The 243,793-nt window shown below is 45.8% G+C and overlaps 6 protein-coding genes across 10 annotated transcripts in view; 3 read left to right on the forward strand and 3 right to left on the reverse strand.

Moving 5' to 3' along the window:
* The window catches only part of ZNF395 (zinc finger protein 395), a 13,508-nt gene extending 2,164 nt beyond the window's left edge, over positions 1–11,344 (forward strand). The window contains exons 2-10 of the mRNA XM_064508246.1: positions 1,084–1,342; positions 3,727–3,923; positions 4,068–4,180; positions 4,288–4,517; positions 4,603–4,703; positions 5,233–5,491; positions 6,280–6,372; positions 6,631–6,734; positions 7,652–11,344. Coding sequence (XP_064364316.1) covers positions 1,084–1,342; positions 3,727–3,923; positions 4,068–4,180; positions 4,288–4,517; positions 4,603–4,703; positions 5,233–5,491; positions 6,280–6,372; positions 6,631–6,734; positions 7,652–7,763 — 1,468 coding nt within the window. The 3' untranslated portion in view covers positions 7,764–11,344. The remainder of the gene's footprint in view (positions 1–1,083; positions 1,343–3,726; positions 3,924–4,067; positions 4,181–4,287; positions 4,518–4,602; positions 4,704–5,232; positions 5,492–6,279; positions 6,373–6,630; positions 6,735–7,651) is intronic.
* A 2,986-nt stretch (positions 11,345–14,330) lies between these two features.
* On the reverse strand, positions 14,331–27,993 carry PNOC (prepronociceptin). The gene is made up of 3 exons (XM_064508247.1): positions 27,910–27,993; positions 22,144–22,286; positions 14,331–16,182 (listed from the first exon to the last, which is right to left on the reverse strand). The coding sequence occupies exons 2-3, from the start codon at positions 22,267–22,269 to the stop codon at positions 15,667–15,669; spliced, it is 642 nt and encodes a 213-aa protein (XP_064364317.1). The 5' UTR covers positions 22,270–22,286; positions 27,910–27,993; the 3' UTR covers positions 14,331–15,666.
* A 13,056-nt stretch (positions 27,994–41,049) lies between these two features.
* Positions 41,050–50,418, forward strand: LOC112984285 (serine/threonine-protein kinase PDIK1L-like). Of its 2 annotated transcripts, XM_064508248.1 has the most exons (5): positions 41,050–41,179; positions 42,167–42,794; positions 43,763–43,979; positions 45,995–46,247; positions 48,104–50,418. In XM_064508248.1, the coding sequence occupies exons 2-4, from the start codon at positions 42,249–42,251 to the stop codon at positions 46,228–46,230; spliced, it is 999 nt and encodes a 332-aa protein (XP_064364318.1). In that variant the 5' UTR covers positions 41,050–41,179; positions 42,167–42,248; the 3' UTR covers positions 46,231–46,247; positions 48,104–50,418. The 2 variants fall into 2 exon arrangements, with proteins under 2 accessions (XP_064364318.1, XP_025957835.1); XM_026102050.2 differs by lacking the exon at positions 41,050–41,179 and having other exon boundaries at positions 41,852–42,794.
* Positions 50,419–53,735: 3,317 nt separating this feature from the next.
* ELP3 (elongator acetyltransferase complex subunit 3) lies at positions 53,736–142,652 on the reverse strand. Its single transcript, XM_026102008.2, has 15 exons — positions 142,536–142,652; positions 141,420–141,519; positions 140,394–140,532; positions 139,096–139,166; positions 136,503–136,566; positions 134,729–134,797; positions 131,906–132,060; positions 109,649–109,810; positions 106,343–106,469; positions 91,236–91,429; positions 85,483–85,573; positions 80,861–80,926; positions 75,573–75,800; positions 73,866–73,947; positions 53,736–55,699 (listed from the first exon to the last, which is right to left on the reverse strand). The coding sequence occupies exons 1-15, from the start codon at positions 142,552–142,554 to the stop codon at positions 55,623–55,625; spliced, it is 1,644 nt and encodes a 547-aa protein (XP_025957793.1). The 5' UTR covers positions 142,555–142,652; the 3' UTR covers positions 53,736–55,622.
* An 11,450-nt stretch (positions 142,653–154,102) lies between these two features.
* On the reverse strand, positions 154,103–180,828 carry FBXO16 (F-box protein 16). Its single transcript, XM_064508249.1, has 7 exons — positions 180,757–180,828; positions 175,774–175,916; positions 169,961–169,996; positions 162,843–163,049; positions 161,312–161,476; positions 160,467–160,699; positions 154,103–154,290 (listed from the first exon to the last, which is right to left on the reverse strand). Exons 2-7 carry the CDS (start codon positions 175,867–175,869, stop codon positions 154,164–154,166), a joined length of 864 nt encoding a protein of 287 aa, XP_064364319.1. The 5' UTR covers positions 175,870–175,916; positions 180,757–180,828; the 3' UTR covers positions 154,103–154,163.
* Positions 180,829–180,962: 134 nt separating this feature from the next.
* FZD3 (frizzled class receptor 3) lies at positions 180,963–240,700 on the forward strand. Of its 4 annotated transcripts, none has more exons than XM_064508253.1 (8): positions 180,963–181,097; positions 186,183–186,697; positions 211,482–211,678; positions 212,560–212,716; positions 213,503–213,577; positions 234,882–235,030; positions 236,893–237,126; positions 237,819–240,700. In XM_064508253.1, the coding sequence occupies exons 2-8, from the start codon at positions 186,509–186,511 to the stop codon at positions 238,030–238,032; spliced, it is 1,215 nt and encodes a 404-aa protein (XP_064364323.1). In that variant the 5' UTR covers positions 180,963–181,097; positions 186,183–186,508; the 3' UTR covers positions 238,033–240,700. The 4 variants fall into 4 exon arrangements, with proteins under 4 accessions (XP_064364323.1, XP_064364320.1, XP_064364322.1 ...); XM_064508252.1 differs by adding an exon at positions 181,524–181,669 and having other exon boundaries at positions 180,974–181,097; positions 212,560–213,577; XM_064508250.1 differs by having other exon boundaries at positions 212,560–213,577.
* Positions 240,701–243,793: the final 3,093 nt, after the last annotated feature.

A 243,793-nucleotide genomic window follows, 5' to 3' on the forward strand; every position in this document is an offset into this window, starting at 1 on the left:
ATAGTCGCTGTTGTGCTCGGCTGCGCCGGGGTGATTCCCGGGAAAGGGACGCCGGGAGCTGGACCGCCCCCAAAAACCGGCGGAGCCGGGAGGTCCCGGCAAGGGCGGCGCGGCCGGGGCAGATGAAAGGGGCCGCGGTTTCCCCGCCGGAGAACTTTCCTCCCGTTGTGCAATCGCCCGCGCCGCGTCCCTCTCCCCGGAGCCGCCTGGGCGGGAGCCAAGCGCGGAGGTCAGGCTCGGAGCTCCGAGCCGGGAGCGTGTTGGAAACCCGTCCCGGCATAGAAGGGTGGCCCCCGGCGGAGTTACGGCGAGGGGGATCCGGGCAACGTCCTGGTTTGCAGGAGAGGCAACGTGTTGGTGTACCTCTGTTGGCTTCCCGTGTCCTTGGTGCTCGGCTTGGGTAGCAACCCATGGCTGGGGGGCCTGGAGTGGGTCCCATCCCTTAGGGGTGACACCTGGACAAGCAGGATGTTGGGAGCTGCCGTAGGTGGCCTCCAGAGTTGGAGGCCACCCATGGCCAGTGGTGGCTGCATTGGCGTCATGTGTGGAGAACATCTGTGGAAGGGTGTCTCCTGGTGGCATCTATCTGCAGGGGTGTCCTCTGAGCTGGCAGCCCAGGAGATGTGACCAGAGGAGAACATCTGTGGAAGGGTGTCTCCTGGTGGCATCTATCTGCAGGGGTGTCCTCTGAGCCGGCAGCGCAGGAGATGTGACCAGAGGAGAACGTCTGTGGAAGGGTATCTCCTGGTGGTATCTCTGATGCCTCTGAGCTGGCAGCCCAGGAGACACGACCAGAAAGAGGAGCCTTTTGTTTGGAATAGGCAAAACTGGTGTTTGCTTCTTCTGAGCAACCCTCTAATAACACACGGGCTGGAGATGTCCCCTGTCCTAGTGGGGCGTCTCACCGGGGGGTGTTGGACTGAGCTGCTGCAACATGGCTGGTGGGGAAGGGGGAAAAGTCCCAGTCTGGTAAAGGGATCAGTTGGTCTCTTCTTCCAGAGGGGTTTGGAGATGATGGTGTAGAGGAGGAGCAAGAGCGGTCTCGCGCCGGCGATAACGTCCCCGTCTCTCTGTCGTTCGCAGCGTGTCCGAGATGGCCAGCGTGCTGTCCAGGCGCCTGGGGAAGCGCTCCCTGCTCGGCACCCGCGTCGCTGCCCCCAGCTCCCTGGCCGACGGGGCGCTCGCGGCCGCCCAGCTCCCCGGCTTGCCGGCCGATCTCAGCCGAGTGCCTTCCCACGCCGCTCCGTGGGAGGACGGACCGCGCAAGGAGCGGGCGGAGGAGAGCAGCCGGGCGCCGCGCTTCCCCAGCCCCAGCCGGCCGCAGCTCCACGCGGGACAGCAAGTACGTAAGGACGCTCTCCGTGTCCTCCTTCCGCGTGCTCCGGCGGGGCTGCTTGGAGGGGGCCAGGGAAACTCCCGAGCCTCGTGGTGGCTCCAGTTCCCGTGCGGGTCTGTAATTACTGGAAGCCATTAACAAGCGTTGGCTCTAGCGCGCTGGCTTTGGCCATGCCCGGTGCGTTTGGACCGTGGGAGAGTGTAAGAGTGGCTGCGTTGGCTCCAGCAGAGATCCATCTCCTCCAGTATCCTGTTTCCAATCATAACCAGAAGTGGATGTCTAGAGGGGAGAAGAAGACTACGTGATACTTCCCTCCAGTGGTCTCCAGCCTCCAACCAGTTGTGGCTAAGGGAGGTGATTTCCATACCCTTGATAACTCCCGGTGGACTTCTCTTTCATGAACTTGTCTAATCTCCCCTTTAACCCGTGTTGACTTCTGGATGCTCCCCATCCAGGGGCAGGGAGCCCCGCACCTCAGCTATGGAGGTCCATCTTGGGTCCATGCTTGGGCCCATCTGCTAGTGGGAGCTCCAGAGCTCCATCTTAAGCAGCTTTTTAGTACAGGCTTGAGGGTACAAGGGTGGTGGATGCTTTGGAGACCATGCTTGGATGGCTCTTCGTTGATGGTAAAGCAGCTCTTGGGGAAGAGCGAGGGGTGGTGGCTAGTCCAGTAAGGGCATCTGGTCCTGCTAACGTGCTTAGGAGGGCCGTGCCTTGGCCCAGATGCTCTCTGCTTCTTGATCCGCAGGGACGGTTCCCATTAACGTCTGGCCGAGCAGCGTTGTCAGAAGGGAGCAGCAGGCCGCTGACGTAAGAGCCAAGGTCTTGGCTTCTACCTGCAGCACTGTAAAACCCTTTCTGGGCAGTGCTTATAAAATGAAGTGTAAATAAGGCCCCTGTTCAATTTTTCTGGCTCCTGTGCCCAGTGCTGTCCTGTGGGGAGGGCAGATTCCTTCTGCCCCGTGTTTATTAAACAGAGGACAGTGAGAGCTGTTTTCTCCTACGTGCTCCAGTGTTGAGGACTTTTCTTGCTTGCTTTGCTGCTGGAAACAACATAAAAATAAGTCACGGGCGGTGTTTTTGCCAACCACTGAATTCCGTGTCGGTGGCTTTGTAGAGCCTAAGGCAGCGTTAGATGTTCTTGCTGTGCTGCACGTTGCTCACCTTAGTTTAGGGGGACAGCAGGTGGGATTCGTGGAGAAGCCTCCTTCCTTGTTATCTGGGAATATCATAAAGGGACATGGGCTGAGGCTAAGGCTGGCGTCAGGACCTTCTGCGTCCCGTGGCTGCGATCGTGGCCCTGATCCTTTTAACCCTGGTCCAGTGATTTCTTCTTCTGCGCTGTTGTTTCTCCCACCTGAGATGGTCTCGCCTGCTCTCCTGGTCCCGGAACGTGGTTGCGTTCGCGCTTTGTCCATCCCGTATTGGCTTCTCCGCGTAATGCCCACAGCATTTCCATAAAGAGATGCTCGTGCTCCTATAAATAGCTGGAGACACATGTAGTGTGTTTCGACACGGATCCATTTCCATCAACAGAAATAGACTCACGGATGCTAGCGGTGGAAAATAGTCCATCAAGAGAAATTGAGACGCTCTATGAAAGAGGTGAGGCTTGAGCGTCTCCTCCTCTCCGAAAGGGCGGCAAGTGGAGAAGTCAAGGGGTGACTTCAGGCTCACTTGGCCCAGGGAACCTCCGTTCCCCTGTCTCCGCCGGGTTTCCTTTAGTCCTTCCATCTACGTGCAGTTCTGCAGAGCCTGCGGTAACTGTGGGAGCCCTTCCCACGCGACGTCACGAAGACAAAGCAAAGTCAGGTTCCAAAAACAAATAGACAAATTTGTTGGAGAAGAGTCCATCCAAAGCCGTTGCGCTCGGAGATGCGGCTGACGTCTGGCTCAGGACATCCCAGAGCTTCGGGCTGCCGGTGTTGGGATGTCTGGTACCGGGGAGGACAGGCTGCTGCCGGCAGCAGGATTCAGGCGTGGACGAGCCCTGGCAGCCGCTCCGGTTTGTTGTGACGGCAGCCTGAAACACGAGCTTTTTGGGACAGTTCTGCCTTGGCTCTGAAGCCTCCTGTGATGCCTTCACCGCCGCGGGACGGAGCAAGGACGTGGCACAGGCTTCCACCACCAGCTGCAGCGTCCTCCTGCCGATGGAAAAACCACACTTCGAAGGGAGCCAGGGAAAAGGCAGCTGGTTTCTCGGATGCTCACTAATCTTCCCCGGTTTGGGAAGTGGGCCGTGCTTTCTTCACCCCCTCGGGGCAAGCGGGCACCCTCCATCTCGCTTCGGGGCACCCGGGGGCTGCAGGAGGAGGAGGAGGAGGGGGAGCGCTGCGGTGGGAGGCGAGGCTGAATCGCACTGAAAAAATGCTTTATTTTTTCCTTTTTAGCTTGTCGTCGCCCATCCCGGGCAGGAGCGCAAGCCGCCGAGCGACGGGGCGACGGCAGCGCCGGAGCAGGGCTCTCCCGGCGGCTGGAGCATGGAGGAGGCGAGGCCGGCTGAGCTCCCGTGCTCGCCCCTGCCCGGGGGCCGCGGCCCGGAGCCGCTCCGGAGATCGGTTTCCAGCAGCATCGACGTCCCCAGGAGGTGGGTGCCCGAGGCCAGCGCGAGGCCCACAGGGATGCTTAAACCCGCAGCATCCGCCCGAGCGAGCCTTCATCCCGTCCCTCGCTCCCTGCTCCTCCTCCCTGCCGTTTCCCACCCGTCTGACGTCTCTCCGCCCCGGTGCAGGAAGGCCGACGCCGCGGTGGACATGGACGAGATGGTGGCCGCCATGGTGCTGACGAGCCTGTCCTGCAGCCCCGTGGTGCAGAGCCCCCCGGCCGGCGAGAGCGGCGTCCCCCGTGAGTCCCCGGCTCCTGCCGCCGCTCCCCGCCCCGGTTGCATCCGCCCGGAGCGACAGTTTTTTTAATTCTATTTATTTTTTTCCCCCCCCCCGCTGTTGCTGCAGCCTCGCGGGCGGCCTGCGACCCCTGGAAGGAGAGCGGCGACGTCTCGGACAGCGGCAGCAGCACCACGAGCGGGCACTGGAGCGGCGGCAGCGACATCTCCACCCCGCCGCACCCCGAGGCCAGCCCCAAGCACTCGAGCGAGGCCCTGGGCTCGCCCCCGGCCGACGACGGCTTTGACACCGACTCCGACCCCTTCCTCCCGGACGAGCCGGCGCCGCGCAAGAGGAAGGTAGGCCGGGCGGCCGGGCGGGATGGGATGGACGGGGCCGCCGCTCGCTCTGCCCTCCCCGACCGGCGCCCGTCTCTTCCGCCAGAACTCGGTGAAGGTGATGTACAAGTGCCTGTGGCCCAGCTGCGGCAAGGTGCTGCGCTCCATCGTCGGCATCAAGCGGCACGTGAAGACCCAGCACCTCGGGTAAGGCAGGGGTTTCGCCTCCTTCGCCTGCCTGGCTCGTTTTTTGGGGTGAAGCCGAGCAGCCTCGGTGCTTCCCCATGGCCAGCCACGGTGTTCCCGGCGGGCACCAGATCTCGGTCCAAGTGGGCGGTGAAACCCCCCCGTTGGGCCGAATCCGTGCGTTTTTATGTCGCGGGCATCAAGAGCTGTTGCTTCCCCGTTCTCACAGCGAATGCGAATGCTCCAGGGAGGCAAAGCGGTCCAGTGCACCGCAAATATCCTGGGAAAACACTGGAGAAGGCTCCTGATCCTGTTCCCTGCTGGGTGAACCTCAGGGATTTATTTTTCTCCCCTCGAGCTATGCTAAATAAACCAAATTAGAAAGCAGGGAGCTTTCCAGCGGCGTGCATTTAACGCGGCAGTGTTTCTGATCTCCCTTAGGAGGGCGAAGCGCGGTCCCTGGGGCCGGGACGGTGCTGGGAGGGCAGAGGGGATGCTCGGGGCCCGTCGTGCCCCGAGCCGCTTGACTCGCGGCTTTTCCCCCCGGCAGAGACGGCGCGGACTCGGACCAGCGGAAGAGGGAGGAGGATTTCTACTACACCGAAGTGCAGGTGAAGGAAGAGCCCGCTGCGGAGTCGGCCGCCAGCCCCACGTCGCCGTCGGCCCCCGTCGTCATCCAGCAAGCCCTGGCCAAGCCGGAGGCGGTGCTGGTGGAGCCGCCGGCGCTGGAGCCGGCGCTGGCGGGCAGCGCGCTCAGCCAGTCGGCCCCCAGCTCCTTCTGGCACATCCAGGCGGATCACGCCTACCAGGTGAGCGCCCCGACGAGCCGGTCGCCGCCGTCGCGTGCCGAAAGCGGAGCCGGCAGCTCTGCGCGGGGGAGCCACCGGCCCCCGCCGCCCTGCAATTAAGGTGCCGGCGGTATGCAGCACGCCCTCCCGCGGGCCGATAACGCGGGGCTGGAATGTGGCCGCGCTGGATCCCGGCACGTCCCGGGCTGCCGAGTCAGGAGTTCACATGCTTTTGAGGCACAGAAAACCTGGAGACGCGGAGCGATGGCTGCACGCAGCGCCTCGGCGCCGGGCTCGCCCGCTGCAGCGGTGCTCGTCCCGTGGCGGCCGCTGCTGCGGCTCTCCAACGTCCCGTGCAGTCGTGAGAGCCGAGAGTTGTCGGGAGCTGTAGGTTAGCCCACCGGGAGCAGGATGCAAATAGGCCGATCCCTGTGATTTGGGAAGTTTTGCAACCGAATGCCATCATGTGGATGGAGAAGTTGCTGCAACCCCAGCTACAGCACCAGCCCGTGTCCGGTCACGGGTGCTGCGCCCTGCGTCGGAGCAAGCAGGTGCTGGAGGCCACGAGGGTTTGGGTTCCCACCACCATCTCTCCCCCCTCGCAGTTGTGTCTAGCTGAATTTTCAGCTCGGTCTTGCTTGGCCTCTCCTGCATCCCAATTAGGAGAGGCTGTCGCTGGTCCTGCAGTTGGGCTCTGTTGGGGACAGGACAGGCATGGTGGACACTGAGCCCCACCTCTCGTCTTTGCAATGATGAGCGCAACGTCCCCGGGGCTAACGCTGAACCGCCTCTCCCCTTTCGTCCCGCAGGCCTTGCCCTCGATTCAAATCCCAGTGTCCCCACACATCTTCACCAGCATCAGCTGGGCGACTGCCACCTCGACGCTCCCGTCCCTGTCGCCGGTGAGTCCCACCTGCCCGGCGTCTCGTTTCTCCGCGATCCTTTCCGTGTTTGCAGGTGAAGGTGGGGTGGTTGGGCTGGATGCTTTTGAGACAACCTCATCTCTTTACTTATCGCCTGGCTTAAACGTGAGGAGCAGGCCAGGTTTATGCCTTGGCGTTGTCCGGGTCTCCGTGCTGCTTCCTCGCGGTGCCCGAGGGTTGCTCAGGAGAGAGGTGACATGGTCCCACCTGACATTTGGTGATGTTTTTCTCCTGCAGGTTCGAAGCCGGTCGCTCAGCTTCAGCGAACCCCAGCCAGCGACCCCGATGCTGAAGTCCCACCTGATCGTCGCGTCACCTCCCAGGGTGTCCCTTGGCACCAGGTAAGAGGCTGTGCGCCCTGTTTGGCAGGAGATGACTAGGGAGCGACAGGCACAGGGCGCATCCAGCCCACCGTGAGCAGGGCTGATGGCTGAGAGAGGAGCGAACGTGAAGCCCGTCACTGCCGGAGCAGGAGGCTTCTCCTCTGCTGTTGTGCCGGTCACCGGGACCTGCTCGAGTCACATCTCCTCAGCTCCCCTGCAGTATTGCCAGGGATGGTCTGGTGCTGTGGGATGTTTGGGAGCCCCTCAGGGCCCCATAGTGCTAGGAAGGGTAGCTGGCCCAGTTTTGCTGTTCCTACACCACCCTCTTTCCCTGCATGGACAGTGCTCCTGCTCCAGGCTGGCCCGGTGGCCTCCCCGGTCTCCAAGAGTACTGACCCAGAAGCTAGGACAGGGTATGAAACCAGCTACAACCCTCCTTGCCCACGTGCTGGTGTTACCACGGGGTCTCCAGGTCCTTCCGTGGCCTTCACCCACCTGGTGAACATCTCAGAGTCAACGTCTTGGTTCTTGAGCTGCTTGCACGAGGAGCCTGGGGCTCTTTCGGGGAAAGAGGAAAGGGGTCTCAGCTTGGGGGACGTGTGTTCATGTCCTGCCGTATCTGCAGTCTGCACCGGGGAGTTGCTTCCCTGCGGTGGTCTCTTGTTTAAAGCCGCAGCCCTCGGCTCGAGCGTGGGCCGAGCCGGCGAGCTCAGCAGCCCTTCGGCGAGCCCCGTGTCCTACCCGGGGGTCGAAGCTGCTCCCTTTTCCTGTGCTTTTTCTGCATGTGCTAAAAGGTGGGTTAATTCCCACACCTCAGCCGGAGGCTTCCCAAAACGCCGCTCCGCTTTGGTTACGTGGTCGTAGCCTGTGCTACGCGTGCAGCTGCCTGAACGTCTTCCCTAAGCAGATGAATTAAATTTCCTTTCCCTTTGCAGAAAAGTCCGCGGTGAAGCCAAAAAGTGCCGGAAGGTTTACGGCATCGAGCACCGGGACCAGTGGTGCACAGCGTGCCGGTGGAAAAAGGCCTGCCAGCGATTCCTGGACTGAGCCCAAAGCCCGCCGGGCGCGGAGCCGCTCCGCTCTTCCGCCGAGGGAGCGCCCGCGTCGGCGGCGCGGCGGCCGGGGACCTCGGAGGTGTCTCCTGCGACTCCGGAAGAGACCTCGAGAGCTGCCTGTAAATTCCTCCTTCTGTATATTGTACATCTGCTGGGTTGGTTCTGTTTTTTTTAACTTTTTTCCAAAACTTTTTTAAGTGAAAGTGAAGAAAATCTTCGTTTTTATGATAAAACCAGTGGGGAGTGATGCGGGGAAGGAAGCTGGTTACTTGGTGTTCAGGAGAGCTTAGAGGTGATCTAGGGACCAAAGAACTTCCCGAATTTCCCAGATCATCGCTAAAACCTCCTGGATTTCCCCATCGTGGCTGGGATAAGGCGCCGAGGCAGCTTTCCCTGGCCCTCGACTACCTAGAAAGTGCAAATCCCTTGTGTCCTTCAAGGGACGGTGTCTATAACAATCATAGCTTTAAAAAAAAAAACCCCGTTCAGTTGTCGCTAGCAGCACACGAGTTATCCCGACGGCAGGAATTGGAGGCAGGGACCCAGCCTGCTGCGCCCCGAGCCCTCCCGGTCGGCGAGCTCCGCCTGCACTTGGAGGAAGGCTGGGGATTAGGGAAACTACGACAGGTTTTAAAGCAAGCGCCCGTATTCCCATTTTAAGCTTCCGTTTTGCTCCTTGGAAGCTGCCGCCGTGGTCCTCACTGCGTCTTTTTAAGCTAGGCCGAACAAATTAAATTTTTAAAAATTTATTGGTTCCTCCGGCAGAGGCAGCTGTAACCTGGGAGGACCGGGGGAGACTTTCCCTAAGCATGGCAGCATGGCCCCAGTTCAGCCAAACACTTAATATTTGCTTTTAGACTCTCTGGAGCCTGGCAGGACATAGCACACCTGCTAAAAAACTGCTTATGCCGCAGGAGAGATGTGCCAGGAAATCCCGAAGTGCAGAGGCAGACTTGAGAGATGCCTCGTTTTCCCAACTTTTTTTTTTTTTGATATTTATATTTACACTATTCACACTGCTTTTAGCTTTCTGCCGTCGTAGCGGTTGTCCCCGCGCAGAAGGCGCCGGCCCGGGAGGGTGGCCGGGACCCCGACAGCCCGCATCTCCGTCCCACGGCATCTTCCCATGTGTTGCACAGCGTTTGCCCCGCGGGTCGGCCTCGGACTGCGGGTGGCAAACGTCCCATTTGCTTTTTTTTTTCCCCCTTTTTTCCCCCGTGGAAGCAGCGATTGGATTTTCTGCTGCGTTTCTCGATAATCGTAGGCCGTAAGCTGCAGCCGCCGCGCCGAGAGCGGGTGCCTGCAGCGGGCCGGGGCCTCGCTGGTGTTGAGGACCATGTGATTAGCCTAAACTTTCCTTGTAAAAAAACCAAATCATGTGGCTGGGAGAGTATTATTACTATTTTTTCTTCTCCTGGATTGACGTGAGCCCTGTTGCTAAAGGGGGCGGGTGGGCAGGCAAAGCGGGTTTATATATATATGTATTACAGGTGCTTGTTGACTTTTTTTTTTGTTGTTTTGTTTGTAATTTTGTACATATAAACAGTATATTGTTTCAGAACCTGATCTTCTCTGCAGTGTTAAACTGGTGGATGCACAATTGGCCTCTGGAAAACAGGAAAAATAAAAAAGCCACGTGTCCCCCGTCCTAGCCCGAGCAGCCCGCCGGCCCAAAACGCAGCGGGAAGGAGGGATTTATCCCCCCGGAGCGGCACGCTGGGAGCGGCTTTGTGCCACAAAGCCTGCTAGGAAATGGTGAAAAATCAGGCCGTGAAAAGCAGAATTCACTTATTCCGGGCTGCTTTTTCCTGTTGATTGAGCGGCAGGTTGTAGTCGGTGATCGCGTTACTCCAAAACAGGTATAAAACCAAAATTTCCCGCGGTCTGAGCTCCTGCGCTTGGTTTGGCGGGTTGCTCGCAGCCGTGGGGCTGCCGGGGTCTCCCTGGCCGCCCCCCTCCTGAAACGGAGCACGAAAGAAAAAAGAAAAAACCCAAATCTGTGCTTTCCTCAGACCTCGTGCCTTTGCTCCCCCACGTGTAGACACGGGACGGACTAGAGGCTTCGCTTTGCCCTTTCCGTGCCGTTTCTGCCCCAAAGCGGCGGGCTGCGGTCCTTCCCCTGGGATGCCGAGGGACCGGTCGGTATTTCCCTCCTTGGCTTTACCCCGGGCCCCTTCGGGTCCCTCTCCCTCGCTTCGGTCCCCGCTGCTCCCGGGGACGAGCACTCAGGAAACTGAAAATAAGCCATGTGGAGCCGCGGGTGCCGTTCGACGGCTCCGCGAGCCTCCGAAGGGGTTCGTCCCTCCAAAACCAGGGTGTAGCGTTGGACAATCCGGAACCCCACACCGTTCCCGTTGCTGTTTCAAAAATCAGTGTTTTTCACTGGCAGAAGATTAGGGTTTAAAAGAAAAAACAAAACCTCTATGCTTTATGTTAATTTTTTTTTTTTTTTTTAAAGGGTGAGTAAGGGGGGAGGAAAAGGAAAATGTAAATGACTTTGGAATAAGCAGCTGACTGCAAATGTGTGCGGCCGGAGCTCCAGGCTGGAGGAAAAGGCAGAGCATCCCGTGCCGGGTGGGATGGGACATCAGCCCCCATCCCACCCTGTGGGCTCGCACCCCTCTCACAGTGCCTCGTCCCCCAAATAGCACTTAACACGTAGGGTTATCTCGCCTGGGAATATTTTGTATCGGAGCCGTTTTATAACGGGTTTTAAAACGGGGTGGGAGATTCGTACGGCTGCTTTTCCCCAGGGCTTTTGCGGTACGGACTTAACTGGACAAAACTGTCCTCGCGCTTGTGGCTCTCTTTTTGTGGCGGTTGGGGTGTTTTAGGGAGAAACTGGTGCAGGGTGTTTTGTATGGCTTGGGGTTATTTCTTTTTTTTTACGCTTAGACAAAAAAAAATCTCATATTTTTGCAGAAATGACAGCAGTCTTCTATGGTGTCTGTCTGGTTGGCCACCATTTGGTTCCCTTCACCCGCTCCCTTTTTTTTTTTCCCTTTTTTAACCTGCTTCCAACCAGAGCCTGAACATTTGCTTTTTGCTCCTGGCACGTGAGTCTTTATAACCTTTCTGAGCTCTTCGGGCCCCGTCGGCGGGTAAAACCAGCCGCCAAATCCAGCTGGGAACTCTGTCCCCTGCGCAGGGCCTGCCCTGGTGTATGTATGTATATAGGAACCTCTTTTGGGCACTAATTGGAGGCTGCTCTCCCTCTCCAGCCTGGATACTGTGACAGCCCGCCGCTGCTGAGGGGAGCTGGACCCTAAAAGGAAAACCGAGTTTTACAGCCCAAAGTTAGGAAGCTTTTGGGTCGGTGGAGCTGAGGCCGTGGGGAGGATGCTCGGGGCCAGCCGTGCGGCGAGGCGGGGAATATGCTGTATCAGTGACTTTCTGTCTTGTTGGAGCTTTTTCTCAGCTGTCTTCCAAGTATTATTTTTATTGTAAAAAAAAAAAAAGAAAAAAAAAGAAAAAAATTTTTTTTTGTAAAAAATAAAAATGTGAAATGTAATTTTTACAGCAGCAATATGAAATATATTTTATAAGAAATAAAAAAAAGAAAAAGTTGCCTGATCCCTCATTGTCTCGGCTTTGGCTTTTGCAGCGCTGAGCGGTTCCCGTGGCTCCGGCATCGCTCCGGCATGGACCGCCGAGCCTAGCACCACTAGATAGCAGTGTTGACCAGGCGCTGAGAGCTGCCGCGCTGACTCCGGCTCCGGCTCGGCAGATGGCAGTGCTCCTTCCTTTTTTTATCATTTTCCCCTAGAAAAATCCCAATTCCCTCAAGTTTTTAAGCTGGGAGTGGCATGGAGCTGTGCTGGGGGGAGAAGAAAGAGGTTTCCAAAGGGATAACTGCAAATGCCAGCTCCGGGCAGCCTCGGGGCTCGGGGAGAAGTGGTGCAAGGATGAAGGACCATCTTGCAATCGGCCGGTCTGAGATGAACATGCCTCTGCCGTATCCGAGCGGCTCCCGTTGAGCCCTATCCCTTAGCCTGGTGCCTCTTTTGCTAGGAAGGTTTGACGGCCTGAACGGGTCCCGGTGTCCAGCTATGGGTCCTGCAGCCCGGAGCCACCTCCTGCAAGCTGCTGTGTGGCTCCAGCAAAAAGCCTGGTGAAATGATTATTGCACATGGGGGTCAAGGAGGGTCTGGAAAAGCAAAAAGAAAGAAAAGCGGGAGGAGCGGCTGAGAGCGGGAAGGGGCTGGAGGGAGGTTGGGGATGGAGGAAGGATGGTGAAGGGAGCACGAGAAGAGAGAAACCCTGATTTGAGAGAGCTGGGAGCTGCATCCTCCTGGGACCTTCCTCATGGGACACATCTGGGCTCCGGCTCTGGCATCCTTGGTCCTTTTCCAAGCCAAAACACCGGCAAATAGCATCGAAAGCCGGATCCTCTGAGCGGGGCGGTGGGGATGGCCCGGCTCGGCTGCAGCTGCCGCCGGCCCCCAGTGCAGGGCCACCGAGCCTCCCCGTCCCTCCGTCCGCTCCGGCTCCCCGCGCAGCCTCGCCGCCCGCCGGCACGGTTTCTATGGCAATGCTAAAAATAGCACCATGGCTCTCGGCGGAGACGCCACTCAGCGCCCCAAATCCGTGGGTTTGCCCCCCGCCACCTCTCCCATCTCCGGCCGCTGGAGCAATGCCCTGGCTACGGGCTCCGCGGTGAGGCTGGAAAAACTGGGGTCGAGCGGTAACGGAGAGATGCAGAAGGCTTGAAAGGAGATGAAATAATATTGTGTGATGCCATGTGTAATATCACATGGGGGGCAAGGAGCACGGCCCGAGCGCGTCCCCCCGGGAGCAGCCACCAGAGAGCCGTGTCCCCGAGGCTGGGACTTGCCCGGAGATGCTCGGGACCTGTCTGGCCGGGGAGCCAGGTGCTGCCTTTGCCTTTCGCTAGCTACGGCAAACAGGGATCCCGGCGCCTGGCATTGCCGGGGGAATGAACGCCCTGCTTGGAGGAGGCCACGGGTCATTAAACCCCTGGAAACCTGTAAGCGAGGCTCATTATTGCCGTTCGACTACATTAGGGTTTTATCGCTTTGCATCATTCATGCTTTGGGCATTTTATAAAGCCCCGGGCACCCTTTTCGCAGGGCGCAAGCAAGGACACTGGCCACCCTGGGCACCCCGCACGTGGCCGGAGGCTGCTGGGGGTGGCCTTTTCCTCTGCAAAAAGGTCGGATAGGGGTGTTGCAGGCTGCATTATGCTCCCAGCCTGTTTGGTTGGCTTTTAGCCTTGCCCCCAGCTTGGGAAACTGCTTTATGCCTCCCAATGCAAAAGCGAGTCAATGCAAGACGTGATGGGAGCTGGGCAGAAATCCTCTCCCCTCCTGAATATCCCAGTATATTGCAATATCCCGGCATACGGGAGGCACTTTCTCGTAAGTGCAGGAGGAGATATAATCAATATATCCAATCTGTAATCACTGCTTCGCTTTTGTTTTGCTCTGTCTTTCTTAACGGAGACGGGATTGCTCTGCTGGAGCCAGCTCACATTGCCGAGACCGGCAGCTCCTGCCATCTCTGCATCGGATTTCGCCCAGCTGCTTTGGGCATCCCCCGCTCTCCCTCAAGCTTCAACACACAGAAACACTTTCTCCCCCTCTAAACCTCGTGGTTTTTAAGCCAATCTCACAGCGACTCATATTATTTTTAACAATATTATCCGTACTCTTGGAGATGCGAGCTGCCAGGCGGGAGGCGCCCGGGAGCGGGGCCGGCAGGGACCTGCGCTGCAAGCGTTGACCCAAGTGATTGGTTGCCAGTCGCAAGGATATAGTAGAAATAGTAAACTAATTTATTAATCATTTTGCTATGTACAAGTTTAATGGAGAAATCTTTGTATGAAACAATTAAAAAGAACAGGTTCTTTGATCTTTTTTTTTTTTTTTTTGTCGTCGTCTTTTTTTTTTTTTTTACAAACAGTTAAGGGCAGTGCTGCGGGTGAGACCCAGGCGAGGCGCTTTACCGGTCATGCTTTCGGCGGCGATTTAGGCAGGAGACAGGAGCCCCGGTTGTCATCCTGGGAGTTGCCAAAACACCCCCCGCGGTGGGACAGCACTGAGACAGCAGCTGGGACACGAGACATGCCATGGGGAAGAGGTGCAACGAAAACACGGACACGGCTGTATTGCTGAGCAAAGAAGTCAACCCCGGAGTCCTCGCAAAACCTCAAGGAAAGCGCTCAAAAAAAAGAAAAAAGTAAAATAAAAATGTTTCCAGGTGCTTTCTGGACCAGCCTTTAATGGACGGGTGTCGTGTCGTGCCCTGTTACCCTCCTGCCCCCCTCGCTCGGGGGGAAACCGAGACATGGAGGCGACGGGGCAGGGCTGGGATGGGGAGCGGGATGCGTCGAAGACCCGAAGGCGTTCCAAAAATCTCGGTGGCCGTATGAAATACTGCAGGGTAGGCGAAGCTGAAACACATCATTTTCCACTGCAGCCCCCCCCCCCCCCCCCCAATCTAATTTGGGATATTTCCAGTGGGACTAAAATTTGGCAAAAATCCTGCCAGATTTTTTTTTATTTTTCCTGTTTTCTCTCTCTATATTTTTCCTCCCCACCCCCCCAAAATCCCTCCCCGCAGTCCGCTGCCCCCGGGGAATTCCTTGCTCCCGGTGCCGACGGAGGCCGCCTTCTTCGCGTCCTGGCTTAAACTGCTGCCGAGCGAACAGCGGTCATGAGCGGGCTCTCGAGTAGGGAGAAAAGTGATTTCTGAACGCGTGCGAGTCTGGAGCGCTTTGGGGTCCGTCAGAGTGAGGTGGAGGCTGGCTAGGTGGACAGGAGCAGGGTTTAATTTTGCCTGTGCCTGGCGGCAGGTGCCGGGACGCGGTGCCGGAACGCTACAAAAAAAAAAAAAAAGAAAAAGAAAAAAAAGAAAAAAACAAACGAAACAGAAGAAGAAAAAAAAGAAAATGGAAAAAAAAGCAGCTGAGCCGAGAGCGGAGCGGGCCTGGGGGCGGCTCGGCCCGCGAGCTGCGCTCTCCCGGGGGCTCCGGCACAGCGGGGACGAGGCGGGGAAACGCCGGCCCGCCTCTCGGAGAAAAAAGAAAAAAATAGGAAAAAAAGAAAAAAGATAGTTTTTTCTTAATTCCCCCAACAATTTCACTTTAAAAAGCAAAAGGGTCATTTCCCCCCCCCCGCTTTTTTTTGGGGGGGTTGGTGAAACATCCTTTGGACCAGTCACCCATCACTGTGATGAGCCTCAGCCAGGTCTCTGCCTGCTGGGAGCTCCTAGGGCTGTGTGGACACGTCGAAAAACACGTCCCTGGTCACCGAGCTAAGCCACGGCGGGGGCCGGGCTGCCTTGTAAAAAGAGGGGGCGGCAGGTCACTCTCTGGGTGACGGAGGTGCTCCAGCTCCGCTCAACGGCTGCTCCGTGGGGAGCCGACACTTAAAAACACGCTTTGAAATTTAAAATTTGGCATTTTTTCCTTCAGAAAACGCGTGCCCTGCCCGCCCCCCACCCCCGGCCTGCCTTGAGGGGCTGCCACGGAGGAGCGGCCCCTCAGCGCTGCGCACCCAAAATGGCGCTCGCTGAGGAAAAACGGGGGAGAAGCCGGGTTGGGGGGGAAGGGGGACGGATCGGGGTCGCAAAGCTAAAGCGTGAGCTGAAAAAAGCAGAAAAATAATAGTGGGCTAAGGCTGAGCCGCATGGGCCTCGCGGGGCGCGGGAGGAGAGGCTGTGGCGGAGGCGGGGAGGGAAGAGCCGCCTGGCCACCCCCTGAGGCGGGATGGGGCCGCATTGGGCGCCATTTTGGGGGCCGCGTCAGGCGCCATTTTGGGGGCCGCATCCGGCGCCATTTTGGGGGCCGAGCTGAGGGGGAAGGGGGAGGAAGGGTTGACTTTTTGGCTGCTCTAAGGGGGTCGGCGGGGTGTCGGGGGCAGCGCGGGCGCCGGCTAGATCTCGTTGTGCTCGTTCAGGTCGGCGGCTATGTCGTACTCACTGGAGCGGGGCGACATGCCCAGGTACTGCTTGAGGAACTCGCTAAAGCGCTTCTGGTTGTTCCACTTGCGTGCCGACTTCCGCACCCCGATGAAGCCCCCGTACCGCTTCTGCACCCCCCGGGCCGCTGGCACCGCCCGCCGCCTCGGCTCCGCCGGCGGCCGGGCCCCCGGCCGCTGCGCCGCGATGTCGGCCGGCTGCTCCGGCGACGCCTCGCTGCCGCCGTCTTCGGCCGCCCGCTGCCGCAGCAGCGCGCTTACCTGCGCCGCCCGCCTCGCCGCCGCCACCACCGCGGGCCGCGGGCCGGCACCCCGCAGCCCGGCGGACTCCGCCTCGAAGGGCCGGGCCGCGGCGGCGGCATTGTCATCGTCGTCGTCCTCCTCCTCCTCCTGAGGGCCGGCGGAGGCGGCGGCGCAGAGCTCCCAGGTGGCGCGCGGCACGGCCTTGCCCTCGCACTCCAGGACACAGACCTGCGCGGGGGGATGGAGAGAGGGAGGTCAGCTGGCCTCGCCGCCGCCGGCATCCCCCGGGGCTGGGGACCCCGACCCGGCGTGCGGGAGGTGGTGGTTTTCCCAGCTGAACCCCAAGACAATTGCTTTCAGCCCCGTTTTGGTCTAGGCCCACCCCCTGCTCACACATGGTCACCAGGACCACGTCCAGATGGCTTTTGAATATCTCCAAGGATGGAGACTCCACAGCCTCGCTGGGCAACCTGCTCCAGCGCTCAGTCACCCTCACAGCACAGAAGTTTTTCCTCATGTTCAGGTGGACCTGCCTGTGCTTCAGTTTGTGCCCGTTGCCTCTTGTCCTATTGCTGGGCACCACTGAGAAGAGTGTGGCCCCATCCTTTCTGCACCCTCCCTGCAGACACTTGTACACACTGATGAGATCCCCCCCGAGTCTTCTCTTCTGCAGGCTGAACAGGCCCAGCTCTCTCAGCCTTTCCTCCTATGACCAGATGCTCCAGTGCCTTCATCACCTTAGCAGCCCTCTGCTGCACTTGCTCCAGTAGCTCCATGTCTCTCTTATACTGGGGAGCCCAGCACTGGGAGCCCCACACAACTCTCCATATGTGGCCTCACCAGTGTTGAGCAGAGGGGAAAGCTCACCTCCCTCGACCTGCTGGCAATGCTCTGCCTAATGCATCCCAGGATACCATTGGCCTTCTCTGCCACAAGGGCACCTTGTTGTCTACAATGACCCCTCCCCTAGGTTCTTCTCTACGAAACTGTTTTCCAGCAGGTCGGCCCCCAGCCTGAACTGGTACATGGTGTCATTCCTCCCCAGGGGCAGGACCCTGCACTTGCCTTTGTTGAACTTCATGAGGTTCCTCTCCACCCATCTCTCCAGCCTGTCGAGGTCCCTCTGACTGGCAGCAAAACCCTCTGGCGTATCAGCCACTCCTGCCAGCTTTTTATTGTCTGCAAACCTGCTCAGGGCAAACTCTGTCCCTTCATTGAGGCCACTGATGTAGAGATTAAACAGTATTGGCCCCAGTATTGACCTCTGGGGTCCTCCACTAGTGAATGGCCTCCAGCTGGATTTCATGTGGCTGACCACAACTCTCTGAGCCCAGCCGTTCAGCCAGTTTTCAGCCCACCTCCCTGACCACTTACCTAGCTCATACTTTGTCAGCTTGTCTATGAGGATGTTGTGGGAGACAGTGTCAAACACCTTGCTAAAGTCAAGATAAACAACATCCACTGCTTTTCCCTCATCTAACCAGCCAGTCATCTCATTATAGAAGGCTTTCAGGTTGCTTAAGTATATTTCCCCTTGGTAAATCCATGCTGACTATCCTTGATCACCTTGCTGTCCTTCATATGTTTGGTAATGGTTGCAGGATTATTTGCTCCATCACCTTCCCAGGGATCGAGGTGAGGCTCACCATCCTGTAGTTCCCTGGATCCTCCTTCTTGCCCTTCTGAAAGCTAGGGGTGACATTTGCTTTCTTCTAGCCCTCAGGAACCTTCCCTGGTTGCCATGACCTTTCACAATGACATTGCCCAGCTCTCTCGGCATCTGTGGGTGCATCCCATCAGGTCTACATCTTCTCTCTTTTTCAGGTACCCTGTCCTCCTCAGGCACCACTGCTCGCCAGACGGCAGACCCCATGACCGCTGTGGGATGCTAGCCCTGGCTGGCAAGCTAGACAGTAGCAGCAAAACACAGTGCCCAGGGGAAACCAATCAGGAGAAAATTGTAAGAGAGCCACTCAGACATGTGCAATTCCCTATTTTGATGTCTGAGGGAAGCCAGACTCTTTGGAACAAAATATATATATAGTTGTCCCAAAGTGATGTGGTCATGTGGGTCCTTGTATGTCTGGGAAAGCTGTGAGAGTCCTCGCAGAAATGCCAGCTGGCATTTCTTGAGCTCAGCTGTTGGAAACCTCCAGCTTTGCAGCTCTGAGACAAAGGTTTTCCACTGCTCTCACGTACACTTTCTAAAGTGGCAGAGCTTTCAGGAGGCTGAGCTCTATTCTTCTTTTAGTGATGGGAGAAAAAGGGATACAGTCTTATGTTTTTCGATATTGAGTGTTGCATCCCTGCAGTAACAGGACATGTCCTGGCTGGGTCAAACAATCCAGCCCCAATGGGGAGGACACGGTGGGGGCAATGTTTGTATCCTTCCCTTTGTGCAATGGATCTGGGTGGCTTTGTAAGCTGGAGGCTGTTCACTGTGATCTGGACCCAAGCAGTCCTGGGTGGCCACAGCCTTCAAGTGTCCCTGGCCAGCCCTGATTCACCCCTAGCAGAGAAACACGTGCAAAGAGCACAATCTCCTCACTAGGCTCTGAGCTGGAGCTGGTTATTGCTTACAAGGACAGCAGAAACTTGCACTGAAAGCCTTGCTGGATCTACCCCTTCCCTATAAGCTCCTCTGGTGCTTAAGCTGGCCCTGGCCCTGGCCCTGACTGGGTTTCAGAGCTGGTTTGTCATTGCTATGGGGTTATCTGACCTGCCAAAAGCATGCAGCATGGGAGAGCTGTGGCAGTGAGGGATGTGTCTAATCCTTCTGTATAAACCTAAGGGTTGCTCCTGTGCTGAGCCAAGACTTCTGTCCCCTGGATGTCAAAACCTTTGGGCAGACTCTAGTGCCAATAGACAAAATGTCCCTGCAACACCCTGCTTTTGTGATGAAAGGTGTCTGGTTACATGCAGATAACTTGTCTGATTAGCACTAGCTAATTTTAAATATGCTTCAGAAGGAATTACCCTAGGCATTAGGCCAAATGCCATCAGTGGGGACTGTGGTCCTATGGCCCAGCCATAAAACAGGACCATGAACATCCTGGGATCCTTTGCCATCACGAGATTTCCTTAATTCACATGAAAACAGTTTCACCACTTCTGCTGCCAGCACTTAGATGACTTCCAGTCAGCACTGGTAGCTTCTGCCACCTCTTCAACTCAAGGGACTTCAGCTCTCATTTGTCTTCGAGTTTTCACTCTTGGACTTGCTTGACCCCGAGCATTCAGCGAGCACACGTGAACAACAGGTGGAGAGCCTGTCCTCCTTGCAGAGACCCTCTGGGTCATCTGCATGACAGAAACCAGCTCAAATGTGCTGCCCATCCTGCCTCCCAGCTCCTACCACAGCTGGGCTTCCACGCTGATGAGCAGGGACAAAGATCCTGACCATCCCTGCCTGCCCGGCTGGAAGGGATATCTCAAGGCCCTCATGGGCTCTCTTCCTCCGGCTTGTTGCCCTGCAGCTCCTGTCCCTGCCAGAAATGAGCAGGTGTAATTCTGAATGCTTCATTTCCAATGAAAGTCGATGAGTCTTTCACCGTCGCTCAACCTGGCAAAGGGCAGGCGCTGAGCTGTCTGCGTTAGGATCATTGCATGGACATGTACTGCACATGGGGCTAGGCATGCACAGGGCATGTGGCCAGATGTGCACAGTACACGTGGGCAGGCACGTGTAGTACGTGTGTCCCTTTGGAATGGGGCAGGAGAGAAGGTTTGGGAGGCCTCAGCAAATACGGGCCAATGCTTCTGCGTGACTGGTTCCTGCACTACCTGGAGCAGCTCCCTCTGAGCCAGGGTGTAAAACCTTTGGTTGGCAGGAACAGTACCACCATGGATTTGCACCATTCCTAGATGGCTCTAGGGCCCAGGATGTAAGTGATTCCTCCGCATCATGAAGAATTGCTCCATCAGCTTCTTTTTACCCTGACAGCCAGCAGCTGCCATGGCAGAGGCGTGCCCGTAACATCAGGGGATCTCTTGTTTCTATCTGTGAAGTCTCAGCTCTGCAGCCCTTGGGAAACTGCTTTTACATTTCCAAAGTCTTGAGTGAGGATGGACCAGCCACAAGGCTGGTTGGGACTTGCTTGGCCACTGCTTTGAAAATGGTGGTGGTTTGTACCAAATTCCAGCATGCCACTTCTACCTCAAATAAAGACTCCAGGCTCCCCTACTCCTGAGTGGTCCTGACTCAAATCATCCTTGCTTTGCGATACAAGCCTGTCAGAGGGTCCATGAGCCACCAGCCATCCCATCTCATCTCCATCTTGCTGGCCACGAGTGCCAGGAAAGGCAGAGCAAACCTGGTGTTAAGCAAAATGCCTCTTTTCACTGCTCAGCCTGCCTCTAGCCACAGGCTGGACAGGGGCTGGCTACCAAAGGTTCAGCAGGAAGCATGAGCTTTTCACTGTCCCGTTAGCACTCGTCTTGCTCGGGGATGTCCCCTGAGCTTCATGATGTGGCACCACCAGGCACAGAAAGAGCTGCACCCTCCAGAAATGGGACCAAGCAGGAAGGGGTAGCTCTCTGCACAGGTGCTGGGGGACTCAGGCTGGAAATAATGTTTCAGGGTAAAAGCAGAAGGACTCTGCTCCAAATCTGGGAGACTGAGACCTGCGTTTGCCCTCGCTGGAGAGGAGGGTTTGCCAGCAGTGCAGATGCAACTGCCTGCACCGCTTTGCAAGCTCGCCTGGGGGATGGAGGTGGCTGCTGGGGCGGCTGCCCTGGAAGTCACCGGTCCCATCTTGCTCCTGCATGTCCTCCGCAGTTCCCTGCTCTCTGCCCTCCTTCCGCCTCCTTCATGCTTATTGCGGCCGCTGGCTCAGCCCTGAAACCTTGCCACGGTGCCCGGGCAGCCTCGGCCTCCCACCGTGCCCCCGCAGCCGGTGCGAGGCGGAGCGTGTGACGGCCGGGATGAGTCACGGTGCCCGAGTGCCACGACGGGGTGAGCGTGCAGTCTTCCCGGTCCCTCTAAAGGGCATATTAACAGTCTGCTCTCCCCAGCCCACCCCCAGGGCAGGGCACCCCCGGGGCAGTTCGGACAGGCCCTGGCTGGGGGCAGATTGTCCCAGCCCGGCTGCTTTTCCCGAGGTTTCCCGTGCTGCCGGCTCCTTCAGGAGCAGCCGGGCCGACACGGCACTGAGCCCTTGACAGGCAGCCGTCACAGCCCGCGGTAATTTCTCCTTGCAGACTCGATAATAAACAGGGAAGCGGGTAGGGGGGATGCGATCGATCCTGCCCACGCAGCTGGAGGAGGGGGGGACAATAGGGAAAGAAATGTTCCTCGCAAGAGCATCGCCACGGCTCGCTGGAGAGGAAAAGAAAGCATTATCGGCTGTGAAAAAGCGCTCTTTAATGGATCTCCTGGCCGCGCGCTCTTTAATCAAGCGCTCGAGGCGAGGCTTGCTTCGCTACACAGCCGACTGGGACGTGGAGCTGAGCTCCGAAAATGAGGAAACGCGGTGATAAGGCTCCCGGGGGCCCAAACCCCATCGCTGCCGGGGAGGTGCTGCCCTGCGGTGCCAGGCCCTGGCTGGGGCAGGGAGCTGGGAAGCAGCCCGTTCCCCCCCGGAGGCTGTGCGCCCAAACAGCTCTGCGAGCAGAGCCTGCTCCCTGCCATCACCCCGGGGCAGCCCGGCACCGTGTGCCTGCGTGGAGCGGGTCCCGCTGGGATGCAGGAGGCTGGTGGAGGGCTGGCAGTGGTGCGGAGGTGCCGAGTGATGCAGGAACGCGTCCAGCAACTCAGCTTTGTTCCCCAAAACACATCCAGGGGCCAGAATAACAGGCTGGGAGGGGCTGGGTGGGGGTCTGACGTGCTGATTCATTCCTTTCCAATTAACAGTTTCATTTGCAATGCCTTTCATGCTGGCTTGACAGTCCTGGAGGGTTTTTTCCTCCCTCAAACTCATCGTGTTTTATAATGCATCTGTAAACCTGTCTCTAGCACAATGCCGGTCCTGCTGGGGCCTTTTGGCACCCAGGGCCTATTTGCACCCTGCGGGTGGCTGGCACCATCGCCCCGTGGTGCAATGCTCCTTGCCTGCTTCTAGCCGCTGTTCACCACCTCCTACAGCTGCAACGATGAGCCGAAGGTCTCCCAAACCTGAAAAAACCCATAAACCCACCAGCAGCGGTGGGGCGAAGGAGGCCACCCCGCGCAGGGGGCCTCGAGGGACTTACGAGCACATTGAAGCCGTCCCACTGGCTGTACGCGTGCCGGTCACAGCTGAGACAGTCGCGCTGGCAGTCGCCGAGCACGTGGGCGAACAGGCAGAGCAGCAGGAGGTCCCAGAGCACGGCCCTCATGGTGGCAACCGCAGCAGCTGGAGCACGGAGAGACAGAGACGGTGAGGGCAGCTCGCTGGGAGCCAGCGACCCAAAACGCACCGGACTTCAGATATCCTGCCCCAAGCAGATGCTCCCTGGACATCTGATTCCCAAAACATGCAGCACGTTTGCTCCTGAGATTCCTGGTCCGAAATGAGCTACCAGCAACGCGCAGACGTCGCCAAACCTGCCTCTTGGGAAGGGAGCCTCCCTGCCCAGGTGTCCCCCAGCACCTCCAAAAACAAATAGTTTCCCAGCTTAATTCTTTCCAGTCTATCTCACGCCGTGAGCAGACGGGGCTAGCTGGCCTCCGGGCCCCGGCGGTGCTTATTTTAGTGCGCAGACGTAGCGGCGCAGTCCAGACTGCCCCGGAGCAGGACGCTGCTTAGCCAAGCGTCACCGGAGCTGAGCACAGGAAAGGCCCTCGGCAGGCCTTGCCCTGCTCTGATTTGCTCTCCAGTCCGTTTTGGGGGACAGCTTGGACCCTGGCATCCCTGTCCTGAGCTCGGTAGCTGCCTTCCTTTGCTGCTGGTTTGACATGGACGTGCACCCGCTTCGGCTGCTCTGCAGCCCCGGCACAGTAGGACACAAGCGCTGATGTCCGAAATCACAGTCAGAGTCCGTTAAAACCCCCCGGCATCATCCAAGCCCTGGTGCCCCAAGGTGTTTCCACCCGAAAAGATAATCATTAAGGTTTAACGACCAGCTCTTTATTACCCTGGGTCTGGCTGAGACACAGGACAGCCCTTGCAAGCAGGTGTCCACTCCCTCCCCGTTGCAGAAGCAGGGAGCCACAGGGCCCTGTTTCAAGCCCCCTTTCAGCTGAGGCTGGTTTACTGGAGCCCTGCCTAAACTCTTGCACTGCCTCCAGGACCAATGCCAAGGCAAGGAGACCGAGGCACGCAGTGGTTAAGTGATTTGACCGAAGCCATGCAAGGCTGCTCGTGGCAGGTCCATGTTTGCAGCCCTGCCACCCTTGGCAAGTGCTCTCCTCCCGCTTTGAGGAGATTTTGGCCATGTCACCGCTGCCCAGGCTATTGCATGAAGCCAGCAGCTCTCCTTTCCTCCAAGGCTGGGCCACATGATCACAGCTTGAATCACGGCAGTGCTGGGATGGGTCCCATGGGGGACGATGGATGGATCACCACAGACATCTGCCAACAGGAGTCCTGGTCCACTTGAAACCTCCCTCTTGCTTTAAATCTGCCAGAAAAAGGGATCAAGCGCCTCTGAGATGCAGGAGAAGAGGGTCGTTGGGGCATGGTGGTAGCTGGTGTGAAGCACCTCTTGGCTGGAGTCTTATGTGAGGTTTCTAAGCCAGCAACAGGGACAAGAAGAGGTGGAGGTGGAGAGCAGAGCAGGATGGAGAGATGAAGGTTAAGGCTACCCTTGGTGGCACCTTGGATCCCTTGGTGCCCTAGGGACCTGGAGTAGTACGGAGCAGGCTTGGAGCAAGCCTCATCCAGCAGAAGGGGTTCCCTGCTAAAGGAAGTGGGGACAAAGTGGGAAGATCTCCAGAAGCCTCTTCAAAGTCATGCACAAGGGAAGTGCCTGAGAAGTCCCTTTTCTCCTCTAAAAATGATCCCCAGCCTTTCAGGCCATCTCCGACAGGCACCAGCAAACTACATGCCAGGCTCAGGGTCCTCTGCAGAGGGCTCGTCCTAGTGTCACACGCAGCTGAAACCCATCCTGGGCTGGAGCATGTGTCCTCCTTGAAGGTGAGGAAGACCCCAACGACCAGGACAGTGGTGCCTGCAGTCCTCGCTTATCTCCACGCAGAAGGCTCTGCAAACCAGGCAATCCTCTGGCCAGAAGCAAGCACCCAGCAGCCTTGTTGGATGGGAGGGACTCAGCCACGGACATCCAGATGTCCACAGTCCCCCAGTGAGAACACTGCAGAGTGGAGAAACCGAGGACCTCTGCTTTAACCAGGTCTATTGCAGCCAGAAAGGTGCTGCCTCCTTGGCGTATCGCCCTCTGCTTTCTATAATCCAGGGCCTTGGTGGTGAAGGTGTTTCCAGAGCCGAGTCTGCAGCTCCCGTCCTCTCTCCTGACTCAGTTTTCCTGCAGGCCAACGGGAAGGTGGGCTCCGGCGCGTGCAGGGAGCTCTGCCTCGAGCTGCTTCGCGTGGCACCGGGCGCTTCGCATGCCGAGACCACGGCCGCTTTGCGAAAAGGCGGTGGGGTGGCCACAGCAGCGTTTTGGCATCCTGCTCCAGGAGATTTTCACAGAGGAGCTTGTTGCGGGCACTGCTGGCCGGCGCTGGGTGATTCGCAAGGAGGAAGCAAGCGCAGCAGGAGGCTCGGGGAGATTTTTGGGGGTGAGAGTGGGTTTGCTCTTCCTTACTCCAGCTGCCGGCGGAGGTTGAGGAGCCAGCGGGTCAGGGCTCATCCCGAATCTATTCTCCGCCAGCAGCACTAACATCCCTGCTCCTTGCAATACAGCTGAGCGCTGGGCCAGAAGAGGCTGGATTTGGGATGCTTGAGCCGATTCAGCGGAGAGGATGCACGAGGCACTAAAGAAATGCCGGCAGGATTTCCTTGCTGGCAGCGCAGTGGCACTGGCCAGAGCCCCGGGGGTTTGTGCGAGCTCTGCTTTACCAGTGGGGCTGGGGCAGGGGAGGGAGCCGCGGCAGAGCATCCCTGGGGATTTCTGGCCGGCACTGCGGCCCCTTCGGTCCCTCCCTGGCCCCAGCCGCGAGCTGGCAGGGTTAAGCTGGCGGTGACACGGAGTCTGACGGCTTCTGGCTGTCATTTGCCGGAGGGTATGAGGGAGAGCTGATAAGAAGCAGGAATTAAAGCTTAATCTTCGCTGAGGCTCATTAAAACTGGATGGCGGAGTGAGTCAGAGGATCGGCAGAAAGCTCCCCGGAGAGGGCTGGGGCTGGGGCTGGTCCCCATGTGCCGCCAGCACCCCAGGGTGGCCGTGGGGATGGGGCCACCCCCAAAGCGGGGCAGGCCAAGGGGAGACGGGGGGATGAGGCCGCTGGACCGGTGACAAGGGCGGTTTTTTGGGACGGCTCCTGCAAAGCCACCGAGAAGGCGGCGGAGGGGCCTCCCCACGACGGGCGCCCTGACGGATGCTCCTCGCCGACGCCGGCACCGTGGGGACCGCGGTGCCCAGCCAGGCAGCATCCCCGCCGGCTCCCCGTCCCCGGGAGTGCTCTCAAGTTCACGGCGTCCTCGAGAAAGCCGGTGACATCTGGCGATTACGGCCCAGGCTTTTCTCGCCTGCTAATTGGGAGATGTTATCGGCGCGGGCTGGCCGGGCACGGGCGCTCGCCCGGCGAACACACTTCCCCGCGGGGAATCGGCGGTGCCGGCCGCGCGCTGGCGATAAGGCTCAAGGGCACGGCAGCAGGGCAGTGGGAAACGGGGGAAAAAATCCCCCCCTGAGCTTCAGAGCTTCCCGAAAAATTAATTTAGTGCAGCTGCCCTTGGCCATCCGTATTGGGGATGCTGGAGCAAGCAGCGCCTGGGGCAGCCAGGGCTAGATTAAGGTATAAAGCCTATTTTTGAGACTAGCAGCAGCTTCCAGGCCTCAGCAGAGCCCAAAGGCACTGCCAGCACCAGCCTCCAAAAAACCTGCAATTTGTCCCCGGAACGGCACCTCCTCGGTGGGACGGGACGAAGCTCTCGCCTCCCTCCTCCATCCTGCCCCGATTTCCCTTCTGCTAAACCCAAAACTTGCCAGCTCCCCGGGACGGAGGGATGTGATGCCCACCCTTTCCTTACACCCAGCTTTGGGATCCCCTGGTTTTCAACGAAGTTGAATTTCCCTGATATTGATGATATTATTATTATTATTGTTATTATTATTATTATTATTCGGGTAAAAACGGCAGCCTTTCTAGCAATCCGGCCTGCAGTTCGGCTAACGGAGGAGTCCAGCTATCCATCAAAGCAACCGGCTCCTGTTTATTGTTCCGGGGGGAGGACGCGGGAGGTTTACACACACCAAAAGGATAATTCAGAGGCCAGCGGACACGCCAGAGCAGCGCTCATGGGACATCAATAACCTGCGAGGGAGCAGAAGGCAGGTGCAAGGGGAAGCAGGTGGTCACGGCAATGTGCTTTCATTGATTTTATTTTATTTTATTTCTGGACTTGCGCACGGTGCTGGGGGGATCGGAGTGGGCAATGCAAGAGCAGCTCCGGCCGGCTGGGAAGGAGGAGATGAGAAAAGCCATCTGCGTGGGGGCTCGAACGAAATCCTCCCCCCACATAATTATTATTTTTCCCCCTTATTCCTACACTCGATGCCCAAAGCAATGCCTCATCCCGAGGGCAGGGTGAAGCGGCCTGGGCAAAGCACCGAAGGAGCCAAGCCACCTCCAGCCGAAAAGCACAATATTGTCCAACACTGTCCCCCACTGGCCCCGGCTAAAACACGTTCCCGCGTCGCTCGCAGCCTCCCAACGCTAAAACCCACAAAGTTGCCATCACCACTGCTCGGCCGGGCAAAAAGCCTCCGAGCCCGACTCCGGCAAAACGCAGGTGCCGGGAGCTTTGCGGGGAAAAAGGGGAAACAAAAGCTTTGCAACGCGTGCCAGGAGCCGGCGGTCGTGCGTGATATCGTGCCTCGATGCTGGCGGCCGGCACCGGGGCTCTCGGGCTTTCGCGAGCCGGGGGGATTTTTGTTCGGCTGGGGAACGAGCTCCTTCCCCGGCGCCGGCGGAAAAATGAGCGCTGCCTTTTGTTGCTCCCCCTCAATCAGGTAATTGGCCATAATTGGCCAAATTACACGCTGCAGCGAGACTATAAACACAGATGCGGGAGCCGTGGCTTGGGAAAGGCTATTTAGAGGTAAAACCCCAGGAAGAAAATTTCTTCCCGCATCCAGCCGGTCCCCCCAATTCCCAGCCATTCCTTCCTACCGTCCTTTCTTTCTCTCGGGGACCACCAGGACGGTTTTCCTGCCTTTTGTGCTTTTCCGGAGCGGAAAAGGGGCTGCTGCGGCGGCAGCGGGCTGCGGGAGCATCCTCCGGTGACCCCGCGAAGTTGCGAAGTTCCCACCACCCCTTTTGTTCCGGCTCCAAAGCAGCAGGACGCGATTGCGGAGCAGGGAAAGTCGCGGCGCGGCGGCTTAGCGGCTCCGCATCCCGGGTCGGAGGCGTCGGCGTGGGGGGAGCCGCACAAAGCCCCACGCTTTCGTTAAAAAACCCCCAATACCTTTGAGAAAAACGAACAACAACAAAATCCTTCCGTTGTGCCTCGCGGGGAGAACGACCCCGCGAGCTGTCATTGAACCGGCGCCTTTCCCGCTGGGAATAGCGGGGGGGCCGGCAGTGATGCTGCGAGGAAGGCGCTGCGTTTCGGCCCCAGCGGCGGGGGCTTGGGCGCGCGCCGGCTCCTGTTGCGCCCCTGCCTGCCCCGCATCCCGGTCCGAGGAGGCTTTTTCCAGGGAGCCGGATTGGGAATGCAAAACTTTCTCGCAGGATGCTCGCCCGCACCAGCGTCTCACGCAGGCACCGGCCGTGCAAGCGGAGGCATTTCTCCCCGCGGGAAGATATCACTCTTAACCCTTGAGGAGGAGGCAGAGGGATGCGCAGCGAAGCCTCCCGGACCAGCGTCCGGCAAAGCCCCCCCGAGCCGCCGAGCCGCGGAGCGGGTCGCCTACCTGAGGATGCGCTCTCGGCCGCGGGGCTCCTCGGATCCGCGCCTCTCGCCGCGCCGCTGCCACGCCGGCATATATATACGGTGTACACACACATCCACACACCTCCCTCCGCAGCCGGCGAACACGTGCGCCGCTGAGCCCACCCCCGGGGGCTGACACGCGCCGGCGAGCAGCCAGGGCTGCCGACGGGCCCCCCCGAGCCCACCGGCCGGCCGTGCCGCCGTGCCGGACCCCCCGCCCAGGGCGGCCGGGCACCCAAGCCTGAAAACACCCCAAAACCCCCAAATGCTTTTTTTTAGCAGCGGGGCTTTGCGCGGTCTGTGCTTGGGAGGGTCGCGGGCGGCCGGCGTTTTCTCTGCCAGGGGCTCAGGGTGCTCCATCAGCGCCGAAAATCCCTGCCCTGCTTCCAGCCACCCCCCCGGTGCGGCCGTGTCTATCCCGAAAGGCCCCGTCCGGAGCGGGGCACGAGCCCCCGGCAGCGCCGAGGGGGACGTCGGAGGGGCAGAGCACCAGGCTCGGCCCGGGGGACCCCAAAGGAGGTGGCGGACGCCGGCCTTTCCCTCCGTAGCCTTTCCGAGCGGATGCCCGAGGCCGCCCCGACCTCATCCGGGACAAAAACGGCTTTCAGACGCGGGATGTTTGCAACGGGGACCTGCCAAGCCTCCATGGAGGGGGAGCCAGTGGACCTGGATGGGTGCACAGCACCCAGCGGGGAGCCCAGACCTCCCCGGGGGCTTGTGTCACAGCTCATCTCCCACCCCGACCTCCCCGAAATAGCCGGTCGCCCCGGGAGGAGGTTGCGGGGGCTCCTGGGCCTCCTTCCCAGCCGGCTCCGGCACGCTCGCGGCAGGCGCCGCTCGGCTAACGAGCGCGACGCGCATCGATCGCGGGCGGGCGGCCGTGAATAATTGATTTCTGGGTTGGCGGCTGAGCGGGGGAAATTAAAACTTCTCATTCAGCGGTGATCGAAGCGTTTCGCTTTCTCCGCCGCGGAAGGGAACTCTTCTCCTTCCTGAAAAGGAGCCGGAGCCGTGCGCCTGCGGCGAGCGACGTCGCAAAGCGGGCAGCCGGATCGGCCGGCGGGGAAGAGGCCAAAACGCTCCTCTGTGCCCTTTCCAAACAAAATGAGATCTTTCCCCAGTTCTGGGTTGTTTTTCCCCAGCGGAAACCACTCATCGCGTTGCACCAGTGCTGACGAATGGTTTCCAGCACGTTGAGATGGGGATTTTCAGCAATTACGGCATGGGGCTAAGGTGTTTTGCAAGAGCAGCCCAGCAAATCTGGGTTTTCCCATGGTTTGGGTCATTCCTTTCTAGCACCCAGCATACAGGGAGACCAGGACCCTCAGCTGAAGCTTTCATGAAGAAAGCAGGTGATTTGCATGATCTTGAGCTAAATCAGCTGCATAGTCAAGAATAAAAGGAGGAAGGAGGATCCTCCATGCCCTGATGGCCCCAGTTGGTGCTTCCCACAGGGCCACATGTCCCAGTCCTCCACCTCCTTCCACACCGGTCCAAACCATCCTTGTCCACGTGCTGGGGACGTGGCCACCTTAACCCACCTCTTGGACAAGCTGGTGTCCCCCCATCTTCTCGTCCCCGCACTGGTTGGCAAAGGCCAAGCTCGTGTCCACTCGGCCCCAGCTGGGAGTTGGGGCATCGCTGCCCGGCCCGACACCGCTCGTGCCACCCAGCCTCAGCAATTAGAGAATAAAATCTGTAGCTGTGAGGAAATCGCGTGGTGGTAATTTCTCATAACGGCTCCCTAGGAAGGGCTGGATATTGGAGCAAAACGGCTCGGCGTGCTCAACGCTCCCTTTCGTTTCCAAGCGGTGCCTCAGCTATTAAATGATTGCGTTTTACGGCCCGTATGAAATCTCAGATATATGTGTGCCTGGAGGCGGGCGGCATAAAAATATAGAAATCTATGAAATTGCTGAAAAGTGGCGAAACTGCATTGCAGAAGCAGTGGTGGTAACGATGGGGACTTGTCCGGCACCAGACAGCAGTGGTGGCCATGGGGCTGAGGGGCTGCACGGACAGAGAAACCCTGAAGCCAGAATAGCAAATGGGAGGGGAGGTGGGGAGAAGCCTGAATTTGGGCATTTTAGTGGAAAATTTTGCTGCTGGGATGGCCAAGGGCTTCACCCAGCAGTTAAGTCCTGCCAAAGGTGTTTAGCCCCCGGCACATCTGTCATCTCCTTGCCTTTGGGGTAATTTCAGAAGCTCTCAGGGCTGAGATTTGCTCCAGTGCCCCCAAAATAATTGCTTATCACCGTCCGTTGAAGCACACGAACAATACCCGTTTCTCTCCTAACCTAGCAAAAAGATATTACCTCAAAGGGCCATTTTTTTCTGCGGGTGATTTTGATGCCGTTCGGCTGCTCGGCTCGCTAGCAGCCGCGGCTGAGCTGGCAGGACCACGAGGCAGACCGTGACATCGGATGACGTTACTCATGGCCTTGCTAATCGAGCCGGAGGGGGACGGGATGCCTGATGGCTGCAGCGCCTGGAACCAGCATCCTAGGCAGGAGAAACGCCCTGTTTGCAGAATAGGTCTCTATGGGTGCCAGCAACTAAATCCCCACGGTGTTTTCCCGTGAGCGGCACCCAGGCAGTGAACAGCCTGGATACTCGCCTGGGATTTCTGGCAGGGATTTGCCCCTTTGCAGAATTAGGACAGAAAATTTGGCAGCTTTGCTTGGCGGCGTCCCAGAGGACATCAGCGAGTGCTGGTGGTGGCACCTTCTGGCCTGGACCTATAGTGGCCACCGCTGTCCTCAGACTGGTCTCAGGGGGTTTCAGGTTTATTTTTCCAGTTGTTTCATTTTTTCTGTTGGGAAGCTGGAGTCCGACAGCGACCTTTCCTCCATGGGGCTCAAGGGGAAGAACATCCCACCGGGGGCAGAGCTGGAGCATTCAAACTGATGGGCAATTAGCAGCAAAAGCCAACTACCCTTCTCCTAAAGAGGACGCAAAGCAGATGGGAGCTGGCACAAGGGGAAAATCAAGAGGATTTAAAAGCTGCCAGGAGAATGCAGGAGCTGGAAAGCTCCGGAGCCAGGGCATGCTTGAAACAGGAATGACTTTGGGCTGGAAACAGGAGCTGCATCTCATTGTGCGGTGCCCTGCTTCCGCTTAGGGGAAGTTTTATTTTCCTTCAGAGGCCATTTGGACTCATGGATCCCTTAAATGTCACAAGCAGTGGAAGCGAGGACATACCCGGCCCGGGAGATGCCTCCCCAGATACGCTGTTTGCTTTCAGATGCCGCCTGATTATTTTTTCCGATTCACTCTGTCCCGCGGTTCCAAAATGGGAGTTTATGGGGCAGCCGTCCCCGGCAACAATTGCTCTTCTCCAGTCCATCAAGGAAAACGATTTCCCCCCCCGCGCGTCGCCCGTACAAACCACCTCTCCCGGTCCCTGCGTGTGGCCGCAATAAGCTGCCTGCAGAGTGCTGCACGAGAAGCAATTTTCCGAGCGCTCCGTGCAAATCAGGCGCTCGCCGCTGGGGCTGTGTCACCCTCACGGGTGGCCTCGGCCAGGGGCTTCGGTGGGACGGGGCAGCTCTTTGAAGAGCTCCAGGGGGGCCTCGTTGCCCTGTCCCGGGGAGCCCTGTCCCCGTCTGTGGGAGATAAAAGCCACGAAGGGCAGCAGGGAGCTGCCGGGGGACATTTCCCCATGCCCAGAGACCGGCTTAGGGGACATGCAGGAGGATGAGGAAGAGCCGAGGCAGTGCTTCATGCAGAGTGACAGGGCTGAGGTCTGCAAATGGCCAAACGAGCTAGGGCAGGCTGACCTGCTGGAAAGCAGCTCTGCCGAGAAGGACCTGGGGGTCCTGGTGGACACCAAGGTGACCACGAGCCAGCAAGGTGCCCTTGGGGCAGAGAAGGCCAATGGTATCCTGGGATGCATTAGGCAGAGCATTGCCAGCAGGTCGAGGGAGGTGATCCTCCTCCTCTGCTCAGCCCTGGAGAGGCCACATCTGGAGTGCTGTGTCCAGTGCTGGGCTCCCCAGTACAAGAGAGACATGGAGCTACTGGAGCAAGTGCAGCAGAGGGCTGCTAAGATGGTGAAGGCACTGGAGCATCTGGTCATAGGAGGAAAGGCTGAGAGAGCTGGGCCTGTTCAGCCTGCAGAAGAGAAGACTCGGGGGGGATCTCATCAGTGTGTACAAGCATCTGAAGGGAGGGTGTAGAAAGGATGGGGCCACACTCTTCTCAGTGGTGCCCAGTGATAGGACGAGGGGCAACGGGCACAAACTGAAGCACAGGCAGGTCCATCTGAACATGAGGAAAAACTTCTGTACTGGGAGGGTGACTGAGCACTGGAGCAGGTTGCCCAGCGAGGCTGTGGAGTCTCCATCCTTGGAGATATTCAAAAGCCATCTGGAGAGGGTCCTGGGCAAAGTGCTTTAGGTGACCTTGCTCGATCAGGGAGGGGGTTTGACTAGATGATCTCCAGAGGTATCTGCCAACCTCAACCTCAACCATTCTGTGTGATTCTGTGACAGGTGGCGGGTCCCAGCAGGGAGAGCTGGGAGCAGGATCCCAGAAGCAGCAACAAGTGCACGCACGGGCGATGGAGAGGGACCACCGTTCCTGGACATTCAAACCATTTTTGGTGCTGCAATAAATGATGCTCCTCTCCAAACCACTCCCCCAGAATGGGATATTTTCCCACTGTACTGGGGTGATGGTGTTGCTTGCAGCCGGGCGGCTGGGCCGGGTCTTGCAAAGCTCGCCCGCGTTAATGGCTCTTCCTCCCCTTGGGCAGGAGGGTCTCAGCCCCACAGCACAACATCACCAGCACAAAAGCAGATTATCAGGAGCTGCAAGAGGCTGCTTTCCACCAGGGTGGCGGGGGGAAGAAGAGCGTGGTGATGTCTCGGTCCCTCTGCACTCTTGCAGGCAGAGGGCTGGGGCCAGCGTGAAGCACAGCATGTCCTTTCTCGGCCCACGGCATGCCAAGCACGGCGGATGGATGAGCCCTGCTGGGCAGCAGGGAAGGACTCGCCGGGCCCGGCTTGAACCCATTTGGAGATGACTGTGTCTTTCCTTTCCCGCCCCAATATCGATAAACCTTAACTAAGGTGTCTGCCTGTGGTCCACGCACGGCGACGGGGCCGGAGCATCGCCTGGGCTCACCCTCGGTGGCGGCTGTCCTTGCTCCCGAGGAGCGATCGAAGCCCCGCTGAGGATGCCTTGGGTTGCCTGGAAACCTGCCGGCTCACCGAGGGAAGCAGATGTGCTGAGCAGCGGCGTTGGGAGGCAATTAAAACCCAAATGCTGCCGGTCAGATCGCTGTAGACGCCTCGGGGTGGCAGCGGGGGCAAGCAGCACTCTGCGGGCTGATGGTTTGCAAAATGCCAGCTCCGCTTTGCCTTTGAGGGTTGTGCAAAACTCTGGAGCTGGGGGCTCTGGTTGAGCAGGGACAAGTTGGTAGAGATCTCGGCTCAGCGGCTTGCATCAAGGCTGCAAACTGCAGTGATTGCAGGTGGAGCAAACTCCTACCAGCCATTGAGGACATCTTGGTCCATGGGTGGTCACAGAGCATCGAGGTCCTGTGGGAAGGAAGCAGTGAGGTGCTGGGGCCTGGGAAAGGCATGGACTGTGGGGAAGAGGATGAGGATGGGACGCAGCATGGTGTCTCCTGGCCTGTCGCTGCCAACCGGGAGAGTCCTGCTCCTGCGTCTCCATCCTGCTTCCTTATCTCCATTCTCCTGCTCCTGCATCTCCATCCTCCTGCTCCCATGCATCTGCCGTCTTCCCTGAGCTGGGTTTAATGCCTTGCATCCTCCCTGGCTGGGCTGATTCAATTCACTGGGTGGAAAAATAGCCGCTTTTTTGTCAGGTTGGTTTTCCGCCACTTTAGTGAGCTAAATGAGCTCAGGAAGGGGGTCTGATGGGCACCGGAGCTGGTGCCAGGGAGGCAGCGGGAGGCTGCGACAGGGCCAGAGAGGAAACCAGCCTTTGGGGCAGGAGCTGCCCTTCATGCAGGGCTTCAGCAAAGCAGCTGTAGTTCCTCACCTGGCTTTCCGGCATTGTGTGAGTAATAACATCACCCACGTGCCCTTCTGCAGCAGCCAGAATTTGGGATTTTCAGGGTGGTCTGTCCTGAACTATCCCAAATGCAATTATTCTCTGCAGATGGAGGGTGCAGAGGAGCTCAGGAGCTGCTCCACATGTCTCATGGGATGGGCACGCTGTGCCCACGCGTGGACCCCTTTGCTGCAAGGGACTTGAGGATCGGCCCAGCAAGCCCAGGCGCAAGGACCTCTGCAGTGGTCAGGGCTGGAGCACAGGGCATAGGAGAGACCGAGGGAGCTGGGTTGGCTCAACTGGGAGAAACGGTGATAGGGGGGAACCTTCAAATACCCAAAAAGGGATTATCAGGAAGTTAGAGCCTGGCTTTGATCAGAGAAACCAAGTGAAAGGATGAGAAGTGATAGGCACAAGTTGCCAGAAGATAAATTTTGACTGGATATAAGGAAAAAAATTCTTCCTCAGGAGGTCGGGTACCTGAGAAGCAGTGAACTCTCCACTCTTGGAGATACTGAAAACCCAACCGGACAGGCCCTGAGCAGTCTCACGTGGTTTGAGGTTCACCCTTTTTTGAGCAGTGGTTGGCCCAGAAGCCTCCAGAGGTCTCAACCCACTTACATTTCTCTGTGATTTTCTGATTCTACCCAAAGGGAGGTGGAAGGTAACGGAGACCCTGAAATGGGCAGGGAAGACTTTTATTAAAAGTAATAAGGTGGGAGGTTAGTTCATCTATTTGTAACTTTGTGGCAGGGTCCAGGAAATCTGAAAAAGGGAGGGAGTTAGGTATATCCTCCAAACCCCACCTCCTCCAGGAGTAGCAGGACATGGCCATCTCCACAGACTGGTCTGAGAGCTGATACTGGAGGGCTGGAGAGGATGGAGCAGCTTTTGGAGAGCAACAGTAGCTGAGGAGTGTCTTTCGCACACAGAAAGATGATGGAGAGCATCCTCAGCCCATGGTTTTTCAAAGGAGTTTGTAAGAATAACCACCAGCTCTGACCTGATCAGAAACCCCCTATCTGCATCACTTTGCCTGTGGATGAACCTGGCACCTGGAGCACCATGTCTTTTCTATGGTGTTGGTTTGGGGGACTTTGTCACATGAACCCTACAAGAAAAATAAAGGTCGGTGACATCTGTTCTTCAGAGATCTCTGAATTTGCCATTCCGAGGAGATTTCTGCCCTCAAAACTCCTAGTGTCAGGATTACAGACCTTCCTCCTGGTTCTCCTGTGCCAGGACATACAACTGCCTTACCCTAAAAGCCTCTGCTGATCTGCTCTCCTTAGCTCTATTCTGCCGCCGTGCACACAGCCATCATCCCATGTATCACGTACCCATGTACCCACCTTGTCATGAGCCCTCGAGGCAGAATACGGCCCTCATGCTGGTTTGAAAATGGCCTGTGATTTTCTCTGATGAGAACCACCTTCATCTCATAGCAACCTTCAGCGAAGCAGTACTCTACAGTCATAATCCTGACATCGATCCCAGGCACCCATGTGTATCTGATTGCATTATAACACTTTTAATATGCTTCTCCTGAAATAAAGTTAGCTCTAGATATTGCCGACAAGACAAGAGTGCTGCTGTTCAGCAGGAGTTAGAGCTCTTGGTAGAAGTTAGTGGTGGGCACTTTATGGGGCCACGAAGTATTTGTGTCATCTCGTTACAAATTGCAGTTTTATCGAAAGCACAATTGCACTCATTTAGCTGTCGCTCAAACTGCTCTGCAGCTACTTATTAGCACTGGAGCAGGGAGCAATACGACTTTGCTGAAGATCACACATCCTTCCACAAATTACCTCTTGCTGATAAATTAGGCATGTCGATATGAAGTTGGCCTGGCTGGTGCCTTAAAGACACAAGTATCTGAATTTCAGGAAGCACTTAAGAAGCCCAAGCACATGCCAAGCGGGCAGACTACAAGATGGGTGGAAAGCTAGCCAAGCTACCAGCCTCAAAGGGTTGGGATCAGTGGTTCAAAGTCCTGCTCGTGGCCTTCACAGGTGGCCATCGGGGTCAATGTTGGGACTGATACTGTCTAATGTCTTCGTCGCCAGCTTGGGTGATGGGGCAGCATAGAGCCTCGGTAAGTCTGCAGAGGGTATCAAACTGGGGGAGTTCAATATGCTGGAGGGCAGCACTGCTATTCAGAGGGACCTTGACAGGCTGGAGAAACGGGCTAACAGGAACCTCAGGAAGCTGAACACAGGCAAACGCAGCCTGGCATCTGGGAAGAATAACCCCATGCAACAGCAGAGGCCGGGGGGCTGTTGGGGTGTTGTTTTGCAGAAGAGGACCTGGTGATGGTGGAGGACAAACCAGCAGCGTGCCCGTGCGGTGATGGAAGCCAACCACATATGGGGCTGAACAAGATGATATCCAGCAGGTCAAGGGAAGTGATTACTCCTCTATATTCAGCATTTATGAAACCACATCTGGAGTATTACGCCCAATTTTCAGCTTCTCTGCTCAAGAAGACCAATGAACTGGGGCGAGACCAGTCGAGATGGCAAAGGGAGGGATTTTACTGCTGTCTCCAATTATCTGAAGTGGTGTAACAGAGAAGACAGACCCTGGCTCTTCTCAGAGATGCACAGAGACAGGACAAGAGTCAATGGGCGCAAGTAGCAACAAGGAAGATTCCAGTTAGATAGAGGGAAAAACTCTCCACCATGATGGTAGTCAACCACTGGAACGGTGCCCAGAGAGACAGGATGACTCTCAGACCTTGGAGACACTGAGAGCTCCACCAGACCAGAGCCTGAGCAGCCCGATCTACTTTGAGGTTGGCCCTGCTTTGAGCAGGGGTTGGACCGGAGACCTCCAACGGTCCCAACCCACATGTATTACACCACGATCATAAATGTGGGTCAGCCCACACATTACCCTCACCCTGGGCACCAAAAAAGGTGCTGAAGAAAGGCCGTGGAGCAGTTCCCACTCGAATCCTCACCGCTCCGCGCTGACTCGGATACTCTTCAGGCTGAAATGTCACATCTTGGTCTATTGTCTCAGAAACGGCACGTGGAGGAGGTGGAAGGGGAGATAGATCTGACACCAATTATGTTCCAGCGTGTGGCTTGTCACCAGCGGGGATTCAGCGCGCTCTCCCGAGGCGTCTGAGAGCTGTGAGCGCAGCCGAGCGCATCTCCGAGTCTGGAGGTGTGAAGAGCGGCTCTGCGACGAGACACGACAGCGGAGAGGCAGGCAGCAAAGCCCCGTCGTTGCCTCCTCCTGCCCCTCTTCCCCACTGAGCGGCTGCGCAAGAGGGAAAGCCAGCTTTCCTGGAGGAAAACTCTTGAGTTTAGGCAAAACCAGGGAAAAGTTTCAAGGAAAGGGATGAGAAAGCCTCGCTTGGGTAGGGAAAGCTGGTCGCACGGGCTGTGGGGCTGGGAGAGGGATGCAGCTGGAACGCCGGCCGCGCTACGGGGACAGCAGCAACATCTGCATGGCGAGCACGGGTGGACATGCGTGCACCCTGCGTGGGCGTGCACGTATATACGTGTGCGTGCACGTATATATGCGTGCAAGGGCTCGAGGGCCCCAACAGCAGTTCGGTTCGGCACCGCATGAAGGATTTGCTGGATGAGGGGCCCCGGGCTGCAAAGCGGGCGATAATAACGATCCCGTTAGCCCACGGCTCGCTATATTTATGCTCCGCACAAAGATAACGTTGCTGAAATTAAGTGGCGTTGCTTTAAAAAGACCACGAGAAATGCTCTATTTTTAAATCCCCGGTGCTCTCCCCCCATCCATTGCGCTGGCTGGTGCTTGTCGAGCGGCTCCGCTAAAAGCCCTGCCAGTAATTTTAGAACGCGGCACAGCTGTGAAGCCCGCCGCGGTGGGAAGAAGGGTGGTGGGCGCCATGGGGGGATGCAATCACAAGTGCCACGAGTTTGCCGGTCCTTGGTTTAGCCTCTGCTAGACGGGCACCTGGATCCTGGGTCCTTGCTCCCCTTCGATCTTGCCGTGCCCGCAGTCTTCCTCTCCCGCCTGCATCCCCATCACCGGCCCCGGGAACACCGAGGCGACCAGCGAGGACGGGGACAGCGGCCCGTGCAGAGCTGCTTTCGCCGCGGAGGGTAATTAGCCACCAGCTTTGGCACGAGGTTGCGATCAGGCGTAAGCATCGCGTGGAGAGGCTGCGATGGAGTAGGACGCCCCGGCTACTCAATACCAATCAGGGTCTCAAAGAAAGGACAGAAATAAAGCTGCTCCTTCCAATTACCGTCCTCGCGGAGACAGCGAAAAGAGCCGCGGCAGGCTCGAGGGGTGGGAAACCTCTAAGTGCACGGTGCAAAGCAGCGTCAGGTTCCCGAGCATGTCGAGGGAGTGGGGAATGGCTCCGAGCTGGGGTCAGCGCGGCACGGCACTGCTTGGGGTCCGGGAAGGTTTCGCCCAGCTGCGGCATCGCCAGGGCTGTAGATACGCATGCAATCCCGAAACGCCGGCGCTGACTCCCAACAGGGAGAAAGCTCGCGAAGTTTAATGAAACCCCTTAGCAGATCGATAATAATAAAAGAAAAAGAAAGATAATAATAACACGCAGGGATTTTGTTACTCGGCAGCCACGAAATCTTGCCCCCGCCGTCCTGCGGGCTTGCACCCACCACTCACCCACGCGCGTGCACCCAGGGCTGGCGACCTGCTGAGCCACATTGCACCAAAAAACCCCCAAAAGAAAGCGTATAGTACTTTCCAAAAGGAAAACTGCTACATCACTGTCTTCTTTGCACATAAAACCTCTGAGTCACCGCAGGAATGTGCAGCGCTTTTTAATAGAGTCCAAACTGTCTTAATGGGCCGAGTAGTTTAACAACTCTCTTTGCAGGGGCTTTGATTTATTCTGTTTTTATTTATGGAGTTAAAATATCCCCATTCGAGCTCGCCGGCGGAAGGATCCCAGTGCCGGTGCCATCAGTCAGGACTACAGAGAGCACTTCAAAGCCAGCGGCCTCCAGGACGGATCGTTTTCCCTAACTACCCTGACCCGCGGCTCTGCGTGTTTGCAGGACCGAAGCCCGAGCGCTCGCTCTGACCCAAGAGGTTAGAGCGGCCGGTGCCGGGTATCGCGCGGGTGAGGAAGGACGAGCGCAGACTGACTCACTCCATGCCAATGGCCTGCTTCATGCTCCAATTAATTATTTTTTTTCCACCTGAATGCAAAAATAGCGATCGCCCCATTGGGATGAGACAGCCACAAGCTAGCAGGCTGGGTTGCCGACTTAGAAGAGCTAAGGAAATAAATGGTGGGACTCAGGGTAAAAAGAGGTTTCACGCTACCTTAAAATGAAACACTGGAAATAATAATGGGGAGGAAAAAAAAAAAATCCAGCGAGGGTGATTAAATGCTCCCTGCCAGCCCCTTCTGCTGGAAAGGGCTGGGAAAGCTGAGGGGGATGCGGCTGCATCCTCCCCGGCTTCATCTCTCCTTGCCCTGGCTGCTGCCGCCGGCTCCGTTTGGAGCCAGGATTTGGGGCTGAGCGACTCTGCCGCGGTCCGACCGGGCTCACGTGGGGTGACAACACTCCTCCGGGCCCCGAGGAGATTGGAAACTCTCCGAGGCAGCGACCGTGCTACAGCGACCAGACCTTGCCCGGAGACGGCGCTTGCTAAAATTAGGGAATCGCAGCATCCGGCGCCTGCTGCGGGGAGGGAGACGATGCGGTGCTCGCCCGGGCAGCGGCCTCTCCGGCAAGACGTGCGAAACCTAAAGCCCGTGCAAAGCCCCGGCGAGGCCGTGCAGCGCGTGCCGGCGGGAACCGGAGCAAGCCGCGAGCCCGATTGCGTCTCGCCAGCACATGCCCTGTTTTTCCTGCATTTCTCTCCCTGGGGCTCCTGATTTCTTTCCAGCAGTTGGTGTCATCCCTCGCTGCTGCAGGTCAGGGCTTGCAATTCGGCCCTGCCAAGGGGGAGCAGCGTGCACTGGCTTTGGTACAGGCCATAAATCAATATCCTTTCTAGCAAACAAGTCCTGCAGCCTGGGTTTTTGCAAGCCGCTGCCTGCCAGCTTGGGCCGATCCGCGGCGGACAGACTTTGGCCCACGGCTTGCATTTGTCTAAGTTGGCTTTAAAGATCTACAGGGAAACTCAACCTCACCCCGACCCGCACGGCTGAATACGGGTTCCAGCGCGGCCGGTTTGGAGCAGACCCCCAACTGCTGCCTCTGTGACGTCCCAGGGTCTGGGGACGGCTGGGTCGCGTCTCTGGCTGTAAAGCAAAAATAACAAGGCTGCCTCGCTCGCGGCTCCGTGTTTCTCATTTACGCGGCGGGAGGATCTCCCAGCGACAAGCCCGCAGCCCCCGACGAGGCCGCAGAAACAAATACGGTCGCTCCCGACAAAATTAACATATCAGCAAATTGCTCTATTTTCTAGCAGAATTGGACCATTAAAAAAAACAATGCTCTGTTCTGTTAAGTCCTGCAGGTGCTGTGGCGAGCGCACCCCCCCCCAGCCGCTCTCCCGCGCACACACGCCTCCTCCTTCCCCCAGCCATTCCCTGCTGCGACGCGTGGAGAATAAGAAAGCAGGAACGAGAGGAGGGGGGAGGAAAAAAAAGGTGCATTTATGCTGCCTGCAAACGCATCGGATGAACAGGGTGACGGGCTGCAAAGCCCCCGTGAGCCGCCCCGCACCCGGGGTCGGTGATGCATCTTTCAGATGCGCCTGAGGCCTGCCGGCGTTTCGGGGGTGGCTGGAGGTGCCGGGGCACCCCAGCTGTGCCAGGAGCCCCCCAGCACCGGGGGGGGGGTGTTCCCAAGGGGTTTCCGGGCGGGGGAGATAGGGTGCCCCTGTACAGGCGGGTGCCCAGCCCCACTGCTGCTCTCCCCATCCTGCCATGTTGGCCACAGGCCCAGGACGCAGCGCGTTTTGCTGGCCGCGGGAGGTTTGGCCTTAGCGCGCTGCCGTTGTCCGCCGCAAGGGCTGCTGGGATTTGTAGTTCCATTAGAGGATGCGCGTGCGCAGAAGTCCCCGCTCCGGCGGGCAGCGCCGGGGGAGGTGAAGCGTTCTCCGATTGGTCCGGTGGCGGCCGCACCCCCTTCGCTCGCTTGCGATTGGGCGAGGCCGCGCCTCCTCGGCTCTGGTTGGCCGGCGGCGTCCAGCGGGCGGTGCTGCGCGGCGGTGGCGGGAATTGCGGCGGCGGGGCCGGGCGCGCGGGCGCCGCGCGGTTGGGGCGGCGGCGGCGGCGGCGATGGGCGGCGGGGGCGCGTGGCGCGGTGAGGAGCGCGTGGCGGAGCGGGGGGCGGCGGCAGCCGGCTCGGGGCCGGGGGCTGCGGCCGAGGGTCCGGGAGGGGCTGCGGCGGGGCCGGGGCGGCGGCGCAGGAGGCCGGGCTCAGGCCCGGGGTGGAGGGGGGAGGGCGTTGGGGCTGCGGGGGGGCTGGGGCCAGTCGAGTGAGGGGCGGGGCTGGGGCTGAGGGGGCGGGGTGATGGGGAAGGGGCGGGGCTGAGGAGAGGAAGGCGGGGCTTTGGGGTTAGAGGGGGCGTGGCTCGGGCAAAAGGGGCGGGGCTGCGTCAGGGAAGGGGCGGGGTTGGGTCGAGGGGGCTGGGTTAAGGGGCGGGGCTTGGACTGAAGGGGGCGGGGCTGGGTTGGGGGCGGGGCTTGGACTGGACAGGTTGGCTTGGGGCGGGGCTGAGGGGGCGGGGCTGATGTGGGAAGGGGCGGGGCTTGGTTGGGGCGGGGCCGGGCGGGGGGCTATGGGGCAGAGAGGGGGGAAGGACTGGGAGTTTGGGGCTGGGGAGAAGGTGCTGGGAGAGGAGCTCAGCTGGAGCTGGGGGGGAGTCTGGGGGCAGGGGGGGCTTTGAGAGGCCTGGGGGGAGGTTTGGGAAGTGGCAAGGGCTCAGGGAGAGGGGGCAGGGCATTTTGGGGGTCCTCGTCCTCCTTTCCAGCCCTGTTTGGTAAATGCATCTACACAGCCGCGTCTTGTTCTTTCTCACAAAACTTTGTCTGCTTTGGGCAAATCCCTGCCGCTTCCCGCGCTGTCGTGCCCCACGGCACGGTCAGGATCGTACCTGATGCCTCTTAAAGCTGCCGCCTGTACAGGCTTTCTCGAAATCCCGTTTCAGCCGTCAGCCCTTGCGCGACCGTATCACGTAACGACGCGTGCATCATCAAAACTGGCACCTTTTGGAAGTATTTGCACTCGATAGCCGATAAATTGCCAGGTGTGGGAGTTTTTAAAACCTTGTATCCCTTTCTCTTCCAGGGTTTTCCTGCAGGTGAAAATCCGAGTGTCATGACTTCACCTATTTTCCTTTGATTCGCTCTTCCCTGGGCCGGAGGGAGAGATGGCTGCAGAGGCCAAGTACAGCATTGCTCGAGAAGTGGGCCGAGGGAGCTACGGGGTGGTTTATGAGGCGGTTGTTAATCAAACTGGAAAGAAAGTGGCAGTGAAAAGGATGCACTGTAACGTGCCTGAAAACGTAGAGTTGGCTTTGCAAGAGTTCTGGGCCCTGCAGAGCATCCAGAGGCAACACGAAAACGTGATCCAGCTGGAGGAGTGCATTCTGCAGAATGGCCAAGCCTTTCAGCCAATTAGTCATCGTTACAGGAAATCAGACAGTCATTTGCTGCTAATTGAGACCTGTCTGAAAGGGCGGAGGTGCATGGATCCAAAATCCGCCTGCTTTCTGTGGTTTGTGATGGAGTTTTGTGACGGTGGAAACATGAATGAATACCTGCTGTCTCGCAGCCCAGATGCCCGGCTGAATAACAGCTTCATGCGGCAGCTGAGCAGTGCTGTGGCTTTCCTGCACAGAAACCAGATCGTGCACAGAGACCTCAAGTCAGACAATATTTTGATCTCTCACAGCTGTGGAAGTCCCGTAGTAAAGGTAAGAGAATGAAACTTCGCAGTAATCAGTATTGGGTTTGTGGGTTTTAGGAGTCTCGGAAGTGAAGAGGTCATGATGGTGTGTTTATTTAACATCCTTCATCCACTGCTCATCCTACTGAGAGCAGCACTTGAGGATCGTCTAACTTCTGCTGGATAATCGGGGAGATCACGATCAATCAAAGATTAAGCAATAGTCTCTGTTCCTTAAACTCTGAGAACACGTTGTCCTGTTACACCTGCTAACGCTTCCGATATTGCTGCCTCGAGCACATATTGATGTTCAGGGGAGGTGGGGGAATGTCATCCTGCTTAATGTGGGTTGCTGCCCTGACTGAAGTGAACACTGACTAACTGCATTTCTTGTAGCACCAGCCTGAAAACCTGTCACAGTTCTCTGAAAAGCAGCTTTCGGTTTGCTCCCAAACTTTCAATCCCAAGAGTTCCAGGAGTTAGACGTAAAATAATCAGTCTGTGCATTGCAGATAATTCATGTCTTGACCATTCAGATCAATAATGATATTTGTACTTCGACCTGTAGAGCAGTCAAGGGACATTTAAATCAATGTCATCTTAATCACTATGGATAAGAATGGTAATGCAAGAGATTCAGTGCACTCACCGTGGAACAGTAAGCGCCACTTCTTCTATCTCCGATACCTTAGATGTTCCTTAAGGTATGTTTATGCCCAATTAGATTTAATCAGATTGAACTTTACAGAAGGATGACAATCACATATCTGTTTTGTGCATCCTAGGAAGGAGAACAAACAACGGGAAAAGAATGGGGAATGGAGAGCTAATGGGAAATATAAGCTCTTTCTTTCCCTAGGGTTGACACCTCGCAGCTGTTAATGCGACGGTACGGTGAATTTCCGAGTGGAATTCACTGAGCCGCTGCCTGTAAACTTGCTTGTGAACTTGGTGTTCACGAAGAACTGATTTTGCTTCTCTTCTTATGTGTTACAGGTAGCAGATTTTGGCCTCAGCAAGGTGTGTCAGGGGAAAGGGAACGTGAACCAGCATCGCTTCTCCTCTGCATGCGGGTCAAACTTCTACATGGCTCCAGAAGTGTGGGAAGGTCACTACACTGCTAAGGCTGATATATTTGCCCTTGGGATCATCTTCTGGGCTATGGTTGAGAGGATCACCTTCCGGGACGGGGATACTGAGAAGGAATTGCTTGGTGAGGATAAGAGCTGCCCTGTTGTCTGTGGATGCTTTTCTGCATCTGAAAGGTCTTCTCTCAGGCATACTTACAAATTTTTGGCCTATTATTAGATGTGGCATTTTCCAGGAATTTGCATGCACCTGGCTTTTTGCTCTCCAAAGTTTTGGTTTTTTTGTTTTTTTGTTTTTTTTTTCAGAGAGCTCTAAAGCAATCTTTCTTTCCTTCAGCACACGGTCCTCCAAATTTGGTTGCATTTTATGCAGGGTTTCTAGGTTTTCAGGCTACATCAGTAAGTCGGAGGGAACACTTCTTATATTTATAAATGATTATTTTGTTTGGAAAGTTCTGCCAGTTTTCTCAAAATATTTCTGTAGGTTTTAAAGAGGGAGAAAAGATTGCTGCTGGCTGCTTTTCTGGCAGGCCTTCCTTACCCCTAGGAATGCTCTTCAAAAATGGGATTGGCTCTTATTGACACTAGAGAGTTGTAAGTAAGAGAAAGAGAACTCGTACAGCTGTTGATGAGGCATCTAACAGCTATGATACTCCATGAAGATTTAGCATCTTTTTATCTGTATCCTCCTGTTTGCTCAGAAATGCTCTTAATGCTTCCCTTAAAACCAAAACCTGTCCAGTCTAGAGTTGGGCTGATGAGTTAGTTTGTATCTTTAACCTGGCATATCCAAGGGATGGGATCACTCAAAGCATTGAAAGGATGTTCCAAGGAGCCAAATTATAAACTCGGAGAGGATGTTTAGATAAGCTTCGCTGCCATCTGGCTGAGTTTCCTCACAGCTTAGGGATGCAAGATCTCATAGGGATGACTTGTTTGATGGCCTGCGCTCTCTTCCTCCTCCTCCTCCTCTCTCCAAATGCCCCACATATATGCACGCTTGAAATACTCTGTACTAAATGATTGCAGAAACATACATTGCAGTGGAAAATCCATCTTGAGAGAAGAGAATGCTGGTTGTGCGTATTAGCATAATAATTGAAGACATCTACCCAGACTCTGAGATCATAATGTACCTGTCTGTCTTTCTTTTAAATGTTCACATTTTTAACTCAAAAGGGATTGCTACACAGCAATGTTGAGAAGCTATTACACTATCCTTTTAATTTTTTTCATTTTCAAGTAGGTTCCGTTTTAGTTCTGTTATTTATTTCTTTTTAAAATGCCAAACATTGATAAATGTTTTAGTTCCTGTCTACAAAAACAAGCAAATGGCTGCAGCTGAGACAAAAGCATGAACAGATTTCATTAAAATAGCCACCCGCCAACTTGAGATAAGGAGTTTGCATGGCCAACCTTTTCTATACACAGATAGGTCACTGCCTTTGAAACATTTATTCTTTGCTTGGTGCAGGGGCAGAACAGCTTGAGTGAGCAAAGCTGTTCTTACTGTCTGTTTTGGAAGCCAGTTAATCATTTTCAGCAACCGGTGAAGTTATTTAGATTACCAGGAGCAAATTTACATTTCCCTTCCTTAATCTTGCTGAGGAGGAGTTGGCTAAGGGTAAATGGCATACGCTGTCATTTTAATTGAAAATTGTTTGACTAACTGAGCAAATAAGTTTGGTGTTTTAACTCTTTCAGGTCACCTGAACCAAGCACAATCTGAATCGCTCCCTCTCTCCCTCCCTTTTCTAGAGCTTCCTAGTGTGCTGTTAGGGTCAAACAGACTAAAATGGAGGAAGTATTTTCTTTGCAGATGGTCCATATAAATGCTTGACAACCAGGCCATGCTTAAGCTTGCTCCTACTGTTCCACGCACAGTTACGCAGACAGCCTTGTGTAACATCTTGATTACTACTCGAAAGTAAGCCTCTTCTGATTAAAAAAAACAAAAAACCAAAAAAACCAAAACCCCTAGCACAACATTTGACTTGGCAGTCACCTCTTAATAAGTGATCTTTGCAGTAACCTTTTAAATGTGTTGCTTCCCAGCTCGCCTAGCCATACTGCGCACGGCCATATTTTGTGTAGACTTGTTTCTGCTTGTATAACCTGATTCTTTCCAACCTGCACTCAGGAACTTACATCTGCCAAGGGAAGGAGCTTATTCCCCTTGGAGAAGCGTTGCTGGAGAATCCAAACATGAAATTACAAATTCCTCTGAAGAACAAGAAGTCCATGCCGGATGATCTCTGCAAGCTCCTGCGCGATATGTTAGCTTTTAACCCAAAGGAAAGATTGGATGCCTTCCAGCTAGAAGTGCGAATCCGGCAAATCTCCTATGGCAGAAAGCGTCAACGCTCTGTCTCATAGAAACAAAAGATGTCCAGGTTAGTGTCTTTGCCAAGCTTTTCTCTATTTAATGTGAGATTTGGGGGCGGTTGTGGGTGGGAAATGTTACTGGCCCATTGGCCAACGTCCTGTAAATCAAATGTAACCTGTAGCAGTTCTGAAAATTCAATGATAGAAAGATGCAGTAAAACTAGAAGATAACACATAGATAAATGTATGGGAAAAGGAACTGGATTGAAATACCTCTAAAACAGAATTGTTTTCCTCCTTAATGCCTGGTTGTTCAGGGAATCTGCCATTCTAAGCCTTGACCCGTCTGTATCTAGGCCAGCCTGTCCTTTTACCCTAAATCTCATCTCTGTCCATAAATGAGGGCAAACTTCTGCCATCACGCTAGTGTTTGCCCATGCTTGTTTTTGTTGCTTTTGCAATATAGTATGTTTGTTTGCTTTTTGCAATATTTATAGAGATCAATTGTACCCTTAGCAGCATTTTTTTTGGCAGGCTAACTGTCTATCCAAGGTTGGTTGGTTCCATCAAGGTTGGTTCCTCATTCTCCATGTGCAACCGATTTTTGCATTTACTCTAGATGAGTCTCTTCAGGTGCTTGTAAAGCACAAGCATTTAGTAGCTAGTCTGGAAATGTTTCTCCTGATGTATTCTAGGATCACATCTCTTTTCCTTCATATCTATATCACTTAATCCTTTGCAACCCTATAATTGTTTTGTATCCTAAAGCCTTTTTTGCTTGAGTTGTTTCAAATCAATAACGTTCTGGGTTACAGCAGAAACTTTTGTTCATAGATGCATGACCTTAGGTTTTCCGTTACTGAATTTCATCTGCTCTTGCAAGAAACAATGAATGATCTTGAGTATTTTTTCATCCTTTTTTTTTTAATAATCATAATACCTCAAGCTTTGTATCATCAGCACACTTCTAGTAATTGTGCCAAGGATGTTAATGAAAATATTAATTAAACAAGCCTGTCTCTAGTGCCAGTCTTTGATAGACTCTACTCCAGCCTTTTCATTTCCAAATTATCCATTTCACTTTTCCCTTGGGCCAGGTTAACCGCCTTACATTTTCCTTTTTACTAATCCCCATCTCTTCCTATTTATCGAATATCTTCTCCTGTGGTTCTGCATCAAATGCTTTCCTGAAAGCTCAGTGGACAAGAGCAACACTTCTTTTTATCTAGAATAATCTGTTTTGGCACTGAAAACTGCTCGAGTGGTCTGGTGCGATCTATGGTTTTGAGGGACTCCAACCTGAAGTGGTGGCCTGGCCTACTGGAAAAGCTGTCGGCTGCTGTTAGCAGGGGCTGACACTAAAACCAACCAACCTGCCTTCCTAAAACAGGGTTGTCCCTGCTAATTCCCAGAGGTTTCAGTCCAGAAAACAGACCTCTTTCTTATCCTACTGCTCTAATCTAAAAGCATGAGTAGAACAGAAGCTGGATAGGGTTTCCCACAAAGCAAAACGTGGGAGCGTCAGAGGAAATCATCCAATAGTAAGTCTGAAACAAAAGGAAGGATCTTTTTCCCCGTATGGCTTTATTTTATTTTCCTGGGGCAATGAAGTCTACAGAGTAGGGTAGCCAAATTATAAATCTCTTCAAAGCAGTTTGACATCTAAATGAGGGTTTTTTCCATGAATTTAAAGATGAGGATACAGCTATAACTTCTGATTCAGCAAGTCCTGAAGCTGAAGATTGCTGGGAACTGGGTTTTTTACTGAGGAAGGCCTGCCTGCATGCCTGCCCTGTACGCTTCCCTAAACATATGCTACTAATAACTCCACAGCAGGATACTGGGTTAGGCTACCTTTGGGTGTGGGCCAGTTTTCTTACTAAGAAACACTTTATTTTGCATTTTTGCCGTGTTTCCTTTGCAGGTATTGTGTTCTGCTGTGGTCTGGATACCTCAGAGATGGCAAAAACAACTTTAAATTCCTTTGGAATGAGTGGATTGGCCAGAAAAGACGGACTTGGGAGTCTTGCCTGCTTCCAGTTTTCCCAAACGGTTGTATTTAAACAGACATTAACTTATTTATTTGTACAGTAATTTTAAGAGGAGAACTACAAAATTTTATTTTTATGCAAAACTTTGGTGTTTTAATATTTGCGTTGTTTTATGCAGTGAGTAGCATAGGTGAAGATGTGGCTGAAGTGACCTTGACTGTCGGGCCGTACTTGGTGCGGTCATAGAGGAATTCCTAAACTTGCTTTCTTTTAAGTAACCCTTATGCATCCTTTTTCTGACATTTTGTGACTGCCCTTTCGAAGGACCGCAAAGAAATACGCTGAGACTGTCTGGGGATTGGCTTCTCCGACCCGCTGGGTGTTGGCTGGGCTCTTCAGTCTTGGCTTTTCACTGATAATGCCATGTCGCTTGTCCTTGGCACAGAAGATAGAAGTTGTCTTTACAAGATTTTAATTAGAGCTTTTTTGTATAATGCTTCACTCCGTGGTGCTTGGCCACGTAACTAAGTGATGTCTGCTGAATGAGCTGGCAAAGTGTTCAGTATCTATTCTGAAAAGTTTTAGCAGAAACAAAAATGTATTTTCTTCACAGTAGCTTTTGAATATTCTTGCTTACATTAACTAAAATGCTTTCTTAAAATAAGTACAAAGAATGTTAAAGATGCCAACTCTTGATTAGAACGTATGCGTCACTAACACTTAAAGTAGTTTAAGGAATCATGCTTCCTGCTGTGTTAGCTGCTTGTGCCAGCTGTTCTTGCAAGGGAAACGCAAAGGACTGAACTGGAATCTTGGCAGGTAAATGGGGAGCCTAATTTGCACCCTGTTCGACAAATGTTTTCATGTGGCTGTAAACTCGTGCTGATCTAAACTTTTCTTAAAGAGCGGGAGGCTCCTGGAAGATCTCTGCTACGCTCTTTTCTTGTGCAGAGGTGAAATAGTGTCCTTTGGGGACAGTTTCCTTTGCTCAGAAAGGAATAAATTGCCCAACGAAAGATAACCTAGGGAGCCCCTCTGCACTACCTGTGCCACGTGGACCTTGGCTAACAGAAATACAGAAAGCTTTTCTCTCTTTTTTTCCTTCCTGTTCTCTCCACTAAGATTGTGACTGCAGTATAGAAGACTGTATTTTAAGCAGCATGTCATAAGCTAAATTCATGGAAAGGATCTTTGTTACTGCAATGTCTTTATCCGTAGATGCCACTGGCTTTTCCAGGGAAAGGGGAACCCCTCACCTGCCCCCCAAGGCTGTAAAATACAGCATTTAGTTATGCACAAATGAGCCAATATATTAATCAACCTCGATCCCCATAATAGATAACAAATGGACCATCCACTATGAGCGGTTCCCCTAAAGAACAGTTGCAGGAACTTAGGAAAAATAAGTTAATTCCAGTCATTAAGCTAAACTTGATTTCTTTAGAGAATTTCTAGTCTGACAGTGCTAGTGTGTCTGAAGCGCGCATCGTTAGGAAAGGAATGATTGCTTTGCAGCTCTTTCAGCTCTTGACAGCTCTGTGCAGACTGCGTGGCTGGATATAAGCTGAAAATGGAGGGCTGAATCTTTCAACAGCCATTGCTGACCCTGTTCTGGAGGGCTGAATCTTTCAACAGCCATTGCTGACCCTGTTTTGGAGGGCTGAATCTTTCAACAGCCATTGCTGACCCTGTTCTGGAGGGCGCTTTCGTCTCTGGTGTTATGAGACGGGTCTGGCTTTGCTCTGCAGCTGCAGCGCAGCCCAGTTGTAGCTAATTCTAGTTGTTGCCTTGATTTTAACTGAGCTTTAATTTCTGGGGAATCGTAACTTAGGACTGTCTGCTGGGTTTCCTTCACGCAGCTTTCGGCTTAAGAATATTGTTCTGCTTTGCAGAACTGTTAATGCTGAAGTAAGGGTTCTTCATCCTCCTCTTTTGAATCCAGTAGCCGCTGAACCTACCGTCTGCTCCTCCGCCATCTCCTCTTAGCACAGGCAAGTGCTGCCAGTTTTATGAGGCTGTTTTTAGTTGAGACCAGGTTGGTTTTTTTGGGAATGCAGGTAGGTTTGCACATACTTGCAACACATTAGAAACCATGACTGGCTGTTTACTCAGACTCTCTGCCTTGTTTTGCCATGCTGGATGAGTATCCTCGCAGCTGCTAGATATTTTTAGCTGGTCTGTACGTATGCTTTAATCACTTGAAGCTCTGTATACTATAAATTAATAAAATGTTGTGTTTTGTTTTTTATTTAGTTCTCTTTTTTTCTAACACATTAAAAAGTGCAGTAACACTTGCCAGCTCTTGAAGGAAGGGGGGGGGGGGAAACAGAAGTCTCACATGTGATTCTAGGGACCACAATTTGGTAAGTCTGACTCTAATACCCAGTGAATTGGTAAAGGAACATAGGCAACATAATTTAGTTGCTACATCTTAGGGAAGAGGGGGAGAATCTTTTCTCTGAAAACATAAGCTCGATATTCAGAAGTGATCGTTTGTTACGATAGGGAACGAATGCTCCCTGCACCTCCCGAGAGCTACGAGGGCGGCCAGGGACTGCGGGGGCTTCACGCAACTCATAACCGAATCGCTTGACCCACTGGTGGTGGCAGAAGTACAAGAGGCCTCAACAAACTGGATGTATTTGTGAAGATAAAGCTAGCCGTGGCTATTAAAGAGGGGTTTAGAGCAACCTTGGGGTCGTGATGAAAACTGCTGCTTTGCTGAGTGAGGAGAGGTACGTGCCAAGGCGAGGGGCTTCGGAGGAGACCAGAGCTGTGTCACTGGGAGATGGGGCTCCAGGGCCACCAAGGAGGTACCGCTCCGCTTTTAGCTGCGGTCATAATCTCTCCCCAGCAAAAGGAAAGGAAGAAGAGGGATAGCCACAGTGTAGGATTCTGCTTTGTATTTCAAATTAACATCCTGGGGGTGAAGTTTTGCTCTTCTACTTTGGGAAAAACATGCAAGTTTGTTCTTCGTTTTTCTTCCCTCCCCTACGATGAGCAGCTCGTTAGAAAAGCCGCTTTAAAAGCTGGGGTAGTCCACTGCAGCAGGCAGAGCAATCACTTTGGACAAGGCTGCTTCAGCCTAGTTACGGTGGTTTTTTTTTTTTTTTTTTTTTTTTTTTTTTTTTTTTGAATGGGACAAATAACGTTGCTCACAGTGATGCAAGCAGCATTTATCAAGGGAAGAACTAAATCCTTGCTGCTGTCCCTGTCACAATAAAGCCATTCACTGTTACGCTGTTTTTCTCCAAAACTCAGCATTGCATCCAAGTTGTTCATTAGCAAAATCTTAAGTCTGTGACAAATTCCACCGCATCCCACCAGCCAGCAGCAGCAGTCTTTTTCCTGTGGCTGCTAAATGCATCAGCGTAGCCAGTGGTAGCTACTTCTTTTTTTTTTTTTCTTCTTTCTTTTTTTTTCTTTAATAAATTCACAGGTCTGTTTATCACAGAGACTAATGAAGCAGCGCGGCTGCCTGTCACTGAGCAGTTATCTACAGGCAACAAACATGCAGATGGGGCGGCTGGAGGTATAGATCATTTGAAGGGGGACAGCAGCAGGTTGGATTAAGCGTCTCGGCGCAGCGGGGAGGGGGGGGTCATGGCGCAATAACGAAAGCAGCTTCGCCGCCCTCCTCCCGAGGCTGGGGAAGGAGGAGGGCCAGGCGGTGGGAAACCTGGCACACGTGGCGATAGGCTTCAGGTAGTTGTGCCTCCGGCGCTCTCGCAGCCTCGCGCAGCCCAAACTTTGGCTAAATTTCTCCTTTCGCCATGAACAAGCGGTTGCATTTCCCGGCGATGGAGGCTTGGCCGGGGCACAGCCGCGTTTGCAAACACGGTGCATCGCGCTAACCGCGGGTGGAAGGGCCTCAAGCCCCATCCAGGGGCCGGGCAGAGCCACCAGGCACCACCGAGGCCGGGGAAGAAAGATAATTTTGCATCAGTGAGGAAAAGACCTATAAATAGACTAGCAAGAAATATTGAAGGTGGCAGAGCTGCTTTTTTTTTTTGTGGCAGAAAGCGCAAAAAAACACGCCGACGAAATCACAGCGCTCACGGTGCCCCGAGCGGGTTATTACTTGCCGAGCTGCACCTGAGCTCGCTGCTGACTGCAGGGAGGCAGAAAAGCATCATCCCTCCCCCAAAAGTTAGAACAGGAGAAACGCAAGGGGCTGAAATTAATGCAGAAGTGGGCATGACTCACCTCCTTCTTTAAAAAAAAAAATATATTCATATATTCCCGAAGGCTCTTGCCCGCACGTCCCTTCTCCCTGCACCAGCCCCTCGCCCTCAAGGAGGTGCCAGTCTCCTCCCAGGGTGGGAAGCCTCGACTCCAGCCTCCAACATACCTTGATTTTTTTTTTTTTCCCCCCCCTTGATTGCTAATTAGCTGGGCACAGGCCTGGCCGCCCAAGCCCCTCGGATGCTCTCGTGCTTCAAAGCAACGGCCTCGTAAAGCCAAAAATATCGGGAAGTTGCACATTGGAAAACCAGCAGGGGAAAATTGTCATGTTTGATACATTTCCCAGCAGGGATCACCGAATTGGTGGGACACGAGGGGCCGGGGCAGCGAGGGGAAGGGCCCCGTGCACCACGTGCTCCCGGACGGGTTTGAGCCCCGAGCACCACGTGCTCCCGGACGGGTTTGAGCCCCGAGCGCTGCGGTTTGGGCACAAAGCGCTGCTTTTTGCTAGCCGAGGCTTAATTCAGATTAGCAGCGCACACTTATTAATTTTACAGTCCATAATCAAAACCTTATGACACTGTTTTCCAGAAAAGGCTCAAAAAAGGGCTTTTCTTTTTTACTGCCGCCATCAATCCTTGAAAGGCTTCAAAGGGTAAAAGCTTTGTCAAAGCAGGCTTCAAATCTCCTGAGCCTTATAAAACCCACCCAGCAGGCAGGGGGAATGCTGCCATGTGCCGATTACGGGGCTCAAACCCCTGCGCTCAGCCGAAACGCATGGACCTCCCTGCAAGGCGGCACCTGGGAGGATCCGGGTTCAGTGTGGGTCCGGGGAGGAACATGAATGCAGTAAATTGCTGCTTTATCCCCATTTTATTCCCAGAATTTCCCACGACCAAGCAAGCCGTGCTCCAGCGGCCGCTGGCCCTGGCTTTCCAAGCCGGGTGTCACGAGTCCGAGGTGCTCAGACGCCGGGGACGGCCCAAGCATGGAGCTGCCGCTGGACTCAGCCCGGGAGCACGGTTGTGGGGGCTGGTGACACATCTCCAAGGGTTTTTTTTTTCCCCCTTGGGTTTGAGCAAGCAGGGGCACTGCTGAGCCCTTCCCGGGGGACGCGGCCCCGTGCCAGCAGCGACACAGGCGGGGGACGCGCCGCAGAGGAGCTCCCTGGCCCGGCTGGGGAGATGGCTCATAAAGAAATAAGTAGAAACCTGCAAGTCATTTGGCTGCACTTATAGCAAACAGTCAAATCGATATATCACACTTCAAAATAAACCCAAGCCTGTGCAGACAAGCCTGGAACAAGGGTTTGGCAGACACGGAGCTGGTGCAGCACGAAAGCACCACAGGAAAAAAGAAAACAACACGCGACCGGGAAACTAAGACACAAAATTTGGTTCATTTTGTGATAAAGCTCCTAGAAAACTCAAAGCATCAGCCTTAAAAAATAAACACGTCAGGTAGTTTCTGGACTTGCCCGAGGGCCGATATTGGAGACAGGCAGCAGCGGTGAGCTCTGCCTGCAAGCCCAGGGCTGTCGGAGAGTACAAGCGTCACCGCGACGCAGTTACGGCCCTACAACCAGGAAAACCAAATTCCGGGGAGAACTTAAAGGATTCGGAGCAGGAATCACCTCCCCTCTTCACGTATCTGTTTTCATCTCTGCTTTTACAGTGCCAAAATCCTAAAGCTTCCCGCTTAACCGTGTCTTGGAGGATGAAAAAGCCCCAAACAGTTTAACAAGTCAGGAAGCAGCAGCATCCCTCTGCCCGCCCTGGACCTCCGCGGCACAGAGGCAACCGGGGCTGGTCCCCGCGAGCCCCAAGGCGGTTTTCGTTGGGAAGCCCTTAAAAGAGGCTGCTGGCGTTTCCCTGCGCTAATAAAACCTTTCCAGGCAGGTGTCGCAGCCGCCCGGCCGTGCGTCAGCCGCCGTCCGCGCGTGCGTCAGCCGCCGTCGGCACCGCTGACCCCGCACGCAGCCCTCGGAGGCAGTGATAGATGACGGCGGTGGCCGGGCACCCGCCGGAGCCTTCCTTGCCGCGCGGCTCCTCCTCCTCCAAGGGCCAGGAGGAAAGGTCAGGGCTATCGGGGGATTGCTGACAAGGGGGAAAAGGCAAACTCCGTGCCCCCTCGAGGAGGGGTGCGATGGGGGCCGGGGAACCATGGACTGGCCACCGCGCTGCCGTCCCGGGCAAGTTAGGGACCAAGTCCTCAAGGCCGTTTCCAGGAGCGGGGAGAGCAAGGCCAGCGGAGGCCCACCAGGAAGCATCCTGATGTGCAAGGAGAGCCTGGGAGACCCGGGTTTGCACAGCCTGGAGAAGAGAGGGCAAAGGGGGATCTTCCCGCTACAGCTCCTAACGGGAGGGCGCAGAGGAGCCAGGAGGAGACTTCTCCGAGGTGCAAAGCGACAGGCCAAGAGGCAACGGGCACAAACTGGTGCATGGTAAGCTCCAACTAGATATGAGGCAAACCTTTTTCACCATCCAGGTGGTCAAATACTGGAACAGGGACCCAGATGTTGGGGACTCTCCATCCTTGGAGATATTCAAACATCTGCTGTACAGGACCTGGGACAACCTGAGTTAAAGGGTCCGGCTTTGAGCAGAGCTGGGCTAGGGACCTCAGAGGTCCCTTCCAACCTCAGTTATTTTAATACTGTGTGCCCCATACAGATTTGTTTGAAATTATAATCTCAAATCTTACCACCAGCAAGGTAACGGCTTCCAATCCTCATGGGGTCCTACTGTAAAAGGTTAAACTGCACCTCTTGGGATAAACAGGAGAGAGTCAGGCCAGCGCAAATAAAGACGCACAAAGGAGGAATTTGTTTGTGTTTCAGAATAACCTGCACAATTTCGATGCTCAAAGATTAAAAGCCTGATGACGGTGCCATAAAAACAATGGAAATTTTTCATACCCGGCTGGTGAATAAGGCCCCCACACTCGGAGCTCTCAGTTCACCTACACACTCAGCCCTGCTTATTAAAACGCATCAGAGCCAGTCCTGGAGAGCCGGCAGGCTTGCGTGGGAACGGCCACGCGGCACGTCCATGACCTCTCCCGGGGCAGTGGCAGACCTCAGCAGAAGCGCTCCTCCCAGACGAGATGGCCCATTTGCCACCACGGGCTCTGGCATAAGCAAGTACCTTGCAGCTGGCAGCCTTTGGTTTTTAGCTTGCATCCGTCGCCTTGAGCTTTCTTTCCAAGAGGAGCCTCGTATCTTCTCTACTCCCAACCGCTGGTAGGGGCTGAGGACCTCTGCGGGGGTCAGTCCAGCCTCTTCACCATGTAAGGCCCTTCCAGTTCATAGCCGATCTTCCTGTAGTAGTTCCTCGTGCCGACACCTGCGAGAGCAATGACAAAAAGGCCTAAATCAGTGTGCTAATGAACCGGTCTGAGAAGCCAGGGCTGGCCAGGAAAGTCGCTTCCGCAGGAGGGACGTTTAGTGCGGAGGAACATCAGCAGACCCACGCGGCCCAGGACCTCTTGACGATACTGAGCAGCAACGTGGCTGCCACGGCAAGGGGAACGCCCCTCGCCTGCACTAAAGTGGCCACAACGGCCCAGTAAATCAGCACCGAGAAACAACGGCACAGATTGTCCAACGGGCCCAGAAGGGGCCTGAAAGCGGGTGCCGAAGGGTGCTGCCTGCCCGAACAGTCGGCCCTGAGCCTCCCTGCGTGCCGTGCTGGAGCAGAGACATCCGTCCCTGGGATTTTGCTGTTTTTAAAGGGGGAAAACGCAGGAACACGTCTGTTCTAGCTGCCCTGAATTGCACCCACCGTGCTTCGCCCTGCGGAAGGGAAAGGCGGAGAGCCGGGAGCAGAAGGGAGCGATAGAGAACAGCAGCGTAACGCGTCCGGGATTCGAGAGTTCAGAGCAGCCCAGGTACGACAAAACCCACGGGCAGGCTCTCGAGAGCCGGCGGCCCAGCTGCAGGCATCATTACCGGGAACTGAAGGGCTCTAAACCCCAGCAAGCGCTGGCCAGTCGCTCCCAGAAATGAGCTCAGCTCCACTTCAGGGAGACAAGTGGGCTCCGCAGCCGCAATCCAATTTCCTCGCTGAAAGGCAAGGCTCCGAGCGCCTCAGTTCTTAAACAACCTCTTCCCCCTCCTTCCTCTCTTAATGAGACCCCGCAGCATCCAAGCGCCAGGTAAGCCCGGCTCCGCCGACAAGCGCTGCCGCGCAGGCAGCATCCTGCAGAAGGACAGGTCCATTACGGCAGCCATCCCCCTCACCTTATCTAATTACTCACAGATGCAGACATTAGTCATTGGGAGGAAGGGCTCAACACCGCGGCATCATTGTCAGCGCAGCTGGTGGATGGGGACAGAAGGACAGATAGGACACGGCTCGGCATCAAGAGAAGTGGCCCCTCTTACCTCTAATCTCATCCCTGCAGCGAGTTCCTGGAAACTGTGGCACTTGCAAATGGCTCTCCAGGAATCAGCTGCATCGCCTGTGTACAGAGTGACCTGGCCGGGCTTGTAACCCCTTCCTCCCCACCCGCACACCGTTACGGCAACTCGTCTTCAGCTATCGCGGCTTTGATGGACTTGTTTAAACATCTCTGTAATACATCTCCTGAACCTACCTCGCCATGGCTACCAGCCTGCTTATGCACCTCAGCTCCAGCCACACCGCCAGGCCAACAGCTTAGAGCAGCCTAACATTAATTTGAGATATGGAAACGGAGCAACCAAAACCCAGGCCCCAAAAGTGCTCGTGCTCCTCATTCCAACCCGGGTGGAGAAGAGCTTGAAAAATCACAGCCAAAGAACCCCCAGTTCACGCAGATGAAGCATGAGCTTGAAGCCAAAGACAAATGCAAGGCAACTGCCCAGACCTCCGCTCCCCTCTTCCCGATCTCTGCCCGGGAGAGCTGGCACCTCTGGCCTTGTGCAAACCTTTGGCAGCATCTTCCAAAAAACCATCCTCTGGGTTCGTTAGCAGAGATGCTGGGATACGGCATACAGGTATTGCTCGCAGAACAGAACAACCCCATCGGCAGCCCAGCACGATTCGGTTAAAAGGCTTAGCGAAACCTAAAGAACAATCCCCTCGAAGCTGAGGGACACAGGAGTAATTCGGCTGATTGATTGTTTTAAAAACACCTTGATCAAAGTTATTTAAGCCTCCCCCTCTTTACTAAAGCTCTTGGAATATGTGTGGATTTTAAAAGAAGGTAATTTAGGTTGTGTCGGAACATTACGTGCTGCCTCCATTAATCTCAGAGCTATTAAGTGGTGCTAGTTAAGTGCTAACTCTTCCTCGTTTGAGGGCAAGGGGTTCAAGTCATTAACACGACTGATGATGCAGTTGGCTGGCCCCGTGCCCCAGGGGTCCCACACAGTGCTGCCTCCGAAGTGTCTCAGTCGTCATCTCAGCCGTGCTCACAGCGGGGACTTCTTGCACAGAACTACTGTCCTTCAGCAGGAAGGTCTTCTGAGAAGACAAAGTAGAGACTCCTCAAGCTGTGGGCCACATGTGAAGACCTGGAGCTGTTTCCCTGCTGCCATCTCCAGCCGGCCAACCTGGGATGTCTCGCTAGCTCCAACAGCACGGAGCGTTTCTGAGGCAGGAAGCTATCTGTTTTGAGGGGGAATGCTCTCAACCAAGACCATCCCAAGCAGCAGCCATTGCACTCAAGCGTGGAAGCCAAGTGTACAGGATTATGGAGATGCTCCCACAACACCTCTACCATCAGCCCATCATGGACCTGGGAATTCAATGCCTGGATTAAAAAATAATGACAAGAGAAAGGCAGAAATTTGCTGCTTACAAGGGGACTGTGCAGAAGGCAGAGCCCATCCACGCGAGAGACTTCGTCCTGCTACAGCCTAACGGGGCAGGCTGGTCACGGCACAGCGGCAGCATTTAAAACTGGAAGCAGGGGAAAGCAGATAGGTGTGGAAGTACAAGCCAGCTAGGCAGACTGCTTACAGCCTAATTTGGCACCACAGGAGGGGATCAGTAGATTGAAGCACTTGGTGCTCAAGCCTGTACACTACATGCAACTGGGGTGTTTACTTCAGACTAGATGTCCGGTGCCCCGGACTTGATGTTCCCACCACACACGCGGTTGGAAGATGGCCAGGGAGCTGGGCATCCATTCAGACCTCTCTGTCGCCTTCAGAGGGTGGAGCGTGTTTGATCTGCGGCCGGAGCAAAGCTCATGGTTTGGTTTCCTCCAAAAGGAACCTTGCTGAAATGCACCAAAATCTCTCCGTGAGCCAACCCGATGTGCAGCAGGCATGGATGAGTGTGGGTTTCACTGCAGACCCACTCTCTGCTGCTCTGAACCGAAAGGCTAACACACACAGCCTACGATACTCATTGGGATGCCACCAGCACAAAGGTATCTCTTTGTAATCAAAGCCTATCAGGGAAATCATAGCCAGAACGGAGGAAGACTGTTTTGAGATCAGCATGGCATAACTCGAAAAGAAACAGGGTGCTGAAACATGGAATTAAAAGCAGGCATATAGCCAGAAACAAGCTACAGCCTTCATCCTCGATGAGCGGAGTGTAACGCAGTAGGCGCTGCTAAATGGAATAAAAGATCTGTGGGACACTAATAACCGGCTACAAATCATGCAGAAGGAATTCATGTTCGCTAAGGAAAAAGTCATCTCTATTCTGAAATTATCACAACTTTGTACAACTGTGAATGCCAAACCACTGAAGGAAAGGCCAAACGGGACCGGCACCCATGCCTACGTTCATCTCAGCTGTCCCCAAGTCCAAAGGGCAGCAACTCCCTCCAAACGCCAGGACAGGCGACTGGGAGCGGCTGTATTCAAGCCACCGCTGCCAGATTCACCAGCACTGGTTTGGTCGAAGGGACAGGGCTTTGATCACACCTGCCTGGCAGAAACCCACGGTCACAGGCCAGCTGAAGGGTTTTGGAAGCGTCCCTCGCTGCAATCTCCAAATTACACATTTTCTGGCAACGGCTTCTGGTTAATTTAATAGTCTTTTGTTCTCATCTGTTGGAAGTCTGAATAATGGTGAATCCTACTGATAAAATGCCAAAGCTGGCCTTTTAACATAACATTTAAAGTGCAAAATTGAACTTAAAAAAAGAATCCATCTGCAGCAGGGGATGGAGAAAATAGGTGACCACTGTGTCAGGGTTAAACACTCTTCTAGCTCAGAAGGAAAAGCAGTGAGTACAGGATAGCTACTCAGAGGAAGATGGAAATCAGATTTCACCGCAAACCCCCTGCTAGTGACCTTTTCTGTGCAGAGCCCATAAATACACTCCTCTGACTCAACCCTGCCACACCAGGATATTGCAAAGCAGCACCTAAGGCCGAGTATCCTCAAAGATTCCTTTGCCATGGCTCACTAGTCACAGAACTAAGTGAAAATGAGATTGTTTTCAGGATCATTAAAGAGCTCCTAATAGTTCATAAAATTTCCATAGCGGAGACTTACTGAGGCACACAGGAGAATTACCTATGCACAGGCCTCCACGTCTTTCGCAACAGCTGAAATCTCTTCTAAAGCAGCACAATCAATGCATATGATGTCTCACAGGTTCCTTCCCCCTCAAAATATTTCTTAGAAACCGTTAGTGGAGCCCTATGTGCAAGGAACTGTAAGGCAGCGAACCTGAGTCAGCTCAACCTCCCAAATTGCCTCAACCCATTAACGTGCCAACGGCAACTGGTGACAGCGAAACCTCTTCAGAGTTTTGCAGGAATAACTAACTTGTGTAGTTTTTTTCCCTTAGGACCAAAGAGCACTGAGCTCACTGTGGGGACACCCAAGTTCTCCAGAGGACCTCTGTCAAGTAGGATTTTTCTGCAGAAGTGCTGAGAAAGGGTTCTTGGTTAGCACAGGCAACAGGACAGCTACATTTATCAAAACACCAAGAATCTCACCCCGAATCAGCAGCGAATGTCCACCCAGCCTCTGGGATTTGGGATGGTTGAGGCTGCATCTTTTGATATTAGGATGGATGTTCCCTCCTTGACTGCTGTGGAGCTGCTGAGCACGGTAATGATCTACAAGGGGAATGTTCTGCCCTAGCCGCAATATAACTTTTGTGGTTTCAAAAAGGCACAGGGAAGGAAGCAAAAAATGCCTCCCCAGTCGTGTGCAGAATTTCCATAGACATTAGTAAGAGACAGAGATTTCACAGAGCTGGACAGGGGACTTGGAAGCCACTTCTGCTGGAGAGATCATAAATATCTGCCTTTTAAGTGCACCTAAAAGAGCAATCAAAGAAAGCAAAAGCTCTGAGAGAATCCCCTTGGTCCAAGCACGCTGAACAGACTGCCACTGCCACAAAGGCAGTTATTCAGCGATCATAAAGCTCACGTTTTAGAGGCTCTCAGGATTCGGGGTCAGATGAGCATGATGTCAGGGGCTCAAAAATATGGCTTCAAATACGTATGAATGGTAGGAACGTAAGATCCCTGTGGCTTTCTCTTTGGTCCTGCCTCAGGACAGCGTCCGAATTTTCAGATTCCAGCTGTGAAAGCAATGCAAGGAAGGAACCAACCAATTCACTTCTACCCGTTCTCTCTCAGAACAAACCTATTTGATTTAACAGCACGTTCCAGCTCCCGGTGAAGGTCAAACACAACCCAAGGAAATATGAGAGAAAACTGTCTATCACGTGTATTGGAAACTAACCTAAAAACACACATTTCCAAAATGATGTACGAGCTAAGAACACACACAATATCCATCTATGACCTCTGATTAGTTTGGTTTGGTATTTACAGTTTTTGCAACACTTATCTTTAGGGAAAACATGAGGTTGTTTCACATGAATCACTAACAACCAACTGCAAAGAATAGTAACAATGGGGAAAAGCCAAAGGACTTGAGATAACCAAAAAACCTTTATCAGCACCAAGGAAATGGAAAAAAACAACACTCACAGCACCCACTGAAAAAACCTAAGCACTTCAGAGTAACCAGAACCAAAGTTGTTAAATTAAGAGGCCAACGAACAGTCCCTAGATCAGTAATTAAACAGGCAAAGATTTAAGTTAAATAATTGGCAACTCATTTCTCCAAAGTTCCTAAAGATAGTGGGAGTTAAAAACCTCTGAAAATTAGGAATAGGGGCTTTTGGAAATGTTACTCAGTATCTTACAAATATGATGCTTTTTTCAAATTATGATGGTAATTTTCAAATTAGCACAGAGAGGAAACACAGATATGGTCACTTATACTGCACACAGATTCCTGTTGAGAAATACTGAGAACTACTAATGTTCTGGCAGTCCTCAGACAACACATTCCAGACAACACTAATGGAAAGTGGGGATAAGGTGGGTTTTCTTAATAAAGTTCTTTGAAAATATTTGTATTTTGATAATTCTGCTCTAAAAACTCAGTTCTGGAAATTCTTTTCAGTATTTTACAGGATTTTGTGCTCGCAAGCACGTTACAGCTCTGGAGTCTGAAGTATTCTGCCGGCACAGCAGTTCTGCCACCGTGCCCATGTGTTTCAAAGCTCTCTGAACGGATGAAATCCCAGGATGATAAAAGTTCAGTATTTCATGACCTCCTTCTACTGAAGCAACAATAAAGAGCTAATTAGCGTCACAGCTAGAGCTGTGATTTAGACATATCTTTTTATGTACTTACGTGATTGTTAATACCACTGTGTCGGAAGCATTTCATAATCATTACTCTAGTAAGGCCAAAATGAGTAACAGAATTAAACTCACTAATAGCAATTGTGCCCAACCCTGTATTTAGTTTGGATGCTTTTTGTTGAACCTGAAAGAGAAATCTGCACCTGAAACCCTGTCTATTTTTTTTTTTTTTGAGACTGTCAAATGAAAGTTGTGCTTTCTTCCCGCAAAGAATGCTTTCCCTACTTTTTAAAGTATTATTTTCACAACACCTCTGTCTAGCCGGTACTGTCATCACCACGTTCCAGAAGAAGAGCCGAGATCCCAAGCAGCTGGGTAATTCGTCTGAAATCACAAACTAAGCCAGCGATAAAAGACAGTTTCAAACCCTGGGTCTCCCTTAATCAGCTCACCACCTCACTTCACACAGGTCCTTTAACTACAAAACAGCGATGGCTCTCAGATTTGAGACCGGATTATTTTTGAATCCACTACCCACAAGCAACAAGCGCTGGGTAGCATTAGCATCCCCTTCCTCTCTGCCCATCCAATCCCCGCTCTGAAAACCCACGTTTAAATGAACACTCTGGATTTGATGCAAACATAGGTTAATAAACTGATTATGAAGTTTCACTGAATCAAAGCAGATATACCGTATTTTCTCTTATCTTGTAACTTCAACGAATTTGTTTGCTGGTAAGAGCAGCCAGCTAACAAGGAAAACCAGAGCAAAAGCTTTGTAATATTAACAAATGGATCACTCTGGGATTTTCTAGTTTGTTCTTAAAGCAAAATCTCAAAACCAAGACTGTCACCAATATAAATTTTTATAAAAACCAATGACGTACAATCTAACAGTAGAATGAAAGAACTGATTTTGCAGCTTTCCACTTTTGGGGTGTTATTTAGCACGCAGGAGATGCCCTCGTATTTGCAGACTTTGTCATTTAAAAATCAGTTCAGAACCATCCTGGAGCTTCCAGATGGTGAGATTACATCTCATTGATCTCTTTATTATAGACGCAATATTTCATTAATGACTAAACAGGCCTGCCCAAACCCAGCTGCACTGAAAGACTCCACTTCCAGGAGAGTGAAAGCCACCAAGCCAACGCTGCCTTTAATTCTGACAGATGAAGCCAGAGTTAACAGATCTTTTGACTCTAAACCAGACAAAATTAAATATTTACGAGTTAATACCATAGCTTCTCCTACAATTTAATAACTACTGCTAATAACTAATGCTACTGGTTTGGCCACCAGGCATTGAGAGAGACAGGGAAAGTAAAACATTCCTGCTATTAAAACTCGAATCTGTCAAGTTAAAGGTTTGCGAGAGCCTAGATCTACAGGCTACATAATGTCTTGAGGCTTCTTCCAGAGATGGCTGCTGAAATATTCAACCCATCTGGCAAGGTATTACTGCGAGTTTGGGGATTTGGGATGACTCACCAAGCGTCTGAGGAATTCACAGCCAATTTTCTCTCCTATGTGCTAGGGATTTTAAACACCAGTGAAGAAACACTCAGCAATCTTCAAGGATACAGTCTACCAGTCATTAAACAAGCAGCGTACCCGTGCACCTACTTCATCCTACGTCAGCTCTTAAAGCAAGCTTTCACCCATAGTACATGCCTTCGGGAATCTCTTTCAGTATTTACCCACTGCAGGAAGGTAGAGGTCAGAAATCAGCATTTTCTTCTGACCTTCCCATCTCGCTCATGAAAACCAGAAAGAGATCATTAATGTCATAATGTCTCTGTACTGAAGAACTATTTAACAGGCTCCCATCCACTTACAGTTTAATAGCACAGATCACTAAATCAGATATTAATGACTTTTGGTCATGGAAACTACTGTGAGAAAAGAGCTGAAAGACCCCCACATGCCTACTGGACATCCCTGTGATGTTGGGTTCCCCCCAACAGCAACAAACGTTCAAGTAGTCCAGGTGGCTCCTTCCTAAAGGAGGTTATTACCTCATGCATTCCTAATAAAAAGCAAAGTACTCCAAAAATACTGCTACTGACTACAAGAAGTGAGAATGACTAGCCGGGGAAAAAATCCTTTACAATCTCTTCTCATTTTTGCACACGTTTGCTTTGGAGTCCTTCTTGCAAATTCCTGATAGGATTCCTAAAAGCTCCTATGTTCTTCTGTACTCCAACAGCAAAGCAAGTGCAGGGGGTCACCTGAACATCGATTACGTTTGCATCTCTAGTGCAAAGGCTCTGAAAGGCTGTCAGGTACTGAATGAACACAGCTCAAGACAGCCAGCCTCTCCCTTGAAAAATCTGCACTCACTACCCCTTCCCTGCTCTGCAGAAATACCGTTCGGCTCAGAGCTGAACAAAGAGCACAGAGTAGCAGTTAATGCGGCTTGCGTGGATGCTACGGGCAATTATTCTCCGGCTCTTCTTTGGCTACTCGACTTCCCTGATGAGCCGGCTAATGAAACAAGCCGGCGATGCTTGCCATCACCTGATCCTACACACCTCCCATTCAGAAATTCATCCTGCCTTCCCACCGCCACCTTCGGCCCCCGCGCACTCAGGCAGAAGACATTCCTGGCCTGTGTCCATGTTAATTTTCTACTTGACAGAACACAAATAGAAACCTGGTCTGGGGGAAAAGTGATCAGCTTGCCGCATAGTAATTAGCTTATAGCAGAGAGCAGCGCTGGTGCCAGACCTCCACGCCACTGCGATAAGGCTGCGACGTCACCGGCATGCAGCGAGGCTACGGTGAAGGCTCGCTGCGGGGAGACGCTAAACTCCGGCTTCAGAAGACGAGGCGTGCTGGTGCAGATTTGGCTGCGGCTGCAGACGCCTCCCAGTCTCCGTGTAAATTAGCGGTGAGGCTCGTTTGGAGGCTACTGGAGACTGCGTAGGCACAGGTGACAAAATGCCTCTACTTGAAAGGAGAAAGGAACGGGTGCTTATTAACGGCGCATTCAGCTTTAATCGGGCAAGCGCCTGCGATAGGGGAATTCAATCCCGTCCCCATCCTCCTCAAACAAGCGACTTCTGGACAGAGATAAGGAGACAATCCTGTTGGTAGCAGCCAAGCTCGCCTGCTTTTCTAATGCCAGCACAAACAGATAACACAGAAAGACGTCACAGCACACGCTGCAGTCGAAAAAGCTCTCCCGTGCAAGAGCACTGTATTTATAAAGCTACCTATTACTCTTTGAGAAGTAATTTACAGTCCTAAAACACACAAGCATTTTGTCCGCGCGTTGCTGGCCCTTGTCCTTGGAGGAGCCAGCAGCCCCACCTACGGCATCTCAGCTTCCAGAGTCGCCGAAGCAAGGAGCCAGCTCATCCGCTGTCACCTGCACGCTCTTCAAGGACAGCAGCCCTTTAAACACAGCGCGGTAGCGTAAAGGTGCTGTCCCTCTCCTTTGGCAGCTGCCTCAGGATGGGTAGAAAGGGATGGAGATGTCTACTCGGTAGTCAGGTACCTTCAGTTCCTCTGCCCGACTCCCCGATACACTTGCTGCTTAGAATAAAGGGAATGATCCGTCACAGCCCCGTCTTAGCTTTGTACGTGGGACTCAGGTTACCAAGGTAAAGTAAGTGATAAGCCAAGCACTGTCACAGCAAAATGCCACTGGTGTTGGCACTGCCAGAACCTCTGTTGCCTCCATAGAAAGTGAAGTTGGAGGCGGTTCCCTCTGCTGACATGTATCAGGTGCCAAGAGGGCTCTGCACGTGCCAGCGGTGTAAGGTTTGGAGGAAAGTGGCTTTCACCCACTGAAGACACGTGAACACGCGAAGGGCGCACAGAAGCAATGCTGGATGGTACAATTAGTGTTTTGGTGGAGAAGATACCACCAGAAACCCACATGGAAAGTGAGTGGCTATCCCTGAAGCAGGAGGAAATATATTCTTTGCAAACAAACTAACAAAAACCAGTCATGTTACCTGGAGCCATGGCAAGATGTTTGGTGCCAGGACAGGACGTCAGTCTGGCATAACGCCAACACACAACCTAACACCAAGAGGAGCAGGAGATCAAGGACTTGGCGAGGAGCTAGCTGGGCATAAGGGCCCAGAGCATGCTCAGAGCCAGAAGGAGCACAGGACAAAGCCCGGCTTTGTGTGGGCATGACCAAGCGCTGACACATGGATGTCTCACGCTTGGTTACTGCGAAACCGTGCGCCGGCACAGGCTGCTCAGGCATCAGCCAGGCTAGGGCTAGTTGTGCTCCAAGTCTTCAAGGCAGAGGTGGCCACGGGCACAAAGCCCAGCCGGGAAGGCTAACAGCACTGAGCAGAGCCTGCCACCAGCCCTGGACCACGACACATTATCTAAGTTTGCCCTTTAGGAAGAAGGAAAACATTTCTGCCATGTACTTTTCAGGACCATGTGTAACTTCTGTACTTTAGAGAAAGGTATCAGTCTTGTAATTCCATTTTTCAGATACTTCAAGTAATTGCACAGCTCTGACTTGAATCTCTCTGGTCATTGTTACTGTAAATAAATCATCATTACCAAAATTGGAGGCTGACATCAGAACGATCAAATTGCTGCTTAGGAGAAAGACCAAGGACCCATAATGTATTAATTTGTTTAAGCATATTAAGGCAGGAGCCTTATGCTTATATCATTTAGGAGGGGGAAGGACCTCTAATAGCTCACAATTTGACATATGTTATACTTCATGTACTTACCACTGGTGCCGTTTTAATGAAATAGTGTAATTCTGTCAACCTGTGACTTCCCTGAAACCCAAGACCTATAGTGAAAAACATGGGTCAAACTATCTTGCTTTGGGTCAGTATTGTGCATGTCTCCACACGACCGTCTGAAGTACTTGTTATAGGATTAGGATAAAAAGGGGCTAGTTATGGGACATCAAGCAGCCAAGCCAAAATAATGGTAATAGGAACCCTCGTGGAGGCAGGAAAGGCTGTAGATGAGGACTGTCCTTTCTCCACCTTCACCTCGACCAAAGGATTACTTCTCTCAAGCTCAAGGTACAACGGTGGGCTGTTACAACCACCCATAAAGATCTCATGGAAAGGCACGGGGAGAAAAGGCTATCAGTGGCTACAAGCAGGCAGACTAGCAAGGCAGAAAAATCCCTCAAGGGCTATCGAATACAAAGACGCTAGCTCCGACTCAAGGAGCCCTTGGGCGACAAAGGGCTGGAGGCCGAGATGATGTTTGTCTGCTCACTCGGTATCTACTCTCTTCCCCAGACACTCGCTGTTGGGGGTGTCAGAAACGGCATATTGATCTGACCACTGCAGCCTACTCACATTTTTCTGACAGAGGCAGCGTGAAGCAAATTTGTTGCAAGCCGGACTCGTGAACAACGAGGGCTGCGCTGTGCTTACCCCGCGGGCTGGGGAGGACGTGGGGAATGAACGCAGAGCTCTCTTGTTTTCCCTAAATCCATCCTCTGAATGCTGTGCGGTTTCCGACAAAACCCGAACTGCTTGGAAAGAGCTGCTTGAGTCACTGCATGCAACCGCTCTTCACCGACTCCCAAAGGAGACCCCGGCAAGCGCCGAGACCTACAGACTCCGAAACGGGAGATACAGCCTCAAGTCCTACCTAGAGCTCACAAAACCCCATCCCAGACAAAGACACAGGTCCGCAACTCAAATGGTGAAAAACGACCAGAAGTTTCATTCATCACCCTTCCAAAAGGGGGAAGAAAAAAAAAGAAAGAAGAAAAAAAGCTAAATACAGATACAGAATTCAAGCATTATCATTTCCCAAAATGGAAGCAGCAAATTATGAATTCAGCCAGGTTATGGGACCCTACGGTGGCCTTAAACGTTCCAAGGATTTTTACATTTCCAGCGCCTAAGGACTTGTGGACATCAGAGGAGGAACATGTTTAAAATTGGTTTAGTGTAATTAGGTACGGGAGGGCTTTGTTACAAGGGGAAAAAAAAGATGCAAACTCAAAGCAGGTTTCCTAAAAGCAAAAAAAACAAAAACAAAAAAAACCCCCAAAACCAACAAAAGGCAAAGAAAACACACATGCAATTACAAATGCTGGAAAATGGAAAAACAGACATTTCAGATCAGACCTCCCCAGAGCTCTGAATAATGGAGTGATGCCTCCAGGGTCTACCATTCAGCTACCCAAGCCTGCATACTAATATACTACTCACATCAGAAGAGTAGAAAGGCACCACTCATGCAGAAAATTACCTTAAATGAGCAACGACTTCATGATAAACAAGCCACTCGCTTTTTCACTTTGCTCTTTGATTTAGGTGGTGGGGGGCTGCTCCTCCCTCCTGCTATGGAGTAGACAGCACACTTCTGTCTTGCAAGCAGGCCACAAAACCACCCTGCTATTGCAAATACTGGATTCTGTTTTGTTTGGTCCAACACCCAGATCCTCAATTGCATTTTCAGGAGCGTGGGGGGAAGGAAGTACCTTGCGACCATTAAAATCCAGGGGGCAAGCTTTAAAAGCAGCATTCAGAGAATCTGCATAACAGAAACACCAGAGGTATAACTAGAGCATCACACACAATACGAAACTGGAATATCTATGCCTTTTCTCCTTTCCCATCACATCCGTGACCCAATTTCCTCTTGTGCAACCAAAACCCCAAACGCCCTTCCCAACCTGGCTTGCAAATGCTCCTCTTTCCTTACAAACGCGCTTCTTCCATAGCCAATTAAATGCACTTCTCCCACCGGTCCTCTTCAAATGAAGTGATATTTAACCAGGCACCACCAGGCAGCTGCTGTACAGCCGAGCCTGCTCTGTGCATCACTCGCTGGTTCATTGCCTGCGATGACTCTGGGGTGCTTGATGCAGGAGACCTCCGATTTTCCTTTGTTCGAAGGTAACCTTGCGTGCTTTAGGTACTACAGGAGTAAGTTACAGCAATCCTGTTAGATCCTGCTGCACCTTTTTCTTTGCTGTCCACAGATTAAACGTCTTTAAGAACAAAGAGGCTTGTTACGAGAAGACATGTTCAGCCAAACCTGTTTATTCCAAGAACAGCAGGGAGAACAAACTGCTTTGGAAAGAGTCTGCTGGGAAACTCAGATTTTTTTTCTTTCTTTCCCTAGGAGTGCAAATTAATGTACTCTGAAGAAGCACAGGAACTGATGGCATTCATTTATACAGCCCTGGTTTGTACGTGCTTGCAAAGAAAAGTCTGACAGCTGTCTCACAAGCGTCTCGGCTCTTGACACAGGGAGAAGTCCTCACCCTGCTCTGGCTAGGGCGATCCCAGCTGATGAGATGCAGAATGCTACCCAGGACACAGGCTGAAGCTGGGGAATCAGAGAGAGCATGTTAGTCCTTCTGTACCAGCCTCCAGAGAGGAGCAAAGCCGGCTGGTGATACAGCTGCCGTAAGCCAGAAGTCATTCGCGGCTAAAGCAGCAGTTGAGCAGCTGGACTGCAAGTGCGTGCCAAACTTGGGCTGGAAAGGCGACAAAGCCGAACCCCCGACTCAATGAGCTTTGCGCTCAAAGCTTTCAACAAGAACAAGCTTTAAGCCCTTACCCCCCATGCTGCCTTGAGAAGGACTCCTACCACTTGTGGGCAGTGTAAGAACACTGCAGGTCAGAGAGGAAGAGTCCCACGAAAGAAAACTATTTGTTTTTAAACCCCTGAAAGCTGCTATTGCTCACAGTTTCACTCCATGCTCTTTACACAAGTCACTAGTACGGCAATCGCCTTCATTTCTTCATGAACCTGAGCTCTATATACCGCCTGCCTAATCTAATTTCACAATTTGTGGGTTTTTTTTTTTTTTTTTTTAGTTTTGGGAGTTTTATAAAATAGGGGGTGGTCTGGCCTCACACAGGGAGAAGGAGAGTTGAAGAAGGAAACACAAAGAAGATAACCCCATACATTCACCTCCCGCCCTCTTGATTTTCTGCAAGGTCTCTCTTTCTGCTGGCTCTCTGCCCACTCTAAGGAAAGCTCCTGCAGATGAAAATACAAAAAACTGGATGGAGCATCCACTGCCACAGAAAGTATGCACTGAACAGTCAGAAGGATGCATGCTCTAACCTGATCAGAGTTTCAGAAGGTACAAAAAAAAGAAAAATAACGAGGAGGGATTTAACACTGGAAGAAGTTCTGCCTAGGGATGTGCACCCTGTCCATACGCACACGGCCTTAACAAATCAGGATAGGTTTCCTCTTTCCAAAACATGCTCAAATAGGGCAGAGGCAAGGTAGGTGAAAGCCTCTAGTCTGCATTATGCAGAAGTTAGGCTACATGGCCATAAGAGATCCTACAGACAAAGAGGTGGGGGTTTTTTGTGAGTTTGTTTGTTTGTTTTTTAAAGAAAAAAAGCTTCCTACCAAAACCCTCTTGCAGAATAAAGGACAGCGGTATTCTTGTTCATGCCTGCAATGAAATCTTACTTAATACAGCATCGATCCTATTTTAAAAGCTGTTACACTACTAAATCTTCAGAACTGAAGCTTATGAAGAACTATAGGACTGTACACAGTAGCTATGTCACAGCAACAGTCTGCTAGGACAGGTCTAGCCTTAGCTCCTGCAAATCCTCCTAATCAGTGTTTTGGTTTGTTTTCTCCTCCAAAGGCCATCAATCTGAAGCAGGGAAGCATCAGAAAGCCAGTTTGCTAACATTCCCATATTTTCCACTTATCTTGAGCCTCTCCTTCTCTTATTATGGCTATGCAGAACCGCATTTCTGAAAATAACCAACCAGCACTGAAAGCAAAACTCGCGGGAGCCCTACCAAAGCCCTGCATCCTCCCAGCAGCGCTTCCGAGCCTAGCGCCGAGGTCTCCCGAGCACGCCCTGGCAGTCGGCAACCTCCAAGGCAGCCCATGAATCAACATCTGATACGAACCACGAGACACTGATTACTCAAGTAATTTATTGCTTCTGGGCTGACCAAGAGGCTATCTGCATGAGCAAATCAGATGCTTTAGGGTACCACTGAATGTGTCCTGAAGCTTTACCTCTGATTTATACGCCAGTTGCTCGGTTGCTTTCCCCTTAATATGTTGTTCGTTGTAGCTGAATTTAACAGGGGTATGATGCATCGCTTTTACTTTTAGAAAGTTCCAAACCTCCTTTTTATCCGTAACTGCAAAAGGCAAAGGCAAGAGTAGCACAGTTTCCTTAAACACATGAGACAGCGTGCTCAAGCAGTACCAACAGACTGGGAGATGAGTCACCAACTATAATCAACGATTTTATCTCTCGTGGAGACTACAGGGAATAGGTGGTATTAGTTTAATTTCTATTCACAGCCTTGTGACTGTGGATCCCTGACTGTTGCGGTATGCTTAGGAGAAAGATGTTGGGATCAGTCACCCCAAACTGATCATTACGGCCCTACTGATCTTAATCAGGAGGCAATCACGAATTACTCACTTGTCTCCCATTTACATGTTTGTATAGAGTTATTTCACAGCACTGCCTGATACAGAATATAAAAACGTGAATACCTCACACTGAAATATGCCACTGAATCAGCCCCGAGGGGGAAAGAGGTTCAGCCCTTTCTGAAGCGAGAAATGGGTAAGTACAAGAAATGACACCTGACTTAATGAAGGGGACGTGCGTTTCTAGGGAAGTGAAATAATTTTTTTTTTTTAATTAAGAGTATTGACTAGCTTATATGTGCGAAAGGAAGCAAGCAGAGTAAGAGGAGATAAGATTATGTCTGAAGTCCTCTAAGGAGTCTGGACAAAAGGAAAATTGGCTCTGACAGCTAACATGCTCTGACACGAAGCAAAGAGGTTTCTAATGAGTGAGACCCTGATGGACACAGTCTGAGATGTCAGGAAATGCTGAATACCACCTTTGTCAGCAGGGGCAGCAAATCACTTGCATAGGAGAGACACGTTTCTAATGTAACCTCAGTAAAAGCAGATCAGCCATGTTGTCTTCTCTCCTTCCTGTTTTTCACAGCCTCTGGTAACTGTATTGTCCGTTTTGGATGCTGTACAGATTAAGGTGAATTCTAACCTGAGCTGAACTGGAACTGATCGTCTTAGAGGTGAGCTCTTACCTATAGCCAATGCTCAAAACCACTATTTAGCTGACTAGTATTGATGTAACCAGAAAGTGGCAGACTGGAAAGCAACACTGAAGAAAGGACACTGTTAAAGGACACATCGAAACAAAGCATTAATGAAAACATACAGTATTAATGAGACAGACAGTCCTGCAGAGAGACACCTTCAAAGCAGCTCTCCATTAAAAGCATCTCTCTAGACAGCAGTCAAAATTTTGCAATATGTTGGACACCTAACCTTGCAAAGTGTTCCTAAACGATACATCTATTTTGAAACCAAAATTAGCAAGAACAAGTTCATCCTCCAATGGAGAAAGAATTTCTGGCTGCATTTTTTGCTTCAGATAAAACCAAGAGAAGCACTGAAACTCAGGTGATAACATCTCCAAGGATACAGCTGGAAAGCTGCTGTTCTTTGCAGACTCTGTAGTATTCTGCTATAAAGACACATTGCACAATACCATACTTTGCACCCCAGAAAAAAAATCACAGACGAGGTCTTGGTAAGATACCACAAACTCTGTATACAGCAAGCTGGATTTCTTGTACTGTGTCTCCATGCAGAAGAATATATTTCTTCATATCAGTTTGCTAAAATTAGTGACATGAATGCTTTGACAAGTCATTTTTTAATATTTGCTGTACTTTTCCTGTTCTTGTCAAGAGAAGTGTTCTTTAGCACAGAGGAATTGCTACTTCCTCTCTCCAGACATCCCAAGCCCAGAGGTTATTAGCCAAAAGGAGAGAACCTGTTTTCACTTCTGCGCCTCTTCTTTATTGAGAAAGACCTGGTACGGACATTTCTTAACTGCATGAAATTCCCTGTTCAGGCTGGCTCCCACGCAGCGGGACTAGCAAAACAGGTTTGGCACAAGCCTTCAGAAGACAAGAAACAGGGAGTCTGGAGAGCACAGGACTGTCTTTAAGCATCTGGCTATTGCCTACGCATTGTCCTCACGCTCTGACCCTTGTCACAAGTACTTGCTGATATGACCCACTTATGCTATTCCACTTCCAGTGATGCTACACAGCTGAAAACACACTGTGAGAGGCTGTTCACTTTGGCACTCAACAACCTGGATCAAAGTCACGCATCTTTTTGTTGTTTTGGGGGGGGGGTGGGGGGAAAGATTACTATTTTTAAAAGTTCTATACTACCGCTATCCTGCTAACGTCCCCCAGTGTAAAGGAATCTTATGCCAACAAGAGCCTCTCCTCTCGGTTTGCCAGTCTCCTCAGTTATACAACCCATATGCCTGTAAAAGCTTCCTATAGCTACTATAACTGTTAATATATTGATGGGAGAGTGTTACCAATAAGGGTAAATTCACGCACAAAGGCAGCCCTGACCTCGACTTCACACACCTGACCCCACGGGCTGGTATCACTTTTCTTAGGCACAATGCTTGGAAAATGAAGGGGGAGAAAGGGCTACAGCTCTTTCTTACACAGCTCCCTTCCTCACGATAATGCTTAATGTGTCCTAAAAGCACATCTGTCCGCCATAATGATGGTACTTGCAGAAAGACTAAAAGGGAGGCTGGCAATTTTCTATACTCCCAAGTTCAGGAAAACAGCCCTGAACAATAACAACCTGCGACGGGCCCAAATCAGCGAGTCCAGAAATAGCAGTCTTCGGAGGAGAAGGAACCCCATAGTCAGGCAGCCGGTCTCCTTCGGCACTAAGAGCAGGATGGTTCCCCGCAGCGCGTCCTCTGGCACGTTGCTCACAATAATAGTCTTGCACTGGGCAAAGCTAGGCTGGAACCTGACTCCATTACTAAGAAGCATCTGCTGATGCTCATTTTTCTACCTAATACGAAGAATGTTCACAGCAGCGGTGCTGGCTGCAGTGGGTTCATTTTCAGATTAAGTTGGGGGGGGGGGGGGATAAAGCAAAGGTACCTGAAATAACAGCAATTTTCCATGACCCATGTTCCTCTTTGGCTATTCTTTCTGCTTCCTCCATTAGCAACATACCAAATCCCTGTAGTGGAAGAAATAACAGGAAGAAAACAAAACTCCTGTTAAAATAGTAAATATAAGCAAGGTCAGATTTCGAGCACTAGTACAGACCCAGAAGGCTCATATTTTTGGCACAGGACTGCTCAAAACATTATTGCAAGTGAAGGCAAAATGGCTTGAGAAGAGTTACCGCAGTAGAGGTGCATTAACTAACACTAACCTTTACAGTGGAGCTCTCTCAAGGCTTTTTTCTGATCAAATTATTCATGGGTAATTCTAATGTCTGACTGCTTCTCAAGGCAGAAAAAGAATGAAGTTAAATCCATCGATTTAATTCAAGTTCATGTGCATCTCGTATTTCCTGAACAAAGCTATCCTGCTGAAATAACCAACCCTAAAACAACCAAGATGCATCTTCACAGCTACCTGACTAGACCCTTAATGGCTGGGTTTACGCTGGTGGATTAACCACAGCCAGAGCACGGATACTGGAACGCAGTTATCTGTACTACTAAGAGGATCCCTACCACAATTTTGATGGGGGACACCACAGGGGTCCTGCTCTTTGTAGCTCACGGGACAACTGTAGGGCTCAGCTCATGAAACAGGAGATGCCAAACCACAAAGAACTGCAGAAGAACACGTTAACATCATGGAGCAGAACCGTGCCCCTTCTTACGTTTGGAAATCTTGCACAGCAGGAGCTACTGGACTCAAAACAATGCTTCAAAACAAAGGAATAGCTTTTCCACTCTATTTAACAACAAAGCTGGTCCTGTACTCTGAATAACTGATTGGATTAATTCATATCTGACAATAGGATGCAGGAATTATGCTTGCCTCTTTGTCCATCTATTTTCCCAACAAGATGTACAGACTCAGGCTGTGGTGAAACTGAAGTGGATGTGATTTAATTCTAAAAACATCTAGTACTTGTAGGCATTTTTAAATAACGCATACAACTCTTCAGTCTAAAACGTTCTTCTAATCAGAAATTGTCCCCACCAATTGCAAAGAACAGTTTCTGCTTAACCTCTCAAACACTGACTATTCTGAATGAACATCAGTGCGTCATATGCCATGAAATCTCAATTTCCAGCCTATTTTAATGTTTGTAGCTGGCTACTTTCAATTGATTTTTTTTTCTCTCTCTTTTTTTTAAATACTTGGGATGACCACTTTTTCCTTTCTAAATTTTGAAATGTTAACCATTTTAGAGTGGAAAGATTTTTTTTTCTTTTTTCACAGCTGCTGCCTTATAGCCATACGTCATCACTGTACAACAAAATTGCGTCTTAATGCATATACTCAGGGAAAGATTATTAAATACAAGGAAGTTAATTTAAAACATCAGCCCTGAGCATTTCTGGCACAGAGGACAAAGTGATTGCTTTTTTTAAAAGCTCAATCTTGAGGTTTAAAACCTACCGGGGCCTAAACTCAATAACACTAGCAAAAACCCAGAAGCAACAGAATTTTAGCATGGGAAATGCAAGAGGAGGCTTGATTTCAATTCTTTTCCTAGTGCAGCAGACTATAATCCAAACAGCTGAATGAATCTCAAAGATTAAATAAAATTTTGCACCGATTATATCGGGGAGGGATGAGAAAGAGGCACAGGGGAAAAATAAAGATGGCTTGGAGTACCTGATGCTGAAATTTTGAAGGATCCCGACTGCTCACCGGGACCACGCTCCCGTACACATGCAGCTCCCGGACGATGGAAACGCCTCCTTTCAGCTCCGGTCTGAACGACTCCTCTGAACACTTCCGCAAGCGCAGAAGGCCAACGAGAATATCCTGCTCTGGATCTTCATAGGACAGGAAGGTCTCCCAGCCACCATTAGCCACATAATCTCTCCTAACTAATTCAATCTGGTCAAAGAGAACAAGCAATGAAGAGCACAAACAGAAGGAGAGAGAAGAAAAACTTAGGAAAAATACTTAAGTAACATGTTGAACAGACCAAAACCAATTTCATGGATCCATAAATTATTACGATTCAGAGAAAACACAAAGTGCTTTCTTAAAGCCCAATTTAATTCTAGATGAATTTTAGCAGTAATGGATAAGAACTGAAGGAGCTATTACTGCAGTCCTACTAAACACAGAGCATGTGACTACTTTAACAGAAATATATTTGCCAACAGGATGAAGCTAGTCTTCCATGCCCATCTGCAAGCCTTCCAGAAAGGCTCGTAACCCATATATAGCTAGCTGGTGTGAGTCAGAAATCTAAAACTATTCTCCTTAAGTTACTTGGGTTTCATAACCACTGCAAAATCAATGAGGGCAACAAGTCTTTCCACTATCCAAGAGACACATTAACTGAACTTCAACTCCAATTACAAGTCAGCTAACATAGAATGAATAGTTTCACACCTGCCTTCAGTGAACCTGCATTTAGGCCACATCTCTACTGCTCTGCAAAAGAAAAGGCTTGAGGTGTCTACAAAACATGGTTTTCTAAGCAGCAGTCAACCCCCTTACTAGTTATGAATTAGCTCTCTCCAGCAAATGTGCTGGATATACCTACATTAGCAATCAGTGTAGTGTAACAGAGCAGATCCAAAATGGTTGGTGTTGAGTAAGAAGTCCCAAAAGTTTTTGCAATGCATCATAAATTACATATGCGCTTTACAGAATCAGCAGGAAGCGTTGTTACTCATTCAGATAGCATGGGAGACAACAAAACCATCCGGACAAGTACGCTGATAACTGACTGGTAACAACGTATTGCTTGCCTTGAACCTAATTTATTGATAACAATCTAAATAAAGGCAGTTCTGAAGACCACAACGAGTAGAAGGGAAAAACAAAGTGAGGGTTGACTACCTGTGGAGAATACGATAAAGACTGTGCTTTGGTAGGAGAAATTAGTTCTGCATATCACCTAGAAGCTATAAAGGGTAACTGATGGGTAAGAGAGCAGAACAAAGAAAAACTTCTTTTTCAGAGAAGGAAACTTCGCATTGCGGGGAACCTAGCATCATCAAGGAGCAGCCCCAGGACCCAAGAAATGACACAAGATCAGACTTCCCTGTGGCAACGTGAGATCTGATCACATCTCACATAATGGGAGCTGCGCCTGTTTGTAGCAGAGTTAACACTCGGTTAATTTGATGTATCCTGTTGCTGATGATAATAAAGTCACATCTCTGGTGACATAATGAGTCACTCTATTTGGGCTTTGAATTGAGTTGGTAAGCTGGACTAGCTACCCATCCTCGCTGTAAGGATTCCCTCGCCCACCCCTAGCACCTGGTGAGCAGACCCAGTTTCCCAAATTGGCTGGCTCAACAGTTGAGTGCCAGCAGCCTTCGCTTGGTTTGCAACACCGAGGGCCTGAGGACCACCTAAAACACAATTGGGGGTTTTCAGTACAGAGCAGTTCTAGTCTCACGCCATGAACCAGGCACCCATTAATGGCTGGAGTACATCAGGGGCCTCGGTATTTTTCTGCAAATCCTCTAATACCCAGAAATCCATGAATTAAAGATTTGTTTATGGAAAAAAACACGAGGGATCCTGTCGCCTCCCTGCTCTACTCCGTGACGAAGCGCGGGTGAGCACAGCTCACAATTAAACCTCTCGCTGACTACAGAAGCAGGGCTCATTTTGGCACTGACGTACGGCTCAAAGGGTAGGCACCCAAACAGACGTCTGCCTCTGTGCCAAATTCTCCACGACGGCGGCTGTGCTCCGGCTTGCTAGGGAAGGCTGGCACACGCCGACTCAGAAAGTCTCCGGTTACCTACCTAACTCCGGTAGTAAAATAGAAATGTAGAGGAAAATAATAGGGCATAAGGTCTGTACAGTGCTAAGATGCTGCAGTATCATACATGGAACTCATTATAGAAAAGCAGTTAGGGTAAAGCTCATTGCTAATGTAAAAAAAAAAAGAAAGAAAAGAAAAAATACTCATAAACGTTGCTATACTAAGAGTTCAAAATGGCAAGATTTGAGAATTCCCAGCCTTCTCCTGAGAACAAAAGAAAAAAAAGTTGAAAATGTGCCTCTATTGCTTGTACTCCAGCAGGGTCTACATGCCCTGTTACACTCACACAGTCCAAAAGGCACTTGCAGGGAGAAATGAAGAAAGATTACAGGAACCTCCACAGCCAGGCTTCATACTGTGTGCATATTTACTTAAGTGGACTAAATCTGCTGCTCTTCTCACCTCCCTGGGCACAGAAGGATTTAAGATACAGAGATCCCCCTCAAACGGGTAAAAGCCAGCCCGCATCACCCGGTGCTTGGCTGGTGCGTCTCTGTGCGAGGTGGCACGAGTCGGTGAGCTCCAGCGCGGTTCCCCTGCCTCTAAGCCATCCCGTACGCTGGGTAAGAATAATCCTCACTAGGGCAAATCGCCATTTCAGCTTGCAATCCTATTAAAGACGCAGCACGGTCTTTTTTAAACTTACTCTGACTAATAAGGGAAAAATCCCAAATGGAGACTACACTCTTGACCTAACACAACTCCTCGCAGCTTAAAAATCTGCCTTATGCCTACTAAGGCTCTATTTTGAGATTGCTATCTTCATTCAAAAAGCATCTGTTTTGCAGAAACAGCAGCCTCTACCTCTTACAGATATGAACCTGTATTAGTGTTAAGGCAGCAAAAGCCCCTCACCTTTCAAAGGCCTTTACTCCACCATCTCTTTTCAGCAACCACTCACTAGAGCATTTTAAGACTATTACGCAGCACTATACAGCTTTAACCATCCCAAGAGCAAGCAAATACCTTCCGTGGCTGTGGAGAAATGCCATTAATTGAAAAGGCAGCTTAGAGACAGTTCTGCAAATAAGCAGCTATGGGCAAGTAATCTATTTCAAATTGATTTTTTTAAAAAAATATTTCAAAATACTTTTAAACGCAGACACACCACCACCATTATATAAAAAAACATACAGCCTACTGATCTTTAACAAAAAGTTGCATAAAGTGTAACTAATTATAGGAAGAGACTTAATTACTTTTAGATCTGACATGATAGCCTCTCTTATCAAAGGGATGCGTTGTTTACTTTTGAAGACAAGGAAAACATCATACCTTGTCATTAGTCTAAAGCACATGAAAAATTATACCATCTTCAGAATTTCTCTGGCTTGCTGTCATGATAAATTTTGCTAAGACTAGATAATGACATCCTCCTGCCACTCAGATAGATGAGCTTAACAAAGGGAATATTCAACATAACGTTGCTTTGAAAACCCTGTGATAAGCTATTTGCTAACTACCCAAGGAATTTACAATTTAAATCAGATTAGCACTGCTGACAACAGACATCTTTGGAAGATATTTTGTGAAATGACCACAGATTAGATAGCAGAAGCAGAGCAGAAAGGCTGCATGGCCTATGTACAAATGAGCTTGTACAGCCCGAGTTCTTGCAAAAATCTGGTAAGAACAAGATAGTTTATTTGGACTCGGAACCCATTTCCGTGCTGGATTGCTGTTACATAGTCAGCAAGCTGGGAAGTATTCCACTCCATCTGACTTCACATAATAGCAGGAGAAAAACAGAATATGGCTCCCAGTAATCTCCAATTTGCAAAGTGAGAATATCGTCCGGATACCAAGTGCAGCAAATATTCACGCTACTTAACTTGTGGCACCTAACTTCAGAGCCTCCTTGAAGCCTAAATAACCAGCGGAGCTTCCAAAATACAAGTCAGAGGACCTTTGTTAGGAACCTCTTTCTGTGTTGACACAGGGAAAGCCTAATCACAGGTCAGTCACCTACATTTAGAGACAGAGCGAACATGCGCCCAATGCACAGAAGAGGGGAGAGGTATGGAAGTGTCGTTCTGATTCAGCTTTCTACTGGGGGGTAGCAGTACCTTCTGTCTGGCACAAAGAATTCATGTTTGAAGGTAAAGGCAATATATATTTGACAAACTCTACAACACTCCACGGGGAATGAGAGACAGAGCTGGACTTTAACAGCACCATCATTAATTTGGAAGACAGCACAACTGACAGAACAGGAGAAGTTACTGGTTTTGTTATCCTAAATTTGTCCAAGTCACCATATGTTGGATCTATCTTCCCCAGCTTTAGATGTTTACTGGGGAGACATCTTCATCTAAGCCAGTTATTCCAGACTTTCCTTACTGTCAGCAAAGAAGCAGGAAGAGGATACTTTCAGGGTGTGACTTACTGGCCACTGCATCACGTATACCAAGGTGGATCCCACCCTGTGCAACCTTAGAAGGTTCATCTCCTTCGGTCCCAAATGTGGCCGTGGACATCCTGATTACTTTCTAGAAGGACTAATCCCTTCTTGTAACTAGAATGAGCTCGGGATTTAGTTGCCTAAATTTGATGCCTGAAGTTCAGCAGCATATATTTTCCTTTCTCTAAAATAAGCACGGCAATCTTTTTAGAGGACTATTTTAGGATTCCAGAAAGGAAAAACACAACATATGTATCGTACGCTAAACACATCTACTCACATATAAACATACACATACATGTGCAGAAGTCTATCTACATACACAGTGTTTGCCCATATGAACATGCACATGGACACAAAAGGCTACAAGTTCAGCCTGCTAAATATTCATTCCTGTTCAGCATGCAGTGTGTTTTTGTTACTTTCCAAATCCAAATTTGTAATGGAGTGGGGCGGGGGGAAGGAAAGGCTGAGAAGCAGTAGAAAAAGCTGTTTATGTGGTTATAGCAGCGCAAATACTGAAATAACTGGTAGCTGTAGTTGGTTTATTGAACATGGTGGTCCATAAATTTCAACATGCGACTGTGCTCAAACAAAAACCACCCGAAGCTGCAGTGAGTAAAAATGAAAAATTGGAGCCAGCTACAATGGCAAATGAGTGGACTGGATGTGCAACAACCAGATGCCAATGCCTCCACACCAAACACATAACAAGTTGTGTTGGAAGCAAACTCCTGGAGAACAGACAAATCCTACCTGATAAGGTCTCACTTTATGGTGAATTTCTTGAATTCCAACCTCTCTCGTCCTTACATCACGGCACTGGGAAAAGAAAAGGAGAGGAAAAAAAAAAATCACACAGGAGAAGTACATTAGACTTTGCAACACACAGACTTCCAGCCACCCATGGGGTTCAAAATTAAGCTGAAATAGCATGAAGTTGCAAGGATGAATTTCAAATGGGTAGACTTCAAAATAAAAATGCTCACCGATCCATCCCTAATATACCTTGGAAAGAGGTCTTAGTGCTAAATGGAAAGACATGCTGCTAAAAATCAATTCACTAAGCAACCACTATGTCTCATGAGAAAATGTACCCTTTGATTCACAAACAGCAGGGTCTGGAGGGAAAGTCAACATACATGAAAGAACAACAAGAAAAGACTTTGACATTATCTGTTTTTACCCTACATTGGAAAGTTGTGACACTGATAAAATCTAAACTAAGGCACCAGAGAGGTCCTTAAAAAGGCAGTTTCTGAATCTGAACAACCCTTTTCTTGCTTTTAAACGATAACATGAGAAGAGTAGCAGAAGCCCTACCCAAATATTAGAAAGTAAAGCTAATGCTGACACAGCATCCACAGAGCATCATCACCAAGGCTTGGGACCAACGATACCAAAAATAAAGACAGCCAGAAGAAATCCTCCCTCCTGTAGAAATCTGAGGAGAAGACAGAGCTCCAAGCTCAGTGCTTGAGAGCTGGTTTACAGCTTGCATAAGCTTTTGCATTTCTCAGCAGTACCAATGAAATGAAGTAATTTGGCACCCATCCAGATAAGTGAACAGTTGTGGTCGTATAAGCACTCCTGCTGCAGGAGACTATGTGCTTTCGCATCCTAGTGGGTTCATTGCAGAGACCAATGTAAACCTTAACCCAACTCTTGTCAGCAATTAAGTGCAGCCACAGTAGTTTTACCCAAAGCAGCCGAGGTGCAAATGCATGTTTCATTCCACTATCTTTGCTGTATTTGGAGGGAAGGAAGACAACCTTCAGCAATGGGTTTTAACTACTCTAACAACACTTATCTGGGCGTGCACTTCCAAAGACTTTTAGCCAAGAAGAGAGCCTGTGAAAACCCACTTCACACAAAATACCTGAAGCACAGAAGAAGCATAGCTCCGTCCCACGCCCTGTTCTCCTCTGAATGTTTTAAAACTCCATTATCGACGTAAACAAACATTTCCCAAAAAGCAGAAAATTAATGTTTTCTTTTTATAGTGGGATTCATTGTAGTAAACAAAGAAATCCTGGGATTCTAGAGTAGATGTACTCTTCTCTGCTTTACAATTTCCTAACTAGCAAACACCACGACAACCAACTATCCACTTTTTGTTAAGAATCCCAGAACCGAGAAAGGACAATGTATTCTAGGATGACGCTTTAAAATTCTGCATCCCAATCTAATGTCCACATATCTCTAGTTCCAGACAGCAGCTGGCAATCACGAAAGCAGCATCCTCTGCCTCCAACAAGCTGCTCAAGGATCACTTCTTTCCAGCAATCACAGCCAAAAGTTGCAGTGTTGCCATGACTGAACCTCATCCCCCAAACACCCTCCTCACCAAGCCATTCCACAAAGATGATGCCAGAGCTAGCGAGCAGGCTGATCTTTACTGGTGAGCCTACACACACCTTATATATTTAAGATTCCTACAAGTCCCTTCCTGGCCTTGGCTTTCTCATCTCCTCTTCCAAGCTCAGAGAAAGGAGGGAAAAGCACATTCATAGTTTACTCGTACAACAGGGAGAATGCCACAGTATCTTACATTTCAAGCTATACTGCAACAGACTGTCTGGTTCCTCGTTCCACCAGCTGCAGTGTTTCTGTCTCGCTAAATTAAAATTGGTAATTATCTGCACAGTAGACTTTTTAAAACTGATTTGGTTCTTCTGAAAGCAATGACTGCCAGCCTGACAGGCCCTTCAAGCCTCAGCTCTGCTCAACCACCGGGCTCACCCCCGACTGCTGTGGATCAGGTACCCCTGCTTCTCCAGCCGATCTCGATCAGGTTCAGATCAAATGATGTGGTTTCAGTATCCGACCCAGGGAAGAATTCACTAGTAGCCCTGAAGGGCCCAGCTGAAAAGGCTGAACTGCAGCATGGAGCTTGTCCCCCTGTCTGGCTTTGAAGTGAAAAGTCAGCAGGAGAGATGGAAGCTTCAGTGGCTGGCAAAGCTGTTGGCCAAATCCTGGCTTGCTGCTGGAGAGAGATTGGGAGGAATGATTTAAGGAAAAGGCTGGGGCATCGGCTTAGGAGAGATTAAGTTGGTATTGAAAGCCCAGCTGGAAGGAAGAGTCAACTCCAGAAGTCTGGAGTTTATTGTCTGATCTGCACTACAACTGCAAGATGCAGCTGAGATGGCAAAACCAGTAAGCAGTTAACAGAGATACCTCTCTGGGCTATATTTAAATGCGAACAATATAGTTGCAGCAGTACAAACCTGTGTGGGGCTATTGGTACACACAGTAGTGAAGCCTTTACTGTCGCTTCTTCATTGTCCTTGGTACCCAATCAACTAGATTAAAAGCTAGCTTGTGTACATCTACCAAAGCTGCAAGTACTGTATTGGCCCAAACCTTTCCTTGTAGTTGTTTCTTTTACCCTCCCCCTGATCAGGATAAAACAAAATCTAACTCACTCATCCAATCCTCACTGACTCTGCAATGTTTAGCACAAAAGCACATGCAGCCACATCCGGGTTCGGCTTGCGTTTCCCTCCTTGTATACCACAGGGCTCATTATAGTCTAGGTTGCCCCATTCCAGCCTCTATCCCATCCCACTGGATGCAGCAATGCCTTAAAACCTCTTTAAGGAAAGATGAGTTAGAAACAGGGTACACTAAATCTTGACACAAACACATGAAACAGCTGTGGTGAGGATCTGGCCTGCCTGAACACCAGGATACCAAAGCAATGAAAGGTCTTTGGAATAGGCCTGTAGCTAGTGGTGTCCCCCAGGGGTCAATACTGGGTCCAGTTACTTACTCCTCAACAGTCTGCATAAAGGGACAGAGAGGTCCCTCAGCAAGTTTGCTGATGATACAACACTGGCAGGAGTGGCTGACACCCCAGAGGGTTTTGCTGCCAGTCAGAGGGACCCTGACAGGCTGGAGAGATGGGTGGAGAGGAACCTCATGAAGTTCAACACAGGCAAGTGCAGGGTCCGGCACCTGGGGAGGAATAACCCCAGGCACCAGTTCAGGCTGGGGGCCGACCTGCTGGAAAACAGTTTAGTAGAGAAGAACCTAGGGGAGGGGTCACTGTAGACAACAAGGTGCCCTTGGGGCAGAGAAGGCCAATGGTATCCTGGGATGCATTAGGAAGAGCATTGCCAGCAGGTCGAGGGAGGTGATCCTTCCCCTCTGCTCAACACTGGTGAGGCCACATCTGGAGAGTTGTGTGGGGCTCCCAGTGCTGGGCTCCCCAAAACAAGAGAAACATGGAGCTACTGGAGCAAGTGCAGCAGAGGGCTGCTAAGGTGATGAAGGAACTGGAGCATCTGGTCATAGGAGGAAAGGCTGAGAGAGCTGGGCCTGTTCAGCCTGCAGAAGAGAAGACTCGGGGGGGATCTCATCAGTGTGTACAAGTATCTGCAGGGAGGGTGCAGAAAGGATGGGGCCACACTCTTCTCAGTGGTGCCCAGCAATAGGACGAGGGGCAACGGGCACAAACTGAAGCACAGGCAGGTCCACCTGAACATGAGGAAAAACTTCTGTACTGGGAGGGTGACTGAGCACTGGAGCAGGTTGCCCAGCGAGGCTGTGGAGTCTCCATCCTTGGAGATATTCAAAAGCCATCTGGAGAGGGTCCTAGGCAAAGCACTCCAGGTGACCCTATTTGAGCAGGGGGTGTTGACTAGATGATCTGCAGGGGCCCTGCCAACCTCAACCATTCTGTGATTCTGTGCAAACAGGGAGCAGTGTCAGGGCAGATTATGTGGGGCACTGTAGCTGCTGACTGTTATAGTGACCTTCCCATAAAATCAAGACTGGGTATGTGTGCCTACTTTTGCGTTCAAAGATAAATGCAATTTCTCCCTCCCCTCCTTCTCTCCACCCCCATGCATATATTTATTTAACCTTAGAAATATCAAGAATATCAAGTCTCATTTGTTTGTGCTGAAATCTCTCCTGGAAGATTTCTCTGGCCTCAGACTAAGAGCTTTCTTCCAATTGTTCAGTCAAATAAGTGCATGCGTGGGAAATAGAGAAAGGAAAGCAGAATTTCTAATAGCGTAAATTAAAAATAAACCTTCCTACTTTCTCTCTGGTTTAAATGGTTTCACTCTGTTAAAAACGTCAACGTCACAAACTAGTTACCAAGTACCTACAGCGGTGGGGGTAAGAGTTCTAAACTGAAAATCAATCAAAAACCTCAAAAAACAGCTTTTTGGAAACATCCTTAAGGTGCTTTTTAGCCATTGATTTTTTTTTTTCTTTTTTTAAAAAAACCTTTGCAGACAGTTTTTTTCAGCAGCAAACCTACCCCCTATATTGTCTTCTGGTCACCATTTTCCTCTCAAAAACAATCAGCTGCTCTGCATAAAGTCATCGAACAGCTGTCTCTCCATATCAGTCGACAAATATTTTACCTGTGTCCCAAGATCCTTCATCCTGGCCAAGGCTAGCTCTCTCAGGTTCCCATGCTCCACTCCAGAGCTGACTAGCGGCATTGGGATATCTCTGCATGTGAAAGGAGAAACAGAAACCTCAAAAAAACTGCATCAGACGACACTAAACTAAAAAGTGCTATTATGGTCACTGAGGCCAAGATCTCATATAGCAGACTGTAGAACTTATCTGAAATACCTTTGTTTCAAGTCATTGGTTGAATAAGAAATAACACAGGCAATATCAACTACAGACAGAAGGAAAATGGAGAGGAAAAAAAGCTACAGAACTCATTTTAGTAAAAAGACTCAAGACAAAACTAGGCTTTTACAACCCTGAGAGGTAGGTTATAATTTTGCTCTCAATTTTTCACTTGGGAAGCTGAAAAAAGGATCATCCAATCTAGCCTGTGCCTAGCCTAGGACACTAGGTCACAGTATCTGCTGCGGGAGACCAGCAATTGGGAACCAGACCACATCTTTCTGCTGTGTCTGAGTTGAATGCCCATCAGGGAAAATTCACCAGAATTAAAACATTTTTTAACTGGGAATCTAACTGCTTAAAAGTCTTGTTTAAGAAATGATTTGCAGCCAAGCCCAGACATAAAATCTAGGGCCTTCCTGTGGGAATAGGAATCGGTGAGTGTGCAAACGGTAAGATGTCTTCCTTCAGTTCTCCAAGACAGGTACTAAAAAGAAATTTGAAAGCAAAACCAGATTTGGCCTCTCCAGTGCCTTCCGCGGCAGCCAATTTGTCTCACTAGACATAATGTAAGCCGGACACCATCTCTAGGAAAACAGGACTTATCCATCTGAATTGAATGGAAAAAGAAGCATGAGGATTACTGTGACATTTCAATCCACAGTCACATTCTACCTAACGCTGTATTATATACAGTAACTCCAATGATTCCCTCTCTTCTGGTCCAGACTCTACCCCGGTACCTCTGATAACCCACTAGACCCCTGGATATAAGAGTTGGCAACAGAGAAGGCATAACGGCATGTGAGCTATGTACAGTGGAAAGCCCAAGTTGGCCATGAGAATAAAGTAGGAATTATAACTAGTGTTGGAGCAGTTACCTATAACTAGACACAGGTAATCTTCAAAAGCAAGAAAACACCACTTATAAAACTCTAGAGTATTTTAAAATGAAAAACACTCTAAAAAGACACAGATAAACCTACTCAAGTACTATATAATCCAAAAACACTCAGATTTTCTACAGGGAAATAAGAACTATACAAGTGTGAAAGATACTTAGTACAACGTAGAACAATTTGGTCTCAAAATGCAGTTCACATACTTCCTTTGATGAGTATTCCTCCTTTTTCTTCATCTCTACAAGCATCCAGCAGAGTAAAGAACAGAGTATCACCAAAAAACATACAGAGAACTGGATGGTTCAGGGAATTGGTAATGTAATTAGCTTAATCCATCTTTGTTCAGTAGTGATTGAAAGTCATCACCATCGAGCAGCTGTCTGATGACCTCTATAAAATGTATTAATTCAGATCTATTCAGTTCCTTGAGGACTTGTGTTCACATCACGGTCACCGTTAACCATTACTATTCTGGGCAAGAGCCGTATACAAGGGAATGGTCTGAAAGGCTCCTGCAGACCTGATCCTTCTGCTGTTTCACTCTTGTGAAGGCCTGAGACACTGGCAGGGGGCATGAAAAGGAGTTTTTCTTTACTGTTTAGAATGAAAATAAATACTCCAGATTCCAGGACTCTCCTCCTATTTCAGCATCAAATACAGTCCAATTTCAGTATAAAACTTTTGCCAACATAAGGCTGGGTCCTGGGGGACTTATAGTTTACTTATTTTCCTCCTGCTTTCCTTGACCTTCTTTCTCTAAAGCTGAAGGGTCTAGGAAAGCTTCCCCACCTCTTACACTTAGACAACAAAAAGCTGAGGCAAAATACAATTAGCTAACCAGTTCATTTATCCAGTGGATTTCTCTGGGTAAATAAGACACTGCAGAGCCAACACAACATACCTCAAAGAGCTTCAATTAGAGGAAATGAGCACTTCACATCGTGACTAAAGGACACACTGGAGGAGAACAGCATTTTCATCAGGGCATGTTAGATCTACAGTGATAATCTAACCAAATGCCTTTCTTCTAATTATGGAACAACTCCAGAAAGTCAGGCTGCATGTATTTCCCCTAAAGGGACACACATGAAGCGCACTGACATCTTCCAGTAGTAAGTCTTTAGCAAAATCCAGAGTCATCTAAGAAACAGTAAATAAACTACTGCAATTAAATGAAAGATTACAAGGTATAGTAATTTGAGCCTCTCATCTGCTGACTAGGGAACAATCTAAAACAAAACATGTATGTGAAAAATAAGCTTTTTAAGAAAAAGAAAGCAAGGAAGAATTTTTCTATCCGCACTTCAGATTAGGGCAGAATATGTAAATAAATACCCTATGTATATCATGGGTACACACAATAAACGTGTATTCTGAAGAACTGAAAGAAAACATTGCACTAGTGATTTCAGGACTTGTTAAAATGCTAAATAAATTCAGGCTAAATCAAGGATTTGGGATTAAATCATGTCCTTATTAAACTTAATGTGCTATATGCCAGGACCTTCAACAGGGCATATTTAATCTTCCATTTTTCAAACATTTTGTGTTAGCACTTGTGAAGCAGTTGATTAATGCCCATGGTAGAAACCAAAAGACCTTGATTCTACCCTTGCCTTTGAGTTGTTAGATGATCTCAGTTGACTAAGGCGCTTTACTTCTCCATGCCTGTGTCCCCCCATCAGTAAAGTAAAATTAACATTCACATAAAACACTGAGATCCACAAGAGGAAAGGTGTCACGCTCTCTGGCATTACTGCTGTCATTTCACACCTTCTCACACACCAAAGCACTTAGGTGCACATCGGGTTCACAAACATTCAGGTTAAACAGAGTCTTAAGCATCTCAGACAATCATGAAGTATCCACGAAGACATTCTCTTCCAACCAGCCATTAGCATAACATCCTCGCGATCATTTTGTACATATTTAACCTGGTTTTCTAAAGCAGAAAGGCTTCTGCATTGTTCTGTCAGTGATACCTCTTCCACGCTCACCCAACTCCTTAAACCGATAATTTTGAACATATGTGATGGGTTACAAAAATGTTGAGTCCTTACGCTTCCCGAAAACCTGGCAATAGAGAAGAGAGATCCCAAACAGCAATCCTAATAAGGAAAAGCATGGCTGGCTTGGCCTTTGACCAGTGTTCTGATTGCTAGAAAACCTGCATGCATGCATCAAGTGGCCTGTCGGTATGCGGAAAGCTCAGAACACGCTGCCTTCTGGGGCAAAAGCTGAATCTGAAAGGATTTTGGAAACAGAGCATGAAATGCAAGGTGTGGAGGGTGCTGTGGAAGCAGGCAGAGTAAGATAGAAAGGGCCTGGGGAGGTGGCAGTGGAGAGCAATGAGGGACTGGGAAAAAATTGCTATCCTCAGCGAAGCAGTGCTGGGAACACAGGACAAACATTTTAGAAGTCAGGCTTTGTTCATTATTCTGCTACAGAATAACACAATGATCCTGAAGGCAATTTAGATCAAAGTAATAGCTTTTGCACTTTGCACTAGAGGTGTCAAAATCTGTAATCACCAAGAACAAATTTCAGATAACATGAGCCAGTCAGCAAGAAAACAATTATTCCACTGGAACATAACTGCCAACTGGATGACAGCTGGATGGAGGCCTCTGCTGCTGACAGAAGAAATCCCAGTCCAAAAACACCCAGCACATGAGGCAAAGCACTGCAAATGAGAGTTTTCCAGGTCTGCGTTCCTTAGGAGAAGACCCACTAGGCTCCAAACTCACAGTCCTGTAAAATGAACAGCTTTATTTTTGGATACAATGCTATGCCAATAACATCATGAACAAATGTACCATTGTGTCTATACTGGAATTCATCAGGAAAAGGACAAGAGTTTTGCCTTTGAAAATGCTTCTACAAGTGACATGAAAAGCCTGTGGGAATATCAAGTAACTATATCCTGTAGGATGTTTTTTACCTTCTTTATCAAGATCACATTTCCTCTTTTCAGAATTCAGCTGCAGCTACCAGTTTCTCAAAGGAACAAAGAACTGAAGCAGGGATCTCCCGGTCTCTGAATCTGCGTCTTCGTTACTACAGACTGCTGGATCACAATCACATTCATAAATCTACTCAAGCTTCACCCTAGTAACACTTTGGTTCTCTTCCTCTTCGGTAAATTTGGAAAGGTGCTCCAGAATCTCATTCTTACGACATACAGAAAACTCCTAGCTTCCTGCCTCATTTTACACAAGATTACTTTGTATTTTCTTGTTTTGTGCCCAAATCAATTTTTTTTTATTTCTTAAAAGGTTATTTTTCTGATTTATTTGCAGAGACCATCTATGTTCACATCTAACCTTCAGACAAAAAGACAGATGCTCCTCCACGCAGATTCCCACAGAAGTTCACTTTCCTGAAGATGCAGAGTATTTCAGATAAGGTCTTACCAAAGCCTTTGTATAGCTGCATTAATACTTCCCTCTCTAAAAAAGTTATCTTGAATGAAATGTTTTTCACAGCTGCATTCACCAGTGGCTCATTTACCATGCGACAGACTGACTCCAGAAACTTTCTGCTGTTTTCTCCTGATCTTCCAGTTGCAGCAGAACCCGCTCAACGTTTGACCTCAAACTTCAACAACTAAATCTCATCCCATCTCTATCACCACCAGATCCCTCTCGTAAATCATCTCTCTTTAAAAGATGCCTCCCAGCTTTGCGTCATCAGCAAGGTTTCCTCACTGCCCTACTACTTTTTGTGTCTCTGTAAATAAACAAAATTTTGGTAACATTAGTTTTTAAATGGATGTTTGAGAAACTCCATTAATAATCCTTTTCAAAGCCACTCCAGTGTTTCTTGTCTTGAGCCACTTTCTTCTCTACTAGGTTTCTCTCCATTGTATTTCTGATATGGCACAAAACCAAATGCCTTACGGAAGTCCAGACAGGTGGGATTTAATGCATAAGGCTTTCTCATTCTGTATGCTCTCGGAGAGCTATGCATTGGCACCGTTTCCAGCTCGTGTAGCTGGAAATCCACCGAATATTGTCTGCACATACAAAAATGGGTAACTACGGCATAGCCTCCCTTCCTAAAATCAGACAGATGTAGGAGATGACAGAAGAAAAAGGATCCAAGAAAGGCTCCACATTGAAAATACAGAGCTCAAATGCAAGTACTACCTAGCTCTCTGGAAGGTGGGGTTCTAGATGGGATTAACGGCACTACTATAGTGCATTTATGAAAACCCTGCAACATCCATGGGGAAGGACAGGAAGACTCTATAGATGGTGGGGGGAAAATCAAATGCCTCACAATTCTTGCAATAAATATAGGAAACTTAATCCGCAGCCTAGCAGCAATTATTCATCAACATCATACTACCTGTTCCACATCATATGTTTTAGTCTGACAAGCAGCGCAGGCAGGGCCTCCAGAAATTTTGAAGTATATATGGGTGCACGAGAGAGGCAGTTCAGTTTAAGTACCTTCTCGTTTTACTTGGCCTTTCCCACAGTCAGACAGAAGCAGTTTTAAAAATCTTTAGTGCATTAATGATTAGGACTAGAAAATAATAAAAGACTGAGTCACATCTTGCTGTAATTAAAGTAACAACCCCTCCCAGTGCAATAAATCAATATACAAGGCCCACCAAAGAACATTACCTCTGAACGCGGTACACACGTGTCCATGGTGGGACGAGAGCCAGGATCCTCGCCACCAGATCCACAAGAGTGCTGGGAGGGTAGCTCTTGTATCTTCCAGTCTTCCAGAGCTCATACAGACCAGTGCCACGGATCACTAGCGTTGGATAGAGTTTCATTCCATCTGGGCGAAAGGCAGGATTCTCAAAAAACTCCTGGAAAACAGAACAAAAACTTAAGTCAGAGAGTAACAAGCTAGATTTCCTGGGGCTTTAATGGCCCCCAGCTAAGCAAAAAAAACCCAACAAAACAGACTGCAAGACAGATTTTGTAAAACACAATTGGAACTGCAATTTAAGAATTACTGGCTTAAACTGAGTTTCCAATATTTATCAGTTTACAACATTTTCAGAAATAAAAGATTATATTCCAGACTTAGGGCGAAAGCCACTGAAGAAAATAAACATGTGACTGTTATAAGTCAGATCTGTGCATTACTGCTATCTTTCAGCATGAATTCAATAGATTCAGAGATACTGCACCATTTATTGTAACAGACTTTACCCAGAATTAGAACAACAGAAATGAGTGTACTTATCTTCAATCTCAACAGACCACATTTAGAGATTAATTAATGTGTCTGGGACACATCATTTGAATAGCAATGGAGAAAAACAGATTTATTCTACAATGATGTTCTGAACAATCCTGGAGAATGGAAGGACAAGCTGCATCTCCTACTTACTCTCCAACTAAATACCAATACAGAACTACAAACTGAACACCACTAGCTCATACTACATAACAACTGCACTGTTTTTTTCATATTAAATTTCAGTAACAATGATTAAAATCACTTACAAAAATGAATAAAAAACCCAGCAGCACCCTGCACCAAGTAACCATTAAATCCACTTAAGCGATGACACAGCCATCATTTTAACAGTGTCCAGGGGCAAATCTAATACTGGATTGCACTAACGTGCGCTTGAAATCCACACCTTGACCCGTCTCCAGTACGGTATGCTCACAGCAGTAAAGAAATGCAAATTCGCTATGCCAAGTTAACAGTTGGGGACTGGGTCTCCCCGGTTGCTGTGCTACCTTTGGCGCTTAACTGTTCTGTGATTTTGTGAAGTGCTGGTGAGGTTGGCAGGACCTCTGGAGATCATCTAGTCAAACCCCCTCTCTGATCAAGCAAGGTCACCTAGAGCACTTTGCCCAGGACCATGTCCAGATGGCTTCTGAATATCTCCAAGGATGGAGACTCCACAGCCTCTCTGGGCAACCTGCTCCAGCGCTGAGTCACCCTCACAGCTATGCTGCTTCTGATCAAATCTGAAAGTTTGTGCAGAAAGTGCAAGACCCACGATCTCCACCCTTAGCCTCCAGGTGTGTTATCTAACTCGTTTCTTCTCACAGAGTATCCAAGACGCAAGAGCACAAACTGTTCCAGGCAGGTGAGACACTGTGTGTATGTCCCATTAAGCTGCACTATCCATGAAGTAAATGGTTTAAAAAGAAGTGGGTCAGAAACAGATGACTCTGGACCTCAGTGTCAACGCACTCGCTCTGGAAGGTATGTAGATACAATAGAGAAAAAAAGATTGGTCTCCTGCTTTTCTCAGGACCGTATGCACTCTATAAATACACTTCATCACCGTGCTCGACACCACGAGGTGAGAAAACACGCGTATCTTGCCAGCTCTGTGAACCAAGGCAAGGGCATAAGCACCTTCCTTGGAGACCCTCTGGGCTGGCTCATGCTGCCGTGCCGCAGGCAGCCCAAGACATGACGTCTCCCTCCCCAGTCTGTGCCACCCGCCACGTGGGCCCTGCGCTACCCTTTGTGCCAGCTCTGATTCCCAATGGACTCTTGACCAAGACGATTCACCTCGCTAATGTGGGAGAACGCAACATGCATTTTGGGGAGATCGATTTTCTTTTGTTCTGCACTTGGATCAGGTCATGGAGGAAGGAGTCTATCAAGTACCAGAGGTGGAGCCAAGTCAGAAAGGGGATCTGCCCCCATCGGAGAGCAGTGGGCTACTATGCCTGTCAATGCACCTTTGGGAAGCGTGTGTCCTCCCCGCTGCCCCAAGGGTTATTTGACATTACAGGTAAAGCAATGCCCTGGCTGGCGGCAAAGGCAGACGTGCTCTGTGCTTGGCTGACCACCCTTACCGCTTCTTCTGTGCTGGCTCTAGCATGTTTCTGACCCTCAAAAGGCAAAGAAGAAAAATCACTGGATTCATTTTCAAGCCAGCCAACTGAAGCAGGTGTGTTATCCAAAGCCACACAGCACATTAGGTAGAACAGAGGCAGCGATTAATTCAGAATAGCGATGTCCTGGAACAACCCAAAGGGACCGACTTCCATCCTTTGTAGGTGGTTAGAAGTGCTCTACTGTAAAAGAAAGCAAATATGAAGGAAGGAGCAGGAGAACCTCTACAGAGAGGAGCTCTGTAGCCCAGGAGCACTGAAGATGGGAAAGACCTGAAGGTAAGAACACAATGACACTTCTACAGTGAGATACAGGAAGGTAAATACACCAATCCAGCAAGGAAAAAAAGCCTCCTATCTCCAGTAAGGTTATGTATTAATATTCACAACAATACCGAAGTGAATGCAAAAGCATGTGTGATTCACCAGTCAGAATATTTAAACATTCACTCATTTACATTGCAGATTAAAGGCAAACGCATCAACACAGCACTAGTTAAAAACATCCAGCAGGCAGAGGCAAGGTCGAAAGTTAAGGTTTCTAATCACACCATGAGTTTTGCTACTTCACACACATTGCATATTTTATGTCATATATTAAGCTAGCTGATAACGCTACTTCGTATTTCAGTTACGCTGGTATTAAAAACGTAACAGCTTTTTGCATTTATGTCTAAAACTATTTCTCAGAACGTTGCTCAAGTTTAATTATTTAAAAAAAAAGAAAAAAACCTTAAAAATACAACAAGACTATCTTCTTTTTTTCCTGAACCCCTTTTTTCAGTGGAAAAGCATGGCGTTACGCCAAGGCAGGTCTGTGACAAACTTTAAAGCTTTTCTTTAAATCCCCATATTTAAAAGCTTAATCAAACCTGTTTACAAATGAAAAATGGGCAAGTCTCTTCCAAAATAAAGGAATACAAAATGCAAACACATTCAAAGCTTCAGCAGGAATGCCAGCCTTTTTAAGGTGTCTAATTTAAAAAAAAAAAAAAGAAAGAAAGAAAGAAAGAAAGAAAAAAGGTGTCTTCAAATGATAAAAACGTTCAGAACAGCTCACTGCCAGAAAAAAACTCAATCCTTAAAACAACATTTGTTCCAGAGACCACCACTGAAAGTATCTCCAGAGTCAACAGGAGGCTTTCCGTCGATTCTAATAAGCACTCGATCAGGACTTAAATCAACATCTGCTAATGCACTCTGAAGTAAGAAGTTAAAGAAGACCTAGGGAAAAAGGACCTCTGCGTATTTCCAGTTTTTTTCAAATCACTTGAGGATGCGGCACAGTGCTCTTGCACGCATGAATATTCCAAATGGAAACACACAACTTCAAAGCTACTAAACCAATTTTCTTTGAACTTGAAGTTTTCGCCCCTCTAGCTAAAGACTAAGCCAAGCACAGTTTAACACTTCTTGTATAATAAAGATGGATGCTAGAGTAAAATTCTTAATTTGTGCATGTAGAGGATGGGCAGGGTCCATGAGATCTTCACGGTGGTTTAATAAAAAAAAAAGTGGCCAACTCTGCTGAAACTTTTAAGTGATCTGGAAGTTCATAAACATGGACCTCTTTATGCCCTTAAATAATGTTTCTCCCATCCTTGCCCAATTTATGCAGTATTAGAGAAAAGCTGAGTACTCTTTCGTTGCAAATAATATAATGAGTAACCAGAAAGTCCTGGAATTCAAAATCTTTTGGCTCCATCAGAGTTCCAACAAACCTATTTTACTCACAGGAACAGCTGCTCTTTGAATTACAAAAAATGAATCCTAATAAGATCCCATCAGTACATATTCTGTCTACAAGGTTATACAAGTTAGCCACTAACATGTTTTATGAGAATAGTAATTGATTTTACTAGCATATGCCTTTGTTGTAGAAGTTCCCTGTTATTAAAGCTAATGGCATCTATAGGATCCATTCATCCACCACCTCATAAACTCCCTGCCACTATGAATAATCAGGGTCTAGTGGGTGTAAAATTAGTCATTTAGATGCCAAGAAGCCACCGATTTTTCCATCAATGCAGATGCATCGAAGTGGATGATGGAATCCTTTTGTCCAAGTCCTATAATTGCTTTGAGTCTTAAAAACTACATGACATTATTATTATTGCCCAACAAAGCAGACATCGGTTAAGAAACAAAAGTCAACGTAACAGTAACATGAAGCAAAAAAAGATGAGAGAGAAATAACAGAACATAAGAAGAGATGCAAACTACAGAGGAAGCCATGAATACCTTCATAGCTGTTTTGCAACAACCTTTTTAAGTAGAAAATCCGTTAGTCATCCACGTATCTGTTCACAGTTGCAACAGAAAGATCAAACGATTTTGGATCATAATCAGACTATGCAGTGGTTTGGTCCTCCTTTTTAGTTCTGGCACAGCGCAAACCAGCCAGTATTAAAAAGATCCCACATTTCAGTTCTGATTCAGTTTTGCTGGTCAGTTCCAGTACGGGGCGGGGGGGGAATAGAAACCGGTTTTAAAGTGCCCCAAAAGCCACATTTCTGCCCCTCGCTCCAAAAACAGAGAAATACATTTTGTGGGATTCCACCTGTGGTTTTTTCTAACAGAACAGAGAATCCGCTGCGATCTTTAATCCTCCTGCTCTCAAGATGTTCAATAGTTCTAGGAGATATCAGTTATAGGATAAGTGCAGCAATTTTTAAGCTATTTACTAAAATGTCAGGATTTATTAAAAATAAAGGTCATCAAAATCCAGCTTTGAGTGACCGTCCAGCAGAAAAGAGTAGCTGCTCAGTCCAATTCCACAAACGTACTTGAATAGGTCCATTTATTCAGTTACCTGCATTAAACAGATGATTAAACTCATGTCCAACTACATTAAGACGAACAATATCTTAACTCTCCATATTAAAGCATCCCTTATCTCTTCCAGCTGTATTATTTATAACCACAAATGCGGTTAATACTTGAAAGCTACAATGCTGAATGACACTTCCAACTCTCCAGGGAATGAACAATCACTTAGTGATTTAATTATAGGCATTAATAGAAGCTTGTGGCTCAATAATGTGGTTCCGTTCCAACTTTAAATTTGCATTTCCCCCTCTTCCTTGCAAATAGTAGTCTAATTAAATGTAGTGATAGGATCTGCATTCACTAATACTTACAATGGCCTACAGACTGATTACCATAGACCTTATGCTGCCTTTTTACAGCATGCTGGAACAGCCTTCGATTACACACGTTGTCAAGCACCGGTTGTCACCTGGGAAGGAGGGAAACGCAGTGCCAGCAGCAAGCTGAGGCACCGTCATTTTTAAGCCACTTAACATCAATATCTTTTAATTGTGTAATTTTAGACCTCCTATCAAGACTTACTAGAATATAAGATTAGCTATAAGTTTCACCTGACACTTATTTTTAAATATATGTAATTAAAATAAAACCAACTGAAACATTTTCCTAATACAATCTTGGGAATTTGCAAAGTTGCTTTGGGTTCATGTACAAGTGATGCATTGGAATTACTCATGGCAAATACAATTTCAGAGGTAAACTGCCAAAGCTTTTTTATTTTTTCTTCTCCCCTTTTTTCTTTTTAAACCAAAACACAGCAATGCTAGGGTTCTAGCAGGCACCAAGGGATCCTCAGCAACCACAGATGATCAGAGCTTTGGCTTCACTCATTTTCTCTTGAGATTTCTGCTCTATACTAGAAAGTCACTAAGTCTCCACGTCTTGAGCGCAAATTAACTCCAAATAAAGCTAATTATCTTCTGCATTTTCCAAGATGACAAAAAGCTCACATTTCCTCACTAGAGCCATCACCCCTGAAGACTCGCCTCCGCGGCATGGGTGCACAGCAAGGCTGTGCAGCACTCTCTGATGGGTGATCCGCTCGCGTGAAGGATTGAAGAGCAAAAGGATGAGCCAAGACCCGCTTCCCCAGGAAACTCTACGGTTTGCCCAGTATTTTTAATATGCAATCTACTGACCACAATCTACTCCCAAAGCAGAAGTGTGCAAAAGGGGGATGAGAAGAGGGAAGAACTTAATTCTGGATCACCAGGGAGAAGTGTTACCTGTCCTCGAACAGCAATGTTTACTGTCCATCCCAATGTTCTCTGGAGACGCTCCACACCGCAACTAATAAATCCTGCCGCTGTATCAGCGATGGCTGATGCACACACAGTCAACACGGCGACATTTTTAATTAGGCTCCTTTGAAACGCAGGTTACAATATATATGGCATCATGAATCTCTATAAAAATGATTCAAAGGCAGCCTTGGCGCTGACACAAATCAAGTCACTTTTGCTTAATGCCTGCGCTCACGACAAAATCTCCTGCAGATCTGATCATGAGGCGAAAGGTATCTAAAGCAGAGGACCCAAATTTCCAGCTCTCCTGAGACCACTTACACAGCATTCTGCAACCAAGAGAGGAAAGACCACTTTGCAGCAGGCTGTTAAAACGTTCCTGACTATTGACAGCTACCTAATAAAATCCATCTGTCAAGCTGTCAAATTCCACCATGTAGTATATGATTATGGAAGCTACTAAACCAAGAAAACTGCACCACAAAACCCAACTTTTCTGCCACAAGAGGTTTGTTCATTCTATGACTATGATTAACATCTGTTCTCAGACCAGCTGCCCACAAATTTCTTCAACACTAGTATATATTGATGTGTGGAAAAACAGCACATCCAAGATTGTAGCACAGTAGCGAACAGTAGCTGGAACAGAAAAGTTTGTTTTCTGCTTTAGTTTGCTAGTCTTTAAATTCCTAAAAGAACTGGCTCAAAATACAAGAGAAGCTTATCAGTAGCACATCCCCGAGGGCCTCAATCCATCATACTGAGTAACTCAAATTAGCAAGAACATATATTTTCGGTTGCTACTTAATAATCTGTGTTTACTTTAGGATGTTCTATAATGCATCACATGTTGATTTTGAATGCCAAATAGGAAAAGTAGATTTGCCTGCTAATATCCTGAGTGAACATCATGAAGGATCTTGTAATTCCCTCTTCAAGGTTCAGAAAGCTGTTATTGCCTCCTCCCTTCCCCGACAGTCCCCAAAACATTAAATCCAGATGCCAAAGGGAACTTTTCCAGAAGTGCCTTACAACACAAGTGACTCCTCGTAATAGTCGCTCATAATATCACATCAGGCATGGGAACAAACTGCTCTCAGCGTAAAGGAAAACAAACTAATTCGCAGGAGCAGAAAAGTTAGCCCACGGACGCAAAGCAGTCTTCAACAAGTTATTTACCAAGGCTGTGCACCTCTCAGTTTCATAAATGCCACGTCCAATTCTACACCTGCTATAATAAGGAAACTGCTGCTGCCAGAGGAAGAGGGAACATGCTTAATTTACTCCCATCCCACACCTCTGACGGTTGCTTTTTACTCCGGGACTGTTAGGACCTGTATGTGGCCTCCTGTCTAACACCCTGTTGGGTAGATGCTCTCTTCGCCAAGTCTGCACAGAACTTACCCAAGGAGATCCTAGTCCGTGACAGTCCCAGGCACTGCTGTAATACAACTCAATAACGAGAAGAGCCATTTAACATTTGGAAGAGGCCGTGGGCATCAGCAGCATGACCTTGGAGCGTGGTTTCGACCCCTGAACGCAGCATCTATCAGAGCAGCCGACAACCCTCTCCAGATTGTGCTCAGTGCACCAAGCAGTCCCATCTGCTTAGTCCTGCAGGTGCTCCAAGTGAGTCTACATTTATTACGCAGCTTTGGGAGAAACCCATGAGAATACCTCAATCAATTCACTGTGAAGTTTCACCTTCACTTTTACCAAACACAGAGCTCTGGTCTTTGTGTTTCTGAGGGGGTCAGCTATCCCCAAGGGCCAAGGACAGGAAATACAGCATTTTTTACTGTCATAAGTCAGTACACAGGTTTTGCAATACAAATCACTTTAAATAATGTCTTTGCCTTAAAAAACATTGAAATCAACAACTCTGTAATGCTTTTGATAACCTTATCCTCCTTCACCCGACCTCTGCTCTCCATAAGGAGCATAACACAGTCATTTGCTCTCTCCCACCCCACTCTGCCCTGCAAAAGCTTCTCTGAGTTATGTTCACAGCAAAAACATTATGCCTTTCCAGTACTCTTAAAAAAGGAAGAGAGAGAGTGAGCGCTATTTAAGTCCTTGAGGTTTTAGTTTGGACTTTGTGGTTTACCCAACCTGATGGCAAGCATTAAGTTGTGCTGCTGAGTTGTGGTTAAAATACATATTTCACCACAATTCAGCAGCACAACTTACTGCTGCTCTGTTTTCCTGAATACTTAGCAAATTTGCACTCTCTATCCAAGGCACATCCTTTATCCCCTTGCTCCTTTACATACTTGGCTTTATGTTCCCAGACATATGTCTATTATTGACTTCAGCAGCAAGGGGCCCGAGTGAAACACCCCCAGAAAACCCTCCTCTGAATGCTGGCTTGCAAACCACCGCGGGAACAGAGAGAGCAACTGTGCAATTCCATGCAATCCACAGTTGTCTGGAGGCTGTTAAACACAAAAATGATATTTTAGCTCTGGCAGAAAAAGGGTCTCAACTGTACCTTTATATTTAGCAGAAGCCTTTTTTTGAATGGGAGGCTATTTAAAGACCATGTTTGTTATTATCGTACCTTTCACGGTTGGCGTGCTGGAGGAAGTTTTGCATGCAGACAAAATACTAATTCAAAAGAGACAAAGGAGACAATCCCAGACCCGTAACAAGTGCAGTTTTTCTGTAGAGCCTTGCAATTCATCATGCCCACACTAAAGGTATAGCGATATGTATCGCTTCCATACTGCGAAACGCAACGTAGCGAGGATCACGTTGCCACTGGAGCCCTCATCCTTTGCCTTTTCTGGTTTAAACCGTGACATCCCACCCATGCTACAGATGGATCCCCAGCTCACACAAAAGCTAAGGGACCAAGTATACCTGTATTCTTCAACTGATTCAGCTGTCCTCTTCCTGCACATCGGTAGTTTCAATACACAATTCCTTTCTCAGGCTGCACATATCCAAAGACAGAACAGCCGGATCTGCTTTATAGGACACATATCCAGAGCTGCAGCAAACACCCAGCAAGCAAGTAAAAGTTCCTTCCCCACAAGCACTGGCGAGGGAGAGCAGCTTTGTGCACACAATCCGACCATCTGCAGACGTGGGCACACACCAGGCCTTTATCTACATATTTTATCCACAGAAATATGAGCGCAATTATCTGTGAAAACAGTTTCTAGAAATAGCCTGTTCCTTACTACCGGGATTCTCATTAACATAAAAATTACCACGGCATTGGCCATAGTTCATGAAACTATAATTATTTCCAAAACGAAGAGCTCTTTAGCGCTACCATTTACTAAGTCTCCATGAAAAGCTCTAGAAACTGTTTCTGAAGGGCTGATCATTAAACACCAGCTAATCTGTTTCGGGGAATGTGCCCATGAAAAACAGGCAAGGAATTTTCAGAGCGAACACTAGCTACCTGCCAACGATGGCGTTCCAAGGAGACGTCTAGCAGGAATTGAAAGGCAAATCATTTAACCCACTAAACATTTCAGAGATGTATTTAAAAAACATAGATAATTGCCTTCCCAAAAGAGTAAAAATCAATGTAGATCAGCAGTTTAACCATCATTTATTACAGCTATTAACAGCTCTTGATAGAGCTGTAATATATTAGTTTCATTATGAATTTCAGCTCCTTAATAAAAATGAAATCCCTCAGGAAAACTAACTCTGTATTTACAGCTAGAGGTGAAGCAACAGCATTTAAAGTTTTGCAACAACATCAAATACATGTCAGTGAGAAAGGACAGGTGAATTATGCATTGCATTACTCGGATGTTATTTCTCTCTCTCTCATGGCCAACACACTAAAGAGGGCAGTAGCCCTCTCTGCTTAAGCTTGGATCATGTGCTTTTACCCTCACCTCTATTTCTATGTGACCTCAGATGGACAGAGTAAAGTCATGGGACCTCTCCATGGACCTCCTCATGGATCTGCTCATACTAATGACCAAGCTGGCCACCAGAAACGCCAGAAGGTTGAAGCTTGAGTGGAGAATCAGCTTCTCAGCAACAGGGGGACTATTTCATGCTTCTGGGCAGCATCCAACTCCCTGCATGCCTTCTGAGCTGGAAGAATCTGCTGGTGGCACACTACGACATCTCCCTCAGATGCCTCCCACACTAGAAACCTCTAGCCTCCTAACCTCCTCCCTGCTCCCTTTTCATTTGCTGTCTCCCAGACTTATTCCATCTACACCCTTTTGGGAAGGGTCTTTGAAGCTGCTCGAGATGGGTTTACAGTCATCCCTCCTGGAGGACCAAGAGGAACAGCAGCAGTAAATCATGCTTAGAGAAAAGACTGCAGAAGAAATAAAATAGGCAAACACAGCAATACCTTCTCCATTAATAAATGTTACTTGCTTAGTAACATTTATACTAGAACAGATATAGTTTGTTGATTGTGCTATTGCTACTTAGTGGCTCTGCAGAAACAGAACAAGGAATTAGCAATAGCACCCTGGGAATTCTTTAGCCTCCTAATGCTTTTGCTTAAATCCTGAAGTTCTGCTTGGTAGCCCTGTTGGCAAGTGTGATTCATGAATCCTCCCAACCATTTACCCCTAGAGTCACCTCATCCCTCTCGTGCTCCAGCAGCAGAGCTGAGTGTTTATCGCGTTCCACAGAATGAGGTGTCTGCTCTGGTAACAATTCCATTATCCCCGCTGAGTCCTTGATTTATTCTAGCTATTATTCTAATTATTTTCTCGGACCACCTGCTAGGTGAGGCACTGCGAATCGGTCTTATCTGTTGTGCTTGCATTTGCCGACAACAAGCAGCAGCGTGTGCACATGCATGTCTACGTGTGCGCTTATGTATGTGTACTACCTGATATTCCTGGCACAACGACTTGGGTGGTGGGAGGAAGCAGAGCATGGTCCCTCCTACAGCGTTTTCCCATATTTGGAACAGGATTAAAAGGCCTGAAGTAGAAAGGAAATCCTCGGAGACTATAAAAAGAATCAATAGTAATGGGAAAGAGGGACATAGCAGGGGGAGGGAAGAGCGGGGAAGTGCAACATAGCTGGGACACAGAACTTGCATATCTATTCTGATCAAAAAACTGTGGCAATCTCCACCAGGAAGATGGACAAAGAGCCAGTAACCTGCCACATACTGTAGAAGAGAGTATAGACACAGAAAGAAATACATACCTAACATATTGACTCCTCTCAATAAATTTTAACTTAAATAATACAATGATTAATAATTAAACATTAAACTCTCCATGAAAACTGTTGCTATATGTACATTCAACTTTGAAAATCTAGGTAAGCTTGCAAAAGAGTGACTGATGGGTGTCCTAACTGCTGGATGGAAGTAGTAGGAAACGCTAAAAAAATCAATAGGTCATAAGGGACAGAAGTGTTGTTATTCTTGCAAACATAATTACCTGCTCAATTTGAGGAAGCACATAGTATTTTTAGTACTCAATAGGCACAATCATCAAGTTATTACCTTCCTAGAAGTCTTTATATTTAATTTATCAATCGGTAATGAAGGCAAGATGCTTAGACCTCTTCTAAAGTCATCTTAGTTCCTTTTTGTCATATCTTCTCCCAGTCTGAAAAGTATGTGGCTAGAAAGAAGTTCAGTGTCACAACCAATAAATGTATTTTCTCGAAACTCATTTAGAATTACCCCAAAAGCAAAAATCTACCAGGATCCTTTATAAGACACAGGTGTCTGTTCCAAAAAGTTAGCGGTATCTTACAGAGAGATTTTCCATTTTTGTGAACTAGAAGAATACAGAATCACGAAGTGCATAAAACAGCACTGCTTCCGCTAATGAACGGCTCCGTACTGTTGCAGGAACACAACAGATGCTCACCACTTGGTTCCTCTCTTTGCACTCTCGTTATTTTTATGCAATATAAGCGTTTAATATTTACCAGGATGGAATACCATTTATATGGCACGACATATAAATAAGTTGGGTTTTTTTGCTGTTCTTTTTTGTTGTTTTTACGACATATAAATAAGTTGTTTTTAACATCTCCGAACAATGATATAGAAATTTAAGGCAGGAAACAGAGAATGTAGTATCTAGCTGAAGCCTCAGGAAAAAAGGAATTACTGTTTTCTGCGTACTTCTATTACGTTCACCAGCACAGGGGGCTGAAAAAAAATAAGGGTCATTTTTAACCAGCTCCATTCTCTCCCATCTAAGACAAAGAAGAGTTTTCAAAAATAAATTATAAAGCATTTAAGATAGGACAAGAGAGGCAGGAGAGAAGGGAAAAGGAAGAGGACAGCAGTGCCTTGTTTACCATTCCATCTCCAAACACGTCACAGTGATCCACAACCTCGCCGCTCGCATTGCCTGCGGCGCCGTTTTCTGAAAAGCACAGCCATCACTTACCCTGGCGTCGACTCGGCAGCTGCCTCTTGCGCCCAGGTCTGTCTTCACATGCTGCCTTGTCTCAGAGCCCAGGAGGGACTCTGCTCCCCTCTCTAACACAGGCCTTTTTGATTCCTTCTTCTCTCCTTTCCCACACTTCCTTCTCTTTAAAACAACACAGGTACCATTCTTCTCTCCTCCATGGTGTGATCCATCACCTCTTCCCCACCACCGTGCCCTTCCGAGTCCCATTTCTCTTCCTCACTCTGCAGCATTCGCATTAACTTCTTGAAGGCTCCACATCGATTACTCATCCTCCAACTCCTTATCTGTGTGTTTACTGGCATCAAATCTTAATTTGATCTGTGAATCCAGCTTGAAGTTTCTTAACTCATCAACATGGCCATCACTTGAGCTAGTCTTCAGCCATCAACCTCTCTTTACTCTTGAATTCCCCTCTTAAACTATCATCTGTTTTTCTTTTCCCACTGCTTAATCATTTCTCCTTCCTAGCCCTCCATGCAGCCCTTTGGCCAATTCCAGCCCAAAATGCTCATCTGATCTTAACCCCTCCTTTTTCTCCACCGAAAGGCACATTAATTCTCTCCAGGCCTCATTCTCATCTACTGTCAATTTTCCTATCCTTCCCATCACAAAGAGCAAATTCCCTCCTGCAATGTCCCAGAGCTGCCACACTGTCAGCACTGGTTTTCCCAGCTCCTAAAGCTGGGACACTTCTCTCGCAGAAATATTCTAGACAGGCTGACTTTTCCTACTCCATTTTTGTCTTTGTTTCTACGCTAAAGTCTATTTTCCCAGATTTTGTCTAGCTCCCAGGCTTGCAAAATTCCAGCATTTCACCGCATTTTTGTCTCCCCTTTTGAAGAATCTTCCATTTCTGCAAAACCTGTCATCACTAAATGGACAAAATACAGCACGGCATTAGCTTCCCCCTAACAAGTAAGAAAAGTCTCTTGCATACAGAAGCTGGAGGCAGTTCAGCATCACTTGAAGTTACAGCTTTTAAACAGACTGCTAGAAGACATCTTCTAGAGCCCTCCCAAAATCTCCTGCAATGAAACAGGAGCAACTCCGGAGTCTGTGAGTGAAAAGCCTTGGCCATTCATCACGAATAAGCAGCAGAGAATAAAAATCACTAAATAAAAGAATATCTTCTATAGCAGCCTGTAATTCTGCCCTCGCATAGTTTCTCCCTCTTCATTTTTACATCTTGCAAATACTTTACGTTAGCGTGTCCTCTTTCCTGGGTCTTATCCAAGGTTAGCTCTTTAAATCTCCTACTAAGTCACTATCGCTATCTTTCCACCATAAATCCTTTCCAGCCTAATACTACTTCAGTAATGACAGACCCATAAAGAACCCAGGACTACAGCTACAACTCCACTTCGTATTTAGTAAGGGACTCAGGTTTTGCCTTACCCTGCAGCACAAGTAATTATACGAGAACACGGCTAATTTGATGTCCACTGTCATCCTTTATCTTCTTCAGCATTATAAGAAAATAATTGAAGAGCAACAGAGTCTGGGTCAGGAATTTTGAGCTAACTTTCAGCTCTGTCACTGACTTCATCTCTAGCTTCGAGCACGTCACTTAATCCCTTTGCCCCAGCCTCTCACTTTGTCATACGAATATTATATTTACTAAGCACCATGACATTATAAAGTGCTCACAGAATTTTGCATAAAACCCCTTATAAAAAGCACCTCCCACAAGTTCCAATTTCCTTCCTGTATTGTATATCTGCATTTTGGATTACCTTTACCCAGATGTCTGCGACACACCGATATAAACCACATTGTATTTCTAACTGAAATATTCCTGCACATCAATAGCTTTTTCATGCCAGAAAGGCCCATTATGATCACCTTGTCTGACCTTGCACAGAAATACACCTGCGATTCCTGTATCAGGACACTAATTTCTGCATCATCTATTTTAAAAAGACAACGAATTTTGGCTTTAACAGTTAATCCCTCACACTGTTTGCTATATGCACTTTATTCCTCATTTCAGTTTCTCTAGAAATAATTTTATATTTTCTTCCACACCATTGATAAAGATATTGAATAGCACTGAGCCAGGAACACAGACGCTATATAACGCACCTCATACTCTACTTTGCAATTAATTACCTTTGAGATGGCATGCTTTTACCTTCGAAACGTATACAGTTCTAAATCCAAGGAAAGAAAACAGTCTTGGAAAAAAAGTAAGAGCCCTAGTTAATATCGGAAGAGCTATATTCCACAGAGACCCGAGTGACTCAGTCTTTCATGAGGCAAGGATATAATTTTCTGGATGAAGTAGTTCAACAAATCTTTCTTACCCTGCACCTTCAAAAAGGAATTTTAAATTATTTGTCCTTAAGAAAATATCCAAGCCTGTATTGTATCTAATAGCGGAGCTAAGAGAGGCAGCATTAGATAAACCAGAACAAACCCGAAACTCCCGGTTATTTTGAGCCATACTCACAACGAATTGGTCGATGTCCCTTTCGAGCCCCATGTTTGGCAAATCGGGCATCATGTGTGCCACCACTTTAAAGCCAGCGTCCTTGGCCAAGTGAAACGACTCGCACACAGCCTTCACGGTGTGACCTCTGGGAAGAAGAAAAACAGATTTAGAGCCCCAAATGCCTGAAGGCACTGCAATGCCCCAAGAGGGGCAGCACAGGACCACGACGAAAAAGACACTTTGACGCACTGAATTGGGATTATTCTCTCGGAAGTGAGGATCTCTCCTTGGCAGGGATGAGTTTCATTATCAGTTCATTGCCACTAATTCAAGCCACAGAACATGGCTGCTATTAAATTGAACTAAACTAGGGGTTAAAAGTATTGGCGTGTGCTGCTTCTATCACGGGTGTATCACGCAAGGCCACAGCTTTCCAAGCCACGGCCCAAGAAACTGCTGAAAGCTGCTGAAGTTCCCTTTGCAAAGCAATGACACAAGGAGCTGCCAAAGCACAACACCAGGACATGCTGCACCAAAGACCCCATAAAACCAAAATAAAGTCTAACAGAAAAAAAAAAAACATGGAAGGGGAAAGCAGGGGATGGAAAAGGATGGAGGCTACATAAAACCAACTAGCTAGAAAATCACTGCAACCAAACTGATTGCAGGAGCGAAGGCTGAATCTCCCGTAACTGGTTAGCCTCCAGCAAACTCTCCTCTCGCCCTCCATCTCCGTGGCTCAGGAGCCCTCGCAGCCCCCCATCACCAGTCTTCCCACAAAGCCTTTGCTTTTGCTCTTCCCCAGCTCGGAGGGCTCTGCCACGTCTCTTGGAGAGGACGCCGTTCCTGGCGTTGGCAGCCTGGGAACTCCATTTCTAGCCTCTCGGTGCCTGCTCCCTTCCTTCCTCCCCACTATGTTCTTCCCATCATACTTTTGCTCCAGTTCATCCCATCTTTTGGATTTCCTTGCCAACATATCAGCTCAGCAGGCAACGCTGCTTCTCCTCGATAGGCCTTGGGACGCAGAATTAACGCCATCTGGGCATCTCTATGCGCTCTCCACTTAACGTCAACCAATCCAGACAGCTGCTTCCCTTATTTTAGGAACCTCTTCCTTCCACTCAGCTCAGAGAGTCTGCCTCTGTTAAATCTCTACACGCAGCTTTATGACTACAGTTTTATTTATGACTTTTTTTGGAAATATTACGGTGTTTTTATAAGACTATTCAAGGACACTATTAGTCAAGACCCTGAGTAGCCTGAGGGGAGTGAATGGAGACTTGCTTCATAAATAAAAATTATTTTTATACTGGAAGTGGAATCTGAGCTGCATCAATAACTTGATCGTTTGATGCCTAGATCTGTTCTTGAATATTTTTCTGCCTCACAGCCACCCAAAGCACTCAAAAACCTCACTAATGACTTATGCAACATAACAGAAAGTAATTTCCAAACAGTTAGCCTAATTGGTTGTAATCTGACATTTTGCCACCGGCGAAATATTAAAAGTTTAAAGCACGACACATCCCCCACAAAGTAACAGAAGACTGGAAGCAAGCTGAGGTCGTTTCGAAAGGAAGAAACTTGTTCCACTCTCCTCTAGATGTATGCTCCAATTCATTGTGCGAAAAAGTTGGAGAGAGAGACGTATGAATTACCAACCTGCCTTTTTTTCTGCTGTAAAAAAGCCAGGGAATCCTGCAGCACAGGCTTTTAGGAATTCTGCAAGCAGCTTTGAAAAGTGCCAAAACCTTAAAAAACATTATACAATTCTACAAAAGAATTGCTTCTGTGGGAAATGAAGTGAGTTATATACTACTTCATTCTTCTTCTGATTCATCAGCAGGAACGCAAGGTGTCATTAGCAAACTTACAAGCCAGAAGTGACACATAGCTTCGAATGATTTACGGCAGCAGCTCTGATCTGACAGATAAAACCGGAGGAAAAACCAAAGACGACTGCTGAAGTGATAGCTAAGTGGGGCTTTACACTTCCACCTTAAAAGGAGCTTGTAAAAAGAGATTTAAAAAGCTGGAAAAAAAATGATTTGTTAAGTTTACAATCTGTGTCAGAACCAGCCATTAACAAACACACCTAATCCCAGAGTGAGGAGATGTAGCTACGTTCCTTAGTATGGATCTTTTCCTTTGGAAAGCTCTGACATCTAGAGGATGAAAGTGCCACCTATTAATGTTAGCTCTTAACTCTCGGACTACTCAATACATGGCTTCCCCTGTCTGCTAAGACCTGGAGTCTGGCCATTTCACAGCAGTGATATCCTGCACTTCCACGCACCAGCAATACTACAGCTAGATCCGCAGGAGGAACCCAATTTTGGATCCTTACTTTGAGTCTTTAAGAGAGAATGGTCAACACACTCAGCTTTGCACTGCTGCCTTTAAAGTAGGCGTTAACAAAAACATGCTTCACTTATTGAACATTACTCTCAGTTGTCTGTCATTCCTTATGATTGTGGTTATTAAACATCTTTCGTAGGTGACTGGAATATGCAGTAAGAGTGAAGGCAAGTTGTACATGTGTCAGAAATAAAAAAAAGCAAACACGAGAAAAGTCACCTCTTTCAACATACCAAGGGAATTATCAGAATTGCAGTGACAAAAAAAGATTGTTCTTCCCATCCCTTACAGGCAAGGGAGCCACTGTATTGCACACACTCCTGTGCAGAACAACTGTTCTTTTGGCCACCGGTCCAGGATGACAAGGAATAAAATCAGAGGCTTCTCGTGAATACATTTTACAATCCTTAGAAATACCGTGTGCCTAGAACGACTCTGGTTAATTTATCAGCAGGTCTTGTTTCTGGCTGTCTCACACTCTGCACTTGCCAAGTGTCATCTCTCTGATGCTCAGCAGAAAAATGTATCTGCTACAGAGAACATGCTGTTAACCTGTGAAGTACCTCCAATAGATTGTACTGCATTGTAGCTACTGGAGTCTGTAGACTATGAATTATGTAGGACAAGAACTATGAGCTCTCCCTGGGCACGTTTTCTACTTCACAGTACTGCATATATTTATGAAGCAATGAAAAAAAATAAACAACACAGGAACAGAACATGAGTTTAAAATAAAACATCACAAGTCCATTTTCTCAAGCCGTGGTCTACACAATACCACAAAGTCGTCCGTGAATCCTTTACAGTTTATTACTTCTTCTTAACAGACATATGGCCACGCAAGCAAGGAAACGAGCTAAATGGTCAAAGCTAAATGGGTGTTCAAATAAGCAGGTGCTCTGGAGCACTCTACAAAGTATACAGCCAGCAGTCACGCTCAGCTTCACGCTGAAGCTTTCTCCTTACCTGTTGGTGTCTCTGGCCACGTCCTCATACACGCTCTGCACGCCGATCTCTAGTCTTGTGCAGCCATAGGATAACATGTCGCTCAAATGCCGCTTCAGGCAGTAATCCGGTCTGGTCTCTATTGTTATCCCAATACATTTTGTGAGGCTTCGTTCTGAATACCTGCAACAAATCCATGCTCTGTTAAAACTGTGACGTTATCACAGGTGACCTCAGAAGAGTTTCCAAAGCTTTCAGGTAAGAGTTCTCACAATCACTGCCACAGGTAGAATCCAGGTAAACATCCCTAGATCCTAGATGTAGCTACAGTGCCTTCAATGCTGTTACAACACAAGGATGAAACACCACACACACACACACTATCCGAAGTCTGGGGCTTGCTTTGTATGGAGGAGAAGTGCAGTATGGCTGCCTTGCATGGGGGTTTGCTTTGTTTTTATTTATCTATTTTCAAACAGTACTCGTTAGGAAGATGCTCCCAGAACAGACTGAGCCTGTAGTACTAGTCATCTGGAAACAAGGCCTGGGCAAGAGGGAAAACTAGAGCAGGCGGTGAGAACTGTGCTCAGCCTTAGGGCCAAGCTGAAAGACAGGCTGACCACTCCGTCTGCTTGCTCGCTGCAATAGCACATCATCTCAGACGAGGGAGAGTTCTGTACAATCAGTACCTTTTCCTTCGAGTCCCAAGGTGTAGAGATAAGCTGCAGAGCCTGGAACAAGATTCAGAGCTACCTGACATGTTCTGATAAGAAAACACACGAGACAGAGTATGAAAAACCCCACAAAGCATCTCCCTTTGCGATTGACTCGCGCGCTCTCAACTTCACTGAAGTCTACCACTGAAAAAGCCCATTGTCAACCTTTTCTCCCTGCACCCCATTTACCACCGGATGTCTAACTGAGATTAATTGCTCCAGCTAATATAAAAACCCTCTTTTAGTGACAAACACTAAGTTACTGATCAATGAGAGGGGAAAACAAAACAAAAAGCAATTCAAAGCAGCCTTGAACCAAAGATCACAAAAGAAAACCATAAATCAACATAGTCTCCAACACCATCAGCAGGGATAATATTCATTTCCGTACAGGAATTGCTTCACTCGGCCCCCCAAAATAGCCACCTCTCCTGGAGAATACGGCAGTTGTATAACAGACAAATGCAGCACAGAAGAGATTTACGGGAGGAGGAAGGAAACTTCTTTTGAAACCATCTGACACTGCAGAGATAATGTGGATAATTCCCAAACCAGGATGCGAGCAGGATTAACAGCTCCTCTCCAAGAACAACCTTGGTCTCTTTAATGACCCCAGATGATGAAGACCCCGGTATTAAATGTGGCCAAGAAGAGGACACCTTGAGTAAGAGATATGAGCTGTGCTGATACCTGAAAGAATAGCGCATGCCAAAAGCATAAGGAAGACTAATTTCAGCACTTTATCAGATGCTCTATAAAGATTCCTCATCCCAGCATAACTGGAAACTTCCAAACCAAAAATCAAGCTCCAGAATCTACTTTTTTAGCATGAGAGATACAAACTGACAAAAAACAAAAACAAAAGAACAAGTAGATTCAAACTCACAAACAAAAATATTAATTCCATTCAAACTGTTACAGCCTAAAATATACGAAGCCTAAGATATTTTGGGGAAGACTATAATGGCTGTCAAAATATGCATATTGGAAAAAAAGAAAAAGCATACATAAAACATTTCAGAGTTTGTGGCTCACTGATCTGACAGATGAAGAGAACAATTGTTTATCATGTCAGGGAAAACATTGCCAATGTGTGATTCATTAACATCAGACTAGAAAAGGCTGGCTTTTAAAGACATCGCGTTCTGCAAGAATTAAAGAGGGAAATCGTAGCTAAGAAAGAAAGAAAGAAAAAAAGGCCACCAGATAATTCACCCATCATGCCAGAGGGGACATCCTCATATTAAGGAATAACTACCTGCAATCAGGGTAGAAATACAGAAGGGAGACCAAAATAATTATTTTTCCCCCCCTGGAGCAAATTTATGGCCAAGTTATAAAAAGCTGAATATAATGAACACCAACATACCCTAAACTGTAACTTCTACTAAGGGGACCAACAGGATTTCTGATTGGTGCAATGCCTGGTAAAATTGCCTTGCCTAACTCTACGCTGCGAAGAGAAGCATGGCTGAACCAGAATTAGAAAAGCAGAACAAAGAAGAGCCCAAAACAGATCAAGCCACTAAGTTGGCATTTCCAAGAAAAGTCACAAGCCTCTTTGCACTCCGTGTCCTGCAGTAGGGAGTGAAAGGCATCTTCGAATCACCAGCTTCCTTAAGGGACAGCCATTTTCAACACGATTCCCAAGCCACCCAGCTCTGCCCAGCAGCTTTGCTGCAAAGGCATTAATAAGGAGATGCCTTCAAAGGAAGGGCTGATGCTGGCCACAACATGGGCTTCCTGCTTAACACCTCAGATGGTGTACAGAAGAACTGTGCTAGGCAAACACATTGCAGATTTATACTCTATTTTATTAAGATAAAAGCTTTGATTGAGCAGTCCATATTTAATAAAAGCTACAGATTCCTTTTAAATAATCGGAAAAGGGAAAGGAAGGGAGTGACAGCCAACCTTCCACTGAAAATGATTCTGGCAACACACCTGAATCATTCCCCAAATAAAGAGAAACTTGACTTTTCTTCTCTTTTCTTGATGTGCCAACTTGTAATTACGTCCTTGATATTTCAGCATTTTTCCTATTTGCAGAAAAGGCAACTTACTTTCATTTGAAACCTAATACTAAAATTAAGCAAAGGCACAAATCCTGAGATTATAAATCAGCAGAAGCCAAACACAGAACACCAGAGCTGAACATCAATTAATTTTTTCCTAGACTATATAAGCTGGTATTTTATGGAAGGAACTGTAATTATTATTATTATAATGCAGCACAAAGTAGTTGCATCACACAACTAATTGGGGGGGGGTAGTGTTTTTCCTAATCTTAGTGTTTATCATTTAGTTTCATCATTTCCCTATGCACAGTCAGCACCTCCTTCACCAACCAGGACTTTACAGAACAGGCCAAAGCTCAGCTATGAAGGACAGCGATTAATACAACAATTCATGGTACATTGGCTATTTCAAGACTGACTTTGCCTAACATCTACTTTCATTCCCCAGGTTTCATCGTAACTCCAGCCACTGGAAAGATGGAGGTTTCCCATGTTTCTTCTCCAGTTGAGATCAAAATTATGATCCACTGCTTTTTTCCTTGGGGAGTCCTAGCATCATTTCATTTGGAAGGGACTTCTGATCAACACCCCCTCTCCCTGCTCAAAGAACTAAATTTAAAGTTAATTGAAAGTTAAACCTTTCAAATATCGCCAGGGATGGAAAAAATCGACAGCCGTTCTGGGTCCTTGTCCCAGGGTTTGACTACCTTCACTGCGAAGAACGTTTTCCTTGCATCTAATCAGAATTTCCTTTGCTGCGACTTGTCTGCTGCCTCTCCTCTCACTGTGCACCTCTCAGAGGAGCCTGGCTCCATCTTCTCTATAATCTCCCAGCAGAGGTAGTTGAAGACAGCGACAAGATCTCCCCTTAACCTTCTCTCCTCCAGACTGAACAAACCCAGTTCTTTCTGCTTGTCTGAATTCCAGGTGCTCCAGTCCCCTAATCGTCTCAGCAGCCTTCCACTGGACTTGTATCCAGTTTGTTGACATCTCTCATACTAAGGACACCAAACTGGACACAGTACTTCAGATGCAGCCTCCTTAAAACCAAAAATAGGGGAAAAACCACTTCTGCCAGCCTCCTGGCTACACTCTTGCTAACACAGCCCAGGATGGGGTAGGCCTCCCTCGCTGCAAGGGCACATTGCCGACTCAGGTTCAGCCTGCAGCTCACTAGGATCAGCCCCATCACTGACCCATAAGAAACACCACTCAACCACCTACCCTTTAGACTTTGAATCGACTGCTTCCTCTTACGCTTGACAGGTCAGAGGGTTTTTTTCCCACCCTGTAGTCTGTTCTCCCAGCCCATACATCCCCAATTTAGTTACAAAGATGTTATGGGAGACCTTGTAGAACATCTTGCTACAGTCAAGGTAAATGTCCACTGCTCTCCCCTCAGTCCACAGAATGAGTCATCCATCTAATCACAGAAGGCAATCAGGTTAGTCAGGCACAAATTAGCCCTAATAAACCTGTGCTGAAGCTTCCCAGCCGCCTTCCTGTCCTTTCTGCGCAGGGAAACAGCTTCTACGACATGCTCCATAATGTTCTGGGGTGAGCCCAACTGGCCTGTAGTTCCCCTGATTCTCCTTCTCACACTCTTGAAGATAGGCATGATGTTCACCTTTCTCCGGTCATTGGGGACCTCTCAATCATCACAGCCTTTCAAAGTTAACACAGAGCAACCTCACGACGACCTCAGCCTGCTGTCTCACCCGTAGATGCATCCCATCCAGTTCCTCAGACGTGCATGCGCCCAATTTGCTGAAGCTGTTCCTAATTCAATCCTTTATCATGGGTAGAACCTTCCCCCCCGCCAAACTCTGCCACCTAGCAAGAGAAACCTTGCAAATAAAGACTGAGGCAAAGAAGCACTGTATAAATCAGCCTTTTTGCTGTGTCTTTCATTACTGAGTTGCCTGCCTCATTCAGCAGCAGACCCATGTTTTCTTTGGTCTGCCTTTGGTGCTGACATACCTATGGAAATCCTTCTCCTTGCCCTTCGATCCCTTGACAGTTTCAACTCCAGCTAAGCTTTCCTAATGTCATCTCTGCCTGCCTGGGCTATCCTGGCTTTCACCTTCTGCACACTTCTCCTTTTCAATGTTGGAGCTCCATCAGGACTTCCCTATCAAACCAAGCTGGCTTTCTGTCGTGCCTACTCAATTTCCTGCACATCAGGTTGCACTGTCCTTGTGGTTTAAGGAGGCTGCCCTTGAAGATCATTCAGCTCACCAGGGCTCCTCTGCCCTTCAGGCAGTGTCCCATGGGATCATATCTATCAGTTCCCTGGAAAAGCTGAAGTCTGCTCTCCTGAATTCCGAGGTCTTTCTTCTGCTACCTGCCTTCCTCACATCCTCCTGCCACCTCACCGTCATTGTAGTTAAGGCCACATCCCTCAGGATATGGTCCTGACACCTCTTCGCAAGTAGCAGATCTCGCAAAGCACCTCTCCTAGTTGGCTCATCCAGTGCCTGCTTCAAAATACCATTGCAATGCGCTCCAGACATCTCCTAAATTACTTGTGCTCCACCATGTTGCTCTTCTAGCAGGTGTCAGGGTGTCAGACTAGGTTCAAGGAGTTCTGCATGTTGTTCATTAAGTGCATATGTTCTAATTCTGATATTTTCATGCCTTTTCTCAGCACTATCCCCAGTTTTTAAGCATTCCTCTTGTTGCTTTTAATACCAAAAACAGCCACAGAGCTTTGCAGAAACACCAGTGCTAAATCCAGATGGAATATGATTTGCCTATTCCTATCCAATTTTCCACTATTTATACAGTCAAGGGTAATTTGGCTGCTGAATCATACAGAAAGCTCATGATAAATGTGACTTAACTCCTAAATCTTTTCTAGATATTTCGCTGCTTCTCAGAATAGAATCCTGCACCATTCCTAGAAAAACAGCTTTACATTTTACCATAATAAAGTACACAACTTGCTTGTATACAACTTACTATGGGATACAAATTTATTCCTTATTTGCTCATCTCCAGTACTGAGAGCATCTGCCAACTCTTAGAAATTACTATTTTAACACAAGTATTAAACCAGGCCCAGAGGCAGAAATAACAGAATCCTATTAGAAACCATTCAGGTCAATCACAATAATTTTCTGTTACGCCTGTTTTGACAACCAATGTAATGGATGACATGTTGTTCTAGCCTCTTTCTTGAAAGTCAAAATATCTCACTGTACCAAGGCAAATCTTGTACAGAAGTTTAAGCATATTACACTTAACTTTTTCAAAAAACCCTGTAAACTCACTGACAGGATACAGTAACTTAGCACGATAATGGAGATGATGGATTTGCTTTTTCTGAGCCTTTGAAAACAACAGGTATCTAGCTACACAGCTTGAAAGAAGCAGCACGCTAGCCAAGACACACAGTCAGAGAGAACAGACCCTATCCAACTAGGCAGCAGGCCTGAAGAGCAGGTACTAGAGCTCTGAAAAGACTGACTTCAGGATACTCAGAGGCAAGAGGTTAAGACAACCCTGATGAACACAGCAAAATATTATAAGCTGAAGACCCAGAGAAGCAAAATAGAGAAAGCCCTGAGAAATATGATGAACCCAACAAGCTGAAAACTACATCCACTCTGCTCTTGTGCAAGTCCACCAGATTTTCAGGTTCATTCCAACATTAATATTTAGCATGTGGAATTCTTTTGGTATGTGGAAACAGAGAAGACTTATCTTCTCAAGCAGCAACAAACATCTTATAATATCTTTCCTACTTCCTCAGAATTATCTTATTTGTTATTTGTAATACAGTAGTGGCAAGGAACCTCAAGTGAGAATCAAAAAAAAAAATCTATCATGCTCCAAGAACACTAAGAAGTTGAGACAAGTGTATGGCACAAGATGACACTGGGGCAATATTAATAAGACTGACCACAGATGTGAATTATGTAAATAAAATAGATGCTAAGTACCATAAAGGAAGGAATTGAGATGCACAAACTTTAAGATTTGCATAGACACACCTAGAATAAAGTCAGATCTTTTCAGCATGATTATAGAACCCCAATTGTTTTATAGCGTCTATTATGGCTATGAGGAAGGAGTAATGGGGAGATTAATAACTTTACTCATTTGAGAATATTCGACTGAATATTCAGAGAAAGCTGGTACATTAAGCAGAAAAGCCCCACAAGTCAAAATCTGCCTCTTCAGTAAGCTGCTTTCTTAAGATCTAAAAAGTACCTACCTCTCCAGCAAGCACAGCACTTTGATACAGGGTCTCAGGATACTTTCTCATTTAGAGAAAAAACAGATGGCACAGTCCTGGCATAAAAGGACTCATTTAACAAAGCCTCCACTCACTCTCGATTAAACTTTGGTCTAGAGACAAAAAAAAGCCATCAGCCAAGAGACCTGAACATCAAAGAAGCAATTAGTTACAAGTCATAATCCAGGAGCATCCAAACTCCCTGGTTAGGATGACAGTGGCAGGATGCTAGACAACACAGAAAGACTTGCCTTGTCCCAGTAAGCTCTGAAAATATAAACTGTAAGAATAAAGCAAGCAGGTTAACACAGTGGGTATACAGCATGTTAATCACACACCTTAAATCATTCCTCTGCTTTACAAGAGTTTCCAAGTAGAAGAATACCTAACAAGGAAGGAAAAGGAGAGAAAAGAGCAGAAAAAGGCACGAGAAGCAGAAGAAACAGCTCAAGGGCAACATCAAGGGGAACCAATCACTGAGAGCAATAAGTTTGTAAGTGTACCTGTCTATATGGAAAGAAGGGAGGGACCTAGAACAACTTATCCAACCCAACTGTCCCCAGTTTGTAAGTAGACAGAATGAATTATGCTGCTGCTTGCATTACTTGATCAGCACTGTGGCTAATGGGATTACTCAATAGCAGTAGTTTCCACAAAACAGGGCTCTCCTGCTGAAAGTCCAGTCATAATAATACAAAAATGATCCAGAAATCTTAAATTCAATTTGGAGGAAAAGCATTTCAGAGAACACATTAGAATCAGTGGACACAGCTCAGCTGGGAAGGGAAAGGGAGAAGGGCCCACGCTGCTGCTCGTTTTCCCCCAACCTATTCCCCAGAAAGAACAGTTGAAAACCTCCCTTAGAAAAGGTGCTTTTAGCCTAGTGGAAAAAGGGAAATGTTTGAGGAAATTGCTTAGCTAATATACAAGTATTTTACATACCCCATCCTGACCTACTACTTAAACAAATCAACTCCTATTTCTTGATCTCTAATAGTCCTGCCTCGTTACAATGCTAATGTTTGTACCACAACCAGCAATAATTCATTCAGCATCTACAATTTCTTGCCAGTGAACAAAACAGGTGGCATCTTACTCAAACACGTTTCAGAAGTTGCATTTCTGACTATTGCCCCAAGCAGATATTTCCAAAAGCTCAAATACCAGTTACTTGGCTTTACACTGCTCCCTGTTGATTACATCTCAGTGCTTTCTTTGTCACCACTGCCAGGAGCAGGACAAAATGCTTTAGTTTCTTAACAGCACCAGTTTCCCAAGGTTTAAGTTCAAATATTGAAAAAAAAAAAAAAAAACTACAGTACCTTAAAATACAGTAGTTTATTGTCTAAAATATAACTTTCAAATTTTGATAAAGTAACAGTATTTATACCACCCACTAACAGATTAGCGAGAACAAATCTGTTTTCTTTTTTTTTCCTGAAATGCCACTCATCGGTTAAGTCATACATAATTAGGCTCCCTCCTGTTGTGCAACTTGGTGTTGAAAATCCGAGATAGGATCCGTGTTTAAAATAGTATCCATTCTTAAGCAAAAAGACTAGAGGTTAGTCTTCTCTGCCTTCTTAATTTGTTTACCAAGTTGTAGCCGCAATGAATGGCTCTGACATCTTGAAAATCCGCTGAAGACAAAGCCCAGCACGAGCAGAAGCGGCACAGCTATGTTAACGCACTTCAGGCCTAATCAAAAGAGGGCTATTTCCATGGGCTAATTAAACTCTAGCTGTAATGACAAGGAGGTAATGATGTTGACTATAAAGGGAAGGGGGGGGGCGTTGGGTTTATTTCTGTAACATCACTCACAGCTTTCATAGAGCAACATCGTAAGCACGTAAAGGACTCTTGGGCGAAGAGGCTGGAGCTTTGCTGGACAGACAAGACGAGCCGTGTACAACCTCTCCGGGAGCTGCTGCGCTCTTCCAAATGGGGACTAAAACATACATAATTGCGTCAAAACCCATAATCATCACCTATTCCCAGAGGATATATGAGTGATCCCTGAAAGGCTTTTCTTAGCTCGGGAGGTAAGAAAAGGCCACCGAACAGAAAACCCTGACAGGACCTTCTGACATTACAGGCTTATTTTATAAGCCCTCATCCATCAAGTTCAAGGTAAGAGCAATATAGCTACTGTTTTTTTCAGCAACAAATTGTAAACAAGCTGTAACTGAAAATGCCAGTATGCATAAGCATATGCTAGCGTGAAATATTTCAAGAAAAAAAAATCAAAAAAGATCACATAGGATGGCTCTAACAGGAGCCAAGTTGCAATCCCTTTTTTACTTGCCTCTGTCAAAACTAAAGGTTTAGGGCAAGGAAAACAAAACAAGGCTTGGATGGGAAGGAGAGTGCTTATCTCCTCCTCCCTCATGCTGCTCTTTGCCCTTCGCCAACCTGTCCCAGTGAGCAGAGCCAAATGTTACCCTTGGAGACTGAAGTCTTCTTATTCTTGCAGAACAAAAGTGCGAACACAAACTACAAGCTTCCTCACACCAAGCCTTAGGGAGACACGAGTCTCTGACCTGCATTTACACAGCAGCTAACAAAACGATCTTGTCTGGAGGCGAAGCAAGGGATCTGCAAGGTCCAGGAACCCCACAACAGTGCCTTGGGCAAGTCCACAGGTCCATCCAGCCCAACATCCCGTTTCCAGCAACAGCCGGTTGCAGATGTTGAGACCAGAGCACCAGGAACAGGGCGAGCCTGCAGTGATATTTTCCCTGCAGCCTCCAGTAGTTTCCTCTTCAGGGACCATCTGAGCCAGAGGTGATGTCTTTAGTAGGAGTAGATATCCTTAGTACTTAGCAGCCCGTAGCTCAAGTATGTACTGTGAGAATAAGTGCTCCCTTTGTCCTTAATTGATATTTCATCTAAGCCCCTAGTTCTTGTGCTATAGAAGATCATCTTTTTTCACCTTTTCCATACCACTGAGGATTTTATAGATCTCTCTTATACCACAAACAAATATTTCTTGCCCACTCTGAAGAGTCCCAGTTAACTGATCCTTGTATGGGTGCTGTCCCAGAGATCAGGCTATGCTTATTGCACTTCTCCGTGTTTTCCCCCAGATTTACCATATTTTTTTTTTAAAGGAGATCCAAACACAGCTCAATCTGTGGAGACATCATTCAAAAGGCAGTAGCATAACAGCATTTGCCATTTTGCTCTCTTCATTATAATTCTTGACACTGTGTTGGTCTTTTAACCAACAACAAGCATCAAGCCTGTGTGTCTCATAGTTACTTACTATAACCTCAAAATCTTGAGTGGCATGAGCCAACTTGGAGCCCATTGTACAATAGGGTGAACTATTCTTTCTTATATATGTTTCTTTATATTTATCTACACTGATTTCCACCTGCCCCTTCATCACCCACTCACACTCAGCATAGTGAAGACCTTCTACAACTCTCCAGAGGCAGCTCGTCGTCCCTACTCCAAATAACGCAGTACCACAGCAAGCTGACAGCCTTTTTATTTAAGATTATTTAAGAATACCTCAAAGATTCCAGCACAGATATCCTCTGGGATACCACTAATGACTTTCCTCTGCTGTGAAAGTTGACATTTATTCCTTCCCCCAATTTCCTATCTTTTTACCAATTATTTACTTGCATAACGCCTTCATTCTCATCCCATGGTCTTTAAGAGTTCTTAGCAAGGGACCTCACCTTTAGAAATCCAGATAGTTTCACATATTTGTCAAATGTTTCAAAGACAATGACTACAACCTAGAGGTTTTGCCCAAACTAGGCCAAATCAAGTAGCCAGAGGAAAGGAATTCATCTGCCATAAGATAAAAAATCCTATGAAAACAAGAACCTCTTTATATCTGTTCTACATAGAGGGAGTGGCTGGCTATCTTCTTAACAGATTAAAAAAAACCAAAAACTGTTATCCTAACAAAGACAATTCTGAGGTCTGACACAATACAGTTTTGGGTACAAACTGATAGTAAAGCACAGCTTTTTTTCCCCTCCAAGATGTCTGAAATAAGAAAATATTAATATGCTTGCAAAATGTCCACCTCCTAAGTCCATACTCCACCTATTTGATGACGACTGTACATACGTTCCTTGTGTATGAGTCAGATGCTTTAGATTTCAGATTAATATAATGCCAGTATGAAAAAAAATCCACAGTATACACGAAAGATGCACCTAGGCTGACACACCAGGCTGGTCATTTTAGCTTATGTTTTCAGCAGCCAAGATAAACAGTTTCATATGCTACATACACAGATCAAACTATAGGTTTTTGACCTATGCACTCAGCAGCCATTCTAAAATTCATATCCTTGCTCCCATGATGCTTGCACAGACTTTTCATCTCATTTAATCATTTCTAACAGCATTTGCAAATGACAACCCAAGAGAAAGAAAGCCATTAACGTACTCCTGAAAGACTTGATAAAACTGCAAAAAGGAGCTGCAGAAGAAGCGATCCAGATAATCAGAAGCTTGAAGGCACTGGGAAGATCGGGACTCGCTACAAAAGAGGGTAAGATTTCGAACAGCAGCTTCTCTCCTATTTAAAAAAAAGGAAGTAGTTCACAAGCAATTACATACCCTCCCATACTACCAAAACCAAGCAGGTCTGTGGCTCTCTCTTCACTCCAAACAGTATTATTTTCAAAACCACTTTTCAGCTTATGGTGCACAGGAAAAGCCTGGAAAAAATATGCTCAGCACACAGAGAAAATTGGAGACACTTCAAGCTATTAAGTTTTAGAGAGAAAAAGAAAAAAAGAAAAGCATTTCTCTGTAACAATTCATGAAATGCTGTCCAGTAATGTAGGAGAAACACTGAACACAGAGCCCCACTCTTACCTTTAAGCACAAACTCCATGCGGCATGGTGGCCTTAACTCACACAGTATTTCTTCAGACAGGAAAAAGCAAAATGTACAGTTGCAGGTTGTGTTTGGTTAATATTTCATTTTCGACAATTTTTCCTTTCTGGTATCTTTTCGCCATCTTTTCACCTTATATATATATAAGAAATATATAATCAAAAAAAGGTGGCTTTTATTCCCATTTTAAGTGTCCCTTCTGCGGATTCCAGTAAAATTTTATCTTCTTTTAGTTAAATTCCACCCCTGCTGAATAACTAACATCAGCTATTCCCATAGGACATGTTTTTACATCCCTTTCTCTATTCCTCCACATGTGCAGAAATAGGTACAACATCCCCTGCACAGTAAATGATGCCAGAACAGCGGCACTGAAGTGCAAGCAACCTGGAAGCTGCTGCATATGTATATACAAATACAGACTGTTATAAAACTTGCATGAGGACATGCCCAAGATTTACCCTTAGTTTCTCATATCTTTGCTGCACAATTTTGTCCAGGGAAACTTGAAAGAACAATTCAAATGTCTGTTACCAAATCAATATAATCTATGATGGAGTTTTAATTATATAGATAGTTTAATCACAGAACAGTCAATATATAGTTACAGACATGGGATAACAGGAGATCAGGGAGAAAAATGCTTAAATCTAGAAGTATGAAAGTGACATGGGGTATCCCTTATTAAATCTAACTTGAAGTCGTAGCTTTTCTTGCGGCGGTTGATGACAGACACTGCACTAGGTGCGGTTTATACATATTAAAAAAACGTTCAAATTTCAGTTCTGTTATTGACTCACTGTGGCCGAGGGAAAGTTGCATATTCTTAGTAATAAACATTTCCCAGGCTGTTACGGAGGAAAATAACCACTTATGCCATTGCGGTGCTGCATGTGGTTCGGAAGACTAAATGTGCTAAAAACTGCTGTTGTGTAAAGGGAGGGTCCAGTAAAGGACTCGCTTTGGCGTTTCTGTATCTACCTGCTAAAAGGAATTTGTCTCATTCCCGTCTGACACTTTCAGAAAAACACTCCGCTTGAGGAGGGAAAACAGCTTGATTGCTGCTTTGAGGAAACAAAGAAATTGTATCAATAAAATTATAAACGGAGCCAATAAAAAGCAGTCATCAGCCAAAGCTGCCAGCGAAGAGCTGTGGCTTAGCTAATCTTGTTCTCTCGCCAAAATAACTCTCACCTATAATGCAGCAATACGATCTCTCTCAGAAAAGCGCTACAAGACACAAAAATACACACGTTTGCTTTCTCCGTGCCTCTAGAGCTACATGTTCATGAAGAGGCTTGGCGCAAACGACCACGAGACCTGCCGGTGCCGCTGGCTCTGCTTTCTGTCCACGGTAGCTCTAAGGCAGCACGTGCTGCCACCAGCCACGGATATTTTAAATGAGGGACTGTGCTGACAGCTTTGGAAAAATTATTTTGCACACTTCCTACCAGGGCGACTCCCCCTGCCAAGGGGGCATCTGGATTTTGAACAGAGAGCATTTGCCTCCTGGGCTGTTACTCCCTTCCCGGCACCCGGACAGCTCGCAGGAACGTGCTCCGGACAAATACAGCAGCGAGGAGGTAGAAGAGAAAATGAGGAAAAGATTTCAATAAAAAGGTGAAGCTGGTGACCACTTATGTTAGGGGAAAGGTGAGGAAAAGCAGAAACCTGAAAAGGAGAATGGGACAGAAACCAACACTAGAAGAAACCGGAGTATCTGACAAAAACTGAGGCTGCATGAACAACCGGCACTAGCTCAAGGAGCCAGACGTCAAAGACGAGCAGAAAACGTTTCCTGCCAAAGCCTGGAGCGGCACAGAGACTCGGTGTGGGATCCAGCCCAGGGCTGTACGCACCCAGGTTGTGCCAAGGCTCCCATCTCCCACGGCAGTCAGCGGCGTCCGGGCCACCAGAGCCCAGCGTGATTCAATCGAACGTGGGCGTCTGCCTCAGCACGGGCTGAATCACTCGCCGGGCTCCGCTGACGAGATCGCCGCCGGCTGCAAGGGGAAACCAGGCACCGGCTCACATGCAAGCACAAACACTGAGCGGTCTGAACCCACATCTCACCTCCTAACTTTTAGGGACAAAGAGAATCCTACTTATACACAGGCACGAAGGTCGTTCCCGCTAATTTTAGAAACCCAACTTTAAACAACCCAGAGCAGCACATAATCCATCCTTGGAGGTGAACTAGGCAAATCATAGAAAAGAAAAAAAAGCAGAAAAATCATACGGTCAAAGGCAGAGAGAGGGCGATCAAAGGGCTGTCTGTGCAGCCTCAATAACTCTGTCAGTGCCTAACTTGGGAGGATTTGGCTTTGCCAACTAACGGGCCGTGAGGATGCACAGCACCCCAGGACACATCAGCTGCCAACTCCAGAAAGGCGTATTCCAAAAGCAAACAGCCTTTGCGCTGCATAGTTCTCAAAAGAGTCTCAGGAAAATCACTTCTTGACATTTTTCCATAAAAGTAAGAAAATTAAACCTACTGTTTTTAACTTTTGCACTGCACCACCATTTTACTAGGAAAAGACTTTTCTTTTAAGTGAATTTAGTGCTGTTGAAAGGCAACAGCTCTCAGTTTACAATATCAATGAGGCAAGCACAGCACAGCTGAGGGAACTATAAACGGCATCGCACTACTTTACCAGCACATTTTCATTTGGGCTGGAAAGCAATCTCTGCTGAACGAAGGAGAAAAGGGAGCGCAGGCTGCACGTTAGCTCTGCAGGGCACAGGCACGTCAGGCTGGACTTATTTTGTGTTACACCTGGGCAATACAGGCAACTGCTGGACACCGGCGACGTTTGCTGCGCTGCAACCTCACGGAGCTACAAAACAATTTCTAATATTCAATCTTCTGCACACCTGGAAAACATGGAATACAACAGCAACTCAGGTGATACTTCTGCAATACACAGGAAGGTGTGATACTTCTTGTGATGGGGAGGCCCAAGGAAATTACACCAGAAAGCTTACTTAACACATGCTGCACTTTCTCTTCGTGGCATTACCTTCGGATCACCAGCACAATGTGATCTGGAACTGTGTAACAGTTAAGCCAAAATTATATTCATACAGGTGACCGAGCCATGAATAAAATTCCACCTCTGGCTGCCATTCCTATCCAGCCGCTCGGATCCCAACCTCAAATTAACATTTTAGTGCAGGTCACTAGAGAACTTGTTATCCTTGCCAAATTACACACACGCAGCAGTGAAGCGGCAAAAAAGAGAAAAGTATTCCCTTTGGCAGGTGTTCAGTAGTAATTTGCTGAAAACGTACAAAATCCCCCCACGAAATTCATTATTTAGCTTTGACAATGTCATGACCGCTGGGGCCATCATCCTTTCCACCAGCACAGGATAAAATCCAGATTGATAGCATTTACAAATATTGCTAAATTTGGTGTAACTCAAGTTTCTTTTATGAATAAACACTACCACCTCGTAAATGTTTGCTAAAGATATATTGGTTCCAGCCTCCACCTCAGAAAACCTCGAGGCACATAGTACCTGATGGGCTCTTGCATTCACAGAAGTCCGTGGGTATTGATTTCTCCTGTCTACCTTCCCTAATCACCTACGCTCAATCACGAAGCTGAATATTTCACATACAGGAGAAAATACTACAGAAATACCAAACAGGATGGATAACTTGAGAGGCAATCACTTTCCATAGCTGTAGGAGGAACAAAATGGACAGCTACCCTTAACATGATTAGGATACAATCTGATGAAAAGACTTTCACTTATTTATCTTCCAGATAACACACTTCAGCAGCTAAAAGTTAGGTCTTGCAGTAGAAAATAAGCAATGCAGAAGTAACAGGTTATCAACAAAGGCCAGCCAACTTGGGGGTAAACATCCTCAAGTGCTACAAGCAGGACAGATGTGATCCATACTGAAGGCATTTAGGAGGAAACACTCAGCAGCAAACAGGCTTTAATGGCAAATGTGGTTTCTGCACCACAAAAGAGCCGCATCCAATGCTAGAAACAAAGCAAATCTGCCTGTCTCTCCAGAACATTAGGAACTAGTCTCCAAATCTCTGGAAACAAAAGGAAATGCGAGCAGAACCTCTGCTGTAAATGATCTGGCACTAAAACAACAGCCAGTTATCTCCTGCCTGGCACAGAGGCGGAGGGAAATCACTGCCCAGGAGATGTCCTGAGGGATTTGACAGGTAAGCTCTGATGGATACAGCCACAGCAATTTGCAATGCTGCTGCCTCCTGCTATTCACTCTTTTCTCTGCCAGGAGCTCCTGTCTGCACGGGAGGGGCTGCAGCATGGGAGAAGCACCCACACCTCCGTTACCCAAATTACAGGTAAAATAGTAGCTTAAACGGGCAATTACAGTGGTCTGTGCTGCAGCTGCAAGAGCTTACCTGTCAAAACACCCGCTCATTACAGCAAGTCAAGAGGTGAGATCTGACTATCCAATTCCAGCAATCTGTAGCGGAGCAATTTAGTGGGCTGGCCTCCCTGCAGCAGAGGGGGTGGCATATCTTCTTAAATCCCTCTCCATTTCAGATCACACGCTTTTGTCACACAGTGCAGGCTGGCAGCAGAAGGGTGGACAACTACGTTCCGCTGCCCATTTTGGAAGTGGTAACCTCAAGCAGCAGGTCGAGGTAGATAAAGGTGATCAGTAACCTCTTAAATTGCTCCAGCATGAATCACCGGAGCTAGTGAGTTCAAGCCCCCAGTCATCTTTGCTACAGAGTGACAATTAGTAGTCAAAAAGCACAATTAAGATAAATTAGTGCAACAAGCTACCATATGTCGACTGAGCCACCTGAATTGCACCAGAGTATCTTCTTCGCCTATACTAACTGCAAGGTGAAGCACGTCTGCTTAAGTCTCTTTCCTTGAGATTCAGGTAGACTAGTATTTCTCACAAATGGGGCCAGCTTATCACATACGCACAGACAACTGCAACAGCACAGGCATAACATGATCACTTGTTACCGTATGTAATTTCATTTCACGTCTGTGCCTTAAAATTAAATTAGGGACTATAGGAGCAGCAAGACAAGACTTAATTTACCTGCAGAAACCTACCAAAAAAAAAAAAAAAAAAAAAGCCTAAAGTCTTATCTGGGAAATTCAAAACAGACTAACTTTGACAATAAAGAGTGACCTTTTACAAAGAGGGTTATTCTTCCCTTTCAAAAAGCAGAATTAGGAGTTGCTTAGAGGCGGTCAACCTTCATGACCACTAGACAACAAATTCCTAAATTCTCTGAGCTGCAGACAACTCCCAATCACCCAAACATTTCTTGCAAACACCATATAGCTCTATGGCCAAGCCTGGAACACTTGCAATCATTACAAAGCATTATACTCCTACAGACCAGCAATGGGGTGAACTTGGAGGGGTCAGGCCTCCTCTTAGCGGACATTCATCTGTCAGGACAAAAGCTAAGTGCATACTGCACCTTCATCCCTTTTCAAAAAAATACGACACTTTTAAAACAAGATTTTATTTTACAAGAATTACTGATGTGAGCCCTAATCTGGGAATCTGAGGAAAAAAATACAAAGACCTTTCTACAAAATACATAATCTCACAACCACACAAAACACATTTTTCATGAGTTGCTCTGATTTAGTGTGTTCAAGAGCAGCAAGTTCCAGCTGGGTTTTAAAATGCATCAGGAACTCTACATATCAACCCAACTGCTACTGAAGTCACCCGTGCTTGGATCTTTCTCAGATATGCCAAGGGGTCTTAAACTGGACACATAATAATCCAGTCCCAAACAGGGGTTATTTAAAACGTATGTCTTCTTTCTCAGCGAAGCTTCTAGAGTAGCTGGATCTATCCGCTTACGGCTTGCTAAAAGATCAATACAGCTTTTGGAATACCTAAAGGAAGTGCTCCTGTGCGTAATACAGACATCCGTGACGGAAGGAAGCATTGCTGTCAGCACACCAACCCAACCGAGGACACGACTAACAGTGAAAACACAAAAGCACACTTGGCAAAAGCAATCGGCAACGAGCCTGGGCAGAAAGGCAGGTTCACGGTGTCATCAGATACCAAGAGCTGCAGTTTCTCCCCATGAAATCAAATACAGCCAACTGGACTTACTTTTGCAAGTTTGGGTTTTCAGTGCACGATGCAAGTGGAAAGTGAGCCTTTTAAGGAGCCACTGGCAGATTAGTGGATGTAAAGCAGAACCAGTCTTGGGTAACAGACCTATTATGGACATAGTTATTCTCGAGCCACATAAACCCCGAACTCCAGAGCTCTGTTTCAATTTGCTAGAAACTATATTGATAAAAACAATGCAGTAATATTCCAGTAGAGCAGCAGCCTTTCAAGAAGCATTCATACTCCCTCTTCCCGCAAACAATTTTGTTTAATTCAAGCAAACTGATTTGTGTGAGTAGACAAGACCACACTATTATGCTGGCTGTACACCTATATACTGTTACTTGAGTATCCTGTATACAGGATGCTTCAACTGCAGAACATCAGCTCCTAGCAATTTTTCCCCTTCTTAAATTGCATTGCTAATGGGAAAGTGAGACCAGAATAAACATCAGACAAACCACCATAGCATTAAAATCTGATTTTAAAAACTATTTCTCTGAATTTTTAAATACATGGAGAGAAAACAGACTTCATGACATAGTCCAAGGAGTTGCACAGTGGGTGCGGAGCCTAGGGGGATCTTTCTGCCACTTGCCTTTCTGAGCAAAGGCAAGTTCTCTTTTGGCTTCATTTGCCAATTAAGAGTCAGATGCTGGCTCAGAGAAGAGGAAGGGGTGCTCAGCCCTTCAGAGTTAAGCGATGAGTCATACTGGCAGTTAAATATGCCCAGCACCTCTAGTGAGTCATGGGTCAGGTGAGAGGAGCAAAATGATGGGGAAAAGCAATTCTCATTTGCATGTGTATTTTACACCTTCTTGGTTCATGTTTTCACTGTCCTCCTGAAAGGGCAAATGCAGCCACAATTACTGATCAACACTTTGATTCGATGGAAACAACTCCCTAAGATGGATGTATTTCTCTAGTGTACAAAAAGAGGCAACACAAAATCTATTTCACTGTGATTCTTCAACAATAACTATACATCTCCTCCCAAAGAAGGGAAGCTTATCACCATATCCACATTCTTGTTTGATAGACGTCCAGAAATGCACTGAAATCTCCTAAGCTCTATTCTCAGGAGACAGGAATTAAAACTTCTTAGTCTTGTTGCATATTCTCTCCAAAACAAAAATCCCCTCTGGCTTTGCAATTCTTTACTCATTCCTGGGCCATTTTATTTCTCAAGTAGCACCTCAAGCAAAGACTTCTGTCTGACTAGTCTAGAAGGCATCTAGTACTTCAATAGAGAGGTGCTGCAGAAAGGTTAATCGCTAGCAAGACCTTCTTGGGGCAGTCATTTCCTTCCTTCACTTGCAACAGAGTCCCCTATGAAAGCCTAGCAGTTTCGCTACCTTTTTTTTAAATCACATCTGTTTTCTTGGCTAAAGAGTTTGCATAAGCAAATACAGTCACTTCTACATGCACATTCTGTTCATGCACTCATAAAAACAAAATCTCAACTCATTTCAGGTCCACACAAAGGATCTCCTACTGCTTCATAAACACAGATAGGAAGGGAGCTCTTCACACCTCCCGAGTTAGCTGCTCAATTTACCTGGAAGCAGTGTGAAGCAGCAAACCAACGTAGATGCTCTGAGCCAACCCATGAAGATCCTGTTCTCTCCATTGACTCTATAAAGATACTAGAAGACACAGTTTCACGTGTACTTATTTGGCAACACCTGTCTGGACCAGTGTCCCACTTCCCTGAGACAGATCATTCCCAGTCCCATGTTACTTGGGTTAACGAGCACAACTGGTTTTGCACCTGTATGATTTACCACATAGCCAGTCTGACCACAAGACTCTGAATCCATAGGAAAGTCAGGAGCCAACTCAGAACATGAGCTGGGGTCCAAAGGCCAGCACAATTCAAGGACTTACTATTTTCAGTCAGACGTGCTGTCTTCTGATGAGAACCAGTATATACCCTCATGGCAGGGTATGATTGTACTGCATTGGCTGGAACTGCAAAGGGTCAGATCCTTTTTATCTGATTAATTGAAACCAGAAGCTGCAGTAGGCTGGTCAAGATAAAGTACTATATAAAAATATTCCAAATGATGTCAAGACGAGAATGCCAGACTCGTGAGCCCATCAGTGCGGCACTATTCAGACATTAAAGGTCAGCGTATCACCGTCACTGGAAAGACCGCATTTGACACCAAATCAGATCTCAAGTTTAGGGCAAAGGAAAGAAATGACTGGACAGAAGGGGCAAAATGTGTGTTCACGGTTAGGTGGACTAAGGCCTATACAAATAGATGCCACACTGGTTTGCGCTCAGAAAGACTTGAAAAGCTGGAGGTCATTTTCAGCATGAAGAGGACCACTGTAAAAAATCTAAAGCTTATTAGTTATTTTCACAAGCAGGAAAAAATCTCAAGGCTATTACGGTCTCATTAAAAGGAAGGTGTGAGAGAGAGCAGATCCCAGGGTACTGCCGAGTGCAATACCCAAAATAAAAAACAAGTAAAATACTGTCAATATCCCTCAAGTAACATGGTTCCTGTTAATCGAAGAAGGGAGGGGGAAAGGCTGAATCCTTATATACAAAGAAATATAAATTCAACTTTGAAAGTTTATTCCAAGTCTTATTGACCATCTCAAAACAGTACTGTAGTGACGTAGTACAACAGCTGTACGCAATAAGCACAAAAAGTAAAAAGCTCTGATTCATCTCAAACACAATCTTCTTGCCTCTAGATTATTTGGGAAGTGCAACCTCAGTAACTCCCACCTACCTCCATTTACTAATCATTTAACGTGAATCTTATGTTAAAAATAAATACCTTTATTTTTCTGCTGAAAAAAACCCCACACATTGCTAGTGCAGGGTTTTTCACATTGCTCAACCTGTGTGCTTGCAAGGCAGCACACTGACTTCAGAGTCATTTCATTCACTTATGCACTTAAAGTTACCTGGTCACACGATCTGCGTCATAATTAGTTTCCTCAGTAATCTGCGGAGCAAAGGACAGACTACTCCGAAAGTAATTTTGTCTCCAATAAAATTAGCTAGAGACCTGCAGCAGAAAACACTGAATAATCATCTTCTGAAACACTGATGTACATACAAGCAGAATACTAATTTGAATGGACAACTGCAAACTCCACCCTTCTTCAAAAAGGAGTTGTGTTCTTTAAGAGCTTACAACCAGAGTGCAAGAGCAAATGAAATTTTGTATTTATGTTTCTTTGCAGTGTACTTTAACATGGGGTAGTTTCAAAGATTTTTGCATATTAACAATACCTTCAAGGAAGCCTTCAAAAATAAATGATACATTAAAAGTACTTCTATATGACACCTGCAATTCAGAGAAAAACAATTCTTTTCTCAACTTATTCATGATTTTATTGCCTTGATAATTCCACTGGGAAACAGCAGCACAGCGCTTTTTTCTGGTCTTTGAATGACAAAAAACCCCCAGAAAAACAGAAGAGCGTTTGCTGCCCTCCAGAGGAAAAAAGGAGGGAATCATAGCTTTAAAATATGAAGCTAGAAAACATCTATTCCTATCCAGTTTTAGAACTGCTTTCCTCAGTAGACAACAGTATCAAGTAAAACCCACCGCACTGAGCTATGAGAGCAAGGTAGTTACTAAAAATGTCAGTACGGATGATCACCTACCAGCTCCAAAATGTCAAACCTTTGAAGTTTTCCTTCTCAGTTTTATACTGAAAGATGTACTGGACAGTTGTATATTTGATAACTCAAAGCACCTACAAATAAATCATTCTCTGCTTTTCAGTTCATCAGCTGTAAAATGAGAACAGGAGCAACTCCCTGTCAAACAGAAATACCGCAAGGATAACCATGTTGGAGCCTGCAAGGGGCGCAAAGCTCCGGAGCGCTGACGCTCTCAGGGGTGAGTCATCCCTTACAGGAGCTGACGTCTGGCTGCCCTCCCAGCCGGGATCAGCTCCCCTTCCCAGCTGAAGCAAATAAATCTCGTGGCAATGTGATACGTCACAACTCCAAATCAAGGTGCAGACATAAAAGGCAGAAGTCCAGATGGAATGTCAAGAAATTAGGAGAAGCTTAGCATTTCCTACATGAAAAAACAGATAAACCATGACCTTACCTTCTGCTGGTGCTACGCAGTAAGCACAGCAAAACTGGCAGTCAAGCTATAAATACTCTATGCCTAAAATATATATTTGGATATCTATCTTGAAACATTGCCCTTCAAAAACTGAAATCTTAATTCTGTATTCAGTATTTTTTCTTAGGCCAAAAAATTCTTTTAAATAAAGATAAAATAAAAAATCCTTAGAAAGGCTGAAAAATACTTTTAAATATTAATAATAAAAAGATGCTTACCTGACAGCCTCTGCTACATTGTTGGAAGTGTGTCCTGATAAGGCATCGTGAAGGTTACGGATGAAGTAATCTCTGTAGTCTTCAGGCAGGGCCATGAAAGTGCCACCCATCACAATGAATTCTACCTTATCCACGCTGTGGCCCAACTGCTTCAGCTATAAAATTAAAATTACCAGTGAGAAATTACCAGCGAGTGACTTTTATCTAAAAGACTTTGAAAACCCTGACATTCCTACAACTATAAATGTTGCCTTCATCAGTTGTCAAATCTTTTATGAATGACAAACCATTGATACTTTTGCACAGACTTCTTATAAGCCCCTCCAAAACCTCAAAAATGACTTTTCTACTGCAAGAACATAGTTTTTTGAAAGATACTTTAGAGAGAGACAATGCCAAGTAGTGCACAGCAAAGAAACAAGTGTGGCACAGGTGGCAAAGCTATTCATCAAAAGAAACTCAAAATGGAAAAATACTACTAGGATACTTCTAAATAGGAAAATACAGTGAATTCTGTGTACTCAGCCACCCAGATTCAAGACAGCTGCCGGTCTGGAAATGCAGAGCCACATTAAGATATCGTGCCCAGCATAATGGGCCTTCTTGACAGGGCAGATGAGTAATCTGAGCACAGCATCTTGGTAACATAGTTACATGAGTTCCACTTTGAAGGTAGCTTAGATATGGCCAGCAGGAAACATTTTCTCACATCTGCACCGATCCACAAAGAACTATCCTTACAAACTTGTGGGAGAAAAGAAGTAGACTGAATTAATGGAGAATTTCCCAATAGATTTGGAGATAAACAGGAAACTAGTAAAACAGGATGGGATGTCTCTTTGCATCTTTTAATTCTCCAGCCAAGAAAAAAAAACCCTCATTTTGGTAGAAAAGATGCTACCTCAGTAAAAATATTCTACATGCCAGTAATTATGAAGAGCCAGCAACTGCCACAGAAACAGCAAACTCTCAATTCAGTACAATTGTTTTAATAGGGTCGCCTGTCAGTAACAAAGTATTGTTCAGAAGAGATGACTTCTTACGAGAGGTTCAAAATTCATGATTTATTCAATGAAGATGAGGGTTAGACAGTTAATATGGTTTAAAATTAATTCCTCTCTGGGGTCAAGTTAGGCTAATATAGAATCATGGAACAGCTGGGATTGGAAGGGACCTGTAGAGGCTCGGACTTGTCCAACATCTGCAACATCTCTGGGCAACCTGTTCCAGTGTTCAACCATGCTCAGAGGTAAAACAAAGGGTTTTTTTATGCTTAAACGGGATTTCCTGCATTTCAATTTGTGCCCATTGCTTCTTGTACTGTCACTGGGCACCACGAAGACAAGTTTGGTTCCATCTTCTCTACGCTCTCCCATCAGGTATTTATACCCTTAATCATCTTCATGAACCTTCACTGGACTTGCTCCAATCTGTCCATGTCTGTCTTGTATCGGGGAGCACAGCACCGGACACAGCATTTCAGACAGGTCTCACCATAGCTGAGCAGGGGGGAAGGATCACCTCCCTCAACCTGCAGGCAACACTAACGCAGCCCAGGATGCTGCTGGCCACCTGTGCTGCAAGGGCACATTGCTGGCTCAAGGCCAACCAGGACCTCTAGGTCCTTCTCTGCAGAGCTGCTTTCCAGCAGGACAGCCCCCAACCTGTACTGGTGCATGGGATTATTCCTCCCCAGGGGCAGGGGGAGGTTCATTGAACTTCATGAGGCTCCTCTTTGCCCTTCTCTCCAGTGTGTCAAGATCCCTCTCAAATGGTAGCAAAACTCTTTGATGTATCCGCCACTCCTGCCAGTTTTGTATCTTCAGCAAACTTGCCAAGGGTGCACTCTGTCCCATCATGCTGGTCATTAATGAAGATGTTAAACAGTATTCATTCCAGAATTGACCCCGGGGGACACCACGAGTGACTGGGCCTCCAGCTGGACCCTGTGCCGTCGGTCACAACCCTCTGAGCCTGGCAGTTCAGGAAGTTTTCAATTCATCTCACAGTACAAAATTTACAGAGCTGTCTTGGAAAACTATCCAAAAGTAGATCATATAAACAAGCTGTTAGGATCCAGCTGTTTATCTTCCACCAGATTTATTCACTAAGCATACGAAAAGAAAGTTTCCTGGGTATATGTACATACCAACAAGCCCAGTTTGAAACTGGAACAGCCCTTTTTTTTGTTTGTATGTTTTTTTTAACCTCTGCCCAGTACAACTTTCCCTGCTGCCCTCCTGCTCACACAGAGGCCATATTTGTGTCAGTTCTTGTCTCAGGACATCAACCTGTCCAGCCTCGACTGCTGGTGGGCAGCAGACAGCCACCTCTTTTATCCATTCTTCCTCTGGTTGGTTCTAAGAAGGAGCAAGCAATTCCTCAGGGAAACTGTTTCATCTCAGTTCCCCTCCAGGGAAAAAGTCAAGTCATGTGGAGGGAAAACAAAAGGGAAATCATAAAAGCAGCAAGGCAGACAGAATGGTAAGAACCTTCAAAGCAAAGAAGCAAAGTGAAATACACCATGCTTTAAATTTAAGAGCCTTTACTGTTATTGGATGATCCCAATCAAATGGTAGATTATAACTTTGTGAAATGCCACTTTGTTTTCCCCCTATGCAAATATCAAAGGGTATCAAAAACATCTAAAACCAAAAAATAGAAGATAAGCAAGTCTCCAGCTGTCACCTCCCAGAACATAACACTGAGGAGATGCAGCATTTGAGGCATGAGCAAGGTGGTAGGGCTGACAAGAGCACCCACAAATCAACAAACTGCCATAACTCTAGGACTTCTACAAAATACAGGATATTCAAGGGTTACCTGTTCCACTCTATGTCTCGTCTGAAGATAGGGGTCATATCTAGCCCGAATGGCCCTCATGGATGTTGGCTAAAAGACAGAGATTGATTTACTAATTTTTTTTTAATAAAAACAGACAAAATTTTTAGCATTGAAATGGATGCTTCAATTCTACAAACATTCAAACCTGATGATTTCAAACTCACAACCAGAGAATCCATCCAATTGTAAATCCGAATACAGATCCTTAAATTTTTGAAAAATTTAAAATACATTTTTGTCCTGAGATGGTAATACAATGTAAAAAGAATGACAAAATTTCAGATTTTTAGTGAGTTGGAATGACAGGATGGATAACAAGTCACCTCTGCAGTGATTCACAAAAAAATAATGCAGAATTTACAAACACAAAATGGTTTTCAAAATACCAGTTTTTGCATCCTGTTCATTTCAATTTCTCTTCACTAGCACAACAGTTACCCAAGGAATGTCCTCTAAAGCTCTATGTGAACTTCAAATATTCCTTTAGCTAAATATATGCTTTTCATTGAAATCCCTGATAGCTTATGCTTTATATTACTAACTGACATAAGTCTATTACTAATACTCTAAGATAAGGTTTTTAAGTATCTTCTGTATGCTGGATCTGTTTAGTATCTCATATCTTTTATATTAAAATCTCTAAAGGATAAGGACTTTCTTAATCATGCACAACTCCCATATGCTGTTAAGACTAAACAAACGAAAACAAAAGATACCCAAAACAAAATGAATTATAAAGCAGGTATATATACACAGCATTTTCTTTCTTTGGACTAATGTTTAAGAGACAAGTTTCAAATCACTAAATAACGGATAACATCAGACAAAAATCATACTAAGAGGATGCTGCATCCCTATTTATCAAATTAATCTGGGTGGTAATTTACCTCTTTTACTACTTTGTATCTGTACAATAGCTATGAGATATTTTGTAAAGACTAGTTGTAATAATTTAATCACAATGAGATCCTCTGCTATTAAACTTTCAGCTTGTTGCCTCTCACCCTTCCACTGGGCATCTCTGAGAAAGGCTCTGTCTCTGTGTCTCTGTATCCTTCCATTAAACCTGTATTAAGCCATATGTAAAAGTACATGTTTCTATTAGGATGTTTAGTAAGGGAAATTTTGATGCAGATTGATAACTCCTATAGGAATCATAGCCAGTATTTAAACAAAGCCAGCTGAAACAGTAGGCCATAAAAACTTTATCCTTTGACTTTTGTCAAAGTTAAAAGTTGGCATCTCCTACATACCCAAGAAAGCCAGGAGAAAGAGTTGCTCCAGAAACAGTTCACAAGTAGAAAGTTGCACTTTCCTAGCGTTCCTCTAGAAGCAGTGAGGCACGCAGCAGCGAGCCACAGGAGACAGCAGGATCACCTCCAGCTGCTCCTGCTCACTCACTACTTTCCACAGCTGAAGGTTCAGAGGACAAGCAGCTCCCACAGCAGCAAGTCATGCAATGCAGCCACAGCACAGGAACTGCACTTGCCCTGTCCAGAATCCCAGGCTGCTCACTCCTGCTCTGAAGCATACTGCAAGCAGTATGAACAGCAGCAAGGTCAGGAGAAACAACTGCTACAAGAATCAAGAAGAATCCCCACTCTTGTAGTTGAGCTGCTTCAGGTCTCAGTAGGAAGTTTATGCAGTCTACTTTTGCTTATTCTTACAAGGATAAATTTGTAGAGACAAAGAGCAGCCTAATGTAAGTTTAGAGAAAATGCGGATAATGCATTATAACAAACAGAAGTAATACCTCATATCCGGTGTAAGACTGTGTTGAATATTCAAAATCAGAATCAGGTCCACCTGGGCAGTATCTGCAAATATTAAAAAAACCCAGAAAACAGGCATCAGACAAACCACTATAACTGCAGTGATTCTCTTAGTCTATCTAAGGTATGGGTACAAGAGGGTCCAGGCTGAGCGGACACTGCTCCCCCTAGTCCATCTCTGATCAAAAATAGAGGAAAACACACATTTGAGACAGCCTGACCGCAGCAACAGGCCAGTGGCTCTCCTGGCATTCAAGAGTTCTCATATAGGTAATAAGCAACCTCCCCAAAAGGGAAGGCCTTGTTAGCTCAAGCAGTATAGTACCTTAATGCTGCAATACAGCTTCTGGACTAAAGTTAACTCACAACCAATTAGCTCAGAACACAGGATGAACAAATTTGTGTGTTTCTGTGTTACCCAATGTAAGCACCTGCCGAGAAGCACATGCCCAAACACACGTACTAAAGACAGCAGTTCTGCAATGTCTATTAACATTGAGAGCATTTCTAACCAGATATAGGCTCAGTTCCTAAGTATACAGAGTAGTGCAAGAAGTCATTTCACTTAATTTTAATGAGAATAGGAAGTCAAAGAATAATTCAGACCTGTCATATGACTATATCAACATAAAAACAATTTGATAAGACTTACGACAAGCAAAAACATACCATGAACACATTCCTGAAACGTGGAATTATTTTAGGAAGCTGCCCTACAAGTTTGGACTAATTACAGATTATTAGATTTTTTTAAAAATAATTTTACAAACAAACAATTCTAAGTATTTTCCACCACTCTATCAAAGAAAAATTGTCTCATTTGATATAAAATAAAACCTTTGTTTCACAAGGAAAAACATAAAATGGACATACCATCCAATCTGCATTTCCTTTCCAGAAAGTAGTACAATTTAAGCATCTTGACAATGTGAAAGCCCATTTATATCTGTTTTCTGAATTCCAGATATGCTATTAAAGAATACTCTTTTTAACTAATCTTAGTGTGCCGTAAGGTCCCACCTACTCTGGATAACTGTATGGCAGTTTAGTGTTAAATTACTATTGCTGAACCTGAAAGACTTGTTTGAAACTTATTCTGTGACACAGCAAGGCAGACTTGCAGCTATCACAGAATGACTGCTAGCCGTGAGACGAACGGTACACTGACAGTAATTAAAAAAAATATATATAAATTTATTCTAAAGGGACCTTACTTTTTTTCCTGAGGGCTGTGGGACTAACGGCCAATCTACAGTCATTCTGCATTCAATGGCGACCTGACACACAGGAAGGTCAACAGTGCCTTCAACTTCAGCAATACCCACCTCCAACAGACAAGGTAACAGAGCAGTCAGTTAACTGTTACTTACAGTGCAGATCTCAAATGCACAGAGACCAAAAAAAATTCCATCTCTATCAAGTCAGACACATTCTGTTCTCGGTAAAATTGATTAGTTTCCTCATTGCCTGCTCTGCAAACTCAGCCCAAGCCATCTGTCACCGTTATAAAATTAATTACCAAATAACCATGGCCAAATTAATTTCCTGGTGAAAGTTATGCAATCTAATTCAAGACGTTTCACATACGTAATTACCTGGAACATCTCAAACAGAATAGCTGCTGATGCAAAAATAAAAATGGAACCAGCTCCGTTAGGCAGCTGGCAGTAAAATACACTGAAGTTTCAGGAGTGCCAACGTGGGAAGGAGAAGCAATGTTTTTTTAGTAGATCAACTGATATGGTTTGAAAAACAAATGAGATGTGTACACACTCAAGTCAAACAGAGGCAACATACTTCAAGGTAAACCCAGCTTGGGTTTCTCATTTCAAATAAACCTTAGAAGTTATTCCCTTAACACCACAAGCTCCTGGCAGCTCATTCCAGAGTCAGGCAGAGCCAGATTGTCACACCAAGCAAGTTTTTTGGTTTTTTGTTTTTTGGTTTTTTTTAAACAGACAACACCTGAACCTTCTCAGATGGGTCTCAATACAGCAGTTTTCAAACTTTTTAGATTGGGCCCTGTTTCTTCTCTGTAATAGTCTTCTCCTGTCCGCTTTGTACCCAGACTATTCTCATGTGCAAAAATATTCAGAGACATACACATACTCCTCGCAGTATTTTCCCTTCTATTTCTGACCTTGAGATCCACTGCTGTAACTTACTAAGAGTCATTTGCCCCATTCGCTCAAAGGGACAGCCCACACAGGCACAGGATCTTTCAGTATGTTTATAAATCTAACCTATCACAGTAATACAACTTACATTTGATCATTAATATATTCTCCTGGTTACTATATTCACTAAAGTGTATCTACTGAGGTCAGTAGGGTTTGGCCCCATGAAAGAAAAAGATTTTTTCCTTGAAGAAGAAAACAAGTGGATTCTTCAGTGCAGCGTGCAGGTATAGGCAATTTGCGCTTTGAATCCAATTTCCTGCAACTTTTCACTTGTGCAGAAAGTAAGTCTGTGGACATGTAAATAATCTCCAACAAGATGCTATTGCAATACTAAATTCATTCAGAAATACTGGAAAACAGCCCTCCCTTAAATCATCCAAACTGTCATACTTACACACATATGTTGCCTGTGAAGTTAATGTGTGGGCACCTATGTGGTTTACACATCACAGCCACGACAGCAATCTGTAATAAGCAGAGTTACAGAGGAGAGAAATTATAGTAATTGTATCAGAAGTTACAAAAACAGAGTGCGTCTTCAGAGGCTACATAAAGACAGGCATTTGCAAGAGACTAAAGATATTTTCTGCTTAGCCTACCATCTAAAATATTTGTGCATTAACTGATGACAAAAAGAAGATAGCAAATATATCAAGAAATAGGAATCTCATTATTGTATATTTTCATAACTCAGAATAACCCAGGAGAACCAGCTGTCCTTTATCAGATCTGATATAATCACTCTGCTCAAAAGATGCAGACTGACATTCAGATATTCACTAGGACCATCTAAGCTGCTTCTGAGACAGTGCGAGGGTGGAAGAGTGTCAAAGCATACTGAAAAACACCTGGAAGATGAAAATGGGGGAGATAAAGACAAACAAAAAGACATAAAGCAAAGAGAATAGAGAAGAAAATACCTTCCTCCCTCCACCTTTTTTCCAGTCGTGTCTCACATAGCCTTTCAGACATTAAATGCAAGCACAATATAAGATGCTATCATCCCTTTTAACAAGGAGCAGGTGGAAGGAGAGAGAGAGACATGGGAGATTTCCAAGTGCCCACTAATTCTGAGCACTTGACTTGGAATACCTCATTTTTCAGAAATTCTGGTTGGAGTAAGTGAAATACTCCATAGCCATAGGGAGAGAGAGAAAAAAAAAACCCTGTAAGAATTGAACGCTTCCTGGATTTCTGAGTTTTTTTGTTAACTTTGAGTTTAGACATGCTATATATGCAATAGGGAAACTTAAAAACACACAGTTCAATGTTAGCTGTATCTGTATTACTGTTTTCCATCCAAACCTCTTTTTCAAAGAAACAGGTTTGAATACTAACATTTTTCCTCTAATATTCATTGACAGGGTCTGCAGATTAAGCTGCACTGTTTCTACAGCAACTAAACAAACAAGACATGCTAGTTTGCTTCCTAAGGTGAAATGAAGTCTCCGCACCCCATCTTTCTCTTCTCCCACATGCTTTGAATGCAATACCCAAGTGCTTTGAAAGCAGTAGCCCTGTGAGCACAGCATCACAGAATAGACAGCCTTGAAGCTGGCAATGCAGCCAGTGCATCTGCATTAAAGCTTCTGGACATTCGATATCCTCGCCTTTGAGAGCAATTACATCCAGCATAATTTATCTATGCAGGGGAGGACGATGGTAGACGGAGGTAACAATGTTTGTGCTTACCCCGCTAGCAGTTCTGATAGGCTTGGCTTTCAGCTTTGGTACCAGCACCTTGCGGTACTGCGGTGGAACAGCAGCAATAATGTCAACCAAACGGGGTTGTGCTGAAAGTCCATACTTAGCCGACGTCTTGGTTTTCAGCCTGAAAGCAGAAGTACCTCAAATTAATGATTACAGTCAGACTTGCCTGGCCATCTTCCACAGCACTGCTATCATGTAACAGTTCTATCAGAGGCAGATCTAGGTAAGTTCCCCCAATTTGCCTTTTCAGGCAACTTTTTTAAAAAGCAAACAGCAATTCCTTGCAACCACAACAGCAGCACTGGGCACTACGATACAGGAAAAAAAAACTCCAAATGAAATTGATACACAATTGCCAATGTTTTGAGTTTCTCCATGTTTTACTTCTAAATATGGTTTTACCCAAAACATTGTAAAAGTTGCCCCAGTTCCTTTCATAAGACTTCCATCCAACTGACCTCCTGCAAACTCAGACTCTAGCTAAGTTAATTTTCAAGATATTTCTGTTACTTGTTTCCAGCATTAACAAGAAGTTAGCAATTATATCGTGAAAATAAAATAGGGACGTTGGGCCAAACGCACTTTTCATTATTCTACATAGGTAAAGAAGGAAAAAAAACAGCTTCATTTGTAATACATTGCTAAGAAAATTTGTTTTAAGCTTTACCCATAAATTATTCTCCCCTTCACATGATGGAATTGGCTTTGGGACCAGCAGATGGAGACACAAAAAGGCAATCACAAGTTTCTTGGGGCTTTTTCACAACACAACCCATTTTGTACTCTGAGCATTGCCAACAAAGTAGCATGATTTCCTACCAGCACAAAATTTACAAATCTTCATATTTGAAATTACAATACACTTCACTGTCAGATAATAGAAGAGAAACTACAGTAGCCTATGGAAGCGAAACATTGTTTTAAAATAAAGCTTGAACATAACAGACTGCACAGGACACAGTCCACACTGGCGAACCAGCTGTTTAGTGTCACCCTGGAATGACTTACTTATTCAGATTCACATCTTTCCCCTGCTCATGAGCCTCAATTAATTGTTTTATGATGTCCGCTATCGTCATCATCATCAATTCTGCATGGCTGAGATCTCCTGAAATAAGAACAGAGTAACAAACCACAGGTATATCGGGACTTTCTGTTTGTGACAATCAAGGTGCATCTGCCTTGTGTTTTGTTTTTCAGATTGCCTACAATTTCAGGGCACTGCTGCCTACAGAGGAAATTTTGCGCCTGCACCTCATTCTTGAATTGCAGCATTCCCTTAACAGAGGACAGTCACTGCCTCGTATCACTGGTTTTCTTTTACTCCTAGGACAAACTCCACCTTCTCAGAAGGAGAATTTGCACAACAGCTAGAACTAAAACAGTCACAGGAAGTTAAAGACTATAGTCTTTAACAATACAATACAATAACAAGACAATACTGTGACGCTAACACTACAGGCACCCAAGAACGAGAGGCAGTCATGAGAAGGATGGTGGAACAAGACACATGCGAGGCCAACTCCATAAACTCTCCCCCATCAGAGACCCGGAGTGTGTACGCTGCATCAGGCTTGCTCAAGGTTTCCCTCCAAGCATTAAACCACTCTAATGCAAGGAGTGTTTGTACTCTACGTACTGCACACATTTTTTCCGTGTCAGCTTTTGGCAGAAGAGGGGCATTGCTACAAGGAGAGCCGAGCTTCCTAACAACAACATATATTCACTTCGCTTTATGCAGCTCTGCCTACACTAGCAAGAGCTGGGACAGTAAAATACACACAGAGCTGTTACCAGGCAACCCCCCCGCAGGGACAACGAGGTACACAACCACGCCAACAACTTTTTTGTTAATGCGAGCCGGGCTGAAATTCGGCAGCACGACGCCCACCCGGGAGAAGCACCCCAGCAATGCGGCCCTTCGCCCCCCCCCCCCCCCCCGCAGGCGGCCCGGGACAGACCAGGCCGCTGCCAGCCCCTCCGCACCGTCTCTGCTGCCCCATACCCCTCCCCAGCCAGCTCCCCCCCGCCGAGGCTGGGGCGGCCCCTCACACAGGGCCAGGGGAGGAGGCGAAGCCCTGCCACGCTGCCCCGGCAGCCGAGGGCCCGCCCGCCCCCCGGTACCTTTCTTCTTCTGCCTCATGGTGCCGGCGCTTCGGCTCGCTCCCCTCACGGCCCCGGCCAACGGCTCCTGCCGCAAAGCGCCGCCGTCCCCCTGCACGCACCGTCGTGAAAACGCCGCGCCTCGGGGGGCGCTGCCGGAAAGCGATACTCGGAACGGGAAGGGGGGGAGCGCATGCGCACAGCTGCGTGGAGCGGTACCAGCGCCGCCCGCCGGAGGCGCTGTGGGGAGAGACCTAGAACGGGGGGGGGGGCGGGTGACGGACACAGGCGGCACCGGGCGTGACCTAGAACCGGGGGTGACCTAGAACAGGGGGGCAGACACAACCGCTGCCAGGTGTTACCTAGAACCAGGGGTGACCTAGAATGGCGGGGCAGATGCATCTGGTACCAGGCATGACCTAGAACCCGGGGTGACCTAGAATGGGGGGGGGGCAGATGCAGCCGGTACTGGGGTAGCCTAGAGCCGGGGGTGACCTAGACCCGGGGGGACAGTCACCACCAGTACCAGAGGGAGACCTAGAACCAGGGGGCACAGACACACCTGGTACCCGTGGTGACTTAGAACCAGGGGAGAGGACATAGACGATACCAGGGGTGACCTAGAACTGGAGGAGTGGACACAGTTGTTATGGGGGGGAGAGACCTAGAACCAGGGGCACAGACAGCTGATGCCAGGGGTGACCTAGAACCAGGGGGACAGACACAGCTGGTACAGGGGGTGATCTAGACCCGGAGGGGCACAGATCTGCCCCGGAGCACCTGCCCCGGAGGAGGTGAGGCCAGGCCGGAGCCCGGGCCGAGGTCTCTCCCGCCTCTCCTCCCTCTCGGCGCTAGATGGTGGCAAAGGATTCAAATGAGGACAAGCAGCTCCTTTTGCCTCCGGACAAAGGCTGAATCCCTCTCCGAGGGGAGCCGGAGGGGCTCGCAGGGGCCTAGAGCAGGGCGCACCGGGAGCACCGGAGCAGGCAGGGAACGGGCCCACGGGGACCCGGTGAAATTCGGCGCCGTCAAACGCGACGCCCTGCCACTGGGGAAGTGCCCCGGGCACTGAACGGGCAGCAGGGTTTGCAGAGAGGGGCCCGGGCACGTGGAAACAGCCGCAGGCAGGCTGTTCCCACTCCCGCTGAGGACAGGCGGAAGGACGGGTGTGGAACAGCTCACACCTGCACGGGAGCCGGGAGCTGGCTCATAAAGCAGCTGGAGCAGGCAAATCGTCATGGCGCGTGTGCTGTGAGAGCATCCCGCCTCTCCCGTATTGCTAGGTGGGTTTGGCAGCATCCTGGCTGTATAAAGCAAGATCCCGGGATGGAGCAGGTGGAAAACAGTTCAGACCATCTGCTGCAGTTGCTGCCTCTCACCTCCCGCCTGCAGACCTGTCATGAGGGCTGCATTCAGCTCCCTCCTTACAGGATGGGCTGGGAGGGCTCTGCAACGTTTGGACCTGTCTATACCAGTGATTTTCCCTTCCTTTAATTTATACAGCCATAAACACAACCTCGCACACTGCGTCGCTGTCTGTTCATCCCTGCATCCCTTGTTACGTGAGCGGATCTATGCTCCCTCTTTGCTGTCAGCTACATCTACCTATTACAGCAACTTTTTATCTTGCACTTAGCTCCTATCACTAGCTACTTTCCATTTGCCTCAAGGTCTCCACGCTGCTCCGTAACCGTGCTTTGACCTATTATAACCCTAGTGCTGCTGCTGAGACTTAGCTCTGCAAATGCTCTTCCTGCCCTGGCGGAAGCTCAAGTTCACTCGCTTCTCATCTCAGGGGTCCCCTTCAGCAGGAAGTTTGCAAAAATTCCCTGTTTTTAATCCAGTTGTGCTCCCATCTGTGACTCCCATCAACTTCAGCTGCGCACATTCCTTCTCCCAAACATGGCTGTTTCTTTAGCTCAGAAGAGCAATAATGAGGAAAACCTCATTTTGGCTGCAAAGCCAAGCTACAATACCAAACGGTGCCATTGCTCCCGGCAAGGAACACCAGGTGAACTCAGGTGGAGCCGTGGGCAGAAACGGATGGTAAAGCTTGGGTAATAGGATGGCTGGCATGTTTGGGTTTGTTCCCCACATCTGAGCATGGCGGTAGCCTAGGGCTCACATTTTGATCTTGCTCGTACTGGTGGAATTCAGGTGCAGCAACGCTGATTCATTGGCTCTGGGGTTTAAAAGGTACTTTCAATTCTTTAATCAAACGCCGTGGCTAATCAGAGTTGCACAGGATCTGGAAATACCAAGCAGTGCAGGGAAATGCACATCCACAAGGAAAGGCACATGCGTAATAACCCTCCTCTGTACTTATTTAGCCTTTTCTTATCAGCATATCTTGAAGCGCATTATCAAGGTGGGTAAGTACCATCTGCCTCTGCAGATCAGCAGCCCGGGGCACAAAAGGTGATACGGCTTGCGTAGGGCCAGCCGGCAGCTCAGCGGCGGAGGCAGGTGATGGAGCCTGTGTCCCTCTCTATCTTTTCTCTCCGTTCCAGATTCTGGCCCATCCTGTTACCTCAGGAATGTTTGTAAAGTATATTGCAAATACATATATTTTATTCTAATAATTGGTAGGAGTTACATTAAGGCACTGTATAGGCCTGCTGTTATTTCAAGGAGAGACTATTTGACTTTGCAGGTTCCTGGACACCAACTCTTAGTAATTTTACAGCGTCATAAATACAAAAAGCTTTACAAACTAGAGGAGAAGGCCTGAGCCTTAAAATGTGTAGTGGTTCGCTGCAGCAAAGGCACAGTATTTGCAATGCTTGAACACTCCAAGACTAATCAGACTTGGAGAACGTTACATTCCCACTCAGTTTGCTCACTGGTGAGAAAAAATCATTAACGCAGGGTTACATCATGCCATTGCTTAGCCATTCCCTGTTAGTAACATGGACTTACCACTGAATTGCTGCCACAAAAAGCTAAGCCTAGCCTAAATGAGACAAAAAGAAAGCTGGACTTAAGAGGCCACAGAAACATCCATGAAGCTATCAATTTAACTTGATTTTCTGGGGGAGAAGGCTTGTGAGGAGAGATCTGCAATACCAGGGAATGGATGCTGATGAATGTTTCCGATGGGATTTACTCTACCTAACTTCAGATGCCCAAAAGTCAGCTTTATCAATCTGAATTAGTCAATCTAGGCTCCTATGTGATCTACAGATGCTAAAATATGCATGATAATTGCCATCTGGAAGTTCCTATTTCAGTTACCAGCAAGAGAGCCAGCTTAGACAAGCAGCTCTTAGACCTTTACTTTCAGTGAGGTGAACTCCCCTTTTCAAGCATACAGAGCAACCAGAAAAAAAGAAAGAATGATTCCTGGATCATCTAATCATTGATTTGGAGCTGGAAATGCCAGCAAGCACCCCAACCGGCAAAGACTCCTCAAGTATGATCCATGGTCCATCGCGCCCAGCGCCTCATCTCGACAGTGGTCAGTGCCACTTGCACCTGAACACTTGAAACCCTCAAATGAAACAGTACAGCATAATCTGCTCGCAGAGGGGAAGTCTTCTCCAAATCCTTGTCAGTTAGTAGCTCGTATTTTCTCTGAAACATGATTTCTAGTCTGTAAATGTTGAGAATTCATGGGTGTTCTATGGCTCTTCTTACCACATGGAAAGGCCCATATTTTTCCTGGCGGTGAGTTCCATTTGCTGTGGATTTCATGCCCTTATCCTTAAAAATTCCCATATGTTAAGTTTACTGGATATCTCCTTAATTGTGGAAAAGACAAATAAGAATACCTTATTTCCATTCCTTTAAATAATTAGACCGGTATCAGCTCCTGATGCAGAGCCCTGTGCAATGCTGTAATCCGGAGTCTAGGATCTGACTTCATTCTCACAAACTCTGGGCACATGATCAAAATAATGGAGTTGCTGTGTTGAACAGGAGGCGTTTTCCATGAGCCTCCTTTCACTCACATATTAAAGGCTTCTTCCTTCAACAATGGGGTGCTTTCTTCACAGTTTAGATGATTTGGTGGGGGCTGTTACAGCTTAGAGACCACATGAACATTGGTGGTAAGTGGTAAACCACTGACTTTGTAGTGAGGACACAGCTTACATCACTCTGGCAGCTGGTGAGAGCCTTCCATAATCCCCCTGTGCCCACAGAGACAAATTCTCCTGTAATTCACTTAAAGCATTACAGAGGAGCTCAGGCCATGGGATATGCTATAGGAGATGCCCAAGTGACACAGGCGAGCTCAGCACAGATGAGGACGAGCATCTCTAGCAGGATTCTGCACAGGGGTCTTCAGGCCCAGCAAGGCCAACCCATAGCTCAGACATGGTCAATAATCTAAGTGAACTCTGCAGTGATGACAATGTACCCAGAGAAAAGGGGAATGTAGCACCAGCTTGAGAGCAGCAGCGACAGGAAACCATGCTGAGAAGCACAACAGGAAAACAGCCTTGACTCTAGTCCACTTTGGAAACTGGAGATCCCAACTGGAGATCCCAAAGGCAGGCAGGAGTCATTGTGCTAAGTGCTGTACTCACAAAAAAGTACAGTCTTTGCTCCAACACCTCTCTATCAAAACTGGCTGCAAGGCAGTTAGCTTTCTTTTGTACAGCCTAAGTGAGAATGGACACAGGATCTCCCTGCCCATTTCTTTGCATTGAATAGCAAGGTCAATGAGATGTCTCTTTTAGCAACAGCTGATAAAAAATAAAGCTGGGTCCTTATGAAGGATTCAAAAGCAGCTGTTCTTCACTGAGCACAGCGTGTGATTCAGTTAACATTGCTGTTGTTTCCCGCTTGCCAGGCAGATAAGCCTTTGTTCTGCTGAGATGAAAGATAGTCTGGATCCTCCTCTTCCTTACTCTGTATCAGATCCTTGGTTTGATGGAGGGATGTGCCACGGCTGAGCCTCAAACAGTGGAGATGCTAGAAGGAGAAGAAACATGAGAATCAGATAAAATTAGTCAGAGAATTCAGATTCTAAAGATATTTAGGTACCTAGCCAATTCTTGGGATTTCAGTGACATTTAATACCGCAAATACTTTTACAAATCTGGATCGGATGGAAGGACTGTCTCCATTCATCATCTCATTATAGAGAAAACAATCAAGTCAAAACCTCTTTAATCTTCCTGCCCACCTCTCTGACATTCTGCAAACACAGCCTGGTAAAGCCCAGCTGGAACACTACTGCAAGCTGGTAAGTTTACCTTGGGAAAAGCCCAGCAGAGGTCTAGGAGAGGTCACTGAAGGAATTAAGAGAGGATTTGTTTCCCTCTGATACAAAAAAATGTATAGTTTTGCCTAGCAAATTGCCCCTAATCCAAATGCGATCCCTCAGAGATAATTCACCTCAGTAATTTTTGTATCACAGGTGTTTGTAGGTGGCTTGTAGGTTTGTCTGAGGGCCTGATGCCCGCTAGCCAAAGCCCTGCCCTTGGACACACATTTTAAATTTCTATCAGCTGGATCAGTTCTGCAGCTAGCTCTGTCCTGGCAGGGATTCAGCACACCCCTACCTGGCCCCTAATAAAGACATTGAATGTGGCAGAGTCAGAAGGGACCCTGCAGGTCTCCACGTGCTCCACCATCCTCCACACCTGTGGAACCAGGAATAATTACTGGGCAGCACCAGTAGCAGCTCTCCTTACTTCATCCCCTACATCCTCTTTGACAATGCTAAACAGCCTCTAAACATCTAAACAGGGCCTCATCTTACTCATTCCAGCACTTTTCCCAATGTGTTATCCCTGGTCTGTGTTTAAATCCTTTCCTCTGTCTCCCACAGAAGGATTTGTGATCAGTCATTTGCACTGTGGGTCCTCCTCATGGTGTTGGCCTATGCACCTGCTAATAATGCTAGAAGCTGGGAAGATCCAAAGGGATCCTGCAGGTCTCCCCAGGCTCTATTATCCTCCTCTTAGATGGGATCATTAATAATTGTTGGACAGCCACGGCCCTGTCGGAGTTGCTCTCACTCTACCCCTGTGCTCTCTTCGAAAATCCTAGACAGCATCACATCAGCTGCCTTTTTTGCTTTGTTCACTCCAGGTTCTTTATCCACTACGCTGTTGGTCTACTAAAAAATACCAGAGGTCCCAAATCGCAATCCCTACCTGAACAACTCCCTTGTGAACTATCAGGACTTTCACCAAAACCTGCAAAAGCATTGAGCGCTTCTGAGACATACCAAATGCTTTCCCAGCACGCTACAGACACTGAGGACCTTCAGGAGATGCTGGGTGTACCAAGAGGTCAGGTCTTAAGGAAAAAGTGCCCAAGCCAGCCCTGGACTGAAACGGCATAAAATTGCTTTTAATGATGTCAGTATGCCTCCTTATTTTTGGAAGGCACTCACATATCTGCTGCTTTCAGCTGTTCTGAAAGTTGTTTTCTAATTTGCTGAATAACCTTGTCGCAGCCCAACCACACCAGCTCCTCATGGCATCCATCCAGCGTCTGGCAGAGTCAATGGACTTTGGACTGAGCCCACTGTGACTTATCACCCAAGATTCCCTGCTCTGCCATTGACTATTAGCGAGCTAAACTCATGGTGAAGCCCATGCCAGTGTTCAGTACTAGGATGATGGCCATGACAGACAGGTGGATCTAGTAATTGCGAGATTTGAAATCTTTGGCCATATGGTTCACTTTCAAGGCAGTGAAACACGTTCATTTGTATTCCTACCATCCAGAATGACTGCCTTCTCCTTTGCTTACAAGAATATACCGAAAGCACCTTCTCCTTCCCTCTCTGCGCTACGTTTGGATAGCTGAAACATCTACAGGAGCTTCCAAATGGGATGGCAGAGCATACTAACATGGACACCTGGTGCTCGTCCTTGTGAAGTCTTCTTTTCCTCTTTCACGCTGCTTTGGCACTGGAGCTTGAACAGGCGCTGGTCGTATCCCAGCATTCCACTGGGGGCTTTGGACTAGGGTCTTCACTGCCGCTTTGGTGAGCAGGTTTCCAGCTGACTGGTGAGTGGCCCAGCTGGGACGAACTGGTGTTTTTGGAATAGACTCAAGATCTGCCGAAAGTGATAGCTAGGAAGAGAAGGCAATAGCTATCATATTATCCCAGCAGCCCCAGAGGAACTGAAAATGTTGGAACCCTTTGAGAACTTTCATCTATAAATGATATCCCTAAATGATGATATGAGCGTAATTTCATATTATTGCACCTGGGCTCTGTTATAAGCTAACCTTAAGGACAAAAGAACCCAATTAAAAATTGATGCCAGCAAGGCCAAACCCTCACTAATTGACTCTCCACATCAACTCACAAGTCAATGCACAAATTCTCCCCTATGCCCATGGCTCCAGCTCCTCCCAGTCCTGCTTACTCTTTGAAGTCTCACAGTGCAAAGGATGAAGTTTATGTTAACATATTGTTCAATGACCATTTTCCAACCAGTATAAAAGTTGAGCAGAAAAATATCTTAGCAATACAGTGATTGTTTATTCCTTGGAAAAGGTCCTAAATATTTAAAAAGCACAGGGTAAGGTGCTGCAGACCAGCAACCTTGGTTCTTTTTAACTGATACAAATTACTTGCTAAGAATAATGAACAAACACTACAGAACAAAAGGATTTACATAGAAACTCATTAAGAAGCAACAAGGGCAGGTAAGTCTGATGTGAAACTAGTGCCCACACTAAGATGGCTGTGCAAAAAAGTCAATGCTGTTTTGCATTTGCTGCCCGCCTGTTTCCCCTTTCCATTTGAATTGGCAGCCGTGGTAGATATATAATGCTTCATGCCTAATTGTCTAGTTATAAATACGCAATCCAGCAACTGCTGAATATTAACCTAAAGAAAGGCCAGTGCTTTTACAACTACCTAAAATGATCCAGATTCTTAGCAGTACTTGATGTGTAGCAGAGAGATGGCATGTAGTTTTTCGGTCCTAGTGAGAAAAGCACAATAGCACAGAAGTAGTAGTTGCAGCACAGCTCTGACTGTACCTGGCTTTTCTGCTCCTGTGTCTTTGGTGATTCAGCCTTAGATTGCATGGGGACAGACAGGCAAAGAGTAATAAAGCACAAAGCCAGGCTATGCCTTTAAAATTAGAGTCACATATATAAGCTTAGCTTGAATTTGCAAAGATTATCCTGAGTCATTTTCACCCTCAGGAGCAGTCCATGAAATTCAATAGAACTTCTTGTATGAATAAGTAAAAGTCAAAATAAGCTTTGCAGAATATAGGTGGTGTAAATACACACTGCACAGGACTGTGGTCTCCGTGCTGAGAGCCCTGGATATTTGTGTGGGATATACCCCCACAAAACATAAACGTGATCCATACTCAAAACATCAACTCCCTGTCAATGAGACATAGGAAAATTTATTCCTGACTTCAAATGCTGGCGTCTTATTACCTTAGGATACAGAAAATGAGGCAAGAATGACTGCTCCTGTCAAAAAGATGTTGTTTAGTGAGTACTAAAGATAAGTCAGAAATTCAAGAACAGCTGTGAAGGTGGAGCAGTCTCTCAAACAGAAACAAGCAGACAGCTGAAAGGCAAAACCAGCCAGTGATCACTGTCACTGCAGCAATTGCAAAGCCGTCAAAAGCACCAATCTGCAGAATTTTCACCTTCCCAATAAAGTATCTGGGAATTTTGACATTTGGGAAGTTTTGGCATGAGGCTCCCTGTTTTGCTGAAGAGCTACAGAAGACTCCTTATTGGAAGTCATCAGGGAAGAGCCCCTCGCTCTGTAAGGGACACTAACGTGGCAGCAGTGATTTCTGGGAAAGGACCTGCAGGACCAGAGCCGAGGAATCACAGCAGAGCAGCAGAGCTCCAGGTCAGAAAGAACAGGAGTGCTGAAACAGCAGCGCAAAACACTGGGATTGGGTTTCTATTCCCCGCCTAGCCTGGTAAAATTTTGGAAAAGTCACTGAATCCGTTCCATTCTTCACTTTCCTTTATATGGTACTGGGACAATAGCTGCTGAAGGCAATGTAAGCGTCAAGGTGGCACAGGACAACCCATAAAGCCTTGATCTAGCAAAGTGCTTAAAGAGATGGCTAACACTGAAACTAGTCATATCCTTAAAGGTAGGCATTTCCCTCAATACAGACCAAGATGACGACACCTTCTCCTGAAAAAAAGCCTGATTCACTGCTGAGCTGCATCTCGATTTCATTACAGAGACTTCACGGAGTTCAGTGCAGATAACACAGTATAAAACTGGAGTAACGAACTGGTTAATCAGTTTTGAAGATGTGGTAGACAAAAAACCCTGAATAAAGCAGGTATTCCAACTCCTCTGCAGAGACATGGTGGTTGCATGCGCATTCATAAAGAAGGAATGGGGCCCTTCATTCAGAGACCTAATTTACTTTAATTTATTGTAAATTAAACGTGAGTCTTGTCATATTTTCTGCCACTGTTTGCATGATTACTAATAAACTCCAAAACCCCACAAGTTTACTAGGAGGAAAACTGATTCACCATATGCCAACCTGGAGCCAGTGGGTGTAATTCCAGGAGTTAGGTCATGACCTTAATTACTTTTTTCTTCTATTTTGGTGTTCAGCGTGTGTGGTTTAGCCTCCTGCTCTTGGATCTTTGTATAATAGCCCTTTACACATCTTCATTGTTGGCCGTAATATACTCTGTTCTCATCTACTTGGATCATTGATCTATTCCTTTGGCAGCTTCATTTTAATTTGACTTGATGTTTGCTTGCTTGGGGCACTTATTCTTTCAACATATTTCATTCTTCTTCCAAGGATTTACTAAAAGACTTGAGCATTAAGCCTCTTTATTTGTACTTGATTAAATATGAGTTTTTAAACAGGTCTTCATTTCAACAAGATTCCCCAGCGCTACCTTTATAATAAATGGAGATTAACTTGGGATAATTCCTAGTTAGTTATATATATTCTTTTTCTGTGCATCATCCTATATTTACCATTATTGTCATGTAGTGTTGTAATCGGTAATGGCCAGCCTAACAGCAGGGTTATAACTCAGGATTACATGGAGAATAACACAGACATTTCTGTTACTGAAATTGGGACAACTCTGAACTCAAGAGAAAAACAAGGACATCTTCAGTGTAAAGGTCTGGGAAAGAGTGACACATTAGCATGGGCTACCCCAAGTTTTTAACATAAATATATAAAAGCCGGTGCTACTAGTAGTGCATAACAAAGATAGGAGGTGTAACCCTGTGGGTTTCAGGAGGCTCACACCTGAGCTAGGTTGTCCTAATGGCCTAGGACAGATCAAGGGGGTTCCAGGGAGGACAGGGGACCTGTCATGGACAGCGTGCCACGGAATTGGGACCCTTACCAGTGCTTTTTGCGGCAAGAGAATCTGGTACCCACTAACTCTGCCTGCTCCCCAGACGTGAGCGTTTTGTGGCAGCTAAGAACTTCTTGGTGACTACTGGCTACCGGAATAATTACCTCTCATTTAAACTGTCAGCACCCAACAGAAGGTGGCACATACGCACCTGCGCCTCAACCCTGTACTGCTGCAGTTTATAGCAAAACTCCCACTGATGTCATGCAGGAGGTTTTTGACTTCACACTGGGAGCCAAACTGGGTGCTTATGCCTTCCTGATTGAGAGTTGCGGGTTAAGTAACTTAGAAGACCACATAATTTTCCTAAAATATGGGAAAAGAAAAGCAAAGTCACTTCTTTCCACCCTGAACTAAGGATCTTTCACTTCTGTACTGATGATAAAACAGCTTTAAATTTGAAACAAGAAGCCACAGTGGAATGAAACTCTGCAAGGGCTCTCTGATCTAAGGGCTACTGAAGAAGCCATTGGAGAATGGAAATTGTAAGACACAGGCTGAATAACTTATAATTATATTTTCTGTTCTTTAACACTGACTGAATCTATTTCCTTGCAAACAGGCTGTATTTGGGTCAGGAGAATGCCTCTCAATCTCAGGAGACAATGCCTCTCTTTTATGTAAACCTTTTTTAGCTCAACTCACGTGTTCCCTGCCTTTCATCAGTTAGGAAACACATTCCCAGTTTGCAAAAAAACCCAATACACTTGTAAGCATGTCCTTCTGGCAGTTATTTGTTGCTATACCTACAAAAGCTGAGACCCATTCTGGAAACCTGACTTCCCTGGACTGCTTTCATGTGAGGATGCCCTATTTTACCAGTGATGAGTCCAATGAATCCGCAGTATTGAGACCTAAGGGCTGCTTGCTCCGGCTTGGTGCAATGAACAAAGTATAAATTGACATCAAACTACAATGATCAACAGTTGTGAGCACAGAAGAGCAGCTTTAGGGAAAGGTTCAAGTGCCATAAGAGAATTGCTCCAGTGGTTTGTGAAGCATGGAAACTGGCTGTCAGGATACTGTGCAGTAAGTACAGCAAGGGAGGAGCAGATAACAAAAATCAGTGTCCACACGCACGCAGTCCTTTTCCCACCAAGGCAGATGGACTATGTCTAGGTTGCAACAAGAGATTGCCCCTGGAGCAGCCTGACATGGCGTGCTTTGTGTCCTGCTTACATCCCTTCTGGCTAAATATCTCCCTTGGGGATAGGCAGCAAATGTGCCTGGCAGCCTACTGATAGCCAGGAGCAAAGTTTCACAGTTACCTAAGTTAAGTAAATGCTCTGAGCTAAAACATTGCTGGGAGTAGCTGATGCTGGGCCCTGGCTGGTAGAATCACACCCTGGTGATACTTGCCAGTGATTTTGCCTTCTGGAGCTTGTAAGGTCCACGGGCTGTTTTCTTTTTTTTCTCAGCTGCCTGTCGGCTAAGGTCTGGGGTCTCCCCGCCTCCTTTCTTTCTCCTGCGGAGTGGAACAGAATAGCATCAACAAGCGCGATGGAGTTGGTTCCCTGAGACTGAGAAGAAGAAAATCCCTTATGATATACCACCCAAAAAGACATGGTTTAAGCTAACGCACCGGGGCAGACCAAGAGCACACAGTTACTGTGGCTCAGAGGAGCGTGGTAACTTGCTATTTTTCAAGTTACTATAACCTTACTGCACTCAAACACATGCCCTTAGCTTGAGGCTTATTCATTTAACCTAAAATGACATAATCAGCTTTACATCAACTTAAGGGAATTCACAGAAAGGCAGGTACCCATTTAACAAAATCTATTTGAGAATTTTTAGTTCAGTCAGTGTAACTTGTAACATAAATAAGGCTAGAGGACTGCCCTTCCAATAAGTTATTTATTCATCATTTTTACAGCCAAGTACTTTTTCTTGCATATGTATATATATATATATACATTTGCATGCAGCTATTATTAAAGTCAATATAATTAACTGGCAGAACAGGAATATCCCAGAGTGTGAAAATAAGTGAAGTACAGGGGAATATGGCCTGCTGACATGTCATACCAATATCAGGAGTAAAAACAGTGGTATGAGAAAGCTTTTTTTTAAGAACTCAGACAGGTTCATAAACACATTTGCTCTGAAAGTGTTCACTCCCCTTCCACGTTCAAATTCTGCAAATAACTTCACAGGTAACTTCACAAAAGCAGTAAATTTAAAGCAGGAATTCAGTGTGCTCTCTGTGCTCATCTACCAGCTCCATCACCAGCATTTCTGGTCTCCTGGAAGGCATGCTAAAATGCACATTAAGAATGCAAAATCATGAATATACGGAATAGAAACTGACTCTAAAAGTAACATTCATACTATAAAGAAACAGAGCGACACGCATAACATCTCAAAATCATCCAACGCCATTATATATCTGTTATTCTATAGTGCCACACTAGCTGCAGATCAAGAACCACAAAGACGAATCAGATGCATTATTTCAAATAGCAAATTGAGGAAAATTGCAACCTGTTTACAAACACTTCACTAACAGCCAAGAGAGAAAATTCCATCCAAAACATTATTATAGGGAATGAGATGGCCACTTCTAGACAGAATGCAGTCCTTTCTGCCAGAGTTGCCGTAAGGCAGGATCTCCACTAGATACAACCAGGAGTGTTGTACCGGGTTGGGAGTGGTTCTGACTCTGTTCTTCAGAGGCCAGTGACAGCACTGACACAAGCCTGTTCATTTAGAAAACTAAAAAATGGAAATATTTATGAAGAGAGAAAATACGGATGCCCTGTCAAACCAGTGCTTGTGGTTGTAAATTAAAAAGTTAACCTCAAAGCGCTCTACACCTATGTGCTAATGTGCATGGGCATGGCGTCGAGCATCCCTCTGCAGCAGGGCATCACCGTGTCCCACGTCAAGGTCAGGAAAATGCACGCAGGGAGGATGAGTTTCTCCAGGCTGTGGAGGAAGACCGCGTCACAGCTGAGATGAGAACGGCAGGTCTCACACTCCCAGGGCTCAACTCAGTGTTTCTCACCCTGCTTTTCTCTCATAAGGGATGTTTTGAATTCCCACAAGCCTCCCAGGCAAAGAGCATTGAGCTGGCTATTCAGAAACATGAAAAGCAAGAGGCAAGTGTTAGGCTTCAGAAGAACAGCGAAACACCATGCCCTTCTCACGCACGCCATCCCCTTTTTGTAAGAGACTGGGTCTAGGCTGCTGACAGGACAATTACGGAAAGTAATTATTTTCTTGTTGGGTAAACACACCAGGACAATATGCAACTGTTTTTAGAGCCGGCCTACGTCCATAAATTATCTAATTGAATTAGTGCTCCCTTCTAGAAGCCAGAACTGGTTGTGGCGGGGGGCAGGATCTTTCATTTTGTTGTCATGAGAAGTAGCAGGGCTCTTTCTTGAGGCACAAGGACACAAGCTTGGCAAGGATCCAACGCTCGAATCAGAATTCTTTATCCATGATAAAGTGGGAGGCAAATCTGTTGATTTATTGGCAACGAGCAGCACAAACACCAGATGCCTTCCAGCAGAACTGTACACGCACGGATCGAAAGAAACGCCCCTCCGGTTCCTTTCCAGGCAGACTGCAGTCCCAGCGAACCCAGGGAAAAATTGCTAATTTCTTCCACATTTTAGATAACAAGGTTTCATTTCACCTTTGCATCCCAGAACAGACAAATCCGTCCTCGCTGGTCTCTGTTTTGTCAGTATATAAAGGAAAAACTACCTGGACAGATCAGGCAGAAAACAAAACAGATCTAAATGAAATCACCCTTATAATAAATTGCACAGATACATATAGCAACGCTGCAAGTCACAGCTACAATTCTAGCACGGGATTTTGATAACCCCTTCCAGGCAATTCGTAATTCAACCCCTGCCTGCATCTTTTTTCTTTCATGCCTCCTCCGCACTCCCTCGACTATGCATCTGCTCATTGCTCTTCTTAATTTCACTGCTCAGTGACTTTGAAGCTTCTTCCACATTATTCCACCTAAATCAAATAGCCCCTCAGTGAACATACTCAAGGATCCCTGTCCATCTCCTTCACGAGCTACAGCGGCATTCATCACTGAGGCTCCCAGGTACCATTTTGCTTTCACAATACAGGCTCACGTCCTTACGAGCAGGCAGCAAAAAAGCCCGTCAGAAAATACAGCCAAGTCTCAGTTATTGTCCAGATTGCAGATTAACTCTATCCTGCCATTTGTCAGACACCACCCGGCTGTGGCATAGCGTTACGGTTCTCCTTCTCCTCAATGACATGAAGCACCAGCACTGTCCAGGCCAAACGACTCATCCAGTTGTTCTACCAAAATCCATTTATTTGTTTTTCAAAGGTAAATACCCCAAGTATCGTTTTACAGCGCACGGGTCATGTTTTCTGTTACCTGTTCTAGGACTCCCTTTGACTCCACTCCCCAGTGCAATTGAGAATTGACCGTAGCTTATTACGCTTCCCATGTTTCACTTCGTTGGCTAAGTAAGGATACGTTCTTCCCTATGGCTTCACAGCAGTGTAGCTTTGGTACCACTGAGGAAGGGGGCATGTTAGCTACTGATTCCTCTGGAAAGACCAACGTGGAAACAGAGGACAACTCTGCCATTTAAATGACATTTAGGCTGCAGAGTTAACACCATATTATGATGAATGGGAGTGTTCCCACCTCTCTTTGGACTAGGAAAGTATAGCGTGAGGGGAGGATTTGGACAAAGTACAAGAGCTAGGAAAAGCTTCTTTTTTTTGGTTACCTCTTAAATTCTGCAGAATTTAACCTGACATTAGGCAGATTACCTTTCATTCAAAGAAGTGGCCAGTGACTAGTCTTACACATTGCTTTGATGATGGCGTCAGGTATTCCTTTGAGGTGACCCTGTTTATTCACAAAGAATGTTCTACAAGTCCTGGTTTCTTCAACACAGCAGTACTCCAACAGAAAAAAATGGTTTCTCTGCTCACAGCTTGCCGGTCAATCTGCTGGCCTACAAGTGCTAGGTCTAGTGTCTCTAGACCTCCACTCTCAGCCACCACTTTGGCTTTCTGCTGCTTCTCTGGTAGTTCTGCTGCGTCTTTTCACACATGCTCAGGATGTCCAACAAGAAAATTCTTGTTCCCCTTTATATGCATTCAGACCACAACAAACCTCATTTACCCCTCCAGACTGCAAGACACTGTGTTTTGGAAAATCACTCCTGTTGTTTTAGGAATCTCATTTTATACAGATTTCATTGCTTTTGACATTTATTTTACAGGAACAGCCAATGTTATGCCCTTGAGCTCCAAGAATTCATCTGACCTGAAGAATTACTATACATAAAACAGCCTAGAGGGGGCAGAGGCTTTTATCTTGGTTCTCTGTTCTGCTTTGCAACCCCGTACACCAGTCGGTCACGGTCCGCCTAAGCTGGTAGGTCGGAGTAAGATAAAACAGCTTGCAAAGCGTTCATGTTTGCCTCCCTAGCCCAACTGATGAGATACTCCCTCACAGCTGGCTGAGCATGGCCTTCATCTCCAGTTCAAAACAAAGCTTGGCACCACAGAGGGGTGCTCTGACCACTTTGCCCTTGCGTTACCATTGATAGGCAACCTAGGTCTGCCCACGTCGCCCATCAGCTGCCACGGCCACCTCCACCAAGAGCTTGCACTTCGGGAAAGCCCATGAGCGGAAGGCGGTGTCTCGCTGCTCCTGCTGCAAACAGGGAAGAGGATGAAGGGCTGAAGTCCCAGTCCCTAGGCAGGCACCGAGGACCGAAGGAGGGAAGACACCACGTGGAGCCTTAGCAGGAGGAGTTCTGGGATGGGGCTGCAGAAGGGGCTCTGTCAGCCCTGTAACCGCAGAAGAGAAGTGCCAGAATATTGTTATATGAGTGGGAAGTTGGGTCGATACCTGAAACGGCACACCTGCGCCACTGCACAACAGCGAGAGTCATTACGGAGGAGCCTACACGCTAACAATTACTTTCAGCTTAAGTGATGTTAAAAGGAGAGCCTTGATAAATGAGGAAATCTCATTTCTCTCCTTGCAATAATCCTCTGTAATTACGGATAAATGCCAGATTTGCTAGAATACTTTGCATTAAAATGTTCTCAATTGCACAAATGGAGAGAGGTTCAAACCTCACTTAGGAGAAGAAAACACAGTCAACGTGCTTCCCGTAGCATTAGCAGCTCAGAATCATTTGCTTCTGGTTGCCACTGCATCTACAGCTCAACGCTGGGACATGCAACTTTAAACTCTTCAAATGGCTTGTCCCATTTTCAACACTGACTCATGGCCAGCACAGTGGAACCCTAAACCCAACAGAAACCTTTGCAAGCCACTATATAGAAACATTTAGCGCAACTAAAAATAGTATCAGGACATCTATTTGCAACAAGAAGCATTTCATTAAAATGCTTAGTTAAAAGCCTCAGTGAGCTCTGCAAGAAGTGGTGCTAGAGTCAGGAAACATACCACAGAAAGAGGGTGAGGTAGAAACTGTAAAGCTCTTTGAAGTGATGCACTATCCTAGTCCTAGGGGACGCGGATTAAAAATGATTCATAAAAGGCTCTTGCTTAGACACTGGCAACTCTGTGGAACACCCTGGAGGGGTGGTGGGTTTAGCAAAGTTAATCACACTGAGAAAGAGCCCATGTGAGCACACCACTACTTAGCCCAAATAATCACTAGGCTGGGGCAATTCATGGGTTCATTGTTCCTGTGCACAGGGGCTAATCTCAGCTCTATCAGTTATTTACTTAAAGTACAATGTGGATACTCTCACTGTGGCTTAATTGGTTCCCAAGGTTTTTGCTGGCACAGTGAAAAGGGATGAATATCATCTCTGCACATGCAGTGGGGTGAGGATCTGTGCAGTCCTTCGCACAGGGACAAGGCAATGGCCAAGCTAGTAACCCATTACCTTTTCACCAGACTCAGACTAATGATGAAACTGATGAAAAATCTGAGATTCTGAAAACATCTGATGCCAGATGGGTCAAAGGAAAACATGGGACTGTCCTAATACCATTTGATGTGCAAAGCTGTACAAGACAAAAGAAACGTCCTTCTTGTGCCGGCTGCTGACCAAATAACTCTGGGAGGTGAAGAACTAATGGATCTAGGCAATCTATCTCAGGAAGTCTAACTACGAATATTATTCTTTACTTAAATATTACGTAGCATATATACACTATACACACCTGCACCCCTATTCACACATCTAAATCTCTTTTCAGCCAGAAGACCCTTGCAGAACCAATATAATTACATTTCATGAAAATTAATTCATTTTTCTTCTTTCGTGCAGAAACTGCAGAATCCTCCCAACTTTGCAGCTTTATTTAAAAACTCTTGAACAACCTGTTGTCCTGATTATTCCCATTAGAGCTATATAACTTGACCAAGAGTTACAGCATATTTTATAGGTAGGTGCTAAAAAGCTCTGCCGTGCTCTGAGCTGAAAGGACACAAAGTAGGGCAGCTGCAATTAAAGCAGCACCAAGATCAATCCCAGAAAGCCACCAGAGCAGCAGAGTGTGCTAACTTGGTTTTGAATCCAGGTTGCTGAAAATATAATGCTTCCAGGCAGCTTGGAGCACAGGCAGTGAGCTTGCTAAGGACACAGACATACCACATGTCACAGAAAATGCAAAAGGAAAGAGACTCTTACGCCTGCCTAGCCTGTTCGATGGGATCATAGTTGTCGAGGTAGTTGAATCGGATGGTGTCCGTAGGATGTCTGTCTGATGAACGCCATGGTGGAAGTTCTTTTTTCTCCTTGTCTCTCCTCTTTCTTAGCACAGAAGCTGATCGCAAAGCTGATGAAAGAGAAAGTTTTGCCTCTGGGACATTGCTCCTTACTGGTTGCACATCAATAACTACAAACTCATCCTTTGGAGGGGTCTAATAAGAGAATGGAAGAGAAGAAAATACATTTTAGTCTTTAATGAAAGTGGTATTCATGTTGCCTAACTTTAGTCTTTACAGAACTGGGTATTTAACTCAAAATTACTTTCTCCAGGCCCCAGTGGACAGAAATAGGCACCCTGACAGTTCAATTCATTGCCCATGTCCCAAATACTACATTAAGATGATCTGAGCTGCTTTCTGGATGCATCAGCTTCTCTCCATTGACTACTACAGAGCAAGCCTGCAGGGATTGGTTAGAATTAGAGATATGACTTTTAAATAGGGGAAGAGGAGAGGGCAACAGCCTTGAATGCTGGAATAGGAAACTTGGAGAATTACTCCAGGGAACACTGAGAGGATAGGAGGAGAGGGAGACCTTGGGATGGCTTCTCTCCTAACCAGTAAGGTATTTGCTTCCCCCCTGCCACGGATGGATGAAAGGGAAGTAGTGCTCATGGCAACACATTATTTTAGATTCTGATTTAAAATTATATATCTTCTATTTTACTAGTGCAAGAAAAATAAAGAGATAAAGGGCTTATAAACCCTACCAGCCTGGAGTTTTCCCACCGGCATCAAATATCTCCAGAGGTGGTAGCTATATACCTTTGGTCCTGTAACACGCAGCTCTTTCACCATCTCAATGTAATGTTTCTTCCAGATTCCTTGCTCAAAGGGGGTTGGAGAGAAGTTGATGTACCAGCCAAAACGCAGGCACTTCAGCATCCAGAGCTGATCCAGTTCAGACAGGTACTTCCAGTGCCAGCTCACCTGCAGATGCCCAGTAAACTAGGTATAAGAATAGGGCAAAATCTTGGGGTTTCAAGCATCCAAAATGATAACAATGGGCTACAGACCGTCTCCTGTTGATGCAGCTCCCCTTTGTGCTTAAAACTAGTACAATTCTTCAGCACTGTTTATGCACCATTTAAACCCAAATTCAAGGTCTTCATGAGCAGTGATCAGTGCATAAGTGTTGGCTATCTCCAGTGCAGTGAATTCCTCCAAAAATTACTGTCCTACAGGACAGATTCCAGTCTGTTTGAAGTAACTCCTTCATTTCTACTCAGTGAGCATACATCAGCCTGAAGAAAACCTTTATTAGCTACCACTGACAAAACCAGCAATAATAAACCCCCCTACTCTGATAGACCCGTCCTCAATGTTTTCTCTACCCTCATGTTTGCCGTTATACTCCATCATGCAGCCACCTTGCACGCAATGCTTCTCCCAGCCTGAGGGCAAACACTGCTTGCACAGCCATGCTTATAAAAGCAGCTATCCAACGATATGACACAAGTAGCACTGTAAAGACCTTTCTGTCTAAGTCATTTCCTAACATGTCTTCTCCCTGCCTGTGAATGAATCATGTGAATTGCATCTACATAAAACATGAAGTTCTGGAGAAAGAAACTAAAGCAAGCTTTAAGCAAGCTGAGTTTTTGATATATTAGTATTATTATCTGGAGTACTACGTTAGTGTGATGATCATGTCAGCAGTATCTGAACTTATTCATTCAGAACCACTTCAGGTATCACCTCCCAGCACTTTATGCCATGCAAACATACCTTCAGAGTCTTAGTAGACCAAATCCCTAGCCACTGTATCCAAAAGCACATCTATAACTTCTTTGCTTCCCCACATCCAACACTTTACCTTCAAGTATTTTAAAGGGTCTGGTTTTTGCGGTTGTTTTTCTTAAAGCACCTTATCCAGTTCTTTGCAACCAACATGGGCCAATACTTTCCAAAGCGATTAATGCTTTCGCACACAGCGCAAAGCACTTTAAAAGAGCACGATTTTCAGAAAGAGCCAGGCCTCCTCCTTCGGAATGACCAGCCTTGTAAGGTGCCACGAGTTAAAAGCCTTAGAGCTGAGCATCCAAAATTACTCTTCACTTTTGCAAATTTTGCCACTTTGACTTAACTCTCAGGATTTGTGTACGTGCAGTATTCAATACCCTGCAAGTGTCGCTAAGCATCCTGCACCAGGCTGCCAGTCCTGAAGACATTCTAGCATTACAAAGAATAGCATTGACATGACCGTACTGTAAACTACAGCTGTTTCTTTATGGTTCCTTTTTTTAGCTAGCTTGACCTGACCTACTGAACCTTAGATGCATGTTTGCTTTTTCACCTGTGCACATCGACAGAGGCTCCGTGGATCCAGGAAGGAAAAGATGTATAAAGACAGTACTCGAGGGAGCTGCGTGGTAAAATCTAGTGCTTCGGTGGGAACTCGGTCCTGTAGGTGCTTGGCGCAGAATTTCTGCTGTGACAGCGAGCAGCGCTCCAGCAAGTCCCCCAGGATCCTCCGCCTCTGAGCGTCTGTCCACTTGTCAAACTGAAAAAAGGAGTTTCGGCCCCTGAGAAACCTGAGATTCAGCTTGTTTAAAATAAAGCACACATTTAAGGCAAGGCAAAGTGCATAAGCAGCAGCTCCTGGTGACTCATCCTAGGGCAAAGCGAGCGCATAGGAACTGGGAACAAATGGAGATGCTACATTAAGAGAAACGCTGAAGCCATGTAACATATGATTTACAGTCCTCAAAGGATCCAGGATGGCCTAGTCCGGGAAACACTCACGCTCACAAGACTACTTCTGGGATCAGTTCTGAGACTTAGCTTGGCTCATGGACAGAAAGAGACTCGAATGTGTGATTGTAGGATCAGATCCTAAATCAGAATGAGCTCACTGCCACTTCCTTGTCTATCCTGACACTGATATGGCCCCCAGTACTGCAGTATGTGAGTGCCTCACAATCTGTGATGAATTTATTCTCACAATCCCACCACACAGGAGAGAAGTATCATCCCCATTTCCTTCTGGAGAAGTGGAGCAAAGAGAGACTGAGGCAGCTGCCCATGGCTCCCAAGGAAAACCTGCGGCAGAGCTGGGGAGCCACTTCAGCAGACAGCGCAGTAACAGCAATTTTTCACAGCATTTCTATACTCGTGACAAACATCTCAAGAGGAGGATTAAAGTGTTGGCAATCTCCTGGGAGGGGCCTGACCTCATCGCCGCAGTCTGTGCAATCTGTCTCAAAACCCGCAAGAGCAGTCCTGGCTGCGAGGACAGCGCCGAGCGCCAGCGGACAGGACCCGGCGGAGGACCACGGCGCCTGTAGTCGGGAGCAACAGGAATCCCAGCCGGAGCCGCAGCCGGCAGAAACGCGGAGTTAAGGATGGCCTTCCAAAGCCGAAGGGCGGATTTGGGTGAAGTCCCGCTTCACCCTGCTTCCTCGTACAGCAAGAACAGCAGCTACCCCCGGCTGTTTCTCTCTCAGGCACTGGCCATACCCATAACACACGCTCTTCTTCCATAAGATTATTTTCAGAAGCCAGCTTTCCGCCACTGACAGCACGCTCAAATCACAGCACATTTATTTCCACATTTAACCCTGGGGCATATGAACTCCTTATTTAAAGGTGACCTCCAAAAACTAAAAATAAGAGGAAAAGTGTACAGTTCTCCCAACATTTAGTTTTTCATTGTGGACAAATGATTTAAAGTCCGTTGTCCTCTCTCCTCTCCTCCTCTCCCTTCAACGCAACAGAATAGAAATTCAGACCTCTTTTTCTCTGTTTCCCTAAAAGATTCTATGGGCAGGCGAGGCACTGGCAGAATTATGGTTTAAAATACACTGAAAGGTAATTGAGAAGAAAGTAATTTAATTCCAGGTCATTTTAAACAACTCTTTGTTTCTTTATACCCGGATGTGTTTAATTCCAGTACCTGAGAATAAATCGTAAGAAGTAAATAACTCTCCTCCTTCTTGCAGACCACACTGCAAGACCTTCAAGAAGGTCGGCAAGGACAAGAAAGGGTGGAATTGGCATTCCTGACATGAAACGAGCCAAACAGAAGCAAGCTCCCAAATGTCCATGCCTTTTCATACACAGACAGACAGTGAAGTCGGGAATACACCCTTTCCTTCCCATCCCTACTTTGCATATAAGTTTCCCCTCTAATGGTGTTCAGCAGATTACTAGGTAAAAACTGAAGCAGGACCTTTGGATTGAGGGCTTTAGAAACATGCACTCTGAGGAAATAAAATCAGACAAAGATGCACTGGGGGGACAGGGAAGGCTCTGCCTACCCCCTTCTCAGCCTCAGCTTGATGTGAAAGGCTTTCTCTGTCACATAGGCTCCCCGTTCACCATCACAACTACATCTTCTCCTGATTGAAACAACGTGCAACCACCGACCAAGAGGTTAAGTGCACTGATCGAAGCAAATGTAGCTTCTCTTTCAAAGGAGCAGAATATTTGCTCCTATTTAACTCTTCCCAGTCTGCCACAGATTTTGCAATAAAGCAAGTCTTTCCAACATCCTCAGCCTGGGCTTCCACTGCAAGGGAAACTCCATTTAAATCAGCACCACACACCAGCAGCATGGGAACACGCAGCTTCTTCTCCACTGCATTCAGCAATAGCCAAGTAGTTAAGCAGGCATAATTTGTCTCTTTTCCAGTATTAACAAGCATGTCCCCATCCTACATTTGGCTGCCTTTTTCCACAGTTCCTCCCCTGCATGTGATTACAGCAACCCAACCAGTCGGACCGGATTCCCCTTTTGAACGTGCTGCACCTTCCCCATCCGCAGCTAGAAACATTTTTTCCTTTTCTGTATTTCCCCGAGCCCTGGAGAACAATGTCTCCCCAGGGACTGGATGACATCAGGCTACGCTGGCTGTTGCACTGGGGAATGCAAGGCGCTCCGTCTGTATTTCCGCGATCAGTTTACAATTAATCCATGAGTGCACACACACAAAAAATGCTGCCTGACACTAAGGGGAGAGCCCAGGACCTTAGCACCCAAGCAGAGAAGCTCTGTTGCTTAACCTAAAGAGGCCCCTCATCTATAAGAGACAGGCTCTTTCACTGATTTGAAGTAGCTGCTGAAATAGGCCGTAACCCTCCTCTCCAAAAGGCACATTGACATGAGTTCACAGGGTTAAAATCACACGCAGGCATCTCCGTGCTCTGTAAATGTAGAACTGAATTCTCTGGTCAGTGAGGCTGTTTTGTGATATATTAATGCATGCAGCAGCTTGCAAGGAGATAGAGGAGGTTAACATAGGCAGAAGCAGTCCTTCCCTTCCTCCCCAGCCATCTTCTCTCAATCCTGATGCAGGGGATTTGTCCCAGGCTCGTGGCGTGGGTGAGAGGAGAAGGGATGAAGCAGACAGGCACCTGATTTCCTTAAGATACAGTAATCCACCAAATAACATCTGAAACTGCACTGGAACCAAGCAGCTCCTTGTCAGGAACTTGCAACTTGCCCTTAGGATCTGTTCTTCTTTGTTTTCATCACTGTACTTAAACAAAGTCTGCAATTCATCCTGAAATTTTGGAAGAGGAGGCTTCTGGGAAGACTGCTGAGGAATGTCACCCCAGCCTGGTGACATGGAGCAGTACCTGCGAGCAAAAGCCACCACTTCTGCACGCTGGTACCTAGCGTAGGGTCAGCTCCTGGGTGAGGAGGTGTCTCCAGGTGGGTGTCTGCAGAACTAGAGATGGGGTTCAGCTGCCTGTGGTATGCTGCACAGCCTACGGCTGCTACTCCACTATCTAGACTCCTCCAACTTGTCTAGACCTCAGTTGGTTATAACGGGAGCTGAGATACTCAGATCACCTGGAGATGCTCAAGCTTAGGTGTCTTAATCCACAAATTCAACCCCAGCCTCATTGTCAATTTATTCATCTGGGTGTCAGCGTGGCAGCATGGAGCATTAGGGTGGAGCAAAATGTTTTCATGTTTTTTAAATTAATGGGAGGAGTTTTTAGCTTGCAGTGTTGGGAACACAGCAGAAAGTGAAGCTGAAAGGGAGCATGTGAAGGCATCTGCCTGGGGTGCAATACAGAATAGCAAGAATAAAACAGGAAAATTGGAAGAAAAATGTCAACGCTCTCCCAATATATCATCTGAAAGACAGCAGTACAATTTATCTTTTGTACGTATCTGGGTAATATCTGGGTGAAAGAGCTAGTGTGAGGGAAAATCATCACAAATGCATGCAGTAGGATCATAGCCTGCAAATACTCGTGCATGGGAAAAGCCATGTGAGAAAGGCTGGCTGCTCTCGCTAAACACTGCCGTTGCTTCTTCTTTGTGCAGCAATAATACCTGGCTGGGTTCATTGCAAGTTCAAAATTTTAGAGCGTCCCTTCACACCTCTTGAATACCGCAGGTGACAGCACAGCCAGCCCCACATCCTAGGGGCCGTGCAGCAGCGCAGAAACAGGGAAAAGAAATCCCTTCAGGCCCGCTAGTTCGTTGTTCCTCAGCCTGTCTTTTATGGGCCACAGTAGCTTTAGAGACATCAGTGACGTTCTATGAAACGATTGCAAAAAATAACTAAATGAAAACAGAGTCCTGAATGCATGCAAATAAAATCAGGAGTAATAAAATAAAAAATGAACATCCAAAGTTTAATCTAATATTTATTTGGCCGTAAAGGAAACCTATTGTGGCAATGCTGCTCAAGGCAATCTGTTCTGCTTTCCCAGAAGGCTAAATGGTCCTTCAGTTTAAAAAGGTTGAGAAACACTGAGCTAGTTCATCTCCTGCCGCAAGGCAGGAGCTCCTCTACCTAAACCTTCCTGACAAGCATTTGTCTAACCTGTTCTCCAAAGACTTCAGTGATGGAGATTCCACCCCTAAGCCCTAGGCAAGCTATTCCAGCAGTGAGCTATCTGTACCATTAGATTCTCCTGATGTCTAAATTAGATCTCCGTAACTGCAGTTCGAGGCCATGATTTCTCGTCCCATCCAATGTGAATGTGGAGATCAGATTATTCCCTTCCTCTTTTCAAACAACTTTTATGTGTTATTTGAAGGATGTTATTATGTCTCTTCTCTGTCTTCCCTAGAATAAACAGATCACTTTCAAATTTTCTAGACCTGAGACTGTTCTCACCTACAACTTGTTGTCTGAAATATCTCCAACTGGTCCTCAGTGTTCTTGAAATACAGTGACCAGAACTGGGGACAGCTCTGCCTTTCAGACAGCTCTTTAGGATATTTACCTTTGTTATAGTTATAAGACAGTGTCAGCTCATACTCAGTTTGCACTCCGCCATAATTCCCAGCAATTTTTTTTGTAGAATGGCTGCACACTTGGGCTTTCTCATTTCTGCAGTTTTTGTAATGGTCATTCTTACATGTAGCACTTTTCACTTGTCCTAATCAAACTGCATCCTATTTTTGGCAGATTTTTGGCATTTTGATTTCTAATCTCCAAAGTTTGTGAAATCACTCCAAGCATGGTATCATCTGCAAACAAATATGTACTTTCCGTTCCCTCATCCAAATACTAGTTAAAACATTGATCAGTTCTGGATTTAGGAGAGATTTAGAAGATTATAGCCTTCCAGCCTATATGCATTTACGACTACACTGAACATGGGCTCCCAGCCGTACAAACCCACCTTTCAGCAGCTTCATCTAGTCCATATTTCTTGAGAGCATTAGGAGAGGACCGTATGAATCAACAGAAAAAGTTCTGCTAAGGGCACTGTGATTTCCTGACATATTTTCTCCCAAATTGAAACTGCTCCAGCCTCACATACCACGTACCACCATGCCATGGGCTGCGAAGGCAGTAAGAGCAGCTTTTGTGCTTTCCTCACCCTTTTCATTGCTATGATGGATGCCAGAAGTACAAGAAAAATTAGCTCTAAAGGAGCATGATGAGAGCTACGATTTAGTGTCATATGCAGGGTCAAGTATTTAACCTTTCAGAAGATGATTCAGCGCTGGGGAGGGTTCATTTCTAGATTTCGGCTCTTTCACTGGGGGTTCCAATTAACATATATTTGCACTTTTGCCACCATATATCTCATTGGCATTTTAAAACACCCGACAATTTTCAAGCTGGGTTTTAGATCTGTCAGCTACAGACTATCATGCTAAAAAGTGCTTTTTAAACAATAATCATTCAATTATTTTGTTTTCTTGGTTTCCATGAAGTTTCTTATTATCCAAATACATGCAAGTGAACAAATTATAGAAAGCTTATTTCCTGTAAAGATGAATAATCCTTATGAGCTTAAAATCAAAATACTCATCCTTACAAACCGTCTCACATGCAAAAGACTTCCACATGAGTGAGCTATTAAGCATAAAGAATAAGCATCACTGTTCAGACTTACTGTGCAAATACTCTTTATCAAGGAGTGCAGATAAGGAGCATCATTTCTATATTTCTATTTAGCTTGTGTAGGATATGTGACCATGTACCTGCTTCTTTGGTCCCATTTTTAAAGATGTGCATTTACTGCAATAAGCTCCCTGAGTATGTATTCTTGTTTGCATAGGAGACAAAGCAGATGTGCTTTCCCACAATTACCTTTATATGTATTTTGCCTCATAAAAGAGAAAAGACAATGTGATATTTAAGCTGTGAGTTTAGGACTAGAGCAAATGGTGTACCATTGTGCACTGTCATCAGCTTCCTGGGTAGGTCACTTAAGGTTATATTCCTTTAAATCAGTGAGCTATAACTCCCTTCATAGGCTATGGAAAGATGCAGGCATCTCTAGAGACCCATTCTTTCATCCTACAGTAAGTGAGATGAATTACCCTGTGGAAGCACTGTTTTGTCTCTGTTGACTGTACAAGGAGTCTGCTATGGCCGGACCAGCCAGGCTTAGATATCTGTGTTTGAGACATTCACATGTGGCCAGAGAAAACCCTGTCCTGAATGCCTAACCTGCAGTCATTTGTGGTTGGGATAGACAAATCCTGTCTTAAGTCTCTCTGTGCCGCAGTTTTTCATCTGCAAAACAGGGTAACAGCACTTTCCTGTCTCATATGGGAGCTGTGAATATAATGACAGAAAGAGATTGTGAGGTGTTAGGTTATGACAGTATTAGGAGCCATATGTGTGCACTTGGTAGATAATATGTCTATTACTAGCTTTAAAAAGTTGCTAGCAGGTGATGGCAGTGCCTAAACATCCAGTATCCTCTTTGAAGACTTCACAGACTTTTCACAGGGCTTCTTATCCCATTTCAAATCATTCTGAAAATGGAATAAGGTTTCCCAAGTTCACAACTTACAGAATGTGGACACACAGAATTACACCTTTACCATCCTCAGAAGTAGAGCAGTTACAGTTCACTTTCACATTTATGTCAGTTAAATGAGTCACCTTTTTTCAAAACAGGGCATGTTTTACATTCCCATTACAGCACAGAAACCCATGTATTTAAATGTATTTAAACATATATTTAAAGAGAAAAGGTTACCCATTTTCCAAGCAGGGCTCTTCTTTCTTCAAATACCTATAAAAACATATACACATAAATAAAATGTAATACTTAAAGGAGATTCAGTATGAAGAAAAAATCCAACTTTAAAAAAAATCTCTGAGATCTATAAAGAATAAACAGAATCACAGAATAGTTGAGGTTGAAATGGACCCAGGCCAAACTCCCTGCTCAAAGCAAGGTCAAATAAAGCAGGTTGCTCAAGGCTGTGTCCAGCTAGATTTTGAATATCTCCAAATACTCTCAGCCTTTCCTCATAAGAGCGACGCTCCACTTCCTTAATCATCTTAGTGGCCCTCCACTAGACTTGCTCCAGTAGCTCCATGCCTCTCTTGTATTGGGAAGCCCAGAACTGGACACAGCTCCAGATGTGGCCTCACCAAGGCTGAGGGGAAGGATCACCTCCCTCGACCTGCTGGCAATGCTCTTCCTAATGAGCCCAGGTCCTTCTCTGCAGGGCTGCTTTCCAGCAGGTCGGCCCCCAGCCTGTACTGGTGCCTGGGGTTATTCCTCCCCAGGGGCAGGACGCTGCACTTCCCTTTGTTGAACTTCATGAGGTTCCTCTCTGCCCATCTCTCCAGCCTGTCGAGGTCCCTCTGACTGGCAGCACAACCCTCTGGGGTCTGAGCCACTCCTCCCAGCTTTGTATCATCAGCAAACTTGCTGAGCGACCACTCTGTCCCTTCATCCAGGTCACTGATGAAGAGTTTGAACAATAATGGTCCCAGTACTGACTCCCGGGGGACGTCGCTAGCTACAGACCTCCAACTAGACTGCGCCACTGATCACAACCCTCTGAGCTCGGCCGTTCAGCCCCGTCTCAATCCACCTCACTGTCCACTCATCTAGCCTGCACTTCCTGAGCTGACCTATGAGGATGTTAAGGGAGACACTGTCAAAAGCCTTGCTGAAGTCAAGGTAGACAACATCCACTGCTCTCCCCTCATCTATCCAGCTAGTCATTCCATCTTAGAAGGCTATCGGGTTCATTAAGTATGATTTCCCCTTGGTGAATCCATGCTGGCTACTCCTGATCATCTTCTTTTCCTCCACATGCTTAGAGACGACATCCAGGATGAGCTGCTCCATCATTTTTCCAGCGATCAAGGTGAGGCTGACTGGCCTGTAGTTCCCTGGGTCCTCCTCCTTGCCCTTTTTGAAGACTGGAGTGACATTAGCCTTCCTCCTACTCTTGACTATTCTTGAGCTTGGAGGAGGTGATCCTTGAAAATCAACTAGCTCTCCTGGACCCCTCTTTTCTCCAGGACAATCTCCCATGGGATTCTTCCAAGCAGATCCCTGAATAGCTGAAAGTCTGCTCTCCTGAAGTCCACATTTGTGATTTTGCTCTTTGTCTTGTTCTCTCTTCTTAGGATCCTGAACTTCACCATCTCATGGTCCCTGCAGCCAAGGTTGCCTCTGACCTTCACACTCCAAGCCAGTTCTTCTTTGCTAGTAAGTGTTAGGTCCAGCAGAGCATCTTCCCTCCTTGTCCTCTTGATTACCTGTGTCAGGAAGCTATCATCAATGCACTCCAGAAACCTCATGGATTACTTGTGTCCTGCTGTGTTGCCCTTCCAGCAGATATCAGGGTGGTTAAAGTCCCTCATGAGGACCAGGGCCTGTGAACATGAGGCTTCTTCCAGTGGTCTGAAGGAGGCCTCATGTACTTCTTCCTTATCTTCTTCAATTCTACAGTCTCGTTCCTGTGGAAAGACCCTTTCACTGAAGCAGATTCTCTAAAGTTCAAGGGCTATGTTTACATGACTGTGAAGAAGAGCTCTGAGGAGTGGCTCCAATGTGCTGCCTCTCTTGTTCGCCTCCTTCCTCTGCAGCTGCTGTACAATGTGCCAACAGCCCATCCCAACACTTTACTCTCCTGGTCATCCTGTGACATGTTGTGTCTCCTGTGCTTTGATGATACCAGAGGCTGGGCTTCCCAGCTTTTTATTTTAGAAATTTCAGTTCTCCTGATTTGGGCACATCCAGGGACTGAAAGCTCCTAGAACGGATACAGTGTGGGCAGCTATCATACAGCCCCATCAATGGCTGCAGTCTTAATGGACCAAGATAGTTAGGGATGAGAGAGTAAGATTAATCTTTGTGGCTCTGCTGTCAGTGGCCACTTTGCAGTGACAACTGACAAGAAGTATGATCAGTGTCAAAATGCAGCAAAGGATTTGTGACGTGGATCTTTATCCATGCAGAGCTGGGCCTGAAGGCACTAGCACGTGACTTTCCACTACCACAAAACTGCCTTCTACACTCAGGACTGTGACCTGGGAAGTGAGGAAATGCTGTAGATGTTTTTTCCAGAAGACAGATCAAAGAGGAAAAAGACCAGCTTATAACTACACACAAAAACAGCTATTAACTACAACTAGGAAAACATGGTTAATCATTATGAACTCCAAACATCATACTGCTTCGACATCCTGCAAAGAAGGTTCCTGCAGAGAAAGACATTATCAGTGCCGACGTCTGGTATAGCAGTTGTCAGTGTTAGCCCTGTCTCTCTCAGCAGGTGTCTCTTGTGACGGGTGGAAAATGACATTTCTTTTATTTGCATGTTGACAGTTATTATTTGCTTTATTTGCATGTGGGACACCTGGCAAAGTAAGAAAGCCCTCTAACAAGCTTTGTATTGGCTGAACTTGGAAAGGATTTGCCACAAGCAAGTGATGAATAGCCAAAGATCTAAGTTTTGGATTAGATAATTCGAGTGAAACTGGGAGCTATTTATGTAACTGAAAGCAATGTTAATGGTCTTTGATCAAAGAATGACACATATTTGCTTTTGGCATTCTTGGAGATACATCTGAGCCAACTCTGTCAGAAGGTTCTGCTTACTCCAGGCACTTGGAAGCATTAACTAGCAACAGAATGGCCCAAGATTGGTATAATCATCCACTACCTTCATCAAGCCCATGTTTACTACCCTCCCCTCCAAGGTCTTGGAATTATATCCATACTGTACCTAAGCTGGCTGGTCTTGGATGCAGCCTAAGGCCTAGGTTGCTCCTGAGACCTGCCATCTCACATCTATTTCTTTAGGTGGTTTTAAATAAGGTCAAGTTCAAGTCTGCTTGGCAAATCCCTCCAGCCCGAATCGCTGTCTAGCAGGAGGTAAACTGTCTTTTGGAGTCCAATCCTTTCCTAAAGGCATCGCAGCCCCATGGTCAGCAGAACTGACACTGAAGTCTGTTCAGTTTTGCTAAGGGTGAGCAGGCTGCTCTGTTCCCTAACGTTACTTCATCCTTAGCTGTAGCACAACTTTGGCATATCTCTGACTCCAGCTCTGTTTTTCTGACATTTGCTCCATGAATTCTGCATAATTTGAGGTTTTCTGATTCTGGCTTCTTGACACTGGTCTGTCCCTGACAGTGATCGTGGCCATAAAACCAGCAGTAAGACCCTGGATGGTCTTTTCCGCTCTGACAACTGCAGTATGGGCAGATAAAATAGATGGAGGCTGCAAGACTGGCGATATATGATGGGCAGGAGAGAGCTGGGTCCTGCCCACAGTGCAGGCAAGTGCACTCTTGAGCATGTTTGCAGATTCAGGGAAACCTGCAGGAACCACTAATGGAATACCCCTTGGCTTACTCAGAATTAGGACAGGTGGCAAACTTACTCTACTAACTGCCTTTGGGTCTGCTCCAAATAATGGTTTAGATGGAGCTTAAATGCTCCTGCCTTGGATCAGCTCTGAACTCCTACTGCTCCTGCCCCTCATTGTTTATTCTACTAATACCTTGCTTAGGCATCTCTTTTTCTCTCTACACTCTCGTCTTCTCATTGTTTTTCACATAGAGTCTTATACCTACAAATTCTCTTCTCTCTTCACTCAAGAGTGCAGAAATGAACAGAGATATGATTGTATGAAAATGGCACCCTCTCACTCACTAGCTCCCTGTGTATATTAATCTGATTATCTCCTGATTTCAGCTGTCAACAATGTTTTTGTTGCAACTATTTTTTTCTGCTCATTCTGCAGAGCCAGCACTGACAGTGGCGTAGTGATAAATGAAAAAGAGTTTCAGGTGGATTAATGCTATAAAGCCTGGATCGGAAAAAAGTAAACACTTTTTATCATGACTTTCATCACTGAGCACAGGTCTGGCAGATTATGGTATGTTCTTTTCTACCTGGAACATCTTTAAGGGTCGGAGTACACAACAATTCAACATGAGCTCTTAAAAGTTTTGCTGCAGCCCGACACACTTTAGGCTGTCCAAGGAGCAGAGAAGTGAGTAGGTGGGAAAGGGTGGTTTTACCCATGAACCTATTGATAGTGAGATAACACTTTATTGCACAGAGCAATGTGCTTCTGGAAAACTGTGTTAGAGAGAGCGTAGGAAAGAGACTTCAAAATGATTCAAAGGCTGGAGAATGTGCCAGACTGGGAGGACTTCAAAGGGCTCAATCTGTTTAGTTTATCAAAAAAGATCAAGCGTTGGCTTGATGCAGAGTAAAAGTACTTCCACAAAGAAAAATATACTGGTTACAAAAGAGTTGTTAGCACAAGAAGATTTAAACGATGGAAACTAATGCTAGAGGTATTCAGACAAAAGACAAGGTCTCAGCTTTTAATGATATAGAGGATTAACCATCAGAAAAATATTATCGGGGAAATGATGAAATCTACATTTCTTGATAACCCCAAAAGGCTGGATACCTTCCTGGAAGATATGTTTTAACCAAATTCTAGTTACTGAGCTCCAGACATGGAAAACTGTGTGGAACCAGAAGGCCTGAGAAATCCAGAAAGTTAGACTACATGATGTAATAGCCAACTCTGAATTAAACTCTGTGAATCATCAACAGAAATCTAAATTGAATTCTGAGAAAAAAATAAGCTCCCGGTGATGGTACATCAGCCAAAAAGCCTCAGCTGTGTTAGCAGATCCCAGATATAGTCTGCAGAGTGGGAGGTTAGGAAACGCATCTTGTTATTTATAAATTAAGTGCGTCACTTCAGTTTCCAAAATATCAAGGTAGCCTCATCACTGCCAGGCTTAGCACAGAAGCCAGGGCATGGGAATTAAGCTCTTTCCTGCGAGCTGAGATGGAGCACACTGGCCACCTGGAAACGTACGACACTCAGTTTGCTCTGAGGTTAAACTGAAGTCTTCTGGTGCAAAAAAAAAAGACTGATTTAGCAACTTCTACTAAAAAAATGAATAGACTTATTTTTTAATTTAAAATCAACTGATCTGGCAAAATAAAAAGACAACACTTGAACTAAATACCTGTATGCTTTAAACAACATACAATAGAACATTTGATTTTTATATAACATATTGCTATATGTATATTATAAAGATGTGTGTGTGTGTGTGTGTGTGTGTGTGTGGACACACTTGTATATGATATATATATATATACTTCTAATAGTAAATAAAATCTGTAAGTTCTTATTTCATTACTCATGACCTACACAGGCAAAACAACAATTTAATTTTTTCTGGGGTTGGAGAATTTGAGAAGTGAGCCTGAGAATTTGCCTTAGGATTTGGGAATATTCAAAACTTTGACTGGACAAGATCCTGAGCAACCTGCTCTAGCTGACTCGGTTTTGAGCAGGGGAGTTGGACTAGACAATCTCCAGAGGTCCCTTCCAACCATTCTGTGATTCTGTGAATTTGACCCACTCACAGCAGAAAAGTCTCCCTTTACAAATAAGAGCATCCTTTCTATCTAGAGGTCAAATCCACCAGGTAACTTAAGCAGTGTCCTCTCCTGTTTAAGGCATTTAGGTTTCAGCCTATATTTGGTTGCGTGGAACTTGCCTTGTCATTCATGAGTTGATGGTTCAGGGGGGTCCATGTGCTCATTTTGGTTTGTAGCTTTGGGCCATCCATGTTTTTAGGAGGTGCAAATGCCATAGATACGTGAGATGGTGGCTCCTCTGACGTCTTATCAGCCGCAAAAGCTACAACAATGAGAATAAAGACCAGCATTATTTCTGTGCTCCTCCACGACAGTATGTTGGTGAAAATCAAATCATTTGAAGGAAGAACTCAAAGATTTTACCGCATATTATACAAGCAAAATTCTTTGAAAGTCAGTTGGTTAGACCTTCTTTTTATTTGATGTACCCGCAGTAACCATGAGAGTGGAGGCCACACTTCCTGATGGAACCTCTGTGCACTAATGTAACACAAATAATCAATAATCAAGTAGGTCTTTCCCATCACAAACGTTGCTGAATATGTGCCTCTGCTTTTTACTGCACGAGTGATCACAACAGGGCATTTGTAGCAAGTCAGAATGCAAATAAAATTTCTCTTCCCAGTTGTTGGCACTGAAAATTGTAGATATCTTAGTATACTGACCTGTGTTTCTTTTTTAAGTGACACAAAATAGGTTTTTACTGATTTTGATGGGCAAAGAATGCCAGGTCTCAAAGGGCCTCTTTGTTTCTATCACACTTAACTGAGAGAATGAAATTCAAAATGGTTCAGAATTGACTGAAATCTCGCAGGATCCTGTCTTCAGGCAGATTGGTTGGGACTGCTTTGACAGACCACACTGCTTTTTTTCTTTTTAAACCAAAATTACAGATGTGAAGTAAACAGGACATTTAATGAAATTTTCCCTTCCCTTTTGTGACACCAAATAACCGGACTATTTGCAGACAAAGCTCTTTCTTCATACATGTTTGCCCAAACACGAGAAAAGCTTTTTTTCCTTCATCCTCTATCCTGCAGCTGGCTTCAGCAGGGTAATGTCAGTGCTCACCTCAGGGCTCCAGTTTCCAGACTGGAGACTTAAACTGCAGCAGCCTGAAAACCAAGTCGGATCTTTATGATATTAAAAAATATCATAGGCCCCTTCATATGGTTATTTATTGTTTTGTAAACACTACAGGTTGCTTTAAAGCCTCAAGAAGTAAAAAGAATAAATGAAAGAGCTGTTATATCTTTCTCTCTGCATCTGGTAACGTAATATGGTTCCAGTGGTAGAAAATAAGTTCATTACAAGAGACTAAGCTCTTTCTTTCTTTTTGCTGGAGATTCTTAAATAACTTACTGCATGCAGATAGCAATTCCAGCTTCCTACAGAGGCACCACTAAAAGCTAAAAGACCTGCAGAGGTTTCAAAGCTTTGCATTCTCGAGTTAGCAAATATTCGAGGCTTCCAGTGCAATTTATTAGGTGCATCTGGGTAAAGGCATTATTATGGGATCACTCAGTGGGTTGGGGGGGGTTGCTTGGGGTTTTTTTTCCCTTTTTTCCTACAATGCCCCTGCCTTTTTCAATGCTCAGAAATGCAACATTGCAAGCTGGAGAAACAGCTCCACTGCCAAAAAACAGGTTCAGGCAACTATTCCCTGTTTTTCAGGGACAACCTTCTCCATTAGTCACAAAACCATCAGTTGTCACTGCAGCACACTCCCAAGGCTGGATTGCTGTTCCAGTTTGCCTCCCCTACCCAGACCCTGCTTGCCTGGCCCTGGGACAGCCGCCCTCGCATAGCACCTCTGTGCCCTGGCTTGTCAGCAACTCATAGCCCAAAGGGACAGCAGTGCTTCTGGACCCTCTTGTGCTCCGCATGTGCCAAAAATGGGGCTCGCAGCACACCTGGCAGAAGTCATGTTCCAGCCACACACGCCATAAATCTGCATTGGCCCGAATTGCACTTGGTACGAGAAGCACCGTGTGTAAACAGGGCTGCAAAGGCAGGTAGCATTAGGTAGGGAGGTGAGCGTGGCCAAAGATTTCAGCTTCGCGCACAGGGCACCAGCCTGCTCTGCTCCCCGCGCTACCCCTTTCCTAGCACAGGCACACAACCACCGTCCGCCCCACGCTTCATCCCTGCCAGCTACGCTCAAAATCACGGGGAAGGGAGGGAGGCAGGGAGCAATCTGGCAGCAGCCCCAAGTCCAGCCTCGGCGGTCTGTGTTTACAGGACAAATTCTTTGGTGAAGTCGGGACTGTGCAGTGTCACTTTAGAGCCTGTTTTATTTGTGTTCCTCAAAGGCATGCTGCATATGCTGGCATGCAGTGTGCTTTTTTATTAGGAGATCCTCAATTTCATGGGATGCATCAGAGGAGCCGGCAGAGTTAGAAAATCTGGGAGTATCTTACCTATAACACACAGCTAGCTTAAAAATTGGACTGCAAGTTCTTCACAGACCTTGTGAGACAAGACTTGGTTTACTGACTACAGCTGTCTGTTGCCAAAGGCGAAACCTGCCCTTCTTGTCTCTACACCAACTCTCCCTATCTCTGGCAGGATTAAGAGCGAATCCTGCTTCTCCAAAAGTCTAGGGTAACACTGATCGGAGCATTAATCTGCGACACACTGATGGGGCTGCAGCAGCTTGATGCGCTAAAAAGTGGCCGGTGTACTGTACAGACCAGTGGCTGTCGAGCTCTCGGGCTGGGGCCCCACTTCTCTTCTGCAGTAGTTGTTATCTTTGGACTGCTTGCCCAAAATAACATTCCAGAGATTGCTCCAGCTGGTTCTTCACGTATCCCAGGACAAAATTCATCAAGCTCAGCTGATCTGAACGCAACCAACCAGCAAGAGATGTGAGACGAGGTTAACAAGCTTTAAATATAGACAAGGAAAATGTTGGTTCACTAGGCAGGGAAGGAAAACTATTGCGACTATAAAAGCATCTCATATCCATCTCTTAGGAAAACCAAAATGTCTAGAAGTGGGTGGCAGGGATAATAAATACCTGGGAAAAAGAGGTTTGGGGAAAAGACTGGGGAAAGAAAAAGTTTTGTGAGTATATACAGTGTTTTCAAGCTGGTTGTCTGCATAGCTTCACACAAGGATGCGCAGAGATCTCTGTTCAGAGCTGTTTCAGAGCAGTTATCTTACACAATGTGGAGAGCAGGGGAGTCCAGAAGGCAGCAAATGTTAAAAAGAGAAAGGGGAATGAAAGGATATATGGGGTAGAGATCCAAGCTGTTTGTGCAGGGTCAAGCTCTAACCAATAATTTCATTAACAACTCAGATGACATGGAAGGTACTGGAGAGGAATAAGGGAAAGCCCAAATACAGCATGAGGAACGATGCTTCAGCGTGCCAATCTGGACTGATACACACGGTTTTTGAGGTGTATCAAGAAGGCACACATTAATTTCATAAGGCAACAGACATGAATGGCATTGTCTCACACAGCAAGACATTTCCAAGACTGAGGGAAATCCCATTGAAGCCACTGGAAATACTCGCACTGATTTCCGTACAAGTTGGGTCAAACTCATAGTTAAAAAAAAAACCCCATATATAAGATTAACAATATGGAATGATCATATCATATTAAGGGCATTACAATCATTTCCTTTAGCTGGGTTAATCTGTGCTTAACCCTCTGGAATGCCATTCCAGAGGTCTGGGTAAACCATACTCAAAGCAGGTCCTTCAGAAGCAGACCCACTTTATTAATATTTTTGACCACATCTCTGTAGCAGTAAGCCACTGTGGTTCAACAGGGCCTGGTGCACTCAGAGGTTCGAGAAAGCATTTTGCAGAGAAACAGTCTAATCATATTAATCCATGTGATGACAATGGTACAGCCAAGGTGTTCAACTGCAAATAAGCAGAATTTAAGTGAAAGAATCCAAAGCTCAGACAAGAAAGTGAGTTTTATTGTAAATTTTTGTATCAACGGTAAGCAGTGTGTTGATGAATCTCACAGAAGAAATGCTGTAAACAACAGTAGTAATAAAAAGGTGGCTTGGAATAAAGGCCACACTACAGGACATTCAACATGAAAAAAATTCAGGAGGATAACTCTGGAGGGAAGCGATAATGTGAAACAGGTACTTATATGTAGGGGGAAGTCTAGAAAGATGGCACGAAGAGAATGGCAGCAGGCTAAGTGTACAAGTGCAATGTTTTATGACAACAAGGAGGCCCCTTGCTTCCTTCACCTTTGGCCAGCCCTTAAGCCGCAAGCTGCAAAGCACTGATATCCCCCAGACCTTCCACATCTGCTACCTCCATCCTTGCACAGTGATGCCCTCTCCTCGGTTAACACTTCTGCTCTGGCTGCCTGATACTGCCAGCGCTCCTCCCTATCACATCAGTCTTCTCATGGATATCTCCGGCCCTGTGGAAGGCACTGTGAGCCCAGCACATAGCGCTGCCCCCGCCAACGTTCAGGCTGTGCTTCTGTAACTCCCACACCATCGCCTTCACCTCACGGCGTCCCCAGCACCGGCAGGGCTCCAGCGTGCCAGCAGAGCCAGCGATCTCCCCTCTCCAGTGGTGTCAATAGTACCTGACTACTCCTTGCTGTGTCCACGCTACTGATGTTCTCCAGGGCCCAGACGCACCTTCATATTCGACATCAATCTCCTCGTGCCCTGCAGGGCCGGTGCCCTACCGGGAGCTGTCACCGCACTGAACAGTCCCCACGATATGATGCCCAGGGGAACCGATGGCCTCACGCCTGTATTGACCCCTGATCCCCTCTCCTGTTCCACACAACCACAACATCCCTTTTCCCCTGGAGAACAAACCATCATCCCCACAGCGGGATGATCCACGACGCTCTCACCTCGGCGCCCGCCATCTCCCCGTCCCCACGGCCTGCGGCGCCCCGACGGCCTCCCCCAGCCCCACTCCAACGGTCCCCGCTGACCCCCAGCGACAGACACCGGGGGGTTTCGCCACACACCCACCGAGTTTATACTCTTCGGTGGTGTCTTCATGCTCCGTCCCACCCCCAGGCTGAAACCTCCCCCAGGGCAACGCAGAGACCCTGTGTCCCCGCCCCCCCCCCCGGCCCTCCGCGCCCCAGGCCTCACCTGGCCGCCTTCCCCCCGCCGGGCCGCTTCGCGTCGCTATGGCAACCGCTTCCCGCGGCCTCCACCCCCAAAGAGGGCGGCAGCCAATCAAAGCCCGCCGGCGGAGGGGGTTCGGCTCAACCTAGCAACCTGCCCGGCTGGCTCTGATTGGCTGGCTCGGCTCGGCAGGGCGCGGCGCGGGGCGGGGCGCGGCGGGGCGTGACGCCGCGCGGGGGGGGCGGGGCGGGCGCTGCGGCGGGGTCGGGCGCGAGGAGGCGCGGCCGTTGCCTCCCCCGCGCCGCCGCTGCCGCCGCCACCTGAGGGGAGCCGCGCCGGGCGCAGCGGCGGGAGCCCGCGCTGAGGTAACGGCCGGGCGGGAGGTGAGCGCGGGCCGGGGTTTTCCCTCGGGGACGCTGTTCCCCCCCCTCAGGGGGGGTCCCCTCGCTCGCCGAGGGCACAGACACTCGGCGACGGTGCCGGGGGGGGGGGCGTGAAGCGGCCTGTGGCGGGGGGGGGAGCCAGAGGCGCGGCGGTGGGGGGGGGGGGATGCTGGTCCCGTGTCCCCCCCCTATCAGAAGGGAGGGGGCGCACGCGGAGAGGGGGTTAGTCCCCCCCTTCCCCCCGCCTTGTAGTGCACCCCCATGTGCTGCCCTTCTTTGCCCCACAGCCCCCCGGGACCCATGGGGTGCCGGTTCCCCCCCCCCCCGCCCTTTTCCTCCTGCACTGGACCCAGGAGGCTGCTAGTCCCACGCACTTACCTCTATTTTTTTTTTTTTTTTGCAATGCAGCAGCAGCGGCCCAGGAGCAGAGGGATGCTAGTCCCGTGCGTCCCTCCCCCGCTTTTACCGTCGCGGTGCAGCAGGGGCCCGGGGGACCGCTGGCGCGATGCACATGGACTTTCCCCGTCCCTGTGCAATGTCGTGGGGACCTAGGGGTAAGGGGTGATAGTCTTAGTCATATGCACCCTCCTTTTTCCTTTGCAGTGCAGCAGGAATCCGAGAGGATCCCATGCACGCAGTCCCTCCTTTTCCCTCTAAAACGCAGTGAGGATCCGAGGGGAAAGGGGATGCTAGTGCTGTCTGCACCCTACCTCCCCCTTCCAGCGTGAGGGATGCTAGCTAGCTCCCCCTCCAGTTCCTCCAGCTTGCGATGCAATATGAACTCAAATAGAGAGATGCTAGATCTGTCCAGCTCCCGTTTTCTCCCCTGCCCTTTGTAATAAGATGATGCTTGTCTTGTCCTTTGCAATGCAGTAGTAACGCAAGAGGAGGCATGTGTGAGCTAGACTTTTCCCTCTTCTACCCCTGCTGTTCCCAATGTGATAGGGATCCAGCGTGAGTAGGAGACAAGTCCTCTTTCCATTCCCTCCATATACATGGAGAAGCTAACCTGAAAAGGTTTCTATCTTCCCATCCTCCCTGCTGGGAATGGAGCAGTGACTATCATGTCACTGGGAGCAGAGGGAGGAGAAGAGGTGATACTCTGCGCCTTTCTCCGTGCTGCCTTCGGTGAGGAGGAGTGTGAACATATGGAAGAAGGGGGAAATGCCCTTCCTCTATCCTCTCCCAATTGAATAGAGGATATGGAAGATTATCGTGTGGTTCTCCCTTAATGTGCAGTGGAAGTGGGACGAGGCAGTACAGCACTGGAGTTTCTTTCCCCCTGACTAACTGGAATGGAGTTAGGAGAATATATTATTCCCCTATTCCCCTTACCCCCTTTATGTGGTGGAGGATGGGTTGTGGAAATACTGTCCGCGCTTGTATGTGGTGCAGTGAGTTACTCCTCTCTCTCCATGGCCAGAATTAGGTGGGGAATGACCAAGGTGACACTCTCCCTTTGTGCCCCTAGTTTTACAGTCTCTTTCTGAAGTCAGGTGATTTTTGTTTTCATTGCTCCTCCTACTGCCCCTTTAGTAACTTTGAAATTTATTTGATTAAAAAAAGTTTGCTTGTGGGAGTCAACCCTTTCACTTTGTTTTTCACTCTTTATAATAGTCTCCTATGCATGTGTTAATTTAGCCTTTAGAGCAGGAATTGGGTGGGCTTGTACGAATACAGATAATGTATGAATCCATAACCACACTAATCAACTAGTTGTTTCCTACCCTTTTTGCCCACAGCTTTTTTTTTTAATTTTTTTTTCAGTGCCTTGGGGTAGATGGGTTGGTATCCCCTCCTCTCCTTTTATCCCCAGTGTCATCAAATGTATTTTGTTTTTATATACATATAAAAATAACCACAAAAATTTACATCTAGAGACTTAACAAAGAGCATACAAAACTAGATCTGTGGTAAAAAACTATCTTGAAGCTAAAAATTGCATGTTACAACACTCATTTGTCTACACAAATTAATAGGTCATGTATATATGACACTAGTTTACAGCCAAACTTATAGAATGCAAAACTTTAGCCTTTGGCTTTTGCAATGATACAGTCTTTTTTATTTTTTCTTAGTTTTACCTAGATTTTTTTTTTTGTCCATGAAAGGGCACTGGGTGACTGGACTCTGTAATTTAACATTTTCTTCTGGCTCTAGTAAATATTTTCTTAATTTCCTTTTGTGATACAGTACAGTAATAAGATCTTGAGTGTAAAAGAGGAAAGTGTTGTGAGGACTGCTTTTTTTTTCCTGCTTTCACACAGTTAACTTGTGGTTTACTGAGTCTGGGTGTGTGTGTGTGTTTTCAGTCTGAGGTGTGCGAAAGTCAGAGGACTCGTGGATTTGTTTGGAGTCTCGGTACTTTGAATGTCATTAATATGATGCTTTCTATGAAGTGTACTTGGAATTTTTCCCAAGAAGTGACCAGGCTCTAGATCCTGACTTGGATTTGCCCAGTGTTTGTGGTGCAAACTTTAACACAATACCTACTGTGGGTGCAGTTCATCTTACATTGCTTCTGAACTTCTCTTATGAAGCATCATCTAATTAATCACTGCTAGAGTGGCATCTGAGTTACAGGGACAACAAATCCATGCTAAAGAGAAAATTGCTAATCTACACAGGAAGTTCACTTCACTTAAACTATTGAATAATCTATTTGAGTTGGTGGCCAAAGTGTTTTTAAAAAAAAAACAAAAAAAACCCAAAAAACCCTTGAAGCTTCTTTTGGTGAATTTGGGGAACCATTATTAAAATCAAAGTGTCAGATTCAAAGGGGGTTAGGTATCTTGAACAAAACTGAGCAAGAATTGGTTCTGTCTCTAATTTGTCATACTCTGATCAGGAGGTGAGAATCTGCAGAAACCTTCAGTGTTAAGTAATGCTGCCTGGAAGGTGGAGCAGCTTGTGTCTTTTTTAAAGATGCACCAAACTGTTGAAAAACAAGTCTGAGGAATGATTTCCTTCAGTCAGAAGGGCATAGCTTTTCAAGGCCATATGAATGTGAAACTGGATAAAAATCAGGCATGATTAGCCGTAACAAGTCTCAAATATTGTGGCTGATTTTGTTCTTTTCATTTCAATACACTGACTGCTCTTTCCAGCAATATTTGCTTGCTTCAGTATACAAGCTAGACACTTTGATTTGAGCTGTGTTGTTTGATTCTACTGCCTAACTTGAGGTTTAGAGAGTTCTATTTTCTTCTTTCTTTGTAATGTTATACTTTCCCTAGGTTTGGGACAGTTTTACTGTTTGTGTTCTTTTCTTTATATACTAGAGTGCTGATTCCCTGTCAATAGCTGCAGGGCAGTAAGCAGCCTGGAAGCAATATGTCAATGAACATAAATTAACATCATTTTGTTTAGCATCTTGGTCTTTTCCCTGTTTTTGTGTTTGTTTTTAACAGTCAGTCCCAAACAGTAGCAGTCAAAATCATTGCCATGTGTCTTAATAGAAATGAGTGGTATCTAATTTTTCTGACCATAAGATGGGCCTATGTAAACGAAAGTGTGCATATATAACTTTTTTGATCAGCTGATATGATTTCTCTAGGAGAAGTCTGACAATCAACTCTTTTGTATGTCTCACTAAGTTTGCATTAGGGAGAGAGGAGAATAACTTTTTTCTTCTCTGACTTGCAGAATTTATTTCTCTTCCTGAATATCTAAGGAAAACAATTATTCAAGACTGGAAGTCTGTTCAAATTTGTCATTGCTTCCTCTTTGGAATATTGTTGGAGTACTTGGGGTTTTCTGGTTCAAACAATTTCCAAATCTGTTACTTTTTAATGCAAGACATTATTTTCTTTTTTTTAAAGCAGTTGGCCAAATTTTGCAGGTTCATTGCTGTAAGACAAAGCTGTTAAAAGAAAAGGGCTTCTTTGTACTCTTACGGCACTGGCTGCTTTTTTTTTTTTGCTGCTTTAGCCTCTGATTCCAGAGTTTGTTTTTCTAATAGACTGGCGCAATATGCTGAGTCCCCGTTCTACTTGTTCTACCTCCAGCCCCTTACTGCTGAGAAAGTGCAGAGCCAGCCCTAGGGAATGACTGCTGTTTAAATTGGCTCTATAGGTATTACGGAACTGGCAGAACAACCATGAATAGCCACCTTTGCAGTTTCCATCTTACAGTGTGTAGAGAAAGAGATGATCGAAATTTGCTGTCTTCTGGCTTATCCTCAGCTGTTACGACCATTTCTAGAGTATGCCATACTGCAGATAGCGAAGAAATGCAAAAGTGTTATGGGGGGGCCTGTATCTTCTAGGTTGCATGGGAGATGGTGCAAGGTACTCGGTGAGGCACAGCAAACTGTGCTGGAGTAGCCCTGAGGCCTCCGTGTAAAAGAGCGGACTTTCGCATTTGTACATTCCTGATCGGACGTTGATCCGGTCCCTATAAACCGGGAGCAGTAACTGATCTGAGCAGCTCTCTTGTTGGTGCGATTCAGTAAAGTTGTTCTGAAAAGGGATAACTCCTCGTTGTATTTCACATTTTGGGGCCAGCCTATGTCTGGGATTTGTGTGCAAGTAAAGTAGCTGTGTTTCAGGACAGCTGGCCAAACTGAATGCGACTTGCTAGGCAAAACAGTAGTCTTCAAAACTGCAAGTTGTGACTTGTGTATTGGTGGTGGTGACTGTTTTGTTTTTGTTTTATAATTATTCAGCAGAATTTATGTGACCATGCAACTAAAGATACTATCACTGTGAATATACCTGTGGAGATACTGAGTCATAAATAGTTTGGTTTCAACGTGGTCAACAACTGTAATCCTCACTTGGTTAAATTTAAAGGGTGTTTTTTTTCTAAAACATGTTTACTTCTTAGTAAATACATTCTGTATTTTACCCATCCATTTTAGATAAATTTTACAGCACATCACCTTTTTTTTTTTTCTCCTCACAAGAAAAAATCTGAAACCAGAATTAAGACTTCGCAAGAGACCTTTTAATCCTGCACTTGTTTCTTACACTTGATAATTTCAAGCAATTAGTCTGTCAGACTATTTAGAGTTAAATACTTTAATAAATTACAGGACTCTTTATTGTATTCCATTTTTTGTTTCAGGCCATCTAACAAAAGAAGATCTTAACTCGACTGCTTTTGAGTCAGGATGGGGTCAGTTGTGTGGGAATGTGGATAAACATTTTAATATCTTAACCTAATACATGCTATATAATAATGTGAAAAGAAAAAGCAAGATGTCTCACACCTCTGTCTCAAACACATCATCTGGACTGAGCAAACAGTGTTGTATACAAAGAGCATTCAAGTTTTGAAGAACCTTAAACAAGGACTGAAAATATTGGCATTAAAGTGAAATCTGAAGGTACTTGAGGAGTTTAAAGAGTTTTCTGACTGGACTTGATAGCTGGCCCCATTCGTGTGGAAGGATGGCTGCTAGCTGGATGTTCTGTTACCTTTGGCTTTTGGATGTTTTGGTGGGGCACACAAGAGGGCACAGTTTATTTTCTTGTGAGCCCATCATCTTGCGGATGTGCCAGGATCTGCCTTACAATACCACATTTATGCCTAATCTTCTGAATCATTATGACCAGCAAACAGCTGCATTAGCAATGGAGGTAAGACTCAATCTACTTTCTTTCACCAGTATGTATGTTTTAGGCCTTTAATTGACACATAACTTGTAACAGAAATCCAAAAGATGCTAATATAATTTAAATATATAAACAAATACCACTTACAAAAGATGTATTGTAATATATACTAAAATATTCTATGACTGCCGAATTTGCCTAATTTGGTATAACTGAATGTGAAATACTCTGGATGTGTTTTTATGTTAGTCTGTTACTTTAAATATTTAGACAGATCAAGAATGCATATTTTGAGTGGTCTGTCAGTTAACTAAAAGCCAGAAGAATTGCATACTGAACAGTCAATAGAAGATTTGTTGTTTTGAATAGTACGTTCTTCAGTGGTTTTGTAGTATTTGGCCTTTTTCTTACTCTGCAAAAATTTGGTGTGAATGAAAGAAGAATAATAGATACCATGAAAATAATAGAAATTGCTAATTTACTAGCACAGCTTTTTTCAGCTAGAATTACATCTACTGTCTTGCAAACAGTTTAGTTAACCTGTTTTTGTTTATATCCAGGCAGGCAAGCTTGTATACTTGTGCTTCTCTTGTTATAGTGGTACCTCACTAGTTACCATTATCCCCAAAAGCCTTCCTTGGGTTTACACATAATCACTTTCTCCTTTCTTAAAAAAAAAAAATCATTTCCACTGATAGTTGTCTAAGCTTTCTTCAGAGAACGTTCATGATGGGACTTCAACCACATACTTAATCTCTTCTTCTCTATAGTCTAGTTGATACAGGACTTCTAAGTTCCCGTTAGTCGGTTGTTACCTATCCTAATGCCTAAGGAGTTTCCTTATTTAGTACTCTGCGATATAACTAAAACTGATAGAAATTCAGAATATTAGGCAAGTGTCACTGTCAGACTATACAAACATTTGCATAAGAGATTTGTGCAAATCAAGTTTACTCATATTTTTGTAGAGCTCAGGAATCCCAGCTGGTAGATAGGCAAAGCTGCACACTGAGAACAGAAAAGGTGATCATGTGTCTGCACTTCTGAGTGTTCTTCCTGACAGTACAGAGCCTTAATCTAGTTATTGTTGTTAAATAGTCTAAAGCCAAGGCTTTATATAGTCTTTCCATGGAGCAGTTGTGTACGAGACTTGACAAGCTTTTTACTGTAAGAAGAAAATAGACTCTTGCCCTTAAATTTGCTTTGTTTGAAAAACGGATGAACTTGCATTTCAACTGCTCATTTGGATGTGGCTAGGGATTATAAATTATACTAAAGACATGGCAACATGAGTTAATTTTATTTTAGAATTGGTTCTGGTAAGTTGTGAGGATCTTTGAAAAAGTAATATAAGGAGGAAAAATGGAGCTAGAGCAAATGACCAAGGTCAAAGTGATAAACTGTAAACAACTAGGTATATAACAAATTGTTTATTTCCTCTGTGAAAGGTAGAACTTAGGGTATTAAAAGAAACCAATAAAAGCAGATTAACTGAAGACTTTTGGGACTTGGAGCGTTTGTTTTTGGCTACCTGAAAAACTGCTTGGATAAATATTACTTGGGAAAAGTGAGTGCGGCTTATGCAAAGGGAAGTCCTGCCTTACAAATCTCTTGGAATTCTTTGAGGGATTCAACAAACATGGATAACAGTGATCCAGCTAATAATCTACTTGGCTTACCAGCAAACATTTTATAAAATCTGCACCCTGTACACAGATAAGGTAGGAAAGTCATAGCAAGAATAGATAATTGCTAAGACTGGGAGTATATGATAGGAGTAGATGGTCACCTCTTACAGTGGAGATTAATGTTGGAATGCCTTAGGGATCTGTGTGATTCAGTATATGCATAAACAATCTAGAAGAGATAGCAGTAAGGTGAGAAAGTCTGTTGATACTGTTATGAATACCTTAAAGCTTAGGCCAAACCAGAATAAAGAATTGTAAAGATCCTCTTGAGATTACATTTTCATACATCGAGCCATAAAACAGTGGAGGGAATTCAAAGCGGTAAATATGTGGGGTTTTTATACATATAGAAATATTGGGTGGGGGGGAAATATTCTTCATATCAGTGGTAGTGGTCAGCATATTTTCTTGGACTTGCGATGTTTTGTTCTATTGAAATATCAGCTGAAAGCTCAACAGAGCAGTAAGAAAGCAAAAATACAAATCAGACATTTGGAATAATTAGGAAAATAGCAAAGGAATAAAGACCAGACATTATCGTGTCACTATATAATGTGGTTCACAAATAGCTTGAGTACTGTGTGAAGTTCTGATCTATCTCAAACAAAAGCATATTTGAATGGAAAGAGTTCCAGAGAAGAACAGGAAGAATGATCAGTGGCTTATGGAACAGCTCCCATATGAGGAATGTTGAGATTCTACAGCTTACTTAAACAATAACAACAAAAAAAACCTGAGGTGTAAAAAAATTGTAAGTGACATCTCGAGGGTGAATGGGAGTTGACTGTTCACCGCTCTCTCTTACAGCACAGGAACTAGGGTCTGTCAGACGAAGCTGGTTGAAGCCAAGTCAAAACAAAGGGGAAGAAGTGGTTCTTCAAATGGCTAGCAGTAGAGCTGTGGAACTCTTAGAAAATATTGTAGATGCAAAAAGTTGGAGGAGACCAAACAAGAACTTGGAAGAGAGTGCTGATGAGATTGTTTAGGTAGAAAAAGTACTTCAGGCTCATCCCCTAAGCTGAAAATTATCAAAGGATGGGAAGGCATTTAGAGAATGTAAGAAATGCCTTGCTGAGTTAGACTAATGGTCTGTTTTGCCTGGTGTTTTTTATCTGCTGATGGCAATAAGAGGTACCCTTCAGGGAAAGGATGCAAGCCTCACCACTGTCTGTGGCCTGCTTCTCTTGTGCTTCCCCAGTATCCATGGTTCCTGGATTATGGATGTTAGAGGGTATATCCCTGCCTGTTCCCTTTAGTATGATTTTATGGACCTATTATTGATGAATTTGTCTAAATTATTTTTTGAATACAATACTACCTACCTAACCCTTTAGTGAAAACAGACTCCAGAAGTTCACTAGCCACTGTGTAACGAAGTACTTATTCTCTAACCTGTTTTAAACCAGCCTCCCACTAGTTTCACTGAATACCTTTTTGTTCTAGTATTGCGCAGTGTTGTTCTGCATTTACTTCCTCTGCTGCGTTTGTGATTTTTGGAAACCTCAGTTTTATCCCCCAGGCTTTTCCTCTCCAATTTGAAAAGTCCCAGCTGTTTGGGCTTTCTTCTTGCAATTCAGCTGCTTCATTCCAGTAATCATTTTAGTTACCCTTCTCTGTGCTGTTCCCAGCTGTCTGTCCTTGTTGAGGTGCAGAGATGAGAATGGCACACAATACTCCAGATGTGGGCCCGCTAAGGATTTAAACAAAGTGATGCTTTTTGTTGTCAATAACTTCTTCATAATGGCCAACATTACATTGTCTTTTTTGGCTTTTGTTGCATGTTAAGCCAATTATTTCAGAGAACTGTCAAAATATCACTTTCACTTTCCCTAATAGTCTGTTTATGGCCACTGCTGGAAGCAGAGTGGTGGATTATACAGACCCTCAGTCTGAACCAGAATGATTGTTATAATTGTTCTTCTTAAAATAGCTTTCTGCTAAGGAGAGGGAAAAGTTGAGAAGGAGATGTTACTTCTCTATACTTTGTGGTAAAGCTCGACTCACTAGCGTAAGTTAGCTTGCGTGGCGCATTGTGCTGCTCCTACTCATATACTAGCACGATGCCAAAGTAATTCTTAAACATAGCATGGATGTCCTCGTGTTATGTTGCCATTAATGTTGTGGGGTTACATGTAGTATCCCCTACTGCCGATTTAGTGTATTGCACATCCCCAGACTGAAACCACTGGCCTCTAGGCTACTTCCGAATGCTTCATGAGAACTGGTTAAGGAATACAAGGCTATTATCAGTAAGTTTAAATTCACTATGCAAGGGCTTGCACCTGCATTCCAGAACTTGTAGGGATTTGCAAAGGAAAAAAGAACTTAAGATATATTCATGCAAATCTGTAGTTTTAACTCCTTGTATTAACCTAGATTCCCTCTTACGTCTCTATGTAGCAAGAAGGTTTGGTATTTAGCTCCTTAGATATTATTTCAAGTTCCAGTAAAATGGATGGAGCACTCAATTTGTGAACTGAGTGAAATCAACTAAAACCTGCATTGTGTTATTTCTGGGTAAATCTCTCATGTCTAAGCCCTCCCTAACTTTCTGCAAGCCCAAAGGGTTATGGCAGCAAAGTCAGTGTGATTAATCTTGTGTATTGGGGGAGGGGAGTCCTGTAATTAAAAGTTTTCAGTGGCACTTTTCAACAACAGTTCATAATAAAAACTCATATTTCTTAAATTCTGGATTTCTTTGCTTTGATTGTGGGTGTACACTCAGAGCCACGCTTGCTATTCTAGTGACTAGCCAAGATTAGCGCATAAACTGGGGGGGCGGAAGGTCTGATACTGGAGTTCAATACAGTGAATGCTTTAAAACATAACTTATGACAGTTATGTTAGTATTAAAGGTGCTGGTTTTCATTGTTTTCTCAGTTTTACATTAAAAAAAATATTTTGTAAGAGCTTCTGCTACAATGAAGAGTAAACTTGAAGTAAAAAAGAACTATTACAGCTGCTGTCTTGCCTTCAGTAAATAATCAATGGTATGGAAAGAGAAGTATGTTTTGTTTCATTGAAGCTTCTGTTGAAAACTTTTCACTTGTTGATGTTTTGAGACTTCAGTATCAGTTAGTTGCCTTTTTGAGTCTTTAATATGGTTCCTTCAAAATTAAAGCAAAGGTTAGTAATTCACTTTTATCAGTGTTTTCTTGTTTAGTTTCGGCAATATTGGTATTAATCACCTTGATTAAACAAAGGAAAATAGACTATTAGCCGTTAGTCCCTCTCGGCATATACTGGTCCATACTATAATCAGAACCTCTGCCTTTATTTACTCCTAGGAAAGAAAATGCCTTAAGCTTCCTGCTGTGCTACATCAGTAAGGCCAGCCTTAATCTGGAAAGACCGGAGGGAGGGATTTGTGTGTGCAGGGGCCTGGAGCATTGTTTTCTTCCCGAGTGTATCTCAAGGGAATTACTCCTTTTGATTGAGAACAAACACCAGTTGCACTAGTACAACCTCTGATAACATCTGCTTGGCTATGGTTGAGACCAAGATGAAGCTGCTACAATATCCGTTCCGTCCTAAAAGGAACACCATGTGTTAATGTTACATGTTAACTAACACACTAGTCACTCTAGAGTATCAAGATAGGAGATCAAGGGCAAATACTTGTGAGAGCTCTCCTCGCCCAGCCCGGCGGCCAGGCTGAGCTGTCCAAGCAAGCCAGCCCGGTGCTGGGAGCTGTCCTGCGTGGCAGTACTGCACGGCCGGGAGCTGCAGCAGCGGTGATTACGAGACTCGTGTGTTTTCTGACTCTTCAGAGTCCTTGCTTTTATATGCTTTATGCTGTCATTTTAGACATATTATAAGGTATTTTGAAAAACTTCCATAATCTGTAAGCAGGTCATTTTGTTACAATAGCTATCCAGCATGGTCTGTGTTAGCTCTGCTGCTAAAACTTTATTTTGGGTGTGTTTGTGGTAATAGTGTCATTGAGAAGACATTGCACTGTGATGCTGCCGCATGTCCTTTGCGTGCCATAGATCATGTGCTGAACTAGATGGTGACAATGGAGAAGTTAAATGGCCCTTATTCCCCTGAGGAATCTGACCCTGTTTGCCACTCTCATGGATGATCATCACTACAATGTGAAGATTTATCTTCACTCCCCTTTTCACGAATTTAACATTTTTTTGGCCTTTGAAGGATTTGCTTACATGTAAGACTAGAAAGCAGTGGTTTTTAGCTGCCTTAATGCAGTTTTTGTAGACAAATATTTTTATCAGAGAGTAAGTAACTACCAGTAGTTTGCTGGAGCTTGAGAGCGTATTATTAAAACATTTGTCACTGATGAAAAGAAGGGGTTTAATATGATGATTGCCAGCATTTTTGCAGTTAAATATGTTGCCACCTCTTCCTTCTCCTTACCCTCATCTTTATGGGATCTCTCAGATGATACTAGGGATCAAAGAGTCTTTAAAAGACTGGAAGCAGACATAGTTGAGGGCTAAATGGGTCCCTCTGGGTGAATCCAGAAGCTTTGTCTTTGGGGATTATACTGGAGGTCAAAGGCTCCAGAGATGAGACGGTACAGTCACCATCTGGACAGAGGAGATAACATGCTATTATTTTGCAGTCTCTCACAACTTCCACTTCCACTTTGCATATCAAAAGCGAAAGAGCAGCAGCAGGATAGATTTAGGGATGCACCATGGCTAGGCTGGTTAGCATGTGTAGGTGGGAGGTGCAGAGAGAGAAATAGAGAAATAATGTTATCCTACAGTTGATATTTTTCTGCAGTGCGAGAGAGAGAGCTGGAAGGGGAGAGTAATAACTTTGACTTATATGCAACTGGTCCATCAGTGTGGCAGGGTTCACCAGCTGGGAATCATTGGATTAATATAAAGAAACCATCCAGTCATTGAGTCTCAAATATTTAGAAGCAGAGTAACTGAATATTTCATGGACTTTACCACTGCATATACAGCTATAGATGTGAAGACACCTGACTCTTCATATCCTTTCCTAGACTTGTTGGATTCTTGGTGTCCTGATTCTTGCAGAAAATAGGCCATAGACAAAACCTGCTGCAGAGCAGAGTGTCTGCTACAAGACGTGTATACCCTTGCCAACTCCTTTTTTTGTTTATATAGCATAGTTTCTTATCTGTGGCAATATTTTTCTCTTCTCCTCTCCTTGATGATTTTTGGAGTCTTAAAGTAGTTTATTTTTTGTCCTTTTTAAGTGGAAAAGAACCTGTGGGAGAAAGTAATTTATAACTAAAAATGGCATCAATAGAAGACTGAACTGTCTTGTTCCAATCCTGATCTTAGCATATGGGATGGGATTTATGCATGTTTGCATTATGGGTAGGTCATGTATGAAGTGGCTCATGTTAATGGTATTTCTCAAACATTTTTTCTATCAAGCATATATTACTATGGATTTCAGATAGGGAGGGCTTGGACTCAACAGGAAGCGTTGTCTCTCAATTCTCGATTTGCATAAAGGCCAGAGAGAAGTGTGCAAAATTCACTGGTCCTGGTTTATGTGGTTGTGATTCCCACCTTCCTTGGAGCAGTGAGTTAGTGCTGCCCCATTCCTCTTGTCCTATTTCTGATTGATATTTTAGATACAAGTGGGAAGTATCTTTCTCTGTTTCCCACTAAGTAGGCAAGAATGGGAAGAATGTAGGAAGATCCTTAGCTCCTTCCCCCTTTAACTTCATCTTTATCCCTTTTTTCCTTTATCCATCTTTTTTTTTTGCCTTTCCTGTGCACTATACACTCCTAAATCTCAGCAGTTTTCCTTGGCTTTTCATATTCTTCAATTCTGCACCAAGAAGTTGTAGAAGTATGAGAATATAAAGCTAATGCAAAAGTAAGCTTTAATCAGCTGGTGTTGTATAAAGCATTCTAATTTTCAAGTCTAATTTGCAATAAGGATTAATCTGCTATTTGGTGTGTAAGATTATGATGCTTATGGAACAATGCAACTGTACATGATCTTAGGAAAGCAAGCTGTGCACTACCTGATTAAAGCCTACTCTTTCATTAACTTTATACTTTCCTACTCCCACCTAGTCTAAATTTTGACATTAGACATAGCTAGAGTGATTCTAAGGTAAAAATCCCAAATCCATGTAAAGATTTTAGATCATTTAATTGCAAAACCAGAATATTGGTCTTTAAGCTAAAATTAAAAAGATGCTTTTGCAGAATGCAGGCAGACCAAAGGTGTTCCTGATAATGTATTATGAAGTTCTTGCTGTAACAGAACCTGAGGTTTGTCTGTTTGAAATGTATTAGCCTGTGGCTTCAGACTTGACCTGTAACAGACATAAATGTTGTGCAAAGGTGATAGAAGTCCTGAGTGTATTAGACCAGTTTTGGAAGAATTAGAGCTGTTACAGGCCCAAGTAGGTCATGCAAATATTATTATATGACAGTTTTTTAAAATGAGGCTTCCGAGGATGCTGGTTCTTGAACATGTCCTTGAATGATCTCATATTAGGACCATCAATCTTATCCTTTTCACACTGAAATATAACAAAATTCAAGATAACCTGAATCATGCAGTGAATATTAAAGCATTTAGAAGCATCTGACAGGAAGAACAGTGACAGGAAAGAATGAACTGTATAAGTTATGTTCAGATAAAGCATATGGATATGCATATTTATCAACTTCAAAGTTGCTTGTCTGGTAGCTACCATGAAACCTGGTGCGGAAGCAGGACAAATCAAAGACAAGTCTTGCAATTGTATCTTGTTTCCACTTTAGGACATGTAGAGAAAGAGAACAATAGAAATTCCATAGCCAGCTTGATCTGGACTTCCATTTTGCATTTTCTGTCCCGCTTTTTATGCGCTAGAGGTTTAACTAAGGAACAAAAGGAAAGATATTTGGTTTTGGCTAAAAATCTTTTGAAGCAGTTACCCAAACAGAGTAGTACCAAGAGAAGATGCGTGCTCAAGTGTTTAGACAAAATATGTACTTTTAGGCTGTTGCTACATGCAGTCTTTGGGAGGGCGTTGAAATTCTGACAATCAAACTGTTAAATATTGACTTACAGGAGAAGGTATTTGTTTGTTGATCCAGACCTGCAATGGCAAACCTAATGGACCTGGAATGTCTCATACCTCTTAGTGGACCTAGATCGTGCTCGAATATGTGGTTTATCCTACTACAGCAATCAAAGGGAATATGAACCGTAACTTGCATTTTAATGTAAAATGGATATTTGTTTGGCTGAGCGATTGCAATGGTTGTTGATTTTTCCTCCACAGGCCATATCATGTACTTCAGGAAACTGGATAGAGGTATTATAGTACTACGCTGTACAGAGCAGCATGAAAGAACAGAGTACCAAAGAGCACTTTTGTTTAACGCAAGGTTAAAACTTATGCATGTAGATCATTGGTGCTCAGATAGTAAACCTAGACAGCAGGTGTTAGAAACCCTTAATTTCCTTTGCCTGGCTAACAGGCTTCCTCAGGAGGGTAATTTCAGAAATAGTGTTTCCTAGTCTTTTATGTTTGTTAATGAGAACAAAATGCCACATGAATATTTTCAAAATGCAGACTATTAGTGAGACAAAAAGTGAAGAAAGGTTCTTTTATTTTTTTGTTAAATAAATAGACTGCTCCTTACATGGTGAAAATAATCTGTTACCATGTTCATACTTTCTTAAACAAAAGAATAATTCTGACAATTCAATTGGAAATGTGGAAGCAAAACTTAGCTTTAATAGTTTATTGCAAGCATATGAAAAAAACATTAGTTTTATGTAATAATTAAGTTTAAAGTGAATGATCTACATCTTAATCAACATCTATTCACAGTGGGCCTGTTTTCAGGGTCATGGAGGCAGATGGCTCTGCATTGTGGCTAATTCTGTAGCATCTGGTAGAGGCTTAAGGAGGAATTATTAGGAAAGGTGGAATACATATGAATTTATTTTGAATAGTCAAATGATAACCCCATGTACTTTGTAGTCCGTGGTAGCTTTTCACCTTTAAGTGTTAGTTGTGAAGCAAAAGTGTGTTCTGCCAGAGCACTAAGGGAATACCGGTCTTGCCATTTATCTCCCTTACCTTCCACAAGCATACAGTCATTCATCCCTATCTTTTTGTATGTTTTTTTTTTTCTCTCTAGCTTAATCAAAGTCAGCCAACTGATTCTCTCTTAGATTCATCTGCTGTGGGACAAATCCATGTTTGTTTTTTATATTGTATGCTGTAGTAGTACAAGTTATTTGTTACGACGACTAGACTTAGTCTTAGCTCTAGCAGGATTTGTAACTTGGAGAAGGATGTAGTTGTGCTAAATTAATATTGAAATAGCTACACTGCGTTTTGCATACACACATGGGACTCCATCCCTATTAGAGCAGACTTCTAGAGCAGACACTTCAGAAGTCTGCTCTAATAGGGACGGAGTCCCTTGTGTGTGTATGTGCAAAACGCAGTGTAGCTATTTCAGTATTAATTACCACTTCTGTTTAGTCCAAATGACTAGAAAGACCTTTCTCTTCCTTCATTCTTCTGATACTAAGATTATTTAGAAACATTTTTAACTTGTTAGCTGACATAATAGGTTGGAAGGTCTGTAGTTTTCTGTCCTTTCCACTTGCCGTTCTTCCAGAGCTGGTTTTCCCTGCAAAAAGTTGGCAGTGATGTCGATAACCACGGACTTCTTCAAAGCTCTGTGGCTTGGCTAGGAAGTACTTTTCCTTTTGCTGGTCACTTGGAAGTGGTGTTCTTTTTTCCTCCTTTTCTGTAGTTTGTGGTGTTGATTCCTATTTTAGGATACTCTGATTGAAAAAGAAAGCCACAACAGGCTGACAAGACAGAGTAATAGCAAATAACTTAAACAGCAAGGAGCAGTCGTCATAGTTTTTACCAGTTGTCCTGCTGGTATGGCTGCAATTTTCTTCTTTGTTTTGGGAGAAATTCATGGTGACTTTAAAGAAAGCGAGTATGGCTTTTATGGATCTGAATCATTTTTGTGTCAATGGGATACTCCTGCGTGGCTGCAAAGCTACTGTGTTCTGTGGTTTGAGAAGAAGTATATATAGAAATATGTTATTAATGTTCAAAGGATAATGTTCAAAGGAGTATTTCCTTATTCCTGATTTTGTATCCTAGTCATTAAAGGAAGCGGATGCATAAGGGATTTGTGACTTGCTGAGGGCAAACGAGCCTGTTTTTATCCTACCTGTATCACTAACTGGTACTGAAGCTAAGCTGCCTGTGGATTGTAAAATATCCTTAACATTTGAAGAACGCAGTGCTCTTGAATTCTGAATTCATTGTTCAATCTTGCAACATTTTTGACCTGAAAAACAATGCAAATTTTATAAAATTTGCCTTTAACAAATATATTCTGTGTAAGAGAGAGTCTGGCAAAAATGAAATTGAGGAGGAACTGGGTGTATGTAAGACCCTAAGAACAGCGATATAAAATCAGACCAAAGGTGTATTTAGTCTGGTATTCTGTTACCTGATGGTGGCCCACAGTGGGTGCTGTATGGGAAGATGTAAGAACAAGGCAAATACGTCACGATACACCCACGCTGTACTTCCACATCCAACGCTTTGTGGCTTTGAAATATGTCTTTGCATTAGTGATGCATGTGTTGATGTATTTTTCCATCAATTTATCAGTTTAATTCCTGAACTCGTATAATCTTTTAGCATCCACAAAATTCTGCAATGAGGAGTTACATAATGCTTCACGTGACACCTTTAACTTTGCTGTTGCTGGAGAGGGTTGGGAGGGATGGGGGGAATCTTCTTTTCCAACTAGCCACCTACTGTTTTTGTCTCCTACTTCTTAGTCTGAAGAGACAGTGAAAGATTGGACCATTTTTTTGCCGTACATATCAGTTGTGGTTTTATAGATCCGTTTCATACCTCATCCTCCTGCTGTCTCTTCCAAGGTACAAGAACAAAAGGGCCATACGTACATTTACACGTAGGATATGAACACAGTGGCTGTTCAGATCACGTGTTAATATACTGCATATACATTCGGTCTGTCAGATTGCTCTTGCGGTAACAATAACAAGCGCAGGACTCTGTCTACCATGTTTTGCAGAATTGTCGATTTATGTAAATTGGTTCTGTGTATTTCGAACTGTAGTTCAATAGAAATCTTTCTAAAGCAGTGTCACTTCCAGTTACTTGTGAGGCTTCTGGAGAACATCTCTGGAGCCTTTCAAAGTCACAGGGAGACAATGTTCAACATCTTTGCAGGAGAAGAATATTAAATGTCTGTGTCTGCTCTGAGAATCAGATTTGCCCAGTTTCACTGTGGTCTATTGTAAATTAATTTCATGGAATTATGTGGACTTAAGACTAGCCTGAAGTTGGACATTTGGTCCTTCAAGTTTGATTTTTATTTTTTTGTTTGTAATACTTTTGTTTGCACATCCGATTCGAAACTAGCGGTTCTAGCATTGTGTATTGCCTGGTGTCTTTCGTATTTTGCTTCCCGTGTTGTGAATTTGGCCCCGATACCCCCCCACTCCCCGTCTGTGTTTGGCAGAGTTGGTTCCTATGGTTACCCTCCTTTGTAGGGTGACAAAGGTTGGCATCCTGATTCTCATGAGCCAAATTCTGCCCTTTGACTCTCTCCCCTTTTCACACCCCTTGCTAAGCTTGGCCTCTTGCTCTGCTCAGAGGCTTGTCAGCAAGGGGGTTCCCATGGAAACGAGGAAGGAAATTTGAAAAGAGAAGAAGAGTGAATAGGAGCACAAAGGCCTGGTTAATTTGAATTTGAACAAGGAAGGAAGGCTCCTTGTAGCTCATCTTTGTGTGTTGTAGAAACCTGAAATTTATCTTTTAAAAGTTGCTTTCAATTTGTAAATTTGTTTATATTCCCTGTTTCTTGATTTATAGAACAAAAGTTGTCATGTTTGAGGTACTGAGCAACAAGAAATATCTTTCTTTTTAAATTCAATGATAGAATCCCGACTGAGTGTTCATTTAGCTTTTTTCACCTCCACAGGTCCAAAAACATGATTCGGGTTTTAATATTCTTTTTCTGAGAACTTGCGTATTACATGTTTTTTTTCCACTAGGTAACGATTCAGTCATCCTATCAATTATCTAATGTCTGTATATCCTTTTTTTGTGTGAAGGAGTGAATGGATACATGTAGTTCAGAATCGGGAGACCCATTAGCTGAGTTCCTTGTGCTAAATATTCCTACTTGCTTCTTATTGTACTTTTATTAGCATTTTTATTTAATCTGGGCAGGTGCAATACAGAAGTGTAACTGCAGAGAAAAATATGTAACAATTTTGTCTTTGATTTCAGTTTGGATGCTTACTGTCAGCAACTAAGAAAATTTTCAAAAACTGTTTAAAAATTTTTATCACTTGATAGCAAGTGCCTTTGAGAGATGAATGTTTTACAAGTGTGTTAAATAACAAATTATTAATCAAAGTTTGATTTAAATTTGTGTTAAAGAACAATGAAATGACTTTGTCTTCAGATTTTCCACACTAACTTTTTGAATGACAAATAGTCCGTCTAGCTCTTATGGAAAAATAGTTGCTACCTTTGGTAGAAAAAAGACCATATAAATATTCTGATTTGAAAATTTGCTCTCCAACTCCACTTTTACAAATTCTTGCAGCTCAAATACTGAAAAATCTCAGAGTACATATGTCATGCGTATAGTTACTTTGAAACTACAAGCAAATTATTCTTGTTATTCAGAATAACGTTAATTAAGTAGCATCACAAAAAGACAACATAATTCTTCAGCTCCATCAGTTACTTTTTCCTGACACAATGGGAAGCGGTTGCTTTTGTCTGGAAAAAGTAAGCTTCCGGGCTCTTAAAATTTAGGCTTTGGTTCCCTCCTGCTTTGTACTGGTTGCTACTAGTAGCCCGGGTCGTGGAGGGGATTTGAGAAAGGGGTGTTGAATTGTAGCCAGGATTGTAAGAGATCTGCAGCTTGCAGCTCTGCTACAGTGAGAGCCAATTCCTCTGCCGTAACCTGTTGTACCCATCAGAGAGGAGTCACAGTGTGATGGATTAAAGTACTTGGTTTTGATCCGGAGGGTGTTAGTCAGCATCCATGAGGTGGGAGGCAGCGGAAGCTAGGTGTGAGTGAAATCAGCAAAGGACTGCTGAGCAGAACTCATCATAAAACATTAAAAAACAAAAACAAAAAAAGCACATACATACACTCCTGTCCACTCTCCTCTCCCTATCCTGCTTCTTTGAGGTTAGAGGGACAGCAGGATCTGGAAAGCAGCTCTGCTGTATGAACTTCCTATGGTTCTTCCGTGCGGAAACACCCTCCAACTGCTCGTCAGTGGGCTGCCAGATGAGCCTGCTGTGGCTAACCGAACAAGGCTTAGCACAGCAGGCTTCCCCCTCTTTTCACCTTCCCTGCCTCATCGCCCCACACCTGGTCCTTGCTCAATTGCATTTTCCATCCTTTTAGACACAGATACTTATAAAAGGGGTTTTGCAGCGTTAGGCAATTATTCAAACAGGCAATCAATGGGAAAACGCATTTACCGTCTCTTACATCACCCTCAAATGCTTACATCTCCAAGTAATTTAGTGCAGTTTATCTGACCTGCTCTTCTATAGCTCGATCCAACTTATTCCATTCTGTGTAAATTCTCCATAGGTGCAAACATCCCTGCACTTTAATCCGTGTCGAACCTGATACGCGGAGTGCATTTACAGAGCTTTTGGGTGCCCTTTCCTGTCTGAGATAACCTTGTGCAGATGTACTTCTTCCACTCATGGATATTGGCTGCTATTTGCTTCTATTTATTCCATTTCTTTTACTGGGAAAGAATTTGGGCCTACCATGCTGTGTAGGGGTCTCTCAGAGCAGTCACATATTCTTTTTCCATTCCCTTGTTTCCTCCTGTTCCTGTCCCCTCGCTCCTCCCACTCTCCTGCTAATCCGGCTATTGTGTCATGTCGTGTCCCGCTTGTCTGGAGCGTTTCAAAGCCATGCACTATACACCATGGGTGCGTTTTTTCCCAAGCCTGTGTTAGCAATACGAAAGAGGACTAAACGCAAACTTCTCCCATTCTCAATACAGAGAAATACAGCGACCTTTGAGGGCAAAATACTATTTAATCTATTTTGAGAGGTGCAAGCACGCTTTTAGGGTGCCACAGAAATAAATAGGCAGAGGCACTGTGGGAATTCTTGTCAAATATTTTTCTTGTAAAAATTTTCCGGTGAGAAGGAAAATCAACTTCAGGAGCTTGGTTTTATTCTTAATTTGGCAGGTTTTTTGAGGCTTTCAGAACTGGTCATTCAGATATTTGTCTAGTGGATATCTGCCTTCTGTCCAGCGGAAAAAATGTTGTACAATTGCAATTTTTTCTTTTAATTCCTGTTCCGTCTCCTCTCCTGTGGAGTTTATTTGTGACCTCATTAACTTAGCCCTAAATGGGAGGAATGGTATCCCCTAATCAATCTTAAATTTTAATTTACAGCTGCTGTGTTCTGACATGTTTTTGAAAAGTGGTTAATTATTGAAATTAAAGCCACCAACTAATTATCTTGAAGCTTCTGTTTTAACCAGAAACCAATTTTCATTTAATATGCTGGAATAAATTGAGATTTTTCCTTCAATCTTAACACTTCTGTGCGCCTGTCTGCTGGAGCAGAGAGGCCTACTTAGTGGCCCTCTTATAATTCAGTAATTAGATAAAAGAAACCTATACGGGGATGGACAATCTCTTTTAAAAAGTCAAAAAAAAAAAAAAAGAAAAAAAAGAAAAAAAACCCCAACAGATGGAGTCAGTGTTTGGTCAGAACATATATACTCACTGTAGAATTATAATAATGAAAGAAAAATCCCTTTTCAAAGACTGAAAACTTTCAAAAATGCCATCCCATTTTCACATTGCTCGTGTTCAACTGTACAGTGCCTAGCACACAGGAAGAATTTCATACGTAGTACCAAAATATAAAAAGTTGATCCCCAGATTCAGCTATCCAGATCACTTTTTATTTTGGTAATGGATTTATTCTACTTGCTCATGGAAGCAGCCAATAATATAGGAAAATGCTGCATAGAGCCTCTCATAGACACTGGAAGATGCACTGGCTTTTGTTTTTTGTTTGTTTCTTTATTTGCTTTCAAACTTGCAGGTATATTTACTAGTTTTCCTGAATAAACTTTAAATTATATCAGTGTCTGCCCGCTTCTTCCCTGATAATGCATGAGAAAAACACTAAGTACTAGTGCTTTACTTCTCTTGGGTTAAAAAATTGCTAAACTAATCACAGAAACAAATATAATTCCCTAAGAATCCTTACAGTCAAAATAAATGAAAACTGGAATTGGCTCATGAGAGAGAGGATAAAAGATAACAGTACTTTCCGAATAGCTTAATATACTGGAACGATAGTGTAACCTTCCTGGAAGCTATGTGCCAGGGAAAGAAAAGAAATAATTGTTGAGCCAGTAGAGCGGTATGTTTTAAATATTGCCCTGTGAAATATCCTTAGTTTTGAGACTTGAAGATGCAAATCTTCCCTCCTATCCAGCTGTGGATACACGTGTGTGCGTGTGTGTGTATATGTATTTTTGCTGGCATGTAAATAAAACAGATGGCTTGTAACACTAGATTCAGTCACAGCTGTTAAAATATTAGCATTCATTTTACAGATAGATTTTGTTTGATATCCAGAATTAATTTTATGGTATGAATTCAACAGATGATGCTCTTACTTCAGTTTGCATCATATTATTTACGTGGATGGTTGTACTGGATCTGTATGATGCTTTGCTTCTTTACAAGCCACATGAACAAAAACCTTGACTTTTCCGCTGTTAGAGAGGCAATATTTTATTACCTGAGCATTCCTTTTGATTTTCAGTTCGGACAATAAATATTAGGTAGGGTCAAGAAAAGTTCCAATATTTAGCCAGACACATCTGTAAATATATTTGGCACAATTAGTTTTGTTTTTTTATGTAAGAATGCAATTATGGATTAACAAACAGTCTCATAGTGGTTATTCAAAGGTTGTTACTTGAAATCTTTAGGTTAGATTCATTGTGGGCTTTCATGAGAGCAAAATCACGTAATTAACCTTTAACTTCTGTGTACAAATAGATGTTGATCATAACGCAGCCAGGTAAGACATGAGAGTTTTGGAATAGTAATTCATGCTTTCAGAACTCTATCTGATGTTCACAGCTCAAACAGTAAAATCATTCATGATGATGACTGAATCTGCCATTGAATTCCTATATATTAAAACAGGTGTTTTGGCTACTTAGAGAATATAGTTCGAGAATTTTCACAGCAGGCTGACTGCCAAGAGAGTAGCAAAGAGCTTCCTGAATTCTCTTTGTGTTTCTCTCTTACAGCCTCTGACTGCAAAACGTTATGCTCCTGGGTTTTAACAGCCTCAATGCATGTTTTTTTGGCATGGCAAGATGCCTTGACGATCTTCTGTCTGCTGTGTTGTAGGGCTAATACTGTACAACTGAGAGTTTGCCTTAAATATGTCCTTGCAGTGTTTCATGGGTCCAGCTGGACCCAGGACAGTTGAACTCTGTTATATTTTAGACGGTTGTAAACACACGGGATGTCCTAAGCAGCACAGTTTAGGGTTTAATGATAACTAGCTGTGAGGTCAGCTCAGCTGCGTCCTCTCCTCTCCCTCCAGTGACATGTCCCTTTTGCTCTTCCCGCACTGGAGTTTGCCCAAATCTATGGTAAGCTTGTTAATGTAGCAAAACAGCAAAACACTAACCTTAGAAAAAAGGAATAGATCAGTCTAGACATATTATAAAGTTATATCTGGAGCTTACAGGAGGAATATTTAGATGCTAATACTGTAGAGTCTCAGCATTCAGGATCTCATCCTGACAGTTTACGCTACTAATGTTCTGAAGACGGCACTTGTGGCTGTGAGGTGAGTTTAATGGTCAGCTTAAACAAATGTTAGACCAAGGCCAGCGCAAAGGAGGCTGGTGGCAGGAGAGAGGGCAGGGGTTGATTAACTTAGGTCCATTGTGAAACTGCACCCTGAAGTTCCTTGAATGACAACTATAGCGTGTCCTCAGGTCACAGCCATATAGGAGAATGATGAAGACAACTGTGCAGTGCACGTTTGCTTTTGAGGGAGTCAGCATGCTGTAGATTCCCTCGATTAGTCTGTCAAGCCTTTGGCTTGAATGTCAGAATAAAGAACATGGAAGTCCTCTTGCATCCTCATCCTGGTGGAAAATACGTTAAGCTTGTAGACTGCATTGACTTGTAATGTTGAGCTCTGTTAGCTGTTCTGCTATGTTAGCCATGTGAGAAACCACTGTTAGCGAAGTCATATGTGAAACAGTAAAAGCCATCAAGCCTGTGGTGAGATTTAAGACACTTCTGTTGAGTGGAAGAAGCATTCAGTGTTGCTCATGTTGTATCTTAAAAATCCAAATTGGCTAATTCCATTCTGCAGGGTGTGTTGTTTATTATGTGGCAGACACTCTGTCATTCTGTGTGTTGATGGCAGTAAAAATGAAAAGGTGAAGCAGATCTGACTGGTGATTTTGAAGCTTGGCAATTTTCTTATTCATATCTTTCCTTCTGTTTTCCTATTTTTAGAAAATCCCTTTTTTATAAGCTCTGAAGAACTTGATTTGGTTACTGACACAATTCTGTACTCCCGAGTTAATGCCAAGTCTTCTAACAAATCTTCATACCAAATGTTTTTCTTCCTTCACTCAGCAAGATAAATTTTTGAGGACCGTGCCAACAGTGAATTGTTTATACTCTTCACTCCTGTTATTCCTCAAGGAGACAGACCTCCCTTGAGTTGGCAGAAATAGTCTGAGAGTCCCTGACGTGCAGATCAGTCTGCTGGGGTAGAGCTGAAGGTAGGAAAAGGTTGTTATCACTAAAACCCCACTTCTCACACTGGGTACCTTTCCCCTTCCCACAATGACAACAGCATTGGAGCATTTTTCTGCAGGCATCGAAGCCCTGGGTACACTCAGTTCATACTTGGAAGGTTGTTTTTGCAACCACAGGATATAGAAATGTGTTATTTAAATCAAAGTTTTGATTCTATCAAGACTTACAGCTCTTGCCCAACAGTCTCTTGCTTGTCTAGGCAAGTGTGCTTTTTTCAGTCCTAAACTTAATACTGTGCAAAATGCTGGCCAATGGGCTGTATATTTATTTCTCTGTGATACTTTGAAATTCCCCCAAGCCCATTGCAGCATGTGTATGGGGAGGAAAGAGGAGGTCCAAGCAAGCTCAGCAGTCTTATAAAAACTAACACTTCTTGCAAATGGAAATTGTTACCGGGACTATCCATCTGTGTTCGTTAGTTCCTAAAACATAAAGATTGCATTTAGCAAAAGTGCAAGTTGACAGATGGATGCCATCTTTTCAGTGTCTTCTGTAAGAACTTATAATTTTAAAATTAAGCAGGGCACCTCTTTTAAGAACAAGAGGAAAGAACAGATGGCTTGGGGTTTTAGTCATACAGACAGAGACTAATGTCATTTGCTGTCTTTTAACTACTTTCATCTTTATCCTACTTTTTTCCCACAGTTGAGAAATTAACCTCAGCTGTCTGTTTGCAGCTGAAGACCAGAATGCTTAGGATGGTTTGTGTGATTGCTGCCCTTTCACAAGTAAGCCAGGTAAAACAGTTGGACTTAGGTTTTAAAGTGAATAACAGGATGATCATCTGGTTCAACTTATAACATGAGAAAAATGTAATTTAAATATCACACTAATTACTTGGCATTTTTATTGTTGGAATGACTCAATATCTATTTAAATACGGACATACATTTTTAGTTCCAAGTTAAAACAATCTTAAATTTTTTACTTCGCAGTCTCTGAAGTAGTACAGTGTCAATGCAATCCTCATTGCAAGCACAATTTTTCCAGCTAACATCAAATTATGAGACATGAAATATCAGAAGGCCACAGGTTGGATCATAAGGGTTCACAGAGAAAATGTGAGAATAGCCTTTTTGCATGCTGAAAAGGAAAGCCTGACAAGTGGCCACAACTGTGACCCCATTTTGCTTTTCATGCCTGTGTCACTGTGCAAAGCCTGAGAAAGCAGTATACTGAAGTCTGTCCAGCAGAGAAAGTTAATGGTGAGGTAAGGTTTGAATTTACATTACGCTAAGTGTTCTGCACTAAATTTGTCTTGGCACTGTGCATTAAAAGCAGGCTTTGGCAGATTAACTAATTGCGCTTTGAAAACAGAATAAAGTGTCTGTGCAATAAAGCTGCACTTCTGTGGCCACTTTCAGCTGAGCAAGTGTGGAGGATTTCCAGAAGGAATGGTTTACTCTTACGCACCCAGCTGTGTGTGTTTCTGGCCCTTTCCGCATCCATCACTGACATGGCAATGTGGTACAGTCTGGCTCAGGGCTGCACTGAATGAAAATGAGTAGTCTTCTGTCATGTCCTGCTGTATTTGTTGAACTTAGTGCCCCAGCTCACTGCTCTTTGCAAACCACTAGCTCTGCTGGGCCTGTGGGAGCACTCCCTGATCTTTAGGAAAAATGACTCGGACTAACTCAGGACTCTCACGTACAGTCTCATTTGAAGTTAGTCTCAGCAGTTTGAGTACTACAGCAGTTGTCCAGCTCACGGTATTAACTTCAGTCACCATTAATTTTAGGTTAAGTTTGTGTACCAGCATGACTGTGGGATACAGGCTCCAGCAAAGAGATGGGCAGCTGGGGCAACACCTTCTCCACAAAGCCCAGTGAGATTCGGAGGAGTGTGCAGGTCAGAGCCATCAGTTAAGTAACTTCCACTGTCTCGAGAAGCCTTGTCTTTCAAGCAAGACTCTGCCTGAAAGAGGCTCTAGAGAGCATTCACGTGAACTGTTTTGCTGTCAGAGCTGTGAGAGCAGCTCACTCAAAGGAGAAGAGCTATAGTTATGAAAGCAGGAGGCAATAACACGTTCGGTCTAGCTAGCGGTTGTCTGAAGAGTTAAGCCTGTCTGCAGCTTCTGAGGCTCTCATGGGGAGGTGGCCCGGAAAGCGTTACTGCCTGTGCACTTTGATACACAATTCAAGAATCTTCCTAATGAATAACAAGCTCCATTCAAACGTAGGGCAACACAGGAGAAAGAGCAGATCACGCGGCTGCCCTGAGACAGGATACGCCCTGAGGCAGTCGCTTCCACCAGAGAATTGTAACAGTAATTGGTAGTCATAGCATCGCTCTTCTCCCATGGGCCTGAGGGAAGAAGACTTCCCTCCTTTTTGCGAGTTTATGAGAATGCTTCCTGTTTAGTTTTCTTTTAAGAAAAATAAATATTTAAATGACCAGAACAGTGAAAGCTTGCCACATCATTTTTGCTTAAATTTTGCTATAATGTCACTTCTCGAATAACAGCCAGCTAGTGACCACTGCTGTGTAACATAAAAGGCAGAATTTGGTTTCTTATCTCTCAGGAGTATATGAAGTTTGAAACGGTAACCAAGTTCTGCAGAGTTGTTGCAGTTATTGCTCATTTTGTAAGCAAAAGTGAGAATTTGTTTAAAAAAAGAAAAGTATTTGGGGAAAAGAAACCCTACACATCATTCTGTCTCTCCTTTCTCCTTCATCCCCTCCTGAAAAAACAGCAGCAAAACAAATGCCAGCCAGACATTTGTGCTCTCTATTAGAACATGGACGTTAAAACATTTCCCAGGGTTTGTCTTTTCAGAAGACAGGAATCGTAGGGAGAGAAGGAGCTAGGGCCACACTGCGGGAGTCAGGCAACTTCTTAAAGCAACTCTGCTACCAGCAAAGAAAACATTGGGGAAGAGGGAAAGAAGAGATTGATATGACTGTGGCAAGCTGGACTGCTCTGCAAAAAGCAGTGATGTGTGATTGTGGCATGTTATTTAATGCGCGCTGCCTACGTGGCAAAGCAAAGGAGGGACGGTGATAGAGGTGCAGGGGCAAACATGCACCGACGTAGCCCGGAAAAAGGCACGTTCATAATGCTGTTGTGATCACTGCAGCTTTGAAGGAATTGGTACGGTCAGGAAGACTTTTCCCAGAGGCAGAGGAACCACTGGGTGCACAAGTTTGGGTATTTTGTTCAGTTATGTGATCGGGCATATCTCAAATGCTTACGTGCCTTCGGGGGCAACACAGAAGGTTGCATAACTTGTACGTTGGTGTTTATCTCTTCTTAGGCATATATTTCCTCCCGTTTTTCGATTTCCTGGCTTGAATTATTGAAATCAATTTGACTATCAAATCTTCTCTTGCCTTTTTACTTTTTTCTCCTTATGTTGAGTTGTTCGATAGGCATTTTTCAGAAGCATGTGCCATTTAAACAGAAAGCCTTTTGTTACACACCAAAGTGGAATAGGGCTAAATGTCACAGCTTGTGCTGCTTCCTTGGGCATGACTGTAAACAAGTCTGTTAATCTCCATGGCTTTATTGATTTTTAATAGTACACAACATACTTGATGGAAGTGATTTTCAATCTTAGTAGCTGCAAAGAAGGAGTAAGATAATTTTAGAGAGGATATTTACAGACTGAGTACTTACAGGCACAAATGAATGCTGCTAGCTGTTCCTGGTTGAAAGCAAGTAAGTTTCTCTTTTTCTGTTTCATAAGAGCAGCAATTGTAGGGTTTTTTTGTCTTTTTCTGTTGTCTAACATTGCCACTACATGATTTTAAAATGAACTGATTTTATATAACTCAAAACAGAGTTTTTGTCTCTCTGCAGTTGCTGTTTTGAGAGACAGAGTGGTGTGAGAGGGGCCAAGAGTTGCAGAGAAACAGAAGAGCCAGCACTAGCGAAACAGCCCTATTAAATTACACCTATTTAAGTGTATTTCTCTAATGTTGTTTGGGTTGAGTATGTCTGTACTGTCTTTTGAGGGGTATGCTGATGCCATACGCAAAATCAGACTTGTTTTCTAAGTGTAGCTCAGGTGTGCCCTGCAGGGCACCGAGAGTCTGTGTCAGTGAAGATTCAGAAACCTGATATCTAGTGTTACTTAGATGTTTCTGCGTCTCTAGGCAAGTCTTCAGCAGCCGTGCGAGAAGGGAGTGGGTCTCTGCAGAGATCCTGTCTCATATCTGCCTGGCCCTTCAGAGGACAGATCTTGTGCCAGTTCTTCCAGGCCCATGTGCAAGTCTTGAAAACCAATGGCACTAAGGGGGCATTAGAAGCCCTATTTCAGCAACCAACTCGCATGCGCAGTAACTTAGCCCTCAGGCTGTTGTAGACAGCCAGCCAGGGCCTGTGCTGTTCTTACTGGGTACTCTTAGACCCTGTAGCCGTTGACCAAGAGTCTTGAAGAGCACCATCTGCATCCCTGTTTTTGGACGCTTCCTGGCTTAGTTCCAGCATTCCCTCAGACACCATTGCCCAGCTCCTTTGGAGCTGGTCAAAAGGCAGTGGAGCAACAGGCCATTTCAACAGTCACCTGCCCATCAGCAGGGTAGGAGGAACTGTTGTTTTCTTTGTGTTCCCTTGAAGCTGCTTCACTGCTTCTCCTTTGCCCTGCAGCAGCCCTGTCCTGGAGCTGTGCTTGCACAGCTTTCTTACGTGCACACCTTGAGGTAATCTGGGATCCTACTAGATGATACAGCTTCATGGACCTGAACCAAAACCAAGATGTTACAGTTAATTTTAATGAAGGTGAAGTAGCAAGAAAAAAAAAAATCCTAAAATGAGTTTTTGGGGTTTTGTTTTTTGCTAATGGAAGGCATGTCAGAGAAGAGTGGTAAAGCCAGAACTTGGAATTTCGGTATGGATACATGCAAGACTGCAGTGGCAGGAGACAAAGTTTTAAGGGAGAGGTTGGCCAGTAGTTCTTTGTCGTAAAGATGTACCTTCATTTTCTTATTTTCAAGGTTCTTTGAAAAGAAGGAAAGTTAAATACTTTCCAAAACAAAAGTAGAGTTTTCCCTTTACTTTTTTCTTTCCAACAAATAAAGACTCTTACCTTATGCTTTGCTGATCATATCAGGTGTCATAGCTATCTTGAAACAATTTCTTGGATGCTTGTTTTCAAACCATAGTCTTATTTATGTTGTAGGGGCTATCTATTTAAAAATAAAAATATTTATACTTCTGAAGTAAACATTTTACCAAGTAGAAAAGGTGTTCCTTGAGTAACAGTGAGCTTGTAAATATAAATGCTTTTCAACCGTTACTTCCTTCTTCATTGTCAGTAACTGTGAAGGCTTACATTGCCCTTCGTGTAAGTTATTGCAAAATTGCACAGCTCTGTTGTCATGTGACGGCATTTTCAGGAATGTGTAGCAAACATCAAACATCAGTTATTTTGCCCATACCTTTTTCAAGCTTTGATTTCACAGTGTTTTATCTAGGCTGGTCAAGAATTGATGTACTTAATGTGGCTTCACTGTAATTACAACTAGGAAGATTTACGTCTGTTTGACAATTTATATAATATCAGTGACAGCATGTGTGTTGGGACTCTTTTCTATCTACAAATATACTCTGCTGATAAACCTGAGATTTTAACTGATGGATCTCTGCAGTTGGACAAGATGATGTGGAAAGAGTGAAATGGAAAATGTCCTGTGTTTGCACTTTGTAGAAACAATTAAAATCAAGAATCCAGCTCTGCTAAAGAAATTCAAGAAATAGAGGTGATTTAGAGTTTTGATGTAGTGAACTGAAAATAATATTTAAAAAATCACAGTATGAAATATTTCTGTGCTCTGAAGGCATCTTACATTATCTAACATTTCTCAGATTGTAATCTCTTCAGTAGAATGCAAGTCTGCATATTATTCCACTGAATAAGCAGTTAGTAATTCATGGTGTGTCTGTCATTTAAACAAGCAATAACAGGAAGCAAGTCTATATGACTTTTATTGGAGAGTGTGAATGTAAGCCGGAATCCTCAAAGGTGTTTAGCTGTCTAATTCCCATTGATATTAATGCAAATCAAGTACATAAATTTCCCTTGTGAATCTGTGTCATTGTCCCCAGGCTCTTGATTGCCTGTCTTCCTAAAATGCATAAGCGCTGTATTATGATGATCACAACTTCTTCCAGCAGGCAAAGTTCAAAAAAGAAGGTTGAGCTTATGATTGTAAAAGTCCTAGTGGAAAGTCATAGGACAAATTATGGCTTCCTGCTGAAGCAGTCCAGAAAGTTGCTGTTAGTAGCTATTGAATTCTCCCCTTTCTTTTCTAGCCGTTTCATCCCATGGTGAATTTGGAATGCTCCAGAGATTTTCGACCATTTCTGTGTGCCCTCTATGCTCCTGTGTGCATGGAGTATGGCCGTGTCACCCTCCCATGTCGCAGACTTTGTCAGAGGGCATACAGCGAGTGCTCCAAACTCATGGAGATGTTTGGGGTCTCTTGGCCTGAGGATATGGAGTGCACCAGGTGAGCAAATTGTTTTTTCCGAATCCCAGTATAAAATTTTAATACATTCTAAGCAATTACTGTAAACTGAGCATGCATATTCTGAAGTGAATGAATATACCAGTCTATTTTTCGGCATCTTTATCCTTTACACTGGCCTGTTTTTGTCTGGTATATCAAAGTATAATATGTGATATTGCTCTAAATTTCTCTAAGAGGCATACAAAATTATTTTTTGCCAGAGATTAGTAATCCCTTTTTCTATAGGGGTGCTGGCTGTTTTTGGTGTGAGTGTGAACCACAGTATGCCAGAATAGGAACTGTGACAGAGGAGCAGACATGCTCTGAATCCCTCCAGGCTCTCCTGCACAGCTTCGGAGCGTGGCTTTAGCAGCCGGGACTTAGGGCTTTGCTCAGTTAGACACCTCTTTATCATAATTTCAATTTGTTATTGCTAGCAGCAGTGCTGGATTGGATTTTTCGTCTGATGAGCCCACTAGCCTGTCTGACAACAGCTAGTATGAGCGCTTAGGGAAAGCATTTTACATCTGCTGTAAAACGATGCTTCCCCAGGCACATAGTCTCTAAAATTTAGAGACTTCCTGAGATGGAGTTTGTATCCTCATCTTTGTGTTTAAAGCCCTCGATGGACCCTTTTTCCATTAATTTCTCTTTTTATTTTTAAATCTATTTTGTAGTTTTGACATCCACTGCATTCTGTGACAATGAGTCATAGAGTTTGTTGATAGGTAGTGTAGTATTTCATGGATTACCCGTTATTTGCATTGTCTTTGATTTCTCTCCAGTTAAAATGTCTAAAGTCGTAGGTAAAAATGGGATTTCTAGTCTTTGGAAAGTATTTGTATGTTTTCTTGTAAATAATTTTTTTTCTTACTTTTTAGATTCCCAGATTGTGATGAGCCATATCCTCGTCTTGTTGACCTCAATTTAGCTGGGGAACCCACAGAAGAGACCCCAATGGCAGTACAGAGGGATTATGGTTTTTGGTGTCCTCGGGAGCTGAAAATAGACCCTGATCTCGGTTACTCTTTCCTGAGGGTACGGGACTGTTCCCCTCCTTGCCCAAATATGTACTTTCGTCGTGAAGAGCTCTCCTTTGCTCGCTATTTCATCGGAGTGATCTCCATCGTCTGCCTTTCTGCTACCTTGTTTACTTTTTTAACTTTTCTGATTGATGTCACAAGATTTCGCTATCCAGAAAGACCCATAATATTTTATGCTGTCTGTTACATGATGGTGTCATTAATTTTCTTCATTGGCTTTCTGCTTGAAGACCGAGTAGCATGTAATGCGTCTAGTCCTGCCCAGTACAAGGCCTCCACAGTGACACAGGGCTCTCACAACAAAGCTTGTACCATGCTTTTCATGGTACTCTATTTCTTTACCATGGCTGGCAGTGTTTGGTGGGTCATTCTTACCATCACGTGGTTCTTGGCAGCTGTGCCAAAATGGGGCAGTGAAGCAATTGAGAAGAAAGCATTGCTCTTCCATGCCAGCGCCTGGGGCATTCCAGGAACTCTAACCATCATCCTCTTAGCAATGAATAAAATCGAAGGTGACAATATTAGCGGCGTATGTTTTGTTGGCCTCTATGATGTGGATGCATTGAGATACTTTGTTCTTGCTCCCCTCTGCCTGTATGTTGTGGTTGGAGTTTCCCTTCTGCTAGCTGGCATTATCTCCCTCAATCGGGTTCGCATTGAAATCCCATTAGAAAAAGAGAACCAGGACAAACTAGTGAAGTTCATGATCCGGATTGGCGTGTTCAGTGTTCTGTACCTCGTACCGCTCTTGGTTGTAATTGGCTGCTATTTCTATGAGCAGGCTTACCGAGGTGTGTGGGAGACCACGTGGATTCAAGAACGCTGCAGAGAATATCACATCCCGTGTCCCTATCAGGTGAGGAAACCAATGCGACATGTTCACGAATACAGAAAATGGGTAAGGAGGGGATATGCTAAGACTTAATTGTCATCCCTGACTGAAAGTGCTGTACTCATGCTATTTCGATAACTCATTTGGCCTTCTAGAAGAGTAAGTATTATTGGAAAAGTGTAGGTTTGCGTTAGCTGTTTTGTTCTTTTTTATTATAGATAATAGCTGTGGAGTTTCTGGGCTTTGAGGTACCTACACATGATGTGAAGGCACTATTTTGAACCAATTTCAAGAGCAGGACCTGACGAGTATATTTTTGGTTGTTAGATATGTGTTAGAAGTTCTGCTCTAAAGGAATTTTGGCGTAACTGTTTTGTTGCTTTGATTAGCCTGCAGGTTCTGTGTTCATTTGAAAAGCAGTCTATGCATGTGTCAGAAACAGCTGTATAAAACCTTACTTGATGTGTCTTCTGCAAAAAATCAGAGCTTACAAATTAGTTTGTTATCTTAAGAGAAAATTGCACTCACTTGCTCAGTGTGTTTAACTGAGTTACCACAGAAACAGAAAGTACTAAGAACATTACATAGCAAACTGTCCACTGTTTACTTCAGTGTTACGCTGGTGCAGTTACAAACTTATGAAGAAAATACTCTAAATATTAATTATTTGAGGCTTACTTTCTTTTTAGAGCCAAAGTAGCAAATCATTTTTGGAATTATATTTCTTAGGTATTTTCTGCAAATGCTTTGTAAGTGACCTTATTTTAAGAAGGTTGTGCACCAAACATTTATTGTTTAGCTGCACAAAGTGGTATAAAAATGGCAATACTTTGGCTCTAAAGCAGTTAAAAAATACCAACTGGATCATCAAAGCTCACATTTTAATGCAATAAAAATATCACTTAAAGGTTTGGAGTAGTTTATATAGCTTGATAACAATCCTTTTATTACCTTTTAACCCTTTTTATTGTTTTCTCTGTTACATTTTATTAGGGTGAGACTCTTCCCTCCCATCCAATGTGTGAGCACTTTTATAGCAGGAAATATCTGTGAATGGGTGTATTCAGTTTCATTTGCTTGATTTACTCTTCATTGCTGTGGCTGTTAATATGTTAAATTGATTGATGCTTAAAAAGAGAGAGGGACAAGCAGTTTTCTCTTAGTCAATTTTGAATACCCACCATATGCCAATCTAAAAATGTATGTAATCATGTGCAAGATTAAAGGGATATTGCTTTGTCAGAATGAAGAACAAAAAACTATTTTAAACGTTAAAACTTGCAGTGTCTAAGGACCAAATCCTGGATAGTGGAACAATGTAGTAAAGTGCTACTCAAATCTCTAGAAAACCATTAACATAATGGCTCAGCAGGAATCAAAAGAACAATAATGGTTTCATTCACATCAAATTGGGTTGAAGGACCCGTAGACCCTAGGGAATATTAGAAGGGTTTTTATTCTAACCCTTACAATTTTTTCTTCAGCTAAACATGCTTCCCCAGTTAAACTATCCAGACTTATAATTGAAACAGATTTCCAAAGAAAAAATCATTTTATCCTTAGATAGTGCTAGCAAAATAAATTATTAACTTATGGGGATAATTTAAAGCTTTCTAGAGAGTATCATTCAATTTCTAAGTTACACCATCTTTTTTAAGCCTTTGTGTTATTTAATTTTATTTCAGATGTTTGAATATCAGTTTCTGCAATTTGACTATCAGCTTCATCATATTAGAAAAATCTATTCCAAGTGGTTGATTCCACAGTGGGCTTAGGTTTTTTGTAGATACTAATGCAACCCTGTAAGTTTGCTATTTGTTATGTGCATAAGTACTGTTTTATACTACCACCAGCAAGTCTGAGATTATAAACCATTACATCAGCTTTGCCATCATAGCATGATGCCACAGTAAGTCATTCTGGAAGATAGCTAATGTTCAAGTCTGCAGCCCATATGGGCATACCTCCTGCATGACTGCTTCGAGCAGGAGGTACTGCAGGGGTGTTCAGATGCTGCAGGTGTTCCTGGCTGCTGCTAAACTGAAGAGGGCCCAGGGTCGCATCCGGTTCCTGTTTTCTGTAGCGTCGGTTGCTCTAGGGGTCACCTTTAATCTGTAGCCTGGACAGCAACAGCAGGTAAAACAGGCAGCGGTTGCCCCTCTTGTTGCATGGTTGGGAAAGCTCAGATGAGCGCTGGGAAGGCCAGAAGCTGAGTGGAGGGAGTGTTATTTCCCTGAGTTCTCGTTAGTAAGGAGAGGAAAAAGCAACGTCTACATTGAGAGGTGAGGCTTGTATAGAGCATATACAGTGTGTCTAATGCGATTAAGAAATGTACTTGCGCTTCCCCCGCTGCAGGGGAAATGCATTGTTGTGGATCTCAGTTTAAACAGGTTTGGCACAGTGAGGAATTCAGGGAGGTGAGTATTTTCTATCAGTGTGGACAAATCCCTTAATTCAGTTTAAAAAAAAAAATCAAGCTTTCTAAATTAGGTCATCCTTCTTTGAATGTGAATGAAAGCAAATTAACTAAGGTGTTGCCAGAAATAATTATTTTTGTGGCTTCTGCTGCTAAGACTATTCACAGTAATTGCAGTGATGTAATCTGTTTCCAGACAGTGTTACTCCTCTGTGAAATAGCTGTTCACAGTGGCCTAAAAACGTTTTAACCCACCCCTCTTCATTTTCTCGTTTTTTCCTTTTCCAAGGGAGAAAAGAGTGCTTCTGTAATGTGGACACTTCCAGCACTGTAATATCCAAATGAAGAGCTGGATTTTATGTTGCTATCCCATTTTTCACTTGTCCCCCTCAAAAAAGGAACTAACACTTGGCCCAAGCAAAAATGGATTAATATTTTTTGTGCAAGAAAAGTTCATGTAGTGGAAAATAAAATTAAACTTCACTATCTGTAGAACCTAGATAATCCATCATAAACATGTCACATTTTAGCTGGAACTGTGTCTGACCTGGAGAGCATATCTCACATGTACAATCTTTTTCATGGGAGTGTATCACAATTTCATATCAAGATAAAATGCAGAAATGAGACAGAGAAAAAGAACAGGAAAGCATGACAATCCAGGCATGAAATAATCATTTAGTCTCTCTCTGGCTAAGGTTGAAAATGCATCCTTTTCTGCTTCTCCTTCTACTTCAGGTTCAGGTCTTCCTAAGTCTCATCTTAACTTTCTGCTTCTTTCATTTATTTTTTGTTACTTATTATGGTAATACTGGTGGTTCCGCCATTAGAGTGATTCAGAGGCAGACCCTTGTAGCAGACTGCTGGACTTCCATAACGTTGGGCTCAAGATGGGGCACTTGGGAATAAGATTCCTAATGTTCCTAATGCAATTCAGGTTCAGGCTTCAGCCTCTATTATCACTGAGAAAGTGTCCAGTGTGACAGTATTCAGCATCATCTCTTTAATGATTTTGACCATACAAAGCAAGCTCTAGGTTCTGATCTGTTGGGATTTTTTTTCTAGAGTACAGTTGGTTTGGCTTTTTAGTCTATAATTCAGAACCTATAATTTGCTTTTTAAATTTGTCTCTCTCCTCTGTCACTCTGCATTTTCTGCCTTATCTGTTGATGGAGTATGTCATGCTAAGGCAACTTATTTAGATGAAGTGGTAGACTGCGATATGATTTTGCCCAGTCAATTCCAGTTGCCGTGAAAGTGTGAACTTCCTTTTTATCAGGCATCTTACCTCTGATATATCTGATGTAAGGTAAAAAGCAAGTTTACATACTTGAAACGTCGTTTTTTTTTTTTAGAGCTACTATTATATATTCTTGTCCTCCTAGTACCCAGTGTTTTGTTCCTTGTAAGGATGATGTCAGAGTATTATTGCTCTTGGAAATGACAAAGGCAATCAGACTGGGATACAGTGGTCCTGAGTTAAGATAAAATTCTGTTAAATCCCAGCTTAAATAGACTCTCCACAGTTTTCACAAATGCTCCAGGGCTAGATTAGGCATTGTGCTAAAGGGAGGGGCAGCTAATTTAGCTGAAAAGACCTTAGCGTCAACTTGCTAAGAGTGAAGGTGGTGCTTCAAGCTTATTTTACGGAAACTATTTGAACTCAGAAGAATGGCCTGAGATTTGGATGGCACGTTTGATTTACTGCTGATGGGGAAGATGTGATAGTAGGATAAGTTTAGAACAAATTACAAACTCCGGTTTTGTACCGGAAACTCATTTTCTCTTGCTTTTCATTAGGAACTCAGTTTTGTGCTATGTACTGAATATCCATCCAGTCTTGCCCAAGGTCATTGTGATATATTCCAGGTAGGTAGTTTCCTATGCCCATGAAGTGTGAGAACTGAATAACTAGTACAAGCCGTAGTGTGAAGAAGTATGGGTGCAGCGTTTCACATCCCCCCAAAACGGCCCAGGCATGTCTTCTATGCCTGGAGTATGCCTTTGTGAACCAGGCGTAAAAATAGTGACAAGATTACATTTATAGACACAGGAGGCTTGAAATGCACAGATCCAGCTGTTGAGTCTATTTACAACAAACTTGACTATTCAGAGTGGCACGAGGCCAGGGCACGGTGTCTACTTTACTATATTGCCCCTTTCTTCAGCTTTTGGGCTTGTTCTCAGGTAAACCGGTGGACTTTCAGAGTTAAAATAATGGATGTAACTAATGTGAAAATCAAGAGCAGTTACTGTGAGCAACATTCATTTATCTGACTTCAGATGTCTCCATCCAAGCCAGTCATCCTGGCCTCCCTTTCTAGCTCATGGAAAAAAACAGGCATTTTTATAGTGATTCATTGGACATTTGATCAGATGACTCATACCCAGTTTGAAGCAGGCACGTTTTCTTTCAGGGGTATATTTATGATAGGATTTTTGCTGCAAATTTTTGTGGAATTTTTTGGGGGTGGTATGTAGGGAGGAGGTTTTTTGTTTGGTTGGTTTTCTTGCAGTCTCTCTGTTTCAAAATCAGGATGTGATCATTCTGCCTCAATGCGCTTTAAATGCACTTTATAGATCTTGACTGCCCTTGACTCCAGTAACAGTCATTTAAGAGAGAAAACTTTGTAATGTGTTTTTTGTTACTTTTCAAAGAAAGTACATAAATAAGCGTGGAAGACTGCAGTAGCCAGAAGGACATGGACCTGTATTTGAGGATCCGATAGACAGATGATTTTGCCTTGTTAAACATAATATAAACACTCCTTAACTAATGATGGGGAAGACTTTTCTGCAAGAATGGTGAGCATAGCAGAACTGGTTTTGCGAGTGTCCTTTTGACCAACTGAGTTCTTGAACCCCTTGTTAGGTCTGTAACAAAAGCTCTTTTCCATTTTGCTTGTGATCTTAGTTTTAAAAAATTAAAACTGCCTGGATATGTTTTAAATAGTTAACTATTAAGAATGATGTTGTAAGGTGTAATACTGAATGTCATTTATATTGGCAACAAAAAATAGTCATCCTGACTCTTTTTCTTTTCCTCTCTACCCTACTCTATTTCCCTCTAAGAGCAGGCCCAAGTCTTGCTATGTACTAATGTCAAATGGGTTTTTACTGAAGATGGGAGTTCTCACTCATTCACTCACTTGTGTTCATTGCCGGTGTCAGATAGAAAAGAGGATTAATTGTGGTTACCTAAGATACCAAAACCTTAAATGGAAAGAATGTTTTGTTACTAGTACCTCTTGTCTGCCCATGGCAGTTATATGTATCCAGTATGGGCAGAAAGGAAAACAAAATACTGGCTCAATGATATATTTCTGCTCATCTTAAAATTATACAGCATTTTATTTTAAGTGCATTATTTTAATACATTATTTGATAATTAACTTTGGAGAAAGGGATATTAATATTAGCATTAATGTTGTCAACTGCAGATACTTTGGGGCTAAAGAATTTGTCAGATTTCTTTTTTCACAATTTCACCAAGGTGCTTTTGAATCTAGTTGCAGTTAACGTTTTTAGTGTAAATCTTCAGGATCACTTTAGATTTGTCAAAATTGTCACTGTTGAGATGAAAATCTGTTTCGGACTGTTTGGGATCACTAAGTGTTAGGAGTTGCTTTGACTGTTTCTTTTGCACCCTTTTTTAAAGGTCATAGCATAACACGGGTGGGGTAAAATTTTCAGACGTGTTTAGTTCCCACTTGGCAAGGGTTTGTTCTTCCTTTCCTTTATCTGCTCTGAACAAGCACCACAGGAACGTTACTGAAACCAGAGAACATGCAGAGCCATCTTGCAGAACTGTTTCAACGTAGGGGCACTTGCTTATGAACAGGTGCCAGCTGAAAAGCGACGGTCGTGCTAAAATAATGGTAGGCTGAGAGCCAGGAGTATGGGAGTGTTTAGTCATCTGCTCTGCTGTTACTTCACCCTGCTGAATATTATGTCTCATAGTGCCTGCTGTTAAAGGAAATTGCACAGAAGCAGAAGAGACCCTGAGACAAGCTGGTCTACGCTTCAGCTCAGGTTTTGCAGCTATGTCTCTTCACTTCTCTCCCAACCCCCCCCCCCCCCCCCAAAAAAAAAAGAGAAGAAAATCAAGAAAGCCTTACTTAAAGGTGAATTTTTAAGTGTAGACACAGACCTGTATTTATATTCTGTTTCTGTAGCACAAAATAAATTACTCTTTTTTTCCCCAAAATTGTTGATAGGCTTTTGAAATTGCCTTAGAGATTCACAGTTTTGTGATTGCAAAGTTGATTCTCATACACTTAAGAAATGCTCTTGTATCAGACTGCCTTTTCCCATGGCTGCATTCTGGGTGAAGTGTAACCCCTGTTGACACAGGCTTTCTTTTCATGCCCAAGTGCTTTAGAACAATTGCACATGCAGACCAAAGAGAAGAAAAGATGGGGCTTGCAAACATCTTGCTGAAAACAGCGGCAAGAAGTAACTGTTGAAACGTTGAGCCTGCGTTTTGGGGGGCAGATTAAGTTGGGGTGGAGTTTCCCCATTTTTACTTGATGAAATGTGCTGCATTTTCAAGTTTCTGCACTTTTCTTCGCTAAACGTGGGTGTTGCCGCTATCTTATTAAATCCGAAATGTCTCAGCTGTTTTACCATCTGTGTTACAGTGGCTCTTCAGAAACATGCGGGGGAGTGCACTAAGCTGGATACAGAAAAGAGGCTTTGTTAAGAAATGTCTTAGCACCATTTGTGTGTGTCACAGGCATAAAGAGAATATATATAGAGATGTCTATAAATCTAGATTTCTCCTCCCCTCCTTTTTCATTAGTTATTGTTTCAAATTCCTCTTAGAAGAGGTAATGGATTTGCTTAAATCTGCCCTAAGGAATTGCTTCTTTTTGAATGTAATTATTCTGTCCTCAGAAAACAAAAAAAAGATAAAAACACATTTTCCGTATTGATGTTTACTCAGAAGAGACTGAGCAAATCTGATTTATGAATTAGACTCCTTTCAAAAACAAAAGCAATATTAGCTCAGAAAAAAGAATACCAATCACAGTATTACACTGTGATTCAGTTAATTTCTCCTACTTGTTTCAGATGCTTAAGAAAAAGAATATATTCAAGCTAACTTCTCAGAATTCTCCTTTTTAGCATTAGTAATATCAGTTTTGTTTCATTCTTGCACATCTAGGACTTCAGTAAATCCTACCTAAGATGCAATGTATTCTCTTATCCAACTTTGACATGTATATGATTTCCAGTCAATTAGCATACCTAGTGAAAGCAGTCATTTCATTCACGTGAGTCATACGTGGCAGGTTTTTTAATTGGATTGACTGAGCTAGAGACAAAGGGAAATGATGATTTCTCAACCATTATCTTCAGACAGGTTGATTTGTACATGTAGCAAAGTATGACTCCTCAAGGTCATCTTTTTTTCTTTTTGTTCAGTATTTTATTGAAGGTGACTTGCAAAAGTAGCTCAGAGCTTGCTATTTTTGAGTTCTCAATTTAATTCCCTTCTCTTTTTATCAAGCATGTTTTATATCTAGAACTGCCTTTAATTCTGATTATTAAGGAAGCTCTCTTTTTTCCATTGACCATTTTGGCTGCTGTTAAAAGTGGCAATGAAAGATACAGTATGTTTTGGAGATGCTACACTTTGTGCCCTTTTTCCTATTCTCACTTGGTTTTCCAAAGTATCATTATTTTCAACACATTTTGAAAATGTTAGTCCTGGAAGGATGCTTACATTGAAATATCATTGGTCCCAGGACTAAGCAGCTTTGACAGTGATACTGCTGACAATGGATTTTCTCCTGAAAGCTGCAGCTTTTCAGGAAATTGTAATTCCAATCACCATATCCATAATACCACAGAGCATAATGTGGGCAAGCAGCTCCTGCTGTGAGTGTTTTGAGAGTAAAGCAGTTCAGAGTACAGTCTATAAACGCATATAGAGAAAGAAAGAGAGAAGAAGGAGAAAGCTGTTGTTTACTCTCTTCACTAAAATGATCTGTTTCTAGGCCTGAAATCTTATTAAGTGAAGACTATACTTAAAACAATAGACTTGTTCTGATGATGACGTATACTTAGATATATGACCCCGGTTGCTCTACAAGGTTGGTCCAGATTTCTCCAGCAGGTTCTGTCTTTGCCTTGATCTTGGTAAATGTCCACTTAGCTTAGAAATGGCTGGGCCCTATAGCATGAAAATGTAACAAATGCTTGCGCATTTCAAGTCAGCTTTTGTTTTTCTTTATTTGTATGAGCAAACACATCATCATCCATCTCCTATTAGTTTTTCTTTCTCAACAGAGAATTGTTCTGTTTCCTCATAAAGTAAATGCAGACAAGCAGTACAATATCTTTTCCCTGCATGTACAAAGGCTTGCTTTCCACATGAGCAGTATTACCTTTAATGTTGAATTATGTTAAAATGCTCATTATGCTCAAAAAATGCCCCAAACCACAAGTCCAGGGCCTATTTCTCATTTTCACTGTGGAAAATATGCAAGAAGCCTGAGCTGTATCATCTTCCAGGATACAGAACGTTCACAAACCAGAGTTAAAATCCTTTGACCAGACTGTGTTGCTCCTCGTGCTTGAAGTTTGGGATTTGTCTTTTTAAAAAGACATTATCGTATAGGTTTAAGCATTCAACTTTAATATTAGAAAACACTAACTTTTGTCATTTAATCCTGAAGCTGTTATTTTGAGATTTTAGACTAGGAGAAGTTTTAAGTACAAGTACAGCATTAATAATTAAACTCTTGATGCTGCATATACTTACTTGCACATATAACTTAAAACAGGCGAACAGTCTCAAATCAGCAGGATGACTTCTGCATATTTTGCTGTTGAGTCCCAGACTTTTCAGACTTTTTTTTTTTAATGTGACAATTTGTCTGGTCAAAAAAGGTACTCTGCTGGTGGCATTTCTTCTCAAAATATATTAAATGGAGGTGTCGTATTGAAATCATTTTAAGGCAGTCACAAATGCAAGGTGACCTCACTTAACAAGGGCAGAAACACAAAACCGTAGGACATGGGATAGCCAAGCATGCAGCTCTTAGGTACTGCAAACTGCTGGAGCTCTCAAAGGGTCTGTGCTAATGGTAGCTCACATACATAGGGCAATTAGGCTTCTTAATTTATAAGAGAAAACCTTACTGTTTTATCAACAGAATCACAGAATCTTTGAGGTCAGAAGGGACCTCTGGAGTTTGTCCAGTCCACCCTCCAGAAGAGGTAGATCAAGACATTGTCCAGTTGGGTTTTGAATATCTCCAAGGATGGAGTCTCTGCAACCTCGCTGGGCAACCTGTTCTGCTGGTTGATCAGCCGTGCAGTTTTACAATATTCAGCATTATATTGTAAAACTTTGCAGTTTTTGCATCAACTGACAACACCAAATTATTTCTGAAAAATTCAGTTGAATTGAATTTTTAAATCAAATAAGTTACTTGCTCATTAATATTATCACACTCCCACTGTAATCTGAGAAAGAAGACCTTTAGACTAATACACATAGCATTCCTGTCTGTGGAAAATGAGGGAAATATTTTATAAATATCATGTTTGCTAAAATAGCTGTTTGTGTCTCTTTTTTTTTTCCTCCCTTGAACTTTGCACTTTTGCTTTAAGCTATGCTGTGACTGTTATTTGTCTTTGCAAAACCATACTAATCTATTTCTTATGACTACATCTCCAGCAATTTCAGTGTGACAATTACTCATTCAGAACCATTATTTGAACAAATACAATATCACGCACAACTTGTTTTTTCTGTATGTCATCGTGTGACTGACTACACTGAGTTGGATCAAAAAAGAAAAGACAAAAAATAAATGAAAAGTAATGAACGGGTGCCAGAAATTGGGTTCTGTTAGAGCTTGTCTTTGGAGGAGAAGGCAATAAGCATGTGTTTAGCCTTGCAAAATTAGAGTTAGAAGGGATACAGTTGCTCTCTTAGAAATCCATAAAGGACATAAATGCCATGGAAGGAAAAGAGCTGTTAAGTCAAATGCCAGTGCTGGCAGGATAATACAGTGGCTATGAATAAATGTCAATTGGAAATTAGAGAATTTGAAGTGGTGGGGAGGGGACCCAGATGATTTCAGGATAAGGCTGGATGACTGCATAGGCTTATGGACCATTGCTGCCTGCAGCAGTGGAAGACTTGACTTGACCAACGATGTTTCTTTTGTCCCGCATTCTTAATGGCAAGTGTCTCCATTCAGATAGCGGGAAGGTATTAACTGGGGGGTATTGCAAGCCTGGGTTGGTAGTAAGCTAGCTAAATTTTGTCATGCAAGAACTGAATAAATGCAAGATAGAATATCTACTACCAAAGTACATATTACAGCTTTGAAGATTTTAGTCCAAGTATATTGTCAGCAGCAGGGTTGACTGAAATCAGATTGTCTGACACATTAGATTTTCTTTTCCTGACTTTTAATTCCCAACTAAATGCTAACATCTGAAGTTAAAATTACTAAAATACTGATTTTTCTGAATGGTAGCAGTGATCCTCCAACCTCCCTAGCTGTGGGACAAATCTGCCAAACGCGATCTACTGCAGTGACCCCTCAGTGTCCCTAATTTGACAGGCTTGCCAGTACTTCAGGTTGGCAACTCTTTAATCTTGTCTGAATCTCGGTGAAAGTTAGGTATATCAAGCAAAAGTGTTCTGGGTGCCAGCAAGCGTTTGCTGACAAAACTTTGTTTCAGGTGTTTTATTGACCCATTGTAGCCCATATTACCCAGATGAGGGAACCTCTGTTTTTAGGAAGACAGAATGCTACAGTAATGCCATCCAGTTCCACCACTGAGATAAAAACGATTTCAGTGCATAAATTCTTTTTTGAGAATTGTGATTTAAGTAAGAGAAATTGTAGCAGATCGGGTTTGTTTCATCCTTTCTGTTAGATACCTTTGGATGAGTCATGCCTTGACCTGAAGTCTTGCTTCAACCTTTTAATCCGTGTGTTATTCACAGCTCTGTAAGGGAAAGAGTTTATGGTTCTGGGGACCTTTTCTGTCAGACAGCTACAGCTCATCCAAAAAGGGTGTACATGAGAGGCACTGAAATGAGGAATGTGTCTGGGAATTGTGAGCTGCTTCTTGTATTCCAAAGGCAAGAGGAAAGTTAAACTGCTGGGGAAAAAGTTTGTGTGGTGGGTGGGGAATTGTTTGCTTTTTTTCTCTCTGCAGAGCAGACCCTGCTTCACTATATAAATGTCCACAAGAAAAGGAGAGAAATGGCCAATTCTCTCATGTGTAGGACATTCAGTTAGACTTAACTTTTTTCGCTCTTAGTGCCTGGCTTCAGAGCTAGGAGACTTGTGATACCAGTTCTTCATAATGGTAGAATAGAAGGGAGATGTTTACGCAATCGCAGTAATTACAAGCCATGACCAGCACTTAAAAAATTAATTGCTTTGATTGGATGTTATCTTCCATTTCAAGATAAAACCACAAACTGCAAGATTTCCTCATAGCTTCATGGTATATGAAGCTTGAGTTTGAGATTCAACTTTCTCCTGATAAGCAGGATGTTCTCCAAGAAGTGCTGTTCCCTGAAGCTGCAGAGTCAACGTGTCCAGACATCTGTTGCAACACAGCTGTAAGATCAGCACAGAGGTTGTAGCCTTCTGCATTCCCGTCCCATGAATGCAAGAGCAGGTAGCATCAGCCTTCCTGATGACTGCTGGTTACTGACACTGTGACTGACTACAAGGCCTGAAGGGCAAAAGCGCTGGATGGCAAATTATTAGACTCTGGTCGTGAGTCAGGACCTTTACAGTTGTCCTGTGGGATCCCTGTTCAAGAAGAAGATAGATGGTGAGAACACCGCAGCATTGCCCTATAAGAGGCTACTTTGTGCTACATTATCCTTCTTCAAGCTATTTTTCCAGTAGGTGATTAGACTCCAGTGTGTTCCTCTGGCACAACTCGGACAAAAGACTTCATTTGGCAAAAACCAGTCCTGTTCTTCTATGGACTGAGGGCTTTCTTTCCCATATATTGTAACGCACTGGAAAAACTCAAGTGAAATTCTGCTAAGATATAATGCACTGCATCTTAAATGTTCTGTAGAGACAATTTTCATAAGGCTGTATTTTCTATGCACTTACACAGATCAAATTCTTGAAAAAATGTGCTTTAGATGAGTTAGCCACAGAGGGATGGAAGTGCAGTACCTGGGCTAACACTTAACTTTTGTGGTGAATAGGAGTTTCCTCTAGAATAGCCTGTAGCCTACTAAGGTGGTAATTTTATAAGCTTTTATAATTATGCTTTATTTATTTGTTTGTTTTTAACTTGGCTTATGTTTCTAAGCTCTCTGTTACTGGCCTAAGTCTTGGACAGACTGATTGCTTTGCTTTAATTTCCATTCTGGTTACATAGCAACTCTATAGTTATTCACCAACTCTGAAGTATAGTTAGTAACGCTTTTTTGTAATTGTTCTAATGATTTAATTGTTTTAATGTGAGCAAATGAGTGAAGTTAATGTATGGTGCTTTCATGCCCTCGCGGCTGAGGAGAGCGCGATTGAGAGCAGGAAACGAAGGACGTGAGTATCCACATATGAAAGCAGGGAGCGGTGCTAGAAACTCCACGGTCTGGGAGCTGAATGTTCCTATTTCTTATGCTTGGAATAATCTAGGTGTCTTGTGAACCGTGTGGCCATGGGCGATTCAGAGCCAGAAGACTTTCCTTTTACTTCTTTCAGATGCTGGGAAGTCTCCTGATACTGTTGTGACCGTTTCACATAGACTTCAACTATTCTGCAGCTCCTGAAGCATATAGTGGCTTTGTTATTATCTTAAATGATGGCTAAATCGGGTTGCCTATCATCTTTTCTTTCAGTTGCTTTTGCTTTCTCAATTCTTCAGCTTGTGCTGCTTAGTAGCCAGAATAGTTGCATAAATCCTCACTTGCTTGTTGGATAAAACAGGAAAGTGGCAAGATTTTAATAACCTGGAAAAATGATTTTATTTTACAGAGACAAATACTACCACATTTTTCTGGGAAATGAGCAGTGTGAGTATAATATTAATAAGTTTCAAAGCCATGACAGTGATGCAAATAGTTATGAAAGTGAGACTGTTGGATCCGATTCCCTTTGGTCTTTCCCCCACTTCTCCCATTTTCAACAAAAGGATGGATTAATTTGAATTTCATTGCTTTTTATCCTTAGGGAAATAGCAAATCATCAGTGTTATTGTGGAATTGTGCCCCGAAGGAAGGGGACAGGTGTTGGGTTTGTGCTTTCACTTCACATGTGCAGCGAGCTCATTAATTTGTGCTTTCATACATTTTAGAGGGAAGAGGGCACTGGTCCCTGTCACTAAAAAGCAACTGTGATTGATAGTTCAGGGGCAGAAGGGGAAAATATTCAGAAATTAGTTATATAAGCATCTTGAATTAACAGTATGCCTACAAAGAAGCATTGTTTCTCCCTAGAGGAATGCTGAAATTGATGTTTTTAACCTCCTTTCTGAACACCTGCTCCTGAGCGTTTCGGTAGGGAAACAATGCATTCAAGCTAATGTCTTTTTGTGTTCACTGTGGAAAGAACATTTCTTTTTGATGATCTGTACCACCCCAGCTGCTCTACCAACCCAGCAGATGGGAGGAAAAAATGGACTACAGAAATCTCACTATCTCGTATGCAATCTTTGTATCTATCTGACAGAACTTGTTTGTTGTCCTCACTGGGTGAAATATCGGTACCCATGCTGCTTGCGAGACGTGTCTGGACAGAACAGAGACGAGTGTAGATTCATACAGCCTGAATTACATCTACATCTCTGCCTTTTTTTTTTAATTAGCTAGATGCCTCTAAAGGCCTAGAACCACACAATAAATTCAGTTTAGGGGCTTAGATTCATACAGGCTGGCATTTGCACGGGCTTCTGCGTAAAGCCTGCCAGACTTTTCAATTACATCTTTATACGTGACCAACCTTTGCAGCAACTCTGAGCTCCGTGTGTGATGAACAAGCTGTCACCAAAGAGCAACATAGCTGCTTCTTGACAGCCTTGCAGAATTGCAAAGTTCTCGTGCTGCTAGAGTGTGCAGCCCCCTCTCGTGTGTCCAGGAGAGCGATCGGGTCTGAAGGAAAACGGAGAATCTCAACCAGGTGCATCCTTCCTCTAGGAGAGGTTCTTGTCTTGAGGGACATCGCCACTGGTCCTTCAACACCGGTGATCGCTGGTCTAGTCTCTCTTTCCTCAACACTGTCTGCTTTCACGGAAAGGCAACGTGTGATGTTGCCAAGCAGATGAATGTGATTGTAAAGAGGGCCCTAATCTAGAAGGAAAGGCATAATTACTGCTCCGTAAGGCCTGTAAGAGGCTTGCAGTGTCTAATTCTGCGAGGCAGTGGCTTGTCAATATGTGGAGGTCTTTCGAAAGCCTTTGATGTGTGATAATGAGGAGAGCTCTTAAGTTAACAAGGATGTTAAGAAGTGTCTGGCAACAGTGCCAAATGGGAAACTGAAAAACAGGGCTGATTTAAATTATTAGGCGTTCACAGTTACTGTTTTAGTTGATAATTGAGAGTAGCAGGCCTACGCCGTAGTGTTAGTTTAAGAAATTCTCTTTTCCTCATTGGTTGCATCTGCAGAGGAGCAGTATTAAATAGTATGCTTGCAGTGGGAGTATTAAATGGATCACTTTTCTAATATGATTCATGCTTCTCTGTCTCTGCCAGAAAGAAATATTTGAGAACTGTCACAAGGAGCAATGTTTATAGCGTGTTCTCCCTCTATTTTTAGATGCCCGTGCTGTTGGGACCTTTTATTAGCTTTTCACAACTTGGGTTACTTGCAGAACAAAACTGCAGATCTGATTTTAAGGGAAACTACTGAAAGGCATAATCTACGCTTAACATTTCAAACCATTGGAGTCCTAAAAGTAGACAACTGGAGTGAGATGGATGGTGCTGCAGTTGCAAAGGCTATTTTGTGACCAAGGATTCCTTTAGACACCAAGTCTGAAATGTGAATATCTAAAACATTGTGCAGTGGTTGAGCCACGGGGGAAGGGCGTAGGGATGTTCTGCATCCCTGCATGAAGGACGTACAGATGTGCTGTGCTGCCTGAACAACATACCTTACTGAAATATTCTTAAATCTTTCCTTGTTCCTTATAGCTTTGGTAACTACATCCTGTACACTTATCAAAGCGTAGTCAAACAATAGCAGACTGTTTGCTGGGGTTTTAAAGGCTACAGTGTTATCAATGCAATGTAATCCAAGAAGATAACCGTGGCTTTATTTGGGGAGTATTTTGTGCAGTAATTCTGAATAACTGTGTGGCAATTGTGTTTGAAAGAGCAATTTTAAACTTTGCGAATCTCCAACTGGTTATTTGGGAGGTAAAATCAGGTTTCATTAAATAAGTGTTGAATAAACTCTGCTGCTACTGTTGATCAAACTATTTCACTGAAAGGCATCTCTTCAAGTGGGACATCCTTTGGGCCACTGAGTGTGGTTTTTATGATATTTGACAGTCTATCTCCTGAGTAAGTTACAGCAGAAGGATTTTAAGCAGTGCTTTGCTTACATTGTAATCATATAAAAGAAGACAAAATTCCGCACAGAGACTTCTTAGTCATTTTTACGGCTTGTTATGACAATATTCGTTACGTGGGGTTTTATGGTACTCAGCATAAGTCAGCAGCTGTATAGAGTTTTGTAGAAAAGTCAGAGTTTAAAATACTTTAAATTCTTGATAACTGCATTTCAGTTTCTTCCCTTTTTTAAAAATTATATCAATAGTTTAGCTTTCAGGGATGTATTTTTTTAAATGAACTTTCATGTTTGTAACAAGCCACACAGTATCAAGTGGTGCAAATTTTCCCCATTTTGTTGTTGTCCTCATAGAAACACGGTCACATTTTCATTCACAGCTTCTTACCGGAGAGAGATTTGCTCTTAGAATACTATTTTTAAAAGAAATCTCGTATTCCTGTTCTTGCCATCTCTCAATTGCCAAACTGTATATTCCACTGCACTTTAATTTTAGTATTCTTTAAATTGAAATCATATGTCACTCGAAGTTGAAATATTTCTAAAAGAAAGAACAATAAATATATACTGTTTCTTTAGGTGCTTCCCCATATTGCCAATTTTAAGGAGGTATATAGACCCAAACCCATTAGGATTGAACAAGGTCACATCTGTTTAAGCTCAAACGTGTTTTCTTACATTTTGGACTTTTAAAAACACAGATTAGAAGCATATCGAGTGACCGTAATATTATATAAGCATATAAGGCACCATAGACATGAGTCTTTCGTTTGTTGATTTATCAGTCTTCTCATTTCTCTTCATTTTTATCATGTCCAAAATTTGGCCGACTTCTCTCTTGCCTCAAATTTGCCAAAGGCTTTCTGCAAAGAATCAAGCAAAACTCAGGTAAATGGCTGGAGAAGAAGGGAAAATTATAACCTCTGCAGACATGGAAGGATGGTCTTCTGTAGCACCCAGGACTGTCGTATGTATTCCCTGCATCATCTTCTCTCTCCAAGAAGATAAATAGTAACTGAGGATCTCACCCAGTTCTCACTATCCTCTTCCTAGGTGATTATACACATGGAAGTTGCTGGGAGTTGGGGCTCTGTGCAATGAATTCATAGAGAAAAGGATAAAAAAAGCTATTTTGTAGTGCTGGAACTGTTGGAACTGTTGCTTTTCTTGATCCATACTTGCCTCAATAATCCAGTTACCTGGATTTCTCAGCAGGAGGTATAAATTGTCATAGACAGTCCTATAACTGTCTTTAGAAGCTGAGGGGATATGAAGAATGACCTTAAAATAGCAGAAGTCCTGCTGAAACTACTTAAACATTATACTTGCTGCCGGTTGGGATTTACTCTAAATGGAGACCCTGATATTCTAGAAATAGCAATGCTGTGGTTTTATACTAAAGCAGATGTATTAGCAGATGTTCTTGGAAAATGATTTGTGTTTGAGTGAAATGGTGTGGGAAGTTTGGCTGTTTCAGGTCAAATTATAATTTCATGTCTCAAATATATCTAAGCATGTCCAATTCTGTAATATTTCACTGCTGTAAATTACACTTTTTCTCTGCCAAAATATCCATGTGGCGTAGCAAAAGTGAAAATCCCCCGGATTTAAGTTGCATGAATGCGAGGGTAAACACGAGTGAGCTTTTGCATAGTTTTAGTGCGATTAAAAACTGTCCAAGCCATTCTCTGTCCTAATGAAAGAAAATGACAGTGTGTCAGGCTTGGAATGACATAAGTGCCATGCTTAAATGGACTCAGAGCCTTTGGGTTTAAACACCTAATATTTTCAATTTTATATTTCTAGGAGAGTAACGTCAAGTTTTACTTTTCCTATATTAATTATTATTATTAATGTCATGTAATCTACAGATGTACATTATTTAGAGCAGGTGCAGTCACTTTTGTTTTAATGATTAGTGAGTCTACTATGTGTTACTACTTGAATTGATTGCTTTGTGCAAAGAAGCTTATTTTCCAGAAACATATGCAATGGTGTTTAATAACTTGTTCTGCAAAAGCATAGGATGTTTTTCCTTTCATCTGAAGGTATTTATTGCATTTATTTATTTTTCTTTTTGCGTGGGATTATTTGTAACACCCAGGCATGAATATGTTGAGCCAGAAGCTCTGATATCAAATGATATAATATAATACCTTCTTTCAAGTAATAGAATTTACTTACTGCAACAGAGATTTGTAATATAGTCAACACGAGCACTAGTGCACATCACAGGCCCTAATTCCTGTTTGACTCTAAAATAATGCAGTATGACTCAATCAACAAAATAAAGACGCCGTTTTAGAGCATGTCCTGTAATATAGTGAGAAGCGTAGAGCTTTAGCATGCGAACTGTAATTTTATTGTTAATGCGAGAGTCAAAATTAAATTCATTTCAGGCAGGTAGTTATGCTAGTGGAGACTTGGCCCAGTAGGCAAGGATTATATGCAAATATAAAAATTTACCTGAATGTTACCCACATTGAGAAATGATGTATTTCACCACTTACTCCATTTAATGCCACATTTGTGCATTATGAAATGAATAATATGGTTAATTTTTGAGAGCTTAGTTCTGTTGGATACTTTTTTGTTGGGTAATTGTAAGGGTTTTTTTTTTCCTTTAGTGGAACCTCACAAGATTGGCTAAAATAACACCTAGAGAGCCTTCAGCCTGGTTTTGCATGGTTAAATGTACACAAGTGTAGGAAGGTCAATAGTGCTGTCAAAGACCATCAACATCACCATTTTTCCTGCGGCATAAGCTGATGGAAAGTGTATTAAGGGCTGCTGAGGACAGAACTGACAAGGGGAGAGAGCTGATCTCACTTCATGCAAAGATGAACTCTAAGAAGTATCTTGTAATAATGCTTATTATGCTTCTAAATTAAACACACAATTTTGCGTCCATGCTGAAAGTCTGGGATGTAGTTGCTGACGAACAATGCTGACGGTCCTGAATTTTGGTCACTTGTGCTGTGGGACTTTGGGCAAGGCACTTGTCTTCTCATTTCAACGTCTGCCATGGTGACGATGATGTAGAAAAATGTATAATAATATGAAGTATTAAAACACATTGCTGAATTTTCACTGGCCCCTATAGAAGCTGTGCTGCCCCTCAGCAAATAAGGTGCGTTTTGTGGTTGGAAACTCATCGGGCGTGAGACTATTTTTGTAAAATTATCTTGACTTGGTAACTACATTCAATTCAAATTTTCACTTCGGAAGGAAAGAAGTGTTTCCTGATGTTGTCTTAGGAGATTGTAGATGTGTTTCAACATTGATATAGGTGTGTAGGATTAAAGGGAACGTCTGACTGTCACTGTCAACCACATCTTTCATAAAGTGATAATGCTCAGCCTTAAAAGATGACAGTCTCCATAATTCCTGTTTGAAGGCTACTCCAAAATCCTGCTCCTGGAAGTATGACATTTCTTCATGGATAACGTAGCCATATCTTTTTATTACTGCTTAGCTTAAATATTGATTTTTTTTCCCCCCTATTCCAGTGTTTCTACATCTCATGTTCTGCAACAATCATTTTTTCTCCCACCTTCCAGCCAAGCTTCTTGCAAGACAGGCTGTCTGTTCCCTGTCATCGTGATAGCCTTTCCCTAAACCCTTCTGTTTTCAAGGAAGAAGAATTCCAACTGAATTCCCAGAGCTGCACAAAGTATTTCCATCTCACTCTTACCTTACAAAGTGATGCTCCCCTACCTTGAAACAGCTTGCTTGATATTTTCTAATGTTCTAAACAGACCGGTAGATACCCAGATTTCTTTCTTAAGTATAATGCTTTTATGAATTGTGTCAGCATCAGTTTTGGGAAGCCGTTGCTGCAGGCGCTCCTTGTTGAGAAGCGACTTCACTTCATGAGTGCTTCCCCACGATTAACCAGCCCCAAACCTTCCTTGCAATACTAATCCTTGAGCCATCTGCAGATCTTTATTATCCTGTTACGTGCCTACTTTATTTCTGCTGGGATTAGAAGAATTTAACTGAAGATCGGTTGAATTTTCCACGTGTTTAAGCATCTCGCCTAGCCTAGCATTACATATCCTCACGCCTTTCCAGTGAAAATCTTGCATTGCCATGTGTCGTGATATGAAAGGCAGTCACTGAATTCTTCCCCACTCCTTTCAAGCTCCTTTTTTGCCTGATGTCTCCTGCTTTTAGCCTGGCTCCTCTCGGCCAGAAGACCCGTCTGTTCTGGATCCACGCTGGTAAGAGACCTGTCAGTCCTCAACGCGGAGTCCCCAGCTACGTAGATCAGCTTCCCTCCCTCTGTGCTGCCTTCTGCCGGCAGATTATCTCGCCTCCTGTCCGTTCACGTAATCTGCTTATCATTCTCCTTCGCTCTTGGTCCCTCGCAGTCTTCATTTTCTTGCTCTGCTTATAGGGCTACTTGCTCTCCTCCTTTGCCATCTCTGTTTCATTTCATCCTTCGGTATAATAAAACTTTCCTCAACTCTTTCTCTATCCTTGCAACAACCTATTTCTGCAAGGAGGTTTATTCTCAGGTTGTTTCTTCTTCAAGAGGTATCTGAAAATTATAAGGTGGACATATACTTCTGTCCTCTTCTTTCTGTGAATTCTGTCACTTCTTACTGCTGCCCCGTTTGGTCTTGGATCTTCTGTTCCATGTATCATAGGTAAATGGGATCCTAGAGACACTCATTTCAGGAGGGTGTAGATTGCCTGCCTTCTGCATGCAGTTGTCTCCATCTCTGCTGCTGTTCAAGTCTTCTCATTGCTTCTTCCCTCCCCATGACGTTAAGAGGAAAAATGGACACATTTCTTTTTTTGATGGATATCAAAATGTTTGCAAAAATATGCATCGTGAGCTTTCTCGCGTTGGGTTCACCACATTGAATAAATGGGGAGCAGCAGGAGGTCTGCAGGATCGGTAGAAGGCAGGCAGTCGTACCTTGCTGACGCCTCGAGTTCCCAGGGGAGGGAAACACAGATGTAACCCTCCACTAGAGCATCGGGAATAAAGGATCAGTGTTGAATATCCTGTGAAGCAATTTACTGGGGCTTTTCCCAACAGCAGATGTAGCACCTGGATTTATATAGGTTAATTCTGTCAAAGAAATGAGTCTTTATGATTTGTAGCCTAGAAAATATTTCACAATTATTCAGGGCACAGACAAAAGGCCAGAAATACAAATGAAGGCCAAGACCTCACAGCAGTTGAATCTTTTGTTTTATTCAACAGAGGGCTGTACATCCCATCCTGTCACGCTCTCCAGAGCTGTGAAACAAAGGGACCCTGTTGGTGTTTACTTTGGCTTGAGGCAGAGACAGTTATTTTAAATGAGTTAATAAATGGAGTAGGGAACTGTGATGGTTTGCATAATGTTTTTTTTTTCCTCTCTTTTTCTCTCTCTAGGTCACTCAGATGAGTCGCCCAGATTTGATTCTCTTTCTCATGAAATATCTGATGGCTTTGGTAGTTGGAATACCCTCTGTCTTCTGGGTTGGGAGCAAAAAGACCTGTTTTGAGTGGGCTAGCTTCTTCCACGGGCGCAGGAAAAAAGAGTGAGTATCGATATGTAATAGATAAACTAGTTGAGTCCAGGCAAATAAACTTGTCTTCCCTTGTAGTACTGGAAGAGTATTTCATTCTTTAGGGAGGCAAAGACAGGAGCAGCTTTTTTGGCAATCTCCTGCTATTCAAAACGGAGCAAGGGAGCAGCAGCTCCTGAAAAACCCCAAGGAACTGTCACCTGTTTTACCACAATTTTTGGTCACAGAATCAAATTTACACTGTTTTAACTGTTCTCCTTTTTCTTTTCTTTTCTTCTCTTTTTTTCTTTAGAATTAGGATTCAACTGGATACTGCAAATTCTCTGCCGTTTGCTGAACGGTGGAATTGAGAGTGTTCATTTATGAAGCTGCCTATCTATCCAAGCTAATCAGATCTTTTAACGGAAATTAAACATAAGCCTTTTTTAACAATGATTGTAGCTAAAAGCAGTTGTCTGGGCTTTTAATCTTTCCCATACACATTAGACATTTTATGGCTTCTTTAAGGTTGAAACTTCATTTAGACTAAAATATGTCATAAATTCAGAGGATAACTTTCATGATTATCTAATAGCTATGAATAGTCATTTTCATAATCATAAATATTGTCCTGTGGGTAGCTGTTTCAAAACAGATCCACAAATCCAACAAGTGTTTAAGTAACTACTCTGCGACTTTGACTTGTCTGTCTTTGGCAGAGCTGGCCTTCTGCTGAGGTTAGAGTGAAACTACGTTCTGCAGAGCTGGAGCAAATTTTTCTTTATTCAGAAGATAACCTACTAAGATGTACACACACAGTTAGCAACTTAATATGATTTTAATACATGTACACGCATTTAGGTAGGATTTACACGGGGTGACATGCTAGTTTGGTGGGTAGAAGACCAAGATAGAGATAATGAGGGCAGAGGAAGCTGTTTTACAGGACTGCCTTATCGTGGATGTGCTATCTCAGGTGAAGAGCCGGGTGGCTCCTGCAAGTGCCACCCTCTGCCCTCTTGCAGTGAGGCAGCAGAGCAGCTCCCGCACAGAGCAGCCGTCTGGCTGGAGCCAAAGTCCTTCGCCCTTGGTTCAGCAAAGGGGCAGAGCTGCTCCCTCCTCGGGTAGTCTGTGATCTTCAGGAGCAAGAAAATTAAGAGGAGGAGCTAGCGGCGGGGAGGAAGCTGAACATGAAAGAATAACAGGAAGAGAAAAGGCTTCCCCACCAAAAAAAAAGAAAAAAAAAAGAAAAGAGGAAAGGATGATGTAGACGATGTGATAGCACCGCCTTTCATCATGCTATGGCAGAGCAGCCAAGTGTGCGCCTCTCTGCCAGCATTTCACAGCAGGGGACTTCAGCAAACACAAAACACGGGGGCTATAGCCACTGATCTAAGGGCTGCAGTCCAGTTCCTTAGGCGTTATTGTATATGTTGTATTTGATCTGATATTCTCCTGTTGCTGCCAGGTTTGATCCAGGTTTGAAATGCGTCTTCGAGTGAGGAAGGCGCTTCCCCTGTTCCCCAAGGGCAGTTCTCTGGATAGTCGGAGCTGGCCGAGTCGCAGCGCTATCCCAGGGATTTTCTTGTAACAATATTTGCAGACCGAGGCCATAAGCAAATACCTTGCAATTATTCCACATCTAGGCTAGAAGAGTGGGTATGGGCTATGAAGGATTCAAGAATATGGACTTCTGCTAAAACAAAATACCCAAATTTAGGGGTGCTACCAAATTAGGCAAACGGAGACTTTATAATGTGAATAAATGATCTTATTTGCCAAGCTGTAATATTTGACTGCTCTGTATGTAAAATAGGTAGTGTTGTTACTGTGATGACTTCTATGCCTCTTCCGCTGCAGTAATGTTAACTATTCAAACTGCATGTCTTGTTTAGAGTCGTAAATGAGAGTCGGCAAGTGCTGCAAGAGCCAGATTTTGCTCAGTCTCTTCTGAGAGACCCGAACACGCCCATCATCCGGAAGTCGCGAGGCACTTCCACCCAGGGCACCTCCACCCACGCCTCCTCCACCCAGCTGGCGGTGATGGACGACCAACGGAGCAAAGCGGGCAGCGTCCACAGCAAAGTCAGCAGCTACCACGGCAGCCTGCACCGATCGCGTGATGGCCGGTGCGTTTCGTTCTCTTCAAAATCTTGTGGTCAAGTGGCGCGGATGAGCTTCGGCTAGCTGCCCGTCTAGCCGTCATGATGTTAAAATCTGAACTTGTGCTGATACTTGCTTTCTCCGATTGCATCTCCTCTCCCTTCTAGTGTCTGGGTTGGAAAAAGGAAAAATACGATGACATTTTCAGAGTCTACGTTAGTCTTAGTGAATTATGCAGCATGAATATATTCAACATTGGTTTTCCTGCAAACATAGTGATCTGTGTAAAGTCATCTAAGTGCATGGGAATCAGATCTGTCCCAAAATCAGTTTAGTGCTTTTGTGGCTTTTTTTATATGTTTGTCTGTTTATAAACTAATTTGATTTCTGTAAATAGTCAGAGCCCTACAGAAATAAACAGTAATAAAAGTTACCCACTCTCACCTGAGGTGTAATTAAGGATTATAACACAATTTATCATCAAGTATTTGCTCACCTAATTACCAGTAGTACTATGGTAAGAACCAAGCTGCATAAAGGGATGAAACAATTTGCCTGAGGCTGTCTAAGCTAACTGAATGAGCTAAACAGAGAGCAACTTTCTTCATAAAAGCAGAGAGTTTGTGTGTGTGTGCGCGCGTGTGCACCAAGATTTATTTACGTTCTTTCATGGCTGTGGTGGAAATAATAATAATTGTCCTCTGTTTTTGTAAATTAGGTACACTCCCTGCAGCTACAGAGGCGTGGAGGAAAGACTACCTCATGGCAGCATGTCACGACTGACTGATCATTCCCGGCACAGCAGTTCTCATCGGCTTAACGAACAGTCACGTCACAGCAGCATCAGGGACCTCAGCAGCAATCCGATGGCACACATCACACACGGGACCAGCATGAACCGCGTTATTGAGGAGGACGGAACCAGCGCTTGATCCGCTCTCGTCGTAAAGGCGTCGCTCGTGTGGTTGTGCGGCTCGCAGTCCCTTTCTCCGTGATGTGATAACGCTCAGTATTATCATGCCTCTCGTCGGGTGCTCGTTTTGTGCATCAGGAAGCCAAAAGTGGCGCGTTCGTTTTAAAGCCAGCGTTCTTGTACTTGCATCAGAGCTAGAGTGTGCAGCAGTCTCAAATTATCAACTAAAAAGCTGGTTGCCTCATTTGAACCTCTCAGTAGCTAATTATTTATTTGATAACTGCTATTTTCCCATCAGACGCCATTGCTGAATTTCTTATTCATCGTTAAAGAAATCTTCCCCTCCCTCCAATGTGTCTGCGTGTCAGTAAGTGTCACCCTTGAAAACTCGCTGGCAAGGTCACGTTGAGAGTTGTTCGAACAGGCACAAGGAAACTCCTGAATATTGAAGGGATTCTTCCACGCAGCTCCTTTGTCTCTGATTAGATAATAAACGGGTGCTTGTTTGCATCAAGCACAGAGGGAGGGCCGCGTATTAAATCCTGTATAAAGGACATCTGTGAGAAATCGGCAGGCATTTCTAAACAATTACACTGGAAACGCAACAAAGGAATGAGCCTTCTGGAGAAGGGAAGGAAGCTCCGCTGCTGGTCACCAGCTCTTCGCAGAGCTGTTCAGGCTCAGTTGTTGGGACGGGGTGGGGAGGCAGGGGAGCGAGAGAGGCAGGGAAGGGTGATTTTTGTATAACTTGTATTGTCCTTGCTTTTTTACAAAATACTATTTAAATTTTCTACTTGTTTACAATTTATGTAGGAAGAGATCGATTTTAAAACCAGTTACCTAGATAATATTCAGCCACTTATTTTTAGATTAATGTACAAAAGCTGAGATTGCCTGTTCCTGGTCTATTTAAAAAAAAAAAATAGAAAACCTGAACTTGTCACCCAAACCGGGATGTGCAGCCTTTTCCTTACACCCAGAACGAACCCGTTCACCGCCCCCGCAGCCTGGGTCAGGAGGCCTTGGGCCAAAACGGACACAAGGGGTTTGGTCAGAGGTGGACTTTCCTTGCAAAACCACAGCTGAGTCCTGCGAGGGTTCCCTTTCCGCGCAGCAAGCAGGGAGCAGGAGGTTACAAAAGGGTGGGAAAAATCACAGCAGGAGCTTTTTCCTTTCCATTCCCTCCTATGGATTCAGAGGAGAGATTCTCCTTTTGGTTTTCTCTCTTTTTGGGTTGGGGTAAACTGTCGTGTGTAAATAACTTGCTGGGGTGCATCAAGCCGTTGACGCTGCAGGAGACCGTCCAGGCGCGCTTTGGGCGGCACAGTAGATCCTCTGAAGCAGCTACCGTGAGGAAATACCGATCACACTGAAACCTACCTCAGTAACTACTGCAGATCGCTGCTGGGTAATGAGCGCTCCTTTTTTCATCGTCCTTGCCTAATTCCCTTTTTGGCCTGTTTGAGGCATGTTGAAAAGCCTCTGTAGATGCTCGGTGGCACAGCCTCGAGGGCAGGAATAGGGCACAGCCGCGGCCTGTGCTTCAGAGGCCTTCGAGCGGCAGGAGCGGAGCTGCGCTACGGTTACTTGTTTTAGCTGATGACACGGCAGCAAAGCTTGCAGCTGCGCAGGCTTTGAAAGCACAGGTTGCTCCGGGAGTCACCGTGTCTTTCAGAAACACACTCACGGTAAATCGTCTTTCTTGCTTCAACCAGGCTTTTGCTCCAAAGCAGAAGCCCAGACCAAACCCAACAGCAGATAACGAAGCTCAGAAACGATTCTGCCCTCTCTGCGCCGTTGTAAACGCAGGGTCGCGGGGACGGAGGTGGCTGCTCCGGGGGGCAGAGCAGCGGCAGCGCTCGCTCACAGATCGGGTCAGCGAGCCGCCGCGGGGGCAGGCGCGGGGATCACCGTCCAAAAACGCTCCATCACCCCTCTCAAAGCTCACGGGCATGAGGAGTCTTTTGAGTGCTTTAGCCTGGCAAAACTACAATTCCCTGTGAGCAAAACCCTTTCTTCCAGTCTCGCTTCCATTAAATAACTTCAGTAACGCTTCAAAGGGATGATGGTTTTCAAGAATGTGGGTTTGCAAAAGGAGCCAGCTATGAGTCTCTGTAGACACCGTACCTGAACTAGGTAAGGTCCAGCCTTTACGTTGATCTTGGCTAAACTTGCAGCATCTTTTAACTGTAGCGATGCTTTGGCTTGTTTGGAGTCAGGGAGGGGAGTGACGTCGATTTTAAACACCTCTTATTTGAAAGTTGTTAATCTGCGAGGTTTAATCCTCACAGATTCTTCTTGTTCCCGGATGGGCATGTCCGAGCTCTTGCTTGTCCACACGTCCTCTCCTGCCACCCCAGAGGGACGGCTAAAACGTACGTCGCCTGGTTCCTGGGACAACGCGCTCCCGGGAGCTTGTTACCTTCCTCCTTTCGGCGTCGCTGAGCGAGGGGGAGGCTCGGGGGCTCGCGGGAGCCGTGCGCGGCGGCCGGCACGGTGTGGTCCCGGCGCCGGCTGGCTTTGCCCACGCTCGGCTCGTGGTAGACTCGTTTACAGTAGTGCAGTGTCGGTTTTGTAACATTTGATTTTTAGCACTTTACCTGTGAGTGTACAAACTGATCCTGTTGTAGTGGGTGTACGTTTTAATTTTAGACCTTGGAAAGTTTTTAATAAAATGATGGAAAAATGCTGGTCTCCTTGTTAACAGCCTTGCGCACGATCCCGAACGCGCACAACTGCCCCTTGCAGACCCCTCTGGGGCAGCCGCTGCTGAGCAGTGATGAGCAGGCGTTGGAGAGGGGCCCTGCTCCTCCCGTGGCCACCGCCGGCAGCACTGCTCTTCCCTAAAAATCCTAAGAATCCTTTCCTAAAAGTCCTACAAATTCATATTTTAGCTGACCAAGGAAAACAGAGTTGTTTTCCCGAGCTGTGTCTGCCGCTTGCAGCACTCACAGAGTTTGGGTTGCGGGACGTGCTGGAAGCAAGCTGCTCTCCATCCCGAGGGAGAAGAGGTGCCGCCTCGGAGCCGCGCGCGGTGCTCGCTGTGCGGAAAGCTGCTCTCTCCTCGCCCGGCTCTTTGCTTTTTTTAGCCAACACCTTGGCTTTCCGCCCTCATTTAGCACTCGGTGCCCACAGCGTGTCTCTAAGCGACTGCCTCCAGCTTGCTGCCGACTTGGAACAAGTTTCCCTGAGTTGTTGCTTGGGAGCCCGCTCGGATGCTCGGCGGAGCTACCGGCAACGTCCGGACGCCCAAAACGGGGGGAGACCCCGGGGTGGGGGGACTCAGTGCCTGGGGCGCCAAATGCTCGCCAGCCTCTGCCCCAGCTCTCGTAATATAACGGCTTAAAACTCATCATGTGCAACCTAAGGCCGGATCCAGCGAGGATTTGCAGCCTTGGAGCCGGGGCGCCGCAGCTGCCCTGTGCCGGAGGAGCAGAGACCCAGCCGCGCGCTCCAATTCTGGGAGCGCGACTCGGACCCATCCTGGGAGCCGCGTGGAAAGGAGACGGAGCCTAAACACCTTATTGGGGTTTAACCTCATAGTTAAAGCAAGCTGCTCTTCCCCGAGGCAGCTCGCTAGCCCCAGGAACGGGATTAGCCGAAAGCTGGCTCGGCTCCTCGTTTCTCCAGCGACGGGGCAGCCCCGTGCAAGCCTCCCCCTCGGCCCCGCGGGCTTCGGCGAGCCGAGGGTTAACGAGCGCCGCGAGCAAAATTAATGAGTCCTGCCAAGCCGCGTTAGCCTGGGCGAAGGGAAACGGCGCTAATCGAAGCGACGTTTTTGCTAAGGCGGCCACCGGGCCTGCAATAAATTAGCAGGAGAGGACCGAGGAGGTGCCGAGATTCACGGCCATCCGCGGGTGCCGCGTTAGCCACCGGCTCCAGCCGGGCATCTCCCTCTCCCCCCCTCCAAAAAAAACCCTTTCCCCAAAAAATCCCCATTGCTGCAACCCGCCAGGTTATCCACCCGTTGGGATCAGCCGGGGGAGAAAACACTAAGTAGAGCTGGAAAACAGCAACTCAAACTTTTGCACGTTGTTGAAACATCTTCTCTGAAGCCCCGCGAGAGGCTCCGCGGCCCGGGCGGCTTTGGCAGGGCCGCTCCGTCTCCTGTCCCGCCGGGCGCTGAGCCGACCCTGCCGCGCTCTCCATTAATTCGGTTAATTTGAGCATTGATCAAAGTAGTCGAATTAGTCGTCGTGCCAAGCAGCAGGGCTGGGACAGCGAGGAAAAAGAGCTGTACCCATCCCGGGAGCGCACGTGTGCCCAGCGCTGGCCGAGGCCCCCTGGATGCTCCTTGGGTGGGAATAACTATTTTTTGACCGCATCCGTAGGGATGCAGGAGCCAAAAGGGTGCCAGGGCCGCTCGGACCTGGACCCGGCTCATCTGGGGTGCAGCCACGGCCGGGTCCCTCCACGGTGCAGCCCCATCACCCCGTAAAAGCGGGGGGGGGGGGGGGGGGGGGAGGAAGCCCCCCGGGCTCACCCCGTACGAGCAGCAGTGTCGAGGGCCCGCAGGGATTTGCAATGCAATAGTGCCACCCCGTGCGCCGCGCAGGCAGCCGGTGCCGCGCTCCGGCAGCCCGGACCCCACCGGGAGCCCCTGGGACGATGTGCCGGGACCTGCCCGCCCGCCCACCGGGCCCCCCAAAATCCCATTTAATTTGAGACACTCTCGAGCTGCCAAGGGGAGCCGGGAGGCGTTTGGGCTGGGGGTTAATTATTACTCAATATGTTTTTCTGCTCTTTCTTGAGTTTTGCTGTTGGCCACGTCAGCGAGGGGATGCCCGGCTACACGGACTCGTCCTCTGACCCATGTGTTTTTTTCTCTGCGAAAAAGAGGGTCCCCTTGCAAACACTCCAGTGCATCTGGAGAGGAAATGGGGGACTTCAGGAACAAGCTCAAGGACCCTGCTCCCACCAGTCCCCATCCATGGTTCCCTTCACTCCTCTGCGTTTTCCCTTCTGCCTTTCCTAGCTTGGTGGAGAAGCACCTTGCAAGTGCCCCTGGAGGGGCTGCACCAGCCCGTTGGACCGACGTGCTGTGCCCATGTTATAATGATGCCAGAGAGCAATGCCAGTGACACAGGGGGTCTCTGACCTTCACCTATGTCCCACCACCTTGCCATGGTGTTGACGAGCTGGTGCGGCTCCCGTCCTCGCAGGGAAGCTGAAACACAGAGCAGTTTAACCCCATGTCATGGGGTGAATCCGGTGCTTTTGGAGAGCTAAAGCCTCCCGGCACCCAGCTGGACGCTGTTCATTCCCAGCAAGTTGGCAGAGACCTCTGGAGATCACCTGGGCCAACCCCCTGCTCAAGCTGGGTCACCTTGAGCAGGTTGCTCAGGACCCTGTCCAGTCAGGTTTTGAATATCTCCAAGGATGGAGACTCCACAGCCTCGCTGGGCAACCTGCTCCAGTGCTCAGTCACCCTCACATTTAGATGTTTAGATGAAATTTCCTGTGCTTCAGTTTGTGCCCGTTGCCTCTTGTCCTACCACTGGGCAGCACTGAGAAGAGTGTGGCCCCATCCTCTCTGCACCCTCCCTGCAGATGCTTGTACACACTGATGAGATCCCCCCCGAGTCTTCTCTTCTGCAGGCTGAACAGGCCCAGCTCTCTCAGCCTTTCCTCCTATGACCAGATGCTCCAGTGCCTTCATCATCTTAGCAGCCCTCTGCTGCACTTGCTCCAGTAGCTCCATCTCTCTCTTGTACTGGGGAGCCCAGCACTGGACACAGCTCCAGATGTGGCCTCTCCAGGGCTGAGCAGAGGAGGAGGAT

This window comes from Dromaius novaehollandiae, chromosome 3 (assembly GCF_036370855.1).
Source record: "Dromaius novaehollandiae isolate bDroNov1 chromosome 3, bDroNov1.hap1, whole genome shotgun sequence".
Taxonomy (NCBI): domain Eukaryota; kingdom Metazoa; phylum Chordata; class Aves; order Casuariiformes; family Dromaiidae; genus Dromaius; species Dromaius novaehollandiae.

Coding starts and splice junctions, on each gene's coding strand:
- LOC112984285 (XM_064508248.1), top strand. CDS start 42,249: ATGGCTGCAGAGGCCAAGTACAGCATTGCTCGAGAAGTGGGCCGAGGG. Junction 42,795..43,762: donor GTGGAAGTCCCGTAGTAAAG/GTAAGAGAATGA, acceptor TATGTGTTACAG/GTAGCAGATTTTGGCCTCAG. Junction 43,980..45,994: donor TACTGAGAAGGAATTGCTTG/GTGAGGATAAGA, acceptor ACCTGCACTCAG/GAACTTACATCTGCCAAGGG.
- FBXO16 (XM_064508249.1), bottom strand. CDS start 175,869: ATGGCATTTGCACCTCCTAAAAACATGGATGGCCCAAAGCTACAAACC. Junction 169,997..175,773: donor ATCAACTCATGAATGACAAG/GCAAGTTCCACG, acceptor ATGTTTTTATAG/GTATTTGAAGAAAGAAGAGC. Junction 163,050..169,960: donor GAGCCCTGCTTGGAAAATGG/GTAACCTTTTCT, acceptor TCCTTTTTTCAG/TTTGACAAGTGGACAGACGC.
- FZD3 (XM_064508250.1), top strand. CDS start 186,509: ATGGCTGCTAGCTGGATGTTCTGTTACCTTTGGCTTTTGGATGTTTTG. Junction 211,679..212,559: donor GAGGATATGGAGTGCACCAG/GTGAGCAAATTG, acceptor CTTACTTTTTAG/ATTCCCAGATTGTGATGAGC. Junction 213,578..234,881: donor ACATCCCGTGTCCCTATCAG/GTGAGGAAACCA, acceptor TTCTCTCTCTAG/GTCACTCAGATGAGTCGCCC.
- ELP3 (XM_026102008.2), bottom strand. Junction 75,801..80,860: donor ATAAAGTGAGACCTTATCAG/GTAGGATTTGTC, acceptor CTCTTTGACCAG/ATTGAATTAGTTAGGAGAGA. Junction 55,700..73,865: donor GAAAATTGCTGTTATTTCAG/GTACCTTTGCTT, acceptor TTGCTCTCGCAG/GTGTCGGCACGAGGAACTAC.
- PNOC (XM_064508247.1), bottom strand. CDS start 22,269: ATGAGGGCCGTGCTCTGGGACCTCCTGCTGCTCTGCCTGTTCGCCCAC. Junction 16,183..22,143: donor GGGACGGCTTCAATGTGCTC/GTAAGTCCCTCG, acceptor CCCCCCGCGCAG/GTCTGTGTCCTGGAGTGCGA.